Source organism: Capra hircus, chromosome 12, assembly GCF_001704415.2.
Source record: "Capra hircus breed San Clemente chromosome 12, ASM170441v1, whole genome shotgun sequence".
Taxonomy (NCBI): Eukaryota; Metazoa; Chordata; class Mammalia; order Artiodactyla; family Bovidae; genus Capra; species Capra hircus.
In genome coordinates this window covers 11,713,705-12,002,062 of record NC_030819.1, presented here as the reverse complement: position 1 = coordinate 12,002,062, position 288,358 = coordinate 11,713,705, and the positions used below count along the sequence as shown (strand labels likewise).

Sequence of the window (288,358 nt, the reverse complement as noted above, 5' to 3'; positions counted from 1 at the left end):
TAGATAGCATATTCGGAGAAGGCGATGGCACCCCACTCCAGTACTCTTGCCTGGAAAATCCCATGGACAGAGGAGCCTGGTAGGCTGCGGTCCACGGGGTCGCGAAGAGTTGGACAAGACTGAGCGATTTCCCTTTCACTTTTCACTTTCATGCACTGGAGACGGAAATGGCAACCCAGTCCAGTGTTCTTGCCTGGAGAATCCCAGGGACGGGGGAGCCTGGTGGGCTGCCGTGTATGGGGTCACACAGAGTTGGACACGACTGAAGTGACTAGTAGCAGCAGCAGCAGATAGCATATTCAAAAGCAGAGATATTACTTTGCCAACAAAGGTCCGTCTAGTCAAGGCTATGGTTTTTCCAGTGGTTATGTATGGATGCGAGAGTTGGACTGTGAAGAAAGCTGAGTGCCGAAGAATTGATGCTTTTGAACTGTGGTTTTGGAGAAGACTTTTGAGAGTCCCTTGGACTGCAAGGAGATCCAACCAGTCCATTCTGAAGGAGATCAGCCCTGGGATTTCTTTTTTTTTTTCCTAATACGTAATCTTTTTTTTTTTTTTTTTACTTTATTTTACTTTACAATACTGTATTGGTTTTGCCATACATTGACATGAATCCACCACGGGTGTGCATGTGATCCCAAACATGAACCCCCCTCCCACCTCCCTCCCCACACCATCCCTCTGGGTCATCCCCGTGCACCAGCCCCAAGCATGCTGTATCCTGCATCAGACATAGACTGGTGATTCGATTCTTACATGATAGTATACATGTTTCAATGCCATTCTCCCAAATCATCCCACCCTCTCCCTCTCCCTCTGAGTCCAAAAGTCCGCTATACACATCTGTGTCTTTTTTGCTGTCTTGTATACAGGGTCATCATTGCCATTTTTCTAAATTCCATATATATGTGTTAGTATACTGTATTGGTGTTTTTCTTTCTGGCTTACTTTACTCTGTATAATCGGCTCCGGTTTCATCCATCTCATCAGAAATATATTCAAATGTATTCAAATGTATTATTTTTAATGGCTGAGTAATACTCCATTGTGTATATGTACCACAGCTTTCTTATCCATTCATCTACTGATGGACATCTAGGTTGTTTCCATGTCCTGGCTATTATAAACAGTGCTGCGATGAACATTGGGGTACATGTGTCTCTTTCAATTCTGGTTTCCTTGGTGTGTATGCCCAGCAGTGGGATTGTTGGGTCATAAGGCAGTTCTATTTGCAACTTTTTAAGGAATCTCCACACTGTTTTCCATAGTGGTTGTACTAGTTTGCATTCCCACCAACAGTGTAGGAGGGTTCCCTTTTCTCCACACCCTCTCCAGCATTTATTGCTTGCAGATTTTTGGATCATAGACATTCTGACTGGTGTGAAGTGGTACCTCACTGTGGTTTTGATTTGCATTTCTCTAATAATGAGTGATGTTGAGCATCTTTTCATGTGTTTGTTAGCCATCCGTATGTCTTCTTTGGAGAAATGTCTATTTAGTTCTTTGGCCCATTTTTTGATTGCAGCCCTGGGATTTCTTTGGAGGGAATGATGCTGAAGCTGAAATTCCAGTACTTTGGCCACCTCATGCGAAAAGTTGACTCGTTGGAAAAGACTCTGATGCTGGGAGGGATTGGGGGCAAAAGGAGAAGGGGATGACAGAGGATTAGATGGCTGGATGGTTTCACTGACTTGATGGACATGAGTCTGAGTGAACTCTGGGAGTTGGTGATGGACAGGGAGGCCTGGCGTGCTGCGATTCATGGGGCGCAAGGAGTTGTACACTACTGAGCAACTGAACTGAACTGAACTGAACCTCTCATCCATCCCCTTCCTCCAAAACAATTTTGGTTAATGGCACTGGACCAAAGCCTTTCAGGGACACCGATCCAATTCCGAGGTTAGTGCATGGCACACTTCCCTTGGGTCAAACCCCAGCCCTTTCATTGGAGAGGAAACTGCTTCTATCATGTTTATAGACGGTCCTCAGTACTTTCCTGTTCTAGACTTACTGTAAAAATTTTATGGTCTGGGTCCTCCAACCTTGACCTTTGAATCTTCCAAATGAAACCCTTTTCAACACAAAGCTAGCTCTTTCTTTTTCCTTTCCCACCCCTTCCCTCCCCCTTCTCTTTCTCTCTTCCTCCTTCCCTCAGCCTATCTCTTACAAATCTACTGTGCTTTGGCATTCAAGCAATTGCTATTCTCTGTGTACTCATTAAAATAAAAACAGTCAGAGCAAATCAACCCCTAAACTTCTGTATATATCCTGGGCAGTTAGGAAGTTCTGTCCAGACAGGAGGTCTACTCTGAACTAGGGCACATGGTGGTGGGATTCCTAGACCAGAACAGTTCTGAGGCCTCAGAACACACACACACACACACACACACACACCCTAAAGTGGCCCATAAATAACTGGGAAAGGCCAGTGACCATATCACCAATTTCCCAATGTGTTGTTGTTTGTGCTGCTGTTTATGTGGCTGAGTTTAAATCCCTGTAGAGGCTCAGACTCTACTGCAGGCTAAAAACCACATGCTCCACTGTTCAGCTGGAAGAAACAGAGTGGGCAGAGAACCTTCATTCCTCAATGTGTAAATAAAATGAAGTTTTCCTACAGCCCTTGGATATTTTCACTGCAACTAAATATTTACCTACATTTCTCCAGAAAGCTACAAAGACACCAATTTACCTTCCAAAGACACATTTTAAATTGTGCTGAAATGGCCAATTTTCTCCCAAGTTGAAAAAAAAAATCCATTCCATGTGGCTGGAATCAGGCCCACTGAAACTTTTCATCAAGAGCAAAATCAGCTTGCGTGCATATCAAAAACAGTTGGAAAGGACTGGCTATATTTTTCTACACCAATGTCGTCAGACTAATGGCATTCTAGGCAATCAGTTGGCATTGGTTTTTTGTTTTTGGGGGGGTTTTTTGGTGGGGCAAAGCCAGAAGGGCCCAACATAAGCTGGCCCAAGAAACTTGACCATCCTTTCGAATTCTACATTTGAATGTATAGTTAAAGCTCTCCTTCTACAGGCTGACATTGGAAGACTTTATGCAAGTGTTCACTGAACCACTCAGCAAAGATTTATAGAAAACTTTCAGCATTGAGTTGGGCACTAGGAATTCCAAGATGACTTAGACCTGGCCTTCACACTTTACGAGCTTACCTTAACGTCTGGTGCATGCATGAACATGATACTCAGTTGTGTCCAACTCTTTGGGACCCCTTGGACTGTAGCCCGCAAGGATCTTCTGTCCATGAAAGTTTCCCGGCAAGAATACTGAAGTGGGTTGCCATTTTCTACTGCAGGGGATCATCCCAACCTAGGGATCAAACCCACATCTCTTGTGTCTCCTGCACTGGCAGGTGGATTCTTTACCACTAGCGCCACTGGGAAATTAACGTCTGGTAGAGGAAACAAATGCGGTACCAGACATGTTCACACCAGGAGGATGATCAAGTTCACTTAGGATAGCTTGCAGCACTGCTTTATTGCACATTTCCAGGAGGATCACGTGTATGATTTTTCTCTGCCAGTAGCACCCTTGGGTCCAATATATCACCTATGGCTGATTGTTGGAGAAGTGTCACATGGCTGCTCTGGGAGGAGTCACAGAAAGGCTTCATCGAGGATGTGACCCTTGAGTTGATCGAGGCAAAGAGTAGGTAGCCAAGACAGTGTAAGGAATGACCCAGGTAGGGGGTAAACTACAGACATGGCAAGTCCAGAGTTAAGGATAGGAAGGAGCTGTGGCAGGAGATGAGGTGGAAGTGAAGGCAGAAGTCAGAAAGCGGTGTCCTTGTGTGCCATATCAAGGAGGTGAAATGCACCCAGTTCAGCTAGAGAGCCTTAAAAGACTCTAAATATGGCAGTGACTTGCAGTTTTGAAAGTTCACCTTGAAAGTAATATGGAAGATGGACTCACATAAGGAAAGGGTAGAGGGGTGATCAGGGAACTAAGTTAGGAGGCTACTGAAATAGCCCAGCAGAGAAGTGATGGAAATTTGAGTTAGGGTGATGAGGCGAACAATGATTCAAGACTCTTAGGAGCTGAAATTTATAGATGTAGGTGACTTCCAAGAAGTAAAGGACAAGCAAAGGGATTTGCTGGGGAAGAAGCTATATGGGTGGATCATAAATCACTTCATCTCAGCTGGGAACCCAGAATGAAGGTAACACTGGGCACAATAATGACTGTGGTTTTGAGGTGTATTGAGTCCAAAACCGAGGCCACTAGACAGGTTGCAGACATAGGTCTGGAGTGGAAGAGACATGTCTGGGCCACAAAAAGCAATTTAGAGCCATCAATGTTGAGAGTATGTTGGAAGATATCCCCCAAATTCCTGATTTCTCCCTGCTCTCCACTCTAAAGTGACCTCTGATGAACCTGCCTGATGATTAAGCTTTTTCAAGGCCATCACTTGGAATCTGTTCAGTCTTAGCTGTCAGATTGAATTACTACTTACACGGCCCTCTACCTGGTTATCACAACTCCAAGTCCCCTCCTAAGGTTTCTCTGCACTTCTCTTTTCCTGATTGCTTCTAGTTAAATAGTTGAATAGACTTCCTCGTGGGCTCTGGTCCAGCATAATGCAGTGAAAAGATCAGAAGTCTGATTCCCTGCTCTACCACATTCAATCCATGTGGTTTTGTCCAAATGATTAAACTTCTCTGAAGCTCAGTTTACTTACCTTTGCCAGCAATTGTAATGATAACCCGAACATGATTCTTTTTTTGAAATTTATATGAGATGAATCGTAACGATATTTAGCACACCACATTAACAGATGCTCAACAAACAGAAGACGGGTTCATTCATCAATCTTGTAAGTCAGAATCTATTAAAGCTAGGAGAAAACTTCAAGACTCTCTCACCTGATCCCACAAATTAAAGAGGAGAGAGCTGGGCCCTGGAGAATGAAAATGACTTGACAAGGTTACATAGCCAGTTGTTGCCACGTGCTCATGTTTAGCACGTGCTCTACACCACGTTTCTTTCTTCAGTTTGTTTTAGAAGAGTCTCTGGCTCCTCGTATAGCACCGTAGACTTCTTGGGGAGATAGGAGAACAAGATTGGATTAGCTATCCTTTACTGCGTAATAAATTACCACCACCTTAATGATAGGGGGCTTCCCTGGTGACTCAGATGGTAAAGAGTCTACCTGCAATGCAGGAACTGTGGGTTCGATCCCTGGCTTGGGAAGATCCCCTGGAGAAGGGAATGGCAACCCACTCCAGTATTCTTGCCTGGAGAATCCCATGGACAGAGGAGCCTGGCAGGCTATAGTCCATGGGGTCGCAAAGAGTCTGAGCGACAGCACACACACACACACATAATGGCCCAATACAATGTGTGTCTATCAGTCCACAATTTCTGTAAGCCAGACGTCCAGGCACAGTTTGGCTGAGTACTCTGCTCAGGGTCTCTGAAGGCTACCGTCCAGGTGCTGGCCAGACGGTGTTCTTGTATAGAGTCTCGCATAGGGAAGAATGTGCCTGGCAGTGTCCCTCAGGTTGCTGGCAGAATTTATCTCCTCATTGTTATAGGATTAAAGTGCCTGTTTTCTCGCTGGCCATCATCTTGGGGCCACTCAAGGTTAATAGTCATCTGGCCCCCTCCCAGGGCCTTCACAGCATAGTGTCTCACTCTACAAAGCCAGCCAGAGACAGTCGCTGCTGATCTGCGAGCAAGTCGTGTACCGTTATGGGACGTAATGACAGGTGGCGGCTGGTGGTTTAGTCACTAAGTCATGTCCGACTTCACAGACTTGTCAAGACCTCATGGACTGTAGCCCGCCAGGCTCCTCCGTCCATGGGATTCTCCAGACAAGAATACGGAAGTGGGTTGCCATTTCCTTCTCCAGATAAAGTCAGGAGTGATGTCCCATTTCTTTGCCTTGTTCCATTGGCTACCAGCAAGTCTGGGTCCCACTCACACCTTGAGGGGAAGGGATGATGTAGGGTGTGACACCAGGGGTCAGAGTTCACGGGGTCATCTTGGAATTCTGCTCTCTGTGGGGGTCACAGGAGTCACAGTAAGGGTGTGGTAGAGCACAGTCCTGTTGGTCATCAGTCTGTAATCAGAGCCCCAGGCATGGCGCGGATTTCAGGGGAACTGGGCCTGCAAGGGCTCTGGCGTGACTGTGGGAGCCAGACCCCAGGTATCCTCCAGAGACTCTGTGAGATCCATTGTTTCACCAAAGATCAGGGTGATGCTCACGGAGAAGACAATATGTGTGTGTACACATGAGTGTGGACTTTGCTGGTGGCTCAGTGGTAAAGAATCCACCTGCCAATGCAGGAAACGCGGGTTCAATCCCTGAGTCAGGAGGACCTCCTGGAGAGGGAAATGGCAACCCACTCCAGTATCCTTGCCTGGAGAATCCCATGGACAGAGGAGCCTGGCAGGCTACAGCCCATGGGGTCATAAAGAGTCAGACACGACTGAAACAACTGTATATGCACGTGTGTGTATGTGCTATACATGTACGTGTGTATGTGTGAGAGAGAGAGAGACAGAAGGGGCCCCATTCCTGAGAGCGCACCCAGAGGCACCGCCTGCCATTCCTGCAACTGTCTGAAGTGGTTTTTCCTGAATTGTTGGTACACTCTGTGACATGAATCACGCTGCCTCTTTATTAAAAATCCATCTTCTCCAGCTGAGACAAAGCAAATATTTACCCATCTCTAGCTCTGGTCCCAGCCCCGCCAAATGCCTGTGCCTTCTCCGCACAGCCGTCCACCCCCACGGGGTACAGCTGAAAGAAGGAAGACGGTGTGTCTTCCCTCAGTGCTTCTGGGGACAGAGACCCTGGAAGGTGCTTTCTCGATCTCCAGACCCCTGCCTGCAGTGACATCTGCCTGCCCCTGCCAGACCGATCTTCCTGAAATACAGCTCACACCAGGCTACTCACTTGCTCTACCTGCCTGAGGAATGCCTCTTCTTTCCCTTTAAGATCTATCAAGGTTTGTAACCCCTCCACTCACCACCCTTTCCCCTGCCCACTGGAATTTCCTACTCAGCGTCCAGGGCATGTCATAGCAGGGTATGAACCAGAGCAGCTGCTGTCTCTCTTCTAACCATGCGGTTCTGCTATCATCCCACACAAGTCGCCTCCTTATCCCACCAACTGCCAAAAGGGTGGTGTCTTCCAAACCCAGCCTCCAGTCCCACCGACTCCCCTGCCACCCCGTAAGCACTAATCTGTACCAACTCTGACCTCTCCTGGCATTTGCTGCCTGAACCTAAGGACCTATTCTAGGCAACTTATTTGATTATTCCATTGAAATGTAGCTTGCCCCTCTAGTGAGAGTATAAGTATCTTGAGGGTGAAATGCACACTTTTCCAATTTTTCTTTCTTTCTCCCTTCTACTTTCCTTTCCTTTCCAATGTGTTTAAAATGTGAGCGATGGGGCTGGATGGGCCTGTATTCAAATATTAGCCCCATCACTTTCTATCTGGGAGGAACCTCTGCAATACTCATTTTCTTATGTTTAAGTGAGGATGCTAACTGCCTCATGTGGTTACTGAGAGAAGCCAGGAACATAGCATGTGTGAAGAAATGAATGTACATATATGTGCTGATGCGCAGTAAGTATACAAGCAACACAAAGTACTATGGAATATTTGTTGCTGTTGTTTAGTTGCTGAGTTGAGTCTGAGTCTTTGAGACCCCATGGACTGTAGCCCACCAGGCTCCTCTGTCCATGGGATTTCCCAGGCAAGAATACTGGAGTGGGGTTCTATTTCCATCTCCAAGGGATCTTCCCAACCCAGGGATCAAACCAAAGTCTCCTGCAATTGGCAGGTGGCTTATTTACCACTGAGCCATATGAAATCGTTAACTGCATATTAATGACCATTTCTGTTTAGTCCAAAAAGAAATATTTGAGCACCTGCCATGAGCCCCGTACTATGCTTAGGTGATGGAGAGATGACAGAAAGCCAAATGAGCATGCTCATCTATCTGCCCTATAAAGGCTCTTAAGGCTTCCAGGAGTCTCTAGACCATGACTTGAAAACGTTCACTTTCACTCACTCTGTCTCTTTGAGGTCTTTGGGTCATGTTCTAGAGAAAAGAGGCTAAGTGAGTGAAAGGGAAAGTCACTCAGTCATTCTTTGTGACCCCACGGACTGTAGCCCTCCAGGCGCTTCTGTCCATGGAATTCTCCAGACCAGAATACTGGAGTGGGTAGCCATTCCCTTCTCCAGGGGATCTTCCCAAGCCAAGGACTGAACCCAGGTCTCCCGCATTGCACGCAGATTCTTTACCCACTGAGTCACCAGAAAGTAGATAGCAATTGTTTCTTTAAAAATTGACTGGAGTTCCCGGACAATGACTTCACTGGGAACAACCCTTTCAGTGCATGGCGTGTGCCCAGTTGCATTCCCAAGGAGAGCAGCACAGGGGTCTCAACTGTGGGACATTGTCCATCACTCCTCATGACCCCTGATGAACTGTTACAGAGACAACAGGTGAGTCCGTCCCCTTCTGCCAGGTGCAGAGAGGAAGGTGAGGATGGGTTCATCACCTCTGGCTGCTTCCTCTCTCTCCTCCAAGATTCTCCTTCTCCCCGTATGTGTTCTCCTTGCCAGCTGGGGAGATCTGGAAGAATGTCTTAAGATGCAGCTGTTTGCGGAGCTCCTGGAGATGTTTGTGTAGGATGGTCACTAATGTTGTGGAGGAGTCAATACCCAGTAAGTATAGGCGGGCTTCCCTCGTGGCTCAGTGGTAAAGGATCCTCCTGCCATTGCAGGAGACGCGGGTTCGATCCCTGGGTTGGGAGGATGCCCTAGAGAAGGAAATGGCAGCCCACTCCAGTCTTCTTGCCTAGAAAATCCCGTGGACAGAGGACCTGGCGGGCTACAGTCCATGGGGTCACAAAAGGGTAAGACATGGCTTAGCAATAAACAATAACAAAAAGTTGTGAGCTGAGTGAGCAAGTCCTTCCTCTGGGAGTTGATGCCTAAACTGAAGAGCACATGCCCCAACCCAAGGGGATCAGCATCCTGACAAGATGCCCCTGAACTTGTTAAAATCCCCAAGTTAAAAATGGGACTTGGGGAAACAATCTTCAAGCTGAACCATGAATGTTTACCTGGGTTGTTTGGCTCGCACCTGAGCTTGTAGAGGAATTCAGGCTTTTTCTGCTGTCTTTGGTGGGTGGCTCAATAAAATGGGAGACCTTGCGTATCAACTCCCATCAGGGTAAATTTGCCAGTGGGAGAATTCTTCACTTTCCCCTTTGACGGAATGCAGAGTGCCTTGAGTATTGAAATGCAACATTGCATGATGAAAGTCCCAAAGGCAGACGAGATTTCTTTCCTGAGAGGTGCCCACCAAGCCAGTTGTTGCCGGCGAGAAAGCACTCGTTTCAAAGAGTGGGAAAGCCCTCTGCCTTGTGCCTGGTCCACTGAGCACCCCCATGCTGGGGGCACTGATGCGTGCCTCAGGCATTTGGTGACGTTCTGTTTTCCTGCCCCTGTCTTGGCTGATTCCTAGGTCAGTTCATGTCATAAATGACCCATTAAACTACATCGCCCTCAAATCTGCTGGATTCAGGTTGTGTCTGCTAAGGGCCCTGGAGGTGAAGAAAGAGCCTCTGACCCCTTGAAATCCCTTCAACTCTGTGGTCACATGGTGGGGAAGAATAGAAGGAAATTCTGCACCCCAGCCCTGTGGCATTGAAGGACAGAGAGTTTCCATTTTAGCTGCTCTCTGCTCCCATCCTTATCCCTTCCTTGGGTCAGGTTGGGTTTGAGAGTTCCTGTTGTTGTTGTTGTTGGGCTTCCCTCATAGCTCAGTTGGTACAGAATCTGCCTGCAACGCAGAAAACCCCAGTTCAATTCCAGGGTTGGGAAGATCCCCTGGAGAACGGATGGGCTACCCACTCCAGTACTCTTGGGCTTCCCTGGTGGCTCAGCTGGTAAAGAATCTGTGTCTGACTCTTTTGCAACCTCATGGACCATAGCCCACCAGGCTCCTCTGTCCATGGGATTTCCCAGGCAAGAATCCTGGAGTGGGTTGCCATTTCCTTCTCCTGGGTTTCTTCCCAGCCCAGGGATCAAACCCATGTCTCCTGTGTATTGGCAGGTGGATTGAATTCTTTCCCACCGAGCCACCAGGGAAACCTCCATAAAACTGCAGTTTCCGGTGGCGTTCCCTCACCTTCTCCCATGAGAGTTTAATGGAAAAACAAAGGACAGGACGTCCCTGTCATCCAGTGGTTAAGAATCTGCCTTGCAGGAGACGTAAGTTCCATCCCTGGTTGGGGAACTAAGATCCCAAATGCTGTGCAGCAACTAAGCCTGAGAGCCGCAAATACTGAGCCTGCACATCACGACTGCAGAGTCCTTGTGTGGCAACTTAAGATCCCGCATGATGCAACAAAGATCCTGTGTACCACAAGCAGGACCCGAGGCAGCCAAATAAAGAAAGAAACTCAATTATAAAAGCAATGCAATTAAAAAAATAATAAAGGAAAAGCAAATGGTTCCTTACCTCACTGCAGGATTTAGTAACAGTGGCAACCTCTAAACACACACTGATCTCCTCTTACTATGTGGCTGATTCTCTGCTAAGCACTTGTTATGTATTAAGTGGCCCAGAAACCCTACCAGCGAAGTACTCTTATTACTGATAGTTCTTGATGAGGAAACAGGGTCCAGGGATGTTAAATTAGGTATCCAGGAGCACAGAGCCAGGCAGTAAGGGAGCCAGAGTGTGAATGCCAGTCTCCTGATATACATCTGTATGCTTAGGTACCAGGCTGCGTCACTCTGTGAGTTTAAAGAAAAAGTCTCCCAAAATTTCTCCTTTTATTTGGTTTCTTCATCATTTTGCATACAGTTTTCATTTATTTGTGTTCTCTGGTCTGCTTCCTGTCTTCTTTCCTCCTATCCAACCAAAGATTAGATGTTACTCATTCAGTTCAGTTCAGTTCAGTCGCTCAGTTGTGTCCGACTCTTTGCGACCCCATGGATCGCAGCACCAGGCCTCCCTGTCCATCACCAACTCCTGGAGTTCACTCAGATTCACGTCCATCAAGTCAGCGATGCCATCCAGCCATCTCATCCTCTGTCGTCCCCTTCTCCTCCTGCCCCCATTAGGTTACTCTTACCTATAGCTGTCAGAGAAGGCAATGGCACCCCATTCCAGTACTCTTGCCTGGGAAATCCCATGGGCGGAGGAGCCTGGTAGGCTGCAGTCCATGGGGTCACAAAGAGTTGGACACAGCTGAGCGACTTCCCCTTCTCTTTTCCCTTTCATGCACTGGAGAAGGAAATGGCAACCCACTCCAGTATTCTTGCCTAGAGAATCCCAGGGATGGGGGAGCCTGGTGGGCTGCCGTCTATGGGGTTGCACAGAGTCGGACACGACTGATGTGACTTAGCAGCAACTATAGCTGTCATATAAGCAGTCAATTCTAAAGGAAATCAACCCTGAATATTCATTGGAAGGACTGATGCTGAAGCTGAAGCTCCAATACTTTGGCCACCTGATGCAAAGAACTGACTCATTTGAAAAGACCCTCATGCTGGGAAAGATTGAAGGCAGGAGGAGAAGGAGACGACAGAAGATGAGACGGTTGGATGGCATCACCGACTCGATGGACGTGAGTTTGAGCAAGCTCCAGGTATTAGTGATGGACAGGAAAGCCTGGCATGCTGCAGTTCATGGTCCATGGGGTCAAAAAGAGTTGGACACGACTGAGTGACTGAACTGAACTGATAGCTGTCATGGTGGGTGGAGGCATTGGAAATCTATGAATGTTTGTATCTATCACTTATTCTTACCAATCACATGGTGAGCACAGGAAACAGAGTAATAGTCCGAGGGTCTAGCCCAGCGTGTCAGGTTCAAGGAAGCAAAGGACAGTGAGGCCTGGGAAGGACTTGCTGAGGGAGATTTCAGCCTGGGCTTAGGTCTGGTACAAGCATAGAAAAGCTCGCCGATGGGCAGTTCCTCTGGCTGGTTTCGGTGTTGAGGAGTGGACTTTTTAAATATCTTAACCTACTGATCCATCTTCACATCACGGAAAGTGGGACATGTGGATGCCACAATTTGCTCTGAAGCAAGCAGCATCATCAATGAAGTCATTTTGCCCAAAATGTTTGAACTGGGTTTATCTAACTCCCAGCTTACAGGAAACATAGGGGCTAGAAACCAAGGTAAATGACTCAAGGAGCAAGTAATGAGACAAATCCAGAAGGCGGGACATTCCACAGGACCCCTGCCAGTCACCTATGCTGGTTGATAACATGGAAATAAAAATGTACAGGGAGGAGGTGTGGTGGTGCTCTGCAAGATTCAAAAAGAACAAAGAAATGGAACAACCAAACACAATTTGCGGACCTTGATTGAAGGCTGCTTTGAATACATGAGTCATAAAAACACATTTGGGAGACAATAGGGGAGATTTGAATAAGGAACAAGAACTGCAAAAGATGTAGGAATTATTGGTAATTCTGGTAGGTATAGCAAAGGGATGGTGATTATATAGAAAAATGTCTTTAGTTTCTAGAGATGGATGCTGCTGAAGTCCTCAGAAGGAAAATGTTATACGTCTGAAATTTACTTGAAATACGACATCAAAACACGAAGTACAGAATGTTAATAATCGTTCATTGTTGGTGATGGGTGCATGGCTTCACTGTACTATCGGGACTATGATACATCTAATGAAATGGAAAATTACCACCTTGGCTTGGCAGTGTAAAAGCAACGTAGTGATTTATAAGACCTATTTATGGGATAATTGCCACATGTACAATGGCTATTAGGCATATTGTGAATACGTCAGATTCATTTCAGTGAGCCTTTTTAAGTTCGAAAGCATCATGGACAGAGAAGCCTGGCGGGTTACGGCCCATAGGGTCACGAGTAGGACATGACTGAAGCTACGTGCGCGCATGCACTCAAATGCCCTTAGGTGCTGTCGGAGGGGAGCAGGAGGAGCCTTCTTGTGTGTTGTGGTCCAGCTTATGGACCACACAGAGGGAACCTTGTCTAAGGCTCTGTGGGCTGCACGGCCCTCCACTGGGCAGATCTGAGATGATGCCAGTGGTCAGCTCCTTCAGGACAAGGAGTAGCAGCCCCTGAATCTCAGAGGGAAGATGCCATTTCCCATTCTACCGGCTGTCATCTCCTCCTCTGCCCCTCTTATTTCTCCTTACTGTCTTCTCACGAGGTCTATAACATCCATCAGCTTTCTTACATAGAGGCTGGGCACACTTTCCTGCTCCTCTTCCAGTTACAGGGAATCTACTGCTTAGCCCTTTTCCAAGTCAGCACCGCTTCCTAGTGCCTTCCACAATTTCTCCCGTCCTTTTTGAAGCTTTTCTCATTGACTTTGTACAACTCATCCTGTTTTTTACTCGGCTTATGGATTTTATCATGATTTATACTGCGGTTTTCTGTTTGACAACATTTTTTTTTTCTTTTACTGGTACCATCTGCCTCTTCAAAGAGAGTTGGTGATATACCTACAGATTCACACAAACACATACCCGTACACCTTTGGTGAATGTCAAATCTGAGATTATTCATGTACTAAGTGACACTTAGGAAAAGGCTTGCAAAAGGTGAATTGCTTGTCAAAACCACACTGTCTATTTAGCATTTGGATCAGCTGGTGAGTTTCATTTCTGTCTGCCCTCATGGTAATTTTCGTCCCAGTGGTAAGAGCCACTCACCTTCCCTGACTGCTGAATTCTTCATCCACTGCCTTTGTGTCCAAACCTGGTTTGTTTGGGGTAATTTAGGTTTCGAGCATTCTTCTCTTGTTAGAATCCGTAATGCCTTTCCTAAATTGAAATTCTTCCTTCAGGGAGCCAAGAGCTCTGATGCTTCTAAATTTACATCTGGGTAACAGATTTGCTACAGAGTTGGAATACAGGGGAACAAATTCATTGTTTCAGAAATTTTACAAAGAGTTACATTCCTCAAGGTCTCATCCAGTGAGTTCTGTCATCGGGGACAGATGGTCGACTTTAAGGATGATCAGGAAGTTTCAGAAACATGACATAATGTTTATCTCTCTCAAGATTTTTCTTTTTGGTTTGGCTTCTGAGAAACACCCCCTGTGCTCATCTCATCCTCTGTCTTTGGTAGATTCTTATAAAAAAGAATGTCTGGAAAGGTTTTTGTGTTTTATAAAGAAAATGTGTTTACTTCTGATATATTGATTATCCTTTACTGTTTTTAGATCACAAAACTTCAGGGTTTTTTTCTCTTATGAAAAATAATGTGCTTTATTTAGCATGAACCAATAAACCATAAGCTCTCTGAAAAGCACTGTTATAGAAAAACCACCCAAACGTAATCATTCTGACCCAAGTTATGATCAAAATTGTCCTTTATACCTGTCCTACACCTGACATTTAAATTCCAGTTCTAGCTGCAGTCTCATGACTGCTTACTCTCCTGAGTCTTCTGCTACGATGACATTTAATAGAATGGGTCTGGTAACACGATGTATGTTTCTGAAATGCAAATCAATCTTCAACCATCTTCATACACGTAGAAAATGCCCCCAAACTCAACTATGTCAACCTTTGAGGAATTAGTGTTTATTTAGAGACACGGGCTCCCCGATGGCTCAGATGGTTAAGAGTGAAGTGAAAGTTGCTCAGTTGTGTCCTATTATTTGCGACCCCATGGGCTATGCAGACCATGGAATTCTCCAGGCTGGAATACTGGAGAGGGTAGCTGTTCCCTTCTCCAGGGGATCTTCCCGACCCGGGAATCGAACTGGCGTCTTCTATATTGCAGGTGAATTCTTTACCAACTGAGCTATCAGGGAAGCCACCCAATCTGCCTGCAATGCAGGAGACCTAGGTTTGATCCTTGGGTCAGGAAGAGCCCCTGGAGAAGGAAATGGCAAGGCAGTCCAGTAATCTTGCCTGGAGAATCCCATGGACAAAGGAGCCTAGAGGCCACAGTCCATGGAGTCACAAAGAGTTGGACACAGCTGAGCAACTAAAACATACTTAAGTAAGCATGTATTAATCACTCAGTCGTGTCTGACTCTTTGTGAACCCATGGACTGTAGCTCACTGGGCTACTCTATCCATGGAACTCTCCAGGCAAAAATACTAGAGTGGGTAGCCTTTCCCTTCTTCAGGAGATCTTCCCAACCCAGGGATCTAACTCAGATCTCCTGCATTACAGGCAGATTCTTTACCGTCTGAGCAACCAGGGTAGCCCTACGTATTAGAATCCTTTCAATTGCTTTCCATGTTGAATATCTTTCATTTAAATGTAACACACATATTTTTGTATTTTTTCTCCTGTCTTCAAATGTAAATATATTATGCCTACCATTCGTTTGAAGCTTCTGTGCCTACTACAATTGATATACACTGTACCACTCCTCACTTATAGTCTATAGATCATTTAATTTAGCTCAAAGTCCTCAAAGCTTTGGTGGGGGTGGTAACGGGGCCCTGGAAAAGCGATGATTCTGGGAAGCTGAGAGGGTAAACTCCCGAGCAGTACACAATGACTCACGTTTGTCCACGACATGAGTCACTCCTGTGCCAAACTGCAGTCCTTAGCTACTACGTCGCCCGGGGCTGTTTGTTTGTTCTGAAAGCAGATGGAAGGTAGACTTGTGCAGAGGCTGGGGAGCTGCAGCCAAGGAGCCACCTCTCCAACAGAAACAGTAGTGCTTGATCAACCTCTTCTCTGGGGCTCTTCTATCTCAGAATATCCAGTTCCTTACAATAAAGCATGGCCAATATTTTCCACCTAAGGATTGGAGCCAGAGATGTTAATTTACAGAACAAAAGCAGAAGAAAACTAATAAATCTATATGGAACACTGACAGGGTTGGGGTGGGGGGAGGAAGAGAACCAGAGATTTCAAAGCCCAAGGGATGCTATCCTTCTCATTTAAGGAGAACTGGTGCAGATTATCGGAGAAGGCAATGGCAACTCATCCTAATATTCTTGCCTGGGAAACCCCATGGACAAGGAGCCTGGCGGGCTACAATCCATGCGGTCACAAAGAGTCGGACACAACGTAGTGACTAAACCACTATCACCGCCAATGGGCGTTATTACTGTGCGTGCTGTTGTTGTTCATCACTAACTCTGCACATAGGTTAAATAAGCAGGGTGACAATATACAGTCTTGACGTACTTTTTTCCCAATTTGGAACCGGTCCATTGTTCCATGTCTGGTTCTAACTGTTGCTTCTTGACCTGCATACAGGTTTCTCAGGAGACCTGTTAGGTAGTCTGGTATTCCCAACTCTTTAAGAATGTTCCACAGTTTGTTGTGATGAATCACAGTCAAAATCTTCAACATAGTCAGTGAAGCAGAAGTAGATGTTTCTCTGGAATTCTCTTGCTTTTTCAATGATCCAACAGATGTTGGCAAGTTGATCACTGTACTATTTATTAGTAATTGTATACAGAACAGGAGAAAGTGGTTGATTTGATAGAAAAGTTTAGTAAAGATAAGATATTAATAATTGTGCATTTTTTCATTCATTCATTAGTAGTACTAGAATTCCCAGAAAGAATGAAACTTGGCTTGTCTTATTGAAATAATATATTCACCTCTGATTTCTCAATTGTGTATAGGATCTTCACATGCTGAATGCAAGGGCTTTGTCTCTAGCCCCTTGAAAACAATTCCCACCACAGTGATATCTTTGAAGGTGTCTGGAACTGCTATGAAAAAAGGTATGATACATACTTCATGTAGAGGTAGAAGCTTCTGGAGATAATGTCTGCTTCCCCACGATGAGCAGCGCCCCATGCCAAACCGTGATGTACGTGTGGAATGCTAAGACGTGAACTTCATTGCTTCGAGCATCAGAGCTTTGGGGGGTGCTTGTTACTGCACTGTAACTTGGTCTAGCCTGACTGATGTTGAAGGAACAGGTGAGAAAACACCAAACACAAACCTAGGAAGAAGAAAAGTGAAAGATTTAGAGATGGAGAAAAAAGGAGGGGCAAGGAGAGATAAAGGAAGACATGGAGAAAAGAAGGTCACGGAAGGAAGTTTAAGAGAGAAAAGAATGATCTGAGGATTTTAAGAATAAAGAGAAGGAGAAAACTGCCAAAGGGAAAAGAACCAGGTGATGGAAGGCGTGGTGATCCAGAAAACCTGGAGTGATGATTACCATATGAAAGTAAGTATACGGACCTTGATACTAACTATGCATTTTGCTCTATTTGAAAAACTGTTGTTAGCTAATATGCCCTGGGTTATGCCTCAGCCTGTATATTTGAGGCCAGTGTTATTTTTACATAGAAACAAGCTAAAACATATGGACATTGGATGGTGTTTGAAACTGGACAGTCCAGCTTTATTAGGAAATAGTAGTTTGTTGCAAAAAGAAAAAAGAACTTGATGAATCACCTAGTTCTGAGCTGTTTAGACACTCTGATGGGCTTTAAGACCTCTGCATGGCTGTCTCGGGCGCTGCTCCGCGAAACAAGGCAAAGCAGGCCAAGCAATTGATACAGCTTGTTTTCCACCAGAGCAGGTACATTTTGATCTGATGTGTATAGCAGGCTTCCATATGAGATTTTGTTTGAAGAAAGCATTCTCATTTTAAAAGACAAAGTTTTCAAAAATATATCCTGTCCAAAATATCACAGCATTTTGCCCAGCATTCCACCCAGCATCATGTATAAAATGAACACTTCATTCAAAATGAAAGGAGGTTTGCAGTTTAAGAATATGACTTATTAATAGAATGTTGTTGGCTAGAGATCTCACTTAATCAGGGGGCCTTAAGAACAGCCAGTGGGTGATGAAAGACCTACTGAGAGGATCCTATGGAGGGAGCACCCTTTATGCTGAGGGGATGACTGGAGCAGGAAATTGCCTGAAACTCTGACTTTACAGAAAGCCTTTTCCCTGTTCAGAATCCCAAGTCACATTCTAGCATTTTTGTTAGCATGCACGGCTAACCTTCCCTCTTACCCAAAGCCAGGAATGACTGCAAGGGATGTCCAGGACATATTTCGCTCCCAGGGGACCACGGTCCAACAGTCACCCAGCAGTCAGAGGGGTTATTGACTGAGGGGATAAAGTTCAGGAGATCAAAATGAAACCTTAGAGGCCACTTCCGGTTTGGATAAGAAAGCCAAGGAAACCCACAATGGCCATCTCTCAGTTGAAAGGCCACCCTTGGGTCTATTGCAGAGCTGCGAGGGGGATGGGGTTCTCATTGTTCTGTGCACCACGGTAGATCCCTACTTGTTTGGATAATTTGGTAAAAAGGAGGTAGAACGCAGCAACATCTGGAGGAGGGTGTTGGACGCTAGATTATAGGGGAAGGGAACATCATGGCCGTTGTCCAAACAAGGGCAGAGACAAGAGCAGCATCTGGAAATCTGAAAAGTTAAATGAACTACTATGGTTGGCTCCTCGGCTCCTTGGGTTGCTCAAAAAGTAGGCACGTTGCATGAAGCGTGAGATACGCCTTGTGGTACTTCTCACACTGATTGCACTATCCATTCACTTTATATTATTCCAGACTGAGATCCTTGCAGGAGTGTTTTTCATCTGTGGATTGGTGAGATTTCTAAATTCAGAATGTATGAAGGTAATTGGAGCTGTGTTTATATAATGCATGTTCATGTTGGCGGTTGTCCGCAGTTCTGTTTCCATAATCATGCCTCCCTGTTCAGTGCTGTAACTTTGGCTGAGAGTAAAGCAATAGCCCACCGGTGGCTGGGAATGGTCCCACATGGACAATCTAGAATGATTTTTTTTCCCCACTAACTAAAGAAATGTTCATAGGTACCCCATTCTATAGCTTGCAAATGAAATAGGCCATTTCTCACATAGGTTAGCGTTTAGGAGCTGTTTGGTACTGTAAAAAATATAATGGAGCCAATGAAAACTAGAGCTTTCTCTGCCCTTCACATCTAGAGAGAAAAGAAATAGCATTGAAATCAACATCCGTTTGGGTACCCAGGGAAGGATGGCAAAGATGGTTTCATCTGACTCCAGGGCATGGTTTTCAGGGGAAACAAGAAGAAATCTTGGTTTGAGGACATGGTCTGTAGACTACAGGAGTCAGTGAGGAGGTGACTGAGCAGACTCCAATGTTAAGAGGCAGAGATACAAAGATGCCTAGTGCAGGGAGTGGGAGGGGAGGGCAAACAGAGGCTCTGGGCAGCGACAGGAGAGAACCAGAAAAGAGGAAGATATGTCTGCAAGCCAGGCGTGGGTCAAGGCTCTGGTCAGTCTAAACTCATCTGTGCAAACTTGACCTTGGAAAAAATAGGAGTCGGCATGGTTGAGAAGCAGAGATGCTGAACTTTAGTTCCAAGGAAAACAATAACGATGCAGACTGTCCCTGAAAACACATTCATTCATTGACAATGTTCATCAGAGAACTGGTGAAGAAAAAAAATTTTTTTGTTGGAGCCTTGCTGTATCATTTGAAAAGTTTCTAATGTTTCATAGCTGAGACAATTCTGCCTGTGGAACACGGGGAGGAAAATCTCGGTATTCAGATCCTATTCTCTCAGCTGGTAAAGCCCGAAGAACTACTAAAGTAAACCATGGGCACAAATCATTACATATTTGTCAAAACCTATAGAATGTAAAACAAAGAGCAAAAGTGAAGCCTGAGGTAAACTACAGACTTCAGCTAATTTTGAGGTGTCAGCGTCAGTTTGTCAATTGTAACAAACCTCCACTCTGGTGGGGGGTGTTGACAATGGGGAAGAATATGGGCAAGTGAGCGGCAGGGGATCTACAGATATTAATTATTATACAGATAATCTCTGTATCTTCAGTTCAATATTGCTGTGAATATAAAACAGCTGTAAAATTAAATCAATTTTAAAAGAAGAAAAATCTGTGATCCTAAAAGGAAAGTGAAAATGAAAGTGAAAGTCGCTCAGTCATGTCCGATTCTTTGCAACCCCATGGACTGTATAGTCCTTGGAAGTCTCCAGGCCAGAATACTAGAGTGGGCAGCCTTTCCCTTCTCCAGGGGATCTTCCCCACCAAGGGAGCGAACCTAGGTCTCCCACATTGCAGGCGGATTCTTTACCAGCTGAACCACAAGGGAAGCCCATCCTATAAGGAGGAGGCATCATAAAAGATATAGATCAAGATTACTTTATAATTTACTATCCTCCATGGAAAACTTGAAGATTTTTTTTGCTAATGTATATGCCATATACCTGATATGTTCAGAGTTAATGGGGGTCTTGCATAGGACGTGATGAAATCCAAAGTGACTTTGTGTGCTGATAATCACTATTATTAAAAGTGCTGATTAGTTTCATTCTTAGAAACACATATGCAGTCAGCTGTGGTCTAATACACACACACGCACACAGAGGAAGCTTCAAAATTCAAAACAAATTAAAAATACCTAGAGGAGAGCGAAGACCCAAACCCAGCTTTAAACCTGGGAACTTTCCACACGATTGTTTGCTGTGTGTGTGGATTTGAAGGAACAGGTCTGTGCTCAAGCCAAGACACACCGTTGCTCAGGCTGTTTATCTTGGAGATGCAGGCCCTGGGCTTTGAACTGTGTGAGTGTAAAACTAGGGGCAAAGAAAGTAATGAGGTCAAGACGCAGCCCTGGAAGGCAGGGGGAGAATGTGATATTAAGCTTCCTGTGGTACCTTCTCACTAGTGATTAAATGAGGACCTGTTCGTGCTCTGGATGGATGTTTAATGCCTTAAGTGAAATGTTCCTGGAGATAAATCTGCTTTGGGATATGATCTGAATAGTCAGTAAATATTTAATGTCAACTCTGCATCTTCCTCGGAGCTTCCCTGGTGGCTCAGCCAGTAAAGAGTCCATCTGCAATGCAGGAGACCCCAGTTCGATCTCTGGGTTGGGAAGATCCTCTGGAGAAGGGATAGGCTTCTCTGGTGGCTCAGATGGTAAAGAATCCGCCTGCAATGAGAGAGACCTGGGTTCGATCCCTGGGTTAGGAAGATCCCCTAGAGGAGGGCATGGCAACCCACTCCAGTATTCTTGCCTGGAGAATCCTGTGGACAGAGCAGCGTGACAGGCTACAGTCCACGGGGTCACAAAGAATTGGATACGACTGAGCAGCTAAGCACAGCACAGCCCTGCATCTTCCTCAGGTTTACTAAGTCATTCTCTGCTTTTCCAGAGAGCAGCCTGGCACTTCCCAAGAGACGAGATGCTGCTCCTTGATCCATACTTTCAAAAGCAGCCACCCAGGAAGAACTCTGAACAGGTTGGGGGTAGACATGCTACCCATAAGAACAACTTAGAATAGCAAACATTGAGGGAGCTTGGGAGCCAGCCTGGGGGCTACTGCTTTTCACCTACTCCTTCCAGTAACCTCCCCAGATATTTATCATCACTTCATTTTCCGGAAGACGGCATTTAGCAAAAGACAGTTGCCTAGAGACTGGTGGGACAGAGGGTTAAGACCCCCATATTTCAAACTCTGAATGTGTGTACTTACATAATAGACTCTTTTACTCCTCCATGGCATCACATGTTCTGATGAAATCATTTATCAACTGCCTTCCCACATTTTAAAGCTAAATATTAAGGAAACAGATACCTGGATCCTTTTCCCTCGTGGCTCGGCAGGAAAGTTGCTCTCTCGGACGTGAAGTCAGGACGTTCCTGGAAATGACTGGCCAGGGCTGCACCCACCATGTCCCACGCCAGTCACCAGGCACAAGTCCCCCTGAGGTGCTTCAGAGCATGTTTTCAGTTGTATTTCCATGCTAGGTGGTTGCCTGCTGTCACAGGAGTGGGTTTTTTTGTCTCCCAGATTGTTGCCCATCTTGCAACCAAAAGTGGAAAAGTTTTTCAATCCACAGTCATCAGCCACCCTACATGTACTGCTGTTCCGTCCACCAGGCACAGAAGGAAGGGAGCCAGCAAGGCTTTATCCTTGTCCGGCACACGTTTTTGTTCGGTAATCTGCCCAGAAACATCTTTTGTTCTCCAGAGTTATTCATGCTGAGATATCTCCTTACCTCTCAGAGCTGAAAACCTGAACTTAACAAGATGAATGGTGTGAACCTTCAGACTGCATGGAATGGGGGCAAGATTAGTTATTTCTCAATTGCCAAATAAATTCTAACCAATTTACAGGCCGACAGGTAATGGCTCAAATCCACGGGATCTCTTCAGGTTGCCCTGGTACTTGGAAACTTTTCCAAGAGAAAATATGTATGTGTTTTACAAAGACCGGTAAGAGGGGGTTTTCAGAAAGTCAGAGTTGCTAAGTTTGTAGCAGTTGGCCAAGCCCTGAAGAGCATCAAGCAAGGACTTAACAAATACTCCATCCTCACTTTATGTGGTTCTGCCCTGCCCCCAGATGATTCTGACCTGCATATTATTACCTGGAGCCCAAGGAAGGCTGCCTTGGTACTACTGGGGTTGCCCAGGGTCCTGAGACGTACTTCTGGGTGATTTCAAGGTAGGAGAAGTGTTTCTGAACCACTCTGACACTCAGCCTGCCCCTAACACACCATAAATGTTTCAGCTCAACTTTGGGATTCAAAAAAAAATAAAGGCATAGTGAGCGTGCCTTTATTTCACCCCTCCCTCAAACCACTAAACGGACCATAAAAGCTTTAAAAAAAAAAATGGCTCAGACGGTAAAGCATCTGTCTGCAATGCTGGATACCCAGGTTCAATCTCTGGGTTGGGAAGATCCCCTGGAGAAGGAAATGGCAACCCACTCCAGTATTCTTGCCTGGAGAATGCCATGGACAAAGGAGCCTGGTGGACTACAGCCCATGGGGTCACAAAGAGTCAGACACGACTCTGCGACTTTACTTTCATAAACCCTCAACAAAGAGGAAACAACAGAAACCTAACTTTGCGCGCTGGGAAACAGATGGGTGAATGGCCACTGACTCGGCAGTTCTGAGAAAGCTGAAACCTCAGCCAGCAGCAGGTAAAGACAAGAAGTAACCTGGCTGTGCTTCAGAAACCCAGGTGTGGGGTGCCAGTCATTTTCAAAGTGCGTGTGAAGACAGGGTGGAAAACAGGAGAAAGTGTGAAAGTGTTAGTCGCTCAGTCATGTTCGACTGTTTTACGACCCCATGGGCTATATAGCCTTCCAGGCGCCTCTGTCCATGGGATTCTTCAGGCAAGAATATTGGAGTGGGTTTCCATTCCCTTCTCCAGGGGATCTTCCTGACCCAGGGATCGAACCTGGGTCTCCTACACTGCAGGCAGATTTTTTACTGTCTGAGCCACCCCGGAAGCCTGGAAAACAGGGGGGTGGTTTGCAAATCTGGGAGGCCGACTGATACTGGATTTCTGCTCTCTCTCCCACTCACGCTTCTTACCCCCAGGCCTGGCAGGAGACTAAAGGCGTATTTTTAGAGGGGTAAACCAGAGGAATTCTGGCACAGGGAAAGACCAGACACAGCTAGGGGCAGCCATAGCCTGCTCCATGGAGCTCTGGTTAACAATCAGCTCAGGGTTGGGGCAGTGGGGGTGGTGCAGAGACACGATTTGTTATCACTGCCAATTTCAGAGGTAGAAAATACTAGCACCCAAGCTAGTTTCAAGCAAACAACATAACATCTATGATTATGGAATAGGAAAAGATGCCTATGATCGGCTTTCTGTGAACTGGGCCAAGCTGGCTCCAGTACCACTGAGAGTGACCTCCAGGTAATAATATGGAGGTCAGAATCTTTGGCACAAGGCAGAACCACTTGGAGTGAGGATGGAGCTACCAGTATTTAAGGACTTCTGTGATGCTATTCAGGGCTTGCCCAACTAACTGCTACAATGGTGGTGTCTATTTCTCAAAAGTGGAATCTTACACATCAAACTGAAATAAGCCCTACCTTCCTCCCCTTCACTATTTGATGCCTGTATTCAGGCAGTCAGGATAACGCCTTATAGACAGTATACCGGAAGTTTTTGCCTTGGAGAATTGAACTAGTTGGTGAGAGGTAACACGGACCTGAAAATTCTTACAGCCATCAGTGCCCCCCCAGGAAATGACCAACCAGGTTGCTCAATAAAGAATTTCATCTGAGAGCAAGCTACCTCCGCAAAAGTTTCCAATGGCACTTTACAGACCCACTCATATGTAAGCAGCTAGTGAAAATGACTGGTTGCATTAGGAAATATGTTGACTTGAAAGACAGAAATGATAAAAAGAAAAAGAAAGAAACTTGGAATAAAAGAAGAAGACAGTGTAGAAAGAACACTTCAAAAAGATTGAGATGGATTACTACATTCATGAAACAAGAAAAAGGAGCCATGGGCAGAGGAGCCTGGCGGGCTACGGTCCACAGGGTCACAAAGAGTCAAACTCGACTGAGCAGCCAGCACTTTCACTTCACTTCACTTCACTAACTCTGGATTGGAAGAGGAAGACAGAGGCTCTGGAAGGATGTCTCGGAAAAGAACCGATGACTTACCAAACGTGTGTTGAAGAGGAGACTGACATTCATGCTAAAGAGTTTAAGGATTAATCAGTAATAGGTACTTAAAAAATTAAGCAACCCCCCCACAATCAATCAAAATAATTACTATCTCAGCAGACACAAAAATGAGTAAAGGAAAGGAACTGGAATAGTTCACTACCCAACACCATTGTGAACAGTGTTCTCCAAACTTGCAGCAACAAAAAAGACCATATGCAGATACAAATCAACGTTGCAATACAATGGTATAAGAAAAATATTGGTTGAGACTTTGCTGGTGGTCCAACGGCAAAGTCTTTGCCTTCCAATGCAGGAGGTGGGGGTTCAATCCCTGGTCTGGAAGCTAAGATCCCACATGCCTCTTGGCCAAAAAACCAAAGCAAAAAAGAGAAGCAATGGTGTAACAAATTCAATAAAAACTTTAAAAATGATACACATCAAAAAAATCTTTATAGAAAAAAAAAAAAGAATATCAGGAGGGGTGGGTCTGTGTGTATACACGCTGAAGGTGAGAGTCTATAAAACCAAAATTCTAGTCGTCTACTGAGAACTAAAAAAGTAACAGAAACTGTATGGGCACATTATTTAGATAAATATAAGTATAATCAAAATAAATAATCAAATAGAAGTAGTTAAAAGTTAAAGTAGTTGGGAGGCAGGTGAAAGAGGCTACTGGGTTTTTTAAATAAGCCTTGTAGAAAAAAATTTAATTCTAATCCTGTGTACACAGATAATTTTTGATTCAACAATAAACGTAAAACAGGAAAGAAAGTGATTATATTTAGAGAAAATAAAACCTTTAATAAGACTAGAACTATCTATGACTACCTGAATATTCTCTGAATGATCAGAACAAAGGATAGCATATAGTCCAGGCAGAGGTACACCATGATATATTACCCCCAGTCCTAAAGGTCTGGTGTCCATTCACAAAGGGCTGACAACAAAGTGGCCAATGACTTGACCATGTCCACTTACCACAAGATTTCCTAATCCTGAAAAACTTGCCAAATATGCTGGCTTTCAAAAAATTGTGCCCATAAATTTCTCCCATGCATTATGACTACCCTTTGACATACTCCTACATAGAAGAGACCTAACCAGACTCTAATGATTAATTTCTCTATCTGCCTCCTTCACTAGATGTTGACTCTATAAATTCACTTTCCCACATTAAATATTTTTGGAAGATAAATACTCTGTGCCAGACTATACAGTGTACTTGGGAATCAAAAGCATTTTTCCTTCTTTCTTGCGCTCAATATTTGTATCTAATATGTCTTGAAGCTGGAGAAACCTGATTAGTCAACAGGTAGAATTTCTTCCACTAGACCCATAGTCATAAAAGGGAACTAGATATGTACTTTAAAAAAAAAATAGACAAGAGATGGACCAATCTTCTCATTCTCATAAGAATCTTGGATAAAGTTTTTAGTTTTCACAAAAGGATTTTAACCCTATTTTTCACCAAGTTGTGTTTTTAAGCGTATGGATTAGCATCAGCAGTGCAAAAGAGAGAGTGATTAAATCTGTCTGGAAGGAGCAGAGAAGGCAGTGTAGAAGAGAAGAGAAGTGTGTTCTGTTCTGCTTTTATCCCTAATGCCTAGCACAGTACTTGTCACATGATTGTTACTGCATAAATGCTTCTTGAATGAATAAATGGCGGATGGATAGATGAATGGATAAGCAGATTCATTTGAAATTCACCTTGGCTTATTACAAAGATGATTCTAAGAGTAGACGGACCATACATCAGAGACTGTGTAAATGTTAATAGATAGTGTTGATTCCAAAAAAAGGAATCCTTTGGGCAGATCTGATTCTGTGGCTTCTCTTACAGTCAGGACATGAGTATTCCAGCCCTTTCAGCTTCCTTAAGTACACATTTGAGAAAAGCCTAGGCTCGCAGGGGCCATACTTTTTTAAAGGGCTAGTTTTCAGAGTTCCTTCTTTCCTGAGCTTAGATTTTGGGGAACCATGGGACTAATCACACCCATGGACTTCAGGATATTTTTTAGCTATTTTTATTTGAGTCAGAAACACATTTTCCATGCTCTCATTCCAAGTTGTTCTCTTTAGCAATGGTTAATATATGTATTTTTAGATCCAGGTTTTAAATAACTTTTCTGTCTAAAATCGAGTTCTGTTCCTCTCATTCTCACCCTTGTCTAAATCCAAAGACTTTATATTTGCTGGAAAGGAAGTTACTTTCTTACGTTTCAAAGACAGTATAGCTGTTTGGGGACAAATCTCTGTAACATGAACTCTGGAGTGAAAGAACCTTCTGGAATTAAGCAGCTGTCTCTCAAGCCAATTGTGTAATTTAAGGTGACTCGTAAGGAAATTCCAAATTGCCTTTATCTCACCTTGCTGAGCTCAGTGCTTCCATCCTTGCTGCCATAGGCAAGAACACCCTGAATAAATCTCAGATTGTTTTTCACTGAAAGGAATCATTGCTTCAAGGTAAGAATAAATGTAAATCCACCGAAACAGGATGAGTTCTGCTTACGAGAAGTCTTAAAGAGCAGTCATTTTTTTTTATTTCTGTCTAACTGCATTTAGTTTGCATTTAATTGCTGTTTGGAAACTGCGGAAAATAAGGCAGTGCTAACTTCAGTGGCTTGATTGTGAGGCACCTAAACGCACATAGAGAGACAGACAGAATTAGGCGGGTGAGCCCGTAAATATGCTTAAAAGGTCTATGGCCAACTGTAAAGGCATCTTTTGAAGATTAAAATTACTGGCTCCATCAGTTCTCTTTTGGATCCCCACACTAAGCTCTCTTGGCTTTGTAGGTGAGTAACTCAGGGCAGCGTTTGGGCCATTTTATTTATGGAATGTAATTTATGAGGCAATAATAAACCATTTAAGCCTGTTCTCAGCTCCCATTTATACTCTGAGCGTAGAAGTGCTTTTCCACTTGCTCTCAGATGGGTGCTGTTAAGCTGCACAACCCCAGTTGGCCAACATCCACTGCCTGCCGTGCTCACGCTCTCTCCAGCCTGGGTGGTTGCCCCTCTGCTTCATTAGAGCTGAGCTAGCCGTATTTATTGGCATCAGCTTTTCATTCTCAAGGATAAACAGCTTGGAATGAGAATCAGGAATCTGGGCTTTCCAGACTTGCTCTTATTAGCTTGGATGCACCCAGAGATCAGCTTCGTGGCTTGCCGAAGAGGGACTTATTTCATTTCACTCAATAACTGTTTACTTCTTTAAAACCTTATTGCTTCTGACACTATCATTGAGGCAAAAGTGAAAAGAAGCAATTTACACTTAATTTTTCAATGAAGATGGAGAATGCCATGCAAAGTCACGTCTGAGATTGAAAGTAGGGTTTTCTGTGGTTGGTGGGAAGATGCTGGTTAGTCCTCGATGAGTGAAGGGCAATCTGTAGACAACATCACCTGGAAAATTTTAGAAATAAGGGATCTCAATCCCTCTGTCTTCTTTATAACAAAATCCCCAGGTGATTCACACATACAACAGAGTTTGAGAAGCACTGGTTAGGATGCTGATTTTCACTGAAGCCAAGGCAGACTAATTCCAATCACACTGGGTGTTGAAAGGAAAGTTAATCCAGTTGGACTTCATATGCATTGTTATTTAAGAACCTAGAATCTTTTTTTTGCCCACCCACCTCTAGAGACTTCATATTTGGCGCTGTTCCCATGGATTGTCTACTATTATCATCTTCTTGACTCCTTTTGCAGCTAAGTTGAATCTCACCATAGAGGATGAAGGTAGTCTTTGTGTGGGTTCCATGCCAGTTGATGGACTTTAAGGTTGGAAACTCCCAGAGGAGGCTGGAACTTTCAGATACTCTAGAGACTTCCTCTTATCTTAGTTTCAATAGCATCTTTGTTGTTGTTCAGCCGCTCAATCAAATCTGACTCTTTGCGACCCCATGAACTGCAGCATGCCAGTCTTCCCTGCCCTTAACTATTTCCTGAAGCTTGCTCACACTCATGTCCATTGTGTCAATGATGCCACCCAGCCATCCTCTGTCGCCCACTTCTCCTCCTGCCTTCGATCTTTCCCAGCATCAGGGTCTTTTCCAATGAGTCGGCTCTTCACATTAGGTGGCCAAAGTATTTGAGTTTTAGCTTTAGCATCTGTCCTTCCAATGAATATTCAGGGTTAATGTCCTTTAGGATTGACTGGTTTGATAACATCCTAGATTCTAAAAATTTCAGGCAAAACCTGTATAACTAATTATAAGTTTTCATTATAATTAACATTGTAGCTATAATATTTTTTATGAATGAACCAATAAGCTTAGGAATTACCCTGAAAATATGTAAAACATGCATTTATAATAGAGTAGCACATTTGAGATGGCTGTGAATTCTGTCATCACACTGACAGAATATAAACATACCTGTTAGAACTGGGAACTTCACAGCAGTAGATGAACAAGAGTTTGCCATGTCTTTAGTTGCCCCAGGCTATGAAAATTACTTGGAACTTGGAGACACACTGCATTGTTTAGGATCCATTTTTTTTAAGGTCTTTATTGAATTTGTTATGTTTTGGTTTTGTGGCTTGGAGGCATGTGAAATCTTAGCTCCCCGACCAGGGATCGAACCCACACCGCCCTATGTAAAAAAGTGAAGCTTTAACTACTGGACCGCCAGGGAAGTCTCTAGGATCCATTTTTTAAAATATATTGAGAGTGACCTTTTAAAGACAAAGCTTTATGTTTCAACACAGCGACATGGGGTCTGAGGAGTGTACCCAGTTGATATCTATTCCTCCTCCCCTTTGCACGTACTGCACACTCTCAGGAACCACCCCCACCAAGCCAACTCTAAGAATAAATAGCATGGTGGGAGAACAAGAAGCAGAAGGCTTACTGGGCTCCAACCTTGAATACGTTTTAGATGGAAGAAGTGGCTCGTATACAAGAATTCCTGCATAGATAGAGGATGCTCCTGTGTAGAGAGATGAATGTATTTTCTATTGAACACCTGTTACTTTTTTAAATACATGTGTGCATTCATATGCATAAGTTTCTTTGTCTTACAACAGCAGTTCCTGCTGCAGGAGGCTTGAGGAAATTGTGAGACTATGAAGGGCATGTCCTAGAACATGACTATGGATGGGTATCTGGCAGTTCTCCCCACTCTTGTTTCACCATCGTCAGGAGGAAGCCAGGACAGTCACCAAAGAAGGAAAAGGAGATTGTGCTGCAACCCCACCTCTCTCTGCCGGCTCAGATGGGATGGAGTGAATTGACTCATCTTTGGAATTTTCTCATCGTTGCATATTGCTCAAGAGTGTAAACCTGTGCAGTTACATTTTTTTTCTAATTATCTTTAAAGTCTAACAGAAAACAGATTCGTTCTTCATACCTAGTCAAGGTTTTTAGGTTTTATGAAGTTGTAGATTGTATGAGAAGATAGGAGAGGCAGAGCATTTAAGGAAAGATGGGAAGGACCACAAGTCTTGAGAAGTTTCAGCTTCCTAGGAGGGGGGATTCAGATGTTCAGGGGAAGAGGAAGTAACATCACAGAAGATCATTTCCTTTGCCAGCCTGAGCATGATGAGCCCACTGTCAGCTGCAGAAAAATCAGATTTGTAGACTACTACCACCAACAACAACCACACAATGACAACAAATGTGCTCTGTTGACATTACAGCCAAGAAATGTGCTTTGTCTTGAAAAATTTGAGGAGAAATAAGGTATTAAGCCGAAAAAGCATTGCATAACAGGGCAAGCTTGCCAGCCAACAGTTTTCCTGAGCTGGCCAGGCTGTAACTTCTGTGGGCTGATTTAAGAGGACAGAGGTCCAGATACCAGGTACTTAAATTTGTAAATTACCAAGTGCAGTCCCTGGCTAAATGGCAGCCTCACCATTTGGGAGCTTGAGAGGGACACAGGACACGGCTGCTTGTGGGGGGCAGGCTGGAAGCCAGGCTGAGTCCAGGGCTCCTTGGGGAAAACAGACTCACCAGATCTCAGAAGTGTTGACCTGCCCAACTCTGCGGGTGCCAGGCTGAGCAGGTACCCCTTCTCTACACCTCATGTTTCTGACTCGTAATCCCAGTTAGGCAGTTCCAAGCACCCCTGACAACTTTCCCATCTGAGCAGGAGGGAGAAGGCAATTATACTTATAAGTGGAGCTCAATTTGCCTAAACACCCACCTGGGTGATTAGTGTGGCCAGCTTGAGACAAAAGTACCCCCTCTCTCTGGTCCCCATGGGCAGAAGCCGGGGTCGTCTCTTCCCCCTGCCTGCACTACCCACTCTCATCAACCACCTCCATCCTCTGGCCTGGGGGGCCCAGGTCTCTTCTGGTTCTAGTCCCCCAAGTTCATTCCCATTTGCTCAGCTGGCCAATGACTTGCAAAGAATTTCTTTTGGACTGAGTGGGAAGTGCCTGTGTTGCAGTGTTTCACGTACACAGGGATGCTGAAGGGTGGGACCCGGTGCGGGGCTGTCTCACCCAGGTTTAAGGCGGCCCTCTGGCCCCACTGCCAACAATGAATCACCTTCTGCTAATAGTGTTACCTTTGCCTGGAATGCCTGTTAGCACTACCGCACACACATACCATTCCTTCTGTCTTGGCAACTCCTGCTCATCCATCAGGACCGAGATCTCTTTTTATCCTCTTTCTTAAAGGAAGGAGCTATTGAAGCCCTGACCCTCAGTACTTGAGAATGTGACTCTACTTGGAAACAGGGTCATTGCAGACGTAATTAGTTAAGATAAGGTCCTATGAGATTAGTGTGAGCCCCTGATCCAGGGCTTCCCGGGTGGCACAGTTGGTAAAGAACCCACCCGCCAATGCAGGAGACCCAAGAGATGTGGCTTTGATCCCTAGGTTGGGAAGGTCCCCTGAAGAAGGAAATGGCAACCCGCTCCTATATTCTTGCCTGGGAAATCCCATGGACAGAGGAGCCTGGTGGGATATAGTCCACAGGGTCACAAAGAGTCAGACAGGACTTTATGACCAGCATCCATATAAGAAGAGAGTTCACCTGAAACTATCACAACATTGTCAATCAGCTGTACCCCAGGACAAAATAAACACTTCAAAAGAAAAAAAATCTTATAGGCAAAAAATATGTATATACACAGAAAATAATTTAAAATGTAATAAAATAGTGCCACTTGGGAAATCTAGGTGAAGAGTATGTGGGATATAGTTTTATTTTTATGTAAGTCTGAAATTATAGTAAAAAAAATGATGTTATGAAGTGCGTGCACACTAAGTCGCTTTGGTTGTGTCTGACTCATTGCAACCCTATGGATGGTAGCCTGCCAGGCTCCTCTGTCCATGGGATTCTCCAGGCAGGAATACTGGAGTGGGTTGCCATGCCCTCCTCCAGGGGATCTTCCCAACCCAGGGACAGAACCCACGTCTCTTATGTCTCCTGCATGGGCAGGCGGGTTCTTTACCACTAGTGCCACCTGGGAAGCTTTATTGTAAGAAGAGAGAGACACAAATAGACACAGAGAAAAGAGAATCCTTGTGAAGATACAGACACACAGAGGAAAGATGGCCCAGTGACCATGGAGGCAGAGAGCCAAGGCAGGCCAAGGATGGCTGGCAGCACCAGAAGCCCAGAGAAAGGCATGGGACGCATTTTCCTCCAGAGCCTTCAGACAGAGTGCGGTCCTGCTGATACCTTGATCTCAGGCCTCCAGCCCCAGGACTGTAGGAGGATCCATTTCAATTATCTGAAGCCACACAGTGTGTGATACATTTTATAACAGTTTTTTTGGAAACATACAGAGACCATCCTCAAAATGCCAGGCACAGCTTGCTGCTGCTGCTAAGTCACTTCAGTCGTGTCCGACTCTGTGTGACCCCATACACAGCAGCCCACCAGGCTCTCCCATCCCTAGGATTCTCCAGGCAAGAACACCGGAGTGGGTCACCATTTCCTTCTCCAATGCATGAGAGTGAAAAGTGAAAGTGAAGTCACTCAGTCGTGTTCAACTCTTTGTGATCCCATGGACTGCACCCTACCAGGCTCCTCCATCCATGAGGTTTTCCAGGCAAGAGTACTGGAGTGAGTTGCCATTGCCCTCTCCAGCACAGCTTGCTGGTGCTCCCTAAATGGGCACCTACTTCACTAAGGCACCAATCATATTATTGTGGTTAGGATTTACATGCCTAACTCATGTTTCCTTTAAGCACTGCCACCCTGCCATATGTGGTATTGGAGAAGAATCTTGAAAGTCCCTTGGACTGCAAGGAGATCCAACCAGTGCATTCTAAAGGAGATCAGTCCTGGGTGTTCTTTGGAAGGAATGATGCTAAAGCTGAAACTCCAGTCCTTTGGCCACCTCATGTGAAGAGTTGACTCATTGGAAAAGACTCTGATGCTGGGAGGGATTGGGGGCAGGAGGAGAAGGGGACGACAGAGGATGAGATGGCTGGATGGTATCACCGACTCGATGCACATGAGTTTGAGTGAACTCCAGGAGTTGGTGATGGACAGGGAGGCCTGGCGTGCTGCGATTCATGGGGTCGCAAAGAGTCGGACACGACTGAGAGACTGAACTGAACTGAACTGAACTGAACCTGCCATATTACCGTGTATCTCCCAGCCCAGGTCCTGGAACACAGAGGGACTCAGTAGATACAGAACGAACAGATGATTGAAAAGGCTCACACAAAAGGGGAAAAAAAAAAGTAAATATTTAATTACAAGTTTTGGGGAGGCAGCAGCCATAGCAAAGAGAGAGGAGTGAAAATGGCACCGTGCAAATATTCCTATTGTGTTACAATCTAACGGGGGCTGTTGAAGTGTTTTGTCACAGAGCACCGAGCTGAGCTCTCTGTGCTGCACGCTCTTGTTTCTAGCCATCCACTTTACGCATGGCAGTGTGTATACATCAGTCCTAATCCCCCAATTTGTTCTGCTCTCTCCTTCACCCACTCTGTCCACACATTCATCCTCTACATCTGAATTTCTTTTCCTGCCCTGTAAATAGGCTTCTCTCTACCATTTTTCTCGCCCAGGTGGCTCAGTGGTAGAGAATCTACCTGCAATGCAGGAGACGCAGGTTCAATTTCTGGGTCAGAAAGATCCCTTGGAGGAAGAAATGGCAACCCATTCCAGTATTCTTGCCTAGAAAAATCCCATGGACAGAGGAGCCTGGCAGTCTACAATCCATGTGGTCACAAAGAGTCAGGCACCACTGAGCAGAAGTAGACTCCACATATATGCACTAATACACAATATTTGTTTTTCTCTTTCTAACTTAACTTCACTCTGGGTCCATCCATGTCTCCCAAAATGACCCAATTTCATTCCTTTTAATGGCTGAGTAATATTCCATTGTGTGTATAAATATGTGTGTGTGTGTATCACATCTTCTTTATCCAATCTTCTGTTGATGGACTTTTAGGTTGTTTCCATGTTCTAGCTATTGTAAATAGTGCTGCAGTGATCTAGACGGGTGGGATGAGAGCGGGGGAAGGGAGGCCCAAGACGGAGGGGATATATGTATACACACTGCTGGTTCACTTCATTGTATGGCACAAACTAACACAACATTGTAAATCAATTATACGCCAATAAAAAATAACATATTGCATCAATTTTTCTATTCTTCCTCTCCTGCATATATGTTCAGTCACTAACTCATGTCTAACTCTTTGCAACCCCATGGACAATAGCCTACCAGGCTCCTCTGTCCATGGAATTTTCCAGGGAAGAATACTGAAGCGGGTTGCCATTTCCTTCTCCTCTCCAATCCAGGGGTTCTTCCAGATCCAGGGATTGAACTCATGTCCCCTGAGTCTCTTGCATTGGCAAGCAGGTGGTTTTACTATTGAGCCACCTGGGAAGCCATTCTTCCTCTTTTAGAGACAGGCAATGGCACCCCACTCCAGTACTCTTGCCTGGAAAATCCCATGGATGGAGGAGCCTGGTAGGCTGCAATCCATGGGGTCGCTGAGAGTCGGACACGACTGAGCGACTTCACTTTCACGTCTCACTTTCATGCATTGGAGAAGGAAATGGCAACCCACTCCAGTGTTCTTGCCTGGAGAATCCCAGGGACGAGGGAGCCTGGTGGGCTGCCGTCTATGGGATCACACAGAGTTGGACACGACTGAAGAGACTTAGCAGCAGCAGCAGCAAGTTTAGATAATTTTTTACAATTGGAAAACAGGTGATTGATTTTCCCTGTTTCTGCGTAATGCCAGGGGGAAGAATGCCTCGTAGTCTAGGCAATCACAGTTCTGATTTTACACCTGATGTGACGAATCCAATGTCACTAAAGACTGTCTCCTGGGCCACATACAAAGGTCTAGTGTAGGCCTCCCAGCGGGAGAGTCATTCTCATTATGTTCCCAGACATAGAAAAAGAAAATAAACTCTATTTGCAAAACAAACGCTAAGGGGCTATGCAAAAATACAGCCTAAGGGAATGAGGAGAAATGAACATTCTTATAATAATCCCTTAAAAGGGGAAATGTCACCTTAATTTAATTGGGGCTTTGCTATTACATTAATGTTCTTCTCTATCTGTGACACAGTTAAACTCTATTATCTAAAGCACTGACCCAAGATGAGCTACTTTTTCTCAAAAAAAAAAAAAAAATCTTCCTGACATCATTTTTTCCAATGTCTTTTGTGAGTCCTTTGGTTCTGAATTCATTATTCAGAGGAAAGGAGAGTGAAACAAAACATCAGTTCGAAGGTCTGGGGCATGAGTAGCTTGAAAAGCATATTTAACATTGTGATACAGATTTATTCTAGAAAATTTAAAGAGATACTTTGATGATACAAACCGTAGGAAGTAAAGGATGACAAGTGCTCATCTGTAGGGACACATGCATGATAGACATCTGAGTGCCAGCAACTCACCAGCACCAAGACATTTTATTCCACTAATTCCACAGAGGGAGGTAATACCTCAATTAAGAATAATGTTTTAATATTCATTGCTTCATTGACTCAACAAATATTCTTGGCATTGTCTCTGTGTTGGGTAGCATTCAAGGTATTTCCCTTATCTAAACTTTGTAATGAGGAGACCTTCAGGTTGTTGGGGTGAAGGTCTTTCCCAGAACAGATTTTTTCGTAAGAATCTTGAACCTATAGTGATACATTCATGCTTATTGAAAAGAGGGATATGCTTTTAAAGATACATTTTTATAAATTACATTTATATAAATATAAATATTATAAATATTAATCATTTAATCTAAATTAAGTTAGCCTTAATAATTTTTTATTTTCTCTTCCTATAATTCACAATGTCTGTGACATTTGGAGTCCACCTTTGGATGCCAAAGGCCTTGAAATCTGTTCCCAAACCTGGGAGCTGTAACTTATTACTTGGGGTATAATTCTTCCATGATGGAAAATGTGCTTTCCCCTTTGTGGCTACTGCTTACCAATATTTCAAGACAAATCATTAGAAACCCTTTCTAATGGTAACAGATAGTTGCCATGAAAACACAAAGTAACAGTTTGTTAGGAACCTGGGGGGATGGGGAAAACACTGCATGACTATCTTTTGAATATGAAGTTAGTATTCCACGTCGGTTAAAGACAATATTAGGCACAGACACAGTGATTTTTTAACTTAGGAGATGAATTGTTTAGGATGCTTCCTCCCCCAATTAAACAAACTATCAGGCAGCACATGAATCATAGGAACTCAAAAAATCCTTTTAGACAATCTATTAACAAGTTCATGTTCTTACATTAGTGGATGCCTTTCATCTCCATCTTAGCTTCAGGTGTGAACGAGAAGGTAGATAAGGCTTAGGACAACCATGTGCCTCAATTCTTTCCTCCTCTGGGTAATTCTGATTCTACAACATGCAAGGATGGCCAACAACCTGAAGGCTTCCTCTACCCAGATCTACCAACTGGCTCTGCTCTCATTACAAAGTTTAGATCAAAGAAATACCTTGAATGCTACCCAACACAGAGAAAATGCCCAATAATATTTGTTGACTTGACGAATAAATGAATATTAAAATATTAGGTGACTACCTAATATTGGGGGCTTCCCTGGTGGCTCAGATGGTAAACAATGTGCCTGCAATGTGGGAGACCTGGGTTCAATCCCTGGGTCAGGACGATCCCCTGGAAAAAGGAATGGCTACCCACTCCAGTCTTCTTGCCTGGAGAATCCCATGGACAGAGGAGCCTGGCAGGCTACAGGCCACAGGGTCACAAAGAGTTGGACATGGCTGAGTGACTAAGAGTTTCACCTCCCTATATTAAGAATAATAATTAATGGAATAAAATAACAAAGAATCATTCAATTTGAAATCTCCAGAATTGAGCTTAATAACCAAAATAACAAAATAAACGGAACATGTGTAGGAGAGCACACAGGGGTGTAGGAGTGTGTTTAAAGAGATAAGTTGATTGTATTGCTTCTGAATTGCCTCTAAATTGTAGCGTTCACCTACATGCTCCACAATGCTACCATCGGCATGGTCCAAACACCGGAAGATCAATTAATGATTTACTTTTTTAAAAGGTGGGTCTCAGAAGTGGAAACCAGGAAGTTGAAGTTCTTATTAAAAAAAAACTAAAAAATAAAGGGAATAAAGTATTAAATATAAACACTAAATCAAAACCAAAAAAAACCCTAGAGAAAGAGCTCTTTTTGTTATCAGTCTGTATTTCATGGTTTTCAATTAGACTCACTATATTTTATGTTTTCATAAATTAGCTTGTTTAACATATTTAGACAATTGTAGTTGAATTTCATATTTAATCATAAAGCTGGTATATATACGTAGGACCTCATTCTATGTGGATCATAGACATGACCTTGGGAGCAACATTTTCCTCTCCTACATAAGTTCCTTATGTGTAGAGAGCATTTTGAAGATAGAAAATGAGGTCTGAGGAATTAGTGCTTTCATCATGTCCCCAAGTGTTAGTCGCTCAGTCGTGTTGAGCCCTTTGTGACCTCTTGGACTGTAGCCTGCCAGGCTCCTCTGTCCCTGCAGTTCTTCAGGCAAGAATACTGGAGTGGGTTGCCATTTCCTTCCCCAGGGGATCTTCCTAAGCCAGGAATCAAACCCAAGTCTCTTGCACTGTAGGCAGATTGCATACTGTCTGAGCTACCAGGGAAGCCTCATGTCCCCACAGTGTCTGTTTTATTTGTCCCTTAACCTCTGTATTTGCCAAATTTTAAATTGACTGATTTCTTGCCACAGTAGCATACATTGCGGCAGAGGGGAACGAAGCTCCAAAATTGTTGATGGTGTATGCTGTAAAAAAAAAAAAAAAGGTCCAGAACTTTTAAAAGAACAGCTCCAAAATTCATAAAACACAAAAAATTCCCAAATTAGCTTTCATTTCCCTCTGGTTTCCTAGAATTGTCAACAAAAGAATAACAATAAAGAAAAAACAGATATTATGTAAATGAAAGAGACTAGAAGTATTACATAAATATTGCATTGCCTGTCTCCATCTTCATTTCCTCCTTTTCCTTCCCCCACTCCCCCTACCCTAGTTGAATGTTCCATTTTCTAATATTCTGTATGATTTTTTAACTTTATTTCTTTTTCTCCTCCCCTACTAGAAAGTAAGCTCCCTAAGGGCCCAGACTTTTGCATGTTTTATTTTCTGATGCATTCCCAGTGCTTAAACAGTGGCACATAGTAGGCACATCACAAGTATTTTATAGACTGAATAAGGCTAACTCACGACTTGCTTCCCAGGTGGTGGTAAAGAATCTTCCTGCCAATGCTGGAGACGCAAGAGACACGGGTTCAGGTTCCAGGTCAGGAAGATCTCTTGGAGTAGGAAATGGCAACCCACTCCAGTATTCTTGCCTGGAAAATCCCACGCACAGAGAAGCCTGGTCACAGAGAGCTCAGTCCATGGGGTCGAAAAGAGTTGGACATGACTGAGTGGGTGCACACACAATGCAGGACTACTATCATGTCAACACGTGCAGCTCAGAGCCCCATTTTCCATTAGCATTCACATAGAACAATATGTGGTATAGCGTTTTCTCAAGGGCTACCAGGTCACTCTTCACGGAAACAATAAGCTAAATAGCATTGCAATGGCACTTCAGCAAGAGGCTAAGTGCTTTCTCTCACATTGTCTCTTTAGATTTCCCAGCAGCCTCTTGGGGAGCTTTTCCCATTCTCACCATATCACAGAGGGGGTTACTGAAGCTCTGATAGGTGAAAGGATTTGTCCTAAATCACCCAACACTGAAAGTGCAGGAAGTGGATGTCAAGCTGCATCGTTAGAAGACGGAGGCTTATTTACTCTTCCTTCAGCCACATGATCTCTTATTTCTGGATTCTTCCCAAGCAACCCTCCATGTAGTATCCCTATAAATGTCTATTTTGGCAAAAGATGATTTGTCAGAACTATGTTACTTCTATTTTGGGGGAACCTTCAAACACCATCCAAAGGACAACCTTATTAGGCTTGTCGCTGCTGGTGGGGGCCAGATCCTCTTTAGAAAGCCCAAGCCAGACAGTGATGTGACTCAAACCATCAATACAGTCGCGTACCGTTCCAAACCTGATTCTGATCAGCGCTTCTGCACACAGTATATCATCTATGAGGACTTGTCTAATCATCGCCCAGAAAGGTTTCAGCTGGGCAAAGTCTGGATGGCTCCTTCCAGCTGGTTTATAGATTGTGTGATGGCCTTTGAGTTGCTCCCTCTTGACAACTGAACTCGCACAATGTGATAACCTAGTGATTGCACTGTTTTCATCAGTCGCATTTTTACAAATAGCTAGACTCATTCATCAGAGAAGGCGATGGCACCCCACTCCAGTACGCTTTCCTGGAAAATCCCATGGACGGAGAAGCCTGGTGGGCTGCAGTCCATGGGGTCACTCAGAGTCAGACACGACTGAGTGACTTCCCTTTCACTTTTCACTTTCATGCATTGGAGAAGGAAATGGCAACCCACTCCAGTGTTCTTGCCTGGAGAATCCCAGGGATGGGGGAGCCTGGTGAGCTGCCATCTATGGGGTCACACAGAGTCGGACACGACTGAAGCGACTTAGCAGCAGTAGCAGCAGCATATCCCAGTTAGATTGTCCAATATGCCATAATTTCAGGTAACTCTTACTTGACAACCATGTTCTTGTAGTTATTATGCTTAGTCTCCTACATACAAATGAGATCTGCTCCAAGAGCATGTTTTTAACTCCAGTTTGTGCATAAGTCCAACAGCGTTAGCCTAGGTACCCAACTGACACGATCCGCTATATAGCACCATAGTGTAATAGGTTTACAATACTTTCCACACGAGTAATACATTAAAAAAGCAAACAAAAAATAAAGAAACCATTTTTTATCTTATAATACAGTACCTTGAAAAATAGACTCGTACAATACAACAGGGTTATGTTCGCATCTTTGAAAGTTTGCAACTTGAAGGTCTGTATGTAGGGAACTTACAGTATTAGAAACAATTTTGTTCAATGAAATAGAGAGGGTAATCATCTCAGGTGGTTTCATTTCCTTTCATTCCTATTTCCCAACAGTTGATCATAAACAGAATACAGCTGACCCTTGAGTAACACAGATTTGAACTCTGCAGGTTCACTTATAGGCAGATTTTTTCCAATAAATAATACTAGAGTACTATATGATCCACAGTTGATTGAAGCAGCAAATATGCAAACAAGTTTATGGAGAGCCGACTGTGAAGTTACATGCAGACTTTCAGCTATGCTGGGTGGGGGTCAGCAATCCAACCCCTGCATTGTTCAAGGGTCAACTATGATGCTGGAATCAAGACTGCTGGGAGAAATACCAATAACCTGAGATACACAGATGACACCACACTTAGGGCAGAAAGCGAAGAAGAACTAAAGAGCCTCTTGATAAAAGTGAAAGAGGAGAGTGAAAAAGTTGGCTTAATACTCAACATCCTGAAAACTAAGATCATGGCATCTGGTTCCATCACTTCATGGCAAATAGATGGGGAAACAATGGAAACAGTGACAGACTTTATTTGGGGGGAGGCTCTAAAATCACTGCAGATGGTGACTGCAGCCATGAAATTAAAAGACACTTGCTCCTTGGAAGGAAAGTTATGACCAACAGCATATTAAAAAGCAGAGACATTACTGTGCCAACAAAGGTCTGTCTAATCAAAGCTGTGGTTTCTCCAGTAGTCATGTATGGATGTGAGAGTCGGACTATAAAGAAAGCTAAGCACCAAAGAATTGATGCTTTTGAACTGTGGTGTTGGAGAGGACTCTTGAGAGTCCATTGGACTGCAAGGAGATCCAACCAGTCCATCCTAAAGGAAATCAGTCTTGAGTGTTCATTGGAAGAACTGATGTTGAAGCTGAAACTCCAATACTTTGGCCACCTGATGTGAAGAACGGACTCATTTGAAAAAACCTTGATGCTGGGAAAGATTGAAGGCAGGAGGGGTAGGGGACAACAGAGGATGAGAGGATCACCAATTCAATGGACATGAGTTTGAGTAAGCTCCAGGAGTTGGTGATGGACAGGGAAGCCTGGCGTGCTGCAGTCCAAGGGGTCACAAAGATTCAGACATGACTTAGCAACTGAACAACAAAACAAATACACACACATACAGGATCTGATGGTTTCATGTCTGCCTATTAATGTTTGGGTGCTTCCTCAAATGTCCTCAATATGAGATACATTAGGCTGGAAATTTTGCAAAAACAAGATTTTTCTGCTTTCATAGTTATCTGAGAAAACTCAACCTGGCCAAAGCCAAATGTTTTACTGGTTTTTTGCAAGTTTCTTGAGTCTCTAAAGGAAATCATGAATGCAAAATGACCATGTAATTGTCCTTTGTACTTAAAGTTCTCCATCTTTCCTGAAGTTTATAGCAGGATATGTGGAAAGGTCAAGTGAGAAAGTCTAATAACAGGACTATCCATCTTCCTTTCACACTGCTCCTTCAGTTTGCCCTCCCACTTATGACTGGGGTTACTCTTCCCAAACCTCATTCAGTGGATAGGCTTAAAAAGTGCTCCCTATGGTATTAGATGCTGACTTTGTGCTGTTCTGGGTGCTTGCTTCCCTACAGTGCTGCCTGGTTGATGCGGCCCTTCAGCATGGAGCTCACACAGTGCACTCAGTTCCACAACTTTAATCCCAATGAAATGACTTCAATTTACACATTTTGGAAAAGAAGTCCAATCGCTAATATAAGAGGTATCTGGTTGTTCTTTACTTATGTTGCAACCACATCCTAACATCAACCACCTAAATCATTAGAACTCCCAGGCTGAAGTTCTCCTAATTTTAGCAGTGGTTATTCTAATCATTCTGACACTATGCATCATAGGGTTAGCCTGCCCCCTTTCATTTGGGATATTTTCTGTGACTAGGATGTCAATTTCCTCACTCACTTAAAGTGAAAAAAAGTGAAAGTCACTCAGTCGTGTCCAGCTCTTTGTGACCCCATGGACTGAACAGTCCATGGAATTCTCCAGGCCAGAATACTGGAGTGGGTGGCTGTCCCCTTCCCCAGAGGATATTTCCAACCCAGGGATCGAACCGAGGTCTCTCGTATTGCAGGCAGATTCTTTACCAGCTGAGCCACCAGGGTAGCCCTTATTCACTAAGATCAACCTAAATTCTAGGTACTAGGAGATGGTTAAAAGTTGCATGTGGCTTTGTGATGATATTTAAAACGTGTGTATGCATGAATGATACTAACAGTTATCACTCTGGTGTACTGAGCATCAACTATGAACTGGTCTTTATGCTAGGTGCCAGACACGTGCTAGCTCATTCAAAACTCCCAGCAACAGTAATAGGACATAAGTATCACTGGAGTGAGTAATGAACTTGCCCAAAGCTGGACAGTGGAAATGCTGAAACCCAAAGGTGGGTTTGCCTGATCTGAAGCATTACAGGACTGCCTCTTCACTCCAATTCTAAGATTTTTTAAGTGGCCAACCATTCCTACTTAATTATAATAATAACAAATCCATAGCGCTCAGCACTCATCAGGAGCCAGGCACTATTATTGCTTATATATTTTCTCATTTAATACTCATGAATAAGGCTGGGGAAACCTAAGCCTACGGTGTTTAAGGATCTTGCCCAATGATCCTTGCACCCAGCTTGCAACTTTAGAGAGTCAGAATTTGAAATATGACAATCTAGTAACAGAGGCTTTGCTGATAACTACTGCATGATATTAGTTTCTCAGCTTAACAAATGCCTTTGGAGAGAATTTAGCAAAATCACTAGAAGGGTAAAAATTTTCTTTCGTGCCATGTAAATGTATTTGTGTGTACCTACTGTACACTACACCCACACACAATTTGTACACTTAAAACCCTTTCTTCACCATATGAATCATTTACAGCGTTAAAATTTACCATGCCAAATACAGCCCTTCTGCCAACAGAGAATACATCTAGAATTGCCTCCCCACCCCTCCAGCACCAACCCCCCACCCTGATTTCCCACCAGACAAATCTATACAGATTTCTTGGACACCAAGCCAAGCAGGATAGAAAAAAAGAAGCAACCTCTGTGCAATTCATTCTCATTGGTCCATTCCAGGATGAAGGAGGAGAGCGTATTCAGGTGGTACCCAGCATCACAGACTGAGACCAGGGTGCTCAGGCCACTGCCTGACACTTAGCCAACTGTGAACCCTAAATCCTCCTGCTGTTACTCCAGCGCTCTCTTCCGCTTAGCCCTGGGCTCACGCCTAGTCTCTGTTTTTTTCTCTGCATAAAGTGCGAGCAATTTATTTGGGGCAGAGCTCTGATTTGGATGTCAAATAAAACTGATTGATTTTATGATTCTGTAAAGGTTACCTCAAAAGGTGAAACGATTTCTGCAGCAGAAGCGCATCCATAAATCCAAGCTATTTGTGACAAGTCCTGTCCCGCGGTGGGAAGATGGATTCCGGAATCTGCAGCGAATCTGGAAGAATGGTGAATTTTCCAGTAGATATGGCTTAGGAGCTCAGGCTCCTTAGGTGTCAGGGAGGCTGACATATACAAAGACAGCATGGTTAAAGAAGAATTTGTTGTCGTTTTTTCCTAGAGTCATACATACCAGGAGAATGAAAAATGAAATTGCCACGCTATTCCATCGGCAAAATAAAACAAATCTGACACCTGTTAGTTACCTCACTGCCATCAGTTTAGAGCCCTGGGACGTGTTGTCTACAAATGATTAACAAGGTCAGTGTGTGACTAGAAGCCTTCCAACTGTCTCAGTGATTCCAAAACTCCCCAGAGGTAAGGTGTTTTCTTGTTGGATGTCATAGGCTAGGTGCTCAAATACATTTCACAGAATCTTTAGTACATCTCGAATTTCTGAAAATTCTCAAAATTCTCCGGGATTCTTGGCCCAGCAAATAGAAAATAGAAGCCATGGGAGATGGCGATGAGGCTGTTGGTCAGTCACCAAGTCATGTCTGACTCTTTGTGATCCCATGAACTGCAGCACATCAAGTTCCCTGATCCTTCACAATCTCCTGGAGTTTGCTCAAATTCATGTCCACTGAGGCAGTGCTGCTATCTAACCATCTTATCCTCTGCCGCTCTCTTCTCCTTTTGCCTTCAATCTTTCCTAGCATTGCGGTCTTTTCCAATGAGTTGGCTCTTCACATCGGGTAGTCAAAGTTTTGGAGCTTCAGCATCAGTCCTTTCAATGAATGCGTGTTAGTCACTCAGTTGTGTCCGACTCTTTGTGAGCCCCTGGGCTATAGCCTGGCAGGCTCCTCTGTCCATGGGATCTTCTTGGCAATAATACTGAAGTGGGTTGCCATTCCCTTCTCTACTTTCCAATGAATATTCAGGCTTAATTTCCTTTAGGACTGATTGTCTTGATCTCCTTGCAGTCCAAGGGACTCTCAAGAGTCTTCTCCACCACCACAATTTGAAAGAATCAATTCTTAAGTGCTTAGCCTTCAATTCTTAAGCCCTCAGTCTTCTTTATGGTCCAACTCTCAGTGACACCAGTGGTAAAGAATCTGCCTCCCAGTGCAGGAGACACAAGAGACGTGGGTTTGATCCCTGTGTCAAGAAGATCCCCTAGAGTAGAAAATGGGAACCCACTCCAATATTCTTCCCTGGGAAATCCCGTGGACAGAGGAATCTGGCAGGCTACAGTCCATGGGGTTGCAAAGAGTCAGACACAGCTGAGCATGCACACACATACGTCTACATCCATGCATGATTTCTGAAAAAAAACAGAACTTTGACTATCCTGACCTTTGTAGGCAAATTGGTATCTCTGCTTTCTAATACACTATCTAGATTTGTCATAGCTTTCCTGAGATGCTGAATATGGTAGGAAAAGGAAGGAGGAGAGGGATGTGGTGTGTGTGTGTGTGTGTGTGTGTGTGTGTGTGTGTGCACCCACCAGTCTATAAAAGTGTTATCACAGAGGATGCAGGGACCGTGGTGCATGCTAGTTTAAAGCATGAGGATCTCCAAAGCATGTTCACTTGTCAGGCCAATTGGCCTCAAATAGCTCCCCAAAGCAAGGGAATACTGGAGGTTACTTAAAAACACGGAGTGAAGAAAGGGGGTGAAACCGCAGCTTATGTGCCAAGGAGCATGCCAGGCTCTTCACCGACTCAACCTCTCTAGAGCCCAGAATTAATCACAGGGCAGAGAGTGTGGTTCCGGTCAGTAGGAATGAGGCTGAATGACATAATGCAGAAGTGACTGGCAGAGCAGCGATTCCAGTCTGGTCTTTTGGCTGCGATTGCTGCCCTTATTCTCCTCAATTCCTGCTCTCACCCACCTGGTTCAGGCTCTCACTGCCAATTGCCAGCCCGCCCTGAGCTCTCCTTAGTCCTTATAGTCTAATCAAACTGTTGTTGCTGTGCTTAGTCGCTCAGTCGTGTCCGACTCTTTGCGATCCCATGGACTGTAGCCCTCCAGGCGCCTCTGTCCATGGAATTCTCCAGGCAAGAACACTGGAGTGTGTTGTCAATTCCTTCTCCAATCAAACTGTATCAATATCCAAGTCAGACTATGGCACATTTCTTTAATTCCTTGAAGCAGTACCAGAGGACCCCACGGTCTGGCCCTTGCACTTTCTGGCATCCCTTCAGGTGACCCCCTCAACCTCCCACTCACCACTTTGGTCATAGTTTCCGCCATGCAGCCAGATAAATATTCCTCACCACTGCACACTGGCTGTGCTAACCCCTATTTCTGGAATGTCCGCGCCTCCTCCCTTTGTCTGGCTGACTTAGTATCATCCGAGGTTTAGCTGAGGCCTCAGTTCCTCTGGGGATCTTGCCTGGTCCCCAAGTTGACTCAGAGGTCCCTCTCTGTGTTTCCATAGCATTCCCTATATCCCTATGCCATAAAAATTTGCCACATTATGTGAAAACAACTTTTCTATATCATCTACCTCACCAGTTTTATATTTTTTTAAGATTTTTCTTTAATGTGGACAGTTTCTAAAGTCTTTGTTGAATGTGATACAATATTGTTTCTGTTTTATGTTTTGTTTTTTTGGCCACAAGTCATGTGGATCTTAGTTCCCCAACCAGGGATCGAACCTTCATCCCCTTCATTGGAAAGCAAAGTCTCAACCACGGGACCACCAGAGAAGTTCCTCTCACCAGTTTTAAATTCTTTAAAGGCAAGGGCCAAATGCTACATGTTTTTGTCCACCTGGGCTTTCCATCAGTTCAGTTCAGTCACTCAGTTGTGTCCGACTCTTTGTGACCCCATGAATCGCAGCACGCCAGGCCTCCCTGTCCATCACCAACTCCCAGAGTTCACTCAGACTCACAGCCATCGAGTCAGTGATGCCATCCAGCCATCTCATCCTCTGTCATCCCCTTCTCCTCCTGCCCCCGATCCCTCCCAGCATCAGAGTCTTCTCCAATGAGTCAACTCTTCGCATGAGGTGGCCAAAGTACTAGAGTTTCAGCTTTAGCATCATTCCTTCCAAAGAAATCTCAGGGTTGATCTCCTTCAGAATGGACTGGTTGGATCTCCTTGCAGTCCAAGGGACTCTCAAGAGTCTTCTCCAACACCACAGTTCAAAAGCATCAATTCTTCTGCACTCAGCCTTCTTCACAGTCCAACTCTCACATCCATAGATGACCATAGGAAAACCATAGCCTTGACTAGATGGACCTTGGTCAGCAAAGTAATGTCTCTGCTTTTGAATATACTATATAGGTTGGTCATAACTTTTCTTCCAAGGAGTAAGCATCTTTTAATTTCATGGCTGCGGTCACCATCTGCAGTGATTTTGGAGCCCCCCAAAATAAAGTCTGACACTGTCTCCCCATCTATTTCCCATGAAGTGATGGGACCAGATGCCATGATCTTCATTTTCTGAATGTTGAGCTTTAAGCCAACTTTTTCACTCTCTACTTTCACTTTCATCAAGAGGCTTTTGAGTTCCTCTTCACTTTTTGCCATAAGGGTGGTGTCATCTGCATATCTGAGGTTATTGATATTTCTCCCGCCAATCTTGATTCCAGCTTGTGCTTCTTCCAGTCCAGCATTTCTCATGATGTACTCTACATATAAGTTAAATAAGCAGGATGACAATATACAGCCTTGACGTACTCCTTTTCCTATTTGGAGCCAGTCTGTTGTTCCATGTCCAGTTCTAACTGTTGCTTCCTGACCTACGTACAGATTTCTCAAGAGGCAGGTCAGGTGGTCTGGTATTCCCATCTCTTTCAGAATTTTCCACAGTTTATTGTGATCCACACAGTCAAAGGCTTAAGGCATAGTCAATAAAGCAGAAATAGATGTTTTTCTGGGACTCTCTTGCTTTTTCCATGATCCAGCGGATGTTGGCAATTTGATCTCTGGTTCCTCTGCCTTTTCTAAAACCAGCTTGAACATCTGGAAGTTCATGGTTCACATATTGCTGAAGCCTGGCTTGGAGAATTTTGAGCATTACTTTACTAGCATGTGAGATGAGTGCAATTGTGTGGTAGTTTGAGCATTCTTTGGCATTGCCTTTCTTTGGAATTGGAATGAAAACTGACCTTTTCCAGTCCTGTGGCCACTGCTGAGTTTTCCAAATTTGCTGGCATACTGAGTGCAGCACTTTCACAGCATCATCTTTCAGGATTTGAAAAAGCTCCACTGGAATTCCATCACCTCCACTAGCTTTGTTCATAGTGATGCTTTCCAAAGCCACTTGACTTCAGATTCCAGGATGTCTGGCCCTAGATGAGTGATCACACCATCATGATTATCTGGATCATGAAGATCTTTTTTGTACAGTTCTTCTGTGTATTCTTGCCACCTCTTCTTAATATCTTCTGCTTCTGTTAGGTCCATACCATTTCTGTCCTTTATCAAGCCCATCTTTGCATGAAATGTTCCCTTGGTATCTCCAATTTTCTTGAAGAGATCTGTAGTCTTTCCCATTCTGTTCTTTTCCTCTGTTTCTTTGCATTGATTGCTGAAGAAGGCTTTCTTATCTCTTCTTGCTATTCTTTGGAACTCTGTATTCAGATGCCTATATCTTTCCTTTTCTCCTTTGCTTTTCGCCCCTCTTCTTTTCATAGCTATTTGCAAGGCCTCCCCAGACAGCCATTTTGCTTTTTTGCATTTCTTTTCCATGGAGATGGTCTTGATCCCTGTCTCCTGTACAATGTCATGAACCTCATTCCATAGTTCATCAGGCACTCTATCTATCAGATCTAGTCCCTTAAATCTACTTCTCACTTCTGCTGTATAATCATAAGGGATTTGATTTAGGGCTTTCCAACTTTGCAGCAGCAGCAGCAGCATGCAGTGCCTTAAGAAAAAAAAAAATTTTTTTTTTTTTTTGCTTTTCCCTATTATATATAAAGGGGCTTACCAAGTGGCTCAGTGGGTAAAGAATCCGCCTGCCAGTGCAGGAGACACAGGAGACACAGTTTCAATCCCTAGGTTGGGAGAAGGAAATGGCAATCCACTCCAGTATTCTTGCCTAGAGAATTTCATCAACAGAGGAGCCTGGCCAGCTACAGTCCATAGTGTCACTAAGAATCAGACTTGACTGAAGTGACTGAACATACACGCACATTATGTATAAAACACATAGGATGAAATTATTTGTTCTACCTCTGTGAAAAATACCGCTGGGAGCTTGATAGGGATTGCATTGAATCTGTAGATTGCTTTGGGTAGTATACTAATTTTCACTATATTGATTCTTCCGATCCGTGAACATGGTATATATCTTCATCTATTAGTGTCCTCTTTGATTTCTTTCACCAGTGTTTTATAGTTTTCTATATAAAAATGGGATCCCATCATATACACTCAACTTCATTTGTTATTATTTTTTTAATTTATTTTTTTAATTTTTATTTTTACTTTATTTTACTTTACAATACTGTATTGGTTTTGCCATACATTGACATGAATCCACCACGGGTGTACATGTGTTCCCAAACATGAACCCCTCGCACTGTTTATAATAGTCAGGACATGGAAACAACCTAGATGTCCATCAGCAGACAAATGGATAAGAAAGCTGTGGTACATATACACAATGGAATATTACTCAGCCATTAAAAAGAAGTGAAGTAAGCCAGAAAGAAAAACACCAATACAGTATACTAACACATATATATGGAATTTAGAAAGATGGCAATGATGACCCTGTATGCAAGACAGCAAAAAAGACACAGATGTGCATAGCGGACTTTTGGACTCAGAGGGAGAGGGTGGGATGACTTGGGAAAATGGCACTGAAACATGTATACTATCATGTAAGAATCGAATCGCCAGTCTATGTCCAATGCAGGATACAGCATGCTTGGGGCTGGTGCATGGGGATGACCCAGAGAGATGTTATGGGTAGGGGGTTGGGAGGGGGGTTCATGTTTGGGAATGCATGTACACCCATGGTGGATTCATGTCAATGTATGGCAAAACCAATACAATATTGTAAAGTAAAATAAAGTAAAAATAAAAATTTAAAATAAAATAAAAAATAAAACACATAGGAAAGAGAATTCTCTTAGATAGATGGAGATATAACTAATCTAAATTGCTCCTGGAATGATACTGGTAGGTGGGCAGGGGACATGAAAGATGGTAGGTTTCTAAGAGGAAACAAATCGGAGGGCATTTGGGGGAAACAGCCTCAAATCTCAATCTACAACCACCAAGCTATCCCTGTCTGCACCCAGTTCTTTCAGATTTTCTTCAGACCACATGAAAGAGTTGGTCCCTCTCAGGATTAAATGTATCCCTTTGTCTCCAGATCCCATCTTCCCCTTCCTCCAAAGGCCCTCAGAGCATTGATTATCTCTCTCCTCTCCTGAATTCTCGACTGAGAAGTCCCATCAGAATTTACACATCCTCCAATCTCAGAGCTTCTAGGTAAAGAAAGTAGGTTTCCTATTTTCTTTGCCTCCACTTCCGTCCCTGAATCCATAAGAATAAAGGAACACAAATGGTGCAGATCCACTAGGACAAAGAGAAACAGGACAGAAATCTACAGTGGGTGGTGATAAGATATCAACCAAGTTTTGAAGCTGGAAAGAGGGTGTATGAATTGCCCATTGACTTGGCAAAGGAGAAATGGCTGAAAGCTGTCTCCATGTACGTAGAGAAATGCTAAAGAGATGCAGGTTGATTTGTGCCATAAACCCCAGCACAAACTTGAGAGACTGGAGGCGTGAGGTAGCATACCTCAAAAGGCAGGTTGATGAAGGTATGGTTGAAAACAGGATTGGTTATATAAGAAGCAGACTCCTAAATCTCACCACCCACTTTGCAACCGATTAATCACCCTTCCCTTGCTTAGTATTAGAAGGATTGTTTTTTGGAACATTTTTTGAAGCAGAGTCTCTCCGGGCTCAGAAACACAGCAACCAGGGGAAAGAGGTGATGACTCACTCACCTTGAAAACAAGAGGATTCAGTGCCAGTCAAGAAACTGATCTTGATATTCTCAGTGCTTTCTCTCCTCAACTCACAGGTCACTCGCAACCAGACTTGGGTCGTTAGAAAGGAGACTATAACATTTTCCTGTTGAGAAAACACCTGTGGCCGTCAAAGAATGACTAGATGCTAAAGCCCAGTGTAACCTTGCTGGGAATGTACTGGGGCTGATAAGGGAGGAAAGAGATTAGTCACTACAGGAGGTGGAAGAATTAGCTGGCATGGACTAGGAGAAACTAGCAGGGTACCCCTAGGATTAGCTTTGAGAGCAACTGATCAAGGGTGCCAGAATATAAAGCTGGGTGAGAATACACTGATTTGGGGGCTCTTCTTCAGAAAATGGAATTAAATATTCTGTCTAGGATTCTGGGGCTTGAAGCAGACTCACTATTAGACAAAGTCTGTACATGCTTGCCCTGCACTGAGAAAAACTGAAATGCCTGGATTTCTCTGTTATTATTCAGTTGCTAAGACCTGTCCAACTCTTTGCGACCCTATGGATTGCAACCTGCCAGGCCTCCCTGTCCTTCACTATCTCCTGGAGTTTGCCCAGGTTCACATCCAGTGATGTCCATAATATGATCATCAAATGTTACAGCTTCCTTTCTAAAGACCCCAGTCTGGTTGCCAGGGATCTGTGAGTGGAGAGAAAAGATTGAGTATATCAAGTCCATGAATTAGTGATGCCATCCCACCATCTCATCCTCAGCGGGACTCATTGGAAAAGACCCTGATTTTGAGAAAGATTGAAGGCAAAAGGAGAAGAGGGTGGCAGAGATTGGCAGGAGGTGGAGGAAGGCATAAAAGGTGGAGAAAGATAGGCCTGCTGGAGTAGATAGACTACAAGAGGCCCTAAGTCCCTCTTGGGGATTAGTGTCCTCACGAGGGCCCAGGGGATACAACAGTCACCAAGGCCATAAGGAATGCAATGGAAAGTAAGCAAACAGCATTTTTAAGAAGATCAGATTGTGCTGCATAAGGATTTGCAAATGCCCTGAGCAGAAAAGTCCCAAAGAATGCAAGACCCACCTCAAAATATTCCCCTTCTTTCACAGATCTTGGTCCCTCAAGTCCTAGATGACTTAGTAGCCTTGTTATAGCTCTCATCAGATGTTTTATATATATTGCTGTATATTTTTAGTTATATCTTATAAGGGATTATTCTGTAACGAACTGCATTACCACTACAGAAATAGCTAGGAGATCTACAGGAGATCTGTGGATCCAGCTTTCCACTGCAGGAGATCCAGCTTTTTGAGGTATTTAAGTTTTCATACCTGAAAATGAATATGAGCCTATAAATAATAATCAGCAATTAATGTTTAATATACTAACAGGAGTGCACAATTCTTTTGGAGAGCATCAAAGAATTGATGCTTTTGAACTGTGGTGTTGGAGAAGACTCTTGAGAGTCTCTTGGACTGCAAGAGGATCACACCAGTCCATTCTAAAGGAAATCAGTCCTGAATATTCATTGGAAGGACTGATGCTGGGACATGAGTTTGGGCAAGCTCCAGGAGATGGTGAGGCACAGGGAAGCCTGGTGTGCTGCAGTCCATGGGGTCGCAAAGGCTCGGATACGACTGAGCAACAGAGCAACAGCAATTAATAAATATTGAAAATAAGAGTCAGATCTCCAGAGAAAACTGACTAACTTGAGAGGCAGATACAAAACAAACAATAAAGGAAAAACAAACTTTGGGAGATGGATATGAAGCAGGGAGTGAAAGAAGAAAAACATATAGTGTCCTTACCAGAGAAATTAGAGAAGCTATTGCAGCCATGAAAACACAAGATATCATCAAAATGGAAGATCTGAAGAATAACTAGAAACTTTTCAAATTTAGAAATCATTCTTTCTTAAACACTATGTTCTAAAATACAAATCAGTAACTCTATAGAAGCTTGGAGGATAAGTTTAAGGTAAAGTGAACAAAAGGGTGAAAAATAAAAGGCAAATAGAAAAGAAAAAATAGGAAAATAGGGGGTCCATTCATTAGGTTCAATGTTTCAGGAACAGGAGAGAGAAAGAAGAGAACAAAGTTATCAAGAAACAGAAATATTTGTCTACAATTAAAAAACTGTGCTTGTAAAAAATTCCTGAAAGAAGAAAATGACTGGCAACATAAACAAGACACAATATCATTCAACTTCAGTTTACTAAGGTTAAGAAGATAATCTCAAAACCTTCCATAAAGACAAAATGTGTCCCCTATTAAGGATCAAGAATTGGAATGGCATCAGACATTCCCATTTACAATAGTGAGAACTAGAAGAAAATGGAACAACATCTTCAAATTCTGGTGGAAAATGATTTTGCACCTAGAATTCTCCGAGACAAATTATTAAGTATGAGTATAGATTACTCCCATTTCCAGACGTTTGACATCTCAAAAACGTACCTCCTGTGTGTTGGCTCTTAGGAAGATACTGGAGAATTTGAGCTATGAGAATGATAGAGTAAACCGAGAAAGCCAAAGACATAGAATTCAGGAAACAAGGACTCTGACAGAGGAAGAGCCTGTGGGAGTTAATCCATGGGGTTTTGGCAAAGAAAATGCCAGGATGACAGCCCTTAGGCATAAAGAGAGAGCAGCTAAGGTGGACTGAGGCAGAAGAATAGATGTCCACAGTAAGAGAGGCCTCAATAACATCAACAGCTATGAAAATGGACCTGATTTATTTACGTCTTTGAGTATACTAATAGGAATACATAATTCTCTTGGAGAGGCTGGGGAAGAATTAATGATAGCACAGAGAAATTTAATGAAAAAGAAACTGTGAAGATAGAAAAAGCAATAATAGTGTGCTTCATAGCTCAACATGAGTAATAATTATACAGTCAACCCTGAATATTTATTTAAATAAAAATAAATATTATTTTTTATGTAATAAAAATTGTTATATAACAATTTTGGGGGAATAGGGGAAAGGAAATATGATATGGGTACCTAGATTTTCTCTAAGAGTGTTTCCACCTCATCTTTCATGGTAGGGAGTCAATAGGAATGTCCAAAATGAACATTAATCAGAAACCCAATAGCAAATATCAATATAAACAGCTAAAAGCATTAATCCTGTTTCCAGGAAGTAAGTCTTGGAGATGGAAGGTTGAGACAGGGGAAGTATAGGTATTTTTACTAGCCTTTGAGGCATTTGACTTTTTAAAACTTTGTATATGTATTGCTTTAAATATATATATATAATTGTATATAAAATTTAAGATCTAATCACTTACACAATAAGTAAAAGCAATGAGTAATTCACAGACATTTAGCGGTACACCAGCCCCTCCCATCTTAAAACAAAGAACACCTCCCTTGACATGTTTTTCTTCAACTTTCTGCTCCATTTCTTTTTCTTCACAGGCCAGGTTCTTTAGTGGTGATTGTCCTCACCATATGCAATTCTCACCAGCCACTTAATTATTCCCCTCCCTTTCTTACTGGCCTCTTTGTCGTTCAACCCCATGAATTCAATTTCCTTGTTTGACGATGTTAGCTGACTTCTCTTTCTGTCTTACCCACCACAATTTCTCCTGCTCTCTGTGCCGCTATGGTCACTCCTTATCTTCTCATCCCTCCAGAGCTTTTGCTTTTTCTATTTAACATGCCAATGGGCTCAGAAAACTCCTCTCAGTACCTGTAGACTCCACTTCCAGGCCAGTTCCTAGGTTCCTCTCTGGACTGACCCTTCAACAGAATATCTTCTTGTTTCCAGATCTGCTGGCTCCTTCAGACATATGGTTACCAGGTTCCCTTGAACTATGCCGTGAATCTCTGGGCCTTTTGCTCACCCTTCTGCCCAGCCTCATCTTCTGAGACTGCTGCCTGAACCAGAGAATCCAGTTTCTACTTGTCCAGGCAAACAGTATGCATGACAGCCCTAAGTTAGAAAGGAACATGGTGTTTCAGAGAGAGAAAGAAGTCTAGAGTGCCTAGAGAAAACAAAACCAAGGAAACAGTGGCTGGAGATGCAGCTGGAGAAAGATGTGGGGGCCATGTAACCCGCCACCTTTTATTCAGCGTGAGAACTTTTGTCTTTTTCAAGGCTAATGGAAAAGCATTGAATTCTTTGCAGCATAGAATAATTGTGATCAGATTTCCATAAAAGATGAGTTTGGATGAAGTACAGAGAATGCATAAGATGTGGATGAGAGCACCCCAGTTAAGAATGGTGCAAAGACAGACAATGGTAGTCAGATTAAAGTGTGATGGTGGAGATGGAGAGATGAAATTGAAACAGATTAGGTGGTAAAATCAACAAGACTCCATCATATTTGGTTAGGGGTGATGAGGGGAAAGTATCAAAAATTCTACTTGAACAGTTGAATCATTGATGGTAGCAATCAAAGAAAATAAGGAAACTGGAGGAGAATCAAGTTTTGGTGAGAAGATCCTGAGTTTTTGAGTTTGAGTTGTGTTTGAGACAGCTAAGTAAAGATTTTTAGGTTAGCTAGATAGATAGTTCTAGAGGATAGAAGAATTATCTGAGTTGGTAGTTACAAATGATGTGGTTAGAGGTATGTCAGTTTCCTATCATTGCTATAACAAGTTGTCCAAACTATTAGTAGCTTAAAACAATATAGTGAGTGAAGTCGCTCAGTCGTGTCTGACTCTTTGCGACCCCGTGGACTGTAGCCCACCAGGCTCCTCCGACCATGGGATTCTCCAGGCAAGAATACTGGAGTGGGTTGCCATTTCCTTCTCCAGGGGATCTTCCCAACCCAGGGATCGAATCCAGGTCTCCTGCACTGCAGGCAGACGCTTTAACCTCTGAGCCACCAGGGAAACAATATAGGTCTATTATTTTACAGTTCTAGAGGTCAGAAATACACAGTGAAGGTCAGAGGTCCAACATGGGCTTTGCTTGGACAAGTCAAGGTGTTGGCTCAAACCAAGTTGTCAACTCATAGGGAGAAATGTTCTTTTGTCTTTCCAACTTTAAGACGCTACCTACATTCTGCATTCTTTGGTTTGTAGCTCCCTCCTCAATCTTGAAAGCCAGCAATGGAGCATCTTCACATCTCTGTCTCTGCGCTGGTCCTATTTCTGCATCTATTTCTCTCTCTTCCCACCTCACTCTCTTTCTCTGACCTTTGCTCCTATTGTCATTTCTCCTATGATTCTCACCCTCTGGCCTCCCACTTATAAGGATCCTAGTGGGTACCTTGAGCCCATCCAGATAATCCAAGAAAAAGTCCCCATCACAAGATTCTTAATTTAATCATATCCATAAAATCCTATTTATTATACAAGGTACAGTAATGTATTCCCAGTTTCTGGGATTAGGATGTCTACTTTAAGTGTAGGGACACAACTCTGTATATATTTACTGCGTAGGTGATGCAAACAACCAGTGAGGTATTTTAAATGAGATGCTGTTTTCCTCTAGTCTGATGGAATCAAACTCATATATAGGGAAGTATAATGGCTGAAACAAGAAAAATAATAGAATTTAGAGTACTGCTGAAATCCAGGTTGTTTTCACCCAAAAAGTTTTAGGTACTTTTTTAAAGATTTATTTATTGACTGTACCAGGTCTTCATTGTTACACATGGTCTTTCTCTACCTGCAGCAAACAGGAGCTCCCCTCTAGTTGCAGTTCACAGGCTTCTCATTGCAGTGATGTGTCTAGTTGGGGAACACGGACTCTAGGCACGTGGGCTCAGTAATTGTGGGCCTAGAGCATGGGTTCAGTAGTTGCGGCAAGTGGGCTTAGTTGCCCCATGGCATGTAGGATCTTCCCAGACCAGAGATCCAACTGGTGTTCCTTGCAACACAAGACAGATCCTTAACCACAGCACCCCCAGGGAAGCCCTGGGTAATTTTGCTACTAAAGAAATTGTTGCTTTTGAACAAGTATAGACTTTGCCATGTCCTCAGTAAATGGATGACACAGCCCACATGAAGGTGACCTCTCTCATGGCTGGACCCAATGAGACACGCAGGAAAGTTTTGTTTCCTGCCCCTGTAACTCAGATGTGCTAGTCTGAGAGATTTTGGTATCCAAGGGAGTTCTATTTCCATCAGGGGACACACATGGTCGCAAAGGAGTAGCAACTTCCTTGTAACCTGGTTTTTCATCATACCACCGGACAAGCAAGCAAAAGGATTAGCATTCAGGTTGGCTTGTTTGATCCTCACTCTCAAATGACAATAGGGCGCTGCCACTCAAAGACGGAAAGAAGAGGTATGAAGGGAACTCTTGCTGTCTTGTAAGATCATGTCCATTGGATGACTCGTGCAAGCTAAACAGAGAGGTCCATCTAGAACTCAAGCATATGCAGAGCAGGGGACTCTAGTCAAACAGAAATTGAAGTAGAAGGAAGAAGGAAGTCGTGAAAACTCAGCTACTACCCAAAGGCAAGTTATGGAAACAAGAAGTGCAACTGTTCCTCAGTGTTCCTTCTTTGTGATGTTACGCAGGTATTAAATGTGTTATCTGAGCTCCTTCTCTTTCCTCTCCTTGCTCCCACTATCAGATTAGAGTCTTCCTTGTGACATACAGGCCATTTTGCTCATCGGTGGAAGACCACTAATGAGAATGATGCAACACAATGGAGCAATAGGAGGAGAGGCATCACTCAGTTAATCCAGGTTTATCAGATAATCAGAATTCTAAGAGGACGTTGAATTCACTCTGGAGAACCACTCCCTTCCACTGTGTATTTCGTCTTGGCAAGGAAGCTGGGTTGATCTCGTGACAAGGAATGCATGCTGGCATGGGTGTGTGCATGTTTGTTCATTTGTGTCTGACTCTTTGTGACCCCATGGACTTCAGCCTGCCAGGCTCCTCTGTCCGTGGAATTTTCCAGGCAAGAATACTGAAGGGGGTTGCCATTTCCTTCTCCAGGGGATCTTCCTGATCCAGGGATCAAACCCACGTCTCTTACGCGCATGCTGACAGCCAAAAACAAAACAGGAAGTAAAAAGATCCCTTGCAAGTTCCACCAAGTGTAGTGTGTCAGTTTCCATATTTGGAGAATAATTAAGTTCAGGAAGTTTACAGCGTCAGTAAAAATGGCTGATTTCTCACTAGTGCAAAATGGAAGTACATACAATTACAGTGGAGTCAAGCATGAATGCAAATTCATCAAAATAGAATGTTACAGGGTAGGTCTCTCTGAACTCTACTCTCTTCAACAAGAAACGCAAGGAAGTTTAATCGGATGTGGCTGAAGGATGTGTCTCCAGTTCGGTTTCCTCTTCTGCTTTGATAGTTCAGTACCAGCAGCCTCTCTGTGTGTCTCTGTTAGTCCCAATGATTCCTTCAATTATTATATTTAATAGAAATTGAAGCAAATTCTACCAATATCTCTCAGAGTAATTATTCAAAATTCAGCAACTATGTTCTCAAACTCCAGTTACCTCTATTCTTAGTTACACAGCAGTGAAGAAGATCCCTTCTGTTTCCAGTGCACTCGTAAAATTCCTTCCCATTGTTTACTGCCCAAGACACATTTTTCTATTTGGGAGATGCATTTTTTCAAATGTGTCCTCATCACCCCGCTGGTCCCTCCCTCTGCCTTTTTCTGAGCCCTCCTCAATCTGCCATCTGTCTCTGCCAAATGCCCAACGGGATTCCCTCTCTGCCCAGATACCCATTGGTATTTCTCCTGCATACACAGCAGCAAACACCTGGTGTTTGACGATTTCACGCCCGCAGTTGGGAACCTCTCAGAAAGCACCTCGGCCTGATCTACCTGGAAGGTAAATGCACATCCTTCAGTGCATACCTTCCTTTCCTTCTTTAATTTTCCTCCTAATTGTATTTTTTAACGGTGTGAAAGGAAAAAATATTGGAATCTTAATGGTAATTTCTTATCCCCACCAAGGTGGATGGTGCCTTATGTTGGTTAAAGGGAGAGTTTATTGTCCTACGTCTTCTGGCATTACCTTTTTTTTTTTTTTTAATTGTTGAATTGCTCACATAGAAGTGCTTCTAGGTGAGAGAACTGTTTGGGCACCATCGGAATCAGACAATTGGATATGAAACCACACCCTCAGTCTCTTTTCTTTACCATTGTGCTCTAATCATTCTCATGAGAGAGAGAAATGAAGGCTTTTTAAATGGAGCTAGAGATTTCAGAGATGAATGTAAAGTGTTACAGCTTAAATGATCATTAGAGACCATCTGATCCAAACCATGCTTGTGAAAAATGAGGAAACTGAGGCTCATCAAATGGAAATACCTTTCCCACAGTTAGGGAGAGAGAAGACTAGTCTCACAGTCATAGCATATTCTCATGGTCGTAACACTACCAGGCACTGCTTCTCTTTCCTGCAAGACACACGGTATCATCAGGGAAAACCTAAAGAGGACATTCAAAACAGCCTAACTCTTGTCACCCGGCTCTGCCTGATGCTTTGTTCAGAACTGAGAATCCCCTCTCTTCTCTTTAAAATGATGACAACAGCTACAACCACCTCGCTTGCTTTCCTGGTCCCTGGCTTCCAGAAAGTTTTGCTTTCATTTTTCCCTTCCTAACTAGTGATCTGCCCTGATGGTCTCCAACATAATCCCTCACTGTCTTCCCTACAATCCCACCTCACCCCGAAATGGCTCCTCCTTCACCCACCACCAGTGGCCATCTGACTCCCCAGTTTTATTACTTCTTCTTCACTCTTTTTTTTTGAATTTGGCTGCCTCGGGACTTGGTTTCAGTACTCAGAATCTTTGTTGCATGTTGCCATGAGGAATCTTTCTTTGCAGTTCGAGGACTCTCTAGTTGTGGCTTGCAGACTCAACAGCTGCAGCACATGGGCTTAGCTGCTCCACAGCATATGGGATCTTAGTTCCCCGACCAAGGATCAAACCCATGGCCCCTGCTTTGCAGGGCAGATTCTTAACCATCAGACCACCAGGAAAGTCCCTTCTTTCATCTCTTCCAGACCCTTAAGAATTCTTTAGGATGTCACTTTTTGGTTCAAGTCAATGTATGGCAAAACCAATACAATATTGTAAAGTAAAATAAATAAATAAATTAATTAATTTAAAAAAATAAATAAAAGCAGTTTTAATTTTTTTTTTTTTTTACATTGCAGAATGCTTGAGAATTAGAGAAAAAGGCCAAAGTATGATTTGTATTCCCATATTTCTAATGAAACAACTATTCATTTGACATATTTCCTTTTGGACTATTTTCACACTGCAAGTACATTATCTCAATTATTTTTGTGTTCTTGCATATTTTTCATGCTTTTTAATCATGAAAGCTGAGGATGGGGTAACATACTTTAAAGATGGAACAGGCCATGAGCCAAGCGTATGGGCAGCTTCTAGAAGCTAGGAAAAGCAAGGAGAGAGATTTTTCCCCTGGAGGCTCCAGAAGGAACGGAGATCTGCCAATGCCTTGATTTTAGTGTGCAAAGCCAATTTTGGACTTCCAATCTCCAGAATTGTAAGATAATAAATTTGTGTTGTTTTAAGCCACTAAGTTTGGGGTAACTTGCTACAGCAGCTGTGGGAAACTAATACAATCTTCTCCCGTACTCAAGGCCAGAACTCCAGGAGCTCCGTATAAACACTATAGCTTTTTTCAGTGACTTGGGGTCTCCTTCTAAAGTCTAGCTCCCACCTGCAAGCTCACTGCTTCTCCTGATTTTGCTACCTTTATCCCATGCCTCTCTACTCGGCCCATTTGGATTAGTGAACTGGACTGACTTCTACCTGGATGCCCTCTCTTGATAATTCAACTTTCATCTCTTCAATGTCTGACCTCAGTACCTCGAGTACTAGGCTGGAAACAGCACTCTGAGATCAACACTTGTCCAAAATGGGAGATTAGACAAGGTTTTCAGATCCATAAGACATGGACAGTTTATCATTATCCCAAAACTTTCCTGAGCTCTAGACTCCCATGTTCAATAACTAACTGGTAACTTACATCTACCAGGAGGTACTCACAGATACTTAAACTCAACATGTCAAAAAGTGAACTTAAAATTTCCCCAAGTCCTATCCTTTCTTTTGCATTCCCAGTCCTGGTTATTGATAATACCCAATCTTCTCAAAAGAAGGAGGAGGGCATGGCAACCCACACCAGCATTCTTGCTTGGAGCCTGATGGGCTACAGTCCATGGGGGTCACAAAGAGTCAGACATGACTGAGTGACTTAGCATGCACACAATAATCTCATTCTTAAACCTCAAAGTTATTGTGGGTCCCTCCATCTCCTTATATGCTACCCAATGCTCCACGAGGAGAACTGCTCATTTGTGTATTTTGGAACACTTACAGCTTACCATTCATCAAGGGCCATAATTATAGTAGACTTAATTATTTCATTATAATTTAGCTATCACTAGCCATTAATACATAATGCATATTAATACATATATACATATATATAGTATTAAAATTGGTTTGTCAATGAATGAAACAGGGCAAAGTGACTATCTCCCCACATGCAATTTATGTTCCCCTTACTAACTAGAAAACTGCACCAGGCCTGCACTAGTCTAACAATAGACTGTTTCCTCTCCAACTGTGGGTACTTCCAAATTCTTCTGGAGGTCACAGCAAATTAGGCTTTTATTATAGAAAGAGATTATTCCTGTTTTCAGTTTACCAGTGTACCCTGATAGGAGTGTTTAAGACTCTGTGCTCCCAGGGCAGGGGGGCCAGAGTTCAATTCCTGGTCAGAGAACCAGAACCCACATGCCACAACTAAGAGCTCACACGCCATAGCTAAAGATGCCACAGCTAAGACTCAGAGCAGCCAAATAAATAAATAAACATTTTTAAAAAGTGATCATTGTACATCATGACACAAGCATTGGTATTTTGATATGTGGGAAGGGATAGCAGCCCGCACCTGTCACCACCAGTGCTCAGAAAGCATTTCTGGCCTAAGATGAGATGTACTGAAATTGAATCCCATGGGCTGCCAGTGATCACTCAGTGACTTCGTTTTGTAGGGACCCACTGAAGTCCATTGTCTTACTTACACCTTCAATGAGAAGAATGAGTCTATTGCCAATCAATTCCTTGTCCCGAGCATTTTGTCCTACTGGGAATGAGATTCTTTAAGATCCTAATTTTTACTAACAGGTGACTGCTTCGAAAGTGTAAGTGATATGGAGATGTACAAGCCATGTGCTTTTTGGAGTTTAGAAGGTTTGCAGTTTTTATGTTTCCAAATGGGATACAGCCTTACTGCTTTTCTGTTTATAAAAATATATATTCTCATTGCCAAGAAGTGAAGGTAACTAAAATGAAGATACATAAGATAAATACCATCTTAAATCCACCCCTGAGATTTAGTTACTGTTTACATTCGGGTCACATTCTTTCAGGATTTTTGTCTAAGTAGCAAGTAACTCAAAGACTTTTGTCTGCGCCAGAGGGGGAAAAATGAAATTGAGAAGCTAAAAGTTTCAAAAATAGGAGAAGCACACTCCTATTTCTGATGTGGCAGTAAACAGAAGGAACCAGAGCCCAGAGCCATGCATAAGGCTCCCTAATGTAATTAGAAAGTCAAGCCTATCTGTTTCCTTCTGGCATTGGGAACCCTCACACCATGCAGTATGCAGCTTTAAAAAAAAAAAAAAAAGGAAACCGACATAATATCTTTCCTTAAATGCTCATGAGGACTAAGATATTAGCCCCTCGCCCATGGAGAACTGATGTAGCCCTTGATTGACTATAAAAATCTGCTGGGGAACAATTTTGTTTCTCATCACCACCACTGACAGATTCATGCTCAGAACAAGGCTGCTTTAGGTTGCAGGGGGAATATTTTTCCTAAATTCAACCCACAGAGTAATTGTCCTTAAAATGAAACTACAAAAGGTGAGAGGATCCTTAGGAGGCACTTGGGCTGACAAATGGCTCTGCTGCAGCCATCATCAAAGAGACAGGGTAATTCCATCACCTCGCCAGATCCTGGCTCCCTTCCCTGCGTGGTGGAGCTAGAAATTCATGTGCAAGACTCCTCACAGGATGCTTCCCCAAATACCAATCTGACAGTGGACATAAGCATGCCTTGAAACGACTATCATCACACTCAAAGATCAGGAATTCTCATTGCTCCTGGGGCCATAATCATATCCATCATCTCAGAGTGGTGCGATTTATCGGAGGACACACACGTGCCTCTCCTCCTGTATTTCTGTTTAGATCACACTATCCACATCTGCTACACACATATGGAAATGTACAGTGCTTTCTCCTCGACCAGATCCACTTTTTTCTTATGGCTTTCTGAATCAACTGACTGAGGAACCAAGCATTTGTATGCAACTGATGCGCGTATAATTTCCCCGGAACATGGATACACGTGAAAATCAAGCCAAAAGAAAAAGAAGAGTGAGGCAAAAATAATACACACCATTAAAGCCTTATTTTTCACAAAATCCATGCTGTTTCCTTTGGGCCATGGACCAGGGCTTCTTTGAGCTCACATTCTGATCTCATCACCCAGTGGCCTCCATTCCTTCATTTCTGTCAGTGTCTTCTGGTCACCTCTCACTGTCCCAGCCACAATCTACTTTCCCCAAACCAGGCCTCACTGACTTCTTCACTCTCAGCCAATATTACCTGAGATTCCTGAAAGAGCCATGCCACCCTCGGCTTCCATACCCGAGTTCATCTCTCCCTCTGGGACTCTCCTAACTCCACCTGCTATTAAATTGCATCCTTTAAACAGCTGCTGCAACCCTTGACCTAGGAAGTCAAAAGCTGTCACTCCAAGGTAGGCAGTGTGCTCCACATGCTTGTATTCATCCCATCAGAACCCCACCCACCGAATTCCAGGAGGCAGTTCAGTTGCCTGGGTCGCTCACTGTTGTAGGAGGGGATCATGTCTTCCATCTTTGTTTTATAGATACTGAGAATATGGTGGAACTCAGGAAATGCCGATTTCAGAGAAAAAGGAAAGAAGTTAGTTCAAGGTGGATCGGTGCATTTTTGGCTTTGTTAAGATGAAATTGAATATTTTAGTAGGAGAAGAACCAAAATAGTTCTTTATTTCTGTGGGGAAAGACACATACATATATATGGGTGTGTAAACACATGTACATATATATCTTTTGTTGTTGTTGTTCATACATGTATCAGCATAAATGTGTATACATGTGTATGTATTAGTCACTCAGTTGTGTCTGACTCCTTGTGGCTGCATGGACTGTAGCCCATCAGGCTCCTCTGTCCATGGAATTCTCCAGGTAAGAATACTGGGGTGGGTTGCCATTCCCTTCTCCTGGGGATCTTCCCAACCCAGGTCTCCTGCATTGCAGGCAGACTCTTTACCATCTGAGGGACCTAAGACACCCCTATATATATATGCATGCACGTTTATTTATATGTATATACGTCACATATATTTATATGCATATACGTGTGTAGGGCAAGTGTGTATCTATGTATCTGTGTGCCTGTATGCATGCATGTATGTGTGTGTATACACACATGCATGGATGCACACAAGCATGCTATATATTCATTTGAGTCTCCCTGGGTCATCTAACAGCCGATCTACACAACCCACAGTCCACACAAATGAAATTAAGATGATCACGACTTAAAGGGACAGGTAAGGACTTTCAGCCAATTTTCAGTAAATGGATATTGATGTTTACCTTTGAAAGCACAGGCACAGCATGTGCAGCTGCGGACGCTGTGTGGGCCACCTGCTACCTCGTGCTTCTTCAATCATGCTTGATTACAAAGATGACAGAGAAAAATACCAGGTAGCCCACACTGATATGTATTTTATCATTTAGTCTGTGTTTGGGCAAAGGAGTTCAAACCACACATGTCAGCAGTCTACAGGACGGCCTGGGGCTCTGGCCACCTGCCGCAGCAGATCCCTTGCTTGGTGTCCATGTGCTCTGTTAGCAGGACAGAGAGCAAATCCAACTGGCCACAGTAGGTGACAGGAGCTAAAGATCAGCCCTTCCTGAAACCGACCCGTGGCCTCGCTGGTGCTGACACTGTTCTGAATAAATGTTCCAGTTCTCTTGTCCTGTGTAAATAAATTTTAAAAAAGAAAAAAAAAACAATCATCAGTAGTGAAATAAAAACATTTTATGAAGACTAGTAGAGTTAGCCTCGCTCTCCTTTGGACAGTGCTTCACAGTTTTGGGGGGCTTCCCTAGTGGCTCAGAGGTAAAGCATTCACCTGCAATGCAGGAGACCCCCCCCGGGTCAGGAAGGTCCCCTGGAGAAGGGACTGGCTACCCACTTCAGTATTCTTGCCTAGAGAACTCCATGGACAGAGAAGATTGGTGGGCTAGTCCATGGGGTTACAAAGAGTTGAACACAACCGAGCAATTAACACTTCACAGTTTTTTCATTGTTTCACATCTATCATTTCGTTTGTTCTCTATAGTAACAGAGGAAAGAAGATAGAATGTGACTTTTTTTACATGAAGATAATGAAAATAGAGAGGCAAAGTTTGTTTCCCATAAACACTCATGACAAGTCTTGAAAAGTCATGTGTATTTTGTGTCAGATATTTACCCTAACACAAAAATGCAAAATAGTAGAATGATGGGCTTAGAGGCAGAAGATCTTTGACTTTGTCCAGGTACATCTAAGGACTTGGACAAGTCATTTGCTTTCTCTGGGACAGATATTCTTATCACTGGAAAGGAAACCCCTGCCTTTTGCATGTCCGAGGAGATGGTGCAAAGACAGGATGTTGTGAGTTATGAAGGGCTAACTCCTACAGGGGGTTGCTAGCACCTTGCTGAGTACTCATCATCAACACTGACTGTTGGTCTTCAGACACCCCTGTGACAGAGTCTGAAGCCTGAATCTGAATTTATGATGTCCAGAGAATACACCAGCTTCTATCATTCCTTTGCAAACTGGTTACTTATTCAAAAATTGCAGACTGGTTTCATCTTTTATTAACTTATCTGTGATTAAAATATCTTCTGTTTCTTTGATTCTGAATATTAACACTGGAAGCTTTAATGAATGAAAGATGGGCACTTTCATTGAAAATAAGTCAAATGAAATTGAAAATGTATTTGTTTACTTGAGAATCAAAATGCCTACAATCAAGTCATGCTACTGTGTATGAAACAATGGAGTGACTATCTCTGATAGAAGCATTGTCACCTGAACCCTCTGTAGGAGAAATTTTCAATTTATATAAAGATTTGTTCCAGAAGTTCACATATAAGTTTATACTTATTGAAATTTATAATTCAAATCACACAGGAAAACATGTTATCCATGTCAGTTCAGCCAATTTTTCAATGTTGCTTGAAAGAAAGTGAAAGTCACCCTGTCATGTCCAACTCTTTGTGACCCCATGGTCTATACAGTCCATGGAATTCTCCAGGCCAGAATACTGGAATGGGTAGCCTTTCCCTTTTCCAGGAGATCTTCCCAACCCAGAGACCGCATTGGAGGTATATTCTTTACCAATTGAGCCACAAGGGAAGCCCTTGATGTTGCTTATTTTATTACTATTTTTAAAAATTTGGCTGTACGTTGCAGCACGTGGGACTGAAGTTGTAGTTCCCAACCAAGGATCTGTAGTTTCCCAACCCAGTTTTCTTTTTTTTAATTTTTTTAAAATTTAAATATATTTATTTTAATTGGAGGCTAATTACTTTACAATATTGTATTGGTTTTGCCATACATCAACATGAATCTGCCACAGGTGTACACATGTTCCCAATCCTGAACCCCCTCCCTCCTCCCTCCCTGTACCGTCCCTCTGGGTCATCCCAGTGCACCAGCCCCAAGCATCCTGTACCCTGCATCGAACCTAGACTGGTGATTCATTTCTTATATGATATTATATATGTTTCAATGCCATTCTCCCAAATCATCCCACCCTCTCCCTCTCCCACAGAGTCCAAAAGACTGTTCTATACATCTGTGTCTCTTTTGGTGTCTCGCATACAGCGTTATCATTACCATCTTTCTAAATTCCAAATATATGCGTTAGTATACTCTATTGGTGCTTTTCTTTCTGGCTTACTTCACTCTGTATAATCAGCTCCAGTTTCATCCACCTCCAACCCAGTTTTGAACTATGCCCTCTGCATTGGAAGGCAGAGTCTTAACCACCCCAGGCAGCCAGGCAGGTCCCACCAATGACTGTTTAATCACAGTGGGGGCAAAATTTAAGAGAAATAATTTTGCTAAGTTTTGGATTAAAAGGAATTGTGTGGACCAGCACGATTTTAATCCATTCACTGTTCTTAGGGAAAATTTTACTCATGAATGGGAACTGTGAGTACACATTCCCACTTTCAGAACAGTCGGGAAAGACACTCCCTTGCCAATGAGAAGAGTCCCTGGGGCAGGGGACTCCCTCCACAGCTGTGCTGGGCACCTGGCACAGATGAGGAGGTACCTTCCTCCATGCGTCTACCGGGACTCTCAAAGGAAAAGAAGAAAGCGTTCCACCCACGCTTTGGGACTCAACGCAGTACATTCCTATATATAGAACACTCATAATTTAGGTGTTTATATGTCATAATTTAGGTGTTTATACTCCAATGCATTTCCTAATTTTTATTCCCTGCTGTAGACATGTAAGACTGGCAGTCTGTAAGATCTGAAAACCAGAAATCATCTGGCCCCTGGTTAGCCTTGTTACTATGGCAGCTTGGTTGGCCTTTTCAAGCTTAACATCCAAATCCTCCAGTGAAAGAAAGCAATATGAGAAATTAACATCTTCAGTAATTGAGGCAGACCTGATATTAAAGGACATTTATTCAGGAAAAAAAAAACCTTCATTGTTCGTGCTTTCACAATAATGCACCAGCTACTATTTAGCTTTGATCTGATGCCACCGATATTTTTCCAGTGTAATTTTTGCTTCTGATATGGGCATGACCCTGGCACAGACCTGAATGGTTACTAGAGAAAATAAGATCAGACTTGCTCCTTGGGGCAGATGTGAAGTGCAAACAATCAGAGGCAGAAATGAAGCTAAATAACTTGGAATTGAAAGCTGGGCTATTACCAGTGCCTAGGAAAATAATTAATACTCCAAAGGTTAGACAAGTTGGAAAGCACACGGAACTGAACCCAGCAGCATAGACAAGGGTGCCCCAGGACAGTTGAATCTGGATGGGCTCATGGGTACCTAGGCAGATGAACTCCCCTATTTACTATCCATGGCTTGCCAATCAGGAAACCCAGGATCCTGAGAAGGGGCCAGAAAGTCTTCATACACCAGACAGTAGAATTACCCAGAAGTTAAAATTGCTCCACCTACAGAGATTTTGATTGGGTTGATTTATGGCAGCCCCAGGTGATGCTAGTGATAAAGAACTTGACTGTCAATGCAGATGTAAGAGACACAGGTTCAGTCCCTGGGTGGGGAAGAGCCTCTGAAGGAGGAAATGGCAACCCTCTCCATTATTCGTGCCTGAAGAATCCCATGGACAGGACACGGGATTGCAAAGAGTCAGATATGACTGGAGAGACTTGGCACAAACCACGCACTGCTATTTGGGGGCTTCCCAGGGTCGCCAGTGGTAAAGAACCCACCTGCCAATGCAGAGGACACAGGAGTTGTAGGTTTAGTCTCTGGGTTGGGAAGATCCCCTGGAGGAGGGCATGGCAACCCATCCAGTATTCTTGCCTGGAAAATTCCGTGGAGAGAGGAGCCTAGTGGGCTACAGTTCATGGGGTCTCAAAGGGTGGGACACAACTGAGCAACTGAACACACACACACGCCAGCCCCAAGAATCTGTGAGTCACACTTCGGAAAACACTGTACTAGAGAATAGTGTAAGATTTCATGCTTCATCTGGGATAGTAATAAAGGAATACATTGAGATTAAAAGGAGGTAATGTCAAAGGGTATACAGGTGCCCAGCATCAATTAGCAGTTCCACATGAAGCTTGAAACAAATCAAGGATGAAGCCAGCAGATGAAAAATAAACCCTAGACCTGTTCTGGCCTTTGGTCCCCATACAGCTTAATTGAGAGGGACTTGGTGGATATTTTGATGTGATGATTCTGCGGCCTCTTTTTCATCTAAGCCTGTAGAACCCTAGCATGCTTTTTAGCTGGACAGTTACATAGAGGAAAGGACCTGCTTTGAGAGAAGATTGCAGGCAGAGACCTGGTGTGGAGAGCTGAACCGGATGTAGATCATCAGGAAGAGGTTGAAAGGGAAGCGAAGCCCCGGAAGGGAAAAAATGACAGCAGCGCCATTGTCGAGAGAAGGAATGAGTGCTCTTAATATTGATACTTTCTTCCCTAGACAAGTCAGCCCTGGGGAAAGAGTTGCCCAAACAACTGGATTTGGTTCTGCCAGCTTTGGTTCACACCCCGAGGGTGCCTAGGATGGTGGCGGGCAATACGTGGAAAAGTGGAAAGGTTGAACCCTGAAAGGTATGTTTGATGGACGTGGAGCTAATGGGAACACACGGACCTGTTGGTTTCCACTGGGCTTAGAGCTGACAGAGTGGGAAGCAAGTACAGCTCAAGATTTTAAGAGGCAACTTCTGTGGCTGAACGAAGCCTGCATCTTGGTGTTACTGATTTTTAGCTTCAGAAACCCTGGGCAAAATATTTGAATTTCAACTATTTTATCAGTAAAATGTAGATAATTATAGTTTCTACCTCTTGGGTTCTTGTGGGGATTAAATGTGAAAATCAAGGTAAAGTGACTAGAAATTACTGGGTAGGTGCTGCCCATGAGGGATGTTGCTATATTAAGAAGTTCTTTGTCTTCTCGGCCTTTCTCTGTCAATCAATCCTCCTTCTTTTCATGTGCTCCCTGACCACTGACTCATTCCTTTCAGCGTGTGCACTCACGCTGCAATTTGCTCCATGTTTTAGCACTCCAAGCCAGCCTTGCTTTCAAACGAGACTGCTTGAAGGATTCAACTCGACTCTGTCATTTCCTCGCCAACTGTTCGTTTTTGCCTCCACCCATCCCTCTCCAGCTACTCTCGCCAGTGTCCCTGGTGAGATGATTGCTAAATCTGCAGGTACCGCTTGGAAGATTGTGTCGAGGGCTCCTGGCCAACCCTGGCACTCGCCCACTCCCTGCTCCTTGGGTCTCTCTACCTCCTTGCTGGCCATTCTATCAGGCTCACCTGTTTCTTCATTTCATGAGCTATCATCATACCTTCTCAATGTCCCAAATCCTTCTCTGCATTGTACCACCTTCCATTGCTTTGCCTGGCTCTCCTTGTCTCTCAGCTGCCTCCATCCCTATTGTAGTTCTTTTTCCCAGTGTGTTATTGGAACCTTCTTAACCTCAGAACGTAAAATCTTATAGACTTCTAGAAGGCTCCCTAACGTTCCCCACATCTCACACACCCCCTGCAAAGCTTAGTAAATCCACCAAATTGCAATAAAGACTGTATTTCTAAAGTGTAAGTGTCTGATTTCCTGTTCCACTCCACCCGGTGGTTCTACATTTCAGTAAATGGCTTCATCACGGGACCTGGTTGTCCAGGTCATAAAGCTAGGAGACAACAGTGATTAAATGCTGGCCACCTTCCACAGCAATGTTGTCAGAAGGCAGAGCAGAACTGCCTCCAAAGTGTACCTACTTCTTGTCATGTCTCCTCAGTCCCAGCCGCCATGACTTCCTTCCTGGGCAGCCACCCCATGTTTGGTCTTCCTGCTTCCAATCTTATCTATCTGCAACCCAGTCTCTACCTAGCAGCCAGGGCTACGTCAGGTCATCCTCACCGCTCAGGGCCTTTAAACACCTTCCTAGAGCATCTCCCATGAACCTCCGACCCTTTTGCCCTGGCCTTCCTGGTCTCCTGTGATCTGGCTCCTGTTCACTCCTCCAGCACCATCTTGGATCACTCTCCTCTCTTGCTATGCTCCAGTCTCACTGGTCTTTTCATTTCTGGAGTAGGTCTAGTTGTTCGCCTACCTCGGGGCATAATATTACCTGAATATCTTTCTGGAATATTCTTCCGCCTGGAACATTCACCCAGCTCTGTGTATGACTGCTTCTTTCTTAGCTTTCAGGTCTTTCCTTCCAAAACAACTCCTTAGAGAGGTCTTCTCGGAACATCCCACGCAAAATCCATTCTCCTGGCCCACACTTCTCAACACACACCTTATTTCCTCTGTAGCATTAACAATAATTTGTACTTATTTTATCCATTAAAATTGTTTTCCTGGGCTTCCCCTGTAGCTTAGGGGTGGAAAGTCCACCTGCCAACGCAGGAGACATGGGTTCAATCCCTGGTCCAGGAGGACGGCACATGCCACAGAGCAGCTAGAGAACTCGGACATGATCTCTGCTATGATTTCAGCTATCCCCTAGCCCACCCCAGAGATGCCAGCTGACCCCCTCCACTACGCATGGCTCCCCATTAGGAATCATTTGTCTCTTCCCAACCCTGTTCTCCTTTGGACTGTCTGTGCCTCAGGGACAGAGTATTTGTCACTGTGTTGCCAGAACCTAGCACCTTACATAGCATGCAATTGGTGCTCAGGAAAAAAAAAAAAAAAAGGCAAATAAATAAATGAATGAATAAATAGCCCTCTCAGAAAGTTCTTAAAATAGCTGCATTAGACCTCTTACTGAATTTGATAATTTTAAACTAGAAATTCAATATGGCACATAGAGTGAATTAACACCATATGGGCCATGGTACTAAAATTATATATAATAGCATAATTATACCTAGTATCAGATAATTAGATGTGATAAGTGACTTTAAAAGCTTTTGGGGACGTTTTCACTAATGGTCAATTCTTGGTAATCCTGCACATTTTCAATCTTGCCAGTCAACATGTAGCTTGGTAACAACCCATTTTACTTGCGAGAGGCTTATATCTGTGGTGTGTTGTTTTTCTTTCTAATGGTACAGCAAATGTTACTTTATACATTCATTACACTCGACAGCATCAGTCAAAGGTAAGTGGAGGATCATCTCCAAGGACTTCCATAGCCCCAGCAAGACAAATATGTACAAGTGGTTTCATTTGTTGCAGACTAGAGAACATCAGTTTTCAAATAATTTTGACCTTAATCTTTCCCTCACTGTATTCTCTACCAGTCCCATTAAACAATAAAAAATATAAACTCCCTTTTTGTGCCTTGCAAGGCTGAAGCTCTGTTCCTCCAGCATCCTCTCTGAACATGACTGGAAACCTCAAATACTGAGAAATGACCTTCTTAAGGGGGAGGTGGATCCAATTGCCATAGGATGCAAACAGCTCTGCACAGAGCCTATAATTCATCAACAACTTTTGAACAGATATATTAAGATTGCACTGCATTTGAAGTGTCATAGAGGGTGTGTTAGGGATTGTAAGACTATGTAGTCCCTACCCTTCAACTACTTTGTTGCCACTTAGAAATTACCGAACACTCCTGTGACATTCAAGGGAACAGAATCCAATTTAAGTGGTTCAGAAGATTTTAAAGAAGGGACTGTCCACAAAGGTAAAGAAAGGCAGGGTAAAAGCCATCTATAAGAAAAGTTGAGCCTCCCGAGGTTATCAACAGTGGAAGCCACTATCACCTTCAGGGCTGAAGGGAAAAGGCCAGGGAAAGTGTTGCTGGGGCCAGAGAGGAGGGGCCCAGGACAGCAGCTGGTGCTATGGAAGGTAGGAGTCACTTCCAGAAATGCGACTCAAACAAGACAGGAAAATATCTCCTCCTGGGAGTCCAAGGGATTCAGTCCAAAGAGGATCAACTCCAGATCACTGAAGAGCAAGAGGGAGGGGGAGGCAAAGGCTGAATAACCAGCTAAATCCCACAGTTCTAATTACCATAATCCCCCTTACATACTTTCTTCTGAACCTTTCCCATTTCCAAGATGGTCTTTGCCCCATATGGTTCTGAAGCTCTGTCTTTGAGAACCAGCAGCCTAGAAACATGCAATTTAAATTGAATGTCTCTCTAATGTCCCTTTTGTGATCTTTGTTATTCAGACTGTTTACATAGACCAAGGGTCACCAATTACTTTGCCCCTAGAGCTAGATTGTGGAATGCCAGGAAATTGCTTTCAGTGATACTGCAAATTAAAAAGCAGAGTCACAGAACCTCAAAAGACATTGATTATCCAGCCTGCTACTCAACGGGGGAGGTCAGGTACCTCCCATATTAACTCCCCTATCTGTAAGCTCGGCGAGAGGTTTTTTTCTATTTTAGTAACAAATATATACTTTATTTCTTGTGTAAATAAATTGTCTTGATATTACATGTCTACTTTTATTTTAAAAATGACTGTTTCTTGCATGCACAATCGTTCTGCCTTATACTCTACACTTTTAATAAATCAGAATAAACTAATGAATGAATTCACAATCTCTGCAATAGATTCATGTTATAATAAGTGAAATTATCTACTTCCCATCCCTGGTTACAACAACGATTTTTGGTATTCCTAAGTTATTGAGTGAAAGAAGTGAAAGTCTCTCAGTCATGTCCGACTCTTTGCAACCCTGTGGACTATACAGTCCATGGAATTCTCCAGGCCAGAATACTGGAGTGAGTAGCCTTTCCCTTCTCCAGGGGATCTTCCCAACCCAGGGATTGAACCCAGGTCTTCTGTATTGTGGGCGGATTCTTTACCAGCTGAGCCATCAAGGAAGCCCAAGTTATTGAGTTTCTACCTTTATTCCATTAGTGTGTCAAGCTCAGCTTTATGTTTATGCATTTCCTGAAATAGTACTGCTAATCTCTTGAAAGTTTATTGCTACAATTGGTTTTCTTTTCATTTGCCCTACAGATAGTTTTTCATTTGTTCGGGCATTTATATGTGTGTGCAGTCAGTTTTTTCCAGCCCGTAGTGTTTATTTTCTCTTCTTTCTCATACTCAACTCTCTTGATAAAAACCACATGAATGATATGTTTGTGTTCTTTGATCTACAAATGAACTACTACTTTATTTGAAGTATTCATAATTCCTCTAATTTTGATGTTAGTAATGTAATCCTCCTCTAGAGAAAAATATTAATGGGTCTTTTGCCTGATTTTTTTTTTTTTCCGAGGAGGTGGGGAACCTGCAATGCGGTAGACCTGGGTTCAGTTCTTGGGAAGGGAAAGGCTACTCGCTTCAGTATTCTGGCCTGGAGAATTCCACAGAGTGTATAGTCCATGGGGTCACAAAGAGTCAGACATAATAGCACTTTCACTTTCACTGCCTGATTTTTTATCCTTAATCCTTCTTCTTTATCTGTTTTTTTTTTTCCCACTGTGGTTATGATTTGAACCCCTACTTCAATCCTGAACACAAATTTTAAACAAACAGAGATCCTGCTGTCAGGAAGATTTTAGTACAAACAAGACTTCCAAGATTGGATTTCCTGTCTGGTCCTCTCTACTGAACTTCCAACCCATGTTCAGCTGCCTTCTCTCAAATGTCTGATGAGTACCTCCTGTTGAGCCTGTCTCTAACCAATGCCTTCAATTCCCTTTGCTCACCTGCTTCTCCTGTGGTCTTCTCTTCCTTAGTAAATAGCAACTCCATCCTTCTAGGTACTGGGGCCCAAATCCCTGGGGCTATCATGGGCTTCTATTTTTCTATCACATTCCAGAACAATCCTTCAGAAAGGCCCTCAAACATACATAGATCCTTCAAAACATACACAGATCCTCCACCCTGATCCAAGCTACCACTGCTTGGTGGCAGTGGTACCAAGTTGGTAGCCGTGGTACCACAGTTGCTGTCTTTGCCTACTGCAAACATCAAAAGCTTCCTAAGCGGCCCCCATTGTCTACCCTCAATGCAAGAGTCACTCTTCCACTCAAAACCCTCCAGCACTTCCCATAGAACTCAAAAGCAAAAGACCCTACAAATTGCTTGCAGAAGATGCAACGCGATTTGCCCTCTACCTCTCCAGTCTGCCACCTCCACTGTCCCCTATGTACATGCATGTTTGTCCTCCCAGTCTCCCTGCTGCTCCTGAAACAATGAACCAGGCCTCCTTCCTTTCATGCCTTTGTCCATGCTGGTCTCCCTTCCTAGAATACTTGTCCTCCAGGACTCCAGAAGCTGGCTTCCTTACTTCTTTATGTCTCTACTTAAGCAGCACCTGGAGAAGGAAATGGCAACCCACTCCAGGATTCTTGCCTAGAGAATTCCATGAACAGAGGAGACTGGCAGGCTACAGTCCATGGGCCTGCAAAGAGTTGGACACAACTTAGCAACTTTCACTTCACTTCTTCAAGCAGCACTTGGTCAGAAAACCCTTCCTTTCCCATCTTATTGAAAAGAGCAGCCCTCTATGCTTGACATATTTATCTTATATTTCTCTATAGCAACAATCACCTCCTTACATATAATATTATTATTGTTCAGTTGCTCAGTCATGTCTGACTCTTTGTGACCCCATGGACTGCAGCACGCCAGGCTTCCCTGTCCTTCACCATCTCCCAGAGCTTGCTCAAACTCATGTCCATCGAGTCAGTGATACCATCCAACCATCTCATCCTCTGTCATCCCCTTCTCCTCCTGCCCTCAATCTTTCTCAGCATCAGAGTCTTTTCCAATGAGTCAGCTCTTGGAATCAGGTGGCCAAAGTATTGAAGGTTCAGCTTCAGCATCAGTCCTTCCAATGACTATTCAGGACTGATCTCCTTTAGGACTGACTGGTTTGATCTCCTTGCAGTCCAAGGGACTCTCAAGAGTCTTCTCCAACACCACAGTTCAAAAGCATCAATTCTTTGGCACTCAGCTTTCTTTATAGTCCAACTCTCACATCCATATGTGAGTACTGGGAAAATCATAGCTTTGACTAGATGGACCTTTGTCGGCAAAGTAATGTCTCTGCTTTTGAATATGTTGTCTAGGTTGGTCATAGCTTTTTTTAAAGTTATGCTCTTTTTAAAGCATAGCTTTTAATTTCAAGGGCTGCAGTCATCATCTGCAGTGATTTTGGAGCCCCTAAAAATAAAGTCTGTCACTGTTTCCATTGTTTCCCCATCTATTTGCCATGAAGTGATGGGGCCGGATGCCATGATCTTTGTTTTCTGAATGTTGATTTTTTAGCCAGCTTTTTCGCTCTCCTCTTTCATTTTCACCAAGAGGCTTTTTAGTTCCTCTTCGCTTTCTGCCATAAAGGTGGTGTCATCTGCATATCTGAGATGATTTATATTTCTCCCAGCAATCTTGATTCCAGCTTGTGCTTTGTTCAACCCAGCATTTCTCATTATATACTCTGAATAAAAGTAAAGTAAGCAGGGTGACAGTTCATATATAACGTATACACTCCTCAATTTGATATCTCCCCACTAGTATATAAGCTCCACAGGGGCAAGGAGTTTACCTATTATGCTGTATCCTAGCATGAAGATCAATAACTAGACCCAAATAGGTACTTAAGAGATATTTGTTTGATTTTGGACAAATGCACCAGTGAGTAGCAGCTTGTGGCAAGCAGTGGCTGGAAGCAAGACCTTAGTTCCCTGACTGGCAATTGAACCCTGGTCACTTTGATGGAATCCAGGAACCTTAACCACAGGGGCCAGTGTCTAGACTGTAAGTTCCTAGTCTTTGCCTGTCTTGTAAGGAGGAATCAGACAAGAAGATAAAAGCTATATAGGAAAGTAAAGTATTAGGAGAGCAAAGTACATACAGAAAGATGCATGAGGCAAACTCATCCAGAGAGTTGCTAGAGTTGTACCTTTGGGAAGCTTGAATCCTCTATAAGGAGTAGTCTCAGGGTCTTTGTCTTCTTCTTGGCCAGTCATCTTCTTTTGACCCCCCCTGGCCAGTTTGTCTCAGAACCCACACCTGGGTGTGCATATAACCTTCAGTCAAGACAAATTTTATCACAAAGGCATATGAGAGGAAAATAGCAAGACATACTATGGTCTGCCCCCCTTCCCCACTGCTTTTTTGACCCCATGAAGCCTTTTGCTCATCCCCCAAGGATGGGAAATGTATGACCTCTTGATCTTTTGCAGGGTTTAGCCCTTCACTGATCCTACCATAAAGTACCCAATGTCTAGTTATCTACCCTATTTCTATTGTTTCTTATATTGAAGTGCAGATCTCAAAATGTAGACAGGATGATGGTCATAAATATGAAGCCTGGAGCCCATTTGTCTCTTGCCTCAGGAAATGTAAACACAAGCCTGGGAGTGAGTATCCGGCCTGAAGCCCCTCTTTTTCTCACCCCAGGAGGTGTGAACAGGGGGCCAGTTGTAAATGTCTAGCCTGCAGCCCATCCATCTCCTGCCTCATGTTGAGTGAATGAATAAGCACGGGTATGGGATGGCCATTGTTGAAAGTAGAAGGTCTTGATATAAGTGCTATCCAAGATTCATCAGACAAGTGCTCTGTATGTAGAGATGAGAGATGACTTCTGATGGGAAGACCAAGGAAGGCTCCTGCCTGAGGAACCTCTGATCCTCATTCAGGTAGGACTGAAACCTGATGGCACCTTGGTTAAAAGCTCCTGCTTCCTACCAGACACACCTGGGTTCAGACTCTAACTTTGCCACTTACACCCTTCTCACCCTCCATTTTCTTAACTGGAAATGAGTAATAAGGCTTTTTTCCTAGAGTTAATGTGAAGATTGATGGGGTTAATATAGGTCACATTTGGAAGACACGAAAAGCATATCTCAGCACATGGTCACCCTTAGAGAAGCAAAAATTGAAGGAGGCATTCTAGACACGAGGCTTTCCTGATGGCTCAGCAGTAAAGAATCTGCTTGCCAATGTAGGAGACAGGAGTTTGATCCCTGGATCAGGAAGATCTCCTGGAGGAGGAAATGGTAACCCATTCCAGTAGTCTTGCCTGGAAAATTCCATGGACAGAGGAGTCTGGGGGGCTACAGTCCATGGGGTCCCAAAGAGTAGCCCCACCTGAGCACACACAGCACATTCTAGGTCTAGAGATGTGGGAAAGCAGTCATAAGAGGCAGGGAAAGACAAGGTGTGGCTGGTGAAAGTCTCCTCTTTCTGTACATGAGGGCCATACACGGGCAACATGAGATAAAGATGAAGAAGAGATGGTTGTAGCCAGACTGTTGAGGATCTTAGACGGCAGTCATATGTGTGAACTTTATTCAGAGGCACCAAGGAGTCATTGAAGACACTGCATGGGGGTGCAGATGGGATGAGACGATTGGAATAAACCCACTCTAGTCAAGTGTAAAGGAAGGACTGAGACATTCATGTGCAAGTTTTTACTGTAGCATGGAATTTAGAATGAGATAAACCTGGCTCCCAGCCCCGACTCTACAACATTTTATCATGTTAGTCTCTTGGAGACCTCAGTCTCTTTGTCTGCTTCATGGAGGCAGAAGTGGTGCACATATCACACAGTCCACATGAAGCTTCAATGAATTAAAACATAAAAAATGTTTAGACTGTTCTGATATATAGGAGACACCCTATTACGCTATTTTGAGCCTCTCTAGGCAGTTACACTGGGAGAGAAAGAAGAAGACAAACTCTAAAGGCATTTTGCAGATAGATACAAAAGGACTCAGATCTTGCAACTGCTTAGAAATGAAAAGGATTCTGATGTGTTCCTGTTAGGTGTCTACATCAGCTGGGATTCTTAATCGCAAGTAAGAGAATCTGGTCTAATTGGATTAAGTGTTTAAGCCTGCCTACCTAGCTCATAATGTCTTCAGAATATACAAAGAATCAGGCTTGGAGACTATTTAACAGGAACAGAACACAAAGCATACCACCAAGCCCCTACTGTTGCTATGGGGAGCAGACATCACAATTCTCACTTCAGAACTGGGCAACAGAAACCAGAAACTCTCCCCTTGCTGTCCTGGGAAGCCCAAAGCATCCAACCACCACTCTTGCCAGAAAGTGAATTCCACCTGGTACCTACTATGTCCCCAGTCTCCTTTAAGTGGAAGACTTGCCTGGCTACAACTGATTGGGGTGGAATATATCAGACACCTTCACCAGAGCTGCAAGGGAGGGGGGCAAGTTTCCTGGGATGGGACTAACCATATGGAAAATTCCCCAGATATAGATAGAAAGTGGGAGTTTTCTTTTGTTTGTTCGTTTTTAACACATTTATTTATTTTATCTTTTGGCCGTGGTGAGTCTTCATGATGCAGGTGGGCTTTCTCTACTTGTGGCAAGTGGGGGCTACTCTTTGTTGGAGTGTGCAGACTTCTTATTGCAGTGGCTTCTCTTGCTGCAGAGCACGAGCTCTAGGGTGGGCTTCAGCAATTGTGGTGTGTGGGCTCCATAGTTGTAGCACATGGGTTTGGTTGGTCCTCAGCATGTGGGATCCTCCCAGACCAGGAATGGAACCAGTGTCCCCTGCATTGCAAGGCAGATTCTCAACCACTGGACCACCAGGGAAACCTAGAAGTGTTTTTAAAAGATACTTGAAAGTGAAAAGAAAGTGAAAGTGAAGTCGCTCAGTCGTATCTGACTCTTTGCGACCCATGGACTGTAGTCCACCAGGCTCCTCCGTCCATGGGGTTCTCCAGGCAAGAGTACTGGAGTGGGTTGCCATTAGAGGCCACAAATCATGACAAATGTCAATTTCTGCTGTTAACAGAAATTAGGAAGTCTGGAGAAAGAGGGTTTTTTTGCTCAGGGTAAGGAAATGTTGAAAAATTGAGTTTGGGGGAGAGATTTCAATGGAGTATTCGACAGAATACATCTAGCAGACATTGGATATGGGTTTCAAGGTCAGAATGGCATTGGGGGGATGTCATCCAAAATTGGAGATTGCCCACACTTTCACTGCTGAGAGTATGGGTTCCATTCCTAGTTAGGGAACTAAGACTCTGCAAGCCACATGTCACTGCCAAAAAATTTTTTTTAAAAATTGGAGATTGCTGAAGGAAATCAATCTTGGGTGTTCATTGGAAGGACTGATGTTGAAGCTGAAACTCCAATATTTTGGCCACCTGATGCAAAGAGCTGACTCACTTGAAAAGACCCTGATGTTGGGAAGGGTTGAGGGCAGGAGGAGAAGGGGACGACAGAGGATGAGATGGCTGGATGGCATCACCGACTCGATGGACATGAGTTTGGGTAAACTCTGGGAGTTGGTGATGGACAGGGAGGCCTGGCGTGCTGTGGTTCATGGGGTCACAAAGAGTCGGACACGATTGAGCAACTAAACTGAACTGAACTGAACGAAAGCAATGAAATTTATGAAACTGTCTGCCAAACTCTTAATGAGTGGTTTTGGAAATTTCTCCTTGATTTTGTTTCTTTAATTTTAAGAGTTTACTTATAGTCGATAAAGTGAAAATACACAATGAAGCTGGAAAATCTATATTGTTGGATTTCATAAAGCAATAAATTTGTCTTCCTATGAGTTTTGTACTGTGGGCTTCCAGGGGGCGCCTTGGTAAAGAATCTGCCTGCCAGTGCAGGAGACGAAAGAGACTCTGATTAGATGCCTGGGTCAGGAAGATCCCCTGTAGTAGGAAACAGCAACCCACTCCAGTATTATTGCCTGGAAAATTCCATGGAGAGAAGAGCCTGGAGGGTTATAGTCCATGGGGTCCCAAAGAGTCATATGAAACTGAGCATGCACATAAGTTCTGTACTGGCCAAATAACTATTCCATTCAACATTTAATGAAGGGCTCCATTTTTATTAGAATTATGTAACGTCTGATTGAAGTATATAATTTATCTAGAATTATTACAATTAATTTGGTTATTTTAGCAAATAATTATTACATAATAATTATAATTATTCATTATTTTGAATTACTTAGGGTTTTTTTTTTGGTAGAAAGGAACATTTGCTTTAATCAGAAGGCTAGCAATCTAGAATTGTTAGAATTATAAGTAATAATTAAAAATATAAAATATATGTTATAAATTATAATTTAATCAAAATTTATTATAATTATAATAAATTATATCAATTAATTAGAATTATTTCAGTTTTGACCTTTTAGTCTTAATGCACAGAATATTTAATAATAGATATCTTGATGAATCAAGAAATATGAGTTACAATTTTACAAGCAATATTCATATCATTGGCCAGTTTAGGAGACTTTATATGCATTCTGGAAACAGTGGCAGACTTTATTTTTTTGGGCTCCAAAATCACTGCAGATGGTGACTGCAGCCATGAAATTAAAAGACGCTTACTCCTTGGAAGGAAAGTTATGACCAAACTAGACAGCATATTAAAATGCAGACACGTTATTTTGCCAACAAAGGTCCATCTAGTCAAGGCTATGGTTTTCCCAGTAGTCATGTATGGATGTGAGAGCTGGACTATAAAGAAAGCTGAGAGAGGAAGAATTGATGCTTTTGAACTGTGGTGTTGGAGAAAACTCTTGAGAGTCCCTTGGACTGCAAGGAGATCAAACCAGTCAGTCCTAAAGGAGATCAGTCCTGAATTGGAAGGACTGATGCTGAAGCTGAAACTCCAATACTTTGGCCACCTGATGGGAAGAACTGACTCATTTGAAAAGACCCTGATGCTGGGAAAAATTGAGGGCAGGAGGAAAAGGGGACAGAGGATGAGATGGTTGGATGGCATCACCAACTCAATGGACATGAGTTTGGGTCAACTCCCAGAGTTGGTGATGGACAGGGAGGCCTGGCATGCTGCAGTCCATGGGCTTGGAAACAGTTGGACATGACTGAGTGACTGAACTGAACTGAACTGATATGCATTCTGGAGGATATTTTTTCTGCTAAGCACTGAATTTCAGTCTCTGAATGGTTTTCCTACCTCACAGAGCTAGTGTACCAGTCAAGATTTGATCAAGAAGCAGAACTGCTATGCATGGGCTTTGTTACAGGGGTTAGACCAGTCTGCACGTGTGGGAGCTGGTGGTGTAGTCTCTTGTCGGCTGTGCACCCCATCTTAGGATCAAGAGATGGAGCCTTTGGGTCGGCCAGGCCGAAAAGTGAGGAAGCGAGCTGGGTGTGGTTGAGAGCGAGGAGCAGACAGTGATGAACTGGAGCCCCACAAAATCAGCCGTAGCCTTCAAGATCAAATAGGGCCCACACCTGTGTCTCCCCACCGGCGGCCCCAACGCCGCAGAGGTGGGGAGAAGCTGGGGACTCCGCACAGAGATGCACAGGCACCTGCTTTGAACCGCGGAAAAGCCAAAGGAGCAATCTCGCGAGAAGTGGAGATGGGGTGAGGTGGGATGCTGCGTCACACCAGCCCCACCCGCTACGGGGTCAAGGGTGATGTGCACACACGTGGGCTGTGGGCCCTGGAGCCTGGCTCTGACCTTTTGAGTGTCCCAAATATGGCTGCGACTGCCCTTCCTCTCCTCCCAGCAAATGTCTCTTGTGAGCAGCGCTAACCCAGAACCGTACAAGGAAAGGAATCTGGAGAAACCCAGATCTGGCTGAGCCAAGTCAATGCACCACGGTTGTTAAGAATTTCTACTCATAATATTTGCATTTTACACGTTATCTCTCTGTGTAGAACACTAATAGACTTTGGACAGCCCAAAAAAAAATCCTCTTGGATTACACTTTTTATGATTTTGACTGTAAACAGTTTTAAATAAATTTTGATCACATCGCTTGAAAATGTGCAAGTAACTTAATCCCTCAAATATGACTTATATTTGAGTGTCTTATTTAATATCCTAGCACCTACAGATAACACTTAACGATGAATGAAGCAGTTGTGGAGGATTTTAAACTAATGGCAACCCACTCTAGTATTCTTGACTGGAGAATTCCTTGGATGGAGGAGCCTGGTGAGCTACAGTCCATGGGGTCCCAAAGAATTGGCCATTACCGAGCAACTAAAACACTTAAGTAGACATATTGAATCACTGCACACTAAGCAGGCGCTTTGCTCTGCCCTCTGTTCTGGAGACAAGTTCCAGATGCATTAGGAAGGGGGAGCTAAATGGTTCTTTTGAGAACCTTGGCTACCCAACTTCTGCCCAAGGTCCTTCAGTACTGGATGCCCTTCCTTTTTTCCTTTGAACTCTAAATTTGTTTATGGAGGTTCATTATTCTTCATCCATCCTACCCTCTCTCCTTACTTTTGACCTCAGACTCTCTTCTTTCTGAGATTATTTCCTCTCTCTTGCTCATTAAGCTAATAGCCTAGGAAGGGGGGTGTGGGGGGGTGGGGAAAGTTCTTTGAAAGCCACTTCTTCCTTGAAGCCCTTAAGTGATGAGATTTTAATGATCTATCACTTTCTTCTTGGTAAAACAAGGGTGGGGAGGGGGGCAGGGGGGAGTGAGGGTCAGAGGCATCTGCCCATAAGAAGAAAAGTGAAACTTCAAAGACCATCTTCTCTTTAGAAACACATAAGCCCTCCTGTCTGATTCTCATCTGATGTTGCAATTTTTTCCCTTTTTTCTCCATATTACATAACAAAGCAATCGTACTTATAATGTTATAATTCACTTGCTTGACTGTGTTTTGGATTCTGTGAAAAATAATAGCTTCATTTCACGTATTAGTAAAAAACTACTTTTAGATGTATGTCTTCCTAGATATATAGGCAGGCATGTGTATTGATGGATGGATAAATGGACTGGTGAATGAGTAGATAGATAAATACATTGAGTGTTAGAGGAAGAGGCTATTGGAAATCATTCACCTCTTGTTCCTTTTTAACATCAATGATTCCACTTTTCAAGTTTAGAAAGACAGTCCACTAAGGGAATCTTATTTATGAAATAAAACCCCTTTGGGATATATGTATATATGTGTGTGTGTATATATATAGATATGTAACATAAACTTCAGAAAGTTCTAGAATTGGGGAATTCTGAATTATAAACCACTGATAGTTCAAGTTCCTTGGTTTATGTATAGGAAACTAAAGCCCAAGAATACAAGCAGTAAACTTAAACATAGGAGCCAAAACTTGAAAACTAGATTTCCTAAATCCTATTGTTTTCTACTATGCCATTTGGAGAAATACATGGCCTCGGCAACTTTCATGTAAAATAGTCTCATTTGATCAAACACAATTTAAGGGGTCAATGCTGGAATACAAATGATACAATTAGGAGTTGGTAGATATATTTCATCTGTACCAAATCATGTCCTACCTAAAAAATTATGGCTTTTGTAGTTACACTAAAGCCTGAGACTGGATATTTGTCATTTCTAGTGAATTACTAGTAATACTTTTAAGGTGTAGTTATGTTTTTTAAATTTATGTTTTAGAAATATATATATATATTTAGAAATATATACTGAGATGTTTATAGATGAAATGATCTGGATGTCTTGCATTTGATTCAAAATTAATCAGTATTGGGGGAAAATAGATGAAACAAGACTAGCCTTATTGATAATTATCAAAACTGGGTGATGCAGGCATATAGTTCATAGTTCAGTTGCTCAGTCGTGTCCGACTCTTGGCGACCCCATGAATCACAGCACGCCAGGCCTCCCTGTCCATCACCATCTCCCGGAGTTCACTCAGACTCATGTCCATCTAGTCCGTGACGCCATCCAGCCATCTCATTCTCGGTCGTCCCCTTCTCCTCCTGCCCCCAATCCCTCCCAGCATCAGAGTCTTTTCCAATGAGTCAACTCTTCACATGAGGCGGCCAAAGTACTGGAGTTTCAGCTTTAGCATCATTCCTTCCAAAGAAATCCCAGGGCTGATCTCCTTCAGAATGGACTGGTTGGATCTCCTTGCAGTCCAAGGGACTCTGAAGAGTCTTCTCCAACACCACAGTTCAAAAGCATCGATTCTTTGGTGCTCAGCCTTCTTCACAGTCCAACGCTCACATCCATAGATGACCACAGGAAAAACCATAGCCTTGACTAGATGGACCGTTGTCAGCAAAGTAATTTCTCTGCTTTTGAATATACTATCTAGGTTGGTCATAACTTTTCTTCCAAGGAGTAAGCGTCTTTTAATTTCCTGGCTGCAGTCACCATCTGCAGTGATTTTGGAGCCCCCCAAAATAAAGTCTGACACTGTTTCCACTGTTTCCCATCTATTTCCCATGAAGTGATGGGACTGGATGCCATGATCTTCGTTTTCTGAATGTTGAGCTTTAAGCCAACATTTTCACTCTCCACTTTCACTTTCATCAAGAGGCTTTTGAGTTCCTCTTCACTTTCTGCCATAAGGGTGGTGTCATCTGCATATCTGAGGTTATTGATATTTCTCCCAGCAATCTTGATTCCAGCTTCTGTTTCTTCCAGTCCAGCCTTTTCATGATGTACTCTGCATAGAAGTTAAATAAGTAGGGTGACAATATACAGCCTTGACGCACTCCTTTTCCTATTTGGAACCAGTCTGTTGTTCCGTGTCCAGTTCTAACTGTTGCTTCCTGACCTACGTACAGATTTCTCAAGAGGCAGGTTAGGTGGTCTGGTATTCCATCTCTTTCAGAATTTTCCACAGTTTATTGTGATCCACACAGTCAAAGGCTTTGGCATAGTCAATAAAGCAGAAATAGATGTTTGTCTGGAACTCTCTTGCTTTTTCCATGATCCAGCAGATGTTGGCAATTTGATCTCTGGTTCCTCTGCCTTTCTAAAACCAGCTTGAACATCAGGGAGTTCACAGTTCAGGTATTGCTGAAGCCTGGCTTGGAGAATTTTGAGCATTACTTTACTAGCATGTGAGATGAGTGCAGTTGTGTGGTAGTTTGAGCATTCTTTGGCATTGCCTTTCTTTGGAATTGGAATGAAAACTGACCTTTTCTAGTCCTGTGGCCACTGCTGAGTTTTCCAAATTTGCTGGCATACTGAGTGCAGCACTTTCACAGCATCATCGTTCAGGATTTGAAATAGCTCAACTGGAATTCCATCACCTCCACTAGCTTTGTTCATAGTGATGCTTTCTAAGGCCCACTTGACTTCACATTCCAAGATGTCTGGCTCTAGATTAGTGATCACATCATCATGATTATCTGGGTCGTGAACATCTTTTTTGTACAGTTCTTCCGTGTATTCTTGCCACCTCTTCTTAATATCTCCTGCTTCTGTTAGGTCCCTACCATTTCTGTCCTTTATCGAGCCCATCTTTGCATGAAATGTTCCCTTGGTATCTCTAATTTTCTTGAAGAGGAATACGCAGGCATAGGAGCTCTTTATACTATCCCTTCTACGTCTGTTCATGTTTGAATTTTTCCATAACAAAAAGTTAACTTAGAAAAAAGAATATCACTGGAGCATTGGGATAATGACCATAGGTTCTGGAATCAAAATGAGGGAGATTTCAGTTCCAGATTACCAGTTACTGCCTCTCCAGTTATAGAATACATGTAAAGTAGCTTTCTCACAGGGCTATAAAAATTAAGTGAGATAATACTTGCAGAACCCTTAAAACAACCCCAGCACATTTGTAATCACTCAAATTTTGCCTAATATATTATTACCATGATTGTCATTATTTGAAAAGCTGCCTTATCTCAGGGCTTTCTGTTCCTTCACATCTACTGTAACAGTTAAAAAAGAAATATGAAATGAATAAAAGATGTGAATACTATGATCCTAGGTTTTGAGATAGAAGGAGTACTCACTAAAGTTTTTATAAGACATGCAGCAAAGAAGTCGTAAAGCTCAATTGCTGACTGCAGAAAGGAAAAGAAAATAAATGCTCTTGATTATAAAGATGAATCTTTACCAAAATCAGAGCAGTCTTATATCTTACACTCAGCTGAGAAATGGGCACCACAGGTGGCTTTGGCCTGAAACTGGATGTGTGGTCTGTCACAGCCATCAGATTTCACTCATTCATTCATTGCCAAAGGAATTGTTTGGTGTTGACTCCCTTTGGCTTCTCTTCTCCTTCTGTGTTAGTCTTTATTCCTTAGTTCTTCCATCAGCTGTTTTTCTTGTCTTTTTTTTTTCATGGAATAGCAATTTATTCGTAACAGACCATGTTCAATAAAAAGGTCAAGAGACCCATTGCTTTGCAGAAGACTTTGGTAAGGGGTGGGGTGGGTGATTGTTGTTCTGTCCCTAGGTCGTGTTCAACTCTTTGCGAGCCCATGGACCATAGCCCACCGGGCTCTTCTGAACGTGAAGGGGTGGGTAGTCAGCAGTATTTAGCCAGTACCCGTTTTAAACACTGCTAAGTGTATGGATGTAGAAACAAAAAACTGGTGTTTTACATTGCTAAGATAGAGGTCCTTATTAGCTCACATATACATTGTTAAGTGCAAAACAGTTCAATAATTCTATCATACAAGCCAAAGTCTTTAGACTATCATATGAGTCCATATCCAGAGTGCCTGTCCAGGGTGCCTGTGGCTGTCACCCTCACCCACACATTGTAACTGGTCCAACCTCTCCTCAACCTCTTTCATCACCACCGCAGTGTGCTCCAGATAAGATCCCTTTACTTCAAACTCTTTGTCCTCATTTTTCCTCCACCTCAAAAGCTGATGTCTTAGGTATTGCTATGGCTTGATTCCTTAATGTCTGATCAGATAACAACCTTCTTGGGGTGGCCTCACCTGACAACCAATTAATACAATAAACCACCACCTGAATCCGCATTCATCATCTCTTTTCTCTGTTTTACTCTTCTGCCCAGCATTTATCATCTTTTAACACATTATGTAATTTACTTACTTAGAAAATGATGATGTTCTCCCCAGCCCATGAAGGCCTGTATTTCTGACTGTTTTCGTCTTTTATGGATTGCCAGTGCCTAGAGCACTAGCCGACACACGCCTGCGTGCTAAGTCGCTTCAGTCACGTCTGACTCTTTGCGGCTCTAGGGACTGTAGCCCGCCAGGCTCCTCCGTCCATGGGATTCTCCAGGCAAGAATGCTGGAGTGGGTTGCCATTTCCTTCTCTGAGGGATCTTCCCAACCCAGGGATCAAACCTGCGTCTCTCATGTCTTTTGCATTGGCAGGCAGGTTACCTGGCCCAAAGTTAGTGTTAAATAAACATTGTTTGTTTTTGTTTATTTATTTATTTGACTCTGCCAGGTCTTAGTTGCAGCACAAGAGATCTTTGTGGCTGTATTGGGCCCTTAGTTGTGGCACGTGGGATCTAGTACCCTGACCAGTGATTGAACCCAGGCCCCTTGCAGTGAGAGCATGGGATCTTAACCAGTGGACCACCAGGGAAATCCCTAAATAAACAGTTTAATTGAATGAATGATAATAAATAAATGAACCACGGAAAGAAGTCCTGAAAGAACTGTAAAGCATGTCATCACCAGATGTGTCCCTCATTCATTTTTAACTGGCAAAGTTCATCTCCCTCTTCTGCCTACCTAGGGTCGGTCTCCCAAGTCTCAGCCTGAGGATCTGATTTACCTGACAGTCAGAGCAGGGACACAGCTGAGCGACTTCACTTTCACTTTTCACTTTCATGCACTGGAGAAGGAAATGGCAACCCACTCCGGTACTCTTGCCTGGAAAACCCCATGGACAGAGGAGCCTGGTAGGCTACAGTCCACGGGGTCGCGAAGAGTAGGACACGACTGAGTGACTTCACTTTCACTTTTCACTTTTTCTTTCCTGCATTGGAGAATGAAATGGCAACCCACTCGTGTTCTTGCCTGGAGAATCCCAGGGACAGAGTAGCCTGGTGGGCTGCCGTCTATGCGGTCGCACAGAGTCGGATACGACTGAAGCAACTTAGCAGCAGCAGCAACAGAGAAAAGGTCCCCTTTCTAAGAGAACTGCCATGTCACTGTGTCACCATCTCCTATAGCCCGAAACATGAGCTCATCTTCTCAATTCAGTAAATCCTAGTTTTCCACATGTGGGGTGGGGGCTGCAGAGTGTTACAAGGTTCCAGAGCTTAACCAGAGAGAGTTTTAAGATCCATGCTTGGATTTAATGCCTTGACCGGTTAGTAAATGTCTTAGAAAAAGACTTATCTGGAATAATAAAATATCCACTTAGAAGATTTTTTAAAATACATTCAGGAACTTCTCTGGAGGTCCAGTGGTTAAGACTTCACCTTCCAATGCAGGGGGTGCTAGTTAAACCCGTGGTCGGGGAGCTAAGCCTCCACATGCCTTGTGGCTATAAAACCAAAATATATTAAAAAAAAATATTGTAGCAAATTCAATAAAGACGTTAAAAGTGATCCACATCCAGGAGAAAAAAAATCTAAGAAAAAAAAAGCTATACAAAATACATTCGAAAGAAGACAATTTGGAGAATTCCCTGGCAGTCCAGTGAGTAGGACTCCACTCTTTCACTGCCAAGGGCAAAGGTTCAATCCCTGGTAGGGGAACTAAAGTCCCACAAGCCAAGGGACATGGCCAAAAAAAAAAAAAAAATCAAAAGAAGAAGACAATTTTGTTAATCTATGTATATAGAGGCAACTCAAACTGCTAACAAAGTATTACCGACAAGAGGAATTCTTGGCTTTGTTTCTTTGAACACATAGAGTTTATTTATTACAAAAGCATTTATTTGCCTTAACTATTTGAATGTACTGTTACAGGAAGAAAAGAAAGCTATACTTTCTTAAGAATGTTCAACATTTAAAAAATTATTTAGCAGTTTTAAAATTATGTATCAATTTATTTAGGAAATATTTTTTCTAAAAGAGTAGGAAGGGGTTTGGAGCTCAACCCACTTCCACCTGTCCCCCCACTTGTTGACACCCCAAGTTCACACAATTGTCTTACAGCCATCCAGTGATTTTTGTAAAGTAATGCTCGGCATATAAAGTGAAATGTCAGAAGTACAGTATTCCCCTTGAACTCTTCCCTTCATCAGTGTTCTTCCTTAACAGTAAGTTGGAATCTGCAAGTCTTGCATTATAACAGAGCATCCTCTTAAAAGATTCTACATAGGACATTTAGGATGGATTACAATTTATATCAATTTCCCCCTCGTAAGAAGAAAACTCTCTCTCAGAATAAGATTTGTCAGAAGGTGACAGCTGTTTTTTGTTGGACACAGATTTAAGTAAACAGTTAAGACAGTGGAGCTTTTACTAAGATGATTTAATAAAGCTCATTAATGTGGCTGATTTACATAGCTGACCCGAATAGAATATGAAATTCATCTTTCTACTGCAGTAGGGTGTCATCAAAATATACTGATGTATTAAATGCCCTGCCGATGTTAAATTTTAATCCTGAATGTAATCAACCTTGTTAAGACAAAAGATGACACAAAGGGAGAAATATTGGGAATACTGGAAATAGTTCACATTTATTTTCCTTTGTTTTTAAATTATATAAAATGCTCAGTTCCCTCAGGAAAGTATTCCCACCATTATGGAAAAAAAAACAAAAAAAAACAAAAACCATGAGTTATTTTCGAGATTATAGATCAAAGCTATTAGGTCAATCAATACAAAAGCCAATGAGTAGTCAGAGACGCGCTTAAGCTCTCAGCACCCCCTCGTCTCGCTCAGCTACATCCACAGCCATGAGTCAGCAAGAAAGCGTTTGACCCAGCAAAACTCACCCTCATGTCTGAATTGTGAGTCACACGATTCTGAGCCTCAGAGCACAAGCCACTTGGATGTTTTCTATTTTCTGGTTCCACACTCGGTGCTCTCACTCTTCACCACACAGTGGCTGGGTATCATACAGTCTATTTGCCAAGAATGTGATTTTTCACATATTAAGATCCCGTAGTACCCCTTCAGCTTTAGACGAGAGGAAAGAGAGAGGGACCCAATTTTACATTTGATCCCAGTAGTTCCTAACAGTTCCTGACATAGCCTCGGCTGTGAAACCTGTAAACATGAGAAGTAAGCTATGGAGAATAATAATAAAAACAACTGGTAGCAACTATCATTTACTTGAATAGTAATGAGAAGCATTCAAAGTATTTTCTGAACATCAAGTCCCTTCATCCTATCAACTGGCCTGTGCAGATTACTACTCCCTGTTGAAGAGAGGCAGACGGGACCCCAGGCAAAGTCACATGCTAATCAGTGGGCAGCAGGGAGCTGAACTTGAGGACTGGCTGGAGCCTGCACTCACTGTATCATGATGCCTTTTCCGTAGTGGCAATATTAGCGATAGTGGAAGATTGTGCCAAATGTAACAAAGTGCAAGAGCAGGGGATATGAAGTCAGCCATGTGGGTTCAGGTTAAAGCTGTTCACTGAATGAATAGTGTCAGCTAAAGCAAATATTTCATTTCTCTAAGCTTCGATTTCCCCAAATGTAAGATGGATTTGGGCGTCCATGGCTCGGTGGGTCAAGAATCTGCCTGCAATATGGGAGTCACAGGAGACACAGGTTTGGTCCCTGGGTTGGGAAGATCCCCTGGAGGAGGAAATGGCAACCCACTCCAGTATTTTTGCCTAAAAAAATCCCATGGACAGAGGAGCCTGGTGGGCTACAGTCCAAAGGGTCTCAGAGAATCAGACACAACTGAGCAACTCACCACCCAAGACGGATTTAATGAAATAGGACCAGGTAACAGGGCTACCTTCCCTGAGTTCCCCTGGTCACCTATCTGTGGTTGCTTTCTCTCTATTCAGCTCTGTGTCCCTCGGACCCCCAGGTTCCTCCTTCTCTTTGTTGTATGTAGGGTTGTGACGCTCAACTCATTCTACAGTGAAAACCTGTGAGGTGCTTGGGAGAACCTGTAAATGGTCAAGGTTCTGCTGTGCACACTATCATGGATGCTCAAAAGTAGCTAACTAGTAAGGGTGAGAAAGTTTTAAATCATATAGAGAAGCACTGTTTGTAGAGCGTGTTATTCTGTAGACTAATGTTTCCCAAAGTGCATTCTTGACATCGATAGGAGCTATGAAAAATAAATAAGCTTGGACATAAACAAAATTAAACAAACTTATTTCTTGCAGGACTTCTCAGAGCCTTTAATATGCTAACACACTGTGTGAGTCTCCAAGTGGACAACACAGCATGCAGTGTTTCCCAAACAAATCTAAAAATTTAAATAAATCTGAAAATCATTTTTTTAATTTCTCCAGATCATCATGCAAGACCAGTACTTAGCAGGAAAAAAATTGGAGAAAGTTTTGGGCTCTGATGGCACCAACGAATAAATGTAGAACTCAATGCTTGGGATTGTTTTCTGTGACTTAGGGAGTGAAGTAGTGAGATCAGCTCCATACTACTGATTCCTTTGTAAAGCTGGAACTCGAACCTTCTGAGGAAGCTGCAGCCTGGCCCAGATTGCACAACAGGACTAGATTGTTCCTAGAACTCTAGAAGTTAAAGCTGATTCATGGATTTATTTTATCAGTCTCCTGGGATACAGAAACCCTAGTTACTAGTCCTTAGGCTATTAGGAGCAGTGGAGAGAAGTCTCAGCTGTAGATGTATATGGGTCAGGGGTTTGAGAAAGATATGAAAAAACACTGAAAGCATTTACAGAAGACTAGAAAAAAGTCAGAGGAGAAACACAAAGATTATCTAAAAGTGGCAAATCGGTGACCAGCCCCACTGGCATCTACCACTCCAATGTTAATCTAAAGATGTTAACTGGACAGACATGTACAGTTGAGCAGGTTGTGTACTGCCTAACTCCAGCAGAGCATGTATTTTATGAATGGTGACTGCATTCTGCAGCATGAATAACACCCTGAAAATTTTCCATGCATAACCTCTCTGGTCATATACAGTGGTCCTGAACATTTACCTCAGGGACTAAGTAAACTAACTGAAAATGTGCACTTACAAAATACTTGTTTGATTTGTCAAGCTGCATATGGTTTGTCCACTAAGCAGAATTCTTAAAGTCAGGGGGCAGTAAAATCAAACAGGCCACCCAAGCAGCTAAAAACATGGAAGATATGAACTCAGAATACCATAAAGAAAGGATTTAAGTAATTTAATTATGCATTTAAAAATTAAACCTCTGTGTTTTCTTCAGAACATTCAGGAAGTTCTCTGTATTTCCATGTTTCCAAAACAATCCTTTTCCCCTTTATCTTCCTCTTCATGAACAAGAGAACTCGCCAAAATTTCACTTGCCACCTCTCTGCTAAAACATGGCAATTGAGTCTGAATCTTTGCTCAGGTTTCAGGATTAGACTATGTCTACAGTATTTGTGCCACTGAAGGGCCTAACTTTTACACAAAATCTGGTTTCACTAGCCACCTAGATTCTTTAGAGATTCAGGATGAAGCCTTCATCCTCCGGTGCCTCAGTTTCTCTACTTGTAAAATGAACGTAAAGAAAGTGGCCTCCTAGATTGAGTACCAGTATGAAGTGATGTTATTGTAAAGCACTTTTCAAAAGAGAGTATATGAGTGCTTAATAATAATCTTTCCACTATTGAAGACATAAAGATAAATTAGCCCATTTTTCCTCCTCTCAGAACAATGATAAAATTCATATTGGGGTGTCAGTTAGTTTAATTAGGGCAACGAGTACTTATTAGCTGATTCCGTATGAAAAACACATTCTAATTGCCCATTTGGTGAAGCTTACATTTCTAGAAGGTCGGAAATTATTTTGTTTTGCTGTTTTCAATATTAAGAAATCCTTTCAAAGGGAAATGTTGATTTCCAACCAAAAGGCAATTTCTTCATTATACTTAAACATGAAATCTTGAGAATGCAGAGTTTTTTAAAGTGTGGTGCAAATTATTAGCTCAGCAATGTTATGTAACTCCAAGTATATATAAAGCAAAGTTATAAGTGCTTAATTATGTTAAAAATAGCTTTAAGATTAAAATAGATTAAAAATATCATCTGTGCTTCTTAGTCAGGGATCCAGCAAATGGAGAACTTTTGAAATTACTTTTGGAACACGACAGTTAATGTGTGATGAGAGCTTATGAAGGAAGTCTTTGTGTTTGTAGCAGAGCTTGTGGTTTTGAAAGCTGAGAGCCTAGGTTAGCCCAAGTGTCATATGTATGTGGATAGTTTTCTATTCATTGATAGCAAATTTCTCCTGTCGATTTATACAAATGTGTATTACTATAACTAAACATAACTTAAACCATCCCACACAACTATGAATTTTGAACAGTTATTTATTTTGAGACCACAGTCAGTATTTAAACTTCTAAGTGGAGAAGTTTCAGACCAGTTTCTGGTACAAGAAGGATTTCTGGCTGTTATAATTCAGCCAGTTAGGTGTCTGGAATTTTTGTGTATTGAGAAGATCATGGGGAAGGGCCTGGGGAGGGAGGCAGGGAATTCGGGTCCAAGCAGTCTATAGTATTCAGTTCAGTTCAGTCACTCAGTCGTGTCTGACTCTTTGCAACCCTATGAACTGCAGCACGCCAGGCCTCCCTGTCCATCACCAACTCCCGGAGTCCACCCAAACCCATGTCCATTGATAGACTAGACTAGACTATACCCAGAGTATAGTCTGACCCCCTGTGATAATCCTCACTGAAATTTTGAGGAAGTACAAACTTCTAGAGGGTTAAAATTTCTTCTGCTTTAATAAAAGCCACGCATTGTGTTTCTGTTTCCTTGCCTTCAAATAAGGGGCTAGAATCTAGATGCAGAGTAAGATATCTTTCAGCCCTAGGTTACACGATCATAATCTCACGATAATCGCCTCAGGACTGGGCTACTTTGCAAAATAAAATAATTACACTTGTAAGTGATCGGGCTTGTTGGATAGGCTGGCCATCCGACGGGCTGGGGGCACAGAGAGGGAGCACGTGGGCTTCAGCTCAGGTGGAGAGGTACAAGGAGGCAGGCAAAGCCATGGCCAAAATTGGAGTGAGTCGAAAAGGAACCGTTCTCATTTTGTTTGACTGAAGAAAAGAGACCGGCTTAAGAGAGTTCAGGATTATGACTCAGTGAATATTTAACTATGGTGATTTCTTCCTTTCTCGTCAAGCCTTTTCAATGCAGAGGTCTATAAAGCGTTGGGATTTAAAGGTTTAAGATTTTAGAGAAAGAACACAGTGACAGGAGGCCAGAATGATGCGAGGTGAAGACATCGGCATCAGAATCCTGTTGCTAAGGTGAACCTGTTTTTCTCTCTGATTCAGAGGGAAGGCTAAAAAATCTCTCCATGGCACGATCCCTTTCCTGTAGCAGATAAAACAAAGCCAGATGCTTTCTCTTTGGACAAATTATTTTTTTGAACAAAGATAAAATTTTTATTACAAAACATGCCACATGGCCTTTGAAGAAAATTCAGGACACTTTATATAAGTTTGAAATTTTAATGATCGAGAATATACAGTGAGATCTCAAATGATTATCTGCATGAGATGATGATTTGATGAATCAGCCTAAATTTAGTGAAAAGGGAAACAGGGAAACATTTAGAAGCCAAAAGAAAGATCTGTTCCCCTTCTGATGGTTGACAGAGGGAAGGCAGCGAGGGGAGTCCTGGGTTGGAAGTCAGAGAGACAGAAGCCAGTGGACTGTGCTGAATTGAATAATGGATTATGCCATTAGTAAGGAGAGAACAGGGGGTACAGCAGGAAAGCTTTTGCCTGCCAGTGAAGGAGACACAGGAAACATGGGTGCGATCCCTGGTCGGGAAGATCCCATGGAGGAGGCAACCCACTCCAGTATTCTTGCCTGAAAAATCCCATGGACAGAGGAGCCCGGCGGGCTACAGTCCACGGGGTCACAAAGACTTGGACACAACTGAGCGACGCAACAACAGAAACAGCAACAGAGAGAACAGGACAGAACTGAGAAAAACTAAGAAACAAGGGGTGGGATTCACTGACAAACTGGAGGCCAGAGCACAGAAGTCCCTCCCACGGGAAGGCCTTCCAGAGTTCTCTCTGGAGTTTGCATCTTCGGCTTGGAACAGGCTCCTCCGGCAGCCCATGACACACTGCCTCACCTCTGCAAACGTCAGCTCAAAGGGCACTGTGTCAAGGAGGCCTGTCCTGCCAACTCATCGTAAGGTTGCCCGGTACCGCGTCCTACTTTTCCTTCTTTTCTTTTTTAAACACTTGACACCTTCTAATTTACTGTATGATTTTTTTCTCTGTTACACTTAGAGCCAGCATGCACTAGGGGCAAAGAAAATGGACTCTGAAGTCAGCCTGCCTGGGGTACATGGGCTCCACCAGTGAGTAGCCGTGTGGCCCCAGAAAGGTTCCTTCACCGCGCAGGTGACTTTTCTCCTCTGTAAAATAAGGCTGGGATAGTAATGGCATGTATTTCATAGTGCTGTACACAACACATAGTAATTACTATGTAAATATTTAATAAATTGTCTCCTCCCTCTTGGAGGGCTTCCCAGGTGGCGCTAGTGGTAAAAAAATTTACCTGCCAACGCAGGGAGACATAAGAAATGTGGGTTCAATCCCTGGGTCAGGAAGATCCCCTGGTGGAGGGCATGGCAACCCACTCCAGTATTCTTGCCTGGGGAATCCCATGGACAGAGGAGCCTGGCAGGCTGCAGTCCATAGGATGGCTCAGAGTCAAACACGATTAAGTGACTTCTCATGCAGCATGGACGCTCTCTGAAACCCCCAAGGCTACAGGAACTCCTGAGAAGCACTTGTCATGAATGTTATTTGATGGAGGGAAGAGATGTCTAACTCATTTTCCAGAACCTGGTGTTTTCACTGAAACACAGAATTTAGATGCAGTTATGATTCGGAAGGATATTTCTGCACATAGGTCACTATAGAACCACCAAGGACCCTCTGCTGGCCAGAAAAACCTGGGCAAATGTTCTCCAAGGTTTGAACAAGAGGGACAGCTGGGAGTGCATGGTCTATCCAAGATGTCCTGGAGCCACAGGGACATCCAGGTAACGTGGTCCCAAGAAATGAGCAGCAAGTTAGCCCTGGGGACATGTTGGTCTCAAGTTGGTCACAAGTTATTAGCATAGTTGAGGACCTCCATAGAGTAGGAAGATCTGGCACCAGTTAAAAGATGTTGGGGATTCCCTGGTGACTCAGTCCATAGAGAATCCGACTGCCAATGCAGGAGATGCAGGTTCGATTCCTGAGTCAGGAAGATCCCCTGGAGGAGGAAATGGCAACCCACTCCAGTATTCTTACCCGAGAAATCCCATGGACAGAGGAGCCTGGCAGGCTACAGTCCATGGGGTCTCAAAGAGTCGGACATGACATTGTTGACAGGCACAAAGTTTCACCCTCAGTCATTGGTCTTGACTCAACCCTGGTTTTCACTAATGACCCTTGGAAGGCCCCCAGGAAGTGCCACTCCAACTTTGCTGGTTGTGTCTCAAGCACAATTTCCTACTCGCATATCAGGCCTCTCATATTTTATTCATTTATCTAATGGATATTTATCATCAGTCCCATGTCAAGTACTGTGATAGGCACTTGGACTATACTGATGAACAAAACTGGAAAAGCTCCCTGCCCATGGGTGCTTACATCCTAGTGGAGGAAATGGACAACAATAAATATCAAGTAGATTATATATTATGGTGAAAGGTGGCAGGTGCTATGGAAAAGAAAGGGAAGTAGAACCAAGTAAGTAGGTGTCCTTCCATCCAGTTCTCATTAAACCCCAGTCCAGCTTTATTCCTCATGCAGAAGATGGGCAGGAGTAATGGCTGGGAAATTCTTTAAGGTAACCCAGCAGGGGAGCCTGCCAGCCCCCTCTGGAATTTCAGGTCCAGAGGATTCTTCTCTCTGTTAGGCACACTACTTGGTTACAAGAAGGTAGAGACAAAGTCTAAGAATACTCACCCTCTCTTCTAAGTGAAGGGTCAAGTTATGGTGGACACAACAGGAAATGGAAGGGAAGCATGGTGATCTCGCAGCCGGCCTAGAAGAACCATGGGGATGAGCTGCAAAAGACGTGTGTGGTCTCAACGAAGAGAGATTATAGGAAAAAGATTCATTGTTTCTTCCGCTTTGCATTTGTTTTCAGAATTCATCGTTTTGAAAGGCAACTGGTCACTATCAAGTTCTTCCTGTGAACATCAGTATCCTCTTTGATCCAAAGCATTATTCTCCCTTTGACCCACAAGCAGCTGAAATTCTCAGGATCATAAGGTTCACCCACTTCTTAGAAGTTTGCTTTAAAGCCCTCAGTCTCAGGGATGGACATGTCCTGACCTTGTCTCTGCAACTATAAATGTCCTTGAACCTCAGGACAAGCCTGATACAGCTGTCACACCAGAAGGAAAAAAAAAAAAACCATGGGGACAGGTGATGTTGGCCAACCTATCTCAACTCTTGCTTTAGTGCCATGGCTCCCAAATTGAACCATGAGTCACCCTGGGAGATTGCCGTGAACACAGGGCCTTCCATGGGATATTTCATATTTCCAGGGGAAACATAGACATATTTAACATTTGTCGGATGCTCTGCAAGCTATTAATTCAAGGTAATTCAATTCCAATATTAGACTCACACTCCATTCCTTTCAGTGATATTATATATCTTTGCAAAGTCAGACTTTCAGCAGTTGCTAAGAAGAAAAGCAAGTGCCACATAAAAGTCAATATTGAGCAGGAAACCAGAGCAGTGCTTTCAATCTTATTGCAAGCTTTGAGTAGGTAGTGCCCAGTAGGCACTCACATTTCGTTAATAAATAATTAGGGTTATTCAAGAATGAAATAAAAATATTGTTTTTTCTTTCAAACTTTTTTTAGTAACTTTTCAGTCAGCTACAAATTTGTGAAAACCTAAACACTAAGCTGTTAGGACATAGTTAATAAATAGAACAATCAGATGTCTCTTTGGCCTAGGGGCACAGTGAAAAAAATACTGCCACAAACCAAGAAAGGTTGGAAATCTCTAGTCCACAACCACATGGACTCCTCAATGAAATCTTGCTAGAATACTAGAAATTAAAGATGATGATAATAATAGCAGTAGTAATAAGAGTTGTAGTTAACATATATGAAGCATTTATGTGCAATGTTCTATGCAAAGGATGTCTCAGACAGTATTTCATTTACATGCTTTAGGCAATTCATGTTTTTTAACCCAGAAGTGTTAGTTTTAATTTTTCCCAGAGTCTACTGCCCCTGGACCTACAGAGAAAATGTAGGAACCAGTTGAATTTTTTGTAATAAATTTAATTGAAAATACTATAACTTTTGTCTAACAATTATAGAACAAAGTTTCCATTTCCTGCTGCATTTTCAACAACCTGCATATTAAAAAAAAAAAAACCTATCCATTTCTTCTAATTATGCAACTTTTCTCCAGATTCATAAATAAAAATCCATCAACCAAAATCAATTCAGCACTACTTCATGCTAGGCGGTATAGAGGATACAACAGGACTTAAATGCATGGTCTGTGTCCTCAAATGACTTCCAATAGGATTTATACATAAAAATGTGCTTAGTCACTCTATTGTGTCCAACTCTTTGTGACCCCATGGACTGTAGCCCACTGGGCTGCTCTGTCCATGGAATTCTCTGGGCAAGAATACTGGAGGGGGTTCCCATACCTTCCTCCAGGGGATTTTCCCAATCCAGGGATCGAACCCAGGTCTCCTGCATTGCAGGAGAACTTAGCCATCTGAGTCACCAGAGAAGCCCGTGAATACTGGAGCGGGTAGCCTACCAGAGGACAGTAAAAACCATATCTCCTAAAGGACTAAGTAGGGAAGTATGGAGTAGAAATATTACACTGAGAGAGGAATGTGCCCTGAGGTTGAATTGTCATGGACCTGGCCCATCTGCAAGTTGTCGTCCTGTCTCATTTCTCTCTTGCTATAAACAAACTTCTCCTTTCCAACCATCTCTTCCGGAAACTCAACACTTGCACCTGTTCTAGGACACCTATCCATTTCCACTCGAAGAAAGGCTTTGTTTCTATGGAAATCACCCCCATTTTGCACATCATCAAAGATTCATTTTCCTCCTGCTTTTACGCTTGCTAACTCTGGTGTATCAACAAAGAAGATGATCATGACTACATGGCTTTTTTGCTTTTATAATATTTCAACTTTCCCTTGTCTAGAGAAATATTTTTTAACATATTGATCAAATCCATTGTCTCTGTCATTATCATTTTTTTTTTTGCTTGAACCCTGAATTGGCCTTTGCCACTTAATGACTAGTGCTATTTGCAAGTGAGGGTTTCCCAGGTGGCTCAGTGGTAAAGAACACACCAGTGCAGGAGAGTCAGCAGATGCAGGTTTGACCCCTGGATCAGGAACAGTCCCTGGAGGAGGAAATGGCAACCAGCTCCAGTATTCTTGCCTGGAAAATTCCATGGACAGAAGAGACTGGAGGGCTACAGTTCAGGGAGTCACAGAGCGTCAGACACGACTTAGCAACTGAGCACATTTTAAAGTTTATCCATTTAACCATTAAACAGCCCTCAGGCTTCTCTGTCCATGGGATTCTCCAGGCAAGAATACTGGAGTGGGTTGCCATGCTCTTCTCCAGGGGATCTTCCTGACCCAGGGATTGAACCTGCGTCTCTTATGTCTCCTGCATTGGCAGGGGTGTCCTTTACCACTAGTGCCACCTGGGAAGCCCTCAACCACTTAATAACTATTAATAAATGTCTATTATATTGTAAATATTCTAGGTACTGGGATAAACTAATGAGTAAGAAAGACACGGTCACATCTCTCATAAAGACTGCTGCTGCTGCTAAGTCGCTTCAGTCGTGTCTGACTCTATGCAACCCCACAGACAGCAGCCCACCAGGCTCCCCCGTCCCTGGGATTCTCCAGGCAAGAACACGAGTGGGTTGCCATTTCCTTCTCCAATGCGTGAAAGTGAAAAGTGAAAGGGAAGTCGCTCAGTCGTGTCTGACTCTTCGCGACCCCATGGACTGCAGCCTACCAGGCTCCTCCGTCCATGGGAGTTTCCAGGCAAGAGTACTGGAGTGGGGTGCCATTGCCTTCTCCGTCATAGAAACTAGTGAGGTACATAAACAAGTAAGACATATTTAATTGCTAATTGATGTGATAATTGCTATGAAGAATAAAATGTCAAATTGTCAGGGACGTTTCAGGAGTCAGGAAAGGCTTCCTGGGAGAGGTGATGAGTACATTAAATGTTGCTGGATGGAAATACATTTGATGAAGGCAAAAGGAGTAAAAGATGTTTCACGCAGAATAAGTCCAGGCTCTAAATTAGAGAGGGGAGGGATTTCCCTGGTGGTCCAGTGCTTAAGATTCCACACTTTCACTTCAGGACATGCAGGTTTGATCCCTGGTCTGGGTATTAAGATCCTGCTTGACGTGGGGCAAGGCCATAAAAAGGGGGAGGGGGCGTAACACAGTCTAGGAAATAAAATTTATTAGATGTGAATAGGAGGGAAGTGAGTTTGGGAGGAGTGTTGAGAGAATCTACTCAAGTCTTAGTCAAAAGATTTAATCTGACGGTGATAGGGAGTCATTGTGCAGTAATGTCATTATTCAATTTGTGTTTTTAAAAGATGAGTTTGGTTGTGGTGTTGTGAATAGAGAGAGAAGTGAGGGGCTAGACTGGAGGCAGAGAGGTGAAGAACAGACAAAAAGTGATGGGGATTTAAATCAGGCACAAAGCAGAGGAGGAGGAGAAAAAGGAAAAAAAAAGCAGAAGTCCAGCTGGATCTGCAATACATTGTATTGATCAGTTCATTCATTCCACACACATTTCTTATTGAGACTCTCCTCTTCTGTGCCAGGCATATTCTAGCTTGGATGCTGGAGAGGCAGTGATGACTCTGACACTGACAAGCTGGTTGAGAAGACAGATCTTAAGCAATTAACCAAAGAAATGGATCACTGCGTCCTGTAAAAAGTGCTATAAGGTGAACAAGATCTACAGTCTTGCTACTCAAAGAATAGTCCATGGACCAACAGCAGCAGCAGCAGCAGCATCACCTGGGAGCTTGTTAGCAATGCTTAGTATCTACCTAAAAACTACTGAACTAGGATATGCATGTTAACAAGATCCCTGGGGGGAATTTACACGCGTATTAAATTTGAAAAGCACTGATCTAGAGCGAGAGAAAACAACAGGTGGACCTGAGCTCATCTTGGGGTTTGGGGAAGGGTTCCCTGAAGAAATGGCCTCTGGTTAGGCTGGAGAGGTAGGCAAGGGCTGGATAGCTCAAGACCTTGTGGGCCATTTTGAGTACTGTCACCTCTTCCTAAGAGCAACTCAAAAGGGTTCAAAGGTTAGATTAGTCACTCCAAGCAGCCGTAACCAAATACCATGCAGACTGGTAGCTTAAACAACATAAATTAATTTTTTCACTGTACTAAAGGCTGAAAGTCTGAAATCAGCGTGCCAGCATGGTTGGGTTCTGCTGAGAGCTCTGACAGCCTTCTTGTTGTGTCCTCAGTTGGCTGAAAGAGAGAGAGGGAGAGCAGAAAGATCTTTCTCTTCTGGCTTTTCTTATGAGGACACTAATCCCATGATGTGAGCCCCACTCTCATGACCTAAGTGAAAGAAAGTGTTAGTTGCTCAGTGGTATCTGACTCTTTGAGATCCCCTAGACTGCAGCCAGCCACACTCCTCTGTCCATGGAATTCTTCAGGCAAGAATACTAGAGTGGTTTGCCATTCCCTTCTCCAGGGGATCTTCCAGATCCAGGGATTGAGCCTGGGTCTCCTGCATTGCAGGCAAATTCTTTACTGTCTGAGCCACCAAGGAAGACCCATGACCAAATTACCACCCAAAGGTTTCATCAGCAAATGCCATCAAGCTGGGGCTTAGGGCTTCAACATATGAATTTCGGGAGTGGGGACACAGTTCAGTGCGTAGTAAAGTTTTTTAAGCAAAGGAATATGGAATAATCAGAATTCTATTTTAAAATTCTTATTCTGCTGCTGCTGCTAAGTCGCTTCAGTCGTGTCTGACTCTGTGCGACCCCATAGACGGCAGCCCACCAGGCTCCCCCGTCCCTGGGATTCTCCAGGCAAGAACACTGGAGTGGGTTTGCCATTTCCTTCTCCAACGCATGAAAGTGAAAAGTGAAAATGAAGTTGCTCAGTCGTGTCCGACTCTTAGCGACCCCATGGACTGCAGCCCACCAGGCTCCTCCGTCCATGGGATTTTCCAGGCAAGAGTACTGGAGTGGGGTTCCATTGCCTTCTCCAAAATTCTTATTCTAGCTGATGTGAGTCAAAGGGATTGAAGGGATTAAGAATATATGCAGGATACCCGCTAAGAGGCTATTCCACTAGTCATGATGAAGAACACTGAGCGCTGGGACAAAGTTGCACTGGTGGAGATGGAGCAGGGTGAAACATTTCACAACATTTAGGTGCTGAACTTGACAATTAAGCTGAAGCTCCAATCCTTTGGCCACTTGATGCGAAGAACTGACTCATCGGCAAAGACCCTGATGCTGGGAAAGCTTGAAGGCGGGAGGAGAAGGGGGCAACAGAGGATGAGATGGTTGGATGGCATCACCGACTCAATGGACATGGGTTTGAGCAAGCTCCGGGAGTTGCTGATGGACAGGGAAGCCTGGAGTGCTGCAGTCCATGGGGTCGCAAAGAGTCGGATATGACTGAGCAACTGAACTGACTTACTGAAACTTGACAAGCTTTGATGATAGATTCCATATAATGGTCGGGGAGAGGAGGGTCAAGAATGACTGCCAGATTCTTGGCTGGTGCAATTGTATGGACATGATATCAAATCTTGAGATACTAATAATGAAGTCAGCAAGTTTGTGCATGGCATCTTGCTACATGCAATGAACAATATAGAAATTAAGATAAGAAGAACCGTCAGTTAGTGTTAATCATGTGCCAGCCATGGTATAGACACTTTACATACAGTAACAATTAATATACTATCAAGCCAAGCTTTCTGAGATGGAAAGGTCAGCTCATCACTAAGGATATAATGGTCTGGTATAGCAACAGCGCAGATTGCTTTTACAGGAGAACATCAGAGAAGACAATGTGAGCAGAGAAACCATCAGAGAAGAAAGAGGATTCAAGCAGAGGTCTAAAGGTTGGGGGAGATTTTGTTGAGTGAAGCTCTGGGGAGTCAGATCTGTAGATGGGTTTTAGGAGCCATGGAGACTCAGGCATGACGCCACCAGAAAGTACTTAGAAAAACAGCTCAGAAAAAGTTGGGTAGAAAGGGAGGGCCCAGATTATGAAGGACCTTGAAAGTCAGTCATTTGGATTTTATAGAGAGAAGACTTGACTATGAAAGGAACATGACACCACATGACTTTGGAAAACCTGTCTGGCAACTGGGGAGTGTGAACATGGGCAGGCTTGAATCTCAGAAGCTAGATTATTAGCATTTGTATTAGCTGGGTAATAGGTCAGAGTTGTGAACTAGCTAGAAGGAAAAAAACCAACCAGATTTAGTTTCACTGAATGAAAATAGAAGAATGAGTCAAAGAAGACTAAACTTTGAGGATTGGAATCAAAGGAAAGATAGTTTTAAAGTCATAATCAGATGGGGGTCAGGAGGGGGATATCCATAAACCTGTGATATTCCATTTACATGCAGCATGATACTAAGGATATTTAAAAATAGTGGTTTACCTGTTCAACTACAGAGATCATTTAAATTTCTAGGAAAATTATAGTAGATGATAGCCTGCAAGTTATGTATATGATGGATTTACACTGGAATGAAACGATAAGTATAAGATTCGAGGGGAATAAACTACGGTATTCTATTAAAAGAAACAACCTACAAACCATTATGAAATAGCGATTTTTAAATGAAATTGATAAAATCAAAAGAAACCATTACATTCCACTCCATCTGTCACTTCATTACAGATGCAGCGAACAATCACTTATAAACAATAGCGCCAAGGATTCAACCTTTCAGACTTTGTTCCTGCCTTGGTCCAGCTTTGTAATCATGGGGCTTTGTTCCTGCCTTGGTCTAGCTTTGTAATCATAACACAAGTTTTCCCCAAAAATTCAAAATGTTGTGTTTAGTGGAAGGAAAATGTGTGCTTTTTGTGTTTTCTAAACACCACATGTATATATATATATAAACAGAGTAACATTGACTGGGGAAGATAAATAAACTTACTAACCTTTCTGTTCCTGTTTTGCTTTATCTCAGGGAACTTCAGCACCTCCACATTGTCCTTTGTGGGGTTGCACCTGATGGCGCTCCTAGGATCACGTGACAAGTGTTTTCAACAGTAAACATCCTCTGGTTAATGGTTGCTTCATTAATGACGATCTGGACCAGTGCACGGTATTTGTCAAGTGGTGAGGAACCTTAGAGTCAGGTGACAGCACACCTAATCCTCTCAGGGGGCCTGCCAAGGGTGAAGCAGAGATATCAATTCCATTGTTCAGAATTCCTTAATTGAAGGTCCCCAGGAGCCTGAAAACTTGGAGAAAAGGTATATGAGCTCCAGTAAGTAACCACGGCTATAACAGATGTTATACAGGAAAACTGTGTTCGGAACACAAGCCTGTTTTGACTTTGACTATGCACTTGGGTTAACACGTTCCTCCTGACTAGTGAAAACCAGATGCAAATGTTTTGCAAGGTGTATTCATTTCCATGGCAGACATGGAATTGTTTGCCTTTAAAGACAGACAGACAGATAGACAGACAGACAGATAGATAGATAGATAGATAGATAGATAGATAGATAGATAGATAGATAGATAGATAGATAGATAGATAGATGCTTTGTCCAATAGGATAACGACTTCAGTTTCATGGACAACCTGGAGGTCTCCTGAATCTGCCCGAGTTTTGTGTTTTCCAAAGTATTGACAGTGCCACCGAGGGCTCTGGGCTGGCTAGGCTTAAAGGGTGTTCTCGGGGAGCTACCCCCTCTCTCTGTTCTGCCAATGATGTGCCACTTTGTCTGGGGGCTCTGACTGCTTTCTTCCGAGAGGGAAATTCCTCTTTCTTCAGTATGGATGCACTGTTTTCACACACCGCAAGTGCTGTGTTGCTGTGTCAGTCATCCTATGAGGGCCCGGTTCAGACGAGCAGCGCTGACGAGCTGGCTGGCGATTGGCTGCCCGCGGCGGGGAGGGATTTGTCGGAAGGAAGGGCTGCAGCTTACAGCAACAGAGTTTAGACTGTCTTTGCTTCATCATCTGAAGGCAAAATTTTCCAGATACGGCAGACGGCTCCCAGAGTACAATAAGCAGGGAATGAGAACTATTTACATGGAAATTTCTTCCTCAGGATGCAGCGAAGAAACCGCGGCCGCTTGATTCTACCAGATGTTCCTGGGGTTACTGTAACAGAGAAGGAGAGACAGAGCTAAACAAGGTAGGGAAATCGTCCCCCCGCCTCTCCTTTTTTTTTCCCCCGAATGTTTGAAGAGTTTGCTGCAGTGTGCTGCATTCCGTGTGTGTTGCTTCAGGAAGCCAGGGAAACCGGGTTCCACTAATTCAAATGAAATCCTTGCAGGGGGGGACCCTGGAGTTTTACGTAACGTTTTGATTTGAAAAAAAAAAAAGAAATGGCCAAGCGTGAATCTCTGCCGCCTGTTTGGGGTGAAGCATAAAACGAGTTTTTATTTCAAAGAATAGGACCATTGATTACTCAACAGAAACCATTTGAATTCTTGGGGGCCTTCTTCTTTTCTGGTTCTAGAAAAAATTTTTTTCAGACTGCCATAGTTAGCTCCCGAATAAATAAAGTTTGCGTTGATCCTAAGATTTGAAAACAGACTCGTGATTAAGGGGGGGCGAAAAAAACTTCCTGGTAAATAATTATCGATGAAATGTTTTTTAAAGAAAAAATACATCGACTTATGGGATATTAGGGACCTACCTAGCTCTCCAGTGCCATGGCTTTTAATTGAGTTTCAAAAGCACATTTTAACAAGCCAGCTAGAGGTAGCTTTCTGACAAGTTTTCGATACTGTAGCTCAATGTTTACATTTCTTTTTCTGGCATGTCTGAGCCTTTGTTTCCAGCTTAAAAGTGGAACCATTATATTCAAAAGTAAAGCTGGGTTAATAATGCTTACTGCAATTATCTGATCTTTATGCATTTTTAATGAGAACACACAGCCAGCAGAATAATTTAATGAGGGCAGGCTAGCTTTTTAAAGCTGTGTTTTCACTGTGCCGAACCATATCAACTTTCTTGCCGAGAAGCAGCAGTGAGAAATGATGGAGAAGATTTATTTTTAACACACTTGGCCCAAGAGAAGGAAAGGATATATTTGTTAAAGAATTCTTTCTGCCCTTTTCCGTTTTAAATTTCTGCCAGGCATGAGGAAACTGTGCTTTTTTGTTAGGCCTCGGAAGCATATGTTTACAATAAATGTGTAACATTTTTAGAATAGTTAGCAAGCACTGAAGCGAAGGGAAAAAAAAAATCTGACTAGCCTAACCACTACCATGGTGAATGTTCTTCAAGAAACACCGCTGGCCTTTGAAAAAGACAAAGGTTAAGTGGAAAGCTATTTGTTGATTGAGTAATATGTGCATTGTGAGGATAATAAAGTAAAAATAATAATAATAATAAAGAGGTTCTTAGAGCCTCTAAATAAGATGAAGTTTCTTCAGCCAGCTTGTCTGAGCAGTGGAAGTCCTCATTTAAATAAGGGCATTGCCACGTAGATTCTTCTAGACCCACTGTTTTTACTTTCAAGGAGAAGTGCAGGACACTCGCCCAGAACTTCTGACGTCATCTCCCAACTATTTTCTGCTGTGTGTTCTTTTATTCAAGCTCATGGAGAGGAATATTTCTTTATGTCCTGGCTAGGAACGTTCGGACTCTTCCTTGGCAGGTCTTGAGTTATGTCTTCATTTTCCCATCCTTTCTAAAACCCGAGCCGATTCTCCAGCAGAAATAGGGCATCTTCTCCTACCTGCCTCCTCACGTCGGGCAGGTCGTTTTTCTGCAGGGCTCTGGCTGTGGCGGGGAGTGGACTGGCCCTGCTTCAGGCCTCGGTCCCCTCAGCGCAGTCTGTCTCTTGGCACCTGGGTGGACATCACCACCCAGGGGCCCCGTTGCCAGCTTCCCCCGGGGCCACTCTTTAGGACCCAGGCTATGCCACCAAGTTCACGGCTGGCAGTGATGGTGGGAACAGCTCCTCTGGTAGAAAGATCACCATGCCCTCGTGTCGATGGACCCAGGGAAGGGCAGTCCGGCACGGCAGGCTCTTCGCCCCATGTCACAAGTGGCAGCCTTGGTCACAGCGATCCAGGGACAGTTAGTTTTTAATAGGGAGCCTTTAGGGGAAAGAATTTCCATCAGAACAGCCTGGAGTTCTGGGGAGTTCCCGGCCCTAGTTTGCACCCTCTTTAGGACTGCTTGGGTTGTGTAGCCTCTAACAAGCACCATCTCAGTTTTTTCTCTCCCTTAATAGAATTGATTAATACTTGCTACACTTTGCTTTATACTTCTAGCATTTTGAGAGACCTTGACCTTGCATCAAAAAAAAAAAAAAAAAGTTGTTTGTCTCTTGACACAGTGAGCTAGTTAAAAGGGATAAAACCACCCTATGAATGAAACTGTGGGAAATGCCTTACGGTGTTAGGATACATAGTCATGGATACAGAACCCTTCACTCTACGTCATGTTCACGTAAATTTTCTAGGGATATTCATCCTCAGACCACGACATACGATTTCCAAGAAAATCAGAGTGTCACTTGTGTGCGTGTTCTCCTTTGATCTTGTGCAATATTACTAGAAGCTATGCAAACCAGATCCTTTCAGACACAGGCCTTGTAGTACCCAAAGCATTTAGTGCTCTTTTTGCTTTGACTTGGGTATGAAATGTGTGCAAGTGAAGTGAGTAAGAGAGAAAATGAGAGGAGGGGAGAAAAATACGCTTGTGAAATCTACTGGTTGTGTAGCGTCCCTGGTTAACAGCCTGCCTTCTGCCTGCTAGTTGTTTTAATTTGCTGTTGCTATGGTAAAAACAAATCAATATCACATGGCTACCAGCCAGTCCCGCTCGGGGCGTGCCATAGAGACTCGAGATCAGGTACTCACGATTCCAAGCAAGAACTGGGAGAAGAGAGAGGTTTTAGGTATTGGGTTGAAGAGAATTCCTTATGGGGGACCGATGAGGCTCATGCTTGCGTGTATTCTCTTCCTTTCTTCCTGCCGATAACAAGAAAAGATGGGTATTGTAAGTCAACTAGACTAAAAAAAAAAAAAATGGGAAGACGTACTGGTTTGTTTACATTTTCCAAAATGACAAAACATATCATCAACATAGAAGGAGGTGGCTCCCATGGGAAGTGGTAAAGGATGCTGATTACTGAAGAGGTGGGATGCCTGCAGGGCATGTTGGTTTTAAAAACAGAGTTTGGGGTCTTGAGAAGCTCCAGGTACAGCGCAGAAGAGCTGGTGGGTCACAAGCCATTGCGGTTGTCGTATCAGGCAGAGAAAGCTGCCTTCTCTGGGGAGCAGGTGGGTGGGTTTGTGTGGGTAAGGGGTGTTGTGGAAAGGTGGGAGGTGGGAGGCACCAGTGTCAGCCTATAGCAAAGTACCCAGAAAGCTGGATGTCCAACATCAGGCCAGATGAGCGCAGAGCTGGGGGGCAGAGCAGCACAGGGGCCAGGACACTGACCTCTTGTAAAACCTGCCTGAGCCCAACCTGGAGGCCCAGCAAAGAAAGAGAAGTGGCTGTGAAGGGACGTAAAGATGTAACATGCCCTCGCATCCTTTCTGAAATGAACCAGGTGGGCACAGATGTGCACCTGTGGAACAGGAAACTTGGTACTTCATGCTCTGCTCTCTTGCAGAAGAAGGAGGCAGGAAGACTTAGTGGGGCTTTGTAAATTAGTTGCAGTACTGTTTTTTTTTTCTCCAGTATTGTTACTCAATGTAGTTGTTTCTTTTGTTTGTTTTTTGTTGGATTTTTTTTTTTTTTAATGTGCAAGCGGTTACTTGTGGCTGTGATGATATTCATGGTGAGAAGCCCAGGGTGGCGTCATGGCTGGTTTGCGTCAGGCGTGTGCCTCCATAGCTCAGCATTGTTGAGCAGAAGCTGGGCCCGGCTCTGTTGCTGAGAGTGAACACAGGTGTGAAAGAAACCAGAGGGTTTCTTCTGCGAGCAGGAGCCACGTTGCTGATGGTTAAGATTTTGGCTGGCTTGCTCCCTTCAATGTGGCAGAAATGCTTGATAATAAAAATGGACCCACCGATGTTCCCTTAGTACACAGACAAAGAATGCATTGTCTCCGAGATCCTGGGTCGGTTTGTTCCATCAATCAGTCAACAAGTGTTTATTAAACACCTCTTGGCTCCTCTGGCTTTTGCTGTTTCGTTAGAACAAGTCAATTACTTAATACCTGCCTCTGAGTAGGTGCAAAATACAGGACAGAAAGAAGCGATGCAAAATTGTAAGTTTCAAAGACTTTAATAATAACTTTATTGGGTAATGTTAATTTCACATTGTTAACCATCAGACGTTAATTGTAGGTTTTGAGACAGTTTTGGTGTTTGGGGGAGGATTAAGAGAAGAAATTTTGAGTTTTAAATATCTGTAATTTATTCACTTCTGCTGTATTTCTCAGCATAATATTGTTTAAATAACACATAATAAGGCAAGATGAGGAACAGGCATACAAGAATGCTGCCGTTCAAATCCAAAATACTAGGCCACTGAGAGCAATCGCCTGAGTCTCAGCAAGCTGAGAGTCAGCCCCGAAACGACTGGGGAACATGGGCTCGTCATCTGAAAGCCTCAACCGTCAATCAACCAGAGGAAATCCTAGCCCCTCTCCCACACTTCTGAGCCTCAGGGTGGCTGAGATCTCACTGTCACCATACCAGCCAGGAAACCTGATTCCTGACCCTGGAGAGTTAAAATTCCATAACCCCTACCCTGTAAAATCAATTTCCTTTTTAAACACAAAATTTTGGTTTTATTTTGTTTTTCACCCTAACATCAAAATTAATGTGAATTCTCTGGGCACTGACAAGCTGTGAGGGAAGGAACCCAGTTTGGGAAGAGCTAGAAGAAGAGAGTGTAAGTGAGCCTCAAGAATTCTTTTTAGCAGTGGGTCCTGGCAGGCACATCGGCAGGTTCTAAGGTCTAGGAGCATTGAGGCAAGCTGGATGCCACAGAAAATCTTTGGGGAAGTAAAAGTGGAAGTTGCTCAGTGATGTCTGACTCTTTGCGACCCCATGGAATTCTCCAGACCAGAATACTCAAGTCGGGAGCCTTTCCTTTCTCCAGGGGATCTTCCCAGCCCAGGGATCAAACCCAGGTCTCCCACATTGCAGCGGATTCTTTACCAGCTGAGCCACAAGGAAGGTCCAAGAATACTGGAGTGGGTAGCCTATCCCTTCTCCAGCGGATCTTCCCGACCCCAGGAATCGAACCAGGGTCTCCTGCATTGCAGGTGGATTTTTACCAACTCAGCCACCTCAGAGGACAGCAGGAAGAATCAGGAGACACCAAAGAGAGTGCAGGTCCACGGGCCTGAGCAGCATGCAGCCCATCCTCACTGGGAAACAAGACATTTACAAACAAGATAAAAATAGTTCTCAGTCGCTCAGTCGTGTCTGACTCTTTGCAACCCCATTGACTGTAGCCTGCCAGGCTCCTCTGTCCATGGGATTTCCCAGGCAAGAGGATTGAAGTGGGTTGCCATTTCCTTCTCTAGGGGAATCTTCCCGATCCAGGGATCAGACCTGCATCTCCTGCCTCTCCTGCATTGGATTCTTTAGCACTGAGCCACATAGATCAGCACGCAGATACCTTCAGAAGAATGGTTAGCCTATGTACAGTTCCGTACCTTCTACGAAGGTCTTTCACAGACTTTATCTCAATTGACAGTTCAAATCTAGGTTTAGAAACTGGGAGCCTAAAATTAGAGCACTCCTGTAGGGACATGCTAGGTAAAGCTTCTGGCAGAGATGAGTTATAAACCAGATTTTTTAAACTTTTATTCACTGATTTTTTTTTTTCAGTGCTTAATTGATGTGAATTTTGAAGAACAGGAAAAACTTACAAGTGCCCCTGGAACGTGTGTGCACGTCTCTTTCTCCTGTCCTCAGATGCTTTCACAGACAAGGGCATTTATAACTAGTACAGTAGGCAGCCAGGTGTGGCCACGGAACAGGAGGGGCGGATGGCTGGCTTCGTTTATCCAGCTCTGACTGCTTAGAAGGCATCAGGGAAAAAAACCCTACCCTGGCTGCACGCCCCAACCCAGCCACACAGTAGCAGCGCAAGCCTGGCTATGACTGGCAGGAAGGTGTTCTAGAACATAAAATTCACAAAATCATTGTAAATGGCTTACAGGTCAGGGAAGAACCAAAGTCAGCAATGAAACCAAAATTCAAAGTATTCCATTTTTCTATGAGAACATCTCTTTGAGTTCTCTTAAGCCTGTTAGAGGGGTGGGGGCAGAAATTAATATTTTAGTGGCAAGTGTTATAAGCTGTTTTACACACATATCTTGGGTATTTTGAACCTTAAAGGAAGTCCACGGATTAATGTTATCCCCACAAAGTTAGGGCTTCCCAGGTGGCACCAGTAAGAACCCACCTGCCAATGCAGGAGACCTAAGAGATGTGTATTTGGTCCCTGGGCTGGGAAGATTCCCTGGAGGAGGAAATGGCAACCCACCCAGTATTCTTGCCTGGAGAATCCCCATGGACAGAGGAGCCTGGCATGCTACAGTCCACGGTGTCACAGAGTCAGACACAGCTGAAGTGATTTGGCACGCATGCATGAACTGCAAAGTTAACGCTGACCAGTAGAAGTTCCGAAAGGTTCTGTAACACACCATTGAGCCCACAGCTAGTATTTGATGGAGCCAAGATTTAAACTCAGACCCGATCGTACCTCTGAGTCCTATAGAGAGAGAGCACTATGTTTTTTCATCTGAGCAGTTAAGATTGAGAAGATAAAAATAATTTGCAGAAAGAAATGAAAGCTCAAGGTGAAAGAAGGTTTATTGTTTTAGAAATCTCAGATATACTTTACATAGTTTACATTATGATACCTAAATACTGGGTATGATAATACTAGCAGTATCTTACGTCATGTATCATTTCTGTTTTTATGCTTGTCATATCTTTTAATGGCCTTTTGTCCCCTTTTGTCCCCATCTTATAAATTAAAAACCGAATTTGAGTTTTCAGTTAATTGAGGTTAAGCTATGTGTTAAAAATCTCACTAACCAAAAAATGGAAAAGTTGATCTTCAAAACTATGGGGATCTGAGCAAACAATATTTAATGAGATAAAATAGTCTTTAAATGAAATTACACTGCAGTCTGACTTGGAGTTTTCTTGCAGTGGATGTTGTGATGTGGACTAGAGCCCAACCCAAGTAATTTTGGGGAAGATAGTGTGTTTTTAATTAAGATATGGAATTGTTTGCAAAAATCTATAAATTTCTGGCATCTCAGATGCAAGCTCCAATTAATCAACTAAAAAGTATTGGTGATGTATATATTATATCAATGATTTACTACTTATAATTTTAAATTTTCTGGGAGTTCAGAAATGTAGAACTGCTTTGGGGCTGGAGAAGTAGATGATACTTCAAGGAGAAGAGGCTCTGAATAGATGTACTTTGTCTAGATCAGAGTTTCTAAAATGAGATGTCTACTCCCCAAGCCTAGGGTCAGATCATTCACTAGGTGAGGAAAAGAAACAGTTGAACTTAGCATCTTATATATTATTTAGCTCATCCTTTTAAAATGTCAATTTCCATGTATGTTTCATAATGTATGTAACATATTAATATTATTATGCAAGTATAACATTTTTAAAAAGTAAATAACCTTATGATGGTTGTTCCTGCAGAGAAGTATTTTTCTGATGGGGTGGCATGCTTGGATGCTAAGTCGTTTCAGTCCTGTCCAACTCTGTGACCCCATGGACTGTAGCACACCAGGCTCCTCTGTCCATGGAATTCTCCAGGCAAGAATACTGGAATGGGTTGCCATGCTTTCCTCCAGGCGATCTTCCCAACCCAAGGATCGAACCCACGTCTCTTGTGTCTCCTGCATTGGCACATGGGTTCTTTACCACTAGCGCCACCAGCGGGACGTGATCCAAAAAGTTTAGAGTGGGCAGTAGTCAGAATTACAGGAAGGAAGATTATCTCAAGGAGGAACAGCTTCGTGTGAGGGCCAGTGTAGAACTGGACTTTGAAGAACAGGGATTAAATACTGAGGAGTAGGGGAAATAAGTTTATTTTTTGACTGTTTTTATTGGAGTGTAGTTGCTTTACCGTGTTGTGTTTCTGCTGTGCAGCAAAGTGAATCAGCTATGTCTATACATATATGCGAGGAGATCCAGCCAGTCCATCCTGAAGGAGATCAGCCCTGGGTGTTCTTTGGAAGGAATGATGCTAAAGCTGAAACTCCAGTACTTTGGCCACCTCCCGCAAAGAGTTGACTCATTGGAAAAGACTCTGATGCTGGGAGGGATTGGGGGCAGGAGGAGAAGGGGACGACAGAGGATGAGATGGCTGGATGGCATCACTGACTCGATGGACGTGAGTCTGAGTGAACTCTGGGAGTTGGTGATGGACAGGGAGGCCTGGCGTGCTGCGATTCATGGGATCGCAAAGAGTCTGACACGACTGAGCGACTGAACTGAACTGAAACATATATGCACTCTTTTTTAGATTTCCTTCCCATTTAGGTCAACACAGAGCATTGAATAGAGTTCCCTGTGCTACACAGTAGGTTCTCATTAGTTGTCTCCTTTTTTTAAATATAAATTTATTTATTTTAATTGGAGGCTAATTACTAGTTGTCTACTTTATACGTAGTATCAATAAAATATATATATGTCAATCCCAATCTCACAATTCCTCCCACCCAGAAATTGGTTTAGATGGAGTCAGGGAAAATCAGAATATGGAAGAACTAAAGAGCCCTGTGGTGACTCAGATGGTAAAGAATTTACCTGCAAGGCAGGAGACCTGGAAAGGGAATGGCAACCCACTCCAGTATTCTTGCCGGGAGAATTCCATGGACACAGGAACCTGATGGGCTACAGTCCATGGGGTCACAAAGAGTTGGACACAGCTGAGTGACTAACATTTTCACTTTCACTTTTCAAAGAGCCATGTGGAGGAGTTTCATTTTTGTTAACATCACATCTAATGCTTTATAAGGATTGAACTGAGCTTATAAGATCAGGTCAGAGGGTAGAAAATTTATAACAAGTGATGCCACGGGCCAGAAGACTTCTGCAATATTCCAGACGTCATGTGGTAAAGGAGTTGGATTAGAATGGCAGTGGGAGAATGGAGGAGAAAGGGCAAATCTAAACGGTGTCTTGAAGGAAAAATAGAGACTGGTGAGAGCTTAGAAGAGCCAAAACGACATTGGAGTTTCTGGCAGGAGAAATATCTGTGGGATCCTAACAGCAAATGGGGATAGATGGGAAAGGGGGCCAGTCAGTGGGAATGGGGTCAGGAGAGGGAGAGAGGATGAGTTTTGAGTCCTGACCATGGTGTTTTAGCTAATGATGGGTCACCCAAGTGGGTCATCCATAGACATCTGACAATGTAAAATGGGGAAAAGCTCAGGTACCAGGCTGCAAATGTAAACTAAGACACGCCTGTATGGAAGCCATTGTGGAGGCCAGGAGTGCTCACCACGTCCAGGAAGAAGGGAGCATCAGCGGAGGCAGGCCGATGACCAAGGATGAGCCTTGGGGAGGCTGCCAGGGCCCAGAAGAGAGTAACAGGTAGCAAAGAACCACGAAAACAAGCACCCACAAAGGAGCAAAACCGTCTATCAAAAATGAGTCACCAAGACTGTTAAGCATATGCCTGTTACACACAGCCTCCATGGCTCTCGGCACATTATCCTGCCATAGTTATCCTCTCTGACGTGAGTGCTCAGGCCATGGTCCTCCTGGAGGCAAATATCAGTTCACTGCCGTGGTGAGAGTGATAGAACACCAGATGGATAGAGAGAATCTCCTGTTATATGTATATACACACACACACACACACACACACACATATATATCATATCTCATATATATCATATCTCATATATATCATCCTCTGCCACCCTCTTCTCACCCTTGCCTTCGATCTTTCCCAGCATCGGGGTCTTTTCCAATGACTCAGCTCTTCACATTGGGCTGAGATAGTTAGATAGCATCAGCAACTCAATGGACATGAATTTGAGCAAACTCAGGGAGAGAGTGAAGGACAGGGAAGCCTAGCGTGCTGCAGTTGATGGGGTTGCAAAGAGTCATACACTCTTTAGCTTAGTTAGCAACTGAGCAACAAAAGCAACATACACACACACATGCACAAATACTTGAATATTTAAAGAGTGAGTCTTCACTAATAATCAAAAGAAAGCATTTAAAACCAACAATTATCAACATGTATGCATCTGTATCTCAAAATATACATTTTGAGGGTCTAATTGGTTAGGACAGTAATTCCAGAGTGATTGGAGATACCACTGGACACTAGGCTCCCTGTTGTCGAAGACCCAGGGTCCATTCATTCTTGGCTCCAAGGTCTCAGTTGAATCAGCCATAAGGACTACTTTGAAGAAAATGAGACGGTACCCACGTGCCCACGGTGAGGAAGCCAGAGCAGCACCCCTCAGACCTTCATGTGCACAGCATTTCCTTGGGGATCTAAAGTGAAACGATAAGAGTCTGATCCAGTCGATCCAGGGTGGGAATCGAGATTCTGCATGCCTAACAAAGTGCCAGGTGAGGAAGATGACCTTCCTTGCTTGTCGCAAAGGCTCTAGAGCACTTTGCTGGCATAAACGCCGACAGTGGTGGATTTCTGAGTCTGAGACGGTTTTCATGGAGCCTCTGCAGGGCTGAGGGCCAGGACCTGCCTTCTCCACACAGGAGGCCTTTCCAGGCTGCCCAAGCTCAGACTGGAGCTAAGGTTGAGTCTGTCCCACAAGGCTGGCCACGATGCTGCTGTGGTCCAGGCTGTGAAGATGGCCTTTCGGCGTTTCTAGCATCTCTGTGGTCACAGCAGCCAATGTCTGTGGATGGCCCCTGTGCCCGCAATGGCTGTCTCTTCTTTGTGGACACAGACTCTCACCAGTTCCCTAGGAGACTTCTCACCGCCTCCAGGGAAGGCTGGCGTGTCTGTTTACACGTCTGCTCCAGAGATTATTTTTTTCCTACCAAATATCCGTGTTCAAAATCAGCCGTAGACTTTTTCCTCTTGATGGTGGTCAGAGCTGGAGCCTGGAGCTCTGACAGCCTCAGTGGATCAGTCTGGGGACCCCTGAGCAGCTCAGCATTTCCCTTAAGATAATGCTGGTTCTTCCTCCAAAGAACAGAAAGGGTATAGAGGAAATGTAATGTGCAATTAACATCACATTTAAAAAATGCTAGTTCTGAAGTTGTGTGCAATGAGTAAAAACATTAAGTGAGATGGCAGCTGTCTTAGGTGGTGGCTTCAGTGAACATCCAGGCCTAACCGTGGACAGTCTGAGGTCTTGTTTCCTGTCCGTCTTTCTTTCCTGCCCTTGAGGGCTTCATTTTTCTGTTTGTTCAGCCTAGGGCCTCCTCTTTCCTGGGCCAGGAGTCCCGCTAACCTGATTTAGCGGAAGTCTGCCCTGCCCAACTGCCCATTTAGTCCACACACAGATGGCCAGTACTTTTATGCATTTTTAATTTACGCAATAACCTTTTAGGGCCAAAAGGCACCAAGTCTTTATTGAGTTTATTGAGTGCCTACTATATGCTAAGCCCTCTGCTAAGAGCTTTATGTTTATCAAGTCAGTTAAACCTTTTTATGAAGAGAATGAAGTCCCAGGAGGCTGAGTTCTTTGCCAAGGTCACACACAAACAAGCGACAGAGCAAGGCCGAGAGTCCAGTTGGCGCGTCTCCAAAACACCCAGGCCTTTTCTGACGGCGCTTCCTCGGGGTGGGGGGTGGGGTAGCAACAAAAAAGGGATTTGCTTTAGAAAAATTTCTCTCACGTTTGCATGAACCGTTAGCAGAATTCACTAAACGGTTAAGTAACAGGCAAACAAGCAAGTCCTGGCAGGCTACTCGGGCATGAGTTCAGCATTAGCCGCGAATTCCTCCTCACGGAGGGCCTGGGAAATCACCCAGGACGCTGGAGCGTCGTCCCCGGGACGCGCTGTCAAGAGTGGCCCTCTGCCTCCCGCCGAGCTTCCGCCGTGTCTGCGTGCGCATGCGCAGAGGAAGACGCTTAAGGAAAGGCCTCGGCCGAGGTGCCCTCTAGACGCTGGCAGTGGATCACGAGCAGTGGCGAGGCCTGTAGAGAAGTGAGATGCTTTGTGTTGTCACGGCTTTACCACCCGGATTTTCTTGTTGTTCAGTTGCCAAGTCGTGCCCGGCTCTTTGCGACCCCATGGATGTTCCTCACCATCCCCCGGAGTTCACCCAGGTTCATGTCGCTTGAATCAGTGGTGCTCTGAGGACCTGGAAGACCCTTTGCCTGTCCATCAGTGTCTCCGTTCCCAGGCAGGACTGTCCCACTCACACGGTCACCCGTTCTCCAGCAAGGACGCGTGGCCCTCCTCTCTGGCTGCGGCTCCTGACCATCCTCACGTGGCAGGCTCTCCTCTCTTGCTCAGCGGGCTCCTGAGCGGACCCGTGGCCTCTTCTCTCTGCCAAGGTTGTACCTGGCATCCCCACTCAATGGCACACGGAGGCCCCAAGTCTCTGGGGTTCTGGTCACACCTGGCTTTCACCTGGGGGAAAGGGTGGTTTATTTACCACCTCAGGAAGCCCCTCATTTGAACCCTGCAGTATCAGCTTCCTGGCAGCCACCACAAAGACCATCCCCTCAGGAAACAAAACAAACCCTATCTCCAGAGTTTCCTTGTTTCTTTTCTTCAAAGTCCCCTGTTGCAACTAAGCTGCAATTAAGAGGCAGGATCAAAGGGACTGGCAGCCTCTGGGGCTGTGGGACCCACGCAGAGCTTTGCCCTCTTTTTAACTCTTCGCTTTCTGTGACCTGTTGCTTCCACCGCGTCTTTGTTCCTCTGGGTGCTCAGGTATCGGAAGGCGGAGCGGAAGGGAGACAGGTGAGAGTCGGTGGACCAGCTTTGCACAACTCCCCCCGATTCTGAGAACCTCCCAACTGACAGAACCCACAAACGTCAGATGAAAAGCAGTGGGGATGCCCCGTTGGAAGAAGTTGGCGGGATTCCTGTCTACCCTCCACCATGGTGCTGCCCGACTGCTGCTTGTCCATCTCGACAATCACGACCCCATGATGCGTGCAGACCACAACATTTCATTATAAAATATCTTCCCTGTACTGAAATGCAATGTGACTCCCCAAGCCCTCCACTGCTCAGGCCGTGTTCAGGCCTTTGGGATGCCCCCAGAGAGTCAAATACCCCGTCAGCAGGCGAGCCCCTTCATGTATTTAAAGACAACAAGCAAGGTTCCTCCGATAGGAGCAGTTAGCACCCCCGGTTATTTTCAGGAAATGATACTTTTATTTATGCAACCTAAGACTTGCAGTGTTTCTGGCAGTTTTGTCACACTGGTGACCCTTATCGCTGTTATACTTGAACCTTGAACCAGCTGTAGGAGAGGAAGGGGTGGGGTTCTCCATGTTCCCTCAGGCTCTGTTCAGGCCTGAGTGCAGTGGGGAAAAACTGATGGGTAGGGGCAACATGGGGGAGGGACAGGCAGCTTCCCCAGTGGCATGGAATGATTGAAAATTGAATTCCGTTCCAATGGGAGGCTTTAGGCACCTCCTGAAATAACAGGCGAGTTCCTGGGTGTTGACCTGCAAAACTACCCATACAATGATTGATAAATAGATATAGATAAGAGATAGATGATAGATTTAGATTAATATATAGATAATACACTCATATTACTGGAGTGGATTGCCATTTCCTTCTCCAGGGGATCTTCCCAACCCAGGGCTCGAACCCCGGTCTCTCACATTGTAGACAGATGCTTTACCGTCTGAGCCACCAGGGAAGTCCATCTATATAATACATCACATCTATTAATCTAGATGGGGCTTCTCTGGTGGCTCAGACAGTAAAGAATCTGCCTGCAGTGCTGGAGACTGAGGTTCAATCACTGGGTCGGGAAGATCTCCTGGAGAAGAAATGACAACCCACTCCAGTTTTCTTGCCTGGAGAATCCCATGAACAAAGGAGTCTGGTGGGACACAGTCCATGGGGTCCCAGCTGAGCAACTAAGCATGCACGTGCGCACGCACACACACACACATATTAATCTAGGTATAGATTAATAAAGATACAGATACAGATAGATATAGATTTAGGGTACTATATATAGATGGACAGTTATAGATATAGATTAATATTTATATACACAGAAGAGATAGGTAGAGAAAAATATAGATAAATGTATATACAAATAGCTATAGATTAGTGTATATATATAGATAGATAGATCTAGATTGATTGATAGATGATAGAATGAATGATACATACGCAGTTTGAACACCACACTAAGGCACTTTTCAGAGGTAAAGTACCTGGTTTGGGATTGTGTTTTGCTGTGTTTGTCTTTGGCACAACAGAAAGGTGATCGTTTCAGCAGTGGCTCCGAGCCCTCCCAAGTTTCTCTGCAGCTCTCAGCACAGTCCTTAGCGGCTTAGACACACACTCAGCCTTCAGTAGATGCCAAGGTCACCGAAGGAACTAATTAATCCCAGCTCCCATCAACAGCAGGCTGCACTAACCCGCCCTCCTTCCTAAAGCAGGAGAAACCGGGAAGGATTTTCTCCCTCTGTTCTGCCCAGGCCTACTCAGGACCGCCCTAAGCAAATAAAGAGAAGGGGGGAGATTGGCAAACCATTTTCCCGATGAACTGACCAGGCTTCATCTAGAGAAAGCCCAAAGAGGGCCTGTTCTAAGACTTTAAAACTTGAGGGGAGATAAGCCTGCCAGTTTTTCTTAGGAAAAGTCCCAGGTTGATATTTAACCTGAGGTCCCTGGGTTCCTACTCCATCACAACGTTGCTTTTTTTTTTTTAACTACTAGTTTCATTAATGTCCTTTAAACTCAGCCAACCGTCTTTGCCACACTGAAAATTTGCCTTTTTAATTGAAACTGCAAATTTTCCAGCTGGCCATGAGGGAGCATGAAATTTGTTCCCCCTCAGGGTGAAGCTGATGTTGTATAACCCAGACCACACTAAATAATTGATCAGAGAAATTCATTTTGAGGGGAGGGGTGATTTTTGGCTACACCGACGGGCCAACCGCTCAAGATGTGAGGCTGGGGAAGGTTGCAATTCAGACATCACGGATTCTCAAGTTAATATCCATCCCCTTAGCCAGATACGTGTTGGGTCTTGAGTTAATTGTTCTGCGGCTGCGGATTTTTATTTGAAGTTCTGATCCTTTACTTTAGTGCAGAAAGTCACCGAGAAGCTCTGACATGGCCCGCATACTTTATCAGGTCATCAGTCCGCGGTCAGTGGGTCCTCCCAGGCTTCCCGAAGCTTCCAGCACAGGACGGGCATCAGCCTGGAGTTAGTTTCCCCTTACACAGTTTGGCAGAACCAGCAAATCCTGGAGTTAGGTTTGTGACACTCTCCATCTTGTTCTCTGCTTCAAAACTGGAAAAAAAAATGAAAACCATATGTTCAATACAGTATCAGGCTTCCAGTGAACATTGTGCTAGGAAATAATGATCAGAGGCCTAGCCATGAATCCAGAGGCTTGAGAAGGGGGAGCCGACCTGCCCCAGCAGGTAGGGACGGGCGATGCTGTGTGCTTCCTTTCTCAAAATGGCATGTCGCTGGAAGGCGTCCAGCCTCTAATGGGGAAAGCAGAGAGGCTGCATCTACCGACTTATTTCCCTCCTTCACATCTTCCTTCTTCCCCTCACATTTTCAGGATTGAAAATTAGAAACACTTTTCTCCTACACACAAAATTACTCCCTCACACACACTTTTTTTTTTTTTCTGCTTTGAAATGGCAGTTGCTGCCAGAAAAGGTTTCTCTCTCTCTCTTTTCTTTAAAGTATTTATTTATTTGGCTGCACCAGGTCTTAGTTGCAACACGTGGGTTCTTTAATCTTCATTGCAGCACGTGAGACCTTTTTAGTTGCAGCATGTGGAATCGAATTCCCTGACCAGGGAATGGACCTGGTCCCCCTGCACTGGGAGAGCGGAGTCTTAGCCACTGAATCGCCAGGGAAGTCCCCATTAAAAGGTTTCTCAAATAACACGCACTGTCCTGACCAGAACAGTCGAAGGGTTGACTTCAGCTGTAGCCAGCTAGTTAGACGGGACTAGCGAGGGAGAGGGCTCACCCTTTGTGGAAAGAAAGGTATGATGGGAAGGGAAGCCAGAGGAGTATCCGGGGTCCTGCTGGGAGTTATTGCTCAGTCTGGGTGTGCATTATCCAGGGTGCTCAGCTGATGGAAAGCCAGCAAGCTGGACACTTAGGAGAAGGGGTGCGGTCTTTTGGTCTTTCCTGCCTTCAGGAAGAAAGTTTTAAATGTAGCTGGTTGCCTGGCCCTGTTCTAAAGGGAGAACTAGTCAGAAGGTCCCCCTATTTCCTTCTTTTATTTCCACTCATGTCTCCCCACCTTGGGCTTCCCTGGTGGCTCAGATGGTAAAGAATCTGCCTGTAATGCAGGAGATCTGGGTTCGATCCGTGGGTCAGGAAGATCCCCTGGAAAAGGGAACGGCAACCCACTCCAGTATTCTTGCCTGGAGAATCCCATGGACAGAGGAACCTGGCAGGCTACAGTCCATAGGGTCACAAAGAGTTAGACATGACTGAGCAACTAACACACACTCCCCTCCTTAGCAGTTTCTCTCGTAAATTTCTGAACTTCCGAGATGGGGCTCCATCTCCACTGATAACAAGACCATGAAGCCATATAATGTCTTACTCCTTGGCCAGTGGAAGTTACTACTTCAAATGCAAACTTGAAATCCTCAGTGAATAATAATGATGATAATCATGATGGAAATCGTAATCAAAAGACCACTTTGTCACGGTGCACATAACATCTACTTTTCTCTCCCTGTTTTTACTTTTTTTTACAAACACATGAAAGTTGTGCTTCAAGGCCTTTAAAAAAAATCTTATTTGTTTGTCAAGACTAGTGGAAGAAAGGGACACCCTGGAGACCACAGATGACAGTGTCCTTTGCCCTTTCAAGGGAGTGCAAGTCTCAAAAGATAAATAAGGGTGGCTGAGGGTAGCCAGGATCTAGAGCTTGCGGATTGTTAACATGAGTCAGAATCCTGTGTTCCCTTACTTAATTAGGATGAACAGGAGTTACCAGGTCACTTGGAACTTTGGTCTCCTGGTTGGCATAAATCAAGATCACCAGGCCACATCTCGGGGCTTTTGTGATGACCTGGCGAAACAAGGTAACCAGAAGTACCCTGCACACCGTGAAACCCCCAGTGTCAGGGGGAGAGAGAGCGGATCACTGTTAATTTAGTCTTAATCTGTTGGGCCAGGGCAAATGTGTTTTACTGAGTGAAGTTTTCTTGGTGACAGAAAAATTTACAGAGAAAAAGAATTCTGTGTGTAAGGTCAAGATCTTCGGTGTTCCTCATTTCCTTTCCTCTCGTGGAATTTATGCTCTAGAATAACACATAAGATACAGAAATAAATCATCACGGTGAAGGTAATCCATGCCACATGGGAGGTATAAGATGCCTTTCCAGGAGATTAGCTGTTGTCCAAGTGAGTCAGGGAAGGCTTCCTGGAGGAGACAGCTTCTACTGGGCATATGAAGGAAGGGCCAGACCATGGTGCATGCATTCAGGGAGCACCCAGGCCGGTGTCCACGGAGTAGGAGGCAGAGTCCAGGAAGTACTCATGGGGGCACAGCTAAAATGTTTGAAGGACCCTGAATGCACACTGTGGAGTCTGAACTTTATTCAGAGTGTGGCAGAGAGCCATCATCTATTTGTGAGCAGGTGAGTGATGGGGTAAGGCCCTGCTTGAGGGGGATAATTCTGTGAGCACAGCTTAGAGCTAGCACTGTAGACACCCAAGAGTCTTGGAGGGGCAATCTGGAATGGTGGCAGTGAGACTTGGTGGGAAGTGATGCCCAGATACAGGGGCAGCGTCCTAAGACGGTGGGCAGGACTCGCGGAAGCCGAGGGAGAAGCAGGGAATCCATGAACTGAGGTCGCGGGAACCTTCATGATGCCAATGAGAGCCTCGCAGAAGGAGTGGGGAGGGAAGGAGATTGTTCTGGGTCATTGGAAGATTGAAGTGAAACTGCAGTGTCCTCGTGGAAGTGTAGGTCGTGGATTGCAGAGCTCAGTGTGCATTTGAGGCTCATCCACGGAGGAGTCATACCTGGGCTCATAAAAGGAGTTGAGATTCCCTAAGGAAGCAAGCGTGATCTAGAACGTGGCTGACAGCACAGGCTTGGGGAATGCTTACGGTTGAGGGGATTTCCTAGACACACTCCCGCAGGCAAAGAAGTCCAACGTGAAGAGCATTTCAGAGGACAGGTACTCCTTGGGACAGGTGTGTGGGCCTCTGGACATCTCCAGTTGCCTTTAGGTCTGTGAGAAGAGATTGCGATGTTCACTCTGCCCTAGAAATAACGCTGATCAGTGATAGCAGTGATAGCAAGGCTTCCCTGGTGGCTCAGATGGTAAAGAATCTGCCTGCAGTGCAGGAGACCCTGGTTTGATCCCTGGGTTGGGAAGATCCCCTGGAAAGGGGAATGGCTACCCACTCCATATTGTTGCCTGGAGAATCCCATGGACAGAGGAGTCTGGCAGGCTACAGTCCACGGGGTTGCAAAGTCAGACATGACTGAGCGACTAACTCAACACAGTGATAAGAGTATGAATGTGGATCACTGTTTCCTGAGACCAGATGATAATGGAAGATAATGCCAGATCCTAAACAAAGTTCAGGAAAGCTGAAAACTGAGGCAGATGCCACAGGAGGCATTTTTGGAGTGCGGTGACCGGGCAGCTGATCAGCAAGGAAGCAGAAGAGCAGAAGGTTAAAACATCCAGGGAGGGGGTGTGGGGAATTTAGAGCAGCCGAAAGAGAGATGAAGTAAGCAGAGGGGAGACAGGGTTAAGATAAGAGGGTGTCTGTTTGCGGAAAGGTGGGCTGGGAGGGCAGATGGCACCTGGTGTGCCTTGAAGCCGGAGGAGACTGCCGTGGATAGACAGGCTGAGACCACCAGGGAATAATAGTGTTTGAAAATGTGTAGAAACAGGTCTGATCCTGCTGTAACAGGAAAGGGGGAAATCATCAGATATGTTTGAAGGAAGGTAGATATAAGCTGAGGTTTAAATGCTTCTCCTGGGAGACTCTGAGAGACCTTTGCCTTGAAATGAATCTTACTCTATTCAAGGCAACCATCGTGGGGTGATGCCAACACACTGCATCGATCCCCAATTATTAATTAAAGATGAGCCTTGCATCACTGAAGGCTTAACTAAAATACAGTGGCCGCCACTGCTTTCTAAAGTGCCCCGCCGATGTTATTTGTTGTTTCTTTGTTATTTACTCGTTCTTCTTAGCTGTTTCCTTTATCTCACTGGGTTCAGCAAATAGATAATTCATGGGCCTAGAACTCTTTTTCAAGATCACAGTCTGTCAGTAGAGATGTTCACATGTGGAGTATTTTTAAAGCCTCCTTATTTGAGCAACCTCCATGCAGTTGAAACCCATGTCTGGTAAGAAGTAGGTGTTCAATAAATGTGGGACACAATCCAGTGAAATATTTTATAACTTAGACAGGCCTTTCTAGAGATGATTATTAACCACGAGTCTTACTTACAGAAATGTGTAGCCCATCATGCACCCAAATATACCCATAAGTTTCTATCACAGACACACAGAGAATTCATTTCTCCCCCCGCCAACCAGAGACTGTGCACATTTGTATGAAATTGTCTTTTAGTACTGAAGAGGGGCCAGCTAAACCTTGACCCCTTCAGCCAGAGCTCTCTTTTTTTTTTTTTTTCATTTAAACATCAGAGAAGAAGTGTTACTGATGAAGGCAACAGAGAGAGACCAAGGGTGAGATGCATCAACCAGGGAGTTATCTGGAGCACCCTAACTTTTAAAATAAGTCTCAGTTGCTTAATTGCTGTAGGACAGAGCCTTCTGATTACATTCAGCTGCACAGAATGTACAGCACGTCTCACAAAATGGATTGGCCTATTTATTCGCCCTTGAGGGCCACTTGAAAACTAAGTCAAAGATAAACATGCCCACAGTCCAGGCCAAAATGAGCTCTTATAGCCATTGGGACAAGGTCATATTTCTGTAACCACATGGACTGCCTCACCCAACTCTGTCCATGAAGAAAGAGGTTGTTCTTTCCAAGCGCATCTCAAAATCCCTCACCGGTTACTGCAAATGCTGGTTTCACTGGCTGCACAAACTCTTGGGAAGTTTGCTAAAAGAACAGATGACAGATTCCTAGGCCTCAGCCAATGAGATTCCGACTTGGGACGTCTGAGTTGGGACCCAGGAATCAGCATTTATTGCAAGACGACAGAGTGATTTGTACACAAATGAGAAAGAGACCTCCTGGCCCAGAGGTTAAGAGAGAATTCAAGCCCTGTGTTCATATTCTGGGTAGATCACAGACTAAATGCACAACTTCAGGCAAATTAAAAAATGTGTTTGAATCTGTTTTCTCATCTTTGAAATGAGGGTAGTCTTTTCCACTTCTCGGGGCAATGGGTAGTGTTATAGATTACACACATAGAGAACTGGGTTTATTCTCTACTGCACAGAATAAACACTCAGTGCAGAATATTTGGGTATATTTCTCTGGGTGAACATGAAGCTGGTGGGGGACTAATCCCCAGTGAATGCTACAGACCCTCTACACAATTCCGGAAAGAGGAGGGCTTCACCATGACTCTTTGTACAGTTTCTCCAAGTCTTGCTATCACTCACCAAGAGTTCACTGTTTTCTCAGCAAAATGCAAGAAGGCTTTATATTCTACAGAATAATACTATAACCAGACTTTTGGGGAAGACTTACATTTGATAGGGATGGTAAGACACTGGAGCATGTTACTGTGGACTAAAGAAATGTTTTTGCTTTGAAAACAGGAGGACTGGGCCACTTTCGAGAACTTTCATACCATGTGTGTATGAAAATGGAGCTCTTAGCCCAGCTTCCTGATCGCCTGTGCTTTGAGATGTTTCAGCAAAGATAAAGGTGATTTTGTCCCCACTCAGGTTGCTGTTAGGTCATTTAGACAGAAGGTAACTGGCTCACATGGGAACCAAACTCCTGAACTTACACTTTTGGAATGAATGAATGAATGAGCAAATGAATTTCCTCTGAGACCCTGATATACTCCTAACAGCTGCCAGTCCATTCTGGTCCTCTGGTCCCTGAGGAAAGGATGGTCCTTTGTTGCTTGGAGAATAAATAAGCAAAGATTTCTCCAAGGTGTTTCCTGCAACCACATGCTCCTTCCTTCCTGGATGTAGTGACCTAGTTGCCTATGTTGGAAGGCTCAATGTCACATGTCCATTTTTTTTCCCACTGAGAAGCCATCAACAGCAGAAGTATTTTCACAAGTTAGGTGCTTACTGCTCCAGGTCATGAGATCTGGGTCACACACAGACAGGAGGAAAGAAGTGTGGAGCTGAGTCCATTTGATCTATACACAGGGAGCAATAACAGAAAAGCGAAAAAGAAATTTAAAAAGTGGGGGTGGAATGCAGAGAGAAATTTATGATACTCTGGGATAGAAAGTCTCGGTTTCAGCCCAGGATATCTACAAATCTACCAATTCATTGTGAATCATTTTCAAGAGGCTCATTCTCTCTACTTAGAACATCCTGATTAAAAGCCAACTGTGTGCCTGTCCACAGATGCTTCAGAAAGCAAGCAAAACAAAGATGATTGATGGCCGGCAGTCACACTGAGGTGTTAAGACACACACATGCATACACATCTTGAACACATACGCATGCACACAATGGAGAATCTGACTGTGACTCTGTTTGGATTAAGGGGCCCAGGCACTTACTGCTTAATCTGTGGCAGGAGAGAGGGAAAAGCCATCAGAGTTAGACCAACTGGGCCTGATGCCAGTTGGAGGGGCCCCGGGTTGAGAAGGATGCCTGGATTTAGATAACTTCGAAGGAGAGCGGAAGACATCCCATATCAAAGGAAACGGTTCAAACAAAAGCCAATAGGAGGAAATGAGCTCTCATTGTGTGCACACATGGGGCTCCACAGAAAGGAAATTGCCTGATTCAGGACATTTCCGATGCCTCCTGAAGCTGCGAGGAAAGACGTGTGTTCCCACAACCCGGAGAAGGTGTCTTTCTCAACCCAGGGCTGGTCACAGTGAAAAATGGGTAGGACTTTTGATTACAAAATGTATCTTTGGAAACCTAGACGGTATTTTCTTATGCTTCTCGTGATGCTCCTGGGTGTTTGAAGATAAGAAAAACTAGAGAGCAGGCACATGGGTAAAGCTCATTCATTCTTCGGGGTCCATCAGCCATCTGAGACATAGCCTGTGCTTTGCAGGGCCACCTCCTCTCCACAAGGCCGTTGTTGGCTCCCTGGGGTGGATCAGACCAACCGGGATGAGGTCCCATGATCAGTTCAGGCCCCTCTGTTAGACAATAGTAGCATCAGCAGTCTTGCAGCCTGCTCTCATCCATCTAAACTACAGTCCTGACCATAAGCTTTTGATTTCGCAGGATACAGCTTGGTCTTGCCTGGTGCTTGTCCTGGGCCACATGGGGAACATAGATGTATATATGACATTCCCAGTACTCAAGGACTTCAGTGTCTAGAAGAGGATCATTCATTCCAGTAAACAATAAGAAATAGGAATTTCCCTGGTGCCTGGAGACCCTGAAATAGGGGTGAGGTGGGGCACCTAAGAGTTGTTGAAAAGGCGTGGAATGAGCAGGACTTTTTTTTTTTCACCTTTGTGTTATTTGATTGACAGTTTGAGTACGGTCAAGCTTGAGTCTGTGAGATGCTACTGTAAGTGGCATGTATTACACAGTCATCCTCTGAAAGTGGTGCTGGTGGAAGGAGAAATGACAGAAGACTTCAGCAGGGCTCCATGCCCAGTGCACGGCCAGTCCCCCTCCCCCTGGCTGAGAGGATGTGCTCCTATGGAGGGGTCGCCATTGGCCTCCGCCTCGACCCCCATAGCTTTAGCACAAGCTCAGGCATCCTCTCCTCCATCTTCCCCCATGTGAGTGTCTGCAGCCATGGCCAGGAAGCAGGTGCAGACAGAGGATGTTGGAGAGAAAGTGGATCACAGGCCAGTGCTCCTTGAACACATCAGGTTTCACAGCACCTTAGCAGATGGATTTCCAGCTCACTGTGGAGAATGGAAAATTACGGCCCTTAAATTTCCTTAGCAGTTGCTCTTTATCCCTTGAGTCCTTTATTTCTTTGGTCAGTCCATCAGTCAGCAGACCCCAGGTGAGTACCCAGATGCTGAGCTAGAAAGAGGTGTTAGCCTGGGCTCACTTGGCTCGTGTTCTAACCAGACTCAACATCACCAAGGTCAACATCAAGGACATGATGACTCAAGTAGGTGGAGCACAGTGGCAGGAAGAGTGCCTTTCTAGGGCAGTGGGGGTGGGGGAACAGGGCCGGGAAGGACTTTCCAAGAAGAGACATTTGAAAGGGGGCCTTGTAGGGAGCATCCAATAACAGTCAGCGAAGAAGGGGGAGAAGGCTGTCACCATCTCCTCATTAGTGAGCTCCTTCTAATTAGTGGCTTCTGAGGCTTATCAAGGCTCATCTATAAACTAAAACTAATAGGCAGTTAGGTTTTTGTTTCATTTTGCGTCTTTCCTCCTACCTTTCAAAGGAAAAACATGAATTAAAGAGTTATTTTGCCAGCAAATAGTATAATATGGATGCACCGAAATAAGGCTATTTTATTCAGCATGGATAGGGCTAAATATTTAGGGAAATTTTTGCCTGCAGCCTAGATCTTATTTTGTTATCATTCGTCAGAAGCAGCAGGGGAAAGAGTCAAAGTGAAGCTTCTCTACAGATGCCTACTTGTTCTCCACACACCGTCAAAAATGCAAGAAGAGAAACTGCAGCCTTCTGCTCTACCGTGGTGTGGACTGTCTGCTGCCCTCCCAGCTGGCCAAAAGTGACAAAATCAAAAAAACACAGTTCATCTCACATGACATTGGATGATGGTGGTTTCAGAATTCCTCATAGTTTAAAGGCCTTAACATTACAGGGTTAGGTCCTAGAAATGCGTGTAAAATTCCAAAGCGATTCTTTAGTTGCGTTTGCTTTCTTTCAAATATTACCACATGCCCCAAGAAAAACCGCACTCGTGAAAATAGATGCAGCAAATTTAAGTTTACTCGCGTTTCAAACAGGTTGATTTTTTTTTTAATCCTGAATAAACACAGGCTATCATTTTAAGAGCAACAAATTGAGAGAGACAGAGAGAAAAAGAGGCCAGTACCCAGGAATACTGCTGAGTAGATCCTGATCAGAAAGGGAGACATGCCGTCTGGTAAGGAAAATATGGAAACTAAACAGAGACAAGTCAACTTAAATTCAGGTTGATCCCACCAGCCATTGAAGTTCACTGAGAACCGTGAAACTTTGGCTTTTTCGTGTATTAACAGCGCTTTTGTGCCTTTGTTTTACAATGTAGACCAGCTGATAATGTGCCTTGTTCCTCACTGACTTTGCAATCTCATTCTTTGCCACAGATATAATGGCCTGTTTGTTTTGCCACTAATGCACACTGGCCAAAGAATCAGACATTTGTTTTGCAGTGCTTGTTTTGAAGGAATCAGCTCTCGGTACATCTTTGCACTGCCCATAAAAACAGAAGCTTATCTGGGTGACAGGCACCCCAGGTAGGCTTCCATTTATCCACTACTATAGAAAATGAAATGGAAACATAATAAAACTTCATTTCAATCTAATTACTGAAGAGCCCGAATTATAGACTACTCATAAAGATGTACACTTTTCTTAATTATAACGACATACAGCAATGTGAACCGGCCAAGAATATTTTATCTCATAATGACTCTTAAGAAGCGCTTATTAATGAAGAGATAAGAGTGATTTATAAGTAGGATTCTGGGTATTTATATCTAAATGAATAAATGAATGGTAATGAAATGCCTGAGACGTTTGTGCTCACAAGTAGGGTAAATATTCCCATTAGAATTACATGAAGACAGTTCATTTATTCAGCAAGCACGCACCCTCTGCCCTTGTTTTTCACAAGTAGTTCAAAGGTAACCTTTAGCCTAGTCTGGGGGTGGCTTCAGCTCACAAGGGAACTCTGATCTGGCGGTGGTGGCTGCCTGCCTGGAAACTTGTTTTGAGAAATTTTTGAGTGCCAAGTGTAGACTCACAGGGGAAGAGCACTGGGATCAATTGGTCATGCCTGTCATGGATGAGGAAGGCGGGGAGAGGAGACCTGAGTGACATCCATTTGGTAGTCTGGCATAGGCCCTTCCAAGGTGTTGCAAAGTGGGAATCCTCACAAAAGTCCTCTCCGGATTAGACCACAAGAAGATCTTAACGTGCATGCCGCAGGTAATACTAAATTTCTGGGTGTCTCCAAAATCCAGCCCTTGAAAGTTCTTTCTACAAGGGTGGTATCCATGGAACCATCCTAACTCACTCAAACCCTAAGGGAAAAATTAAGTTGCCTTGACTAAAGTTAGGTATATAAAATGCACTTGTGTTTTTTCTAAGCTTCAGGAAACAAAATGATTTTACAACTCTCCTTTCTCCTGAAAGTGATATTAGGTGAGCCAGGGTGGCGGGGTTGGAGGATGTTAACACAGGAATGAGCCTTTTGAGATGGGATTCTGATGTTTTGCTATAGTTTAATTTGTAGTCATTTCTCTCACTGTTTTTGAAAGGAAGTGAACAAGTGCTTATGTCTCTCCACTAAAACAAATCAGGAATTCAGGGCCAGGTCCACAGAACAGCACAATTTTCTTTGATTTCTAGGTTAAATAACAGATAATGAATAGAGCAGAAAAAGGGAACTAACTCTTTTAAAGCTCTTGTTATGTTCTAGGCACTTTGACAATTACTTTCAAAACATTAATTTTTTTTTCTAATTTAATGTGCCCTGAGAGAGATGTATAATACTGCCTCATTTTACAGATTTAAAAAAAAAAAAAAAGTGAGGTTTAGAGCATTTACACTGTTAGTTCAATATGGAGCTTAAATTGCAACCAGCCTCTAAAACTGGCTGAAATTTCTGTTTGGAGTTCAAAGTTTAAACATAACCACTCATCCCAACTTTCAAACAGGACTTTGGCAGTGATATTTCAGGCATTGACTAACAAGAATTTTAGAGCTTTAGAATTTTGAGAGCCCTCAATCAATGTTGGTTACTATTATTTCTCTTTATCTGCCTACACATACCCATATTCATATATATACATATATATTCATGGGCCAATGCCTGTTGAACTTCAGATGTTGATGGCGAACCACTTTGCCTCATTATTTCAAAAAGAAAAATGTGAATGCCTACTCTTTATGTTAGAAAATGATCTAAACCTCGAAAGGGGAAATTTTTATGGGAGGAAAAGACTGTAAAGTATACAATAAAATCAGCAGTGTGTATAAGGAACCAGAATATCATCCTGACATTTTATACAGTATGTAAATTGCACTTCTAATCCAGGGGAAGTCTGCTTTGAGTTAAGCGCTGTGAATAAACTCCTGTTTCTAAAATTCTCTGTCTCTGTCTTCTGGTGGGAGGGGGCAGTGGGGTTGGCGGTAGAGAGAGATTTTTTTTTTTAATCTGAGAAGGCTTTTTATTAATTTCTTTTGCTGAATTTTTGACCCTGTAAAGAAAAAGAGAGCTATTGTACTGAACCACACCACAGGACAGGCTCTCCCCCAGACGGGATTTTTTCCTTCCTGCTGAAGGACACAGATACCAGCTTTATGAGCTGGTTACAGTCAGCTTTATCGCAAAGCCAGTAGATTTTCTTAATATACTTATTGCTGTTCTGTAAATAGCACGGGGGCAGTCGTGAATCCAAATACTTATGGGGTCACAATGAGACTGATATTTGATAATCTGGGGAAGACAGTGTTGAGTAGCCTAAATAATGAAAGTCGTAATTGGAAATCTTCCTTTTTGTGCAGGCTGACAGTCTCCAAACCAACCCTTTGAGTACCTATTGTCCACGTCTGAAATTTAATGAGATAGTGCATGCTGGAAGCACTTTATTCACTGGATAAAATTCTATGTAAATGACAGCTGATGATATTAATGAGAATAATTATATTGAGGCTTTTCACTAAGACATGAAGAGAGCTTTAAAATTGCCCACCATGTCTTTTTTAAAAAGATGATTCATTAAAAACTGCCGTCTGCTTTATTCTGTTTTTTATGTTTAGCAATATTAGGAGGAACAGGAACCTGAATCCTGGCTATATGTAAATACCGAAGCCCTCAGAGAACACGCTATTTGTTTTTCCTTTAAAATAGTTTGCTGCCCTGATTTTTTAAATTCCAAATTGTCTTTTGATTGGATTGTCTTTTGAAAGAGGGACCAGAAAAAGAGATTGATTCTAAGGTCTAGGACAGAAAACCTCTAGCTTTTCATTCTAGAAGAATGTGACTATGGTTCTTCTCAGAGTTCTTAAGGAAGGCATCATTTCTCTCCTATCTGTTTCTCTTGTTGATCAGTTGAAGTTAATGATACATTTTGGGATATGCATCTGTGAATTCAAATATAAAGTATCATGGATTTTGAGGCAGTGGTGTTGCTTATATGAAAAATGTTTAGAACTCTAGATGTTTCTTAAGTTCATTCATAAAGTCAGATAGCTTTAAAAAGCAATTCACAATGCCCCCCTATATTTTAGTCACATTTTGATTTAGTGGCATTATTTTTGTTTTAAATAGTTTATAAGCAGTTTAGTATTTTGGATCTGCTGACTGATTGCTTTGCTTGTAACTTTTACCCCCAAACCTAGGTGGACCCATACCTAGAACACATTTAGTTTCAATCAAAACATATATAGCAAATCCTTCATCACACTTTCTCAACCTAAAATATTCTATCATCAGACAGTCTCACTCTAGTTTTAATGTTTTTATGTCACACTGGAAACAATGTTTCTTGGCAAATATTTCTTCCCATATTTATTACTCCTGGATTTAACGTGTAATTATTTATTCTTTGCATAACAATTTACTCTTCCTAATATTTCATAGTCATGTTTGACACTCTTGTACTTGATGGAATAGCTTAGTTGATTAAAGCATAAGACAGTGATTATGGGGCCCTGATATCGCAGATTCACGCTTCATTCCAGACCTTAGCCAACAATCCTTCTGAAATACATGCTCCAAGTCCCCAGAGAGACCAAATCATAGCCCAATATCTTTAGCCATTTGAAACACAAAAACAATCTCTAGGTTCTCTACTGCTATTAAGAAAAGTAAAATTCAGATGCCTTTTTTTCCTTAAGAAACCCCTCTCTTTTTATCTAAAATCCTGTTGAATCAAAGGAGGTGATGAGACAGTGGAGCCATAGCCTAAATGTCATGCTTAAACTGTCTCATTTGGTGCTTCCGTTAGTTATGTCTTATTATTAGACGTAATAACCAGCAGTTATAATGTAACATTTTTATTCCCAAGTTCTATGAAAAATGCTATGCAAATTTTACTATTATTGGAAAGCTGCAATTTGCAAGCCATTGTCACTCTGTTCATTCTTCCCTTTAATCTCTTTTCTTAAAAGTTGGCCAGCCCCTCTACCACCACCCACTCGCTGTGAGTTTGAATTATTCAAATTAACATCAGGTTGTTGAAATACTAAACTGTATTTTACCTGTGACTTATTTTTCAGTAACACTGATTATTATAATTTCTGCTGATCAGCTTGGACAACAGACTATGACATATGATATGCTTATTATCTCATCTAACTGGGCAGAGTTCACAATCATGAAAGTATGTCCAGACTTAGCAAAAGAATGTAATTTCTCTATCTTGCTACTTTCTTGCATTTGAGGCTGTTCAGGCTGGGAAGTGTACTTGCAGCTTAAACATGATTGTCCCTAGATTTTTGTTAACATTTGACCTATTGTTCAGTAAGTGACATGTTTGCAAGCATAAAAGCCCAGGGGGTATTTTTAGAATTTTTGTCTTACAATATTTTTTGTTTTGTTTTCTGGTAATAGAACATTTGCTTCCTAAAGAAAAAAATGTTTATATCACACGAGAAGTGTTTGGATCAGATATTCTACATGGTTATAAAACATGGTTATTAAGAGCTGATTAATGTCCGATGATATGAAGATACCATCATTTATTTAGCATTTCCTGTCACTTAACATTTGCGTTGTTTAAGCAAACTAATTGTTTGTTCTCATAAATCATGCTGTGATTAACATCCTAATACATAAATATTTAATCCCGATGCCTAATTTTTTTCCTTCAGAATCTAGCTCTAGTGGTATTCCTGGGAACTGCTGTAGTTTTTGATCCAGTACATATTTGAGAATATTTTTCACTTTCTGGCAGGAAATAGAATATGATTGAGTGTATTTATTTGGAGTAATACATTTTTCACTCAAAATTCAGTAGAGATGTTTCTATTGACTTTTATTAGTGTTTTGTACTGCCCAAGAGAAGTCAGAAGCCAATGAGTTGTTCATTTGTAGCTAACTCTTTTGGGGGGGCAGAAAGGCTAATAATTTTAGAAATCTCCCCTTATCTCTCTAATTACTAGGGTGTTCACAGGCTTTTTGTTGCTTTGCCTCGAGCACCAAATTCTCTTTGGATCTTCTTTCTCAGTTCCTTTCTGAACCTCCCAAGACTTTGTTACCTGTACCTTTTAAGTATTGCTCCTATTTCGTTTCTTTCTCACTCACTGTCTCTCTCTCTCTCTCTCTAAGGCATTAATAGTTCTTAGGCTGGATCTTTGTTTTCTCCATAGCTGTCACTGGCTCTCTGATCATTTTCATCTTTTTCCTCTTTCAGTATGTTGTACGAATATGTCCGGTGTATCCTCCCCTTCAATGATTCCATTTTGTACACTGACAATTCTCTTCAGTGCATAAAATTAAGTTTTGTTGTTTTTTTACTCAGATTCCTTTCTTACGTCAACCAACTACTATTTTTATTTCTGGATAGCTCTCAGTCCCTTTTAAGTTCAGTGTGTTGTCTTTTCTTCTCCTCTTTCCTTTTTTAGTTCATATGTCTGTGAAGAAAGCATGAATTTTACTCAGCTTTACTGAAAACATAAAGCACGATGGTATCTTAATATTTCCCACTTTTTTATGATAAACTTTGAGCGTTCCATCTTGATCTTCGTTTTAGTTTGCAAAATCGTTCCTTTGGTCTCATATTGGATCTTCCTTACAAGTCTAGTTTTTTGCCTTTTTTTAAAAAAATTCATTTATTCATCTTGAATGAAGTCTGCTCAGGCTTGTTTCTTTTCATTCAACCAGGGCAGAGAAATCTGTGTTTATGGCCCGTCACTTGCCACCTGACTGTAGATAGCATCTCACCTCATACATGAAGTAAAAGATCCCATGGTGTCAATTTGATGGAGTTCCATGGTGGTACAGCTTCGGTACAGGGTGGAGGGGGTTCTGGTCAGGGGGTGCCTAGTAGGGATGTGTCACCTCTGCTCAGTTTCTTGTTATGGAGGTTACTTCTGTCTACCCAGCTTTTCCATGTCCTCAGCCTGTATGCGAAGTATCCAACCTGGCCAAGCCTCACTGCTGTTGCCGTTTCTGTGGCACAAGGGAGTCTGATCAGTGACCTGTTGTTTATTGGTTTAATATAACTCCTGGGCAAAAGCTGGGGTTTTTCAGTATAACTAGTAGTAGCACAGACTTCAAAACATGTGGCTGATACACTTTCCTTGTTTCTAACCCTGCTGCAAGTTCTCTTTTTCCCCATTTCTTAAATCAGCTGTTAGTTATTTTACTGGGGATTTTGTGGGGGAAGTTAGATAGCTGCTTGCGCTCAGGCTGACACTGAACCAGAAGCTTCGCGTCACCGATTGAAACCATAAAAGATGGAGCTTTTTGCTGTTCTTGTTTTCTTTGCATGCATTGTTTGCTATTTTAATTCTTCAAAAGACGTGCCTGCCTGTTACTGCTGAATGATTCACCTATATCTTCTTTTGTCATTTTGTGGATTATCTTTTTTAATCAAATCAACATAGAATTTATTTTGAGGAACGGTTTACAAAATAACTTTTTCTTTTCAATTTTTCTAAACCTTTTTCAGTAGAAATAAGGCATCTTTTCCCATATACAGTACTTATCTTGGATCCTGAGTTCTGGGTGAACTGGGGTCTCTCTCAAGATACTTTTAGCCAGTTTCATTGATTTAGCGATCTATTCCTTCGTTAGTAACAGACTGTTCTGATTGTTTTAGATTAATAGCATATGTATCCATCTACTAGTACCAGTTCCATATACTGTGATTCTTTTGCAGGAATTTCTTTTCTGTCCTCCTGTATGTCTTCTTCAGATAAATTTCAAAATCATTTTTAAGTTCTTTCCCGTAATCATAATAACCTCTTCCAGCAACAAAAAAATCCTTTTACTATTTTATTAAAATCATGTTGAATCTATAATTTTGTAAGATCTAATATTCTTAAATGATAAGAACACTAATCTAAAAATCTCTCAATTTTATTCACTTATTGCTTTATATCTCTAGATAGTTTGTTAATTTTTATATCTGTCTAAAATATTTTCAGTTAGCATTATTCCCATTTGTTTTATGCAGCTATTATAAATGATATATTTCTCTTTTTTGTATTCTACGTGATTATTGCTGTGCTGGAGAACAAGAAGACTATTGGTTCCATTTAACTCTATTTAGTTATCTCATTTCTGGCAGCTCAACAGAACTCACTTTTTGCTAGTGAGAATTAAATTTAATTCTCTTGGATTTTCTAGGTATATAATCATATCATCTGAAGATAATGATAACATTTTCTCTTCTTTTCCAATTGTTATGCCATATATTCCTGTTACATATTAAGGTATTGGCTGCACTGTTTCCTGACTGTTTGAAAAATTTGAACAGCTGATCTTCTGAAACTTCTCAAAAGCAAATAGTTAGTGACAGATGTTTCTCTCTATTTTATATCTTGCTATGAATGCAGGCTTCCCCAGAGAATTTTCAACTAATAATGCAACCAGCAGTAGATATTTCATCTTGCTAACTGAAAGTTCAGACCCTTACACATCTCATAAATATTAGTTTTGATGTATTAAAAACACAGTTCAGGCTAGTACATTTAGACTGTACAAAAGTATCCTTTATAGAAAATATAACTGATATATACATTTAAAATAAAGAGAATAATTTTTTTTTGTTTTGTCCCTTTTATCCATCTATCCATTTATCTACTCAACAGATATTTATTGAATCTTGTAATTAAAACAAAGAAATGAAAACTATTCATCCCAACCATAGGGAATCTCAGCTTAGACTTATTTGGGATATATAGTTTATTCATAGTAGTGTATCCTCAAAAGTTCATGACTTGATTAAATGATATCAAGTAGAAACATATATAGATATTAAGTTCACATTATATTCTAAAAATTTCCTTATGAGTTAAAACTTCATGTTTTTGAGATAGAAACACCTCTGACACATGAGTAAAAGCTACCATCACTTATGGATCTCGTTCATTTGTTACCAAGGAAATTAAACGTATTCTAAGTTTACTAGTTTTCACTCTCATTAGAAAAAATCCTTAAGCTAATCCTCCCTTTAAGGAATAATGATGCATAATTTTCTTTTTACAGTTACATCATATTTCTTTTTATACTTATTACAGAAATTATTAGATAGTGTTTTTTTTTAGAAGTTTACATTCTAGAAAATGCACTAGATTTTTTTCTTTAGGGGTTTTCCAATACAGTTTTTTCAAGCATATAGAATTTTGGTTGATAAATGTTGCTGAGTAAGAAGCATTTAGATATCTAGATTAAAATATTGTAACACTGAATCATTTCCAAATTTGCCAACATTTGTGATTTCCCATTGAAAAATCACAATTCACACCTAGACATCTGAAAAAAAAATTCCAATTTTTGAAGCATGATGGAGGATTTTGTTACATTATGATTGGAAAGGAAGGCATTTAGCAAATATCAGGAGTAAGTAGCTGATGAAAATTTTGGTTATAAAAGTTTAAGATAAAAACTAACATTATTAACTTACTCTAACACTCTTACTCTAACTTATCTCTATAATAGCCTCTGAAAAACATATGCGTCAATACTTTTTCAGTCTGAACGTTTGATTTAAACTTGATTTTGACTTCTTTTGACCTTAAACCTAGTCCCCCATTCTGTCATGTTTAATATGTATGGGGATATAAAATGATCTGCAATTCCAAATCTGCTTTTTCATTACCATATTATCCTTAGTCATATTGTAAATTCCTAAGAAAAATAGTTAATTTGATGGATTTCTTAAAGCAAGATTATCTCTTGTCCAAGTGAGCAAATTAGAACTGAAACGCAATGGACACCACTTCTCAGCGACATGAACAGTCCAAGTACTTTTGACCAGCTCTGATTTTATAGTAGATTAATTGGTACATTAGATTGCCCAGCCTCAAAGATAACACCAAGTCCAGAGTACACCCCCATGATCATTTTAGGCAAGTGAATGGCCTGGAAAAGCATTATTTTCTTTGAGGAGGGTTAGTGATTCAGATGAAATCTTTCGCTGCAGTGAACTTTGTGTTCCTGCTGCAGTTAACAAACTAAACCCCAGTGGATCACAGGTCCCTAAAGATTCCTCTTACTACTAGGTAAGAAGCACAATCCCTAGATGTTAAAACTAGAAGCAGCAGCCCAGGAGACCCTGTCCTTCAGTATTTCTTAAGTTTGTCCATTGAGGCATCATGATAGCAGAGGAGAGAGGAGATGGTCTCCTGAGGCTTAGAAGGACTGACGGAACAGGTCTCCTTATTTATTTGAAGTCTTCTAAATCTTGTCTTCTCTGTGTATATGTATTAGTTGCTCGATTGTGTCAACTCTTTGCAATCCCATTGCCTGTAGCCCACCAGGCTCCTCTGTCCGTCAGATTTTCCAGGCAAGAATACTAGAGTTGATAGCCATTCCCTTCTCCAGTGGGATTGAACCTGAGTCTCCCGAGAATACTAGAGTTGATAGCCATTCCCTTCTCCAGTGGGATTGAACCTGAGTCTCCCACATTGCAGGCAGATTCTTTACCATCTGAGCCACCAGGGAAGCATATATATATATATATGTTCTAATATTAAAAAATAACTTTAAATGACTCACCCCTTTTACCCCCAAACTTTTAAAGTAAAATTGATGTTTCCGTAAACTACGCTACATGTTTACCTTTGGCCTCGTAGCTGCTCACACCCCAGTTTGAAAACCACTGCTTGGTCGTTTTTTTATGACTTGAGTAAACTCGCCCCCAAATCTCCTGGCTCACATGTCACTGTGCAAAAGCTCTTCTGACTCCCAGCCCTACCCATTTTCTGACAATTAGGCAATTAGGCTACTCCCAAAGGGCAGGCAAGTACATTTCAGAGACTCTTTACTTTTTATACTTTTCCACTTTGGAAAAAGAGATGCTGGTTTCCCTTTCCTTCTAGAAACTGCCTGGAATCTGATAAACTAGCTGTGTTTTGGGTGGTTGGTCCATAGCCTACCCAGGGACTTGTGCATTCAAACACTCCATCTTCTTTCTGACGCGTAAGCAGAGTACTTCTCTTTCTGAAGGTCACCTTTGGGTAGCCTAAAGCATCCACTTAAGTAAGAGGGCTTCCCAGGTGGTGCTAGTGGTAAAGAAGCTGCCTGCTAATGCAAGAGCTGCAGGAGATGCAGGTTCGATTCCTGGGTCGGGAAGATCCCTTGGAGCAAGGCATGGCAACCCACTCCAGTATTCTTGCCCTGAGAATTCCATGGACTGAGGAACCTGATGGGCTACATGCAGTCTATGGGATTGCAAAGAGTCGGACAGAACTGGAGCAACTTAGCAACAGCAGCAGCAGCAAGACAAGCGAGAGGGAACCCTTAAAACTGCTGGCCTGGGGACAGGGATCTTTTTTATCAGCTTTCTTTGGACGTATCAGAACAACCATTTGGGAAGCTAGATGAGACCTGGGAATAGCTGTTAGCAGAGCTGACGAGGAGTTATAGTGCCAGGCCCAGGGAAGAGTGTGGAGCCAGGCTTAATAAACGCTTGCTGCTGCTGAGTCATTCTTCCTGGGAAAAGCAGTGCAGACAGGGTTGTCTCTGGCCAGGGCTGCAGGATTGCCACTGGCCTTCACTGAAGTTTCTAGCATCAGTGGCCATCTTCCTGCCATCACTCAGGAAGGACCCTGGGAATGAAATCCTGACACTGGTGCCCTGCATTAAGTCTCCCATATGCTTTCATGGACAGCTGATTAGTGGAGTCTTGGCAACAAAGTAATGGGGCAAAGGAAGTCTGCATTTTAAAGGCTCGCCCAAGGGCACGTGGTTGTGTTAGCTGCAATGTCTTTGACTCTCAGAATCGTGGATTTGGGTAAACCATCTGTGTCTCTCTTAGATGCACACTGATGTTCATTCCTGAGAAAGACGTTCTGATTGCTGCCAGGAAGACCCATTGCAATAAGCAAAACCCCGTTTACGTCTACACATAAAGTTTTATTGTCATCATAAAAATTATTTCCAATTTCATCTCCGTTAGAGACTGCATTAGGAAAATAATATTTTAATTGTAAAAGCTTTACTTCGTGGTCCAGTTGCTTTTTTATACATAGTGTTAATGACCCCCCCCCCCAAAAAAAAAAAGATTTTGGGTACTGGAATAGGCAAAGACTGTTAAGTGGGTAGTTATGGGATGATCTTCATATCAGAGAAGGTGTTATTCAGACTCCACCTGTTTCTTTCTGTCTCTTATTTTATCTTGTCACATTTGGTTTGATTCAAAGCCGTTGGTTCTCTTTGAGAAGGAGGTCAGACTGGTTTCAGGAATAACCAGTGTTAGAAGAGCAGTTGAAGCGTGCACATGGGAACGCAGGTGATAAAATCATTTTTAAAAATAATGAACAGGTAACTTGAGAGCTTGTCGTGAGGGTGGTATCACAGGTTATACCAGGTTATTAATTTTCCGACTCAGCAGTACACCTCTTAAAAAAACACCTAAAGGAAAATGGATCTGTTTTGGAAAGAAATACAATGGGCAGAGAAGAACTGAGGAGCCGAGGGAAGTCCACAGGTTGGGTAGACCTGGGAAAGCAAAACTACTTAGACATTTAAATAAAAATTGTATGTCTGGAAAATAATGTGCAAAACATGTAGTTAAGAGACCAATGTTTAGTGTTCATACAGTGAAACAGATGCCTAAGGAGTTCTTGGTTTACCTACAAAATACCAAAGCACCCACCCTGTCTGGTGTTTGCTTGCTCGTTTGTTGAATGACTGAGCGACCGCCACATCAACGAGGGAGCACAGAGCCGGACAAGGTGTGGTCCTAAGGTCTGGCGGTTTGCTCCTCCATTTCCCCGGAAGGCAGGAGAACCTTTGTCTGTTCCTCAGTCTCCCCTTCCATAAAATGGGAAGAAGCACGTTTGCCACCCCTGAAGTTGCCCGTGACTGGGAGCGGTTCGGCACGTGACCCGTTTTTTCCTCTCCCCGTTTCCCTGTGGCACTCCTCCGAGTGGTGGCCCGCCGTTGCCATGGTGACACGGCACAGGGTGACGTTGCTTAGAAATAATGACAACTGGCGGCAGCAGGGAAGCAGAGCCACAGTGGTGATTAGCCTCCAAGGAGTGCCCTGTCTGGGCAGAGCGCAGCAAAAGGAGAAAGGAGGGGAAGGAGGGGTTTAACAAGTTGTGAGCTGATGCCACCTCCCTCCAGCAATTAGCAGTTGTCACCCCTGATAATGCCCGGCCTCAGCGTGCCGGACGTTTTTATAGAATATCCCTTTGGTTGCCAGATTTGTCCTTTTTTTTTTTTTATTACTCAGAACCCCAAGTTGTAAGCACAGTAAAGTATTTGTTGTCCATTTCGATTCCAGCAGTTAGCTCAATTTCCTGAAAGATAAGGGGAACTGTTGACTCCCATCATCTTTTGTCGCCTGCTTTGTACTTGGACTTGAGTCATGCCTTGTCAATGGCGACTTTAAAAAGTGTGGCAGGAAATTGATTTTTTTTTTTAACTTCTAAGGTGAGTAAAATGACAACAAAATTATAATCTTATTTGAATAGATTGATCTCTCCCTGATCCTGAACTCCTGGGTTTGGTTTTTCAGCTGAAGTCAAATGGTGCTCTGTAGGGAAAAGTTTTGAGGGGGTTAGATAGTAATGAGACCCTGCTGGTATCTTTCCCACAGGGTTCAAAAAAATAAGTAGCATTCTGCATCCTTCTGGGGCCTTCTGAACCCTGGGAACATCCAATCCAGATTACCCGCCCCTCCCCGTGTCTGGTTCTGTGATTGTATTCCCCGAAGTTAGTGGGATGTGATTGGAAGTGAAAAGAAGTTGGTGGGCTAGGAGGATCTTCCCAGCAGAACCTCCCTGGGATGGATTCAACACTGGTTTGCAAATATCAAGAAGAATGGGTACCTAGCAATGGCCGTTACTTAAGGGGACCAGGGCAGAGGAAAATCTGGTCTCTAGTTTGCCTTCAGAGGCGCGTTTAACCCCAGGGTATCCTGTGTTGATGGTCCCTGGGTGTGTGCTAAGTTGCGTCAATCGTGTTCAACTCTTTGTGACTCCATGGACTGTAGCCTGCTAGGCTCCTCTGTCCATGGGATTCTCCAGGCAAGAATACTGGAGTGGGTACCCGTGCCCTCCTCCAGGGGATCTTCCCTACCCAAGGATTGAACCTGTGTCCCTTAAGCGTCTCCTTCATTTTTAGGCAAGTTCTTTACCACAAGCACCGCCTGGGAAGCGCCATGTGGCTCAAAAACTGGGCCTTCACTTGCTGGAAATACCAGGGTCTCTTGGAGTCCAGTCTTACCAAGAAAGAAATTCACTTCCACTTTGAGCAATCTTTCTTTCTTTCTTTTTTTTTTTTTCGCTGAGAGCCTTCAGGAACCAGTAGTGCTCCCATTCAGAAAGTTCCAGACCCCTCCTGGAGGTCTGAGAGCAGAGCAGCTCCCACCAACACAGCATGAAGACAGGACTGGGAGTGTTGCTGAGTTCCTGGTGCATGGTAACGCTCTACGTGCTGTTCTGGTGGGAGAGAAAACATGAAGAAGAAGAACTAAACCCCTGGGGTCCTGAGACCTAGATCTGTGTGCTTTCTGCAGCCTGGGACTGCAGTGTTTAACACCTATTCCTTCCTGGGCGCTGAGTACAGAGCCTGCGCAGAGCCCCCTTGAATCTGAATTCTGGTGCAGGAACACAGTGAGCTCCCTACTATTCTCCCCTCCCCACCCCTCCCCACTCCCCACCCCTCCCCACTCCCCACCCCCCACCATCACACACACACGCCCTTGCTTCTGTTAGATCCCTGGGCTCAAAAGGCCTGGTAACAAATCTAGGCCAAACCCAGCTGGGCTGATAAGATTTCCAGAAGAGGTCCTAAAAATACATTTCTCCTTAAATCAGCCTTGCCAATCACTGTGCAATCACAGAACGTTAAGGGCAGAAGTGGCCTTAGAAATCGTTGCGCCCTCTCGTTTTTAAAGCTAAGAAATCAGAGTCCCAGAGAGCTAACAGCGAGAACAACAGTGGCTAAGGGATGTTTCAAATCACATCATGAAGATGGAACAAAGCAAACCATACAGGCGGTACAAACTGTGAGCTGCGTAGTATGTTCTTTTTACTTATTTGTCTATTCAGCCTTTCACTTATTCAGCAAATATTTATTGTGTACTTGCCCTGTCCTGAAGTTTTGATGTTGCCCTAGATGGCAGGGATACAGACAGACCCTGCTTTCAGAGGCATCACGTTGTACTTGGGGGAGAGCTTGAGCAGATAGGTAAGTAAATGTTGAGTGTCAGACAAGGAACAGGACTTTGGAAAGGAATAAAGCAGGGTGAGCTGGAGTGAGGGGATAGGACTGATGCAGTATCACATCAGGAACGTGGCAGCATCCTGTCTCTGCTCCTGCTCTCAGGTTGCCGAGGGCAGGTGGAGAAATCGTGTATTTCAGATCAAGTTCATGCTGTCAACTGAAGTGGTGCTTCCCGGGCTGTTTGACACCTGTGGCTTTATCTCTCTGCCCTTGGGGGACATCTCAAGCCCCACCTCAGCCGATCTCAGCCTGTACCATATCTCTTCCCGGACTGAGATTAAGGGCCACAGCAAGAACTACTCCACTCCATCTGCCTGCCCTCCAGCCAGAGACCAGTCTGCTGCCCTTTCTCCCCACTTCTATTTGCCCCAGTCTCAGAGCCTCCCACCCCATGCTGGCCAGTGCCCAAGTCTCTCCTCCTCCTTTGGGTGCCTCTTCTGGCCCACATCCCCATCCTGCCATTTTCCCATGCTCCCGTTGTGTTTCTTCTCCTTCCATTCAGAAGACTAAGGAAATGGGGGAGAGTGGTGGAGAAGCAGGTTCTTGCCTCTCTCCTGGGGCTCCACAGAGGGTGGCCTTATGATGCTGTGAGCAGATCTCAGATTCACAAAGGTCACTTCCCCAGAAGCCCACAGGTGATCAAGGGCTATCTGCCCCCTGAGCACCAGAGTTCAGAATTCTCCTGGCTGCTCCATGATGTTCTTGCAGCCCCAGGTATTCTGGGGAGCCCCAGACACTGAGCACCTTGTTCCCCAGCACCCACCTCCCCCTGTGCTAAACTGCCACCTGCAGAGTCAGCAGTGACATCTGCCACCACCAGTTGTCCACATACCCTTGATCTCGGGGCAATGATCAATTTTGACCACTCAGTCCACCCTGAAACTCAGCATGTCTCTCCCATCACCTGGATGTAACACTATTCAGAAAACCCTTTATCTCATATTACTCTTTTCTTCTGGTTTCACCTGCTCCTCTTCTTTCTGTCATCTCTAAATAACTGGACAGAGTGTCTTTGACCCTGTCCAAATCTTTCTTTATTCTCTCCTACATATATGCGTGTGCTAAGTCGGTTCAGTCATGTCCGACTCTTTGCGACCTAATGGACTGTAGCCCGCCAGGCTCCTCTGTCCATGGGGTTCTCCAGGCAAGAATACTGGAGTGGGTTGCCATTTCCTTCTCCAGGGGATCTTCCTGACCCAGGGATTGAACCTGTGTCTCTTACATTTCCTGCATTGGTAGGCGGGTTTTTTACCACTAGCGCCACCTGGGAAGCCCGTCCTAGATTATACACACAGATGTCAATATCGTTATAAATATTTCTCTTTTCTCTCTCATTTTAGCCATTCTGTGGTGTTAGCTATCATTTCTATGAAAGTTAATTCCAACTATATACCCATGACCACGACCCCTATGCCCCAGTTTCCAATTTGCCTCCTCCCTCCAACTTCCTTCCTGCTGGGCAGAGCATCATTGTCCTCCCGCTCACACAGGTCCCCCATTTTGAAGTCCTCTTTAACAGTTCCCTTCTCTGCACTGCTCACTCCCAATCTCGCAGGCTGCTCTGTCCATGGAATTCTCCAGGCGAGAATACTGCAGTGGGTAGCCATTCCCTCCTGCAGGGCATCTTCCCGACCCAGGGATTTTCCTGTGTCTCCTGCATCGGCAGGCAGATTCTTTCCCATTGGTATAACTTTGGGCCTGATTTGTTCCTTTTCTTCTGGACCCTTGCTAGAATCACCAACCAACTTCACCACCTGTGAGCTCTTCTAATTCTAATGCATCCTAAGTGATCCTCCAGCTGGGGACTTGTCTAGATCTCAAGTGTTCCCCAATATCTACATTACTAATGACCCTGATATTTTATAACGGAGTCTACTTACTCAGACTTACTCAGCACTGTCATCAGTGGAGATAGCACTGCCTCCTATAGAGAACCTTGGAAATTTAAAGGAGCATTTTCCCCTCATCGTCCTAATGACCAGGCAACATCTCTGGAACGTAACGGGTGGACGTAATGGATTTTGACATCTTGCAATGGATATGACTCTGTGGGAGTGAAAAACTAGTCTGTATCTAGTGAGTGCTGAGTGTACAGCTAGACATTCACATAAGTAAAAATGCTATTCTGGGCAATCTGGGTCAAGATCTTAACTCTTTCACATAATTGCACAAGTGTTTTTTTCTAATTGATTTTTTATTTTTTGGAAAGTCGATAGAATGGAATTTTTCCCAGAATGCAACTATGTAAATTGAGGCAAGATTGTTGTTTAACTGGTTAGGAACTTTAATAGGAATTGTTTGGCATCCTGAAAAGCCACATCACCTGTCACACCTACATCAGTTTGCAATTGTGTGCCCATCACACAAGATAAGTCGGGGATATCCACCTCTTTATTCTGTCTTCTAATATACTTGTGCCTAAGCTTGGACCTTCTAAAACACATTTATTTTATAAATAGCTTTGTTGTCGTTCAGTCGCTAAGTCGTGTCCGACTCTTTGAGACTCCGTGGGCTGTGGCATGCCAGGCTCCTCTGTCCTCCACTGTCTGCTGGAGTCTGCTCAAATTCGTGTCCATTGAGTCAGTGATGCTATCTAACCATCTCATCCTCCGTGGCCCCCTTCTCCTTTTGCCTTCAGTCTTTCCCAGCATCAGAGTCTTTTCCAATGAGTTAGCTCTTTGAATCAGATAGCCAAAGTACTGGAACTTCAGCTTCAGCGACAGTCTTTCCAATGAATGTTCAGAGTTGATTTCCTTTAGGATTGACTGGTTTGATCTTCTTGCAGTCAAAGGGACTCTCAGGAATCTTCTCTACTTCCTTTGATATTTAGTTGTATTTCAGTTATGACAATACATTGATTTTTCTTAAATGTGTGTATGTTGGCTAGATTATGTGTGATTTTCATCTGTTGGTAATAACAGTTATGTTACAAAAATCTTGTTCAGAAGGGGTCATTGGCATTTGTACATGTACAGGCAGATGAACGAGGCATTTGGCTAGTGATTACAGAAAGAGAAAGCAAAGGGAAAGGGTCAAGTGAAAAGCAGTCCTGGCCACCAGAGGCAGGGAATGGAAGTTCTCACAAAGGATTCCCTGGCTTTCAGGCCTAGATGGCTTGATAATTAAACTGACTGCACCCACTGGGTCCTGGACTTCCAGGAAACCGGTAAGTGCTGTCAGTCTTAACTGGTATCTAATACAATTGCTTTTATTCTAATAAGAGTAGCCCCTAACTGAATTATAAATGTTTAGATAGAACACACAGGCATAGCAAAAAAACCCCCATAATTTGAATACCACTATGTGTTGAATCTGTTCTATCTAGCTGTAGTTTCAGGAGTATATTTAGAAATCTCTCATCTTCTAACTGAAGAGGGGATTTTTCTCTCTGTCCATTCCTGGAAATGACAGTGAAAATGGGCTGGAAATGTTTGTGCAGGAAAAGGAGCTCTGGATGTTACAACGTTTTCACTTGTACTGTAAGATACCAGGTCCAAGAGGAAACTTTTTCGTGGGGGAATTTCTCCTTTTATTTCTGTTAGCATGAAACGTTGGCTTATCTGACTTACTGCATGACCTTGAGTGCCCCAGTGTTTAATTTCCCCTATAGAAGTGGATTTGAAAGTATGTTCAAAAGAACGAGTATCATATAAAATGAAGACATCACTGGTAGCCCGGGTTCTTTCCCTGCTTAGAATGAACAAGGGTTTGGAGGTAGTTTTTGAAGACCATCCATCAAAGGGTTGTCTAACATTCTCTGAAGGACTTCATACTTTGTACCACCTTCATGGAAAGAGGCTCTACTTTCTTTAAGCTACAGTTCATTTGCTTTGCAAAAATGTATAACAGTGAATAGGAGTCATTTCCACCAGTGTGTGTGTATGTATGAACACAGATGTAAGGCAAGCTAGCGCTGATAAGGGTTAGACACCAAATAGAGAGTCGTTAAAATATACTAGTAATTATACTTTGGTTGCAGTACATCCATTTATGGTTTACTGCTGAGCCACCTGGGAAGCCACATATATACTGCTAATTATATTTTGGTTACAGTACATCCATTTATGGTTTATGTATTGGTTGGCCAAAGAGTTCATTTGATGTTAATGGAAAAACACAAATGAACTTTTTGGCCAGTCCAGTGTTTTCAATCCTCATGATTCCAAACAAGGAAACCAAAGCTCAGAGAACTAGGTGACATTTCACAGCTATTCAGAGAAGCAGAGGAGCAACTGACTGGAATCCAGGGTAGAAAATTCCATTCTTACCCATGTGTGTGTTTAGTCACTAAGTCGTCCCCGACTGACTTCATGGATTGCAGCACGCCAGGCTGCCCTGTCCTTCACTGTCTCCTGGAGTTTGCTCAGCTTTATGTCCACTGAGTCACTGATGCTCTACAACCATCGCATCCTCTGTCGTCCCCTTCTCCTCCTGCCTTCAATCTTTCCCAGCATCAGTCTTTTCCAGTGAGTCAGCTCTTCACATCAGGTGGCCAAAATATTAGAGCTTCAGCTTCAGCGTCAGTCCCTCCAGGGAATAGTCAGGGTTGCTTCCCCTTAAGATTTGACTGGTTCTTACCCATAATCCGTGCCAGAGTTTCAAAGCACGATTTCATTTACATTTCCAATATATTTTTTAAAAAATCTGAAAGGTGTCTAGAAACAAAAGTCTTTTTAGGGACAATCACTTTGGCTGCTACCTTTACTCTCTTTCTTGGAAAAGTCAGTGAGGTTCTATATGGCTTTGGCATTTGGGACCGAAATGGTTTCTGTATTTTTATTGGTCCTCTGTGGTTCCTGTGGGAAGGGACCTCTTCTCAGGGGCTGTGATTAGGGTGGGATTACACCACTCCTGGAGGTCAAGTGGCTCTTAGCCCAGTGCTTTGGATGGCGCTGCCCTGGGTCCCTCTCCAGCCCGGGCATCTTCATCTCCCACTCAGGATGCGCCAAGTCAAGGACCGAGGGAGCGCACACGTGGAGAGCTATTTTAAATTAAGCTCCAGAAATAGAGGTGGGGATGTTCAGATTTCAAGCCACTCACAGGAAGGAAAAAAAAAATCATTCTTTTAAATGATGTATTTTACGAATTTAAAGATTTAAAATAGGAAATCCTCAAGATTTTCTCCACATTAAAATTTAGAAAACTCTGGGAGACATGGTTTCTTTATTGTAATTAGATTTATGCAAAATGAAATTAAAGGCATCCCATAAATTACTTAATGGATAATGAGTCCTTAACTGTCTGACTCAGAAATCGGTTTGTTTTGCAAGGATCCTTTAATCAGCTCCCTAGGAGGCCGTTGTCTGGCAGACAGCTGAAATACCTTAGATGACCAAGAGCCAGCTGGAGGGGTTGTATACCACACAGCTATTTTCCTTAAGGCAGTCTTACATTTTGATCAATCTCAGGCCCAAGATCGGACGTGATGAATGTGTTTCCCTTCAGAAATGTACAAACTGGCTACAAAGCGTTGGTGAGGCGAGGACACCTGGGGTCCTCAGCCTGGGCTTGTCTGAGGGATGTGGCCTGGGGGCAGTTCGCCAGGGTCAGGGAGGAAAGGACCTAAACTCTCCCCGTGACATCATGACATCGCAGAGCGGCTATAACAAGCCAACGTGAGCAGTGAATGCTTGCCTACAGTCAAAAGTCACAGCTTTCTGAAAAATCTAACACCTACAGGAGTTTTCAATATGTTTTGAAAAATGAAGTGTCATGTAAGTGAAGACCCTAAAAAAAGCTTGGGATTCTTTGGTGCCATTGCATTGGCATTTCAGGAAATACTACAGAATCTCCTTTAAGTATCCTCGAACTTCAGTCTTGCTTTTCCTTTGAAGACGAGTCTAGCAGTGATGCTCCATGTTCTTCACACCTGGTGCTGTCTAGAGAAGGTGGCGCCTCTGTAAAGAGCTCTGGCCTTATGGGACTTGGGACCCAGCTGTTGGTCACCAAGGACCGCCACCGCCCTAAGACGGCCCTCTCTGAGACAAGGGTCCTGGAAAAGCTCTGTTTATCCCCACCAAAGGCCTGCTTCATCCTGAACAAAACCCGCAAGCAATGAGAGTCTATTTTTCAAACTCTCTTAGAAGCACATCTTATCTGGGGCAGATCTCCCAGGTGTTTTCTGTATTATCTAGTTTTATTTTGTTTGACTGATCAGAAACACAGCCACTGGGAGAAGCCCTCAGCCAGCCCTCCTGCAGTTGTTGGTATGGGAATCAGTGATCCCAGGACCTGGCCATCAACTCAGGGCAGACATCCAGGTTCCCTCAGAGCCCAGAGGATGCCAGGCACCCAGGAGGATGGCAAGAAATGCTTGCCCCCGTGGTACTCCAACTTGAGAGTGTCTTAGAGTTAGTCCTGGAAGGCTGGTTAAAACACAGATTGCTGGGCCCCACACCCAGGACTTCTGATTCAGGACCTCTGGGCTGAGACCCAAGGATCTGCATTTCTAGCAAGTTCCCAGAGGCTGCTGGGACTGCTGGCCCACGTACTACACTTTGAAAACCACTGGGCTGAGGATTCAGGGTTTTGAAGCTCAAATAATTTATCCCTGGGGCATCTTCTCACCTTCACCCTCAACTTACTTGGCAGCAGCAGGGTAAGCCTGTGGCACTAGCTAGAATTTTCCTACAGGATAATACTGACATTCTCTATTCAGAGCCTTATTCCTTTAGGTTAGACTTTGGTCCATATGTTAGTCACTCGGTCTTGTCCGACTCTTTGTGACCGCATGGACTATAGCCCGCCAGGCTTCTCAGTCCATGGAATTCTCCAGGCAAAAATCCTGGAGTGGGTTGCCATGCCCTTCTCCAGGTGGTCGTCCAGACCCAGGGATCAAACCCAGGTCTCCTGCACCGAAGGCAGATTCCTTACTGTCAGCCACCAGGGGAGCCCAACGTTGGTCCATAGTAAAGTGGAAATGGACCAGGAGGAGGACCAGGAGTTTATTTGACAAAGATTCGTTGAGCGTGTTCTATGTATCAGGCACTGAACTGAACTCTGGGGATTTGAAAATAGCAGCCTGTTGTCTCAGATGGTAATGCAGGAGACCTCGGTTTGATCCCTGGGTCAGGAAGATCCCCTGGAGAAGGGCATGGCAGCCCACTCCATATTCTTGCCTGGAGAATCCCATGGACAGGGGAGCCTGGCGGGCTACAGTCCATGGGGTCGCAAAGAGACAGGACTGAAGTGACCCATGCACGCCTTCTCCACACAGACACATTTTAACAGGGGCTCCTCTGGGCAGATGAACTGGAAGATGCCACCCCCTCCCCAGCAACTTCCCCCGCACCCAGGGCGCTGGGAGCTCAGTCCAGAGCTGTGCTCTCACCAAGCCCTCAAGCCACCTAGGCTCCCTGTCACTGCAGCACCCAGGGTGACTGCTGGGCCCGGAAAGTGTCTCATTCAGTTCTGGGTTAGCAGCAGCTGGAGGAAAACAGCAGGCCCAGGCCTTTGTAGTGACACCGTGCGCTCTGTGGTTGGGGGAACCGTCGTCTCTGGGGGTTCCCTTCCGCTGCAGACTGAAGGCGACCTGAGAAACAACGGGCGCTCTGGATACGCGGCCCCGGACGAGCGCCCCCTGCAGGCAGTTCTGTGATCTCCATGGCACCGTCTTGCTCTCAGAAGCTACACCTGGAGCAGATCCACCCCAGGCAAGACCTGGGTCATTGATAACCACTGCAGAGAGGAAGCTTGGGAGTGCATTTCTTCAATAAATATTGATAGAGCAGCTTCTCCTTTCATCACCTTGCACTGGGTCAGCACTTTACTGTTCACAGAGTGTCTGTATGTTTCTTTCGTAATCAGTCCTTCATGACAGCAACCATGTAAAGCAAGTAGGAACTACCAACATTTTACAGAGGAAGAAACTGGATCACAGAAAAAATTGACTTACCAAGGTCAGATAAAGGAGCCTTGGCAATATACGGACTAGAAGCTGGCTCTTAGGGCAGGGTTCTTTTCACCATTCCAGAAAGTTCTGTAGCTAATAGAAGAAATGCAAAAGCCCTTACGACATCAGTAGAATGAATGCAAACTGCATATATAATTCTGATTTTTTTTTGGAGAGGAGTTAAAAGGAAGATAGTTTAATTTTAATAATAATATTTAATCCAATTTGTTAATATCAATTCACCATGTAGTAAATATGAAACAATATTGAGATTTTTCATGTTCTTTTTTTTCATACTAAAAGTGCTTGAAATTGGTGGTATTTTTTCCAGGTGGCTCAGTGGTAAAGAATCTGCCTGCAATGCAGGAGCTCCAGATTCAATCCCTGGGTGGGGAAAATCCCCTGGAGGAAGAAATGGCAACCCTCTCCAGTATTCTTGCCTGGGAAATCCCATGGGCAGTTTTATACTTAGAGCACTAGTCAATGAGGATGCTGGATTTTTGTTGGAAAGATTAATACTTGATCTGTATTTAGATTCCGTGAAATTTACAACTGAAAAGTAGATTCATAGTTGGTCCGAGCATACTGAAAAGTTTTCCAATAAGTATACCGAGGATCAGTTTTTAAGTTAAATTTACATTAAGAAGAAATAAAAAATTTAAATTTAGTTCCTCAGTGGCTCTAGCCACATCTCAAGTGTTCGGTAGCCATCTGTAGCAAATGGCTTCTGTATTGAAGAGCGAAGCCCTAACAAATAACCCTGCCTGGCTGGAGCCTCCAGTCTGGTAGGCAAGGTATGTAATTTGTTCTGTGTGTTAGTATAGTTTAGTCTTGGCCCTTGGTCACCATGTTAATCATCCTCACCCATCATTGCCCATCTCCTTCAGTGGGCTCCCGTGACCTGATTCAAATCTGCTCTCAGTTCCTCATTCCCAGAGCTGCTGCTGCTGCTGCTGCTAAGTCGCTTCAGTAGTGTCCGACTCTGTGCGACCCACAGACGGCAGCCCACCAAGCTTCCCCGTCCCTGGGATTCTCCAGGCAAGAACACTGAAGTGGGTTGCCATTTCCTTCTCCAATGCATGAAAGTGAAAAGTGAAAGTGAAGTCGTTCAGTCATGTCCGACTCTTCGAGACCCCATGGACTGCAGCCTACCTGGCTCCTCCGTCCATGGATTTTCCAGGCAAGAGTACTGAAGTGGGGTGCCATTGCCTTCTCCGCCCAGAGCTGCTAGTTGTACCCATTCCTGAAGAGGGAGGTTGCGATGGCCCGAGGGAGGCAGTATGTTTGATTATAGTAGTTCCGGAACTTTTAGGATTGAAACAGAACAAGCTGGGAGAAAGAGTGGATTCACCAACAGTTAGGATAGCAGTATATTTAGCTGCAATCTGATGCACTTTCTGGAACATCTTTGACTTACACTGGACTGGCCGTCAGAGACTGGCTCCTCTGCTTTTAAAAGCAAGTTCATCTTGATAGAGTCTGATGATCTAAATTCCGATTGGATTTTCACAGAAGTAGAAATGGCACTCTGGTTCTCTCGGGGTGGGGGTTAGGAGCAGGGAACTGTCTTCATATCTAAAAGTATGAGCAAGTGTACCCCATTCACTGGACTGGATTAAGAGCGTTGTTCCAGTGTGGTTTTCAGGAATACTTGAGTAATTATTCATTGCTGCTTGAATCCATATTTGCCTGTTTCTTTTCCTACACGTGAAGGGCTGGCCAAGACTGTATGGCTTTGAGGATGAGAACCCATCTCCTGCATCTTTGCTATTCTGTGACCCCAGTAAACCCAGGTCCTTAGGACTCAGGAACGCTGTAAAATTTTTGCAAGTGTAAACTCCATGTGTCCAGCCTCTCACTGTGTCTCCAACATTATCGGCGCCTCATCTCCACTGAACACACCGGCAGAAATGTTTCCTCGTCCCTCATTTCACTCGTCCTTTGTTCTCATGGGGGTTAGAGGTGGGGGGTGAGCTAAGAGTGCAGGTCCAGGCTGGTCGGTGAAACCTGACCTAGAGTCAGCTTGGTTATTAAACTCATCTTCTTAAACTCTTGAAGTTAAGATGGTTGAATGTTAGCTTCTGGGAACGCAGTGCTGCCAAACAGACAAGCAGGAGCCTGTCAGGCCCCTCAAATATTTCACAATTGGAAGTTAGGAATGTGTCACAGCTTCCCAGGTTGCCGATGTCCTTCAGTGCACTTACAGTTAATAGCTCATTCAAACACTTCTACTGACAAGTAAGGACTGTGATGAAGAACTGTTCCCCCCGTCCCAGGAGATGTCCCACTAAATATTAATAAATGATCCACAGTTAGATAAGCTTCACAGATGCCATTGCAGGCCCTCCCCCCATCAGAGACTCATTCAAGGCTGGAAAAAGCCCTATTGCAGGTAAGCCTCGTTTGGCTTGGTTTACCTGGAGTTAACTAAACCTAATTGACGGTCAGACCTACTTTTTCAGGGAACACTTGTGAACCACTCAAGGATTATTGCTCTCTGAACTTACTTGGTACATGATGATTTTAAATAACCTACTTCCAGCCTCCATTAAGTTTTTAGTTATAAATTTTTTAAAAGGACATCGAGGCTAAGGAAATAACTAAGGTAGCCTGTGGCATACTCAATATATGAAAATGACCAACTTCTGTTATTTTAGTCTTTCATTCATGCTGCACTCAATATTAAATTTTTCAATGTTTTTATAATTTCATAATCCTTAGAGATATTAAAAGAAACGAAATGGGCTGATTTTAGAAATCTGAATTGATCAGTCATATTTTTGTTGTAGGTCTGTGATTCAACTCCAGCATTCTGCAGAACCCAACATTTTTAAGTTGTGACTCTGTTAAAAACGAAACTGCACTAAAGTAAAATGAACTTGCGTTCATTCACTTAGTGGGTGAGTCAGTCATCAGCTAAATTGCTCGATAAATACTTTTTGAGGACCTAATAGCCCTGATCTAAGGCACTAGGGAAGCGGAAATGAAAAATACAAACGGGGAAGAAAGCAACATTACCATCAACCAAGTATTAAAAGTAGAGAGAAAGTATGAGAGATCTGAGAATAATATCAGGAGGGGTCTACCTATCCCTCTTTAAGCTCAAACCTCTGTAAACTGGAAAGGACATATAGGGTGAGGAGTGCACATTTCATCCAGAATGACAATATATCCTTATTATATAGAAGAGACACATCCCAAATAATTGTTTATAGCATTTTCAACAATAAAATCAATGGCCTAAATGTGAAATTAATTGGAAGCCACGGTTCTAATACACTGTTTTGGCGATTAAGCACATTAGATTGAATTGTCTCAGAATGCCTAATTATTGTGTCTGCCACACTCATCTGTTTGAGTCATCCCTAACTTTTGGACTGCTGCCTGGATCATTTCTGCAATACAGTTGCAGTTTCGTATTCTTCTCTCTCTCTTTTAATGCATAACTTCTCTTACTATATTCAAAGCTCAAAGCTCTAAACTGCACTTTTGCAAATTCGAGATAAGAGCTAAATAGTTTGTTCAAGGGTTGAGTCCATTGAGTTGGGGTGTAAGTTGATTTTATTTTTTAATTGAGAAATGTTTTATACTATAGGATAGTTGATTCACCACTTATTTATGTTTTACAGCTTCAAGATTTAAAAGTGCCTGTGTGAAGTCACTTTTGCTGGAAACCACAGTCCGGGAGCTTTTTGTTCAAATCTTGTTTTTCTGTCAAATATACATTACCCTGACCTTACGAGTGGATGAAGATACCTCAACTGTCTGACTTTGCCAATTGCTTGCTTTCAGAATTTTAAACGGTGGAAGGAAAAAGAAATCCTGCTAAGATCTGAACATCTCAGTGGCTTATTTTCCAGCGTCGTCAATAGCTGTGAGTGTCAGGACTAAATATTCTCCCAAGGAGTGCCATGATATTGAGGTCACTTTATTAAAAACAGTTTTGTCTGCGAAAGGATCAGGAGACTCGGACGTTTGCAGTCAGAGATGACACTGAGCATGCTTTTATTGCGGCCCGCAGTCTTCGAGTGGGGCATATTGATTGATGAGTGACTGCCTGCCGATAAATTTTCTCCGCTCTGTTTCCTGGATTGGACTTCATTAAGCAATTTGTCACTTCTTCAGACTTACATGTGGGATTTTCCACAACAATAGTTTTGGGATCATTGGAACTTGGATTGATTTCATCATTTAGCAGGGAGGAACAGGATCCCAGTTATTTTCTCATCATGGCTTTGAATGTTGCCCCCGTCAGAGATACAAAATGGCTGACGTTAGAGGTCTGCAGACAGTTCCAGAGAGGAACCTGCTCCCGCTCTGATGAGGAATGCAAATTCGCCCACCCCCCCAAAAGCTGCCAGGTTGAAAATGGAAGAGTAATTGCCTGCTTTGATTCCCTAAAGGTAAGAGAATGCATTTTTAGGTAGTCACATCAATGCCACATTGGACTGTCAAACGGAATGCTTTCCGTTGTACTTCTAACAATCGATTTTCAATCCTGTTTTTCTTATTTGTGGTGATTATTGGGAGATTTGCACTCAGATTTTTTTTCATGTCAGGCATATATAAATTTTTTACAGATCCATGTTTAAATTAAAAATACATGATGGTGTATTTTTGGTCTGGCATGACATTCATGTACTCAAGAGTTTTAAATCAAAGTCTGGCTTGTGACAACTGAAGATAAATATTTTATTAACATTTGATCTTCTGGAGGTTATATAAAGGTGAAGAAATTGAATGTGTCACTTTTTATGTGCCAGTTACTCGGATTCACCTCTTGAAGAATTTCTACTCTTGTGGCTTTCTTTCTTGACCAAGGGCTTCCTAAAATACTTCCTAAGAGGTTTTTCACGCTCTTTGGAAATTTGCCATGGCTACCAGGAATTATTAAATACACACTCAGTGCTCCCTGAGAACCTACCGTGTGTAAGTTAACACATAGCACCTCAGAGAAGAAATGAATGTGCTTCAAGTTGGTATCCTTGATGAGCCCACTGTCTAGTAAGGGAAATACAGCAAACGGCAATAATTCAAGACAGAAAGGGTGTGTGCTTAGTCGCTCAATCTTGTCCAACTCTTTGCGACTCCATGGACTGTAGCCCTCCAGGCTCCTTTGTCCATGGCGAATCTCCAGGCAAGAATCCTGGAGTGGGTTGCCATGCCCTCCTCCAGGGGAGCTCCCCAACCCAGGGATCAAAGTCAGGTCTCCTGCATTGCAGGCGGATTCTTTAATGTCTGAGCCACTAGGGAAGCCCAAGACAGAAAGGGACATGTGCCCTAAGAGAAGGATAGAAAGCAGACTTCTGTGATAGGAAGCAGATTCACAGAAGGGAGCACTGGCTTCCAGCTGATTGTTTCAGAAATGTTTTTGGAGGCTGTGGCACCTGAGTTGTATACCAAGTTGGGTGGAGATTAGACTTGAAGAAATGGGAGAATTATCGTGAAAGATCTCATTGAAGAAAATGGGGATGACTTAACTCATAATTCTTTGAGGTGGATTTTTTTCCCTAAAATTATGGATCCTATCAATCCCTGACTGTCTAGGATAGTTCTAACATAATGACAATATTGTTTTCAATGATACATGTAAGACACATAGCTTAAAAAAAAATAGAGCTTAAATTTTACATCTCTGAAAAACTTCATATAAATAAGCTTACCAAACAACAACAAAAAGATTGATCCATGCTCTTAATATACAATTTGGGAAATCATAGTAAATAGTGACCTTAGCCTATTTTGGAGTATTGAAGGGACTGGGTATGTTTCTTGAGAAAATTTCTTCTTTAAGTAAAAAAAAAAAAAAAAAAAAAAAACTTTCTTATTTGATTTACAGATGAAAATTGAAATATGACTTCAAATCATATTTTAACGGGAAAATTTGTCTATACTAAAAGCAGAACTTATTTATAGCTCAATAGAATAAATATTAAAATTTGAAAAAATTAGATATGCAGTTTACCTCAATAACTACCCCTCTTTTCTTCCTTTTTTATCTCTCAAAGCTTATTAGTTTAGACTTTAAAATTATAACTCATTTTGTCTACATAGAATTGACTAGATGGGTGATAAATCACAGTTCATATAGACTGTAACAGCATGGGCACATTTTTATATTAGTATGTATTTTGCTTATAGTCAAAAAAGTAAGTAAAGTGTGTATTCATTTCTGTGATTATCACAAATGACAGCCTTCACTGTAAAAAATAGTGTAGGTTAAAAACTAGAATGTAAGAACTTTTAAGATACGGAATCAGGTTAGAAATGAGGAATTCATTTTCTAGGTCATCCCCAAGCCCTTTGTTTATCAAGTCAACCCTTTTTTGGTTGGATATTTACTATTAAACTGAGGTTTTAGTAATTTCTTAAAACTTTTAATTCTTTTAACTAGTTAGGCAACTGTGCCCGACCTATTAAGGCTCAGTATGTTTTGACTATCAACAGCACAACTCCCAGATTCGTTTATGTCAATATTGTACTGGAGATTCACCAAGATCACGATTGTTTGAGAATTCCCACCCAGGAGAAAGAATCGAGAACAGTTATATTTAGAATAAAAATGTAAAGCAAGCTGTGAGAATGTTGAGTACTATTTAGAAAGAAACCTTGAAGATCATTTTCAGAAGTGTCTAGTAAAACCATTTCCAAGTGTGGAAGCAGAGTTGTATATTGCCTCAAGTTATTAGTTTCCTTTCAGAATTTTAAGTTTTTAGGTTACTTAATTTGAGTGCAATGTCACAGATTTGTGACATGGTCAAACTGTGAACAATGTAGAAAGAGCCCAGACTCACAGGAGTAAGACAGACCCGAGCCTACCTGCTCAACCACTTCCCAGCCTTCGGTGGCTCATTTATCACTTCTTAGCTTTGTTGTCTCTTCAGTAAAAGGAGAAAATTCACCAGGGACATTGGCTAAAGAATTTACAGTGCCCAGCACCACGCTGGCCTGTTCACCTTGAAAGGCGGCTGTAAGGAGTACAAGTCCTTACAACAGGAACTGGTAAATAAAACAGACACTCAAAAATACAGGCTAAAATGACAGATGATGGTGATCATAATGAAGCTAATTTAATTTTATTTCATGCATTATAAAAGGTAGCTCTGCAGCAGTAGAACCAGCCTAGGGTAGAAAGAAGGGCAAGGGTTTTGAAGTCAGGACAGGCCAGGACTTGAAGAAACCCTGGTGGGGACATGGGCTAACTATATCATTTGAGACAAGTTATTTTTCCTCCTTGACTTCAGTGTCATCTTATTTTAAACTGCTACAATAATTCCTACTTCATAAGGCTACTTCAGAGACCAGCTGGCCTAAAATATACCTGTCGCCCAGCACGAGCCGGACGGGGTGATATTAGTGTCTTTCCCTTCCTAGTAAAGTATCATATAGTATGCACCTTGAGTTTAATGACTGGCTTTACAAGCAAAACGTGGCCAACTCTCAAAGCATCCAATTCTTAATGTGTCCAAACTCTTAATCTATTGTAATAATACCTCAGTGATGCAAATTAGTCATGAGGTTAAAAGAAATCAAGTTTGAGGCAGACATCGTTTTTGTTGTTGTTATTTATGGCAAGATATCTTCTGTAAACACTGTAGGGTACTTTTATTCATAAAAATAGGAAAAACAAATCTGTGATGACTTATATAGGTACAAGTTAATTTGTGAGCCTCAGATACTCCACTTTTGTTTTTGTTGTGAGTTAAGTTTGTATATGTGACGAAACTTCCATAAGTACATACTAAACAAATTTGTGGGTGTTTGGAAAAGGGATTTGCTGAGGTCTTTGTCAAGAGAGGTGTGTGTATATAGATGTTATTATAACAGAGATTTTGTAAAATGTACAGAGTTCTCGCAGTGACATTTGTAATTTATTCACAACTGTTACCACGCTGCATTTTATGTGAAACCACCGGACATGCAAGCACTTATGATTGTTTAAAGTTACAGTGTTATTATGAACAGTGGAACTGCTTAAGTCTTTTACAGAAGGCCAGAACATTCCAGAACACCCTTGTATCCCTGGAGCCTAGAACAGTGTCTCATACCCTGTGAAAGTGAAGTGAAAGTCGCTCAGTCATGTCCGATTCTTTGCAACCCCATGGACTATATAGTCCATGGAATTCTCCAGACCAGATTACTGGAGTGGGTAGCCTTTCCCTTCTCCAGGGAATCTTTCCAACCCAGCGATTGAACCCAGGTCTCCCACATTGCAAGTGGATTCTTTACCAGCTGAGCCACAAGGGAAGCCCCTTCATACACTGTAAATGCTCACTAATGGTAGAGCATGTTCATCAGGAAAATACTCAAGCCTCTCAGATAGGGCTGCTGCATATGGTTGCATAGGGGCGCACTGAACAATAGGGGTCTATTTCTCATCATAGTGAGGTGGGCACCCTCTGGAGTTGTGCAGTGCACAGCCTGTGCAGCCATGTGCTATGGCCCTGTTCTTCATATCCCAATCAATTGCAAACTCAGGGAGCTCTGTGCAAGGACTGAAGACACAGGCTGACTCCGGAAGTACAATACAACGCTGGAAAATTGACAGGACAGTTATTTCACTTTCTCTGAAACTGCATGTGATGCAAAAACTACTTGTTTTTACTCTCCCATTGTATGAGATGCTGGCTATAAGCTGACTGATGACAAGTAAAATTTTAGTCTTCAGATTTATGGATGAAAAATTTAAAAATTAGAAGTGGTTAGATATGTGGCCATTTTGGACAATTTTTAAAAACTATTCCCCAAAGGTATCAGAATATGTCACTGGCCTCAACCTTAACTTCACATTTTTGAATTGCCATTGGGCTCTTCAGTTCAGTAACTCAGTCGTATCTGACTCTTCGCGACCTCGTGGACTGCAGCACGCCAAACTTCCCTGTCCATCACCAACTCCCAGAGCTTGCTCAAACTCATGTCCACTGAGTCGGTGATGCCATCCAACCATCTCATCTTCTGTCATCTCCTTCTCCTCCTGCCTTCAATCTTTCCCAGCATCAGGGTCTTTTCCAGTGAGTCAGTTCTTCGCATCAGGTGGCCAAAAAAGCTGGAGCTTCAGCATCAGTCCTTCCAGTGAATATTCAGGACTGATTTCCTTTATGATTCAGTAAGATTTTCTTTACAACTGGGCTCTTAATAGGGGCTAATTCTTTGCAGAAATTGCTTGAGTGTTTTCTAAATTATATGCCTCATTTTGGCCTGATTTAGAAATATAATCTCAGGTAATTATTTCATTATCAATGGAAATCACTGTAGTCCTATAGAGCCTGTCAGCCAGGCATTTTTCATGCAATTATCTATTCTATCTAACAACTCTGTAAGGTAAATATTATTCAGTTAATTATTACAAATGTGGATACAGATTCAAAAATACAAGTTGCTCTCCTATACCTTGTAAATGGTGGAGCAGGGATCTGATTCCAGGTGTGACTCCAAAACTAATGTCATCTCTTCCCTCTTCCTAATTCCCCTTACAGAATAATCATCGATGTAATTAATTCTAAAGCTCCTAATAGCTTAGTAATATTTATGTTTAACAAGTTTAGCATATTGAAGTATAAAAAAACATTCCAAAATAGAAACCCCCAGGAAAGAGCCTATTTATGTCCTTGAATATTAACTATTTTTTAAAAGTGAGAAACTGCAAGAGAATGCAAGGCACATGTTGTGTTTGTTTTTGCATCTGCACACAAATATTATATCATCACTTACTAGGTCTCAGTAACAAAAATGGTTTGGATTCAAGGTATTAGAGCGTGTGTATGCCCCGTGATTCTGAAGTGCATGGTTTCAGATATATGATGTGAGAAGGCAGGACAACTTTGCACTTTAAGAATTTTTGGATCCTCTGATTAGACCTCTCCCTTATGAGAGATCCGTTTCCCGACCATGACTTATACTCTCTCCTGTAAATCAACCACTTCCCCTTGTGCCCTCGCTTGACACCATTCAGACCTCTATATATAGTTTACCCCTCTGAGTACGTGTCCCAGTACAAGCGGGTAAGCTTCCTAAAGGCAAGACTGTGTCTCATCTCTGCGCCCCAGCACCTAATGTGGCGTCATAGCAGAAATGCAGTCATGACCACTCAAAGAACGCATAAGCCAACAAAGAGTCCTCATAATTTTTCAAAAGGGATTTATTGATGATCATCAGTGCATTTCAGATCCAGCATTGATCTCTGGATGAGCGCTCACCCTTTTCTTTAAATATTTCATTCTGCCGGCCTGGTCATCCTCTCCTTGGAATTCTCTCTTGCTCTTTCCCCCACGGTATACTCTTAGTTCTTTCACCACTCTAACCTCCCTGTCTATTCTGCCTCTAATCCCACCTCATCCTCCCCTTGCTCCCTAAGGTAGATGTTCTCCAAGACCCAGTGTTGGTGCTTCCTAGGTCAAGTCCAGTGATCTGTTCTGAAAGCGGAAGCAGAAATGAAACTGTTAGTTGCTCAGATGTGTCCGACTCTTTACGGGCCTATTGACTGTAGCCCACCAGGCTCTTCTGTCTGTGGAATTCTCCAGGCAAGGATACTGGTGTGGGCTGCCGTGCCCTCCTTCAGGGGATCTTCCCCACCCAGGGATCGAACCCAGGTCTCCTGCATTGCAGGCAGATTATCATCTGAGCTACCAGAGAAGCCCTCTGAAGGGGGACCTGCCCTCAAATAATCAGTTCCTACCCCTGTGCTGATCAGTCCCAATTCTGGGTGTGTGCTCTTTCCTTGCCAACTTCGAGGCTCCAAATTCCTACTGAACACCTCATGTGAATGGTTCATTGTCTGCTGCAGTTCAGGATGTCTAAATCCACACCCTTCATCCTGTCCCCACCCTGAGCCATCACCCACTCCATCCCCATGCCTTGTTCCCCAGGTGCAAAATCTTAGTTTGATCCTCACCATCGTGCTAAGCACACTTAGTGGGTTTGTTTTCCCCTCCTTGTCGTGATAGTGGGAAGTATGCATCTTTCCTAAGTAATCAAGACTATGGAATCTTTACTGAGAAAAGTGGTCATACCCTGAGACTACTGGCAAACAATCTCAGGATTGCCAAGGTTTCATGGTTACCTCTATAAACTATCTAAGGACTGTGAGTTAAGGAAGTCTCTCATTCACAGAGAAGTCTGACACATTAAAGTGGGCACAAGAAGACCATTAAAGATACTTTCTGGTTGTTTCCCAAATTTTCCTAGAGCCAAGATAAGCGCCAAATTCTTCCTAATGCTCAAGATATTCTCTGCTCAGGGTGAATATACTTTCAGTTTTCCAGAACAAGAGAAGGACCATTACTTAGCAGACAGAATCAGCTTTGGTGCCTTCAGTGAGCAAGGGAATGAGATTCTGAAGCTCTGCATCATCTGCCTAAATGTCTTACTTAGGGGCAGCATACTTGCGGTGTTTATTTTATGGGTGATGCCACTTTCCTGGGACACGACTGCTACCTAACACAGTTTACAGTGACGAGTCAGACAAGATCACCTCTGTGTTAGTTTCCTAGGGCTGTGATTATGAAATACCACCAACTGGGTGGCTTAAAACCACAGAAATGCATCATCTCCTAGTTCTAGGGGCTGGAAGTTTGATCAAAGTGTCTGGAGATCATGTTCTTTCTGAAATTCCTACAAGAGCAGCTTTTCTTGCCTCTTCTGGTTTCTCGTAATGCATACCCTATGACTGCGTAATTCTGATCTCTGCCCTCCTCTGCAGATGTCTGTCTTCCTGTGTGTCTCTCTTTGCATCATCTTCCCTCTGAGTCTGTGTCCAAATTTCCCCTTCTTACAAGGACATGAGTTATATTAAGGTAGGGCCACTCCCGTCCTGCAGTATGACCTCATCTTATCTAATTACTTCTGCAGTGACTCTGTTTTCAAATCGAGTCACAGTCGGAGGGACAGGGATTTAAGATTTCAGTATATCTTTTGGTGAGGGGTGGAGGGGGACAACGTGAGGCAGCACATAACAGTGACATCTAAATATCAGAGATCAAGCACTGTGGTCTAATTCAAGGAGTCCAAGCTGGGTTTCAGAATCCATCTCCACACACTGCCCTGGATGGCCACTAGCCTTCATCGGAGCTAGCAAAAGAGAGGAGGCTTAAAAAAACTCCAGTTTTTGATACTGAGTAAGAGAAGGCCTGATGATAAACAGTCATTCTGTGATTATAATGGTCTGTGTTTAAGCACGAAAGAGTAGATAAAAATCATTCACAGAGAAAAATGGCGAAACTTACTTCTCCAAAAATAAAACTAATGAAATAAAATACCAATTGTAACCTTAATTATATTGTTTAATAATTACATTTGTTTATTTACTCACTTTGCCTTGGGCAGTGATGGTAACTTCTGTTAGACCGTGTGGCAGTTCTTGGGAAACCATTTCTCTACATTTATCATAATAAATAATTTGTTTCATATTCTGTTTTTCTGAAGATGGAAACAGCATCTTGTCAGTACCCTTCTTCCATTCAAACTCCTGTTTTTATTTTAGGGTGTTTTAATACAGTGACAAACTCAGAAGCAAAGAGCTTGGGTAAAAGCCCTGGCCTGAGAATCTGCCCTGGTTCTGAATTATGACATTGCTGCATGTAAGCTTACCTCATTTTACCTCCCTGGGTTTCACGTGATGCGTCAGTAAACATTCACTAATTCATTCATTCCCTCTAACTAAACAAAAGGTACAAACTCAAGATCTGTAGGAATCAGCAAGTAATATGAATGAGTGACTCAGCACTCACTGCTGGAGAGACCTAGGGCTCACTGGAGACAGCAGGAGTTAGCCAAAGAGCACATAACCCCTCTAAAGATGCCAGCAGCCACCCAGCCACAGACAGCTGTTGCCTGCCTTTGAGCATCTTGGGGGTTTAAAAAGCAAACAAACAAAAAAGAACCAGGGATACAAGTTTGGATGATGTGAAGTTTCTCAATTTCTAAATCTTGGCAGCCAATTAAAATATCTTTAAATCCCGAAGTTCAGATAGAACACATCTACCGGAGGGATTCAGCCTAAAGTCTGCTGCAATTAGCCTCTGAAATAAACAAACAAGCGTTGATCCTGTGACAGGCACCGCTAAACACTGGGACTAGAACAGTATATGCAGATTCTTCCATCATTAGAGCTAATTGAGGGCGGAGTGAATTTATGAACTGCTCTTCGTCATCCTTGAAAGACTGTTTTCACACCGCTTTGGTGATTCACTCTCTGGTTTTCCCCTTACCTCACTGGCCACACCTCCTCTGTCTCTCTTCCTGAATCACCCTCCTCCTCCGGACCTCTAAGTGCTGGCATCTCTCCAGGCTTTGTCCTCAAGCGTCTTCTCGACATTTGCTCACATCCATGGTGGGCACCTTAATCTTCTGATGACTTACTGAATACATTCTTACCTCTGGGACTTTGGGCTTTCTGCCCATCTACCCCTAAACTGGACTTCCCTCAATGACCTCATCCTACCCAAAGGCTGTAAACATTTCCTATATGCTGAAAATTTTAAATTTCTATGTCTAGCCTTGATTTCTCCTCTGTCTAGGCTCACACACCCAATTGCCAACCTGCCATCTCTACCTGGATATTCAAGTGACTTCTCAAGTTTAATATATCCACTAATAAGAACTCATTGGAAAAGACTCTGATGCTAGGAGGGATTGGGGGCAGGAGGAGAAGGGGACAACGGGATGAGATGGCTGGATGGCATCACGGACTTGATGGACGTGAGTTTGAGTGAACTCCGGGAGTTGGTGATGGACAGGGAGGCCTGGTGTGCTGCGTGCGATTCATGGGGTCACAAAGAGTTGGACACGACTGAGCGACTGAACTGAATAAGAACTTAAGGCCTCCCCTTCAATCTGCTGTCCCCATGGTACCTGTTCTGAGTAGATGGTACCGTTTGTTCAGTTGATCAAATTAAACATCTTAAAACCAGCTGGAATCTTCTGTTACCGTTACCACCATGTCCAACCTTTCTCTCTGTTCTATCAGCAAGTCCTATTCTCTCTGCCTTCAGAAGACGTCCTAGATCTGAGCACTTTTCAGCACTTCTATGATGACTGCCTTGGCCCAACCTACCATCGTGTTTCAAATGGATTGTTACAATAGTCAACCGTAGCCTTCCCTTTTGCCATTCCTTACTCTCGTGACTCAACAGTCATGTCACTCTCTAGCTTAAAACTTTTCAGTAGCTGTTCATTTCACTGATGAAAACCAAAGGGCTTTCCCTAAAGCCCCATGTGGTCTGGCCCCCAGCTGCATTCCTGGCCCCACTTTCCCCTCTTTGCACTGGCTGTTCCCTCTACCTGGAATGCTCTCCCCCCAGGCAACTACAAGCCTCAGTTCTTCACTTTGGTCTGGACTTTGCTTAAATAGCACACATCCCTCCACAAGAGCAACCTCAGAACTTGTCCTTAAGGGATGTTATCTGCCTGTGTATCTCTTTCTTATCTCCACTGCTGGAAGGTAATGCGTAAGGCTGGGTCTTCATTCCTCTGTCACTGTACCTGGCAGCTTCTGGGTGCTCATTCATATTTGCAAAAGAATTACGTGTATCTTTGGGCTTCCTTGATGGCTCAGTGATAGAGAACCCACCTGCCAGTGCAGGAGGTGTAGGTTTGATCCCTGGGTCGGAAAGATCCCCTGGAGAAGGAAATGGCAACCCATTCCAGTATTCTTGCCTGGGAAATCCCATGGACAGAGGAGCCTGGTGGGCTATAGTGCCTGGGGTCACAAAAGAGTCGAACATGATTTAGGGACTAAACAACAAATATATCCTTAAATCTTTAAAATACCCCTTAAAAGTACTTTAAAACACTTTTTTCCCCCGCTGTTTTCCCCACAAAATTCTGATAACTCTTTTGGCTACCTATTGCTCATTTTTCCCCATTAATCTACAAACAGAAAACCCTTCTTGGTTTAAGGTTTTGTACAAACCAGTTCTTTGATTTACAACCCAAAAGGTGTTTTTGGACCCTGTGCATGATTTTGACTGCCTTGATAGGCAGGTCACATGGAGACGTGCCCACAAGTGTCTGGTAAGAGCTATTTAAATTCCCGGAGTGGCCTGTTTGGCCCCTGTGAGCAGGTAACGCATCATTTCCCCAAAGCCCGACTGTAGAATGCTGCTGGTCCTGGACAACTTTTTCCCTAGTCTGCTATAAAATCAGGACATTGAAATACATTTGTGTATTGTTTTATTTTGTTTTTATTGTGATGAGAACACAACAGGAGATCTACCTTCTTAATACATTTTTGGGGGGACTGTGCCATGTGACTTGTGGGATTTTACGTCCCTGACTAGGGACTGAACTTTCAACCCCTGCATTAGAAGCATGTTGTCTTAACCACCGGTCCACCAGGGAAGTCCATTACCACATTTTAAAATGCACAATTCAGTATTGCTGTCTACAGGTACAATGTTGCAATGCAGATCTCTAGAATTTATTCATCTGACATACTGAAACTGTATAAATACATTTTTTTCATGAAGGTAAATTCTTCAAATTTAAGGTTGCTTTTTATTCTGATTGGGTTTTTTTTCTGATTATCATAGTATCCTTTTTTTTTTGTCATTCATCATAACAAGTAGGTATTTATTGAATATAATTAAATCTAAAGGTTATTATTACATTTCTATCTTCATATAAAGGAATAATAACTAAAACTTTGTATCTTTTTATGAAGGAAGGGCTGCTTATTATTTATTTATTTATTTATTTTTAAATTTTAAAATCTTTAAATCCTTTTCTTTTCTAAAACGATTGTCAATAGATGCGTTTTGTTGTCCTTTTTTCCTTAATGGCCTTACTCAGCCAAAAAAAAAAAAAAAAAAACAACTGGGCAGCTGTATGTCAGTTTCCCTCTCTTCTTATGACATGTTACTGCCCAACAAAATTCATAAAAATCTATATTATTTGGTCTGAAATTCCCACCATCAGACTCACTTCTTTGAGTCACATACAGGAAAGGCTTTGTCATTAGAAAGTTTCCCGTTGAGTCCACGTTCCCTGAGAGGACCCTGGAACTTCCTGGAACTTTTCTGTTAGCAAATGAAGCCAGCTTGATCTATCAAATAAGCTCATTTTCATTCTGGGGGAGGAAAGGAGCCTGACCCAGAGACTTTGAGACCTAGGACATATTTGCTTTATTGTACAAGAGCAAGTCCCCAGGAAGCCAAAAACAGCTGGCGTTCAATATCAAGATCTAATCCACGGTGGGGGGCTCACCCCAGGGGGCTGGGGAGACCAGGGTTACTCTGGGGGAGCTTCAGCAATAATGAACTTCACCTGTTTTACAATTTCCCCATGAACTTATCTGCTAATACTAAATAGCGTATTCTTTCCACTTGGTTTGGTTCAATTTCCTCTGGCTCAAAGATTACAGTCTAGCATGTATTACTCTTTCACGGCACTGCTATGACCAAGGAGGATAAAATTGATAGAGGACAGATTCTCCCTGAGCACCCGCCCTTGGGATTCAGGGAGTGAGTGGATGCTGACATGTTTATTTGTGATCAGCCTTGCCCAGCCATCCTTCCTGACCGACCAGCATCCTGGGGATTTGACTGATGAGACCATCTTCTTGAGACTGAGGTCATATACCCATAATGAATATTAAGCCCTGTAAGAAGATGAGATGCTGCCAGGAGAAAGAGGAAGAGAAAATGACTCAGGGCTTTAACCTGGTTAAAGCAAAACAAAACGACTAGAGTCAGTCCACTTCAGGCGTGTTTATGTATTTCATTTAGATTGCTGTTATTGTACTGGAGCATTTCGTATTCTTTTGAAAGTCAGTGCTTATCATTTTTGATTGAACGTGATATGGACACTAAGGTCCATCAGTAATCAGTCTTACTATGAAAACTTATTTGCTGAAAAGCAGGAAACAGTTGATATAGGCTTCTTAAAAATGCCCATCTGGTCCACATCTCAAATCTCATTTGGAAGAATTTTCAAGCGCTCTCAGCCCTTAGTAAAATCATTAATAATGACACTGAAGATATCATTTCCACACCTGCTATGAAACTGAGCACTGACCCAGATGCTCAGGATCTAAAATTAATCAGCAGCAGCTTCATTTGAGTAATTTAATTCACATTGCTTCCCTTCCATTCCCGTTGGGCGCTGGGTTGTTAATGGAAACAGTGATACTGGAAAATTTTGGATAGCCGAATTCTTAATGAAGGATTCTAGTAAATCCAAACATTCTGAGGGGTGTATAGAGGTGAGGCGAAGGAAATTTCACAGTCCTGAAGAACTTCAATGTCTTTATTCATTTATTTCTTCTACAAATAGTCACCGAGCCACTCCTAAGTGCCAGACACTGTGTTTGGTACCAAAAAAAGACACAGGAACCTTATTCCAGTGGAACTTACAGTCAAGTGGAGGAAGCAATAGCCAGTGGAAAGTCAACAAACTCGTCACATCCACACAGTTTATCAGGACTGTTATTCATTCATGAAAAGCTGAATGCCCAGAGAATGCAGGCACTGAGCCAGGCATTGGCATACAACTCTGTATAAAAGCAGTCTTGACCCCATGGGGTTTTCAGTCTAATGCGAGTGACCAAAACGGGGTAGAAACACCTCCCCTCCCCACCAAAAATATTAGCTATTTTCAAGTTGGGTGAAGTGCTAAAAAGGAAATACAAGGAATGAAGATAAAAAGCAATGTGTCTGAAAGAAAGTGAAGTTGCTCAGTCATGTCCAATTCTTTGCGACCCCATGGACTGTAGCCTCCCAGGTTCCTCGGTCCATGGGATTTTCCGAGCAAGAACACTGGAGTGGGTTGCCATTTCTTTCTCCAGGAGATCTTCCTGACCCAGGGACTGAACCCAGGTCTCCCACATTGTAGGCAGATGCTTAACCATCTGAGCCACCAGGGAAGTCCTGTGTCTGAAGAATTTAAACAGAAAAGATGGGCTGGGATATTTTCCCCAGGAGGGGCTTTCTGAGCAGAGACCTGAAAGGTGAGAAGGAGGCAGCCGTGAGAAGAGCTTCCCCAGCACAGAGAAAAAAGAGCAGTCCTAAAGCCTGGAGAGAAAAGCACTTGGCTGGCTTCTGGAAACCAGAGGCCAGGGTGCCTGAGACAAGGAATAGGAGAGCCAGTGTGTTGGACTGGATTGATGCTCAGTGCTAAGACTTGAGCAAGAGGATGTCTTGCCTCACGGGAAGGAAGGCCTACTGCCTGGAGAAGGAGTTGATGACAGGGGCTGGGCCAGGAACTCAGAGAAGGCAGTTATGCATCTTCGCACTGTCCAGAGATTGCCACCAATGCCGCCTGGGGTGGGTGGGAGTGTACAGATTGAAAGTGTGTTTTGGAGGTAGGTATTACTGGGAAAGTTGCATCTGGACAGTTTATTCTTTAACAATTGTGTATTTATTTGGGGCTGTGCCAGGTCTTCCCTGCTGCACGAGCTTCTCATAGCAGTGGCTTCTCTTGTTGCAGGCCACATGTTCAGTACAAGTGGCACACGAGCTCAGTTGCTCCAAGGCATGTGGGATCTTCCCGGACCAGGGATCGAACCTGTGTCTCCCGCACTGGGAGGTGGATTCTTTATCACTGAGCCACCAAGGAGAATACTGGAGTGGGTTGCCATTTCCTTCTCCCAGGCATCTTCCTGACCCAGGAATCAAACCCAGGTCTCCTGCATTGCAGGCAGATTCTTTACACACTGAGCCAAAAGGAAAGCCCAGGGAAGCCCCAGGACAGCTTATTGAAAGGGTCAATTAATGTGCATCCTTGCTTCATTTGTTCCTGCCTTTATGGTTCCTGGGCCTGATGGTTTGGAGTGGGGTGTTAGCCTTTTCTCTTGAGAATGCATTTCTCCTGGTCCTGTTCGCCCTGTTGGCCATTTCATTCTTAATGTTTTCTCTCTGTGTGGTCACTCAGGAGCTGGGTGGGATCCAGAGCTCCAGGAAGAAGTTGGTTTCTTATCGGAGCAAATGTACTGCTTTGCAGAATCAGACTGCTTATATCAAAAACCCTTCTAAGTGTGTCTTATATAATTGAAGTTCCTGTTACTTTTGGTTTTCTTAGGGTCAAGTCTTGAGATTGACTTCAATCTCATGAACTTTTCTTTAGCTGTTTTACACAGAAAGTTCTATTGGATCTTTTTATTTTTTTCAGGATTAGTTTTTATTTCCAATTTCAATCCTAAATTTAAAAACCTAGATTTTTCTTTCAGTTCAGTTTAGTCTCTCCATCATGTTTCTTTGTGACCCCATGGACTGCAGCACACCAGACCTCCCTGTCCATCACCAACTCCTGGAGCTTACTTAAACTCATGTCCATAGAGTCTGTGATGCCATCCAACCACCTCATCCTCTGTCATCCCCTTCTCCTCCTGCCTTCAATCTCTCCCAGCATCAGGGTCTTTTCCAGTGAGTCATTTCTTCACATCAGGTGGCCAAAGTATTGGAGCTTCAGCTTCAGCATCAGTCCTTCCAATGAATATTCAGGACTGTGGGGTTTAAGCCCAGTTCTTTAACTACATTGCAGAAAGTGTTCCCAAGATCCAAATTTCCTTTTTCAGAGTGCCTTATGTCTCTCAAATTTCTGAAATCTCTAATTGAAGTAAAAGTAAGTTTTAGATAAGTGGTTCATGTTCTTCTTTATTTATTTATAGGTTTTCTTCTCATTAATTTATATTTTTCTCAGATAATTATTAATTTTACTCATTTTAAACTTAATCATTAATTCACGTTACTGTTATAAATCTTAATGTTTTATTATTAAATAATTTAAATAAGTTTATTTATAAATGTTATATTTTTTCCTTCTATTTTTTTCTTTAATTAAATTTGCCAGATTTTCCAGAAATGTATCTGTATCATGTTCTTGGTTTAAGCTATCAATTCTACAAAAGATATGCTTTATTTTTTTCTTTCTGCTTCATTGTTCTCCTTCTCACTGCATGCATGCCAACTCAGTTCAGTTGTGTCCGACTCTTTGTGACCATGTGGACTGTAGCCCGCCAGGCTCCTCTGTCCATGGGATTCTCCAGGCAAGAACACTGGAGTGGGTTGCCTTGCCCTTCTCCAGGGAATCGTCCCAACCCAGGGATCAAACCCACAGCTCTTAAGTCTCCTGCATTGGCAGGCAGGTTCTTCACCACTGGTACCACCTGGGAAGCCCTTTCCTTCTCACTAGCTTTCCTTAATTTTTTTTTTTCCTGAATTCCCATGTTGAATGTTTTGTTCTCGTCTCTCAGTTCTTTTCTTTAAAAAGCATTTAGAGGTGTGTATCTACTACATAAAATAGCTTTGGCTGAGTCTTATAGGTTTTTGGTCAATAATGTTCTCATATTTGTTATTTTCTAGTTTGCTTATTAACTCAGGTGTTTTTAATGTGACTATTTCTAAAATGTCCGTAGTTTGGGGTTTTTTTCCCTTTAAAGTCCCAATATGAATTTCTTATAATATTTTATTATTAAGATAATAGAGTTGTGCAAGTTTTACTTTAAAAATGTGCTGAAATATCTTATTATCCAGATCATGATCAGGGTTTTATAAGATGCATTTCCTGTTCTTAAGTGCAAAGTTATATCAAGGCATAGATATTTCTAGAAACGTTAAATAATTCTTTATGTCCTTAATTGCTAATTTTTGTCTCTGGGACCTACCAGAGAGTTATGCAGTTTTGAAATTTTAATATGACTCATGCGATTTCTTATATTTCTAGAAACTTTTGCTTTTCATGGACTGATGCTGTGTTATTTTGTGCCTGGTGTTTCATGACTCATGGCTTTTTATGTTTCTACTTGTACAATGTGCAGCTGACCGTCCATCAAATTTATTTTGCGTTCAAATCTTGCTTTTTTCTTTTATACTTTCCAAGTATAACTTGTCACTTTTATTTTTATTATATCTCACTCATATGAGCATCATTTCTTCAATTTGATTTTTAATTTGAATAAATTTTGAAATCTTACATGTCTTTAATATTAAAAAAGCAGCCTAGGAACTTCCTTGGTGGTTCAGTGGTTAAGACTCTGAAGTTCCATTACAGAGGACATGGGTTCAATCCCAGGTCAGGGAACTAAGCCACATGCTGTATGGCCAAAAAATGTATTTAAAAGTAATTTTAAAATAAAATTTTGAACGCCTATGTAGCTATCTAAGGAACCCCTTCATCCTTATCCTGAAATCCTTATCAGGACCTATAGTGTCCTCACTTTGGACTTTGTCAGATCATAGAGTTGTACCAGAAGAGATAGAATTAATTTATGTCTGGTGTTTCAGATGGGCTGGAAACACAGGAAATAATATACCTCCTGGCCATATTTCTATAACGTCATCTTGTGGACTACCATCTAACATCTCTAAGGATCAGGTTTGATGAAGGTAGAGAAATCCAGCATGGTCCGTGAACTCTATTACTTATACCTGGTAGCCGGCCGTAGCACAGTGTGAAGGAAGCTCTTTTCAAAAGAAAAAGACCTCCCTAATCTTAAACCTTCCCACCTAGACTCATACAGTGTCTGTCTCCTTTTTGTCTCTAACTGCTTCAGCTACCTCCAAAACCCCTCATCAATCAGTCCATGACCCTGTTTAATATTGTGCCATATTCCTTAGGAGTTCTTGCCCTGAGAGATTTTATAAAATACCTGAGACAAAAAGGGGTGTAGAAATAACAATTAAATATCCAACTATTTGGTACTGATTATTAGAGGAAGAGGCTTCTTTGAAAAAGAGAGAGAGTCATTGGCAGTAATAGGCTTCCCTGGTGGCTCAGATGGAAAAGAATTGACCTATGTTTGATCCCTGGGTCAAGAAGATCCCCTGGAGAGGAGAACGGCTACCCATTCCAATATTCTGAAGATTTCCATGGACAGAGGAGCGTGGGCATGCTACATTCCATGGGGTCACAAAGAGTCGGACCCAACTGAGCGACTAACACTTTGATTTCAGGCGGCCAGAATGTGTCAACAGCCAATCCTACTTAGTCCCTGTTTAAAACATGATGGTCCCATTGAGAGGGGAGAGAAGCCAGGATGTGAAATAAGGAAGAGCTCTTTATAGGCTAGGTAGAATTAGCTCAAAGGGATGACTGATCCTCATGTGTGTACCCCACACCATGGATCCCAACTGCTTTTCCCTTGGGAACTTTCAGAGGCACCTGTTCAGTAGGTCTGGGTATGGATCCCAAAAATCTATTTTTGGAAGCTCTCCAGTGATTCATATGCATGGCCGAATTTAGAAAATATTACTTTAAATGAGCTCATCCCACACTCTGTAACTGTTTGTTCTTCTGCTGCATAAATCTGTTAAGCATCCCTGAAGGTCTTAAAGTTCCCATTAGTCTTGCAAGTTTCCGATAAGGTATAAATGCCATGATTTCTCACCGGTAGCATTTTCCAAGTTAGGATTAAAAAAAAAATCAGGCACTTTTTCATACCCTTGATGAGTACTCGTATTCCTGTGCCAATTTTAATTGCTGTGTTCAGCAACACAATGGCCTGTAAATCATTAGTCATAACTGTAAACTATGAAACAACAGCAGCCAATCTTAGTTAGTCCCAGTTTAACACATTATGGTGCCATTGAGAGGCGAGAGCAGCCAGGATGTGAAATAATGGGGATGGATAAGGGAATGAGTTGGATCCATTAACTCTGCAGAAGAAAGATTCAAAGACATGCTGCTGCTACTAAGTCACTTCAGTCGTGTCCGACTCTGTGCGACCCCGTAGATGGCAGCCCACCAGGCTCCGCTGTCCCTGGGGTTCTCCAGGCAAGAACATTGGAGTGGGTTGCCATTTCCTTCTCCAATGCATGAAAGTGAAAAGTGAAAGGGAAGTCGCTCAGTCATGTCAGCCTTCTCCAAATAGCAGAGTTAACATGTTGAAGAAGTATACTTGCTCTGTGTAAGGAGTGGAACCAATGTGTGAGGATGTAAAGAGTGGAACCAATCTGTGAGGTCTGTAGAAAAAAAAGTCTCCATTCAATATGAGGAAAAAATTAATAAACACGCCTGGTAGGATAAAGTTCCCAGCTCCGGAACCTCTCAGATAATGCAAGCCTGGGATTTGCATTGTTGTTTGTATTTAATCACTCTGCCGTGTCTGACTCTTTGCAACCACAAGGACTGTAACCCACCAGGCTCCTCTGTCCGTGGGATTTCCCAGACAAGAATACTGGAGTGGGTTGCCATTTCCTTTGGCAGGGGATCTTCCCAACCCAGGGATCGAACTCACGTCTCCTGCATTGGCAGGTGGATTCTTTACCAGTGAGCCACCAGGGAAACACACGGGTTTTGTGTTGTATCCTTTAAAAAGTTTTTTCTATGCCAGAGATACTCTGAGAGAGTCCCATGCTGAACTAATTATTAAAATGGCCAAGCTCAGCAAGAGAAATTTTCCCCAGTGTCAGTGTTAGATTATTTGGTTGCCTAACAACCAGTAAATATCTGTGATGTAGTGGAAAATCAATAGTTTGTGTGTCTGAACTGATTGTATAGTTCCTAACACCACACTTGGTTCATCCCATTGATGATAAGTATTTCCATTACAGTTTGTTGTGTATCAAAATGGTATAGAACTGCAACCTGCTCTGTTCTGATTTTTATCAAACATGAGCCAACTCCCCAACTTAACCATAATGTACACCATAGAAATAGATGTTGCATTCAGATAGGAGTTGACAGGATGCAGTGGTGAGAACAGAATAATTTAGGGATCTGTAAAACTGTTACATAAAGTCAAAGCTAGTAGTGTCTCTAGTGTGATGGTAGAAGTTTAATCATGAAATCTTCATCGTTGGAATTCTGTGGATTTTTCAAAAGTGACTAATGCCACCATTTAAGGTATAGAACAAATTTTAAATATTGATAGATAACATGATTTAATTATTTAATCATAGCTTTCCATCCATCCAGTCTCCTAGGAAACCAACAAAATATATCTGGATAGTTTAAAAGTTTGATCTCGTTTATAAAGGGCTGCTTTACATTATAAGAACCCAAGAACTGTTATTTGTCAAACTTGTGTATTAAACATCTGCCAAGATATCTTATTAGGTTTTCTGAGCAATAATGACTTGGTACAAAATAAACCATGGAAGCCTGTCAGATTCTATCCATACTAAATAACTGAGACGCTCATTTTCCCTCCTTTGTTTGATCTCTCAAGCCCAAATCATAATTTTTAAAAGTGATTGATATGGATTAACTTCACTTTCTCTCTGAAAGATTCAGAATTGCTTTAGGTAACTTTTTATTAGCCAGTCCAGGACATTTTTACAGCAATATAATTAATAGCATTTTTAATGAAAATGATGGCATATTAATTGGCACTTTTTGGATGACTGTGCTTCCTAATTACTTATTAACCTTTAAATCAGATATACACAAGGGAGAAGAGCAAGATTCATGTCTTTGAGTATCTGAAAGGTTTTTTTCAAGGTGCTTTTTATAAAAAGAATCCAAAAGAACTATTTTTTCCCCCAGAGGAAACTCAAAATTATATCAGGAGCTAAGTGTGGTATGACGCTTAAAAACACATTAATATGCTAGAGAAGTTTTCAGTGTATCTATTCTTGACACTTCAGTGAATCATCATTAATAGAAGCGTGGTTTAATAAGATAGTAAAAATGATGCCATCAGTTTTCCTTTATCATTTAAATTTGGAGGTAGTTGCAAAAGGCACTGAAAAGTGGAAAAATACTATTATTAGTTGAGATGGTCTATTTGAATATTTCCATATATATATATATATATATATATATGTGTGTGTGTGTGTGTATATATATATATATATATATACTGAAAAATGAGGAAGACCAGACCTACAGAAGATTTCCCCAGGTCTTTTGCTCCAAACATCAAGTCTGACTTCGTGAAGCCAAAATAGGCTTTTAGATAAGACCTGGTCTGAACTTATCTCATTGTCATTTGAACAGTAGGTCTATTGAAATAAACAAAAACTAGATGAAGAGACAAGTCAGTGGACCTCGGAAGACAAGAGTCCCATTTCATCTAATATGATGGGAGAGATCATTTTTTCTGTAGACCTGCTTTCTTTGAGGCCTTTCTTTGTGGCCTTCCTGTCTCTAGCACTGTTCAATGAGCGCTACTATTTGAAGGTCAAAGTTGCTTTTCACTTCTTTTGGAGATTTGTTTTATACCTGTGCCTTCTTGTTGGCTTTTGCCCTGTTGAATTTTCTACACACTCTCTCTGTCTCTGCCTTAATGCATTCATCAGATATATTTCTGAAAGTCTGCTCTTTGGCATAGAGGATCCAGAGGCGAAGATGCTCATAATAAGTTCTAGGGCATGTGCTCTGGAAGCATACTGTGGGCTAGCCAACTCAGACTGGAGGTTGGGAGAGATCAGACTTCACCAGGAGAATGGAGCTGGTGGTGGTGAGTGAGAAGGCAGAACACACCAGCTCTGAATCTTCCTTCTCTAACTCAATGAAACCACCTGTTTCCTCACTCTCCCTCCACCCCCATCTGCCTGGTTTCATATGTCTTCATCTTCCATGTCTCCCTATTGGATCATTGTCTGCTCAAGGAGTAGACCCTATGAGAACCATCCATCAAGCTATAATGCAACAATAGAGAGTAAAACCACTACCTGAAGGCCCTGCTGCACCTGGAGAAGGCTGCAGGCTGAGAATTCTCCTTCAGTGCCTTGCCTCCCAATTACAAAAGGTCTGGTGCACATGAAGTTACAACTGGCTGGGCTCGCCATTCCAAAGAAGAGATAACTGCCAAAAAAAACAAGATGTAAAGACAAAATACTAGACTAAAGAGAGAGCAGCAATAAATACATACAGGCACTCAAAGTAAATAAATGGATAGAAAAATAAACCGAATGTCTCTTGAAAGGGAAAAAGCAGACACATGAAAGAAAATAGTAACAATCATAGGTATCATTTGCTGAGCATACACTATACATCGTTGACTGTACCAGCCACGTTCGATATATTATATGTAACTCTTAAATTTACTATATGTAAATCTAGAAGGCAGATTTTTTTATTAATTTATTTATTCTAATCGGAGGCTAATTACAATATTGTAGTGGTTTTTGCCATACATTGATGTGAATCAGCCATGGGTGTACATGTGTCCCCCATCGTGAACCCCCCCCCACCTCCCTCCCCATCCCATCCCTCAGGGTCAGCCCTGAGCACCCTGTCTCATGCATCAAACCTGGACTGGTGATCTATTTAACATACGGTAATATGCACGTTTCAGTGCTATTCTCTCAAATCATCCCACCCTCGCTAGAAGGCAGATTATTAAAGCAAGTGCTAGAACAGTCTTTCGCCAGTTCAGTTCAGTTGCTCAGTCGTGTCCGACTCTTTGCAACCCCATGAATCACAGCACGCCAGGCCTCCCTGTCCATCACCAACTCCCGGAGTTCACTCAGATTCACGTCCGTTGAGTCAGTGATGCCATCCTGCCATCTCATCCCCTGTCATCACCTTCTCCTCTTGCCCCCAATCCCTCCCAGCATCAAAGTCTTTTCCAGTGAGGCAACTCTTCGCATGAGGTGGCCAAAGGACTGGAGTTTCAGCTTTAGCATCATTCCTTCCAAAGAAATCCCAGGGCTGATCTTCAGAATGGACAGATTGGATCTCCTTGCAGTCCAAGGGACTCTCAAGAGTCTTCTCCAACACCACAGTTCAAAAGCATCAATTCTTCGGCACTTAGCCTTCTTCACAGTCCAACTCTCACATCCATACATGACTACTGGAAAAACTGTAGCCTTGACTAGACGGACCTTAGTCAGCAAATAATGTCTCTGCTTTTGAATATGCTATCTAGGTTGATCATAGCTTTCCTTCCAAGGAGTAAGCGTCTTTTAATTTCATGGCTGCAGTCACCATCTGCAGTGATTTTGGAGCCCCCCAAAATAAAGTCTGACACTGTTTCCACTGTTTCCCCATCTATTTGCCATGAAGTGATGGGACCGGATGCCATGATCTTCGTTTTCCGAATGTTGAGCTTTAAGCCAACTTTTTCACTCTCCTCTTTCACTTTCATCAAGAGGCTTTTTAGTTTAAAAACCATTAAATAAATGAATAGATCAGTATTTCTCTTTGCTTGGTGTCTGTCTCTCTTCCCTCCCCCACCTCCAGAATGTAAGTTCTTTGAGAGCAGGAACCTCCTTTTGCCTTCTTCTTTACCCTAAGTTCTTAGAATGGAGGCTGGCATTTGGTAGTTACTCAATAAATATGCCTCTTCTAAAGCATGAGGAAACTCAGATTTAGCAAGATTCTGTACTTTATGCAAAATCACACACAAAACTGGGACGATTTGGGACTTGCTCTCAAGTCAACCCCGTGCTTTTCGTCCCTCCATGTCCCACCAATCTGGCCTTTCCTTCTGCACAGTTCATTCTCTAATTCTCTCAGGTCTGCTTATATTCTAGAGATAGTTTTCTGCTACAGTTCACCAGTAAGGTCTTGTTGAAAGGACTTAGCGCAATAGCATATATGGGTGTGTATTTAGCATATCCCTGTTATGGGCTTCCGGGTGGTTCAGTCAGTAAAGAATCCGCCTGCAATGCGGGAGACCTGGGTTCAGCCCATCAGTTGGGAAGATCCCCTGGAGGAGGGCATGGCAACCCACTCCAGTATTCTTGCCTGGAGAAGCCCCAAGGACAGAGGAGCCTGGTGGGCTACAGTCCATGGAGTCGCAAGGATTAGGACACGACTGAGTGATTAAGCACAGCACAGCACCACGCATACCTATCATAGTGGCAAGTATCAATTTCCCTTAAAATAATCTTTGTGGGAAGAGAAATAAAGTTTTATTCCTTCTGCTTGTGCTGAAAAAGCCTAGAGGAGAACAGCTTGCAGTTGGGCTTCAGCTATTGTGATCATGCAGCTTAAGGCCCTCATCAGCACTTATTTACGTTATTAAAATGGAAAGACAAATGGGCTGAAGTCCCTCCTCATAATTACCTACAGTCATTATGGTAACCTAGCATATAGTATAAGAGCAGAGTGAAGTGTGTAACTTGCGGTGAGCTTGGCTGGTGTGGGACAAAGGCAGCTGGAAAGCAGTGGGATGTTAAAAATCATGGGATTAGGACTGACAATTGCTGTGACCGTTGGAACAGTACAAGTGGCTCAGAAGTTCACCAAGTGTGATCATTGATGGGTTTTCTTGATAGCTTATCATACTAGATTCCAGCTACTTTCATCTTTGTTTGTTCTAGACATCTTTTTATTATTTCCATAATAATCTTTTCTCCCAATTTTTTCCCCATTAGCTGGGCAAAATTGAAGATTGACGGGGGAGCCTGGTGGGCTGCCGTCTATGGGGTCACGCAGAGTCGGACACGACTGAAGTGACTTAGCAGTACTGACAATGTTATAGAGATGTATGCACTCTCATATACTATGGAAGTATACATTTATATGGAATTTCATATGGAAGTATAAATTTCGTATGCTATGGAAGTATAAATTAGCTTAGACTTTTAAGAATACAACTTGGAAATATAAATTGTATTCTTAAACGTTCATAGCATTCAACTCAAGAATCCCATTTCTAGATTTATACTAGAGAAATATTTATGGATCTGAACAGAGAAGCATGTTTAAGAGTATTCATGTTAGTAGTATTAATAATAGTGAAAAGTAAAAACAACCACAAAACTAGCCAATAGGGTAATCCAGGAAGGAAGCTGGTTAAATAGACTATGGATCTCTGATACCATGAAATAATCTGACATTTCAAAAATAAGGTGAAATTACTTTGTCTGTCATCAATATCAAACACATACACATCTGAATTGGAAAAATCTCTGAAACATATTATTTAGTAGGAAAAAAGGCTAACTACAGTATTTTACATGCTATTATCTAGTTGTACTTAAAATACATTCCAAGAGATCTGTTTCTAAAAGTGCATATATAAGGCACCTATTATAAATAATGTTATATATTATATCACGTTATATGTATAGGTGATATTCATGGATATGTAATATCTATATGCTATGTATCTATACACAATATATGTTACAGTGTTTTATAAACATATATATATATACACACATATATATATGCTGCAGTTGGGTTGCTTCAGCTAAGCTATAATAAGAGACCGACAATCATGTGGCTTTTAACCACATGGCGTAGACCAATGGACAAGAAACATTTCTCTCTCATACTGGATGTAATGAGTGTTCCACAGTCATCAGAGCTAGGGGTCCTTCCACATCATGGCTCTGCCATTTTCAAGCCTTAGAGTCTTAGCGTCTGCGTAAGCAGCGATGCATCACTACCACATCCAAGTTCCAAGCAGTCTTAAGGGAAGGAAGAAAATGTGAAAGAAGCCTACATTCTGTCTCAAGGATCCCAACTTGGAGGTAACACTCATCACTTCCACTCATCATCTATTGTTGATAACTTGGCTAAACACCTACCTCTTATAGCAAAGGAGGTTGGATGTTCCGCCCAGGCTAGAAGACCACACACACAACCACAGACTATTCTGGTGGAAGTAGGAGGAAATAGATTTTGGCCGACAGCTAGCTGTCTTCTCCACCAGGTAGAGAACACGAGCACAGACAGAAAACAAATACGAAGTTTCGCTCTCAAGTGAGGATGGGGCAGCGTTTCAAAGGAAATGTCTGCTTTGTTGGCATTCTTCGAATTGATTAATGTGAGTAAGAGAGATTATGACTGTCTGGGAGCTGGGAACAAGGTTAGTTGGCTAATCTCCTGTCTAACCTTGAGTGGGTGTTGGCTCCATGCAGCGCCCTTGACCTCCTGCCTGACCTCTCATGAGTACTAAGTCACTTCAGTCCTGTCTGACTCTGTGTGACCCTGTGGACTGTAGCCCACCAGGATCCCCTGTCCATGGGATTTTCCAGGCAAGAATACTGGAGTGGATTGCCATTTTCTTCTCCTGGGGATCTTAACCCAGAGGTGGAACCCAGGTCTCTTGTGTCTCCTGCATTGGCAGGCAGGTTCTTTACCACTAGCGCCACCTGGGCTGCCCTAACCTTTCATAACTCTGGCCAAATTGCCTTTCTTTCCATCTTACGGTAACTTGACCCCACTGTCCCTCCATGCTAATCACCATTGAAATGCTTCCAAAATATGGATGTTCAACACCTACTGGATTCAGTTCAGTTCAGATGCTCAGTCGTGTCTGACTCTTTGCGATCCCATGAACTGCAGCACACCAGGCCTCCCTGTCCATCACCAACTACCGGAGTCCACCCAAACCCATGTCCATTGAGTCAGTGATACCATCCAACTAACTTATCCTCTGTTGCCCCCTTCTCCTCCTGCCCTCAATCTTTCCCAGCATCAGGGTCTTTTCCAATGAGTCAGCTCTTTGCCTCAGGTGGCCAAAGTATTGGAGTTTCAGCTTCAGCATCAGTCCTTCCAATGAATAACCAGGACTGATCTCCTTTAGGATGGACTGGTTGGATCTCTTTGCGGTCCAAGGGACTCTCAAAAGTCTTCTCCAACACCACAGTTCAAAAGCATCAATTCTTCTGCGCTCAGCTTTCTTTATAGTTCAACTGTCACATCCATACATGACCAGTGGAAAAACCATAGCCTTGACTAGACAGACCTTTGTTGACAAAGTATCCTACTGGATTATCATTTATTAAAAAGACAGGTCACCACTGACCTTCATCCTTGCACCGGGATTTTCTTCTTTACTCTGTAACTCTCACAGATATATTGAGCATTTTTAACAATTCAGTAGAGAGTTTGAGTGGTGAGACAGAATTTTCACTGACACTGGCCCTGCCCTTCAGGAAAGTCCGTCTAACTGACTCAACAAGACATCAGTGTCTGGGCAGATGAGTAATAGTGGCAGTTGATATGCCTGAGTTAGCAGTGCAGCCATTAAAGTAAGAAGGACTTAAGAATGATGACTGGGAAAGGAAGTTTAAATGAAGATTGTTCAATGAGATGAGCCTGGAATCGGGCCCCAGGCACATGTGATGTTTGTCTAGACATTAAAACATTCACATGTATTGGGTGGATAGAGTGAAAGTTTATTGACACCTACCACGTGCTGTGTGCAGTACAGACATTTTGCATTCATTATTGCATTTATCCTACCTTAATGATGTATCCATGGGATTCTCCAGGCAAGGATACTGGAGTGGGTTGCCACGCCCTTCTCCAAAGAGAGCTTATATTAATGATTCAGGATCCTGGAGCTAGTAAGTGCAGGAGGTGGGATTTGGGTCTAGACACCTCTATTTTCTGGATAGATCTAGGTCTTTCCATGGTTTCTAATTACCTCACTGTGTGAGCATTTCAGGCATTTCAGGAGGAAAGTGTGTGTTAGTCACTCAAATGTGTCCACCTCTTTGCCACCCCTTGGACTGTAGCCCACCAGGCTCCTCTGCCCATGGGATTTCTCAGGCAAGAATACTGGAGTGAGTTGCCGTTTCCTTCTCCAGGGGATCTCCCTGACCCAGGGATCAAACCCTGTCTCCTGCATTTGCAGGCAGGTTCTTTACCATCTGAGCCACCAGGGAAGCCCTCAGGACAAAAAGCAGAGGCAATGGCCTGGAATGGGGCTGAGCATGGTCTGTGGAGGTACAGGAGGGGCACAGGCCGAGGGGCACGATGTCAGCCAACATACTGTGGGGTTGAAGTCACCCTGGTGTCTGAGCGCTCCGTCGGGTGTGGGAAGATCGAGGTAGAGTTACTTCTGGAAGCGCTGCATCTAATTTCACTTGACGTCGAGTTCTATCCCCCAACCCCCACTCCCAGCCCTGGGGAAGGAAGTTCTAAAAGTTGGCCCAGCATCACTGGCCAACTCAACAACTTCACCAGTTTAGAAAAGGGGCTTCGTTGGCTGAAAACACCCCCAGCCTGTGTGAGTTCATCAACTGCAAACAGTGATGAGCCTTGTGTTGCTCCAGGTCACTTGTGGTCCCTAGAAAAGAGGCTGGGTGGGGTCTTCCCGCCTCTTCGAGGGCTCAAGGGCGCTCAGCTGCATCTACTCCTCTCCGATTTCTTCTGTTGGACCTTCCCCAGCTCCTCGGGGGGTGACTACAGTGCCGTGTTTTCTCAGAGGCCGTGGCCTTGAGATGCCGCCAGATCCCTGCCGCAGTCCCTCAGCCCATCCTCAACCTGTCTCTCCCGGGTACCACAGCCATCTCCACCGGCTCCTTCCTCCCAAAGCCTCTCTCAGCTGGAAAACCTAAGCAAAAGTCCCCTCTCGGGGCCATTCCCCCATCTTTCATCCTCTGACCCAAGTCATGTGTGTGTGTGTGTGTTAGTCACTCAGTTGTGTCCAACTCGGTAGCCCGCCAGGCCCCCCTGTCCATGGGATTCTCCAGGCCAGAATACTGGAGTGGGTAGCCATGGACAACTCCTAAAGGTTGTTTAAAGAGCTTGCCTCCAGGAGTACCTCTTTATTCTCGTCAGTCAAATGGGAGGAAAAGAATCTCTATCGATTGGATAAGGCAGGGGTCCTGTACTCTGGAAGGTCTGAATGCCCAACAGAGCAGTGCATCAGTTCAGTTCAGTCGCTCAGTCGTGTCTGACTCTTTGCGACCCCATGAGTCACACCACGCCAGGCCTCCCTGTCCATCACCAATTCCCAGAGTTACTTAAACTCATGTCCATTGAGTCGGTGATGCCATCCAACCATCTCATCCTCTGTCATCCCCTTCCCCTCCTGCCTTCAATCTTTCCCAGCAACAGGGTCTTTTCAAATGAGTCAGTTCTTCGCATCAGGTGGCCAGAGTATTCAAGCTTCAGCTTCAGCATCAGTCTTTCCAGTGAATATTTGGGACTGATTTCCCTTTAGTATGGACTGGTTGGATCTCCTTGCAGTCCAAGGGACTCTCAAGACTCTTCTCCAGCACCACAGTTCAAAAGCATCAATGCTTTGGCACTCAGCTTTCTTTATAGTCCAACTGTCACATCCGTACATGACCACTGGAAAAACCACAGCTTTGACTAACGGACCTTTGTTGGCAAAGTAATGATGGCAAGAGTGAATGTCGACATTTTAGGAGCAGTGCATACTTTATTCTGAATGTTAAATGGAGCATTTTGGTTGTGGGTTGAGATCAGGTGGGGAAAGCTTTGGAGTTCCTTAAGCTGGAGACAAGAGGATAGGATAAAGTTGAAGTTTGAGATGTGTGATCAGGTGATGGCATGTAAGACTAATTTCAAGTGAAAAAGAGACTGTATTTTTATAAATTGGACAGTAATTGCTTTCCAATGTTGTGTACAGTTTCTTCTGTACAATAGTGTAAATCAGCTATAAGTATACATAGATCCCTCTTGAGCCTCCCTCCCACCCTCCCCATCCCACCCCTCTAGGTTGTCATAGAGCACCGAGCTGAGCTTCCTATGAGTACAGAGGATTTCTGTATGTCCAGCACCATGTCAAGCTCTTTAAAACCGCTATTTCACTTAATCCTCACTACCAACCCAATTGATTTTTGCCCATTTCGTGGGTGTGGCAACTGAAACTTCCAGAGTTTCGTTTTTCCCGTGGCTGGTACGTGGCAGAGCCGAGTCTAATACTTAGGACTTTAGACCAAATACAACAGGTGCAAAAATGTCACCAGAGTGAAGACAGGGGTGCTCCCAGGAGGCTGGCATGAGTCCTTAATTTCTCAGAGTTGGGACTCTGTTGGTTTGAGGGATAGACCAAAAAGAAGGCTGGAGGGCATCACAGGACTGGCCAGCAGGCTGAGAGTAAACAGGGACCCTGAGTGAGCATCCTGAGTGCCCAGCACATGCGAGCGGTTATGTCAGCCAGCTCCGTAATTGCTCTGTGTAGGAGATCTTGTTTCATCCCTCTTGTGGCTGAAGAGACAGGTTCAGAGGTTTGCGATAACAGCCCCCTGAGTGGCAGAGGAGGGATTTGAACCAGGACCTTTGGGATCACAGTCCTGCAACTCATTGCACTGTCTCAAATGTGCTTTCAAGCTGGAGCCCTGGGCTTGGGGAAAAAGGGCTGTACAACTCCTAGAAACGGGGAATTGTTGGGAAAAAGAACATGCAAGAGGGCACAGGGTGACCAGGTTTGCTGGGGGTGAGGTGGCAGGAGTCTACCTGGTTAGCATTGTGTTGAGCATCTGGAGACTGGAGCTGGTGAAGCCAATTAGGTGGCAGAAGTCACGTGGCTGATGCCAGCTCCTCAAGCTGGAAGCAGAGTGAGAAGAGGAGGGGCCAGGAGAGACCCTGAAAGTGAGTATTAGTCCCTCAGTTGTGTCCAACCCCATGGACTGTAGCCGGCCAGGCTCCCCTGTGCATGGGATTCTCCAGGCAAGAATACTGGAGTGGGTTGCCATTTCCTTCTCCAGAGGATCTTCCCCAACCTGGGATCGAACCCAAGTCTCCAGCATTGCAGGCAGGTTCTTTACTGTCTGAGCCACCAGGGAAGCCCAGGAGAGACCCTAGGCACCACCAAAAGAGATGGGAAAGCGACAGTTGGCATGGGAAGGAAAATAAGAGGGTGCTGTGGTCAGAGACTCAGCCTGGAGGACGTGCAGAGAAAGTTCCAGGCAAGGGCACCACAGCCAGCCAGCCGCCAGTCCATTCTAACCTGCCCAGGCTGCTGCCAGGATATTTTGAATCACGTCAGATTTATTAAGAATATATTAAATTCCATCAGATCCTGTAACCGCAAAGGACGACGAGGTGTTTGCTCTCTCAGGCACCACTGCTTTGGGTGGCAAAGCGCCCTGTTTGCACAGTGGCTCCATCTGACCAGTTCTTGTTTTCTGATAAAGTATTTGCTGAACACTTGCCTTACATAAACAGATAGAAAAATAATAATAGTGTATACTCCCTCGGACCATTATAGGAACAGCTAGGCTCCCACTTGACGAGGTTTGGAAACGACATAGCAATTTTGATGTCCTGTCAAGCTTGTTAAATTGCGATTCTACCAGGATTTTACATCGAGCCAGAACCAGCACGTCCCAGGGTATAAATTAGACATAATTGGATATGCACCAATTCTTTCAGGTCACTGGGATAGAATTTAATGCTATAATTGAATAAATGATACTGTTGTGACCTGAAAAGCCCTCTCCCAAAACTTCTAGCCCACTCTCTGAAGTCAACTGAGGAAGCTGAATCCACTGTATGATTTTATCTGTGTTTTAAAAACCTAGCCCCACATCTGAAGAATGGCTCCAATCCAGACCTATTACATTTTCAATTGCCGTGCTAAGTCACTTCAGACTCTGTGCAACCCTATGGACTGTAGCCTGCCAGGCTCCTCTGTCCATGGGATTCTCCAGGCAAGAATACTGGAGTGGGTTGCCTTGCCCTCCTCCAGGGGATCTTCCCGATTCAGGGACTGAATGCGTCTCTTGCATTGGCAGCCTGGTTCTTTACCACGAGCACCACTTGGGAAACCCATATTTTCAATTGAGAGGGCAGGAATTTGCATTTCTGAAAAATTCTCTGGGACTTCCTAGGCAGTCCAGTGGTTAAGACTTGGTGCTTCTGCTGCCGGGGTCACAAGTTCCATCCCTGCTCAGGGAACTAAGGTCCCACATGCTGCACTGTGAGGCCAAAATAAAATAATAAATTTTAAAACTTTTAAAGTGAAAAAGTTCTCTGATTAGTTCTGTTGGAAAGTCATATTTAGAAATGCTGCTCTGTTGCTCAGGGAGCAAAGGTTTTCCACATATTTTATCCGCCTAATCTACCTAGGGGTTGACCTCGTGATGCTAAGTAGGGAGATGTTTTATTTGCTCATTGCCTGTACCAGCTGTGATTTTAAATTTATATTAAAAAAATTTACATGCCATTTTATATACATATATAATATATGTGCTTCCCTGGTGGCTCAGATGGTAAAGATTCTGCCTGCAATGGAGGAAACCCAGGTTCAATCCCTGGGTTAGGAAGATCCCTGGAGAAGGAAATGGCAACCCATTCCAGTATTCTTGCCTAGAAAATCCTATGGCAGAGGAGCCTGGCAGGCTACAGTACATGGGGTTGCAAAGAGTCAGACACGACTGAGCGACTAACAAACATATAAAAACAGATGTACTTACTTTTTAGTTTTTTTTTTTTCTTGTTCTGTGGCTTCCGGTTTCTGCCTTAAATACTCTTTGATTGATCTTAAACATTTTTTTTTTTCTTTTGGCCTCACCTTGTGGCGTGCAGAACTTCCCAGATGAGGGATCGAACCTGAGACCCCTGCAGAGGAAGCAGGGAGTCTTAACCACTGCACCACAAGGAAAGCACCATACTCTTTAATTTTGAATTTAATAATATTTGCTATTGTCCTTTATGTTATCCAAATTCTCAAACATACTCTGACCTGGAGCAGGAGTGTCATGAGCTGACAAGTGAAGGATTTCACAGTGAGTCAAAGTAGAACTCTGGGACTTCCCTGGTGGTCCATTGGTTAAGGATGTACCTGCCAATGCAGGGCACGCCAGTTCAATCCCTGGCCCAGGAACTAGGATCCTACACACTGTGGGACAGCTAAGCCCGTGAGCCGCAGCAAAGACCCAGCCCAGCCAAAACAAACCAACAAAGTGGAAGAGCTCTGAAGACCTGGTTTTGGATCCCAGAACTCCACGGAGAAGCTCGAGGACCTTAAGCAAGTTATTTGCAATATAGCAATAATAATGCCAATGTCTTGTCTATGCAGCTCATGGCATTTTCATAAAAATCAAGTGATATGATAAAAGTGGCAGTGCCTTTTAAACTGTTAAATGGTTACAAATATGATGTGTTACCATATAGAATTAAAATAACGACTCCTATATTGTTACCTCCAGGACAATCCCCAAGGAGAGGAAAAGTGAGAGGGATTCCAGCTGTGATAGTTTAGAGAAGCTATGTTTGATTTTTCTGCCTTCTGTCTGATTTATATATTGGTTTTCTACATAAGACTTCATTGGAAATCTGCTGCTTAAAAAGGAGGGGTTGAAAGTCACTGTTCACTGTGGCCTATTGGGCTTTCTGCCCATATTCTTCCTTCTTTAATTGCAAGCCTACCCTAGAGCAAGTAACTGATCATTATCACCTTCACAGACATTTTTAAAAGGTAAAATTCTAATTTCCTTCCTTGACTTCTTATCAGTAGTTTTGTTTAAATTCTTGAATTGAGTTGAATGGTTAAAATAGAGTTTTTAGATGAATTATTATTATTCCCAAATTTTGTTTCTACTGTCCCTGTGCATAATTACAAAATTACTGTGATAGGGGAACTTCTTAACTAATTACAATCTACTACTTGGAAGTAAGAGTGAACTCAGAGACTTAACCAGGTATGAGGCAACGCGAGCAAATCAGAAAACTGATCAGTCCCCAGGGCTCAGTTGATATTCAGTTCAGTTCAGTTCAGTCGCTCAGTCGTGTCCGACTCTCTGCGACCCCATGAATCACATCACGCGAGGCCTCCCTGTCCATCACCAACTCCCGGAGTTCACTCAGACTCACGGCCGTCAAGTCAGTGATGCCATCCAGCCATCTCATCCTCTGTCGTCCCCTTCTCCTCCTGCCCCCAATCCCTCCCAGCATCAGAGTCTTTTCCAATGAGTCAACTCTTCACATGAGGTGGCCAAAATACTGGAGTTTTCAGCTTTAGCATCATTCCTTCCAAAGAAATCCCAGGGTTGATCTCCTTCAGAATGGACTGGTTGGATCTCCTTGCAGTCCAAGGGACTCTCAAGAGTCTTCTCCAACACCACAGTTCAAAAGCATCAATTTTTCGGAGCTCAGCTTTCTTCACAGTCCAACTCTCACATCCATACATAACTACTAGAAAAACCATAGCCTTGACTAGACGGACCTTAGTCGGCAAAGTAATGTCTTTCCTTTTGAATATGCTTTCTAGGTTGGTCATAACTTTTCTTCCAAGCAGTAAGCATCTTTTAATTTCATGGCTGCAGTCACCATCTGCAGTGATTTTGGAGCCCCGAAAAATAAAGTCTGACACTGTTTCCACTGTTTCTCCATTTATTTCCCATGGAGTGATGGGACTGGATGCCATGATCTTCGTTTTCTGAATGTTGAGCTTTAAGCCAACTTTTTCACTCTGCTCTTTCACTTTCATCAGGAGGCTTTTTAGTTCCTCTTCACTTTCTGCCATAAGGGTGGTGTCATCTGCATATCTGAGGTTATTGATATTTCTCCCGGCAATCTTGATTCCAGCCTGTGTTTCTTCCAGTCCAGCGTTTCTCATGATGTACTCTGCATAGAAGTTAAATAAGCAGGGTGACAGTACGTTTGGAGAAGGCAATGGCAACCCACTCCAGTACTCTTGCCTGGCAAATCCCATGGATGGAGGAGCCTGGTAGGCTGCAGTCCATGGGGTCGCTAGGAGTCGGACACAACTGAGCGACTTCACTTTCACTTTTCACTTTTATGCACTGGAGAAGGAAATGGCAACCCACTCCAATGTTCTTGCCTGGAGAATCCCAGGGACGGCGGAGCCTGGTGGGCTGCCGTCTAGGGGATCGCACAGAGTAGGACACGAGTGAAGCGACTTAGCAGCAGTAGCAGCAGCAGTTTTACGTTATCCTGAGAATTCAACAGTACAGAATTCTGTCAACACAGGAGACCACCCTGGAGGAGGAGATGCCAACCCGCTCCAGTATTCTTGTCTAGAGAATCCCATGAACAGAGGAGGCTGGCAGGCTGCAGTCCGTGGGTTTGCAAAGAGTCAGATATGTTAGTGACTCATGAACCATAACCTCTTAAAAGCCTAAATCAGTACCTCAGAAATCCCAAATCATGTATTTTCATGCTTTCTATATATTTTTGTCAGAGTCTTATGGTGGATGCCTCAGGAAAAGTTCAAGACATTTGACAGGAAGTTACCCCAAAGTAATTAACCTTTCTAAGAGGAACTGAGCAAGATGGAAGGAGGAGAAGGGACAGAAAAGGATTAGAACAATTGTGTTGGCGCAGAGACACATACACTGGTTAAGGGAAAACAAACCAAAACAGGGTGCCAGCGGGGCTTTCTCTGCCCCGAGCGTGGCGGGCATCGCCAGTACCCTACCTGGGCAGCTTCCAACTGCTAGTCTGCACGTGGTCCCTTTTGTCACCGTACACAGAGGAAGGTGGGAAAAGAGAGATTTTCCATGACATTAAGCATCATGTATCTCCTCTTTCCTCAACACCTCTGACCTAAGAATCTACTAAGATGTTTCAGATGAAAGAATCGTCCAATTTGACTTCTCACCACTTCCCAACCCTTGTTCACTGCATTGCAATCTGATTTTTGTTCCCAAAGCTCCACCAAAGTTGGTTATTGATCACCAAGAACTATGGAATTGCCATATTCAGTGATCACTTTTGCAGCTCTTTTTAAAAATTTTTTTAATTAAGTATTTTAATGTATTTATTCATTCTAGCTGTGCCAGGTCTTAGTTGTGGCACACGGGATCTTCTTTGTGGCATGCAAACTCTCAGTTGCGGCGTGTGGGATCTAGTTCCCTGACCAGGGATGCGACCCAGGCACCGTGCATTAGGAACTCGGAGTCTTAGGCCACTGGACCAGCAAGGAAGTCCCACTTTTCAACTTTTGATTTTACCTGACCCCTCCTTAGTACGTGACATTGCCACACACTCGACTTTCTTTCCCCATACCACTTCCTTCTTCCATTTCCCTAAGGCCCATATATGTGGACTCTTTAATTCCCATCTGAGACCGTACTGGTGATGGTCTCTTCCTGTCACCTCTGTAACTTAAATGACACATATTATGTTACACTGTGATGATTTGTTGGCACTATTGAGAGGCTGGCCCTAAGCCACCAGTGTGAATACCTTGGGACATAAATGGGAAACTCTGTCCTTGGTGATCCTTATTTAACTTGTTCCCTCTGAACAAGGAACAAAACAGCAAAGGCTTCTAGAAAAACCTGAAGGGATTCCCAGCACCAGAAAGGAAGGGGGAAAAATAAATGTCCTACTTAGTAGCTCATTTTCCACATTGGAAAGGAAAAAAAAAAAAAAACCTACATGGGAAGTAGAGAGCCTTTGGACATTGGTCTCCTGGGGCTCAGTGGAGTCTGATGTCGGTTGCCAAGCAACAAGAACAAAGATCAAGGACTTTGAGTTCTCGGCAAGGTGGGAAGCATATTTGGATGGATGCTCAACAGGATGTCTGGAATTTGTAGGGAGGCTCAACCTTGGTTAGCTCCTCAACGTTCGTGAGGTCCTCCAGCATGCCTAGTCCTTTAGGTGCTTGATTCTTGTTCTCAGCATAATATCGTATTCGTTTATTTTGCTATGCATGCTCCTTTTATCTCCCTAGTTAAATTGGAAACCTTTGGAGGGATAGAAAGGCAGCCTCAATGTTGTGGTCTCACCTCCCAGCATCTCGTGTGAATTATCTTCTATAAAACTCTATGGGGTGATTATTCGACCCACCATCCTAGTTGGTTGTCAGAGATCCTTCTTTTATTTTTCTTTAGTGGACACAAGTCTAATGGCACTTGTCGAGGCGAACTTTGCCTGTCAACTTTTAACTTCCATTGATTTTTCCATGGAGTGTGCCAAAACCTTAAATTGATTCCAGTTGCTCAAAAAAGATGTATGTTTTTCTTCTACACGTTTTAAGGAAAAAAACATTTGAGTGTGTTTTCCCTAGACTAAACCACAATCAGATAGTTTTTCCAGCAATGTATGAATGAACAACAAAGTGGTTACTTTGGAAGCAGATATGCCGTTATATAGGATTTCAGGAGAACTCAAGTAATTCCATATTTCGCATGACTCCAGGTAAAAGGAAAAAAAAAAAGAAAACTTAGCTGGCAGTAGGAAAGGGGAAAATAAATCCTAAAGCTCTTTTGTGCAGATTTGTCGTTCAGAAACTGAAAAAAATTTGATTCAAAAGAAATATGGCAAATTATATTAGGGAATATGAATTGCCTTTAGACAAAAGAATATTCATGGATTTTTGCTGTTTAAAGATAAAATAGCTCTCTTTCTCAATCACAGACTCACCACATCTTGGATCTGTAAAGGACTTTGGGGAATTAAATTATTTTCCACACAGTGCCAAGGCAGTGACTCCTTTAGGGCAAGGATCATGTTTTCTGCTTCCTCTTCAAAAATGTCCACAGTGCTGAGTCAAGAGCTACGCGCTCCATTCCCTTAAATAACAGGCAATGATGTGGATGCTGCTGAATCACAGCTGTGGGGGGTGAAGAGAAAAATCTCATCTTTACTTTCTGGATTCGTCTTTCTCTTTGATAATGGCCCATTTTGAGCCACAGAGCTATTATAATAATAGGGATCACATCTCTGGGATTTTTGCCTGTGCCACTCATTCAGATGTCATTCGAAGAGCTACCCTGGTGCTTTTGTTGCCTGATGGACCCTGGCCAGCTGCCCTAACAGCCTGCAGGCCCGCACTTCACAGAGAACCTAGCCCATGGACCTGTCCATTCAGAAACTGTTGCTCGGGTCTTACCTTTGGATCACCACGGTGCCAACACTGACAGTGACTCCAGGCCAGTACTGCTCTTAGAGTTGTCTAGGAAGCCCCGCCAGCTGTCACGTAGGGTAATTAACACATCCCTCTACAATTATGCATGCTGGTAGAAGAATTTCAAACATTTGGCCAGATAACAAATCCCTCCCCTCTGTTAGAGAAAGGTCATTGCTCTGGCCATCTGGATATTTACTTTTCTTTAGAAATGAACTTCATGGAATTTTCTGTTGGGAGGGCAAAATGATGAGGATGAACGGGAATTTCCTAGTAAAAATAATCTCCCATTCAACACTGGCCATGCCCACATACTAGCAGTCTTAGATTTTACATCCAACCTTTATTTATCCCGCCATTAGCATACATCGTGCTTTAGTCTGCACGCTGCTACCGAGGAGTGTCTTCAATGACCTTGACATGTTACTATTGGTCTCTGTAGCATAGTACATATCTCTTTTATCATCCACATGTTCATGAAAGCTACCAGCAACCACTTTGGGGGAAGTCGAGAAAGAAAAGACACTGGGAGGAATGCAAGGATGGATAATTCCTGCCATTAAGAGGGATGTGGATTAGCAGGAGGGAACACACAAGTGACTGTAATACAGGGATCGTAATCCTTAACTGCCAGAAAGATACATGAAATGAATCCCTGTGGGAGGAGAAGACATTTCTGAGGGGGGCTCGTTGGGAAAGACCCTGATGCTGGGAAAGATTGAAGGCAAAAGGAGAAGAGGGCAGCAGAGGATGAGATGGTTAGATAGCATCACTGACTCAGTAGACATGAATCTGAGCAAACTCTGGGAGATAGTGGAGGGCAGAGGAGCCTGGTGCACTGCAGTCCATGAGGTTGTAGAGTTGGACACGACTTAGCGACTTAGCAACAACAATAAGTAGACTCAGTGGAGAAGAGGGCACCTGAGATGGGCCTGGGCGGTGGGGGAAGAGGGCTTTTGAGGCAGAAATAGCTGCAGGAGCATAAGTTTAGAGGGAGGAGAGAGTGGAGTGTTTGGAAACTGAGGGTCCTGCTAGTTGGACTACAGCGTAGAGGAATATGGGCCATGTCAGGAGATGAAATAACAATGATGTGTCCAAATGGGGTCCAAGGAGAGGTGGAACGCCAGAGTGAGGAGTTCAGAATTAATTTGGCGGGTCAGGACCATGAAGGATTTTGAGCACAGAGATGAAAACTTCGAAAGATGACCTTTTCTAATGTTCCAGGTTGAATTGCATCCTGCCTCCACCTCCCCTCCCCTGTCCCACTTCCCACCCCTGCCAAGTCCTGTGCTGATGTCCAACCCCTCCTTGTCTCTGAATGTGGCCATGTTTAGAGAGAGGGTCCTTACAGCTGTGACCTGGTGAAAGCAAGGTCATTGTTGTTCAGTTGCCAAGTCGTGTCTGATTCTTTGGACTTCAGCACGCCAGGGCTCCCTGTCCCTTACCATCTCCCAAAGTTTGCCCAAGTTCATGTCCATTGAATCAGTGAAACCATCCAACCATCTCATCCTCTGTCACCCTCTTCTCCTTCATCAGGTCTTTAGGGTGGGGCTGTAATCGAACGCAACTAGTGTTCTTATTAAAAGGGGAAATTTGGACACAGAAATGTACCTATAGGAAAGACAGTGCAAGAGACACAGGGAGGAGATGCCATCTACAAACCAAGGAGGGCGGCCTGGAACAGATCCTCCCCTTGAACCTTTTGGAGGAGCATGGCTCTGCTGACACCTTGGCTTCGGACTTCTAGCCTCTGGAACTGAGACAGTCAATGTCTGTGGTGTGAGCTTCCCCACCAGCACTTTGTTAACGCAGCCCTCAGCAAACTGGGTTTCCCTCGTGGCTCAGTTGGTAAAGAATCCACCTGCAATGCAGGAGACCCCAGTTTGATTCCTGGGTTGGAAAGATCTGCTGGAGAAGGAATAGGATACCCACTCCAGTATTCTTGGGCTTCCCTTGTGGCTCAGCTGGCAAAGAATCCACCAGCAATGGGGGAGACCTGGGTTGGGAAGATCCCCTGGAGAAGGGAAAGGGGATACTACCCACTCCAGTATTCTGGCCTGGAGAATTCCATGGACTGCGTAGTCCATGGGATCACAAACAGTCAGACAGGACTGAGTGACTTTCATTTTCGGCAAACTAGCATGGTGTTGGTGGGTGCGATGGTCTGGAGTGAGTAGAATCTGGACTCTTGGAATGAAATACATGTGCTTCACAAGGGCTGGTAGCATGGGAAATGGTGGCAGAAGTAAGAAAGAGCAATGGAAAATGTCGTGTAGAAAGATGCTCTTGACTGAGCCCCTGGCAGGAGTGTCAAGGTGTAAGCTACAGGCAATAGGTGGCTCCTCGCGCTTTGTTGAGGGTTCAGATTGGGCAGGAGAAGGCCTGGGTTCCAATGAGTCCCGGCTTCAGCACCAGTGACCTCTGTGATCCCAGACCAGTCATGTTCTCTCTCTAGCCCAGGGTCTCTACTGTAAAAGGAGGGGATCACACTAGATCATCTCATGGATTCCAGATCCCAAGAATTTGTATTTTATGATGCTAATTATACAAAGTTTTATGTTCAGATACAATAAAGACACGTTTGTGTGTATGTGTGAGCGAGCTTTATAACCAACCTGTTTCTAAAAGGAACTGGAGGAAACTTTCAGAATTGTTTTTAAAAGGGACAATAAAGTAGAATATCAATTCAGAGGAAACGATCACGGGTCACCTGAGATGAACTCATTACTGGATTTGGACTTAAGCTCCAAGTTTCCTGGCAGTTGAGGCAACAAGAAAAAAACATCTGCTCGTTGTCTGATAAAAATCAGTGTAATGTGATTAGTTCTTGAAGAAAAGATCTAGATGGTGCTGAGTGCTCAGCTATGATTACACTTTTAAATACTGCTGATTCAAAATACATTAAGCCTTGCAAAAATCCATACTCTTTAATCCAATAATTTCACTTATCCTGAAGAAATAAAAACAGGGCAAAGAGGATGACTGTATGAAAATGCTTGTCACAAAATTATTTACAAAAGTGCAAGACTGTAAGGAATCAAAATGAGAGAAATAGTTAAATTAATCGTACCTCCTTCCAGGGTATTATAATGCAGGCACTGAAAACAAGACTCCCCAGCAGCAAAAAGGAACAAACATGCTGATGAGAGGCTCAGTGAGAATAATCAGGAGATGAAATGATTTGTTCACCAAGATTATAACTATATTACAATATGGAAAACATCAAGAAGTAGTCCCCAAACAGGAACAACTGTGATAGAAAGGTGCTCTTAATAGTGATTTCCCCCCACCATTTCCCAAATTTTTAATAATGTTTACAACTAAATTTAGAAGAATAAGCCAACTCACGTACTTAAGCTTTGCTTTCTAGATGTTCTATAAGGGATTTTAGTTTTTTAGTTCAAAAGAAAGGAAAAGTTTTCAGAAATGCAAAAATAGCCAACTGAAATTGTATTGCTTGGGAAAGGCTGCTAATCGATTTCTTGAAATAACTTGTTTTTTTAGAAATAATTCTTTTTTTAACAGGTGTGGATGTTAAAGGTCACACAGAAGCTCTCGTTGTTGGCTTCTGAGGTCACTGGAAAGCTGGTGGAATTAAGCACGTGCTGAGATGCTAGTAGGGAGCTAGTGACGGATTAAAATCCAACAGTCCTCCCCCTATAGCACCTTCTTAGGCCCCCACACTTTGGTGAAGTCCCTTCCAGTGAGCTCCCAGACACCAATATTCCTTATTTTGCATAACCTTGCCCCCTTACTCACTACAAATCATTCTTCCCTGTGCTAGTCTTGATCTTGTTATTTCCTCAAAATAAAGAAAGGAGCTTCTACCTGGTACCGATTCAAATGAAAACAGCTAATTATGATCAAGAACTAGCTCTTAGTGTTGAATTGAAATCCTGAGAAGTTTTAAATTTTCAAAACCCTATGGCATGTGTAAACAATCTAGAAATGAGTCATCGCGGGCGATAACCTGAAAAATTGATTCACAGAAGAAAATATAGGTGTATATGTCACCGACAGTCCAGCCTTTGTCGAAGCACTTCCAAACGTAGAAGGAAAAAAAAAAAATCAAATGTAATAAATCGCATTAATAGAATGAAGAGGGAAAAAATGCATCACTTCAATTGATGCAAAAAGACATTTGATAAAGTCCAACACTCTCCCATGATAAGTAAGTTTCTCTTCTACTTGCAACATTCCTCCCGCACTTTCAGTCTCTTTTCTAGGTTCTTTTCCTAATTTCATGTTTTTCTCACTAGTTTCTGTCTGCTGTTTTATTTTACTCAAGCAGGATCATTTCACACTGAAGTTTAAATGATTTTAAGGTTATTCTCATTGTAAAAGGCCTGGGCCAGAAAAAACAGGAAATACCTCCAAGAAATGAGTCTGTAGTAACAAGGCTTAGAGATTCAGAAGGCCCACGAAGGCTTGTTTGCATTGGTCTTGTTCACTGTAACACCACTGAGTTAAGAACTAAAATGTCAGTAGCCCACAATTTATATTCATTTATTACTTATCATTTACTACTTATAGGTTTTTGAAGGATTAAAATTCCTTTGTTAACACTGAAAAATTTTATCTGAGCCTCTGGGCTCATGTTTCTATTCTCTGTTGAGGGAGAACACACTTTACAAAAGTTAACTATGAATTCAATGAACTATTGTATGTTTCAATCTGTATTTCACTGCTGACAACAGCATTGTACAACCTTGGAGACTGTAATACTATATTTACAAGCCACTGTTCACATGTTCTCCAGGCAGTGTTTGGTAACACATGCTTCCATGTCCCCCTGGCCCAAACTCCCCAGGGGAGCACCCATGCCCTCCAGAGAGAAGCACAGATAATTTCAGAGTAAAGTTCGATCCAGAAAATGCTTAGAAGGAATTGCATGTATATATACCAAAAAGAACTAAATTCTCCCATACCTTGGGCTCCCAGTGGTACACTCGAAGTTCTAAAGCTCCAGTGGCTCTTAGCATCCTGACATTTGCGAGGGTAAAGGAAGGTCCAGTGTGTTCACTTTAAATCCCCAAAATAGAAACTGAGCTGTCAATTTGATTATTCTGAGGCCGATTTTCCCTGCTTTCCTTGTTTTCCATTCATCTAGGTGCACTCCTGCCCTCTCACCACAGGTTATTAGGTCCGGCACCATCACAGAAAGTAGAGCAGGAGAATCTCAGCCAGTGTTCTCTTTGTGAGATACTCCTCAAAGTAAAAATTTAAAAAGTCTGATTGAGCAGTGGCTGCAATACTTTGGCCACCTGATGCAAAGAGCCGACTCATTAGAAAAGACCCTGATGCTCGGAAGGATTGAGGGCAGGAGGAGAAGGGGGCGACAGAGCATGAGATGGTTGGATGGCATCATCAAACTCAATGGATATGAGTTTGAACAAACTCCGGGAGATGGTGAAGGACAGGGAAACCTAGAGTGCTGCAGTTCATGGGGTTACAAAGAGTCGGACATGACTCAGAGACTGGACAACAACAGCAATTGAACAGTAGGGTGAAACTGAGGAAATAAGGTGAGGATTCTTTTATACTGGCAGGTGTAAAATGGCGTAAGTCTGACCAGGAGTTTGCCAGGCTCTGTCCTAAAGACCTTTCTGTTCTTTGCGGTGCATCTGAAGTTGCTGGTGGATGGTTTTATCCCCTCAGCAAAGCTCCAAGAGGCAGAAGACGGCCTGATCGCTCCCAGCTGCCTGGATTTTAAGACTGGGAGATTGCCACCCATCTCCTTTCGAGGAACAGAGTGGGAGAGGGCCAGGGCCTGGCGTGCTGGAGAGAGGGTCTCCACCCCCCACCACACACCCCCTCAGCCCTGCCGTGCTTGAGCCTTGCTCCTTCTCCCAGCCTCTGGCCTGCTCCCTGGTCACAAGGGCAGTGCTAAATGGAGCTCTGTATGAGATCAGCAGTATTTAGCGATTGGAAGTCTGACATAATGCACTTTCTCATAATTTATTAAAGTTGCTAATACATTTGAAAAATATGTGAAGAACATGGGAAACCTCTGGGTAATATCGTCTGGTGCATTAACCCTCCATTGATTTTGCACCTCAGTCAGAGTAAGAGCCAAAGTCCTACTGAGGAGGCTGGTCGCCCGGCTCTGGTCGCCTCGCCCTCCCCACCTCTCCCGTCTCAGCGACGGCTCTTCCAGTGGCGCGCTCTGCTCCAGCCACACTGCCTGGGTTGCCGTTCTAGAATACTCTAGGCGCACTTCCGCCTGTGGACCCTTGCACTTCCTGTCTCCTCTTCCCAGAGTCCACTAGGCTCGTTCCCCTGCCTCTGTCAGGCCTCAGCTGGCCTCTGCTCACGGAGACCTCCTTCCGTCCCTCTTAACAAAAACTGCCGAGTTCCCCAGCCACGCACTTCTGGCTCCCTTAGACTGATTTTTCTCCATGGCACTTAACCCCATCACGCTCACTATATACGGTATTGGCCAAAAAGTTCTTTTGGGATAAGTTCTTGGCCAGCCCAATGTTTTACTTCTCTGTCTTCGTTAGTGCCTGTCTTCCCCTCATTAAAGGTAAGCTCCATGAGGGTGGGAACTTTTGCCTGTGTTTTTTCCCCTTATTCTTTGTCCAGTGCTGAGACCAGAGGAAAGTGAAAGTTGCTCAGTCGTGTCCAACTCTTTGCGACCCCATGGACTATACAGATCATGGAATTCTCCAGGCCAGAATACCGGAGTGGTATTCAGCGCATCTTCCCAACCCAGGGATTGAACCCAGGTCTCCCACATTGCAGGCGGATTCTTTGCCAGCTGAGCCACAAGGGAAGCCTGAGAACAGAGGAGATGCTCATGAAATACACAGTGGGTGAATGAATGAATGGAAATGGTAGTGAATTCTGTCTAGGAACGTGATAGACACATTAGTCTGAAGCTACAGATTGATATGGGCTTCCTCTGTGGTGCTAGTGGTAAAGAACCCTGCCTGCCAGTACAGGAGACCTAAGAGTTTGACCCCTGGGTCACAAAGATCCCATGGAAGAGGGCGTGGTAACAGACTCCAGTGTTCTTGCCTGGAGAATCCCATGGACAGAGGAGACTGACAGGCTACAGTCCAGGGGGTTGCAAAGAGCCTGACACAACTGAAGTGACTTAGCACCACGGACACATAGATTGATGTATGCATAACCCATGTACCTCCCGGACATCCAGGTGCCTTGCCTGCAGGTTTCAAACCTGAGGGTCCCTGAGGCTGTTAGCACTGCCTCCTTCTGCCTTAAGACCTGGAGATGTGCTGGCAGCCGCTGACTCGGGTTGTTCCCCTCAATTATTAATGTATTAAAATCCAACTATATTTTTTAAATGTATTCAATCACCTTAATTGGATTTGTAAGAATGCATGATTTATGAAACACTACATGGATCCTTTCAGCTACTATTACAATCAAATATTACTCATTACTACAGTTTCTTCCCTTTCTTCTCTGCATGTGTCTAGAGTTTCTTAAAGTTAGAAACAATTTATTTTTCATCTTTTGTATCCACCTGGGCCTAGTACAGTACCACGCATAGCATAGGAATTAATCATTTATATTCTCAGAGCGTAGGGAGTTTTGGCAGAGCCAGGTTTGGATAGGTTCAAACTTTGGATCTTCCCCTTACTTACTGTGTGGCCTTGGCAAGGTAACCTCTCTGAGCCTTAGTTTCCACATCTGAAAAATGGGGATTAAAAATAAGATTTACCCCCAGCGGCTTATAATAAACATTAACAGGAGGTTCCTGTGAAACACATAGTGCCGTGCTTGGTTCATTGTGAACATTCAGTAGATGTCACTTGTGTAAGATGAACATGTGAACATGTGAAAGAAGCACAGTGGTTAAGAGCAGTGGCTCAGGAATCACACTGTTTAAATCCTGTTTCTTCCTCTGGCTCCTTTTATGACCTGGGACCAGATGGTTACCCTACCAGGTCTAGGTTGTCCCATGCATCACATGGAGATAGTAATAGTGCCTCCCTTTCTGATAGGTTTGCTGAGACAGTGCTGGTGTAGCACTTAGCACAGTACTGCTGCTAAGCTGCTAATTCGCTTCAGTCGTGTCCGACTCTGTGTGACCCCATAGACGGCAACCGACCAGGCTCCCTCGTCCTTGGGATTCTCCAGGCAAGAACACTGGAGTGGGTTGCCATTTCCTTCTCCAGTGCATGAAAGTGAAAAGTGCAAGTGAAGTCGCTCAGTCGTAGCACGGTACTAGCATGCATTTAATAATAAGTAGTCAATAATAATAATATCAGTATTGTACTCAATAAATGTTACAAAGTATTGCTACCCTATATATAGTTCTCTTAAAAAATAATAATAATACTGGACTGTAATAATGGATGGATTCAGTTTACAAATAAACCTGACCAGCAATTGCTGGACTATGAAGAGCTTAAGTGTCCAAGCAGTAGTCATGTATGGATGTGAGAGTTGGACCATTCATTAAGAAGGCTGAATGCGGAAGAATTGATGCTTTTGAATGTGGTGCTGGAGAAGACTCTTAAGAGTCTATTGGACAGTAAGGGATCAAACCAGTCAATCCTAAAGGAAATCATCCCTGAATATTCATTTGAAGAGCTGATGCTGAAGCTTTAGCCACCTGATGTAGAGAGCTGACTCACTGGAAAAGACTCTGATGCTGGGAATGACTGAGGGCAGGAGGAGAAGGGGGCGACAGAGGATGAGATGGTTGGATGGCATCACTGACTTAACGAATATGAGTTTGAGCAAACTCCGGAGATAGTGAAGCAGAAGGAAGCCGGGCGTGCTGCAGTCCACAGGGTGGCAAAGAGCTGGACACAACTGAGTGACTAAACAACAGCAAAGTGTCCAACCAGCTCAAGAATCCACAAAGAGGGAGCACTGGGGTTTGCTGAGGGACAACACTCCTTCCACAGTCTTAAGGAGGAGAGGGAGCAATGCCATATTTCAGTGTTTGGCTGGATGATCTGACCAGAGGGGCTCCAGAGTCTGGGGTTAGTTCTGCCCCCTGGACCAAAGAGACGCTGACTGTGAGCCCCGGGGTGCAGTCTGCCCTCCTAGGTACATCCTGGGGAAATATTCAGCAGCAGGACGTTTGAGAAAAATGGGTGGATTGTCCAATGAGGGTGCGTGACAGTGAGGACAAGTCCAGGTTGTTGGCTCTGTAGGTGGGTCTGTAGGTGGGCAGCAGCTGGCCCCTGGTGGGGCACAGCTGGGCAGACCTTGTCCCTGCACCTCGTCCTCTTCCAAAGTCGCCTGGTGCATCCAGGTGCCTGTGGAGGTGGCCCTGCTTCGCAGGAACACATATCAACCTTTTCAAAAGCAACTTCAAAATGCTGGCCAAATTTACACATTTTCTTTGACTTCCCTCCTGCTTGACTGTGCGATCCTCCCCTCCTCCATCTGCCACCTTTGTGCAATTTTAATATCAAGGATGATTTTTATCAAGTCTTTCTCTGTAATCAGGATATAAAAATGATCCCAGCATTTCTCTTTGAAAATGGATCTTCAGAGACTCAGTAGGCCTTTATGCATGACTAATAAGTTCTTCAGTGAAACATTTTGTCTTTTACTAAAATAAATCTCTCCTCTTAAATCTTCCATGTGAAAAATCTGACAGCATTTAAGCCGACGAGTTTCTTTGCAGAAAATCATTGTACTTGTTCAGGATTTGGGAGTCGTTGTAGTTCGGTTTTGGTCAGACAAGGGGATCTGGTTACCACAGTTCATGAAAAAAAATCAGAATGCCTGTTCATAGACCAAATCCTTGTGTCAGAAGGTAGCACTGTGTTTTCCTTGTATAGCCTCCAATCTCATGGAAAAAAAACCAAAACCCTTCATCTGGCATTTCTTATAGGTGACTGTATTTGCTTCAAGGGCTGCGGCAACAGTCGCCACAAGCCAGGTGACTTAGAACAATAGGAATTTATTCTCTCCCAGTTTGGGAAGCTGGAAGTCTGAAAGGAGGTGTCAGCAGGGCCATGCTTCCTTTAAAGGTCAAGGGACAAGCTGTTCCAGGCCTTTCTTCCAGCTTCTGAGCCTCTAATGTTCCTTGGGTTAGAGATGGCCATCTTTTCCCTGTGTCTCTTTACACTGTCTGTCCCTGTGTCTGAATTTCCCCTTTTTATAAGGACACCAGTCATGTTGGATTAAAGCCCACCTCAATGACCTCATCTTTATCTAATCACGTCTGTAAAGACTATCTCCAAATAAGGTCACATTCCAAGGAACTGGGGCTTAAGACATAGACCTCTCTCTCCAGGAAGACCCAATTCAACCTGTAACAGCCGAGCAGTATCGTCTCCCTAATGTCCTTTATTATACAAGGTGCCCACACTGTTCTGAATGAATCTTTTCCTTGTTACCCCATAGCTTCCCCTACAGGCAAGAAGGGGCAGGAAAGGGCACATGTTTCAGTAACGGGGGCCTAGAATTTAGCCTGGTTGATATTAACAACATGGCCTTGGAAAATGTCTTCAAATCTCTGGGAGCCTCATTTTCCTTCCCTTTAAATTGGAATAATATATTATGAGAATGTTGTGAAGATGTAATAAGCTATTGTGTGTGAAGAATGCCTTTTAAGGTGTGATAGGAATGTTGTGCTGGATTTCAAGTTTCTTAAAAATGGCTCTTCAGAGGGGCAACAGCACAGATTGCTGTGTGGCCTGGGTCAGGTTCCCAGCTCTGCCACTGAGTCCTTGCAAGACTCTGGGATGTGGTTTCCCCCTCTCTAGGCCTCCCTTTTCTCCCATAAAGTGAGACTATTAACAGTCCCTCTGCTAAGCACTTGTATTGGAGGTTCGAGTGTGGTTTACCAAAAGCACTCAGAAACTGCTGGTACATGATACGTGCACTATTATATAAGTCTTAGCTATTTTTATGGAGGCTAGGATCACATCTCAGTACCCTGTGTGCAGTTCCATCCCCGTTTCTGGCCGTGAGCAGAGGCAATCGCAGCATTTGCTGAATGAATGAAGGAACGGAGACCCTCAGCTCCTGCCCTCAGGAGACCCTCACCTCCCCTCTGTCTTGTGTCTCAGCTGGCCCTCCCCCAAGTGGCCAGGCCCACCCCTCACCCCCAGCCTGTGTTTCCTGGATGAAGTGCAGTTTCCTCCTGTGGCCGCTCAGTTTGCAGGTCAGTCCCCAGGCAGCAGGTCATCCACACCAGCCTGAAGAGGAATGTGCTTTTCTGTGTTACTAAAAATGAATGCACCCTGAAAAGGACACTCTACCCTTCCCTCTCCTTACCGTGCTGCTTTACCTGATTGGCTGTTTTCCCCATCGTCCTCCCTTTCCTGCCCACTCCTTCCCAATGCTCCGTCCATACCGTAACCCTCCCTTCTCACACCTCCTCCTGGAAGCCTTCCCAGATTGACACCAACAGTCCATTACTCTGGCTTGTCACAAATATATTTATAATCAAGCGTGATATGCAAAGTATTTTAACATAAACAACACCTCCTAGGACAGTGACCAATCAAAATGCCCCAGAGCTGGGTCAGGGAGGCCCCCACCCTGCTGTGTCAGGTTTAACTGTTTGATTCCTAAGATTCAGGAGGGGAGCTGGTAGGATCTGGAGGAAGGGACTAGAATGACCAGAGAAGTGGGGAAGACGTCTGACACTCGACAGGCTTGGGACTGTGGCTCTTTCTGCAGAGAGATGGAGGTATACCCACCAAATGCCAGCCTTTAAGGCTGAGTGTCTACCTGTGTCCAAATTCCAGGTGATTCCCCGCGTGGTTTCCACTCAGACTGAGAGAGAATCTATAGTAGCAGAAGGTGTATAATAAAGTTTGCGTCTTTGGCTAGATTTCACTTACTTGGAAAATGACCAGTTTCTGATCATACTTTTCAACTGACGATAATAAAAAATGATAACCTGTGCTTCCTAAGCGTGTCCTTTGTTTTGAGTGCTCTGTGAAAGCCTTTATCAGGCTTCAGAAATTTGACCCCCACAGAGCGGTAGTGAGTTACTCTGGTGGTGGTGGTTTAGTCGCTAAGTCATGTCTCACTCTTGTGACCCCCATGGTTGTAGCCTTCCAGGCTCCTCTGTCCGTGGGATTCTGCAGGCAAAAAATACTGGAGTGGGTTGCCATTTCCTTCTCCAGAGGATCTTCCCAACCCAGGGATCGAACCTGGGTCTCCTGCATTGCAGGCAGACTCTTTACCAACTGAACTCCAGAGAAGTCCCTGTGAGTTAGTCTGGCTTGTTTTAATTTTCCAAATTGCCAACCCTTACTCCTCTCCCCCACCTCCCTCCACATATATCCAACTAGATAATCCGAGAAAGATCTTAGTCTAAACATGATCTGTCCATTCCTCTAGGGTCATCCCAGCCCCTGAACTAGGCAGAGTTTCCCACAATGTGTTTACAGCACCTTGAATCCCACTCTGTGTTCTGACTGCCCATTTAATATTTACAGGGCTTGGCAGGTGATGGGGCTCAATAAGATTTGCTGGCTGAAAGACAGAAGTCGTTTGATAAGCTGCACTGAATGCCTACCATGTGAGGGTCCCTGTACGGAGAGGTGTAAGACACAGACCAGGGGACTTCCCTGGAGGGTCCCTGGAGGCCAGTGGTTAAGACTTGGCCTTCCAGTGCAGCCAGTGCAGTTCAATCCCTGGTTGGGGAGCTTAAGATTGCATATGCCTTGTGGCCAAAAAAAACAAAACAAGAAAGAGAAGCAATATTATAACAAATTCAATGAAGACTTTACAAATGGTCTACAAAAATAAAAAAGACGTGGATGAGGAAGGCCTGCTGTCTCCCACAGGAAACATCCTAATGTTGTGATATTAACAATTTCACAGAGCTTCTGCTTCTCCCAGGACCCTGGCCATGCACGCATGGATGAATGTGATGTCAGAAAACTAGATGCTGTGAAGTCAAACAGTAACTAGACTAGTTCTGTTTTATGTTCATACATCATCACCATCCACGCTGACTAATGTTCCTCTGTGACTCAGAAGACATCAATCTTCTAGCTAAATAAAATAGTTTTCGAATGAAGCATCTGATGCCTGGAAATTAGTTTCCTTACATAACTGGAAAAATGGAGGGACTGTTTTTGGTCTCACTGATTTCTCTTACCTGGCACACTTTCAGTTAACATTTAAAGTTAACAAGACAGAGAATCCTTACCAGTTAAGACAGAGCTTGGCCCCAGCATCAAACCGACGAACAGCTCTTTCCGATTCTAAGACACAAGAGTATGAAAATTTAAACTGCCCAGGCTCAAGAGCAGAGCAAAGGATAGGAATCTAGGAGAAAACCAGTGAAAAAGGCTTCTTCACATAATTGGAGAATCAAAGGAAGGAAACACGCTCAGTACATTTTAAAGCATATATATATATAAATTATCTTGAGGCTTAATGTTAATAAATTAATTGATTAATTAAATTTTTCAGGCAGCCAAATTCATTTTTAGAAAAAGATTGAAACATGCTTTGAAATGGAAAACTGCAAACAATTCACCCTCTTTGCCTCTCCTCCCCACTTAATGAATTTTTATCTTTCGTCTATTTAAAATGGTCACAAATTAGGTCTTTTTTTTTTTTTTTTTTAATCTATTTGGCTGTGCTGGGTCTTAGTTGTGGCATATGGGATCTAGTTCCCTGACCAGGCATAGAACCCAGGCCCCTGCATGGGGAGCGTGGAGTCTTAGCCCCTGGACCACCAGGAAGTCCCCGCAGACTAGGTCTTAACCGCACAGCAGTGCTTGAAGGCACAGGGCAGTTATTGGCATGACTATAAGGAATCACAGATCTGCTCCCGGACTACTGGCTGCCCTAAATGCAGATCGAGAGGCCGACTCTAAGCGTTTGCAGCTCCCTGTAAGGAAGAGAAAGCACCAGCCTTGGGGAAGAGCACTAGGCCTCTGCTCCATAGTCCGGGGGGAGCTGGTGGAATGATGCGCTGTGCCTTCTCATATGGTTTTCTGGGGAGAAATGCAAACTAAGCCACAGCTCCCGTTGTGACCTCGGCCATGCAGCTACACAGCCTGATTCATGCTTTTCCTTTTACTCTCCTAAACTCACTCCCTTCCCTGGTGGCTCAGCGGTAAAGAATCCAGTAAAGAATGCAGGGATGCAGGTTCAATCCTGGGTCGGAAAGATTCCCCTGGAGAAGGAAATGGCAACCCATTCCAGTACTCTTGCCTGGAGAATCCATGGACAGAGGAGCCCGGTGGGCTACAGTCCATAGGATCACAAAGAGTTGGACATGACTGGAGTTATTTAGCATTCAAGAAACCAGCACACAAACTCACAGCTGTGCAGTGATTGGTGGTGGGTAAAATCGAAGGTATTGCTAACTGCCTGTCAGCATGCCTGATTTTCCTTAGTTTATACATCTGGCTGCCTCTCCAATCTTCTTTTATAACATCCTACGTTTCCTCCATCCCTTGCAAGCAAAAGAGAGAAAGGAACACACCCTAAAGAAGTTTGTACACATTCCCTTTTTATCTGTCTTTAATAATGGGCCTCCCTGATAGCTCAGTTAGTAAAGAATCCACCTGCAATGTGGGAGACCTGGGTTCTATCCCTGGGTTGGAAAGATCAAAGGGAAAGACTACCCACTCCAGTATTCTGGCCTGGAGAATTCCATGGACTAAGTCCATGGGGTTGCAAAGAGTCAGACACGACGGAGTGACTTTCACTTTCAATCAGTATAATATTTTATGCTATTTGCCGAAAGAGTATAGCATACATAGACTATAAAAGATGAATTATAATATAAATTGGACTAAATTTCTAATAAGCAGAAAGTTCTTATTATAAATTCACCCATAATATTGATGAGATGAGCAATTGTTCATTTTGATGAGACTTCTGGTTATCATTTGCTTGTAGTCATTCCCTGAATCTATAATTTCCTCTAATTCTGATGCCCTTATGTGGCTTGTATTTTATTCGCTGTATTATGTAGTTGGAGCTAATGATACAAGGAGCTCATGTAGTTCAATTAGTTTATTTAAATTCAAAAGAAGCCTGAAAGCCTAATCTGTCACTTGCCTTAGAGCAGAGCTATTTCAGTCTCATAGTTAATGTTAGGAATTAAGCCTCGATGTAAATAACCATTTTATTCCCCTATGCTTTGTCTTGCCCATATCTTTCTGGAAATGTGCTGGAGAAGGAAGAGAAGTCAGGCCAAATGTTAAACTCAACCTTTGCTCCTGACTTAGACCCAGAAAAATGACAAACCAATAGAAATCTGCTCGAACCAAGGCCTTTGTTTTTTTTCACTTTCAAAAACTTTTGAGAGATTTTGAAACTAGGGAAACTGAGTCTGTGAGCATCTGATACATCCAGCCAGTTTAGTCACTGAGAAAATACCTGCTAAGCAACTTGGGTTTCCCAGGTGGTTCACCAGTAAAAAATTTGCTTTGCCAATACAGGAGACGTGGGTTCAATCCCTGAGTCGAGAAGATCCCCTGGAGAAGGAAATGGCAACCCACTCCAGTATTCTTGCCTGGGAATCCCATGAACAGAGGAGCCTGGTGGGCTACAGCCCACGTGGGTCACAAGAGTCAGACACGACTGAGCACAGCTAAGCAGCTTACATCACAGGGGCCTAAGCAATGGTCCCTTTGATTGAATTTTCTAGTTTCAAGGTGTGTACACTGTAGGTACTTAATCAATCCTCCAATTGATTTTGACTCAGTTTGCCATTTCTGCTCATGTGCTTCATATGGACTTCTCACAATTCTCAGAACTTATTGGGACTGTTACCAACAAAAGTCTCTGGTGTCCCTTTTTACTGTAACTGTTCTTTATGTGGCTTTCTCCTTTTACGAGATTAGGAGCATTCCACAGGGAAATAGATATAGAATTGACAACATGTAGCAAATTATGGTTTTTTGCAGAGCAACTGTGGCTGTCTCTCAAGCTCTCACAAACATCTGAAGGGGTTCAGATGTGGGAACATGATCACACCCCCATTTGACAGATGAGAAAACTGAGGCACAGACTATTATATATTATTTGTAAAATTCAGTTTAACCGTCTTGGGATGAAGCCACAACAAGAACTGGGGATTTTCCCACTATGATGTGTAGCCACTTTAAACTAGATTAGTCATGCCATGTTAATCAGCCCTGACAAGTTTCAGCAGGAAAGATATTAAAGAAAATCAGATCTGAGGTTCTTCTAAAGAGAGAAAGAAAAGTTGGCACTGATTGTGAGAACAGGAATAATAAAAGAGTTAAAGAGCTTGGTAGAGAGGCCAGAGGGAAGCACCATGATAGAGAGACTGAACTAGTATCAGAAAGGTGTTTTTTTTAATACCAGCTATTTTATCTGCTCTGCAGATAAGGTGTTAGTAATAATGATGAGGAGGATAATAATAATAAAAACTTACGGAGGGCTTACTATGTGCCAGGAACTGTCCAAACACTGTATATGCATTAAATATTAATCCTTCCCCAAGTCTGCTGCTAAGACGCTTCAGTTGTGTCCCACTCTGTGCAACCCCATAGACGGCAGCCCACCAGGCTCCCCTGTCCCTGGGATTCTCCAGGCAAGAACACTGGAGTGGGTTGCCATTTCCTTCTCCAACGCATGAAAGTGAAGAGTGAAAGTGAAGTCATTGAGTCGTGTCCAACTCTCAGTGACCCCATGGACTGCAGCCCACCAGGCTCCTCCGTCCATGGGATTTTCCAGGCAAGAGTACTGGAGTGGGGTGCCATTGCCTTCTCTGAAGTCTAGGAAGTGGGAACTATTGTTGTCCCCATTTTACAGATGTGGCAACTGGAGACAACAAGGTCCCATGTAAATAACAGCAGAGCTGGATTCTGAGCCCACATAGTCCAGGTCCAATATTTTGCAGGTGGCTTAGTGGTAAAGAATTTGCCCGCCACTGCAGGAGATCCAGGTTCGATCCCTGGGTTGGGAAGATCCCCTGGAGGAGGGCTTGGCAACCCACTCCAATATTCTCGCCTGGAGAATCCCATGGCAGAGGAGCCTGGTGGGCTACAGTCCATGGGGTTGCAAAGAGTCGGACACAGCTGAGCGACTGAACACACAAAAAGTTCAGGTCCAAGGACTGTTCCCTTTACCCCGGTGCAAACTGCTTCTCCAGGAATGAGTCCAAGACAGAGCCGGCTTCAGGAACGTGGCTCCAGGACAAGAGGATCTGCCGCCGCCTCAGGATTTCGCTAAATTGGTTTCCCTCATGTGGAAGGTGAGGGAATCCGAGAGGTTCTTCCCTGGCTTCCATGGGATCCCAAGCAGGCCCCTGGACTCCAAATGTCCCCTCAGGCCACTTTGGGAGTGCACACTGTCTGCCCCCAATCTTGAAGTGACGTGAGGTGAAGCGGCTCAGTCTTCAATTCACAGTCTGACTCTGCGACCCCATGGACTGTAGCTTACCCGGCAAGAATACTGGAATGGGTTGCCATTTGCTTCTCCCCAACCCAGGGATTGAACCTGGGTCTCCCACACTGTAGGCAGACGCTTTACTGTCTGAGCCACCAGGGAAGCCCCCAATCTTAGTGTCAGATTCTCCCTTCCACAGCCTGGCCGGCTCCCTTGAAAACGCCATCACGTGCTGAAAGCAGTGAGCAGCCAAGACCCAACTGGAAAAGGTGAAATTCAGTGGATCAGGCTGTGACCCTGGCCCTCAACTGGAATTATCTCCCAAAGGGGCCTTTTTAGAGTCTGCTGATCAACAGCATGGCTCGCACTAAGAAACAATTTCAAATTATCCCAAGTGATACAGCAGGGGCCTATTGTCAGTGTGAACTGTAGATCATATAAAATCCATTGCTTTTCCCATGGAAAACTAATGGGATATAGTTTTCTGCTAGCAGTCCCTATGGGCAAAACTCCTACTGTTAATCCCTGTAACAATCTCCTAATTAATCTGTTTTCTTTTTTGCTTCCATATTTTAACTGACTTTTTCAATTAAGAGCATATGAGGAAAAGATTCTGAAACTTACTTGTTTTTAAATAAGCAATTAGAAAACCTCCTTTTCCAATTATGCTTTTTCTTTCTCGCACCAACCTGATTCTGAAATCTTTTCTCAGCCAAAGCCACATTTATTCTCTCCCACGTCGTGTCATATAATGACCATGTAATTCTGAGAGCTCAGATCTGTTGTTCTGCCAAGTACATGTTATAGTTATTTAACATTTTTCCTCTCGTCCTGTTGAGAATCAACATCGGTATTCTGTATTAGAATCTTTCATGGTCGCTTATTTTAATAAACTTAATTCAGCTTGAAATTCTTACTTGCTTCTAGCCATTCTCCCTAAACTGAATTTTCCTGGAATAGAGAGTATTTTTGGAGGTAGAATGAAGTGTACAAAAATCCTGTGTAAACCATATCGAAATTCTGTTATTGTTTTTAAATAAATGGTTTCCATAAATGGATTCCAAACAATGTAAACCATTACATTAGAAATAAAAATCCAATAATCAGGATAAGATTTTATTGTTGCTGTTGTTGTTCAGTTGCTAAGTCATATCTGACTCTTTTGTGACCCCATATCCCTCCAGGCTCCTCTGTCCATGGGATTTACCAGACAAGAATACTGGAGTGGGTTGCTGTTTCCTTCTCTAGGGGATCTTCCCGGCCCAGGGATCGAACCTGCATCTCCTGCCTTGATTGGCAGGCAAATTCTTCACTGCTGAGCCACCAGGGAAGCCCAAGATTTTATACATAGCATAAAACGTAAATCCTATCTGGCTCTTCTCCTGTTTCAAAACTTTCGATGGCAATCAAGTTCATAGCCCTTAACTTGACACCCAGAGTTTGTTGTTACCTGGCTCTAGTCAACTTCCTCCTGTTTTCTCTCTTAACATCCTCTCCACTGCAGCCCACACCGCGTTCTGTGATCCAGCCTTGAGAAACTTCGTGAAGGTCCCAGATGGTTCAGCCCTCTAGCACATCCTCTTCCTCTTTCTCTCATGTTGGATTCTCCCCCTCCACACACACACGCACACGCACACACACACTCCAGCCCCAACTCACTCCCTTGCCAAGTTCCTTCTCATCCTTCAGGTCTCCGTTTAAATACATCACTTCTTCAGAGCCCTCGCTTGCCACCCGTCTCCATTCTAACACTCTCCCTCCGTCTTCTCTCAGCCTTCTCCAGAACCCGGTCCATAATTTGTAATTAAACATTTGTCTCTGTCGCTGTTTAGCTAGTATCTGTCATCACCACTAGATTTCAGGCTTCCAGAAGGGAGGCAGCAGAGCCTATGTTTTCTCATCTTTTAGTTAGCTAGCCCTTCACTCAGCACCTGACACAGAGCAATAAATATTTGTGGAATGAAGGAAGGAATGAGACCCTAGCCTGGAAATATACCACAAACAAACGTGAATTTGATTCCAGAACACCTATCATTTCTATGGTTGGTGGGTCCCACCTGGAGCGAGTGGAGTCCTCTGGGGCTACCATCTCCACATTAGACCCTGATGTGAGACCATCGGCCTGGACTCCTCGAGGGCTCCTGTTTTCCAGTTCTAGAAAGTTCTTCACAAGGAATCTGGGACGGCATCCCCCTGCTCCATCCCACAAAAGATGCTGTGCCAGTCCTCTTCTCCAGGGACTGGGTCCTACCTCCCTTATCTCTCCGCAAACAGTGTTTAACCAGGAGAGGAAGAGTTAAAATGAAACAAGAAACAATCCTGGCAGTCACAGGAAGACTTTGCCAAGACATTTTTCATCTTCATTCCTTGGACCAAAATTGAGAGACACTATTTTTGACAGTTTTGTTTTGTTTCACAGTGATATACAAAGAGGCTTTACATTTCTGCTCACTGCCCCTCTCCCACTCGGGTATGACAACTTGCTTTGATAATCAGCAGTTTTTGTGCGATGATGCATATCCTGACAAATCTTACTCCTTAACAAAAACTTCCTTACAAGTTGTTTACTGTGTCAAACAGCTTGTTATATTTTGACAGTAGCTTTTCCTTTAGGACTTAAAGAGTCCTGTAGGATCCCTTTCTAAAATTCTGCTGCCTGGAGTCTTCCTGATGTTGAATTTGTATGCCTCAGACATCCATGCTATGATACTCTTCAAAATATTGATATTAATATTGGATCAATTCAGGGCCCTCTCTTCAAATATGGGTTCTTGCAGAAATATCCTATAGAATTGAAAATAACCTTAAATGTAAGGTACTTAAATAAGTATAATTAAGTAACTTTTATCATGCTTTCAAATGAAAAGTTACTCTATGGAAGAACCAAAAAACCAATCAAAATGTAACTAAATCTGTAGTTTTGCACTTACTGTAAAGAAGTGAAAAGGTTTTAGTCACTCAGTTGTGTCTAACGTATGGACTGTAGCCTGCCAGGCTCTCTGTCCATGGAATTCTCCAGGCAAGAATACTGGAGTGGGTTGCCATTCCTTTCTCCAGGAGATCTTCCCAACCCAGGGATCAAACCCAGGTCTCTCACATTGCAGGCAGATTCTTTACCATCTGAGCCACCAGGGACTGTAAAGAGAATGATAGACAAATATTGTTTTCTTTCTTTGGTAATACTGACAACACTTCCTCAGTGCTTCCTACCTGACAAGCATTTCAGTGCACCTTTTATCTGTATTATTAATAACTCATCTAATCCTACAACAGCCCTTAGAGGAAAATACAGTAATTATTTTCATAGTACAGATGAAAACATAATACACAAGAAGTTCAAGTAATTTGCTCAAAGTTACAAAGGTAGCAAAAAGCAGAGCCAACTTATGTGCCCAGGTTTCTGCCTTCAGAGCCTAGGGCCTTAACCATTTCTCTTGCCCCTTTCCAGTAGACAGAGCCAGGCAAATGAGCTTTTTCCATTCCCAAATCTTCATATATATTCTATTATATTTTAAATCATGTTAAGTAGCCTATCATTCTGCGAAAGGATAGTGCTAGATTTTTACCCTCCCTGGATGTTCAGTTCAGTTCAGTCGCTCAGTCGTGTCCTACTCTTTGCGACCCCATGAATCACAGCACACCAGGCCTCCCTGTCCATCACCAACTCCCAGAGTTCACTCAGACTCACGTCCATCGAGTCAGTGATGCCATCCAGCCATCTCATCCTCTGTCGTCCTCTTCTCCTCCTGCCTCCAATCCCTCCCAGCATCAGAGTCTTTTCCAATGAGTCAACTCTTCACATGAGGTGGCCAGAGTACTGGAGTTTCAGCTTTAGCATCATTCCTTCCAAAGAAATCCCAGGGCTGATCTCCTTCAGAATGGACTGGTTGGATCTCCTTGCAGTCCAAGGGACTCTCAAGAGTCTTCTCCAACACCACAGTTCAAAAGCATCAATTCTTCAGCGCTCAGCTTTCTTCACAGTCCAACTCTCACATCCATACATGACCACTGGAAAAACCATAGCCTTGACTAGATGGACCTTTATTGGCAAAGTAAAGTCTCTGCTCTTCAACATGCTATCTAGGTTGGTCATAACTTTTCTTCCAAGGAGTAAGCGTCTTTTAATTTCATGGCTGCAGGCACCATCTGCAGTGATTTTGGAGCCCAAAAAAATAAAGTCTGCCACTGTTTCCACTGTTTCCCCATCTATTTGCCGTGGAGTGATTGGAGCAGATGCCATGATCTTCGTTTTCTCAATGTTGAGCTTTAAGCCAACTTTTTCACTCTCCACTTTCACTTTCATCAGGAGGCTTTTTAGTTCCTCTTCACTTTTTGCCATAAGGGTGGTGTCATCTGCATATCTGAGGTTATTGATATTTCTCCTGGCAATCTTGATTCCAGCTTGTGCTTCTTCCAGCCCAATGTTTCTCAAGATGTACTCTGCATATAAGTTCAATAAGCAGGGTGACAATATACAGCCTTGACGTACTCCTTTTCCTATTTGGAACCAGTCTGTTGTTCCATGTCCAGTTCTAACTGTTGCTTCCTGACCTGCATACAAATTTCTCAAGAGGCAGGTCAGGTGGTCTGGTATTCCCATCTCTTTCAGAATTTTCCAGTTTATTGTGGTCCACACAATCAAAGGCTTTGGCATAGTCAATAAAGCAGAAATAGATGTTTTTCTGGAACTCTCTTGCTTTTTCCATGATCCAGCGGATGTTGGCAATTTGATCTCTGGTTCCTCTGCCTTTTCTAAAACCAGCTTGAACATCTGGAAGTTCACAGTTCACGTATTGCTGAAGACTGGCTTGGAGAATTTTGAGCAGTTAGGGCTTTGGGTTTCTCATATTTACACAAACTGTGTAAAATTGTTTACGTAAAGAAGACCTCTTATATGTGACAGTTGAAACTTGTCATTAACACTGAATGACCTAAAAATAGCAATTCCAGTAAATACTAACCTTTTTTTTTCCTATTCCTATTCAGAACACTAAAAAAAAAAAAAAAAAAAAAAGAGGCTATTCAAATTAAAGCAATCCTCTACTCATATTTTTGCATCCATTCCCTCTTTTGCCATCCTTCTCAGCTTCCACCAAGTTCACAAATATAGAGACCTCTTATCCTCAGTTTCTAAGCCAATGCCTGATAATAGTAGGTGCAAAGGTACTTTAACTCTGTCATTTTACTAAGAAATGAATTCTATTAATCACAGAATCTTGAAGGTTAAAGGAGTCTTAGTGATCTCCGCATCCAGTTGATTGTTTTACAGATGAGAAAGCTGAGGCCCCCTAAATGTGAAGTGACTTCCCAAGGTATCTGGATGTTGCTGCTGCTGCTAAGTCTCTTCAGTCGTGTCCAACTCCATGCAACCCCATAGACGGCAGCCCACCAGGCTCCCCCATCCCTGGAATCCTCCAAGCAAGAACACTGGAGTGGGTTGCCATTTCCTTCTCCAGAATCCGGCCCAACCAACCACCAATTATACAACCTTTGGAAAGTTTCTTGATCTTTCTGAGCCCATTAACTCTTTTGTAACACAGTGATCATTACAGCTGTTATAAGGAGAAAATGAGATAACCCTGTATAAACTATTTGGCACGTGGGTAATCGAAAATATTCCTCACTCCAAGCATATAAGTAAGAACAGTAGGAAATTGTATTAATTCTCATAGAAAAGAAGGTTCCATCAATAAACTACTAATTCAGTGTAGTAAATCATGTTCCATTCCCTGGAAATAGTTTATACAGTTCCTTAAGAGTCCCAGTTGTATCAAGAGATAAGAGCATTTACAAGAAAATTGTGTTTTTCCAGGCTAATCAAAATTTTTGTCTGCAGCTACAAAGCATTACATTAGAAGTGATGTGGTGGTTTAGTCGCTAAATCATGGCCAAATCTTTGCGAACCCATGGACTGTAGCTCGCCAGGGTCCTTTCTCCGTGGAATTCCCCAGGCAAGAATACTGGAGTGGGTTGCCATTTCCTTCTCCAGGGGATCTTTCCAACCCAGGAATCAAACCCACATCTCCTGCGTGTGTCTTCTGCATTGAAGGTGGATTCTTTACCACTGAACTATCGAGGAAGCCCCTTACATTAGAAGACTAGTGATCAAATCGACCATTATGTGAACGAGCAAAATATAATAGCCGGACTGGTAGACATCAGACTGTATCACAAATTGTAACTCTGTTCTATGGAACTCTGCTTTCCCAAATCCCCTCATGAGGCCCAATGTATGTTTGTGCATGTAAGCCCATACGTACATGTTGTATACCTGAGCCTTTCTGGGTGTTATCTCCCTAGTGAACTGACTGTATTTAAAGAGAGTTTGAATTGAGGTTGTCTGGGGGCAACTTACCCTCTATACAAGAAACGTCACTCTGTTTAGTCCTCCCTACTAATGGGCAGTGGCTACATCCTGTATCCCATGACCACCTCCCACCATAGATGGAGTGAATGTGTTTGGATACCTGACATAAGGCAGCCAATCCGAAGGCTGGCCACACACCTCTGTTGAAGGAGCTGGCCTAATCTGAATGTGCTCTTGGAGATTTGATTGTAGCAAACCCTGAGACTAAGGCCATTGTCAAGGGAGGACAGAAAGAGAAGTAAAATAAGAGGTGCCTGAGGCAAATTGGCAGGGCTGGAGGGACCCCAGGACACCATAAAACAATGAGTAAAGCAGAGTTAGGATTAAATCTTCCTCTTAAAATTCTATGGAGAGAAGTAGATGGAGAGATGCCAAGACTGATTTGATTCGGATTATTTTCAATTGTGGGTCCAGTTTGCCTGTATTTTTACATTAGACCTTCCAATACTGGACCCAAGTTGTCTATTTCAGGAACTTCCCTGGTGGTCCAGTGGATAAGAATCTACCTTCCAATACAAGGGACATGGGTTTGATCCCTAGTCTGGTAACTAAGATCCCCTGTGCCCCGGGGGTAACTAAGCCTATGAGCCGCAAATTATTGCAGAAGACCCAGCACAGCCAAAACAAACAAACAAAAAAGTGTCTATTGCATACATTAGGAAGCCGGATGAAGCATCCACAATATGAACTTGAGCCTAAGGAGACACGCCGACCTTTCCCATGGGTGTAGAACTACTTTAGCATTAATGTGACCTATTCCTTCTGGTGTCCCTGTATCTGCCTCAGTGTCCTCCCTGCAGAGGGTAGCACAGTTTCTCATGCTGCCAACACGAGGGCCTCAGGACAGCATGGGCTGATGAGCTCAGACCACCAGGACTAGACCAGGATCTCTGTCTGCCCTTCTCCACGGCAGCACTGGGAGACTCACGCTTGGGAAGGATCCCGCGCTGCCAAACGCACAGCTAAAACAAGCGGGAGGCAGCATGAGAGCTCCAGATGTTTAGAATTAGGACGACTATAAACAAATTTGTTTCTCCAGATCCACCCAGCTCGCTTTTTAAAATTACTTTTATATCTGGTAAACAAGCTCATATTCTCTTTTCTTGGTTGCAAATAGACTAATTCTTCAGGGAATGACAGTTCTCGTACTGGTTAGTACAGTTCGTTATTCTTTCTCCAGAAATTGCGTCATTCACACATCAACATGATTCTTTCAATTGGTAGTTTGGAAAAGGTGGGAATACAGTATAAACATTAATTACCATTTGCAGCCACTCTTCAAAGACCGGCTTTAGGCACACCTGTCACCTAATTAATTTTATTTTTCACTGTGCCAACTTGAACGTCCCAGCGTTACTTTCGTTGTACACACTTCACAACGTCAAAACCTGACATTAAATGTTATATAAATAACTGTCACAGGAGCTGGGCAAGGACATGGGTGACAGCGTTCATGTAGCAAGCTGATCTGTTGCAGGTGATCATCTGAGTTCACCTGTGCATCAGTTACTAAGAAATGCCCACTCCTAGACTAATACTCCTTCCATCACTCAAATCAGGGATGTCTTCAGCCAACCTGGAGTGCACATTTCAAGAAATCAGATAGTGCTGATTCCTGTCCCCACAGCATAAATGTGGCACCTAATTATTCACATATTGTCATCATTCCAGCACGCACATCTAGCAAGTTCAAAGCTTCCTTTTGATAAGGCAGAATAAACATGCTCCTCTGATCACCCTCCACACTGCCTGGAAGGGTCTGACTTGACTCTGCTGTCACCTTTCCTTAGGGTCTTTTGTCAGAGCTAGAATCCATTCAGAACAACAGTAACATCTCAGGAAGCTTCTCTGTTCAACAGGTTTGAGCAAGGTTGACGATCAGCTAATGCCCGAGCCACTCCTTGTGTGTTCCAGCTCTGATGTATGTTCCAACACATCTGTGCTCGTGCACACACACAGATACACACCTTCGCATAGATGAAGTGATTGTGAAATGGTTGACAAAGAGTTGAAAGCTACTTCTAACTGTGCTAAAACTAAAACTCTTTTTTTCTCCCCCAGGGCCGTTGTTCAAGGGAGAACTGCAAGTATCTTCACCCTCCCACACACTTAAAAACTCAACTAGAAATTAATGGGAGGAACAATTTGATCCAGCAAAAAACTGCAGCAGCCATGCTTGCCCAGCAGATGCAATTTATGTTTCCAGGAACCCCACTCCATCCCGTGGTGAGTACACTGAAGCTAACGAGGACAGGCTTGCTGATGAAAGTGTTGGTACGGGCAATGTACCAACCGTTGACCTAAAATGGCCTCTCTCTACTTTGTCTCTTTGGCTCCAATTAAAGCAAATAGCTTTGAAGCTAAATAGATGCTGTAAAGAGGGTCTTTTAGATTATCCAAATGGGAAAAAAAAAATGCAGGAGGAAACTGTAGGCAAAGGCAATTTCTAATCGATACCCGGAAAATCTGTGTCACTCCAGCTCTTTCTCACCAGTCACCTCCATATTTGAGCTATCTTAGAAGGGAAATAGTTCTCCATTGAGAGTATGAATCAGTGATCTATGTAAAGAGGAGATTTTGATGCCTAAAACATGTTTAGCAATGCAACCGATTATTTCATTTCAATGGTATCATTTTAAGGAAGGGGAAAAATGAAACCAGAGAAGTTAATGGATTTACCCAATGTCCTGCAGTTAATCAGTTGTGGAGCTGGGCCTAGACCTCAGACATCTTGACCAGGGCGCTTTCTGCTGTCTGCTCCACTCCCGACCACCACCACCCCCTGGGCCTGAAGGAAGCCTGAACCAGGGTGCCTCAGCCACCCACACCTGCTGTGCCAGAGGCCAGCAGAGGGTGTGGCAGCCGTGGTGAGGACCGCAAGACTAAATGCCAAGGGAGTTCAGTCTATGAATATGTATTGTGTAATATTTTCTCCCTGACTTCACAGTGTTTGAAAGTATTTCCTTAAAGGTCTGGAAATTACTTTAGGAATGAGGCCCTGAGGGAAAGGAGTGCATTTTTTTTTTTTTTTTTTTTTTGCCTTTAGTGAAGTTCGTTCACATTTGTAAATTATTTGTCAAAAACAAGCTAATTTAAAAAAAAAAAAAGCCAGTGAAGTGGGTGAAATTTGCTCTTTTTTAAAAAAAAAGTACATACACAAAAGACGATTGTTTAAAAATCAGTCTTTATTGTATGAAAATTCTATTGTTATTGAAAGCTGCTAAATGAAAAAAGGATAGCTACCAGGGAGTTTCTTATTGTGTGTCTGTGAGATGAGATGGGGAAGGTGGGGGCTGTCCAGGAAGAGGGGAGAGGATCTGGGTAGATGGTTGGCAGTTCTGCTTGTCTCTAGCTTTCTACCCAAGAGTAGTGAGTGGCACCAAGTGGCCAGGAACCAGCTCTGCCCAGAGTGAAAAAGTGCAGGTGCAGGTGTGAAGGACCCTCAGATAAATAAGCTACAGTCTTGTAGGTGTAGACAGACTCAGGGGAAAGGCAATGCAAGCTTCAAGCCCAGGGAACTAGATCTCAGATGAGGCAGGAAAGGCTGCTTGGAGGAAATCCCGAATAAGTACCTCTTAGGGCTTCCCTGGTGGCCCAGCAGTAAAGAATCTCTCTGCCAGTGCAGGAGACGCAGGTTCGATCCCTGGGTCAGGAAGATCTCGTGGAGAAGAAAATGGAAACCCACTCCTGTAATTTTGCCTGGAGAAATCCCATGGACAGAGGAGCCTGGTGGGCTACAGTCCAAGGGATCGCAAAGAGTCAGACACGACTAAGCAACTAAACACACACATAGGCATTTAAATGGATCTATTTAAAACCACTCACAAGTATATTTTATGGTTTCTTTGTTGATACATACATATAAATTATTTTATTAAATTACGTAAATGCTAAAATAATTTAGTTATGCATATTAATAATGTCTATGGGAATAAATTGAGAACCACCTAGGTCAACATAGTCGCAATGCATTATGTCTCAACTCATTTTAATCATTCACTTCTTATTTATTTAGAATCTGTAAGGATTGACCCTGGCACTCAATAATGGCCTGTTAATAAATTCCATTCATGTTCTAAACTGTTAATTGAATTGTCTTTGAAAGTTATGTTTCCGTACTGTCTCATATATTAATTAGAGGACAATAATCACGATTGCTCTATGAGAAAGAAGTATTACATTTAAATACTTTCAGAGAGGTCTTTAAATCACAAGAGAAATTGGGATGCAAAACTGTAATAAACTTAAAAGTCATTGACTCTACAAACAAGTAATTTCAGAGTGACAGGAATGAATTAATGACAGTAGAACAGGTCCTAGAACCTTCCAAGGAAATAGGGTCTTTGCTGATGTGATTGAGTTGGGCGTCTTGAGATGGGGACATTCTCCAGGATTAAATGCGATCACAGGATCCTTATAAGAGAAGCAGAGGAAGAGTTAACGCACATACAGAAGAGGAGAAAGGCAATGTGGTCATGGAGGCCGAGGCTGGAGTGATGGGGCTACAAACCAAGGAACGCCAGCAGCCGCCAGGAGACGGAAGAGTCAAGGGGCCGAGTCTTCCTTTCTGGAGCCTCCAGAGGGAACACAAGTCTTGCCAGAACCTTGATTTTGTCCCAGTGCAACTGGTTTCACACTTACGGCCTCCGGAACTCTGAAAGAAGAAATGCATGTTGTGTAAGCCACCAGGTCGGTGGGAATCTGTTAGACCAGCCTCGGGAAACGAATACATGCAGAAATTGGCAGAAGACAAAGAAACGGCTAAACAGAGTCACAAGTACCACTCTATTTTTAGGTTTCCTTCTAGGGTAAGCTTCTCTAAAGAGCTCCGGATGGTTTTTTTCACACCCTTTATCTTCCATCTGCCCTGAAATCTCTCATCTGCTGAAATCTGTCACCAGTGACCTCCATATTGCTAAACAGGTAGTCACTGATGCTGGCATTATTCTTTGGAGATCTTGGTAGCAGGCAGCCAGTCTCTCCTTAGTAGAAGGTGGCCCATCTCCTCTGCAGAGTGCCCCTTCCTCTCTGACACACCTTCCTCCACTGTCTCCTTTGCCCGTTCATTTCCTCTATTCTATTCGGGCTTCCCTGGTAGCTCAGTTGGTAAAGAATCCGCCTGCAATGCAGGAGACCCTAGTTTGATTTCCAGGGTCAGGAAGATCCGCTGGAGAAGGGATAGGCTACCCACTCCAGTATTCTTGGGCTTCTCTTGCGGCTCAGCTGGTAAAGAATGCTCCTGCAAAGTGGGAGACCTGGGTTCTATCCCTGGGTTGGGAAGATCCCCTGGAGAAGGGAAAGGCTACCCACTCCAGTATTCTGGCCTGGAGAATTCCATGGACTATCCCCATGGGGTCTCAAAGAGTCAGACACAACTGAGCGACTTTCAGTTTGCTCTATTCTATATTGAGGCTGCTATGCACTGATGTTCCCAGTGCTGGCTGCCTCTGTCACTTACCTGCTTCTTCATGGTCTCATCGATTCCTGTGGCTGTGGGTCATCTACAGGCTGAGAACTACCAAAGGCATGTTCTCAATCCATGAGCCCCGGGTTTAGGTACCCAACCTCCTCCTGGATTCCCCTTCAGAATTTTTCCCAGGAACTTGACATGCTTAAGACCAATTTTCCATTCTACTCCCTTCTCATCTCAGTAAGTGTAGCCAGCAGTTTCCAACCGAAACCGAACAGGTTCTCTCACATCCAGTTCATCAGCAAGTCCTGTCATATGCCCTCAAGCCCACCTACTTCTCCTTCTCCCAGGACCCTCATCTTAGCTGCCATCAACCTTTCTTTCAAAATACTTGATAGGCTTTACCCTCCTTGTGGTGTTTGTTTAGTTGCTCAGTTGTGTCCAACTCTTTGTGACCCCATGGACTGTAGCCCACCTGGGTCCTCTGTCCATGGGATTTCCCAGGCCAGGATACTGGAATGGGTTGCCATTTCCTTCTCCAGGGGATCTTCCCAACCCAGGAATCGAACCTCTGTCTCCTGCATTGCAGGTGGATTCTTCACCACTGAGCCACAACTCTTGCTTTATCCCAATGGGCACAGCAACCAGAGGAATCTTTTAAACACATAAATGGTATAACATCACTCCCTTACTTAAAACCCTTCAGTGCTTTCCCATTTCACTGGAGACCAAGTCTAAATGTGTAACCTTGATTTTATTTACAGTGTCAGGTCCCTACCCAGCTCACCTCATCAGAGGCCACTCTTCCCGTGTCCCCTGAGACCAAACCAAACTTTCAGCTCCGTGAACACACAGAGCTCCTGTTTGCTTAAAGGCTTTTACTTTTGCTGGAAGCTTCCTACTGATCTTCATATTTTAACTTCATCTTATTCATAAGGATTCCAACTCTATCGATTGCAACCCACTGCCAATCTCTATCTCTAGCCTCTATCTTCTCTCCATCTCAGAAGTGAGGCCTCTTCATTTCTGCTTATCCGTAAAATCACAAGTGAGTTGTGATTTTATTTCTTTGTTCTTCCCCATTAGGGTTTAAGTTCAATAAACGGAGACACAGTGTTCTGGCACCAAGTCTGTACCAGCGATGAATATTTATTGAATAAATGAAAATGCCAATGATTCTTTCCTCTTATAACTCTTCTGTCTCAAATTCATTACATCTGCAAAGTCTCATTCACCCTTCCTCCGAGGAGTTTTTCCTTCTCCAGTTCCTAATGGGGTATGACAACAGCTCTTCTCTCCTTTCCTTCCAACCATACGGCCCCACCCCTCGACTCCCACACAGACATCTCATGTACACTCACAATAAAGTGGCAGGTGGGTGGCCTTTAGTACGACAGAGATTAAGAGCCTGTGCGATCCAGTCCTTAGTGGCAAGATCTTGCACTGAACATTCTGCCCTCCAGAGATGCTCCTGGCAATAAAGGGAGAAGGCTTAAGAGATGCCGTGTTTTAGGCCTTTCAGTTTAAGTACCAAATACCTATCCTTTGAAGTCAAAGCTTTCTAAACGCATGAGCTCTCATGTTCTTTTTCTAGAAAGGCAATCGACCACATTTTAGAGCCATAAGATACGTCAGGCCACTGATCCTTTCAAGCCACTACAAAATATCAAAGTGCATGTGTGCATGTGAGCATGTGTGTGTATGTGTGTGTGTGCGTGTGATCTTTGAGGCCACATCTACTGCTGTGAGTTACAGAGAAAGAAGAGTGGAGAGTGAGAAGCCAAGGAGAGAAGCACAGACTCTTGGAGTGAAGTCCAGAGGCAAGATGGCAAGACCTGCATTTCAGACACGATTTTCTTCTAGAAGGCTTTCTGCATCTCTTGTCCTCTGGCCTCACTGCAGTTGGTGCTGGAAGATGACAAGGACCAAATGGATCTCAGACCACCTGGCAACAGCCCCCCTCCAGGAACCACAGGGCCAGCTCTCCCGGCCCTGGCGGGTGGGCTTCCAAGAGCAGAGTCCCCTGGAGATGCTGCCTTTCTTCTAGCTACCGACTCAGGCCCGAATCCAGACATCAGCCTCCACTGTACCTTGAGACTTTCGCTCGAATCCAGGATCTGAGACCCACTTTCCCAGGCAGGCGGCTGTTCAGAGCAGCCCTAACCTCCTGTCTGCGGGAGGCCCTGGGCTGACCGTGGGACGTGGCTCCCCACCAAGGCTCTCTCTGTACACTTAATGTCTGTAAGGGCAACTCGTGGTGGGTTATTTTTTTTTTTCCTCTCTTCTGTTTTATGAAATCACCAACAAAATCTAGTAAGGGCAGGGGAGTCAGAACAGCCCCAAACTGGGAGCCAGGAGTCCGGGGTGCTCTGCCTTGACTCACCTTGGCAGCACTGGCCTTGGGTAATCCATGCAGCCTCTGGTCTAAATTGCTTTCACCTGCAAGACTGTGCGGTTCTGGCTGCCAGGCTCGCTTCTCGCAGCTGCTGAGGAGATTAAAGCAGACACTATGTGTGAGAACGCTTTTGAGAACAGCCCAACCTTTCACAGATGTAAGGTATTACTGTCACTAATAATAACAACAACAATAATAATACAGTGCCCATCTCTGAAAATCAATATTTTTTTTAACTTTTCAACGTCAACGAAAAACACTCTTAATAAGAAAAAAGAGAAAATATTTAATTGAATCTATCTTCATAAAGTCTATCAACTTTTAACTTTCACATGAAAGAAAACATATACTTTCCCAGTCTATATTCAAAGTAGAGACGATGTTTGCCTTCACTTAATAAGATTTTTATACCTCTTATATTGCTATGCTAATTACATTCCTGTTATAGAATCAATGGATAATTTTTTGGGAGGGGACTTTATTAATACTAACTTTTACACTACTAATGATAGCTGCTATTTTTGAAGTTCAACTATGGGAAGTAAGAGAGAAATAACATCTTGCTCAGCCCAACTCTTTAAGCTAAGTAGTTTTACTTCCCTTCTGCAGAAAAGCTCAGGGTAAAAATTTCCTGCCCAGGGTAAAAATGAATAACTGGCCAACCTCAGGATTTTGAATTCATGTCTCCCTTTGTCTCATATTTGTGTTTTTACTTTTAAATAATACTCTCCATGAACTTTATTACAGCTGTGCATCAGTAGAACAAACTGCAACATTCCTTTTTGATCATTAAATTAGATGAACAAGTAACATATTTGAGAAAGCAAAATTTAGCTAATTGCAAGAGATTTGTTGATATCCAAAAAGGTTTGGGGAAATGAGTTTTGAGGTTCTGACAGCGCATGGACAGTCAAGATACAACATGAATTTCTGTCACTATGCTGATCTGGGCTTCAGATGATCTACAAGGGAGGGATATTGGGAATTTGATTCAATAGAAAGTCAAAAATGGAGATATGGGGGAGGGCTCTTTTTTCTTAATGTTTATTTTGATCATTAGTCTTTGAGTTAATTACACAACTAGTACTAGGTTTTCTTAATATTTATTTTCACTCATTTATGACAGTGATCCTCAAATTGGGCTGCACATCAAATCAAGTAATAAAATTTTTAATGCAAATTTCAAGCCCCTCCTCAACCCAGATCTGTTAAGTCAGAATTTGTGATATCTCTATCTATGAAATTCCCCCCAGGCATTTCTGATCTAGCTGGTTCTTTGAATCACTGGTCTTTTTTTGTGATTTATGACCATTCAGAATTGATTCTCTTAAATCTTAACATTATATCGTCCTTATACCATTTAAATCACTTGGCTTCTTTTCAATGGTACTGAATTATAAAAGCTACAGTTACTGAAAACCACAACGTTCTATAATTATGACTCAAATGGGTTGAAAATGGAAAACATACACATATAAAATTTTGTAGAAAGTGAAGGAGGAAAAAAATTCCTAGCTGCCATCAGTTTCCCATGTTGAGACCTCATGTTGGAACTTTCTCCCAAAGTGAATTGTATGGCGGAGCCATAAAGATCTAAGAGCCCCTCGCGGGAATGCTGGCAGCAGCTCTCGCAGGCCATTAGAATCACCTCTTCCATCCCTCCCCACCCCCAGCCACTTCAGTAAAGACTTTCAGCCTCTCTAAGAGCTCCCCGCGCAAACTATCAATAATTCACTGTTTTCTAACATGACCATTTGTAAGAGATATTTTTCTGTTACTGCTGTCAACAAAAACCTGTTTAATTCACACAGATTATTATTTTCCCCATATGTTCCACAACTCAGAGCTATAAATAGACAACAGGAATGTTACCCACAATGTACAAATAGAGAAGCAGCATGACATGGCCAACGGCGTTGTTCAATATTAGAAAACTGCGTTGACGTGTAATTGCAACTATCTGAAAACTGGTCCTAAAAATGAATAGGTTAAAAGCCATCCAATAACAAAAAACAAACCAACAAAACGATACAGTCCCAAATCAGTGCAAAATTTATGCTAAGAAAAATCTTTATCTAGCATCTTGAATGTTTAACATCAGCTCCTTTGAAGTGAAGCTGAGTTTGTCCTTCTCTTAAACGTACATTCTTTCCTTTCTGAAAGGCGTCCTTTCAGGTGAAGCTTTTGAAAACCATCATCTCATCAACCCTCTAGTATATTTTGTCTTATCCCTGGACAACGAGGACAGTGATGACGAGGTTTTAATAGGGTACTCTATGCCTTTATCACAGCCATGTTGACTTTGTGACCTAGGAAACCAAAGCAACTTTTAATGGCCAACAGAGAAGTTCAAGCTTTTCCATTCAACCTCTCAGGAAAAGAAGACCGGATCTAGACATAGTTGAGCTAGAGCAAGAAATAGCAGGTCTATGTGAAAACTGCCTGTGAATTTGGGGATTTTACATACTAGTGATAGAACATGGAGGCATACTGGTAAGTCTGAGCAAAATAAAATACCAGATAATCCCCAGTGCTTGAGAGTATACAAATTTGCTGAAACTCAGCCTATATTCATGGTGTTTGTTTTTTCTTCTCCCTTTGAGAGACATGTAGAGCACATCAGAGATCATGAGTCAGCGTTCCGTCCATTTTACTGTCTTCATGTTGTAACACTCACTAGCGTGGAATGATGAGGCACCAGAATAGAATAACCATTTTCTTTTCTTGAGAACACTTTCATGGGAATAAAAGTTTAAGCTGGTTCCTGTAGTTAGGTTTTGATGACATTCTCCTTTGTGTTTATATGGTTTGGGAAAGAGAGGGTCTATGTGGATTTCATTTTTATTAAGCACTAAACAGAGAGGCTTAAAGAGTTTTCACAGTTCAGCACTGATTTTTGCAGCTAACACAAAGAGTCTTATATGCAGTGAGTAAATGTTGCTGGTGATTTTTTTAAGTTTTATTCTAAAGAAGTTTTTGTCCTGTGTTATCTTCCTTTAACAGCCCACTTTTCCTGTAGGTCCCGCAATAGGGACAAATACGGCGATTAGCTTTGCTCCTTACTTAGCACCTGTAACCCCTGGAGTTGGGTTAGTCCCAACGGAAATTCTACCCACCACACCTGTTATTGTTCCCGGAAGTCCACCTGTCACTGTCCCGGGCTCAACTGCAACTCAGAAACTTCTCAGGACTGACAAACTGGAGGTACTTCAATTATATTTGTGTTTTGAGATGCCTTTGGGGGTAGCAGTGTACTTCTATGGAAGTGAATGCTTCTAAGATACCAATTCAGTCTTACAAAACAGCCACGCACAGAGATTCACCTAAAAGTCATGCATTTCATAATTCTACTGTTTGAATTGGAGGCCAAGTATAAAGGAAATTAATCTGTGGGAAAAGACTAAGTTCAATACAAATAAAAATCGATTGTGTGGAATGTGTATTCAGAGGCAAAATATGCAACAACCAATGGAAGGCTGAATCAGTCACTATGTGGGTCATGGAAATGGCTCCCAAGGGTTCCAACTGTGTCAGGCATGAACCTTTGATGGATCTTGGAAAGGTCTGGGAATGAGCAGGTTAGAAAGCCAGCAGCCAGGATGAAGGGGCAGAGGTGGGAGGAAGTAGGACAATGACTACAGACCGACTGGTATGATCATATTTCAGTACTTTAAGAACAAGTATGGCTGCTCCAGCATGCTCCAGCCCCGGTTGTATGTAGGTAAACAGGGGAACTAGAGCCTGGGAGAGTCTAATTATTGATTTGAGATATTTTCTTTAACTGACATTCAAGTCTTCTAGAAAAGTCAAGAAAACAAATTCATATATTTATAAAACGTAATTCTTAAGTCAGGAGTCAAACCAGCTTACCTGGATTTAACTTAACTGGGTTAAATTTCTTTTTAATCAGGGCATCCATTTATCTTAACTACTGTATCCTCTGGTATTTAATAGAGCATTTTATATGGAGTATAAAGAATCTGATAGATTTTTCAAAGGGCTCCTTAAATTCGATCACCAATTATAGTTAGTTGATACATATGTAAGATCAGGATATATACTGTACTTTATCTTGGGATCATTCAAGAATGATTCTTTCAATATGCATTTGTTTAAATATTTACTCTATAAATCTTGAAAGTGATAAAATGTTGCCTAATACCAGCTTCCTTCTGAAGTATATGGATCCCCAAATGAAAAGACTATAAACTCCCATCGCTACAGTTTTGATCCAGCCTACCCCTGTGAATATTGAACAGACCTTTCACGGGACTGGAAAAGTGTTTGGGGCGCCACCTGGTGGACCCGTCAAGCTTTTGTGTTCAGTACGTGACTGTGTGGTTTAGAAAACAAATTAAATCAGTCGAGTTGGGAACAAGTTGTCCTTCCCAACAGGATTGGCAGACAAAGACATATGTAAAAATGATTCACGAGGACTTTAGCAAAGCAGCTTGCAATTTATTTCAAAGCAGGAATGAAGTCGGTGGCACACAGAGCCCCTAGGTAAATGCTCAACACCCAACGCCGTCTCAACCTTGAGTCATTCCACTTATAAGGGGAGGCTTACTCACAATCTGTGAGAACGGCTTAGTAATTTTTCTTTTGTACGTTTTATGAACTAAGGATGGAATATTGGACAATATCCAAAGTAGAAGGAAGCAATTAATAATTTTGTGATGTATCTGCTTGGCCTTCAAACTTGCCTGGCCACTGATCAGCGAAACTATATTTCCCAAGTACCTTTGACTGTCACAAGGCTCCCAGTGTCATGCCAGTGACCCTTCCTATAAGTCACTAGTGATCAAGATGTGAACCGCCACTTAAGCACATCAACACTGGATGTAGAGCCTAAGAAAAGAAATTACCATTTCACTAATAATTTTTCTCTGATACAGATATTTATAACTGTTACATGCTTCTTAGTTGTGTTATTTCATATTATTGATATTTAGGGCAAGATTAAGAATACTCTTTAAATTCCAAGGAAAATTTTCTTTATACAGTTAACTCTTGATCCATGGGAATTCTCAGAGGATGGAGCATTTTAGTTACTAGAGATTTCAGGATAATTAAGGACTGAAGAATAAGAAAAAGAAACAATATATCAACACTTCAAAATCTATCCTACTTCCTTCCCCCAGGCCCCTGCTTTATCTCTTCCCATATTTCTCTCCTTTTTATCTTTTATTTATTTTAAAAAATAATATTGTGATTTAAATGAAAGTTTTGGTGTCTTGGGTATCATAGTTGTTCTAATCTATGATTAGAAGCCCACTTTATCTTGTAGAGCAGGAGAGATTTAGGGGAAAACGGGAGTATTCACATTCACCCTGCCCCCCACTTCCTGTCCTCAGGGAGAAGAAACAAGTTGATCACTTTTGGAATTGTGCAGCTATGATATTGTGGCTGGATCCTTGGTGAAATAATCCCTCCATGCAAAAAACCCCACAACTTCCCAGAGTTGTCATGTCAGAGATGTAGTTACATACAGAAGACCAGATTTTATACATATGTGTGTGTGTGTAAATATATATGTGTATATATATAAAATCTCTGAATTAGTATATATATAACATTTTCTTTCCTTCCCTTCTCTATAAAAGTAAACAAATAAATATAAATAAATAAAACCCATGAACAATGGGGGCCTTGTTGATTTTTCTGTTATCTTAGCTAAAGTGTAGATTTTTACTTCCTAGCTCAATACAGATTCTCACCGCAGCAAACAGGGCGAAGCAAAACTGAAGTGATCATAGTTTGCCCGGGATTCCAGTGACTTGGGTTCGGGATAATCGAACGTTGATTGTAAATGGCAAAAAAAGCCAGCATTCAAAGAAAGGGAAAGCATCTTCTTTTTTTTTTTTTTTACTGCATCGTATGCTCTTCTCCCTCCCCCCGTGTCCTAGGTCTGCAGGGAGTTCCAGCGAGGAAACTGTGCCCGGGGAGAGACCGACTGCCGCTTTGCACACCCCGCCGACAGCACCATGGTCGACACAAACGACAACACCGTAACCGTTTGTATGGATTACATAAAGGGGCGTTGCATGAGGGAGAAATGCAAATATTTTCACCCTCCTGCACACTTGCAGGCCAAAATCAAAGCTGCGCAGCACCAAGCCAACCAGGCCGCGGTGGCCGCCCAGGCAGCCGCGGCCGCGGCCACAGTCATGGTAAGTGGGGCGCGCGCGCCGCGCACCTTCCCCGAAGCCCGCGCGCCCGGAGCCGCGCCTTCCGCGCGGGCACGCGCACGCGCGCCTCGCCGCCGGGAGTGGGGCCGGCTGGCGCTCCCGCTGCTCCGCTGCCTCCGTCCTGTTGTGGTCCCCCCGCCCCGCCCGTTTCGTTTTCGTTTTGTACCGTTCCTTCCTCCTTCCCTTCGCAGCACAATAAGTAAATCCCTCAGGCGGGCGCAGGGAAGCCAGGGGTGGGTGCGAGGGCCCCTCCCCAAGCCCAGCGCGCCTCTTGGAGCGCGGACGCGGGCGGGACCGGGCTGGAAGGACCAGGGAGGCGGCCTGGAGCCGGGGAGAGAGGAGAACCGGGCGGAGGATGCACCCGGGCCGGGAGCCACTGCCCCCATTTTTTTGCTCCCCACTTCTTGTTACTTATTACAAAGGCCATGCTGCAAACTCCCTCTCTCCCTGAAAGAAAATTTATGCAGAACATAAAGTCATGAAACAGATGAAGATGGAGCTGTATGGATGGTGCTTTGAAAAATAAGAATAATAATAAAAGGCCTGGAAGGTAGCCCCAAGTCCCCTGCGTTAAAGACACAGGCCTCCCCAGCACCCCCGGGAGCCTGTTACAGCTCGACTCAGCCCCACCTCCCCCTCCCCGCCAGACCTTTGGGATCAGGATTTAAATTTCCCAACATCCCCAGGTGGATTGTATACATAGTAACGTTTGAGAAGCACCTGCCTAGAACACGTTGTTGTTTGGTCGCTAAATCAAGTCCGACTCTGCAACCCCGTGGACTGCACTAGCCAGGCTTCTGTAGTCTGGGATTACCTGAGGGCGCGTGAAAGCTTCTAAGGGCAGTCACTTCCCCCAAGTTTCTTATTTAATTGGTTTGGGTGTGGCCTGGGCATGCGCCTTTTCTTTTCCAGCTCCCCGTGAGTCCGTTGTGTTACAAAAATTGAGCACCACCCGCACTGGATTGTAATTAATCTGTTGTGGTGTGAGATCTCTGGCTTGACGTCAGTGTGTTTTAATGTGTGATAGACACTGGATAATCCATGAGACCTGGCGCTCATCGGGCACTTGCTGGATGGAATAAATAAATTAGGCAGTTTTCCTCGCCCTCGGGGAGCTTGGAGTTCAGTAAGTGACAGGGATAACGGTCCTCCATGACGTGATGGAAATGCATCATGGGGTCTAGCTTCTGGAACTACGAAAAAAATCAGTCCTTATTCCTTAGATACCTGTTAAATACAACAAATCACTGGTACTAATAGTAACCTTTAGCGCTGAGCCCTGAATTTATCTGTGTTATCTGAGCCTTGGTTTATCTACCTGTTACCTAGAAGTGGGTTTCCCTGGTGGCTCAGGGGGTAAAGAATCTGCTTGCAAAGCAGGAGACCTGGGTTTGATCCCTGGGTGGGGAAGATCCCCTGGAGAAGGGAATGGTAAGCCACCCCAATATTCTTGCCTGGAGAATTCCATAGACACAGGAGCCTGGCTGACTACAGTCTATGGGGTGGCAAAGAGTCAGATACAAGAGAGCGACTAACCCAAGACACACTACTTAGAAGTAGCAGTCCTAACATCTACATAATCAATAAGTTCTTGAATCATTGAAGGAACAGTGTACCTAGAATTAAGTCAATGGTAGATGACCTGGGTTGATGGAGATAAGAGAAGAAATGGCCATTACATGTATACACACAGCCCGATTTCTTTAAATTGTGAGTCTACGTGCCCTTCTTCGGTGCAGTTGCAAATCCTTCTCATCAAAATGCACAAAGGTTGTTAGAGTGGATGTCAGCATGTTTAGTTGCCATAGTTTCCTCGATTGTTACACTGTGCTGGATTTGGAGTTCTGATATTTCAGGTGGTCTTGCAGCATCCTCAAAGACAACCCAAAGGAATGTAGTTTCAGAACAAAAGCATCAGGTTCTTTCTGACAATGACTTGAAAGTTACTGAATCTGCAGTGTCTTTTGAAAGTGAGAGGCTCATTTGAAACCAGTTGCAGTTCGATGAAGTCAAAGTCTTCTTACTCTAGTAACAAGATTACTCAGCACCATGAAGGAAGAACGATTGTTTTATTTCTTTAAGAGAATGAATGGGTGTCATGATTGCAGCCAGAAGATATTAGTATTCCATTCACCTGGGTTTCATGCCTGAGCTCCAAGAATTTCTGTAGTGTAGTTTTTATTGTTATCCAGGAATTTCTGCTGCTTTTGATTAATTGGACCCTGAAAATGAATTCAAACTTTGAGTCCAGAGAAAGAGGCATCTCTTTCCTTTAGAGCCTTATACTTGTACAATAGCTCTTAAAACATGGGCATCATCCTCACCAGAGTTTTTCAAATATGAAAATAAATCAGAGCTTCTCTCTGGTAATTTTAACACAAAGGGTATCTGGTCTTCAAGACAACAGTCTTTCTTCACACACACACACACCAAAATTGGGCTGCACCAGAAGATACTTATTTTGTAAAAAGAAACAAGACCAGCTGCCATCAGCTAGTCATGAAAACATGTTCAGGAACTTTGAATTCCATCCTACTTGTCCATATCCCTTTCTTCTGCATTGAAGTGGCAGCTCTGGTTACTGTCGTCCACGATTCTTGACTCCTCAGGTTTGGTCTTTACCTCTAAGGCCGGGCAGTTGGTTCTCTTGCCTTGAAGTTGGCTTGCTCCTTGATCCAGAAAATGAAACGCCTGGCTACATGCACACACTATAGAGAAGGCTCGGAGAGGGGACAGAGGATCAGAAATGTTGGTGAGGCCAGCTGGAATGGATGTTCAGTATCTGGCACATAGTAGGAGCTCAATTAAAGAGAATCTGGTTCTCTGCGTAGGTGCCTAAGGAAGCTCCCAAAGTTCACTTGCCTTGGGGATCTCTGAGGTCTGCTCTAATCCTGAAGATCTTTCAATATAGGTAAACATATGGCTGCAGTCACATAATATCCTCTAGAACAGAACATCTGTGTACTACAAAGGCACATTATAACGTGATTATTCACCCATACAGTTTTTAAAATACATTCCACACGTGTCCCTCAAAGCGTGAGACATGCAAGATATTTATATGTCCACTCCAGGAGCTGTGTGTTTCCTTGAAAAGACAAGATATTTGCATCTAGTAAAGAAACCCAAGTGAGTGGTAGAAAGAGAGATGCTGTCAGTGTCTAGCTCACTTTAGAGCTCTCAGCTTCTTTAAATTCCTAGTTTATTATAATTTCTGTGGAAATTACATTCATCAAATGAGGTTTGGAAAAAAGAGAACATAAACCTTTCAGGTGCTTATCTTAGGGAGAAATACTTAATATCTCTTTTTCTACTTGGAGACTTCGCTAAATGATCTTTTGTTGAAAATTTTGTTCATAAGCACCAGGCTTTAGAGACGTAATCACTCTCCTAGTTAGCATATCAGAAAAGATCAACCCAAGAGTAGGTGTGTTCTTTATCTCCCAAGGACTGAAAAAGGGAAGGGAAGAATGGAATCCAGAAAGTCCAGGCCAAAATGATTTTGAGTTTAACCATCCAATTAATAAGCTTCCCTGTGGCTCAGACAGTAACGAATCTGCCTGCAATGTGGGAGACCCAGGTTTGATCCCTGAATTGGGAAGACCCCCTGGAGAAGGGAATGGTCAACCCACTCCAATATTCTTATCCAGAGAACCCCATGGTGACAGAGGAGCCCGGTGGGTTAGTCTGTGGTGTCGCAGAGCCCAACACGACTGAGTGACTGACGTGTTCACTTTGTTTCATCCAGTTAATGTTGTTAGTGCACTCTATGAGAACAGGCTGTGTAGCCTTATGTAGTTAGTATAGGCTAATGTAAGCAAAAAAAATTTTTTTATTATCTAGCAATGTAAAAATATATTGGAATGAAAGATCGTAAATAAAAGTGGTGTCATGAAAGTTACATCATGGCAAACTGACATTGGAGTAAAGAATATTCAAAGCTTTCTTGTTCTGAATCTTGTTGGTTTTTTCAGATGTTCACAGTTCTGCCTGTAGAACGATGATTTCCTCTGTGATGGCCTCTATCCAGACTGCCTTCCGAAACATCTTTCCATTGGCCATTCTAAACCTTTTCTTTCCCTACAGTCCTTTCCACTTTATTTCTAGTCCCCGCATCCCCGCCCTCAACTCACCCTTAGCCCTGTATCTCCTTCACTTTCATACTTTTAATCCTGAAACATCAAATGATGAAGAACAGCTCTTTATTGGCCAAGGAAAATGTCATTCATTGTTCCCATTTTAAGGGTTATTTACTATCCCATTTTCTTCCAAATGCCATACTTGTAACTCAGAGCTTTAGAATAAAACATTTTGTATTTGTTATACAAGCCTTGGGGATTTACCTATTGTGCTAAACATAGAAAAGGGGTATTTCATTTTTTTTTTCTTTTTTTTTTTTGCATTGGAGCTATTCCTTTGACTTTATTTTCATAGAATTCCATCATAAAATTTTTAGATTTCTTACAACAATTATCAAGGAACAGGAAGATTTTCTCATCGTGGTCTAAATCAATCACTATTTATTATTATTTCAGCTGTTTAAATGAAACTATCTGCCCAAAGGATGGTTATAAGTTAAAGATATTATCTTACTTCTTATATTCCAAGCAGTTCATTGCTATTTTTTAGCTGTATTTTGCTATTTTTAGCTATTGTACCTGTTCTAGCCAAGAGTTCCACCTCTCATTAAGTGGGTTGGTCACTGATTGTAGTTAAAAGTATGAATAGAATTATTAGATAAAATTATTTTGATACCTGAGGATACCAAATACCCTTTAAAGGGTATTTTCTCAGTGTAATCCCGGTAAGTTGTTTGCCATAAATTGAATAAAAATTTCAAATGTGGTGGAAAACAGAATGGAAGATAAGTTAGTCATTAGAAACCATACGGTGGAATGAAATGGAAATTTGAGAAACATACTCTTCAAATTCAAAACTTGTTAAGTTTGGAAGCTTACTGCATATTGCCAGATCCACACTAGCAGAGTGAAGAGAAAAATTGAGACAATTATCCACATAATTCAGACAAAAAATTAAGATCCAAACCCAAACCATTTTGCCTAAATAATCTTGTGTTTGAGTACTTTTTTGCCTGAATTGTTTGTCTCAGTTTGCCGCTTCATTTTGTTAGGCTAGATCGTCATTAAAACTTCCGTTTATGAAGGTTTAAGACATATTTTTTTTTCAACTTGGATCTGATACATGGTACATTCATTATTTTATATTTGAAAACTAACTTATCAGAAGTTCTTCGATCCTGTGGCCCTTGAAAGTTTTGCATTTTTTTCTGAAGCAATATAAAAATGCTTATGGTGTGTATGCAAGCTGCTGTTTTAATTAACTTTCCTGAATTTCAAACATCTATATTTTACTCTCTTATATGCTTTTAACTAAGGTATAGTAGATGCATTTTTGCTTCAATACTAATTTAAGGTGTAATATTCATTTCTTTAGAGAACATTTTTGTTGTTGTGCATGCCTAGTGTTTTGTACGTTGTATATTGCATTCAGAATATTTTTTTCCTTCTCACCTATCCACAATGCAATGCCGTTCCCATGATGCACCTCTGCTTGCTGTTTACCTGTATGTTAATTCGCTTGAATCCCATTGGCCCACTGCCATCATGTGCTCGCTGCCTGTTATTAAAAGACTCAGTCGACTGCCAAAGCAATGAAGCGACCTCTCGAAGCATCTGTAGACCTGGTACTTTGACCTTTCACCTTTCGCTTTGCATGTAGCTTTTCAGAGAACCATCGAGATTTGTATTACTTGTAAAATATCGGTTGCAAACAATCATTTTGTTTAATGAGAAAAATTCAATAAGGTGTTTAGCCATCTCATTTTCATATGTAATATGTGGAATAAATTAATCCTAACAAATTTTAATACCTTTTCCAAAAGAGTGAAGCAAATTTAAATTACTTGGCTCGTAAAAAATGCTCATGATAATCCTAATTAACCTTTAAATTCAAGAAATTGCCATTTTTAGTTAAAGAAAAGAATAGGTATTAATATTAATAACACAAATGCTTCCTCCCCCTCCCCCTCTTAGAATAGTTTAACTCATTTTAAAAGCTGAAGTCATTTTTCGCTGTTGTTGCTTGATAGTTTTTCTTTTCCTTAGTTAAGATGCTACCGTTTTGGGGTTACCGAAGTCATGCTTTCGCTCGCAATAACAAGTTCTCACTCATTCGACATTGCCGCTGTTTAAATTAAGGTGCATGGCAGAGGCATCTCCTTAGCTGTCATTTTTTAAAAGTTTGTTGCGATTGATGATCTCTGTGGACACTGAAGGTGTGTTTACTTTGAGTTATACATGTCTTATCCGATTCTTCACTTATAGGCCTTCCCTCCTGGTGCTCTTCATCCTTTACCAAAGAGACAAGCACTTGAAAAGAGCAACGGTGCCAGCGCCGTGTTTAACCCCAGCGTCGTGCACTACCAGCAGGCTCTCAGCAGCGCGCAGCTGCAGCAGCACGCGGCGTTCATCCCGACAGGTGCGTGCCTTGACAGTTCCAAGCCCTGTGTCCGTGTGCCCTCCGGTCATGTGCTTTCTTTCTCATTCCTTTAAGCTGTTTGGTGGCATCTAGTTTGCTTTTTCAAAGGTACGATAAATACAGCCTGAAACTTGTCATTGTCCTAGCTATCTAGATAATTTCCCTTGCCTGGAAAGATAGCTAAAGACGGTTAGGATTCTAAAGCCAAATATTCTGTAGAGTTAAGTGACTGACTGAACCCATGAGAAGCTAATAGCAGTTAGGGCTTTGGGTTTCTCGTATTTACACAAACTGTGTAAAATTGTTTATGTAAAGAAGACCTCTTATGTGTGACAGTTGAAACTTGTCATTAACCCTGAATGACCTAAAAATAGCAATTCCAGTAAATACTAACCTTTTTTTTTTTTCTATTCCTATTCAGAGCACTAAAAAAAACAAAAACAAAAAACAAAATGAGGCTATTCAAATTAAAGCAATCCTCTGCTCATATTTTTACATCCATTCTCTCTCTTTTGCCATCCTTCTCAACTTCCACCAAGTTCACAAATATAGAGACCTCTTATCCTCAGTTTCTAAGCCAATGCCTGATAATAGTAGGTGCAAAGGTGCTTTAACTCTGTCATTCTACTAAGAAATGAATTCTATTAATCACAGAATCTTGAAGGTTAAAGGAGTCTTAGTGATCTCCGCATCCAGTTGATTGTTTTACAGATGAGAAAGCTGAGGCCCCCTAAATGTGAAGTGACTTCCCAAGGTGGCAAGACTAATGATAAAAAGACCTAGAACCCAGTTACCCTGAGATCAGTTTGATTTACAAGACATGACACCAGCCGGCCTCCATATGTGGAGGCCAGTGTCCTCTTTTGGAGTCTGGTGTAAAACATCAGATAAAAGTGAAGAAGGAAAAATACAATACATGCCAACCCTCCTCCATGTTTTTACCCACCTCCCTGACCACAGACCTATATACATATACAAACACAAAGAGTCACCATAAATGGCTGGGGTTTTGACCTTTTAATCTGAGCTAAATGCAGGGATAATATTTTCAAAATAAACTTTGCTAGAGGATACAAAAAAAAAATTTTTTTAAAGAACCAGGAGTGCCTTAAGCTTTAGAGTGAAGACTGTCCACTGAATTCTTAGTTTGAAGTCAAAATTTTCATCCCGAGATAGTGACTTAAAGGTAAATATAGATGAATAACAATTTTATCCTAAAGAAGCACACTGATGATCCCAATCCACTTGGGTGGACTTTTCAGGTTTCTTACCATTTTCTTAAATACTGTAGCATATCTGGAATTAACATAGGAGGGAGTTGAATAAATATTTCTATCCTATTCTTCATATAAAATCTATATTTTGAAATGAATATTATTAAGAAAATTTAGATTGTAGTAAAAATATCAACTGTGTGAATAAAGTAGTTCTTAGCATAGTTTTCTTAGTTTAGTTCTCTTAACATAAATAGACTCACAGACCTATAGAGTGAGTCTCTAAATCAATAATTATCAGGGCTTCACTCTTGTCCAATTGCAGCCTTAATTGGTAACATTTAAATGCAGTTGTAGCCCAGCAGTAATAGTACTTGTAATCCACTTGATGTAACATGTTTATAAAATAATTACTAAAAGGTAAACTTTTCTTGAGGTTCTGTGTGGTTTTACCAAGTGTCTTATTTTATAGACCTCATCACTAGATGTTTTAAGGGAGAAAAAAATGTGGAAGAATATCCTGAGGGGGAAAACAGAAAAAGTCAAGTCTGTTTCTGACTGGGTAGTAATGCCACCACCATTTTCTGGGAATGCCTCTGAAACCCTGGAGCTAAGCCGTGCAAAAGACTGAAGGCCTCTAACCCATACTTAACTCTTCCTCTTTTTGTCAAATCACTGGAAGAATTCTCATTTAAAAATATTTCACCTGGAAACCACTTAAAGACTGCCAAAGAACAAATAACATCCCTTTTTTGCCATGACCTGATTAGAGTTGGTGAGACACTTGTGTAGAGGGCGCTGTGATTGTGCACTTCCGCCCTCTGCTGGACTCTTTAAGAACTGTTCAAGTGTGTCCCGCAACCCTCCAGTGAGTGAGCTTTGGGAGCCGAACAGTGGGTCCTAGTCCACTTAATTCTGTGGTTTAGAAGTATTTACATCTGTAACATGATATAAATATAGTGAACAGACATGTGGATCTCATGCTCTGAAGTGTATTTCAACTTCTGTGACGTTTTCACATGTTTCTTTTAAATGATGAAAGAATAATTTTATTAAAAGGATTTTAGCATAAGTCCTGGGCTTCCCAGATGGCTCAATGGTAAAGAATACGCCTCCCAATGCAAGAGAGGCAGGAAACTCGAGTTCGAGCTCTGGATCGGGAAGATCCTTTGGAGGAGGAAATGGCAACCCACTCCAATATTCTTGCCTGGAAAATTCCATGGACAGAGGAGCCTGGCGGGCTATAGTCCATAGGGTCTCAAAGAGTCAGATACGATTGAGTGCACTGCAAACACACACACACACAGCAGAGTCCATCCCCTAGTTAATTCCATAACAGAAAATTCAGTGTTTATTTTCCTGTAGTTTTTATTTCAGCTTTCTTTCTCATAGGCCACATTTTTAGCCTAATTTGAGATAATGATGATAATCAGTCTTTGTTAATCATTGTTGTTTTAAATCCTGCAAATGAAATGATGATGCTCAAAACTTTTTTTGATGATGCTCAAAACTTTTTTTTAATTGGTAAATGAAGGGCTCATTACTTTTAAATTAACTGATTTTTCTATAAATACATTAACAATTATCATAAAGATGAAACAAAAAATGTTTATGTTATCCTGGAAGTTATGCTTTGAAAGGTCATTCGCAATGAAGTTTTTAGTATACCGCTAAAATTCTCCCATTGATACAATGTGACTTTGAATTTTAGGAACTCTGCCTCCAGACTGGGGAGATGCTAATATAAAATATTATGCAAAATATGGGATTCTTCCCCAAACCCATGGTAATATAATTATCACCCTAGTTGATGCCCTAGCACATTTGCAGTGAGTGGGATTTTTCCTTTTTTGATAGGAATTATTTTAACCTAGTGGTTATACTTTTCCTTTGCTCTGTTAGGAAAGTGATGAAAACCACACACAAAAATAGCAGCATAATAATTCTTGACATTTCTCTGACAGGTTTATTCTGAGTTCCTGTAAGTGTTCTTATCACATTACTCTTCAGGATAGTTCTGCCAGTGGCAGGCATAATTATTTGCATTTTGCAGATGGGAAAACTGAGGCTGTGCTTATGCTGCAAAGTGGAATATATAATTCATGGAAGTGTCCCGATAATCCTACTCAGAGATTCTAGACTTGAAATATTTGTGCAACTGAAGCAGAAGACCTTTGAAAAGTCTTTGTTGATAGAATTAATGCCTTAGTGAAATGCTTCTAACAGTCGGAACAGAGATGACCCACTGACTCTCTCATTGACTTATTAAGTTGGAAATACAAAGTAGAACAGGGAGGTTCTAGCGCAGATCTTCCCTAATGATCAGAAACCATACTCTTACATAAGCTTATCACACATCTTGATGAAAGATTGGTCAGTGTTTAGTGGAAACGCTATGTATATAACCACAGCAGAATGTATTTATCCTGTTTAATTCAGCAAGCTGTTCTCAAACACATGGTCTGTTCTGGGTTCCAAAGGAGTAGGAGCACACAAAAGAGTTCAGAACAAGGCAAAAGTCAAATCTCATGCAGAGCACCTTAGGGAATTTGAGAGTGAAGAAGAGAGAGACAATGTATTTGGCTATCAGATCTACAGTAGGTGGTGGTGAGAAACAACATGGAGCAAGAAAGACTGACTTTGGAAAGAAAGACTTTCCAAAGGAGGAGACATTTCCTTAGGACTTGGAGAGGAAAATTCTACCAGTGGGGGAAGAGCATCCCAGGCAGGGGGAAGAGCATGGATTGGGAAGAGTGTGTTTGAGGAATAACAAATTGTCCATTGTATCTCTAGTGTGATGTACTGGAGAGGCTGTGTTGGTGGGGGGAGGGTGACAGTGGGGTGAAAAGGCAGAGATGGGGCTTAGAAAGAACATCAGGAGAAGAATCTGACATTGAGTAAGATAGCCACACACTGCAAAAATCATGTGTTTCAAATATTCATATCGGGCTTACCTGGTGGCTTAGCTGGTAAAGAATCCACCTGCATTGTGGGAGACCTGGGTTCGATCCCTGTGTTGGGAAGATCCCCTGGAGAAGGAAACGGCTACCCACTCCAGTATTCTGGCCTGGAGAGTTCCATGAACTGTCTAGTCCATGGGGTCACAAAGAGTTGGACACAACTGAGCAACTTTCACAAAATTTGTGTCACTTTTGGCCCCATAGGGATGCTCATCACATTAATTTGGTTGAGTGTTTCAGCCACATCCTGAACTGAGGCCAAAGGATAGCCCCCGCTAGCCCAATGTGGCTGCAGGAGCCGCTGTTGATGGTTTGTAACTCCGTGACATTTGTGTGTGTTCCAGGAAAGCCCATCCATGTTGGAATGTAAAAGAATAATGTGAAATTTCTAAAGGGGTAACTTTGAATCCAGCCATAGTTGACTTTGAAATCATTCACAAACTGGGTACTTTAATGAATTTTAGGAACAAGTTGCTCCCAACACACTCTCACTGGCAGATGAGTCAATTAACTGACTACCTACTATGTACCCCATAGATGTAGACAGACATGAACCCTGCCCTCCAGAGTTTACAGTGGAAGAAGAGGGGTGGATTTCAATGAATAGCCATATAAATGTATAATCAAAATTTTTATGAGTGTAATGAATGAAGAAGTAAAGAGTTGAATAAGGTTTAAAATGGAGACTGATTTCAGTGGCATGTGAGGATAGGTAAAAGAACAAGTGAACAGTTTCTGGAAGAAACGACATATACCTTAAGACTTGAAAATGGGATACAGATGATTTTTAGGCAGAGGGCTTGAGAAGAGCCCAAAGGCAAGCCAAACATGTGATGAATTTGGTTCAGAGAAATGAGAGGCTAATCTGTCTGGATCTTGGTGCCAGGGGGAGAAGGGTATAAGATGAGCTGGGCAGACAGACTGGACCATGGGAACCTTTATCCTAAAAGCAGTGAGAAGGCAGTGAATCGTTTGCAGCAGAGAAGTGAACAGACCTCTTTGGGGAAGGTTTACTCCACTAGCAGAATGGAACCTGGACTAAATGGGGATGAGAATGGAGGCTGGAGGACCAGTTAGGATGTTACTGCATATCTGAGCCCAGATGTCTTGGTGATCAGGCTGAGAAGTGGCGGTGGAGATGGACCAACAGGCAACAGAAGGTGCGTTTTAGATGCAGGATTGCTCTGTCTGATTGGTGAGTTAGACCAGGGAATTTCACAAGGGAAAGTGATATCCAGAAGAGCTTTCAGTTTAGGCTACAGCTGCTACATGGACAGTGATGCATCCCATCTAGCGTGTCTGGAGGTGCAGAAACAGGTGCTGTGGGAAATGCTTGAGTGTATTAAATTTGAGATGCTTGTGAGATCTCCCAGGTAAAAAGTCTGGATAAGCAGTTAGATGGAATGACCTGGAGCTCAGGGGAGCAATCTGGGAGGGATACATAAATTTGGAGACCTTGAGCTTGTGGATTAAATCCTACACTGATACCATGGAATGAATGATATACTAGAAGAAAAGTGTAGAGTAGATAAAAAAGAATCAGTCTGAGCCTTAAAAACTCTTGTGTATAGAGATAGAGTGTATGTGTGTGTGAGTCTCTGTCATCAGAAAATCCAAGAGAAAGAGAAAAGAGTGGTTTATTACAGAGCAGCCAAGTGCTAAATGTTACCGTGACTCAGGAAGTTAGATGAAGATGGAAGCGCTCCATCTGACTGCAGAAGTGACTTGGCAGTTTGAGTAGAGAGGTGAAAATGAAAGTCAGATTGGAGAGGACTGAAGAACAGATGGGGTCAAGAAAGTGAAAGTGTATGTGTAGGTAACTTTCCAGAAGTTTCATTGTGAAGAAGGTTAGAAAGATAGGGTGTCATGAACAGGATTTGGAGGTGCTTGTATGTGTGTTTCCAGTTGGATATATTAGCACATGTTTGCTGAAGAATCCAGGAGGAGCCCAGTTAAATAGCCTCTTTTTCTGACTAGTTATTAATATTGGCCTGATCAAAATACAGATCAAGCCAAAAGTCTCCCTCAGGTGTGATCAGTTCAGCAGAGAGAATAAAGACCTAAACATCTCAGAGTCTTTATCTAGTGTCTCAGAAGGCAGTTATAAAACCCTAAGTGGATATACCTACTTTGATTAAAAACTGCTTCTCTGGCAGCCACATGACACCCAATCTTCAGTTGTCTGAATCCTTCCACTACCTTGATTTTCAAGGAGCTGAACCAGAAGTAGATAATTCCTTTTAATACCTTTCTTTTTTTCCGGTATTCCACAACATGTGTTCTATTCATGGTCAGTTTTCTGATTCAGGTATATTAATAAGACCATCCACAGGTAAGACAGCTATTCCCAGGGAGGGACTGAAGTCTAGCCCCCTCCTCGCTCCCTTCTACCCACCTAGACACCTACTTGAGGTTTCCTAGGAGTTTCGCCAAAAGTACCCCTCAGGGATCACCTAGTAGCAACCTTAACAAACCCCCTAACTCCAGTCCTGTCCCAGCCCCAGTTCTGCAGTTTTGCAGAGCCTCTGCCTAAGCAGTGCTTAGTTTTATTGGAAGCCACTGCTCCTTTATCATAATGAATCTCATAACAGAAAATAGGTCACACATATCCTGGTCAGCCTGTCAGGGGAACCTCTTCCTACATTGAGGGCTTTCAAGCAGCAATCTAAAATTCACCTGACCCACAACCCTTTGATTTGGAGGGTACAGAATCTTAATTACTATTTTTATTTTCATATTGTCATTGACACAAAACATTCTACAATCACACAAGCAAAGTCTTGATGCAATAAGGTCAGCGTGATCTAGTGAATACCAAACCTGACCTGGATTTTAGGAACAGGTTTCTATTTGTAGCCTTACCCTTGAGTCCCACGATGCATGACCTTGGAGTAGTTACTATGCCTCAGATTTTTCATCTGTAAAATACCCACTTCCTGCCTCGGAGGAGGAACTGGAGAATGTCTGTTAAGATACTGTGAGGTCTTAGAGAAAGGAGACCGCCGCATGATCACATGTCATTCTTATTAGAATCATGTTGATGGAGATGAATCCATAAGTATGAAAAGCAGTGAAGAATATCGGCTTAAAATAAGTCAGATATATCTGTGTCCGCACTGAAAATGTGAATGACTCTAAAAGACTGTGTTAACTAACCCTACTTATTTCTGGTTGTGCTTCAATCTCACTTTGAATGTTAACTCTAAACCGCTAACCTGTTTCTTTCCCTTTATTCACTTTTTTTCCACCTACCATTGCATGACATGCAGGGTCAGTTTTGTGCATGACACCCGCTACCAGTATTGGTAGGTTCCAACCTTTTTTTATTTGTCTTTTATAGTATGTACAATACCTTCACTTGACTGAGATTTATTTCAGAGATGGTAGAAATGCTGTAGGAACTGGTAGATCTGAAGGCTTATTTGGCTTTAGAGTTAACGTTGAGGTTTTAAAATGTACTCATATACTTAAGAAAATGACCATTTTAATGTGACTAGAGCAACCACTACCAGACATGAAACCACAAGTACGAGTCTGCTTTTTAATGATCTGTATTTTGTTTCTATTTAGAGTTTATACGGTTTAGTGTAAGGGGGAGAAAAAGCTTACTTTGTCAGAGAGGCAGGCTAATTTCATCAATGTTTTAAAGTTTCATGTGGTGTGCCTTTATCTCCTCTTTGCTGTGTGTTAGAGTTATCAGAGTTTCCCAGAAGTACTTATTTTAAAAGATTATAAATGGATGTATTTTGAAAACAAATGTCACAACTGCCTTGCTTTACCATACTTCTTGATTTTGTGTTGATTTATTTGTAATGAGTATTTGTACCTTACTATTCCCATAGATGTTAACTTTTAATAATACATACATAAGTTATCCCCACACTTCCCAAAGCCTTGGTACAAAAATCTGTCTTAAGGACATGTGGATTAGTTCCATTTACAGTAAAGAAAAATAAACATTGGTAAAATTTGCTTGTCTATTTCACAGTGTGAAATATATATACATATTTCACAGTGTGTTAGAAATTACATCAAGGCCATAATTTTTGCTTCACTGTTTATGGACCCAAATAAATCACAACCCCAGTAATTCCAGTTCAAACAGGCAGCCCCAAATTGACCCCCAAATTTCAATTTAACCGCAATTCATTCCAAGAAAATTCTGACTTGCCAAATTAGGCCTACATATTGAGGTTCTGATGTTTTAGAATGATGATTTAAAAATGAATATCATATATTCTTACTTCATTTGGACATTACATTTTGCATTTTTAGAAGCACCCTTTGTTATAGGCACCATAGGCTCTGAATTGGGAATGATCTATTGCTAGAAGTAAAAATGTTTGTAAATACATCAACCAAAGTAATCTGCTTTGGCCTTTCTGGGAATCACTGATTATGTTTTAAAACTTCCTTTAATTGTACTTGTAATAAGCTATTTTCCCTTTTTTATTTCTCTCCCATGCTTCCTTGCTTTGCATTGTGATTGCATGCCATCTGCTGGTTTAACCCATGATGGCTTGCTGCTCTGATATTCACCATGCCAAAATACCACTTCTATTACCATAATGCTACACCCTCCTGTTCATTGCTCCCATGGTTCCCCTCCTGAAAGTACCCATGATGCACAGCGCTACGTCAGCCACTGTCTCTGCAGCAACAACTCCTGCAACAAGTGTCCCCTTCGCAGCAACAGCCACAGCCAATCAGGTTTGCTCCTTTTAAAGCTTTCTTTCACAAATCCCAAACTCTAAATGAGTGCTGATATTTAAAAAAAAAATTCTCGGTGAGAATTTTTTTTTCATGTTTATCCATCAAATTTTATTTTTTTGATTAGTTTATAGCCAGCATTTATGGACAGGTTGCACTTATTTAGAGTTAACATTTACTGCAAATAATGATGTAGCTATGTTTTGTGTTGCACTGTTTGTTTTCGTACCTAATATTGTGTAATTAACCTGACAGGCTTACGTTCCTTTTAGTACAGCATTATGTATCCAGTGGTTTGTGAATTGTCACAGGAAAAAAAAAAAATGAGAAAAGCATGCCCGGGGGTGCTTCGAAACTGGCTGTATTTGGATTCAGTTCATTCAGACCCTGTTATCTGTTGTAGAGGAAAAGAAACGTTCTCCTCTGAGGAAAGCCTCCCTTTTTTCCTTAGTGTCAAATTTGAGGTCTGAATGATTCTGGTTAACATTTCACCTTGGTCTTGTGTGCTCCTCAAACTCACTTGGTTCCCAAGTGAGAGCCAGACGGTACTGGAAGCAAAGTACCGGCCCACCGAGTTCACAAAGGCTGGATATAACCGACAAAGGGGCGTTTAATTCTTTTGGTTTAATGCATGTGCCAGTAAGACCATGGATGGACTACTTCTCAGTGAGGGCCAGTTGGCTGTTTCCTGTCGTCACGGGCTGACTGTAACCCTAACCCCAGCCAACCAACTTGCAAATGTGTGCGCTCGGGGTCCCAGGAGAGGAGTATGAGCGTCAACCCTCGCTTGCCCCGGAAGAAAAAAACAGACACTTGATTGCGCATGCGCTCCCCTTTCACAGACAGCCCTTTTAGTTTTGTTCTTAGTGTAGTGTTTTGTTTTTTTGTTTTTCGGTTTTGTTTTTTTTTTTTAACAAAATCGACTGTACTGATAAAAGATGACAAGAATTATAGGAGGAGGGGGGGAAGGTCCCAGGGAATGGGAGAAATTGGGAAAAATCATGTCTGGGTATAAATGGCAGATTCCAAACTCTATTCTGCAGGCGGGAAGGGCTGAGTCACACTTCCTTCTTGTTCAAGTTAATAAGCGTTGCCAGAGCTGTAGGTCTCATCACTGAGAAGATAGGTGTGAGTGCCCTTGAATGAGGAAACGAAGGCAAAATCTGTGAGCTCCCCACCGTGTCCTCTGAACGGTGATAGAGCAGAAAGGAGCAAAGGCGGGAGGGGAGAGAGGCCAGGTGGGCACTCGAGCAACGCCAGCTAGTGACGGCGCTTCAGCTCATCACTCACCACCTCAACAAGCCAGCTTCCCTCTCAGCAGAGCCAACTCGGCTTCCACACAGATGTAACAAAGAACATCACATCAGTTTCTTAGCTGGAGGATTTTTTTTTTTTTCAAACGATAGGTTAGGCAAAGGGAGAGACAGTGTGTGTCCTTGCATTATTAGGTTCAAAGCTCCTCTTTTTACTGGGTCCTTCTTAATAGGGGAACTGGAAATGTTTCTTTTATGTCTAAGTGTAGCCTTCTTGAGCTCTGTTTTTGTGATTTTTGATAGAAGTTTTGCTGTAAGGTCCGTTCATAAAACAAATTTCAAGTGGAATATAGTTTTGGTTACAGTGGGATTTAACATTATATTTTATGGCAAGTTAAGTGCTTTTAATACAGAGAGCTCTTTCTTGGGAATGAAAAGGAAGTCAAGATAAAGAAATACTTTGGAGTTTTAGGTTATGTCCCTTTATTATGATAAATTCTTGATCCTGTATCGTAAATATTTTTGCAACCTAGTGATTTTTTTTTGGCCCCATTTGGTAGAAAAATACTAAGAGATCGCATGCCTATGTGTAAGCTTATGTATTTGTGTAGGGAAGAGGCATAAGCTATTCACAAACTAAAATATATCACTTTTCAGCACAGTGTGACTGGTAAAGGAACTAATAAGTTAACTTCAGTTAAGTCCAAAAAACTAAAATTACAGGCCTGATGGTAGCTTCAAGAATCCTAGATTCTGTGCTTTGCAGTTTATCAGGTATAATCGTTGCCGGACTTCGCTTCAGTGATGACGAAGAGAAATCCTTTTGTGGCTCTTGATGAAGTTCTTCTTTCATGAGAACATAACAGAAAAAGAACTAATAGTAAACATAAATTCTCAGATATGATACTCTTAATGTATTTTCAACAAGTTTCAAGGAGCGGAGCCACTACAAAAGAACCTAAAAATTCTTTTAGTGCCCAGGAATTCAGAATTCAGAGAGATTTCTAATGACTATGAAATGGCAAGTTTTCCTCATATTAAGATTTCACCCTTACATGGAATCATATGGATGTGAATTATGTGTGTTGTTTAAACGAAATGAATCTTGTTTCCTTGCTTGTGAAAGGAAGATGAGAACTGGATGGCCACTAAGGTCCCTTCCAGCTCTTGAGATTCAACAAACCTACGGTTCCTTAGCTGCCATGCTAGGCCCAAAGCATGAGATGATAGAGGTAACCATTCACTTCTCCAGAGGATCTTCCCTGACTCAGAGATTGAGGGTCTGACCCAGAGACCCTGGGTCTCCTGCATTGCCGGCAGATTCTTGACCGTCTGAGCCACCGGGAAAGCCCTAAACACACAGAGAAGAAAGGGGTGCTGTTGATTTCAGAGTTGAGTGCATGATAGACATCCCTTCCTTCACTAAGCCGTCTGTTCTTAACACAAAACATGTGGGCTTCCCTGGTGGCTCAGGTGGTAAAGAGTCTGCCTGCAATACAGGAGACCCAGGTTCCATCCCTGGGTTGGGAAGATCCCCTGGAGAAGGAAATGGCAACCCACTCCAGTATTCTTGCCTGGAGAATGGACAGAGAACCCTGGTGGGCTGCAGTCCATGGGGTGGCAAAGACTCAGACACAGCTGAGCGGTATAAACCATGTGGTAGGGTTTTTACAGTATTTTAGTTCATTGGACCAACTGTCAGTTCAAATAGTTCAACTCTCATAGGTATTTGTAATTAGATACAAGTCATTCATAGAAGAAGAAGAGAGACCAGAACACCCTGTGGCAGCCCTCCAGCCCAGGATTCCTTTATGGGTCACCCCAAGGTGAGTCAAGATGAACCAACAGATTTATAAACTCTACCCTCAGGGCTTAATCAGGATGCCAGCAGTGAAAGTTTTAACTGAACTTAGACTTGCAGTTTCAAATTAAACAACAACAAAACTGAAATACTTTGGGAAAATAGAGAATGATGTTTTGGTTATTTAGCTCTGGGAGTAGAAATAGAACGAAAGGACAATAAGCAAATTTACCAATAGCTATCTCCTGTTTCAGTTAAGTCCTTTGGGCCTTAATATACAAATTATACAAATAATATTATTTACAAATTATGTAGATGTCCAAGATAGTATTCTAAATGATTTCTCGCTCATATAATACATTTACTATTATATCATATATTTGATATCATATGAGAAAGAATACATATGTATAGGAAACACACAGTCTTACTATAGTGTTAACGATTATCATTGTCCTCACAGTCAACTACCTTAGTCAAAGTTAAACATCTAGTAAATTGTCTTGCTAGAATATGCTCTTAACCACCTTGCTATACTGCCTCTCTCTATAATTACAAATGGATGAAAGTCACTTATTCCACAGATAAAACTATCTCTAAAGTGAAACTCAGTAACAGCAAGCTCTGTTGCTTTAGGGAAAAATGGAGTTCTGCTAATGCAGCTCGAACCGAGGTGAATTCCAAGCTGGGGAGACAGCCTGAATCTGAGCAGAGCTTCAAGCTAATTATGTAATAGCCAAGTCATGTTTAGAAACTATAGACAAGGTGATGTCTATTAATTATGATATAGAACTATTTATTAATAGACTCTGTAATATTCAACCCAGTGAGTAGACTGAAAATTATGAGTAATTTCTATGCAGGTAAGATGAGAACTAAGATGAGAAATGGAAAGAAATTAGTCAGTAGTCCTGGTGACGCAGATTCAGGGGCTGCTCTTGTGTGAATCATGACCCTGGTCTTTAACCCCAGCCTCTGCCACTCATCTCCCTTCAGCTCTGGAGTGAATACATATCTCAGCGCGGGATGACAATTTCTGACAAGGGAAATCAGAAATGAAAATGCAGGTCCTATATAACCCATTCAGTTTCAGTTCACTAACAGAAGGTCAGAATGTATAAATCTATAGACGCCTATACTGACGCCAGTTGAATCTCAGAGTGTCCAATAAAAGAGGTGAGGCCCACAGCATAGTAGATGGATGGTCTCATTTTTTTTCATATTATAAGAAATTTTATTAATAAAATGAGAGTAGAGATCGATATCCCTCCAACTGGAATTATTGTGGTGTTCTACTGTGTCATTACAAAAGACTCTGATGCTGCCAACGACTAAAGGCGAAAGTAGAAGGGAGCGGCAGAGGATGAGATGGTTAGATAGCATCACCGACTCAGTGGGCGTGAGTTTGAGCAAACTCTGGGAGAGAGTGGAGGACAAGGGAGCCTGGCGTGCTGCAGTCCACGGGGTTGCAAAGAGTCAGACGCGACTGCGTAGCTGAACGACAACAGCATCAACCTGTCATTGCTTTATGAGTAGTATTTTTCTGCTTCAAAAATACATTCTGTTTCAAAAGAGGAGAAAATAATTTCCAAGTAAATATATTTTAAATTTTAGTTTCTTCATTTATATATGGAGATTATTCAGCCTATCGAATGACATCCTTAAAGGCCCAATTATATTCGGAGTCTTTCCCTGAACCCCTGCAGCTAGAATTTCTTTTCCTACCCTCTGAATTCCACAAGGACTTGATCGGCATGTCCCTTAAAGCGTCATCATTAGATAGACGGAATGACAGTACAAATGTGCAAAGATGGGGAAGTGTAAAGCTTAGTGGAGAAAAACTAACAATCCAGTCGGTTAGAGCACTGGTGTCCAGGAGCGGTGACAGCATAGGCTTGACGTGAAGTGTGCAAGACTTTAAATGCCAAAGTTAAGGGCCCTGCCTTTACTTGGCCATTGGAAGTTTTTAAGCAGGAAAGTGAGAGGACGCAACTCTAAGAAGAGCACACAGATGGATTCGAGGCAGGAGAGTCTGTGGAGCCCAGGGAGAGGCTTCACCTGGGACAGTGGCAGCTGGCAAGGGGCTGACTTTGTCCTGCCTCTGCCTGTTACATGGAAACCCAGAGGCTCAGTAGTAAAGAATCTGCCTGCAATGCAGGAGACTTGCAGGAGATGCGGGTTTGATCCTTGGGTTGGGAAGATCCTCTGGAGATGGAAATGGCAACCCACTCTGGTATTCTTGCCTGGAGAATCCCACGGACAGGGGAGCCTGGTGGGCTACAGACCACAGGGTCACAAAGAGTCAGCCAAAAAGAAATGTAAGGACGATCTCATGCTATGGCAAAACGTGGTCAAATAAATGTCACACAGCAGAAAAAGAGATTGAGGCCAACGTGAAAGGTTGCCTGCAAGAAGTTGATTTTCTGTAGGACCTGAATTCAAGGATACTGGTTGGGTGGACTCCCTGGTCAAATGCCTCCAGGGTGCTGGCTCCTAACCTGTGGCCCCCCAATCCTGACCTGAGTGAGCCCTCCCAGGTCTTTGTTCAAAAGAAAGAGTCCGTTCAGATCTGGAGTGAATACATATTGTCTGTACATCCACAGTTAGAGCTGTGCAGACATGTAGCAAAATGATACGTCTAATTCATTCTGGGCCATGGGTCCATGCTAGGAAGGCAAATTCTTACATATTGGATATTAGAAATATTTTAATGAAGCACCCCATGCACTGCTTTTAAAACTGGTGAAATCAAATTATATTTCTGGCAAGATGTTAATAACACTAATCAAATCTCCAAAAAGTGCTGGTTGGTGTTTAAAATTAGGACCTTGAGGTCTCGTCACATCTTTTGAATTCTCCTCCAAAGATTAAATCCATTCAGCTGGAAGCTGGCCTTAGGAAGAATTTGTTGAAAATTAGTTAATAACATATTATGCATTCCTACAGCAGAAACTAACACAACATTGTAAAGCAATTATACTCCAATTAAAAAATAATAATAATAAAATAATACATGTATTCCTAGCCCTTCATTTGTTAGGATATCTCATATGTCAGAAAATACCCATTTTGCAAACATGCCTGATAATGTTTAGTATATATAATCATCGATTTCAATCATATCTTACCAGACAAAATAATTACATGCAACCTAATACATATATTATGCTTTATCAGGCTTGCTACAAAGTACTGAAGAGAGATGAGAAAAGTTTAAGAGCATCAGAGTTAACTTACTTCTCACATATAAATGTGAATGCAACTTCAAAGCTATTTGTGTACAGAATCTTGAATATCTATATACAGAGTAAATCACCCTATCCTAACTAAGAAATCTAGAAAGGTCAGGTCATGTTTTACTTAATCTCTCGTCTCAGAAAGTTTTATAAAACATCTATTATTCAAAGCCATCTGTTAGGACTATATTCAGACAAATGTAGGAGGCATCAAACATTCCCCACTGTTCCCCACTTGACCCATTTGGAGCCTCTGTTTTTTTCACAAGAAAAATCTGGGTTCTGCAAGGCCCCAGTGTGGGCGAAGCAGACCCCCATCAGCTCCCTCCCCTGAACCACAGCAGAGTCACCAGCCTCTCCGTCCGGATGATCCAACTGTGACTCCTTTCTCGCAGTTTGCTGGGTCCCAAGAACAGACGACAGAAAGCCCCTGAGTCCTGAGTATGTTGTGCCCCCAAAAAGGCCTGGACAGCAACTGTCTAGATCCAGCCCTTGTGAAATAATGCTGGGGCCGCGACACCCGTCTCAGCATCACGGTGCTGCTAAAGGTGTGTGTTGCAGCTTCTCTAACTTTGTGCTGATGTTCTAACTGTGGAGGAGGGCTCAGTTTCAGTAATGGATTGGGATGCCTCAAATGAAGAATTGCCATATCAGATAATTTGCAGAGAGGGAGTGACTGCCTGTGTGTGTGTGTGTGTGTGTGTGTGTGTGTGCGTGCGTGCGTGTGTGTGTGTAGACAACAGGGGAGAGAGGAGTAGAGAGAAGAAGACTACTGTATATCCCTTCAAGTTAAAGAGCAAAACAATAAAAAAGGCATTTTTGCGTTCATTTAATGCCACTAGTTAAAGCTGCTTGATGATTAAGAGTCTGAATTCCATGCCACAGTGTGGCTGGTGCATTGGAATCCAGACTTGCTGTGTGTGCATGCTAAGTCGCCCCATTGTGACAGACTCATTGGCACCCCGTGGGCTGTAGCCCATCAGGCTCCTCTGTCCATGGGATTCTCCAGGCAAGAATTCTGGAGTGGGTTGCCGTTCCCCTCTCCAGGGAACTTTCCGATCCAGGGATCAAACCCACGTCTCCTGCATTGGCAGGCAGATTCTTTACACTGACACCACCTGGAAAGCCCTCCAAACTTGCCAGTCTGGTCCAAAAAAAAAAAAAATGCTTGAGGTGCAGGGAAGGAGAGGTAGGAGGGCTGCTCCATATGTCTTAGGGGGAGCTGGGTCTATGAGAGCCGTATAGAGGCAGATTCTATTTAAGAGATCAGAAAATAAGAAGAAGGAAAAAAGACCTTTTATTTTCCTGCCTCAGAAGCAGCCGATTTGCAGAACTACCATGAGATTTAATTAATATATGTATTTGCAGATTCTCCAAGGCAAGGCTAAGTTATGTAAGTGTTGTGATCTAGTACATTTTCATTTTTCATGAATAATTTACACCTCATGGTGAGAAACTTGGGCAGGATTCTTTTGTATATAGCACCTAAAGACATCATATCAGTTCCAGTTTCGTGCAGCTGAAGAGAAAAATGTCAAGGGTTCTTATGTGGAGCTTGACTGCATGGTGGATCGTCCTCCTTTTATTCTACCTCAAATCCCATCCTCTTTTGCATTTTGATGGAATTTGTAGCGGGGGTGGGGGGGTGGGGGGGTGGGAATCTTTTCAGATTGAAAAGTCATTCCCAGTAGTACTTCGGCTTTTGTGTACACAGCCGTCCTAAAAGTATGCTCATTTTTCTAACTGTAGGTTTTCTCTTTTGAGAAAACATACAGTTTTCCTGAGATAAATATACAGTTCATCCTAGAGGTGTGTTTCCTTCCAGCTGTAGCTGTGTAAGGAAAGAGAGGCGAGGTGCAGTGCAGGAATTTGGATCCATTGCCAAAGGCTGAAAGATGAATGGGGTCTCATCCTTAATACAAGTCGCTATGGATAGAGTCAATTTTTGACTTATAGGTATTTCTCTTCCCAAGTTCGGCCACTGCTGCCTGCCTGCCCACGTCCTACCTGCATGTCTGGGGAAGCTGTCAGCCTTGCTGTGTGGGTGGATGGAGAGGAGAGATCCTTTCAGTCTCCCGATACAGTGCTAGCCTGAGTGTCACTCCCCTTCCTGGATATCATGCCCCCACGAGTCAGGGACAAACTGGCATTAGGCGCGACCTCTTAGACCCTCCTAGCGTTCCCTCTGGGCCACATTACTGGAGGCAGTGGCTTCCAAGGTCAGACCTGTCTGAGTCTGCTGAACACGCTGGAGACACAGTGTGGCAAAGTGCTAATGGTACCTAGGAGTTAACTGCCCAGTCAGATGCAAAGCAATCAGTGTCACAAAGGGAAATCGTCAAGTCCTCCGATTAAAAAAAAATAAGCTTCATGGCAGAACTTTACTCCTAAAGTGGGGAGGGTGTCTTGAAGGATGTGTCGGAATTAGATAAGGAGCAGGTGAGCTGTCCCTGCCAGAGTGAAAGGTAAGGGGTAGAGCAGGGGGTGGGGTGAGGGGCAAGGAGGGCTAGCGTCATAAACGTACCAGCATCGTGCCTTGCGTGTGCCCTCATATCCAGCCCTATCAGATGGGTTCTTTTCTTCCTCTTTAGCATGGGAAGACATCAAGGCTCAGATTTTGCTGTGACTCTATAATCAGTAGAAGGGCCTCTCTTTGACCTCAAGACTCTCTAACCCTGAGGTCAGTGCTTTCCCTCATGCTGTCTTCTTCCCCAAGCCTGGAGTTTCAGAAGTCTCAGTCTTTACCCCACAATGGACGCAGACAGAGCAGCTCTTACTGTGTCAGGTCTGAAGCGGGGGGTGGTATGGCTCTGGCGCTGCACGCAGGGAGTGAGGGGGTGCAGCGGTTAACACACGGGTAGGACCGGAAAATCCCATGGAGCGATGAGGAGGCGTTAGGGGACTGAGGGCCTTGAGTGGCAGCCTGAGAGCAGGGCAGCCAAACGCTAAAGGGGGGCTTTGCAAACCCCCACCTGCGGGACACGAGTGGGTAGGTGTGAGCTGGGGTCGACTGAGTGCAGGTTAACTGGTGAGAAAGCTACTTCATTGATAAAGTGATGAACTGGGATAGAGAGAAAGATCATTTTCTCATGTGCGAGGGAGGATGAATACAGCCATCCCTCTGTATCTGTGGGGCATTGGTTCCAGGACCCCAAATGATACCAAAATCCACAGATGCCCAAGTCTCATATAAAATGGTGTATTCATGTATAACCTATGCACATCCTCTCTTAGACATTAAATCATCTCTGTATTGCCTAAGGCATCATAAATGCTATGTAAATAGATGCCAGTACACAGCAGATTCAAGTTTTGCCTTTTGGAACTTTCTGGTTATTTTTTCAGATATTTTCTACTCATGGTTGGTTGAATCTGTGAGTGCAGCCCCCGTGGATATGAAGGAGTACATGTGCTCAGTACCCAGTCGTGTCCCACTCTTTGCAGCCGCGTGGACTGGAGCCTGCCAGGCTCCCCTGTCCATGGGATTCTCCAGGCAAGAAGACTGGAGTAGGTTGCCATGCCCTCCTCCAGGGGATCTTCCCGACCCAGGGATCAAACCCAAGTCTCCTGCATTTCCTGCATTGCACGTGGATTCTTTACCACTGCGCCTGGGAAGCCCAGGAAGGAGGACAGGCTGTAACTAAGAAAGTCAGGAAAATTCAGGGAGGCATTTTGATCCTTTCTTCTCCCAGTGGCTCTTTCTAGCTTCTGAGTATCTGTGGATTCACCAGCTTTCTGGTCCCTGCCGCATCAACCTTCTAAAAGGCATCTCTCCCCAAGACTCACATAAAAAGAGTGGTTCCTGTTGACACTTGCTCACTTTTATTTGTACTAGTGTAGAAGTGTTGATTGCACAGTTGTGCCCAAACTCTTTGCGACCCCAGGGACTGTAGCCCGCCAGGCTCCTCTGTCCGTGGGATTCTCCAGGCAAGAACACTGGAGTGGGCTGCCGTGCCCTCCTCCAGGGTTGATTTGTACCATAAAGGACAAATGTGCTAACTGGTATTTTCTGACACTGGTTTATGAGAAACTATAGCTCATCTAACATTTAGTCTCCATCATGCCTCGGCGTTGTGTATAACATGCTGGAACTTCTGGTCCGTTTTCACTCTAGGTGATGAAATTATATTATTATCATCACCCTCCCCTTGCTCAGTTTGTGTCGATGAGCTTCCTGTAATCAAGCACAGAGGCTCTTCACTATTTACTGCAATATATTTCTGGAAGCAGCATCATTAAGCGGAACATTGTAAAATGTCACCCATTTTCCCAAAGTCATTGTCACCTCAGGCATCGCAGATCTGACCTAAGACCTGCATCAACTACATCACAGCTCTGAAAAGCTTTAAGTCCTGTGAGCAAATGGACCACAACCAGGCCATCCTTCTACAATAACAGAAAAAGGGAATGATGATGCAACTTATTTTGTAATTTGGAGCAAGTCCCCAGTTCAGCAAGGTGGCTTATCCAAGTCCCATAAGTAATAAGAGAACCATGACTGGAACTCGATTGTCCCTGTCCTGCTTAGGGTAGTATTTTTTCCCGTTCATCACACTGACTTCCTGAGAAAATGCTTTAAATGATCATTAAAGGGGCCCCAATGGGTTTCCCTGATGGCTCAGTGGGTAAAAAGAATCTGCCTGCAATGCAGTAGATACAGGAAACAAGGGTTCGATACCTGGGTCAGGAAGATCCCTGGAGAAGGAAATGGCGACTCACTCCAGTATTCTTGCCTGAAAAATTCCATGGACAGAGGGGCCTAGCAGGCTCCAGTCCATGGGGTCGCAAAGGATTGGACACAACTGAGGGACTAAGCACGCACACAGGGGCCCCCCAGTACTATAGAGCATGCGGACAGCACGGAGATGACCCAGGCATCTCTGTTAGTAAGTGCTTACCAAGTGCCAGACATTGTGCTAAGCTTTTGTATGAAGTTTTCTCATTAAAACCCCCAAATGGCCCTGGAAGGGAATATTCTTATTCCTAGAATATATATAAAGAAACTGCAGTTTTGAGAAGCTGAAAAGCGTGTTCAAGATCATCTCTTAAGTGGCAAAACCAGATATACAACCTTCCGTAAGCTCCTAAGCTTCCATTTTTAAAATGAGGAAAAGGACCTGGAATGGTTAAGTGACTCATTCAAGGTTACATAAGGGATTAGAAACTGAGAACCCCGGACTTAGTCCTCTCTCTGTCCCTCAAACCACAATCCAGCATGAATATGCTACCTGTACCTTTTTTTGAACAATCAATAGATTTGCTTCCTCCTCAAAATTTAGAAAGGTTTAGGAGGAATCAAAAAGATTAAACTCGATTCCTTCTTTTTCTCCAAATATCATCTCCAGTAATAATTTCATAACTTTTCCATTAGCCGTTCTTTCAGCATGTGTCATTGTTATCCGAAAATATTTGAAAGGACCAGAGAACCACTTTAGTTATGAAGATTCAAGGGAAAAGGAATTGCTTGAGTCAGTTCCAATTGTTCATCTTCTTTTCTTTTCTTTGCTCTTCTCTGACCCCTGTAATATTAAGGTTGTTCTTGAACAAGGAAAGAAGTTAAAATAGGGTAATCTAAGTAGTTTGTGAAGAATGAGAAGAATACTCCATTGTACTCCTTTGCCTTGGAAAACTGTGTTTAAGAATTGCTTTCTTTTTTTATTTCACATAAGCTCATAATCTGAGTTCTCTTATTTTTACTGCCGCATATGGGGACCTGTATCAGAACAGGTGAAGGTTTAAAAGTTGAAGAATGATGTTTATTAGACAAGACTGGATGTGCAGAATTGTCCATAAATAGTAGTCTGTTCTGAGCACAGTGATCTAAGAAATATTAGTACGTGCTATACCTTGTCTAAAGGGTTATATTCAGGCTTTTTGGCTTAACCTAAGAAACTGCCTGATGGCTCAGAGGGTAAAGAGTCTGCCTGCAATGCAGGAGACCTAGACTCAATCCCTGAGTGCAATCCCTGGGTCCGATCCCTGGGTCAGGAAGATCCCCTGGAGAAGAAAATGGCAACCTACTCCAGTGTTCTTGCCTGGAGAATCCCCATGGACAGAGGAGCCTGGCGGGCTATAACAGTCCATGGGGTCACAAAGAGTTGGACACAACTGAGTGGCTGCATTATTTATTATTAAGAAACTGAAATAGGTGAAATATTACCAAATGATAACGGAGCATTATGTGCTTGCTACCACCAAGCACTTGTTAATTATATGAGACTCACAGCAATTTATGTTAGGGACAATGCTTGATTCCCATTACAGAGATGAGGAGTGCTGAGAATAAAAGACGTGGAAGCACTTACCCATGGTAATACACCTATCAGGTCTAGAAACTGGGTTTGAACTGGATTTAAATTTAGAGAGTTTAAAGAGTGCCTGTCATGGGATATAACTTTCTGTTGCAGTAGACATTGATCATTGTATGCACTGGATATTGATGCTTTTATAATAAAATATTTTAGTTTGAAAAATGATTAATGTGAATGACAGTCAAGACGTTCATGACCAATAAAGAAATTCAGTCTCTATTTAGTTTTCAGTGACAAGTCAAGATATACATACACAATAAGGGAAGTGTATTTGACATTTAGAAAACCCTAATCTCATCAAAATCAAGTTTTTTATCAACAGGTATGGAGTGTCATACAGACCATGTAATGTTTAAATGCACAAAATTATTATTTGAAGGCCTATATAATAGAAGCTGAAACCAAATTTTCATTTAGGATTATGAATCTTAAATAGGCCAACAGAAGGAAGCCAAGGTGTATCAACAACCACTATTACATATCAGACACTTTATATGCATTATTCAATTTAATACTCAGTAGAGCTCTGTGAAGTGTCCTATCCATTTCTCAGAGGGGAGAAAACTTTAAAGAATAATTTGCCTAACATTCAAGCAGGTTGGAAGTGGCTGAACAATTTGAGAACTCAGGTTGGCTAACCTCCATATCCTCTTCTCTTGTGTCTGCATTTTATTTGCATTAGATGAGAGCTTATGATCAATGTAGAATTGGGATGAAGTTCTTTACATGGTTCCCTTAAAAACTGCTAACTAAAGAATTCGCCTGCCAATGCAGGAGACGTGGGTTCAGTCCCTGAGTCAGGAAGATCCCCTAGAGGAGGAAATGGCAACCCACCCCAGTATTCTGGCCTGGGAAATCCCGTGGACAGAGGAGCCTGGCGGGCTACAGTCCATGGGGTCGCAAACAGCCGGACACAGCTAAGCATGCACTATCTATACTTAGTTTAACTATCAGTTTACAAAGTGTTAACCATTTAAGAGGAAAGTTCCAGTAGAAGCAAGCCTTTTAAATCTCAGTTCAAGATATGGTTTGAAAATGTTGATGAGATCAACAAGGAAATTCAAATTTCAGTCCAGTTAACACGACTTGAAAGTGGATGAATGAAAACTCACTGTTCTCAATGTGGTGAACTGGCAAGAAACTTCTGTAAAAAGTCAACCAGGAGGAGTCCTTTCATCCAAGACTTTCTCTTTTTCTTAAACAGCAATAATTTTAAAAGAGATACTGCTTTTCTCCACTGTTTCCACAAAGCCTTACCTCCATATAAATCTCAGATTAAACAAACATCGCTACCTGAGAATGAACATTCTGGGCAGCCTGGAGGGGCAGCTATGAAAGGAGTGGTTAATTTGAGGTTAATTTGTTATAGGTTTAGTCACTAAGTTGTGTCTGACTCTTCCCAACCCCACGGACTGTAGCCCGCCAGGCTCCTCTGTTCATGGGATTTCCCACGCAGGAATACTGGGGTGGGTTGTCGTTTCCTCCGGGGAGTCTTCCTGACGCAGGTGTCGAACCTGCTTTAGCAGGCAGAGTCTTTACCACCAAGCCACCAAGGAAGCCCAGAGGTTAATTTAGTTGTAGGTAAAAGTCATAGAGCTAAATTGCAAAGTGAGCCAAGGAATTTATGAAGATTCAGATTCCATTTTTGAAACCCAAAATGAGGATAAAAAGAAAGGTGGGCGGGAAAGAAGGAAGAAGGGGTTAAGTATTGGCAAGAAAGGGGAACGGGGAGTTAGTGTTTGATGGGTACCGAGTTTCAGTGTGGAGTGATGGTAAGTTCTGGAGAGAGATGGTGGTGAGATGCACAAGGGTGTGTGTGCTTAATGCCACTGAACTATACACTTTAAAATGGTTAAAACGGCACATTTTACGCTCTGCCTGTTTTACCATAGTATTTTTAACTGGGCAAAGGATCTGAATAGACATTTCTCCAAAGAAGAAAGAATTAGGATTGGCAAGAGAGATACCTAATTATACTTAGGTTTTTGTTTTATTAAATCCTTACTCTTTTCATATGAAAACTTCCTTCTTGTTGCTGCATTTTCCTGTAAGAGTTCTGTCTCCGTGAAACAGGTAACTGAGTGCAAATACGCTCGGCTCTTCCTCAGTGAACCACGCATGTTAGAAGCTGGGTCTGCTCTGAGGCTGACCCAGAGCCCACTACGTGTCATGTGAAATTCAGAACTCTGGGGACAGCAACAAACAAGTCTCTGTTCTCATGATTTTTAGCATTGTCAAGCGAACAGGCAATAGACCAGCATGTACGCAGTGACAATAGAAGTAATATCATATCATAAGAATCATCCCAAAAAGTAGGGATGCTGAAAGGGTGGGCCTAACCACTGAGCTTTGAGGGAAGATGGTTAGTAATAAAGAAATGAGAGCAAATGTAACTTGCTTGCTTTCTACCTTTTCTTTCTTTGGCTTCCATTTTGCCATCTTTTATACGAGGATATTTGGGACACTATCTGAGGCGTTATTAGAGAGGACAGATGGCCACCTGGTTAACTACCCACCACGCTGCAGAGGTGCCAGCGTGGTACAAGCAGAGTGAGAAACTCAGGCCCAGAAGGGTCACAGAGCCGGTTGATGGCACAAGCAAGCCTCCTCAGTTTCCACTCCTGGACCCTCTTTGACTTTTCCTTTGCATCATTATTTTACACCCATTGGGTGGTTTCGTTCATCTTTCTCTCTCTCTCTCTCTCTCTCTCTCTCTCTCTGACACACATACTCAAACCCACGGGCCAAGAACTAAAAAGGAAGAAAGCAAAACCAGACTAATTTTTCTGGAAATTTTGTTGGAAGGCAGTGTCATCCTACCAGTTCAAGAAATGTGTAAGATGATTACAGTACACAAAGGCAGACTTTGTGTCCTGGACGTAACATTCATCTCAGCCTTCTTTTTTACTGAATCTCAGCGTTTGGTTTCTTTTTCTGCCTTTCATGTCTTAAAAGCCAGTTCTCAGCAGGCTGAATTATACATTCTGCTACACTGTTAAGACGAATACTTCGGCCAAAATGTGCCCAGGATTCTAAGTCCAACATAGTGTAGTGGATACAAAAGCAGGGCATTGAGCAGGACTGGGGATTCGATGTTGAATCCAATGGGATCTTGTTTCTGTGATTTTTTTTTTTGGCCTGATTCTTTGGTGTATTCCTGGGAGCAAAACCCCATATTGAAAAGAACAGGTTTCAATGAATGCTTCTGAAATTTATTTTCATTTGCTGCATAAACTGGTTTTTAAAGATATAAAAAAAGTTTTCTTGGATTCTACCTTCATATCCAGAGGTCACCTTCACTGAAATAGCCTCAGATGTGGACAGCCTGACTAATCTCAGATAGCTTTGTTTCCTCCACATCTCAAAGCACATATTCTAAATATAATATTCTTAGAAAAATATGTTATATCATAAATATTTTATAATAAGTTTATCTCTTATAATATGTTTCTGTAATATTTTAGAATATTTTTAAATAGTGTGACATAACTACTATATGTTATTTCTTGATATAGTAGAGGAATTTAGCCTTCCTTAATATACAGACAGCCCTTAATTTTAAAAATGTTTGTTCAGAATTTCTTTTGCCACCTGGTTTGGAACTCAAATAATTTTCCTGTAGAGACAGTGAAGGACTTGATGGTTAAGTCTCCAGGCTGGCTGACAGTAGTTTATTTCACTCATGACCTTTCTCAAGGATAATACTGTGCTAACAGGATGGAAGAGGCCAAACACCATGTTATGGATGTTTCCATGTCTTTAGGATTCAGGAAAGATGCCAAAAGCATATGCTTAGCCAAAACTTCCAGACAGTGATAGTAAAATCCTTCACCTTCTCCACCAGCTGAGGATAGGAGAAGCATAATCCATGGTCCAACTGCTGGGTGATTGGAATGTTCACTGGGGAAGGCGTCTGGAGTAGGAATGGGATATACCACATGGAGCCAAGATTTCCAGGAGACCAATAGGAAGATAAAAGCTGGAACCTGGTCCTGGGTGGCCCCGGAAGCATTCAGAGCACCCTCTTTATTTGACTTGGGTGCTCTGTTTGGTTTGATGACTACTTTTTTCCTGGCTTTCGTGTGGCCCTTCCAGTCTAGCATTTTGTTTTATTTTGACCTTCTCTGGCAGACACGGTCTCACAGCCCCTCTCTTCCTGAATGAGCACAGAACACTCTTGGATGTGATCTTCTTTTCAGCACTTCTGTAGCATCAGGGAGGCGCACGGAGTAAAAAGCCTCCTCTCAGGTGCTTTCCCCTTCTTACTCCTATATATCACTCTGGAGAAAAAGTCACCTTTGCATGACATACGGATTTTCAGATGATCTGAGTTGTAGATTCCCATCTCCCCATGAAAGCAACAGAAGTGGTCCTCAGAATTCCCTCAGCTGGGTCTGGGGTGGAGGAGGGGATCCTGTATTTCAGGCATCACTGAAATACAAGAGCCTGGGTTTTTCCAGGCAACATGGACTCGTGCAAGGAGTAGAATCTTACTCAAGTCAAGTGTGGACCCTGGTCAGTCGTCTTCATAAGGCCAGTGTTACTGCCTTTTAGGGAGAAACTCAAATAGTAATATTTTAAGTGATTTTTAGAAAGTATAGCTGAAAAATCTTTTTGTTCAAATACCATAGAGTAGAAAATACCAGATAGTCATGAGTCATCAATAAAATGATATGTCGTTGAAAAGAGAGGAATTAGAGTTTGCAATGTAAACTTTATGTTAATGACCAGAGGACAATGCAAGAATCCTGACTAAACTGTTCTTTAAGTTCTGCTAAATATTGTAGGGCTTCCAACCAACCTCAGGTTGCTCGTCTCAAGAGTGAAACTGGTTGTCATGTTTGAGAGTTTTCTCCCAGAAGCCCAGTCTATGCCTTTTCTGTATAAATAAAAATCTATTTGGAAAACAGTATCACAGGAAACACTGTCCCCCACCAACCCAGGACAGTATTCCCCTCAAATGATGAACTTGCCAGGTTTTCAAAGTGTCTTTTCATATACCACTCATTCTCTTTGAACACTGTATACACTTAAAGTTTACAAATAGTCATGAAATAGGTCAGCATTCTTGAAAGTGTTCATTCCTGGACATGTATCATGAGAATTACTCTGACGACATAGGTCCACCAAGAGACCAAAGGCATTTGCTTTTGACTTCAGTAATTCATAGTTCGGTCATCCATCGTAATCCACTCTACGATTAGACACAGAGTTCTTGGGCTGCCAAAAACCTACAGATGTCTGTCTGCTTTTGTACAGTTTGCCTCAACCAAAATACACAAGTTTCACCTCTCAGACAAAGCCGGGGAAATTTCAGGCAGTAGAGGACGCCGTGGAGAAGATGTGTGGAGGGCTAGGCAGAAGATGGAGAGCATATTAGACAGTGCAGGGCCTGGAGGAGCGGGGAGGCCCAGTGGAGAGCGGCGAGGAGGAATGTGAGTGGCCGAACAGCAAAACCAGGAATAAAGACAAAGATACTGGGGTGGTGAACGACAGGCAGGCCTCCTTAGCTTGGCAAGATTTTTAGGAAATTCCATTCAGTTTTCTGTCTTTAGCTTAATACTAAGTTTTGTTTAAGGAGACAGTGAAACATCCCTTTCTTTAATTACTTTCTGAGGAAACAGGGCCTTGTAACCATGGGAAAGGGCTTCCCTGGTGGCTCAGTGGTAAAGAATCTGGCTGCCAATGCCAGAGACGCGGGTTCAGTCCTTGGGTCAGGAAGATCCCCTGGAGAAGGACATGGCAGCCTACTCCAGTATTCTTGCCAGGAAATTCTATGGACAGAGGAGCCTGGTGGGCTACCGTCCATGGGGTCGCAAAAGAGTCAGACACAGCTTAGCCACTAAACAATGCCACGCCTGGGAGAAGACTTATAAGAACTCTGCCAGGCCTAGAATTTTGTCCTCAGGAGGCATTTTTGTTTACCTGCCGTATTTCTGTCCTCTGAGTGATTCTGCCCCCAGCCTGGAGTATCTGTCCTTTTATCTAGAGAGAACACGGGCTGGGTGGATGGGGATGGATGTTCCTTTTCCTTGGATATTCTTAAATTCTTAGCTTCTCTGAAAGAGTAAGAGGTATAGATTGTCCAAGGGGCTCTTTTCCTACACCCATTGTTACCCCTCACTTGTGAGGGGTCTTTTGGTCTTCTGTCAATGCCAACATTATGGCATCATGTCCTCAGTAAATTCTTATTTGTTCAGCCATCCATGCAACCGAGAGTTAAGAAGTACATGCTATGTGGCCAGCCTTGCTAGGAATCTGGAGAGGAATGAGACACTGACCCCCGACCTTATGAAACTTGATTGTGGACCTAGTTTATGCAACACCCCTGGTTAGGAGTATCCACTTGAGCTCTTATGCTAGTGGCATCCAGATCCATTGGGATTCCTTTAGATTTCAGCAAGGCCACACAAATATTTGATAAGGTATAAGTTATCTGCCTCTCCAGACTCAACATTACAAAGACCGTATTGAATGTTTAATTAAAACATTCATTAGTCCTCTTTTCCAGTTGTTTCTCATGGTTCGGGTCCCTTGAAACAGTTGGTCTTTTCACTGAAATGTTTATTCCTATCATTTAAGCCAAGCAGTAAGAGTTCTTACTGAACTTAATATTGAGCTAACATTTTAAAGGATAACGCATCTGACATCTCTGACTGTCTGCCATGAACCCATTTACATAAGAAGTGTGAACACGTCTAGAAGTCTTCTGGAAGCCTACAATTTCCAAAATTATTTATATGTACATTTCCAACATTATTTATATGTACATTTCCTGGAGATCAACCACAAGGTAGAACACTCAGAATGTATTAATACTGGACGCCTCTGAAGCACTGAGATTATATGTTGGTTTGTCTTCTTTGAACCCTCTCACATAAGTGCTAGTTAATTCAGCTGTTGCGATCATGCTGGCCCTGCATTCAAGGTCAGGGTTTCAGCCTCTGCACAGACTGGTTTGCTTTCCACTGAGTGCATTTCTCACTCTGGTCAGCTCTTTTTCAAGTGCACACCAAAGGTAGGGGCCCAAGAGGGACTCAGTCTGAATCCATCACCATCTTGGAAAAGACAGGGCAACGTATGTACTTCATGCCTGCTGAATCAGTCAAGTGAGAGGCAGTCATTTCTTCCTAGGTAGAGGGTGCCAGTCGGTCAGTTACCCAGCTCCTTTGGGTGCAAGAAAACTCTGAAAGTTGCAAGATTAACTCCGTGTTAGACCTGCTGTCTCGATTCCACCCACCATCACCACTGCTGCCTCCCTGCATGGTGCCTGCAGCCCTGGCTGCTGTCCAGCTCAGGAAGCTAGCAATCCAGGCTTAGCAGATATCTTCTCTGAAAAAGTAAGGTTCAGGCTTCCCTGGTGGTCCAGTGGTTGGGAATCCGCCTGCCGATGCAGGGGACACAGGTTCGATCCCTAGTCCAGGAGGATCCCATGTGCCTCGGGGCAGCTAAGCCCTCCTGCCCTAGAGCCTGTGCTCCTCAACAAGAGAAGCCGCTGCGATAAGAAGCCCAAGCACCGCAGCTAGAAAGTAGCCCCCACTTACCCAAACTAGAGAAAGCCCACATGCAGCAGCAAAGACCCATGGGGCCCAAAGTTAATTAATTGAAAGAAAGTAAGGAAGGCTCACGGAAAACACAGACCGGCAGCTCATAGCTGAATTCAGTCCAAAGAAACTGCTAACCCACACAGAGTTGTTTTCCAGTGTGGACCAGTGGCTGAATTTCTAGCTTCTTCTGGCAAATGGAAAGGTCATCTAGAGTTCCGGTTTCTGCAGGTGACAGTTGGCTGGAGCTGAGTAGCTGCCTCTCCATTCCTTCTAGCCAGGCGCCCTTCCATCTGCTACACTTCCCACCTGACCTACCCACTTACGCACACCTCCTGCCTGGCCCCCGTAGGCTGAGTCTTCAGGCAGTGCCCAACCCAGTCCTCTTTGCAATGAGCTTGATTGCCATTACACTGGGGCTTCCCAGGTGGCTCAGATGGTAAAGAATCCACCTGCAGTGCAGGAGACCTGGGTTCAATCCCTGGGTTGGGAGAATCTCCTGGAGAAGGGAATGGCAACCCACTCCAGGATTCTTGCCTGGAGAACCCCCATGGACGGAGGCCCCATTATACTACAAGTCAGTGGTAGGCACTTCAGTGGGGATGCAGTTATTAAATAGCTCCTTGTAACACATTTGGTGGGAAAACAACCCATCTGATGTTCTTTGGGTCCATTCATATTTTGTCTTCAATAAATAAAAATGAGACTAATTGTGTACTGGCCTCATATAGGAATAATTTAAGGACATGGATTAAGCCAAATCATTATGTTCTTAAATGTGACCAGCCAGAGGAGATGCTCATTGCCACAGCCAACTGATAGTTTTGCCTTGCAGACAGTCTTATTACAACTAGGGGGTCCACTGAAGATTTATGAATGCAGTCATGATTTGAGATCATGTGTCTTTGTATTAAAAAATAGAATCACCGATTTTGTGGACATCAGCTATTCTCATTTTTGTGTGTCCTCCTTTCAGTGGAAAAAAGAAATTGAAAATAATGCTTTCAGTTCAAGACTTTGACCATGAAAGATTAGCTAAAATCTTATCCTAATAATTTAATCCTCTTCTTCATCATGATTCTGTTATAGAAAATAATACTTATTTGAAGGTCTAGTCTATTAGAGAGATGAAGAGATTTGTTCAATATGAAGTGAAGTCACTCAGTCGTGTCTGACTCTGTGACCCCATGGACTGTAGCCTATCAGGCTCCTCCATCCATGGGATTTTCCAGGCAAGAGTACTTGCCTGTAAGGCAAGTACCAAGAAGGTTGCTATTTCCTTCTCCAGGGATCTTCCCCACCCAGGGATCGAACCCAGGTCTCCTGCATTGTAGGCAGACGCTTTTACCGTCTGATTTGATTCCTTTTTCCTATCATGTAGCTTGCCAGGGCTCCTTGGAAGCTGGAGCAGTGGAACTCTGATTGGGTAGGGGCTCCAATTACGTAAGCAGACATCTTTGCAGCATCTGTCCAAAGGAGGCCTAGGGTAGGATGTGGCTGACCACCCAGGCAAGGAAGACCTGGTGGGGTTGGGGGCGTCCAGCAGCTCACAAGTCCATCAGCAACTTCTGCAATCTGGTTCCTGCAGCCTAGACACTGCTGCCTCCCATCCAGCATTCCAGGCTCTGTCCACTCCAGACCCCACCCCTTGGTCTCACCTCTCCCTGGTTCCCAAACTCCCAGGAGGTTCTGAGCATCTCCTCTGGCACCATCAGGGGTACAGACCTGCTCCTTGGAATCACTGCTTATCCTGGTCGCACTGCAGACTATCACTATACCCTGGAGGGGACTCCCATGCCAGGGAGAGGGTGAGCCAACATCTCTAAGCTCGTGCTGGTTTGCCCAAGAACTTGGTGCATCACCAAGCCAGCTAACACTGCCCATGCTGCCTCACCCGTGTCTGCCAAACAGTGACCTAACTCTTCAGACTCTGATAGGAATTTCTCAGGGCCTCCTGGAAAATCAGGGGAGTATCTGTTAAAATGAAAACCAAGACAATAAGGATGCTTCAGGAAGGGGACTTTTAGGAGACCCAGCATGGTAGCTATTTCTCTGACTTACACAAATGCTGGCAGACTCCAGGGGAGTTTGCGACTGCCTTTTCCAAAAAAAGTCTGAGCCTTGGTACCTGAAGGTTGAGGAAGGAACTTTGGCTATCAGCCTCGGGTTTGATAAGTGCAGGGCAGGAAGGACGCCACTGACAGCCGGTCTGGGCAGGTCACTTTCAAGAACTGTGGTTTAATTAACCTTTTTTGTTTGTTTGTTTTTTTAATGGACCAGCTCAGGATTAGGGCTTGTCAATATTGGATTCAGAACCAGTGTTCCCAGGACCACATATAAGCCTGCTCTTTTAGGAATATATGCTTTGTACCTAGATACATTGAAATATTCAGTCACCTCCAGAAGCTTTCGGTCCTCTTGGCTATTGAAATGACAATGGAGGCTGAAGTTTTCATGTATAGAACATAGTTTATATGTTCGTATAGAATTGGTGTGAAGACTCTCCAAGGAAAGACAGCAGAAAACACACAAAATTCCCTATTCATCCTATTTTTAAATTACGGTTTTTTGGTGTGAATCTAAAATACAATCTAAGTAAAAGCCATATGAAAAACTAGTCAGAAGAGCCCTCTTACCCTCAAAACAGTTCCTCCACACCCTTCCTACTTGGCCCTCCACTTCCCGCCAGAAGTCTCTTCCTGGTGGAGACTGTCCTCCCCTCCCTGTGGGTCCCAAGACCTGTAATGTCGTGCGCCTTCTAGTATCAGAAGCAGCGATCAGACACTCAGGAGTTCATAAGAGGCTCTCAGCTGGCAACTGGCCCTCATCTGGATTCCTGAATGTATTTCACCCCAGAGTACACTTCACTCAGACTGTACCAAGCTATATTTCTCAGAAAAGAAATTTAATAATCCAATGGTATTTTTTTAGAAAAAGGCTACCACCAAAAAAATGAAACACCCAAAGCTTTCCTTCCTTCTAAGATCAAATCTCTTAAGCTTCTTGAAACTCACAGCTGCTAGGGGCATAATTCATTTTTTAATACCACACATATGGTCCTCAAACTAGCCCAAGACTTAGACCAGGCTATGGTCAGAGTTTTCTGGCCAAGATGCCAGGAAGCACAGCTTAGAGGTCAGTAGTGCCTGATAAAGTCACTTAATTTATGTGTCTTTATCCACATAATGGATCGTGTGTAGGCTGGAGCAGAGGGGAAAAGCAGTCTGGGTGAGCCCAGTTTCAAGGTTGACTTCTGGTTCAGTTAGACCTGGGTGGTTTGACACATCTGTCAAGTTCAAGTCCAAAGCATCATTGTAACTTACCTTCTATAATTATAGATTTGCCCATTCCTGGGCTCTCTGTTAGATACTTTTTCTTTCCAGGTGGTTAGGAATTTTCATTCTGTATGGCATTTTCATTTCCGTTAATAAGCAAGAATATGAATACATTCTAAAACATGTATTATTCTATTTTAATGTAAGAAACTGAACATTTGTTTTCCATAAATATTTTAGAGCGACTTTGCTAAAGTAAAATCAAAGAGAAAAAAACAGGATATGATCTCATATCCTGGGGCACATTCTTATTTGGAAACCTTACAGACAGGATGGAAGCTAAGGGATAAAATAGACTAATTCCTATTTAATACTCAAATAGCTAAATCTAAAAATGAAGTTATAACCATCTGAAGAATTTGAATATTGGCTATAGGCAATGACTATTCAAAGATATTATGATAATATTTACATATAAATCATTATTTTTATTCATATATGAGTATATGAGATATTTTTTCTCAATTTTAAATTCCTAGAACTTTTTGACAAACAAAAAAATGGTCTTATCCAAAGTTTTAAGTTTTCATTTAGTATAAATATTTAACATACACAAATTCTTCCTCTCTTTTTATCAGTTCTATACATATCTTATATTCTCATGAAATAACTCTGATACTTATTTCATAGGAGAAATTATTTAAATGTATGTACTAAAACTGTTTTATATTAACTGCAGAAATACCCACTTAAAGTGAAAAAATCCATGTTATAAATTCTAACATAATAGGGTACGAAATTATAGAAATAAGGCTTTTATTGGGAATTGGATCCCAGTGTGTAGGAACAGTGAATGACCTTGACCATGAAGAATTTTTACTGGTTAGTTCATAAACAGAGACTCTTGGCTCTTTAATAAATAAACATTTTGTTTATTAATTGCACAAAGTTTGGTCAAAGCATTGTACAAAAAATAAATATTTTTGTTAAAATATGTCAAAAGCCTGGCTTTTAAGCTTGACACTTAGTTGAGTGGGTCACACAGGACAAGCTCCCTGTCCTTTGCAAAGTTATAGAGTTGGAAATGAACTTAGATTAAACTCCAAGAACTATGGTTTGCATTTGTTGGTTTAGTTTAATCTGTGCTTTAGGAATTATTGACTGTTGTGATTGCTTTATTAGAATGTTATCTCTTGTTTCTTTAATATGGGGCATTTAAACAGCTCCTGAACTTGAAACTTGTTGTGACTATCTTGGGAACAAAATTACTTTTAATGGGAATATATGTTTGAGTGATAAATGCAAGTTAATAGATAAATATTGCTTAATTTATTACACATTTTAAATATTTATACTTAATCTTTACAGATAACATTTTGTGTACAAACTAATTCATTGATTAGACTTCCTGATCACATTAACAAATATTAATTGAATGATAATTGAATATATAATTAGGAGATACAAAGACAAAACTAAAAAAGGAAAGATCTAAACACACTGCATGCCAACATGTATGCAGTCACAGTTTTTCAGAAAATGCTGTGCATTTGAATCACCTTTCTTGACAGTGGCTGCACAGTATCAGTGCTTAAGCCTAAGTATTTTTAGCATGAAGGGTGGGGATTATGCAAAATGATAATGCATCAGAATTATGAGAAATGGCAGAAAATTCCTATTTTTAAGTGTCTGTTTTCAATGAGTAAGACTTAAACTAGCTCTCTTCTCTCAAGAAGGCGGTCTAAATCACATTTGTCTTTTTCTTTAACAGATAATTCTGAAATAATCAGCAGAAACGGAATGGAATGCCAAGAATCTGCATTGAGAATAGCTAAACATTGTTACTGTACATACTATCCTGTTCCCTCCTCAATAGAATTGCCACAAACTGCATGCTAAATAAAGATTTAGTTCTTCTGGACAGACCACAACTCTAAGAAGCTAGTGCTGCTATATCATATATGAGTATTAAATATGGTATGCTTAGTATATTCCAACCTAAGATAGTTAACTACCTGAGACCAGCTGTGATGTTAAAGGACATAAAGGATAAAGTTTACTTTTAAAGGGTTTCTAAACATAGTTTCTGTCCTAGGAATATTGTCTTATCTCCATAACTATAGCTGATGCAGAAAGTCCAACCAATTTATTCATTTCGACTCAGAATATTTCAAAGTTAGCAATAAGCAATTAGCATTAGTTTAAAAAAAAAGAAAGAAAGAAAAACAAACCTATTCCAGGGGCAGGTTCAATTCTAACTTCAGTTACTGTCATTTCATTTTACCCACTGGATCAGAGCTGTGTTTCACTTCTTGACAACACGAATGCTGCAGCAGAGATGAGAAGTGAAGTAAAACCGTTACCTGTCCTGCAGGTCTAAAATCTGAATGGAAATTCAAGCACAAGTACTGGGGACACATCGAAGTGCGGTATTTGGTTTGCCTGGAGACGCCGCATTGAATCATGTGATTCTAGAATAACATTAATAGTTTGAAAAAGAAACTTTGTACGGTGTGAGTTTCATACCTAACCAAACAAAGTCTTGAAGGTATTATTTTACAAGTATATTTTTAAAGTTGTTTTATAAGAGAGACTTTGTAGAAGTGCCTAGATTTTGCCAGACTTCATCCAGCTTGACAAGCATGAGAGGCCCATGCCGACAGTCTAACCGAAGGGATCAGTCTTTCCAACTCACCATCCGGTTGCCTGTTACCGAGTAACTCTTCTAAACTAAAAACCTAGACAAACAAGGAAGCTGTAGGTGGGGAGATCTGTATAATATTCTAATTTAAGTATGTTTGAGTTTAGTCACTGAAAATTTGACTGTGACTTTAATCTAAATTACTACGTAAACAGCAAGTAGATAGTTTCACTTTTTAAAAAATCCATTACTGTTTTGCATTTCAAAAGTTGGATTAAAGGGTTGTAACTGACTACAGCATGGAAAAACAAATAAGTTCTTTTAATTCTTTCACCTTAAAGCATATTTTATGTCTCAAAAGTATAAAAAACTTTAATACAAGTACATACATATTATATATACACATACATATATATACTATATATGGATGAAACATATTTTAATGTTGTTTACTTTTTTAAATACTTGGTTGATCTTCAAGGTAATAGCGATACAATTAACTTTTGTTCAGAAAGTTTGTTTTAAAGTTTATTTTAAGCACTATCGTACCAAATATTTCATATTTCACATTTTATATGTTGCACATAGCCTATACAGTACCTACATAGTTTTTAAATTATTGTTTAAAAAACAAAACAGCTGTTATAAATGACTATTATGTGTAACTGTTTAAAACATCCATTTTCTTTGTGAACATATTAGTGATTGAAGTATTTTGACTTTTGAGATTGAATGTAAAATATTTTAAATTTTAAATTTTGGCATCACCGCCTGTTCGGAAAACTAGATGCACCAACCATATCATTTTTGTTTGAGAAAAAAAGAAATCTGCCATTTTAATTAATATTGATCAGAGTCTAATGACTATTTGTCTTATATCGTAGATTTGATAACCCTATCAAAAAAAATTACATTCTAAGTATAATCTTACATAGTGCTTGTATTGTTGCATTTGTTTTAATTTGTGGAAATGTATTGTATCTAACTTGTATTTCTTTGGTAGTTTCATCTTTATGTATTATTGATATTTGTAATTTTCTCGACTGTAACAATGTAGTTATGCTACAACTTGCCTAAAACATTCAAACTTTTTTTCTTTTTTTCTTTGTTAATTCACTTAAACTCATTGAAAACGTAGTATACATTACTAAAACATAAATTATGGGAATCACCGAAATATTTTTGTAGTAGACTAATTGTTGTTACATTGTCTTTCTTTTTTTTCTTTTGTTTCATGGTTTTGATTTTTAAAATTATTAGTACACAACTATTTCCAGCCCTTTAACAATGGAACATCAAAAATATCACCTATATCCCTAAGCAAATATAGAAGACTGTATTTTTACTATGATATCCACTTTTCCAGAATTGTGATTATAATATGCAAAGAGTCATAAATATGCCATTTACAATAAGGAGGAGGCAAGGCAAATGCATAGATGTACAAATATATGTACAACAGATTTTGCTTTTTATTTATTTATAATGTAATTTTATAGAATAATTCTGGGATTTGAGAGGATCTAAAACTATTTTTCTGTATAAATATTATTTGCCAAAAGTTTGTTTATATTCAGAAGTCTGACTATGATGAATAAATCTTAAATGCTTTGTTTAATCACAAAAACAAAATCACCAATACCAAGACATGAAGATAGCAACTCAACAAATACTGTAGTTAAGAGATGAACTCGTCACTTGTATGGGAACCACATTTCACTCTTTGTTTTCAGGAGATAACAGCACTTCACCTATATATTCTTTGAGCCATATCACTGGTAACATTTCTACTAAACCTCTCCGTAACACTTAAAGAATTCCCTCATTCATTACCTTACAGTGTAAACAGGAGTCTAATTTGTATCAATTCTATGTTTTGGTTGTAATATTCAGTTCACTCACCCAATATACAACCAATGAAATAAAAGAAGCATTTAAAAGGATTTCTGGTCTTCCTCCACTTTTTTGTTGTTGAGACAGATTGATAATTAGCCAAACAAAATGGTTTTCACATTCACACAGACAATGGTTGGTAACTTCAGAGAAGAGCAGGCTTTTGATTTGGTTTGGGGGGTTTGCTTTTTTCTCTGGATTTTTAATAGTAGGAAACACAATTTACAAGGCTCATTTGGGAAGTAGTTCTAGTATTCTTTGAAATTGAAATAAAAATAAATCCCACCACTCTGCCCCCTACTTTAGAATTTTGCCTGAATATGAAGAGATGTGAACATCAGTAACCAAATGGGGAACAAAACATCAGTTAATTAACAGACAATAAAGTGCCCGTTAATCCATGAGACAGGCTTCAGGTGAGAGCCCAGGTGAGCGACGTGTCTTAGACCTTAGGCTGCAGAGAGGGGCAGAATGATGAGCCCTGGTCTACGGGCTATCCCGGCCCCAGGTAGGCCAAGGAGAGCACTAGCGCTGAGCAGCACACCTGTGGACAGGTGTTCATCAGAGCCACGCCTCCCGAGAGGTGCTGGGCGCCGTCTCAGTCTCCTCCTTTCTCTGTCCTTTGAGGCCCATGATATTTCTTAAGGAAGGTGGGAAGCGTCCTTGTCATGCAGGGGTTGGCAGAAATCACCCCCTCAATGAGCCAAGGCAGGAATGGGGAGACAAAATTTTCTTCAGGGCAGGTTTAAAGCTTCAGGCCTTCTGAGTGGTTATGAGACCCCCTTATGAGCAGAAAACACAAACATTCAACAGACCAGGCATATTACAAATAAAGGCACTTGTATTTTTAAACGGTGTCATCAGGAATTCCAAGGGTAAAAATACTTGCATACTTTTGCAGATGTTTGAAAAACCGGCTCTATGTTTGGATGAGCAATGATTTAAAAGATGGGGACTTCCCTGTTGGTCCGGTGGCTGAGACTTCGCCTTCCAATGCAGGTGCAGGGGTGCAGGTTCGATCCCTGGTCGGGGAGGTAAGATTTCACATGCCTCATGGCCAAAAAAAACAAAACTTAAGACAGAAGCAATATTGTAGCAAATTCAATGAAGACTTTAAAAATGGCCCACATTAAAAAAAGAAAAAAAGAAACACCTTAAAAAAGCTGCTATGGTATCAATTGCTCCTGCCAAGAAAACATTCCCTGTTAATAGTAAGTTCAAGGTGCCAGACTTCGAGAACAAGTTATTTTAAGTGAAAAATGTAAGACAAGCTACTCAAAATTGTTCACACCTGGTTGATGAAGTATAATTTTCATGAGTAGACCGACTTTCTCTGGTACTACATTAAAAAGAGAAATTTAAACCTGAAAGGATGAAACTAATTTCTCTCTTCAGCATAGAAAATGTTAAAATATAAAATTATTCTATAATTATCTGGCAATAGGAAGTTATCTTAATTTGGGGCAGCCCCCAACTAAAAAATGTTTCACACTCACAAATATACTCGTTTATTATTAGTCACAGATCTTTTGTAACACTTTAAAGCTTTTAGGGGCAGTCAGGCAAACCAAGATACAGTTCAACGTTCTGAAATCCGTGAGAAGGAAATTCTGGCTCACTTAAAGAATGAGTTCTTCTCCCAACCCCCCACCCAAATAGAGTCTCAGAAATATTAGACTCCCATTGCTGTTGGACTGAGTTATCACCGTTGAAATGACAGTTATTGTGAATCAGAATGATTTATACGCAGTATGAATGGACACAGTAATAACGTCCCTCCATGCTTTTGGTGGGAGATGGGTTGGCAGGATGGGGAAGGGGTGGAACTTAGAATATTCCCCAGGGACTAGCTTATGCGTCAAGGGCTTTGGAAAAGAGTCCACATAGATTTCTATTAAATGTATAGAGACCCACGCTGGTCATTGAGGAGAATCACTAATCTAAGTTCTAACGACTGCAGAGATTCTTTTCAATATACATAGAGGCTCTGCTGTGACCAGTAACCTGACCCGACAACATTCCCTCTCCGAGTCTGCCCTCAGGATGACTAGATCCACAGCTTTGCTGAAAAACCTCTATCCAGGTGATCTCAATTGCATGACCAGCAGTCATGTGACCTCTCTTTCTCCCACTGCTTCAGCAATTTTGAAAAAAATGATGGCTCACCCATCTGAGGGATCATTTCAGGTGCTCAGTCTAAGTGTCTTATATGCTAGCTGGCCCCTGATGTGTGCTCAGATGCAGTCATATCTGACTCTTTGCGACCCCAAAGACTCTAGCTCACCAGGCTCCTCTGTCCACGGGATTTCCCAGGCAAGAATACTGGAGTGGGTTGCCATTTCCTCATCCAGGGGATCTTCCCAAACCAGGGATCAAACCCGTGTCTCTTGCAGCTCCTGCATTGCAGGTGGATTCTTTGCCACTGGCACCACCTAAGAAGCCCTTATGTCTTATGTGTTACTTGGCATATATTTTAATAAAACCATTTCAGACCTCCCCTCCAAATTTGGTGAAAACCATATAGTTATTCTCATGAAATCGGGTATAATCAGAAAGTAACTTTGTTGTGTTCAAATATGCTTGACGCAATCCTTAGCATTATGAAGGAACTACTACATTCGTAATGTACAAGGGAAATCGAGACACAAAAATTAAATGATTCTTGAGATCACACAGAGCAGCAGAACTCTCAAGCCCTGGCTTGCCCTGACTCTACAGTCATGTCGGCATGAGCTGTATTTGTGGCAAATGTTCAGGCCCAAAATTCAGAAAAGAACTCTGAGTAAAGCATTCATCCGGGTTCAAGGGGAAGCCATCGTACGAATCCTTTGATAGGATTAAAAACAGGTTTTCTTCCCTATCACGAGAATACTATTTATGAAATATTCTGTAGCTCTGAGCTGCACAGTGCTATTCTAAGTTTAGGAAAGAGCTTAATTCTTTATTAGGACCAGAAGCCACTGAAGGGGATGTGACATTGCCCCATCTCACCAGGGTTATCCAGTTTTTTAAATCAAACTTCAATATGAAATTGAAATAAAAATATTAAAAGCCATTGAATTTTCCCCGGTTTTTCCCAATAAGGGTATGTCCCATTAATGTCCCATTAATTCCTGATGAAGCAGTCCCTAAAAAGATGTAGCATGACTTTCTGGATAAAAACCACATATGGATCACACGTCCCTAAAATCCAATTGTGTCCACAGAGTCGCTCCTTTCTCTGATGTCTTTACTCTGATGGATTTTTTTCAGGAGTTTGGATTAATAAACAAAGGGAGATGCTTGCTTATCAACCCTCATGGGGAAACGTAAATGATCTGAATTTGGGGAATTTAATTTTTCTTTTGCTAAAGAAAAAAGTGAAAATGTTAGTCGCTCAGTCATGTCCAGCTCTATGCGACCCCATGGACTCTGCCCGTAGAATTCTCCAAGCAAGAATACTCCAAGCAAGAAGTGGCTAGCTATTCCCTTTCTCCAGCGGATCTTCCCGAACCGGGGATCCAAACCCGGGTCTCTTACATTGCAGGCAGATTCTTTAGCATCTGACCCACTGGGAGCAACTTTCAAAAGAAAGAAAAAAGCAGAACAGCAGCAAAGTGTCCTCATTGCCGGGCCCTCCCTCTAAGAAGCCCTGCAGTGCACACACAGGTGGAAACACACTCACTTAAGTATAAAATCTGTGGCTTTGCAGAGGAAGGAAGAAAAGCATACTCCAAGTAGCATGGCAGCGTTGGGAACGTGGGTCATATTCTCTAAATGGCAGTATGGTGAAAATCGCTCAGCTGTAGACGCTTTTTGACCCCATAGACTATACTGGCCATGGAATTATCCAGGCCAGAATACTGGAGTGGGTGGCCTATCCCTTCTCCAGCAGATCTTCCCAACTCAGGGATTGAACCAGAGTCTCCTGTACTGCAGGTGGATTCTTTACCAACGGAGCTAAATACATTGAGTAAATTGATGGGCTATATATGGAGGTAACAAGCATACGACAGAAGAAGTATATATTCAATAGTCTCACAACACATTTCTATCTAGAGCAACCTAAACACATTATTATCCATAAACACTTTCCTGGTGGCTCAGACAGTAATAAATCTGCTTGCAGGGCAGGACACCTGGGTTCAGTTCCTGAGTCGAGAAGATCCTGTGGAGAAAGGAATGGCAACCCACTCTAGTATTCTTGCCTGGAGACTCTCATGGACAGAGGAGCTGGGGCTACAGACCATGGGGTCTCAGAGTTAGACAGGACTGAAAGCCTAACACTTTCACGTCCGCAAACACAAGGTTGAGGATTTTTCAGTTCTGCAGAAAGGAGTGATGAGTGTCTGCATTTCCCAGTAGCCTAGTGGTTGAGAGCAAATTTTACAGGGTTACTGCCCAAGTTTGACTCTCAATTCTGCATGTTACAGCTTCTAAGCGTTAATGTTTTTCATCGGTAAGCTGGATCTAACAGGATCTCCCTCAACCAGGCTTTAAGACAGTTCAATGAAAGGATGTGCACTGACCATGGGGAACAGACGCTGATACACAGCAAGTTCTCAGTCAATGTTAGTAACCGTTCTTAAAATAATATTAAAGTAAGCTCCTGGGTTTCCCTACCAGTATTTATTTCCTCATTTTATCCGAACACCTCTCGGCAACTAAGAGGCACCTCTTCTATGTCCTCGATGACAATTAATGTCAGAAGCTGACAGGCAAATTATAGGGGGTTTACAATAACTAATAATGAGCTGCACTATCTCTGGGGAAGCCTACAATTATTTCAGTTCAGTGAATGCTCCCCGTGCCACGACTAAGTCCTGCTAAGCTGTTCAAGGAACACGAACAGGAGGAAGGCCAGTTTCTACCCTCAAGAAGCTTTCCATGGAACAAAAGAGGAAAAATCAACCTGTGAAAAAGGGAGAAAGGCTAGAGAGTACTATAGTTTTTCTAAGTCTGCTTTAAGAAAGCCCTCCACAGAGAGTGACTTACAACAGCAGAGAGAAATTCTCTCCAGTTCTCCAGGCTGAAGTCTGAAATCACGGAGCTGGCAGGGCTCAGATCCCTTTGCGGCTCTGGAGACGTTTGATCCCTGCCTCTCCCAGCTTTTGGTGCAACATACATGAGAGTTCAGTCGTGTCCAACTCTTTGTGACACTATGGACTGTAGCCCGTCAGGCTCCTCTCTCTATAGGATTCTCCAGGCAAGAATACTGGAGTGGGTTGCCATGCCCTCCTCCAGGGGATCTTCCCGACCGAATCAGCATCCCCTGCATTGCAAGCAGATTCTTTACCACTGAGCCAGCAGGGAAGCCCCCAGCTTCCGGTGGTGGCCCTCACTCCTTGGTGTTCCTCAGCTTGCAGCTGCATAACCCCGGTTGCTGTCTCCATCATCCCAGGGCCATTCCCTTGGGTGTCTGTCTTCACATCATCCTCTTATAAAGTCACCAATTATCTTGGATTAGGGCACCACCCCAGTGACCTCATCTTGACTTGATGCCGCTGACAAAGACCCTATTTTCAGGCTGCAGCTGTCAGCCTTCTTCTGGAATTGCATTGACTAAAGAGAACTGCCTTGTCTGAAGCCTTGCCCCCTCCCCCGGCAGGGCCCTTGACCAGTGGATTGACACACGAGTGTAAAGGCCCCCAGCTTCGCCCAACTCAAGGCAAATACTGCAACCAGATCCAAAGTTCCCTGGGGTGGGGGCTGAGGCCTCTGTGGAGACCGTGTCACAGCCCAACCTCTCCCTTCAGCCAGTTGTGCCCCCTTCCCTTCCACAGGGGTAGAAATCCCCATCTCCAAGACTGCTTCTCAGAAAATCCAGACTCAGACAGAAAGGCACCTCTATCATTTACTAATTCCATTATTCAAGTGTTGGAGTTCCTTTTAAGCAAGAACTGTATTCTATGTCATAATTTGATTCTTTTAGATAAAGAAAATTATTTGCTACGAAAGTGTCTTGCCTAAGAGAGTGTTGAATTAATCATCTAAGAAAAAGAAGAAAAAAGTCAACATTGAAGTATTTTTTATTGCGGATTCCCAAAATGGCAAATTTTCACATACATTCAGAGGAAACATAGCTTTTATGTTTTAAGGCACCAGAGAAACTCATGTTTCACTTGATCTAAATTTTGCTCTTGGTCTTTTGTACTCCTGAGCTCTTTGTCAGTACTTCTTTGAAAAGAAGCCAGGAAAAAAAAATATCAAAGTGGTTCTTATGGAAGCCAAAGACCTTCATATTAGGTTGAAACAAAGCATATTCAGTGTGCATTCAGTAAATACGATTCTGGAGCCAGATTTGGCTATAAAGCACAAGAGCAGAAAACTCCAGAAAGCGACCCACACCACCTATCAGGGTCATTTCAAAATAACCGAAGTGATTCCTCTCCATCAATCATGATATTTACAAGTGGAAGGGGGTCACACTCAGGAATTAATACAATTGATCTGCACTATTGACCAAGGTGCCCATGAAGACAGCAGGGAGTAATTAAGAAACACACACACATAATCAATGTTGAGATGATCTCAACTCCTCCAAGAGTCATCAATATGTTTTGAAAAAAAGCCACATATTTGGTGGTTTTGCTCTGGTAGAAATCTTTACAGAAATCAATTGACATATTTAGTGCATGAGTTGATGACTAGCTGCGGACACCAGGACTCATTTTCATATATTCTACGCACATGCAGAACTGCAGGAGCCAGGAAAATGGGTCAGGCTGGGAGCCCTTTGCTCCTTGGTCTGGGCTAACCGCATCACGCCCTGTGATGTGTGAAGGCCCTAGAGCATAGCAGTTAAGAGCGCACCACTAGTAGCCAAGCTAACATTGCATTGCCCGTGTGTGCTCAATCGTATCCCACTCTTTGTGACCCTGTGGACTGTAGCCCGCTAGGCTCCTCTGTCCATGGAATTTCCCAGGCAAGAATACTGGGGTGGGTTGCTATTGCCTACTCCAGGGGATCTTCCTGACCCAGGGATCGAACCTCATCTCTTGTATCTCCTGCATTGGCAGGTAGATTCTTTACCACTGAGCCACCTGGGAAGCCCAGTTCAAATCCTGACTCATCATAGGCAGGTGAGTGAACCTCTAGTTCTGTCTTCCTTCTCTGTGAAACAGAGCTGATTAAGAATAGTGTTTACCGCATAAGGTAGTTGTGAGAACTAGTTAACATACGCCAAACTCTTAGAACTGTGCCCAGAACATAAAAGCATTAACTGTCTTTGGAAAAATAAATCAAACTTTGAAAAGTTTGCCATTTAAAAGGAATTGCTCTGTATGAATCATTTTTCCAGGAGGACCATCTGTCAGCCCTGCTCCTGGAAAGGTTAATTGGGGTTGCTGAGAGATGAAGAATTGATGCTTTTGAACTGTGGTGTTGGAAAAGACTCTTGAGAGTCCCTTGAACTGCAAGGAGATCAGACCAGTCCATCCTAAAAGAAATCAGTCCTGAATATTCATTGGAAGAACTGATGCTCAAGCTGAAACTCCAACACCTGATGTGAAGAACCGACTCACTGGAAAAGACCCTGATGCTGGGAAAGATTGAAGGCAGGAGGAGAAGGGGATGACAGAAGATGAGATGGTTGGATGGCATCACCAACTCGATGCACATGAGTTTGAGCAAGCTCCAGGAGTTGGTGATGGACAGGGAAGCCTGACACGCTGCAGTCCATGGGGTCGCAAAGAGTTAGACGCGACTGAGCGACTGAACCGAACTGACCTGGTTACCTCTCAGTGGAATTAGGTAAAGCAGTGGCTAGTCATCAGACACTGGCTGAACTCAGCAGATAAGTCATATTTTTTACATCTTGTGGTAATGAACCTCCCAGACTTCCATTTCAGGGGGCAATAAATAGAATAAACACAATGAATGAGCCTCTGGGGAAAAACAGACAGCTGGATAAAATATTAAAAACTTCTCTTCGTATGCACTGAGGAGCTATCAAGAAAGTAAAAAATGCTCAGAGATTTTTTGTTTTAATGGGAATATTTTAATGTGAGCAAGCACCAAACCCATTCTTTGCCTGGCAGCACGTGCCCGGCTTTAAGTTGCACGGGAGATCAAAAGCTAGACTGGACCCATCCCAGGAAGTACGGGCCTGCAGCAGGGGCCCTAAGGCCTACATGGTCAGCAGGGCTGAATCCTGTTTGCTTGCCCACCTAGGGTGACTGATAAAAAATATCCGTAATCCATACGTAATCCATATAACAAATAGTGTAACATTTTAAAAATCAAAACTAATGGGGGAAAAGTCCACGATAATAAAGGATCAAGATTGTGAACAAGGCTGCTGTCCTTGTTTGCTTGACTTGCCACTCTTTGCAGAGGGAGCTGACCTTTCCCATCAGCTTGCACATGGCCTCTGGGTTAGACACCAGCCTGACTGGGCCACGCCGGCTTTCTATATATTCTGGTGTTTCAGCTGTTGATCTTTCATTAACTTTTTCCACTTAGTCCGCAACAGAAGAAAATACTTTGAAAAGTATATATATTTTATGTATGAGAACAAATTCTGAAAAGTACACAGTTTTCGTTTTGCTTCAGTCTCCAAAATGGCTCTACAGAGTATTGCTATTTGGCTATGTTAGAATGATTGAAAATAAAACCAGCGGAGCAGTGAGGCTAATGGAGGCAATAATAATAACAAGCCATGTTCCAAGCTATATATGCATGTATGTGTATATATATATGTGTATTTCAGATATACCTGAAATACACATATATCTGAAATATATATATATCTGTAAAAACATGGTCATGAAAACAATATTTTCCCTAATTATACATTTACTACTCCAGTTACCATCCTATTCTATATACTTTTTTTAAAGTCAATAATCACGAAATTATTTTCACAACTCACTGTTTCAAAGACACTGTTCCTAGTAAACCACTAAGGGGAACCACAATGAGTACAACTATCAAATGGAGGGGAAAAAAAACAACCACCAATCCAAAAGAAGGTGGGGAAAGGGAAATAAAAAGAAACTGAAACAAAGAAAATATATAGAAATCACAAAATCAGATAGTAAAATAATGCAAATATCATTATTGATAATAAATATAAATAGACTGAACCTTCTGTTATATCTTTGCTAGGCTGGATTTCTTTTTAAAGAACCCTAGGTATGTGATGTTTAAAATAAGCATTTCTAAAATATAAGTACACAGAAAGTTGGAAAGTCAGAGTATGAAAAAGGAGAAACTAGAAAAAACTAACCAAAAGAAACCACATTAATACCAGACAAAGTAAATTTTAAAGCCAAGAGCCAATACTAGAGAATTTAAAAGGCTATGTCAAATGATCAGACCATAAAGAAAATCAACTCTATATGGGTATACACATTAAACATAAATGCAAAACATCACATAAAAATTGAATATAAGCAAAAATTAATAGAACTCTCAGAGATCCTCATCATAGAAAATTTATACATCTACTTAGTAATTGACTGACCAAGCAAGATTAAGTACATGAGGAGACAATTGAAATATTTAAAGATTATATCAATATGCTTGACCTAATAAGCACAGAACTCAAAAAAGAATGAATATGCATTACTTCATGCACATGAGAAACATTTTTTAAAATTCACTCTGTGCCAGGCCATTAATGCAAACCTCAATCAGTTCAGTTCAGTCGCTCAGTCGTGTCCAACTCTTTGCGACCCCATGAATCGCAGCACGCCAGGCCTCCCTGTCCATCACCAACTCCCGGAGTTCACTCAAACTCATGTGCACTGAGTCGGTGATGCCATCCAGCTATCTCATCCTCTGTCGTCCCCTTCTCCTCCTGCCCCCAATCCCTCCCAGCATCAGAGTCTTCTCCAATGAGTTAACTCTTCGCATGAGGTGGCCAAAGTACTGGAGTTTCAGCTTTAGCATCATTCCTTCCAAAGAAATCCCAGGGCTAATCTCCTTCAGAATGGACTGGTTGGATCTCCTTGCAGTCCAAGGGACTCTCAAGAGTCTTCTCCAACACCACAGTTCAAAAGCGTCAATTCTTCGGTGCTCAGCTTTCTTCACAGTCCAACTCTCACATCCATACATAACTACTAGAAAAACCATAGCCTTGACTAGATGGACCTTAGTCGGCAAAGTAATTTCTCTGCTTTTGAATATACTATCTAGGTTGGTCATAACTTTTCTTCCAAGGAGTAAGCGTCTTTTAATTTCATGGCTGCAGTCACCATCTGCAGTGATTTTGGAGCCCAGAAAAATAAAGTCTGACACTGTTTCCATTGTTTCCCCATTTTTTGCCATGAAGTGATGGGACCAGATGCCATGATCTTTGTTTTCTGAATGTTGTGCTTTTAGCCACCTTTTTTACTTTCCTCTTTCACTTTCATCAGGAGGCTTTTTAGTTCCTCTTCACTTTTTGCCATAAGGGTGGTGTCATCTGCATATCTGAGGTTATTGATATTTCTCCTGGCAATCTGGATTCCAGCTTGTAATTCTTCCAGTTCAGTGTTTTTCATGATGTACTCTGCATAGAGGTTCAATAAGCAGGGTGACAATATGCAGCCTTGACGCACTCCTTTTCCTATTTGGAACCAGTCTGTTGTTCCATGTCTAGTTCTAACTGTTGCTTCCTGACCTGCATATAGGTTTCTCAAGAGACAGGTCAGGTGGTCTGGTATTCCCATCTCTTTCAGAATTTTCCACAGTTTATTGTGATGCACACAGTCAAAGGCTTTGGCATAGTCAATAAAGCAGAAATAGATGTCTTTCTGGAACTCTCTTGCTTTTTCCATAATCCAGCAGATGTTGGTAATTTGATCTCTGATTCCTCTGCCTTTTCTAAAACCAGCTTGAACATCAGGAAGTTCACAGTTCACATATTGCTGAAGCTTGGCTTGGAGAATTTTGAGCATTACTTTACTAGCATGTGAGATGAGTGCAATTGTGCAGTAGTTTGAGCATTCTTTGGCATTGCCTTTCTTTGGGATTGGAATGAAAACTGACCTTTTCCAGTCCTGTGGCCACTGCTAAGTTTTCCAAATTTGCTGGCATATTGAGTGCAGCACTTTCACAGCATCATCTTTCAGGATTTGAAATAGCTCCACTGGAATTCCATCACCTCAATAATAAATCACAAATAATGCATATCCAATCACACTTTCCTGGTTTAAAAAATGCAGTTGTTAGAAATTAATATAAACTAACTGGAACCTCTACTTGTTTAGTAATTTTAAAACGGTGCTCTGAATGAAAGAACAATGGAAATTTAAAATATTGAACTGAACAATAATGAAATATATACAAACTTTAAAGATGCAAATAAAATGTTGAATGAAAATGTATAGCTTAAATATTTATGTTAGGAAAGAAAGGCTCAAAACTAATAAATTAATATCTACATTAAGAAGTTAGTTTAAAAAGAGCAGATTAAGTCCCAAGAAAGTATAAAGAAGACAATAATGAATGTAAGAGAAATTTTCCTCAAAATAGAAACTAAATAGATAATATTGAGAATCTGCTTCTTAAAGTGGATTTATTAATTTTGAGCCTCAGCGAAAATTATGGTGAAATCACTCACAAAACAGATGTATTTGCACATTATCAGATTAATGCAGAAACACATTTTCCCAAAGACATAAATATATCATTAAATAAAATAACTTCCATTTATGATTTTTAAAAAATCTCTTGACACATTAGTAATAATAGGGAATTTCCATATCCTGAAAAGAGATATACATACAAAATTATACCAAGCATGCAATTAATGGCAAAATATTAAAAGAACACACTTGAATATCAGGAGCAAGGCAACTTGCAAACCTTTGCTACTTTGATTCAGAATTGTACAGGTCTTAGTACTATAATACAAAAAAGAAGAAAACCTAATTAGAAAAAATAGGAAAGAAATCAAGCAAAGCTCATTATTTTAATTTTAAGTAACAAATGATGTTAATTTTAGCATGCATGTGTGTGTGCATGCCCAGTTGCTAAGTCATGTCTGATTCTTTGAAACACCATGGACTGTACCCCACCAGGCTCCTCTGTCCATGGAATTTTCCAGGCAAGAATGCTGGAGTGGGTTGCCATTCCCTTCTCCAGGAGATCTTCCCTACCCAGGGATTGAACCTATATCTCCTGTATTGGCAGGCAGATTTTTTTTTACCACTGAGCCACCAGGGAAGCCCCAATTTTTATGTGGAAAACACTAAAGAATCAACAGATAAATATTTAGATTAATAGATGTGCTTATCAACTTGCTGGAATTAGAATTACCATGCATTCATTAAGATAATCATATTCATTGTAATACAACTGAGATAACAACTCAGTGGCTTGATAAAATAAAAACTGTGTCTCACCATGTAAAGCTAATTTAACTGGAGCAGGTGAGAGATGGGGCTCCATGCTACCTAGTCACCTGGGGACCCAGCCGATAGAGATGCCACCCTATTCAACATATGGTTTTCCAAGTCTTTCTTGCATCCACATCCGGCACCTTAGAAGGAAGGGATAGTGAGCCACAGGGGAAGTTTTTATGGGTCAGACCTCAATGTGGGATACAGCATGGTTACCCCCGTTCCATCTTTCAGAGATCAGTCACATGGCCGCACCTACATGGAAGGGAGGCCAAGAAGATGTGGGTCTAGGAAGAAAGGGAAACACCTTTAATGATAACCAAGGTGGTCTCTGCCACATAATAAATAATTGTATAACTGTGCAGAACAGCAATTCAAAAATACGTTTTTAAGCAAGATGCCAGTTATAAAAGATGGATAAAGACTTTTTGAGAAAAATTTTCAACTGTTTTGGAAAGACTTTAATAAACAGGGATATTTCAGGTACACAAATAAGCTGTCACTTCTTGCTATAGTAATCTAGAACTGTGAAACCATCCAATCAAAATACTAACATTGTTTATGGTAACTGACAGACTGATTCGAAAATGTATATTGAAAAGCAAAGGACTAAAAATGGCAAAACATTCCCAAAGGAGAATAAGGAAATAAGGGAAAGGACTTTTAGAATCTACATCAGAACTAGCTATAAAACTGCAGCAACTAAGACAGGAACTGATGAAGTGTCAAACAAGGCAGACCAATGGAACAAAACAGAAAGGCCAGAAACAGTCCACACGTATAAGAAGGCTTGACTATGACAATAACAGGGACTTGGAAAATCAGTGTGGGAAGGGAAACTACCCAATAAATGGTACTTGAGCATCTGGTGATCCAATGGATTGAAATTTTTTTTTTAATTGGATTCCTACCTCCCACCATACGTGAAAGTTGCTAATTCCAATTCAAGACAATGTAAAGGGGAAATCTATAAATTTTTAAAAAGACAGTGCATATGAATATATTTAATAGATATATTAAATACTTTAAAGCTCAAAATCATAAAGGAAAAAGATCAATAAATTTAACTCTTCAAGATTAAGAACTTCTATTTATCAAGTGGATCAATAAGAAATATACAAGTAAGTTATCCAATATACATATTATAAGAGACAAAAAATTAACAGCAGGAATATGTAAAAGATTCCTATAATTCAATATGAAACAAAGACAAACAACTCACTACAAAAATGAGCAAAAGCCATGAACAGACATTTCACAGAAGAGGGAATATAAATGGCCCAAACACATGTGAAAAAATTTCCACTGCATCCATAATTTGGAGAAATGCAATCTAAAAACACAAGATACCATTTCACACCTATCACGTCAGTAAAAAATTTAAAATAGTACAAGACAGACTCTCATAGAGCGTTGAAAATTTTAACTGGTATCATCATCATTTTAGAAAATGATTTGGTATTCCTAGTAGTTGGTAAAGGCCTGACCATAAAGGTCTAAGCCCCAACTTACCAGTAATAACAGCTACCAGGGTTGATAATAGAAACCTACAGAATTTGCCTGGCATGAGATATTAATTAATCCCACTAGTATCAACGTTCAATGTCTTCAAATATGGTATGAGATGTAGCATGGCGGTTAAATGAGTAGCTTTGAAATCAGATTGCCTGGGTTTAAAGCTTGACTTTGGCCACTTATTAACTATTACCTTTGTTAAGACCCTTAACCTCTCTGTGCCTCAGTTTTACCATCTCTAAATGGGGACAATAAGCTTGAAGAGTCAGTGAATGCTATTGTAATTACTGAGTCCTTTAGATGTTCCCCTGGATACAAGGATGAATGTGGAAGAGGATGGGGCTGGTGGCCCAGACTGGGGCAGCACCTGCTGAAAACACTGGTTACTCATCTCCAGGGTTTACTGTCTCCTCAAGACTGTTCTTGGTGTGGTCTCAGGTGAAGACCAAGTTTGGTAAATCCTCATATTTCTCAGCTAGAATGCAGCATGTTTCTAACCATTTCATGCAAACCACAAAACCCCCCACAAATTCCATGTCTAGCTTCCAGGCATAAATGAAGAAAATGAAGTCGCTGCTATTTTAAAAGCTAATTACTAGTAAAATACTTTCATATTCACATTTCCTGTGAAATAAAGGTCTCTGGCAGGCAGAGCTAGTCAGTAACACTTTTGTTCCAAGCAAGGGTTTTCCTTTAGTACAGAACATGCTGTACCCTACTCAGAAAATGTCTGATTTAGTT

The 288,358-nt window shown here is 42.7% G+C and overlaps 1 protein-coding gene across 8 annotated transcripts; it reads left to right on the top strand.

Annotated features, from left to right (window-relative positions):
• MBNL2 (muscleblind like splicing regulator 2) lies at positions 104,754 to 273,844 on the top strand. Of its 8 annotated transcripts, XM_018056425.1 has the most exons (11): positions 104,754 to 104,991; positions 154,249 to 154,359; positions 155,089 to 155,862; positions 218,527 to 218,691; positions 227,274 to 227,474; positions 230,177 to 230,440; positions 236,109 to 236,162; positions 236,803 to 236,956; positions 244,400 to 244,435; positions 245,746 to 245,840; positions 271,032 to 273,844. In XM_018056425.1, exons 3-11 carry the CDS (start codon positions 155,689 to 155,691, stop codon positions 271,044 to 271,046), a joined length of 1,158 nt encoding a protein of 385 aa, XP_017911914.1. In that variant the 5' UTR covers positions 104,754 to 104,991; positions 154,249 to 154,359; positions 155,089 to 155,688; the 3' UTR covers positions 271,047 to 273,844. The 8 variants fall into 8 exon arrangements, with proteins under 8 accessions (XP_017911914.1, XP_013823810.1, XP_017911917.1 ...); XM_013968356.2 differs by lacking the exon at positions 154,249 to 154,359; XM_018056426.1 differs by lacking the exons at positions 104,754 to 104,991; positions 154,249 to 154,359 and adding an exon at positions 130,089 to 130,142.

Excerpts from the sequence above, each read along its gene's own strand:
- MBNL2 (XM_013968356.2), top strand. The coding sequence starts at position 155,689 with ATGGCTTTGAATGTTGCCCCCGTCAGAGATACAAAATGGCTGACGTTA. Across the intron at positions 236,163-236,802 it reads TCGAAGCATCTGTAGACCTG|GCCTTCCCTCCTGGTGCTCT; the intron begins GTACTTTGACCT and ends CTTCACTTATAG. Across the intron at positions 244,436-245,745 it reads GACACCCGCTACCAGTATTG|TACCCATGATGCACAGCGCT; the intron begins GTAGGTTCCAAC and ends CCCTCCTGAAAG.